General features: G+C 39.7%; 1 protein-coding gene across 10 annotated transcripts; it reads left to right on the top strand.

Annotated features, from left to right (window-relative positions):
* The first annotated feature begins 57691 nt into the window (after positions 1–57691).
* LOC149162751 (protein BREAST CANCER SUSCEPTIBILITY 2 homolog B-like) lies at positions 57692–222337 on the top strand. 10 transcript variants are annotated; one of them, XM_089437375.1, is made up of 24 exons: positions 57692–58070; positions 58751–60853; positions 82261–82473; positions 82575–83232; positions 83338–83396; positions 83527–83645; positions 83761–83921; positions 110188–110310; positions 110407–110655; positions 110769–110850; positions 110975–111025; positions 111143–111218; positions 111347–111458; positions 111586–111657; positions 131468–131660; positions 131845–132051; positions 132133–132290; positions 132469–132531; positions 132656–132857; positions 133038–133205; positions 133326–133497; positions 133612–133707; positions 133846–133876; positions 222050–222337. In XM_089437375.1, the coding sequence occupies exons 1-21, from the start codon at positions 57725–57727 to the stop codon at positions 133377–133379; spliced, it is 5469 nt and encodes a 1822-aa protein (XP_089293501.1). In that variant the 5' UTR covers positions 57692–57724; the 3' UTR covers positions 133380–133497; positions 133612–133707; positions 133846–133876; positions 222050–222337. The 10 variants fall into 10 exon arrangements, with proteins under 10 accessions (XP_089293501.1, XP_089293497.1, XP_089293499.1 ...); XM_089437371.1 differs by lacking the exon at positions 133846–133876; XM_089437373.1 differs by lacking the exon at positions 133846–133876 and having other exon boundaries at positions 133612–133725.
* The last annotated feature ends 66021 nt before the right edge of the window (positions 222338–288358 follow it).

Below are 288358 nucleotides of genomic sequence, written 5' to 3'. Positions count from 1 at the left end.
TTGCGTTCCCATGAGATTCTCTCGACCGCTATTGGATTCACCTGGTCCTGGTCTTGCGCTGTTATCTGGTAGATGCAGTCCAGTTCATCATCGTTGTCCTCCTCGCGCACAGGTTTAGTGTAGCATGCACCTTTGGCGGGGTCCAACGAAACTACTACACGTAGAGATTGTTTCTCGAATGTCATCTTTCGTCTCTTTAAGTTAATGACCCCATTCATGTCCGTGGCCCAATCTATCCCTAGAAACGCAGGGTAGGGATTGTTTTCATCAACAATTTCTATCACCTCAAAGTTTGTTTGTGTACTAATGCCTTCGATGTCCACTGTCACCCCTTGCAATCTTCCCATCGGTAAGATATTTTGCTGGTTGGCCATCCGTAGTTGAATCGGAGACCACTGTAGTGTAGGCCTACCCATGTGTTCCCACATTTGCTTAGGCAACATGTTCGCATCCAACCCTAAATCCAGAATGACCTGATCCATCTTGTACTCGCCGATTTGCGCCATCATTCGCATCTCCCGTCCAGTGCGTAGAGCGTGTTTTCTCAGTTTCCAGACTACGCGCGGCTCCCCTGATCCCACGCACCTAGTGATCAGCACTTGCAGTCCTTTAACTGCTCTATTGTCGCGTAGCAACTTCATACATGTCTCTAGAAAGGTGGTAAGCATAGAGGGATACATTCCCGGCTCAATTGGATCCCTAATACCTGGAGTAGAGACTTCTGTGAAGCTCTTCTGAGCTTCTTTAGACATCCCTTCCACTTGTTCTATCTCCAAGTCAGGTTTCCTTATAGGATCATAGCGACCCTTCTCATCGTCTCTAGGTTGTTTCCTCGCATCTCCTCCTATGGTTGCGTCACTCCTTAGTACCATGTTTATGCTGGGGTCCTCTTTGCGCGGTTCCAACTTCATCATCTGGACATTTTGAGTTGGAGTGGTTTGTAATACCCCCTTTTCACGCATCTAGGCAATTAGCATTGGGCAGTCTACCATTTCATGGTCAAACTGCTCATAGTACGGACATGAGATTCTCGTAGGGTTCGTACAATCGCGAGTGTAATGTCCCAGCCTGCCACAATTATAACAGATCAGCTATATGTGGCCCCATCACGGTCCCATTCCTCTTCCTCGTCCACGTCCTTGGAATCCCCTGCGGGGCCCCGTGGCTGGGTCGAAACCCCACGCCTCAGTTTGCATTCGATAAGCTAGGGTCCTCTCCATCATTAGCTTGTAGCTTCGACAACTTAGCTCGTCGTGACTTACTGACCTACATAAGTTGTAATACAGCTGTTGCGGAGTCTGGGTATACTTCTCCAACAAGTGGTAGTTGTCTGTTGCGTGATTTCCTCCTACTTAGAAAATTGTGCACCATAGGGCAAGCGCCGCACTTGGTCCTGCTTGTACCTCCAGTGTTAATGGCATCGGCCCCCCACCTGCCAAGTAATTCGCGAATACGGGACAATGGTCTTTCTCGTGACCTTGACCTTTGCATTTGATGCATCATATTGTACGCGCCTGCAGTCGAGGCGCCCTTTCTTGTTTCAATCTTTACATTTCTAAGTATAGGTTTTGTAGTTGCACGTGGGTTTGCTGAATTCCCAACCCCGGATCCTGTATTGGAGTCTCATGCAATCTCATCACTATCTCCAATGCTTCAATTTGGGTTGAGATATTTTGATGTGATAGTGTCGTCCTAAGATGTGGTGTCAATGACGCCACGAACCACGCGTAGTGTTGCGCATCCGACAATGTCATGTTCATTTCGCGGATTGTAATTTTCAATATCTAGTCCATATCCCACGGGGTTTCACCAGGCATCATCGCGATCTATTTGAACCCGATGATCAACTGCGTTTCTGATTTTGGTCTGCTAAATTCTTTATTCAGTGTATCCTAAATCGCCGCTATTCCCGCATTTGGGTGATCGCTAGAGTATTTTATATACCACGTCAGTGCACGATCTTGCAACGCGCTCACCAAAGTGGCCCTTTTAAGGTTATCATCTGTAATTCCTTGGGCTTCCCATACTGCCTTTGCCACAAACCAAAACTGATCTAGCACCTCGTTTCCTACGCCCTTAAATACAGGAAACTTGATCGCATTCGCCATTCCAACCCTTGGAGGTGGTGGGGGTGGTGTAGGTAGGGATGTGGCTAATGAAAGCAGGGTTGATGTAGGTAAAGCGGGCGATGGTATGGGTGGATGTGGTAAAAGTGGGATGTGCTGGTTTATCAACCAAACCGTGCTTCTTAGAGAGAACCCAACGAGCTCTTTTTTGCTTTCTCACGATCATGAATTTAGGGGATTGTTTTCTAATCCTTCGATCCCTCGGTAGCCTCCTCTATTCCGCGTTACCCGAGACATCAATGGATTCGCATAACCTGTTTCTCACATAACAACATTTTAATCCAAGTATTCAATGATTTGATGTACTTACCCCGCGATCCTTGGAGAAAATGCCTTTCCACTTCACTGTAACTTACAGTGGTGTCTATCGCGAACTCAGTGATGAACCCCCCTGTTACCCAATCAAGCCAATGATCTACCACCCTCACGATCTTATCTTCAAATGCCTCTAGCCTGCGCACCAGCTCTGGAGAACACATTATTGGTTTATCAAGTCTACACCTTCCCGCACTATCATCTAGCCTCACGATCCACTCATACAACTCTATCAAGAAGGATGCAAAAAAGATCTCGTGGATTTCCGTGTATAGGTAGTGATCCAACCACCTTTCCTCAGATATCCATGGATTTCTGTTTTCTTGCACCACGAACTCGTGAAGCTTCTTATCCAACCAATCTTCAAGCTCTTTCTTTGTAGGGTTCCAGTGTTCCGACATCAGACACCCCTTAGGCAGATCCCGGTCCCAGCAACGGAACCATTTATTGGATTATTGGGACCTGACCCAGGGTTGGAAGAGTTATTAGCCAAACAAATCCCACAGCTACTGGCCCTTTCGGCAATAGTCCGCGGAGCGCAGACTAAGGTCTCACACAAGGTAGTAGGGGAGGGTGGTGGAACCAGGTTTTCGCAACCTTGGGATATCTTGATGTGGTCTGGAGGAGTTGCGCACTGTTTTGTGGCCTCGCGCCACTCTGCTTATGCATAGATTCGGAAAAAGGCAATTCCTTAATACTTATTATTAATGAGTTTGTTACAGATCATATCTACTTCTTACAGTCTTAAGCAAACATTTAATAGAGATAACTAGTGCGCACACCCAAAAATGTTATAGATTCACATAAACTCAGAACATAAGCATAAGCGCACAGATCAAATAGATATATAAACTAGAAATTAACCAGATCCACAATATTTCATAATCAACACAGCATTTTAGAACCAACTTATTTTTATTCAACTCTTTAACCAATACAACGAGATGGTCCATGCACACAGCTGCAGACTCTACCAGACCTCTGTGCACACAGCTGCAGAGCCTCTGTCTATCTACCAACACCCTTGACTCGGACTTACAGGCGCAGAAAATATTGTCTTCACACAACCATAACACCAAGATCCGAGACAAAGACTTCTCCAAAAAAATTGACTTCTATCCATAGAGCCTTGCTATATTTATACATTCCCATGGTCGAGGACCATGGGCAAGCTGACTCACTTCTTATTATTTTACATTATTTTTGGGCGGACAACCCTTTGACTTGACTCATTACAATTTGCACTTCGCGGAGTCTTTACCATACTTTTCCGAAAATTATGGACTTTGGGTCCCAGAACCATTACGCGGGGCCTTCGTTACCCAACAAACCCTATGAATCAACCTATACTTCGCGCTCCGCGCCCGCAATTCGCGGAGTCTTACAATACATTTGACAAAAACTTGGTCTTTGGGCCCCAAAACATGTTGTGGGGAGATCTGATGCCCAACAAGCCCCTAACACAAACATCGTGACTCGCCCTCGAGTCACTTTGTCGGCGCGATGATCTTAGCGCGGAGTCCTTCCAACTGGTCCCGAACTGCTCGGAGGTCCACAACGCACTGCTCTACTGTTTGCTGGACCTGCTACCCGTGCTCTTCCGATGCTTCTTGATGAGGATCAAATCCCTGCCTTAGCGTGTAGATCCCTTGCATTTGTGCGAGCTTGCCCTCGATATCTACCGTAATGGTGAAGGCCTCATCTATCCATGGCTGGACATGTGCTTTGAGAAGCGCCTCTTTGTCTTGCGGCATCCACCTGCTCTTTCAGTGCCCTTTCTTGTTGCATCTTTGTGAGCCGTTGAGTGAGGACGACTGTCTGTGTAGTTCCTCGGACACTATCGTATTGCTCCTAAAGTTCGCGCACCTCTATTTCCAGGTGTTGTATGTTGGGGTCCTCCTGCAAGGATGTGAGGATGCCAAAGGCTTGGTCCAACATACCGGTACAGTCTTGGTCCAACATACCGGTACAGTCCTACACTGCCCGTCCAATTTCTTCCAACCCTTTTTGGATAGCACTAACGCTCTGCTCTTTAACTTCGGGGGGAGTGGAAGGTTGTGCCTTCAGCCGCAGCTAAGCAATCTAGAGATTCAGCTCCAGCTGTACTTGCGTTGTTTCCTTGCGCCCGTTTTGGACTCCACTTGCCAAATAGTGGATCTGCACTTCTATTGGTAGGTCCACGACGATGGACAACTATGGGACAAACCGGCGCACTTCATCCACTGTCTATTCTAACTACTGGTTTTGTGACACCAGCTCGTCACGCTAAAGGCTGAGTTGTTCGATGTTGATCTTTTACTCACTCATCACTTGAATCGCGCGCCCCTCCCTGGCGCGGAGCTCTACTGTTATTCCATCCTGCAGTTGGTACAGTGTGTCTCGTGGAAGGGCAACCAAATTAAGGCCAAGTCCCTTGATCCTACCAACCGCGGCTCTGTCAATCTCATTCTTTGCTGCTAGCGCCCCTTCCGGTAGCACTATGGTATTGGCCATCCTTGCACGTAGCATCTGCTCTACTGCTGATGTGCTTGTTGTGACGTAGGTGGCTGCGGTTCCTTCTTGTGGGGGTCGCACCTATAGTTCCTGCAACTGCGCCATTAGGGCCCCCAACAAAGTCTACTGCTTCGACATGACTTCTTGGAACGCTTCCTTGGTTACATTGAGAACCGTCTCACCGATGTCGTAGGGATCACCTTTTGTTAACGTGATCGGGTCAATGGCTAATTTGGAGGCCTTGACCTTTTTCCGTGGACCCAATCTCTCTGTGACGCGTGACCTTTTGAGTTGGGTGGAAGTTGTGCCCGGGTCTGCACCCTCTTCTGCAAGGTCTGTGTCCTCTGCCTCCTGTCCTGTAGACAATTCCTAGCCCTCCTCTGCCTGCGTTGTTGTGGCCCCTGTTATCTACGCTGTTGCTGCTGCTTCGGTAGCCTTTACCTGCTCCGTGGCTGCCTGTGCTGCCTCACGGACTGCCCTTACCTCTGCTACCACTTTTTCATTGCACCTCTTCTCGGCCAGCTGCGTGACGCACAGCTTGGCCTCATCCTTTCTTTTCTGTGCTACTGTCCTATCCAACTCCGCCAAATCCGGGGCGCGCCACTTGGGAGGCCATGATTCTAACACTGTAAAAATTGCATCATCAGTGGCGATGAAGGGGAGCTTGGTCCACTGCTACACCGGATCCTTTCGCGCCTTGATGTAAATATTGTGCATGTCCACCTTGAAGTCTGCAAAGCTCCGTAGACTGTTGTGCATTGTGGGGGACAGGCGCAGCCTCCTATTAATCCACATCCAGATGCTCGCCTCCATGAGCACCCAAAAGATCTTTGTATCGTGAATCCGCTTCGCGTCCTTAGTAGCCCAGAGCGATGCGTACTTTGCGGCCTCTGGTACGTCACTCTCAATGCTCGGGAACTAACTATCCTCTGGCAGTTCTCCCGCTACCATCAAAATGGATAGGAGCAAACACGCGTAGTGGAAAGTCTTACCCTACTCCTAGGCTTTCTTGCAGTTGATCAAGAATTCCTCGTAGAGGAACTCGGCCCAGTTGAGTTGGACCCCCTCTGAGCATTGTTCGGCCAACGCAACTACTGACACTAGTACTTCATCGTCGCGGCATTTTCTCATTACCTTCCCGGCCAGGAGTTGGGTGGTTACGCGCACCCCTTTATACTTGATATTGCTGATGGCGTAACCCCTCTTTTTCTTCTTGAGATTATATTTTTTTTCATGGCTTCCGCGAGAGCCAAATTGCTGCTTTTTCTTGCTATCGTCATGGGGTCCTTTCCCTTACATGGAAGCCGAGAAATTCTGTGGATGAGATCCGCCGTGATGGGAATAGGCTCCTCCAACCATAAGTACCCATCATGCACCAGGGAAAGCAACTGCCTGATGACGAAAATAGTGATGTACATGCGGTGAAAGTGTGGTATCCACAGCAAATGAATCAATCTGGCCTTCTTCACACCGCGCAGCCATTTTCGCGGCTCTAATGTTATGACTGGACTCTCCGTGCTCTACTTCATTAGGCTCTTTGTCTCTAAGTGTGGGAACTTCTCGCTATCCGCGAGGTCCCAATCTTTGAATTTTAGGGTAGGTACACGTCCTAGGAGCGAACCTTCAAAGATAATTCCATCGGGGAGGAGTGGGGTTTGGATTGCACTCTTCGTTGCATCCAGATCCTTTAGTACCTTAGCTTTCCCCTTTCACGGAGGGACATACTCGGGCAATTTTGCTGCAGAGCGCATTGGTTGGATGTCCGCCTCCACTTCTTCTTCCTCTTTAACCTCAGCAATCATAGCCTGTAAGTCCTCCTCCTCATCATCTGACTCAATGGTGACAACCTTGCCCTTTTCTTCCATTGAGAGCTTACCGAACCATGGATTCCTCGGGGACATGCGGACTGGTCCCACTACCTGCTTATCTTTTTTGGGTCTCAATGTCTGAGGTGATTTCAGGATTTCCAGCACAACCTCAATACCTTTGGGAACATCGTGTACAGTGCGGTTCTACGTGGCCTCACTTGCGGTTCCTTCTGCAAAGACCAAACCTCTCCTGGTAGCCGCCATCTTGTTTTAACTGTATGTGGTTGTTCACGAACTTAGGGGCTCAAATATCGCTCGACGCTCAACACTGTGTGCTCTAATCAACTGCTCAAATCTCAAGTTAACAAGTGTTGTCTTGTGGCTAGCCCCTGGAGTTTTATAGCGCCTTTCGAATTCAAATTCGATTGTTTCCCCCAATTCTGAGCCATCAATGCTTTCTTGGTGGCAGATTTTCCACAATCTTGCCCATAAGCCCGCTCCATTTGGCCTCAAATTGGACATCTCGTCATGAACAGTGACACCAACGTCACTTCCCAGCCTACCCGCGTGGCAGCGCAGCCCCCCTTGCGTGGGCGCGAACCTTGTGATACGTTGATTCTGCGCGCACCTCCCTTATCGTGCACCTCCCAAACAGACTCTTTTATAGTCCCGCCCTCTCTTTCAACTGCCTGGAGCATTGAGACTGTGCTTCCTACAGCTAGTCAGGTGGACGCACCACCTGTGCGAGGCTTCAGCTCGCCTTCCAATATAGCCCGTGGAAAATCCTCAATTGCCCTTGCGACAGCTAGCACCATGCGTTCTGTTATATGTAGTGCACTCCCCTGGTTACTGTGTTTGGTGAGATGCAGTCGTAGCCACGGCAGCAGAGTCATAAATTCTCGGCTATATTCTTCTAATTCAGAGGTATGATCATTCGCACCTTACCTTTTCATCTTTGGTTCATCGACGAGACATGCTTACTTGATCTCGTTTTCCAGCCTCTTGACCTCTGCGTCCATCAAAATGCTTTTCTTCCTCAGTCATTCCCAGTGTTTTTTGAGTTCGTGAAGTCTAAGGTTCCCGCACTGAATGGCTTCTTGAAGCCTTATGTGTTCAACCTCGCGTGGCTGTGTGATTTCTTCGTCTTGGGCTTCGCACACTGTCACATCTGCGGGCGCTACTACGTGTGGATTCCTCTTTGCATTCTCTTCAGAAATTACGATCCCTATTTTGTTCTACACCCTTAGAATCGTTTTCGGGATCAGGGTTTTGCACATGGTCCTATAGGGCCATCGAACCGCTGGTACGCGCAAGTCCCAATCAGTGTGTCTCGCCTGGTGAACCCTATTCAGTACTTCATACACCCTATCGAATGCTTCTTCGTCGATAATTGGTAGTGCGTGTCGCCTTTCCTGCTGCTGCGTTAAGAGTGGTGTGTCCTTGTGCGGGTTGTACAACATATCTCTATAGCCATTGGGAAAGGTGGGCGCGCAAGTTGTTCCACCCCTGGTGACTGGCTCTCGTTCTGAGCTGGGGTTTTCCAAAGCGTAGGTGCATCATCCTTCTGCATCTGTGCTAGTCCTCAAAACTTCCTTGATGTGTACCCCGCCATCATGCGGGCGTTGCGCGCAATGCCCACTTCGAAGCATCAAACCGTTGTTGTTCTGGTACTATGCTCTCAAATTTGTTCAAGAATTCATCCACCGCTGTCAACCCATCATATGTAGGCAGATCCCTTAACTCCGTTTTCACGCACCGTAGTGATCTAACCATCATGTTGCAATCAAGTGTTGGTACTTCGTGCAGCCGATTTTTCCATCGCTCTATCTCTTTGTCTGAATCCGAAGTGCAGGAGATTTCGCTCTCCCACGAAATCCTTCCATCTACAGTCGGAGTCACCTTTTCCTCTTCTCGCGCGAATATCTTGTAAATACAAACTAGATCGTCATCACTATCGTCGTCGCGCATTGGTTCCATGTATCGCGCTCCTTCGACTAGATCTAGCGGTACTACTACGCGTAGTGATTTTTTTCAAAGATCATTTTGCGCATCTTAAAATTTATGACTCCGTTCATATCGGTGGCCCAATCTATTCCTAGTAGTGCAGGATAAGGATTACTATCATCGACAATCTCTATCACTTCAAAATTCGCCTACACGCTCGCACCTTCAATGTCTATTGTTACCCCTTGAAATCTTCCCATGGGAAAGATCTTCTGTTGGTTCACCATTCATAACTAAATAGGAAACCACTGTAGCGCGGGCCTGCCCATGCGCTCCCATGTTTGTTTTGGAAGTACATTCACGTCCGATCTGAGATCTAGGATTACCTAATCCATTTCATACTCGTTGATTTGTGCAGTCAACCTCATTTCCCTTCCTGTGCGCAATGCATGCTTTCCAAGTTTCCGGACCACGTGCGGTTCTCCTGACCCCGCGCACCTAGTGATAAGTTCCTGTAGTCCTTTTACTGCCTTGCTGTCGCATAGCAGTTTCATGCATGTCTCCAGAAAGGTAGTGAGCATTGAATGATCCATCCCTGGTTCTAGTTGATCCTTACTACCTGAAGTGGAGGCCTCCGTGAAGCTCTTCTTAGCTTCCATGAATGTCTCCTTTGCACGTTCTAAATCAAATTCGGGTTCCTTTGTAGGAGCCTTGCGAACCCACGCACTTTCTTTTGACTACTTACCTTTATCATCGCCAGTGGTCATACCGCTCCTGAGCATCATGTTTACATTCGGGTCTTCTTCGCGTGGCTCAGACCTCATCATCTGCAAATTTTGAGTCAAAGGGGGCTGAAGTACCCCTTTTTCGCGTAGTCTCGCTATCAATGTAGGGCAGTCTTCTGCCTCATGATCAAACTGAGTATAGTACAAACATGATGTCCTTATCGGGTTTGTACAATTGCGGGCATAGTGTCCTGGCCCTCCGCAATTGTAACAAATTAGTTGTCTGCGACCCCTTCCTAGTCCCATTTCACCTTGACCTCGACCATGCCCCTGAAATCCAGTGCGCGCCATTCTTGCATTTGGGTTGAGGGCTCGCGTTTTCGTCTGCACCCTGTAGGCAAGAGTATGATCCATCATTAGTTCGTAGCTTCTGCAGGTGCATTCATCATGGCCTACCGACTTGCAAAAATTACAAAACAATTGTTGGGTCGTCTGCGTATACTTCTGCAATAGATGAAAATTATCCGTAGTGTGTTTTCCTCCTATCTGACAGATCGCGCACGACAATGCAGACACCACTCTTGGTCCTACCTATGCCTCAGGTCTTAACAACATCGAACCTCCTCTTGCCAAGTAATTCACGAACACTAGACAATGATCCTTGTCATTCCCTTGGCCTTTGCATTTTCTGCACCATACCTCCTCGCGTGCCTCTGGCCAAGGTGTCCTGTCATGTTTCAAGATTTGCATCTCCAGATACAGATTTTGCAGTTGTGTGTGGATTTATTGGGCTCCCAGACCAGGGTCTTGTATAGGGGTCTCGTGCAATCTCATCGCCATTTCCAAAGCTTTGGCTTGGGTGGAAAGTTTTTGCTGTGATAACGCCATCCTTAAGTGTGGAGTTAGTGACGCTACAAACCATGCACGATGTTGTCCATCCGTCAACGTCATGTTGGCTTTGTGAATCATGCCCTTCAGTGTTTGGTCCAGATCCGAGGGGCTTTCGCCTAGGAGCATCGCGATCTCCTTAAACCCAATGATTAATTGTGTTTCTGACTTTAGCCTGCTAATTCCCTATTCAGTGCAGTCTGGATTTCTACAATTCCTGCATTCGGATGGTCATTAGAATGCTTGATGTACCATGTTAATGCGCGATCCTACAACGCGCTCACCAGCATATCCTTCTTGATATTGTCATCCATGACACCTTGTGCTTCCCATATCGCCTTTACCACGAACTAGAATTGGTCCGAATCTTCATTCCCTACTCCTCTGAATACCGGTAGTTTGATCGCACTCACCATACTGAACTGTGGTGGTGGCGGAGGTGAGGTGGGTGGAGATGAAGGTGAGGAAGGTGAGACGGGTGGCGGTGTAGGTGGACGTGGTAAGTGCAGAATTCGCTGCCTTATCAGACTGTGTTGGGTCCCTATAATACTAGTGATTACCCCATTACTATTATAGTTATACCCCTTATTTATATTGTTGTGCCCCTATTACCCCCATATTGTTATTTCTGTGCCCCATCGAATCCCTCTATTGTTATTTTTGTGGCTTTATATTATTATTGTTAGGTCAGCTGGATTATATTGTGACTCCTTAGACTCCTATATATAGAAAGGAGGTTTTGTCATTTGAATCATCAAAGAATTGTTCATTTATGTAATGTAAAGGAGGTTGCCCCCTCGAAGAGGCTGAATTATAAGGTGTTGATCTATCTTTTCTATCTTTTCTTGAGTTGGTTCCATAACAGACTGACTGCGCTTCTCGGAGAACCTTTCATGAGCTCCTCCTCGCTTTCCCGTGAGGGGAAAATTGAGGGACTAGTTTCCAATTCTTCACTACTTCTGCTTCTGTAGATATTTCCACTTCGCATAGTCCCAAACATTAATTTATTCGCATAGCCCGCTTTTCACACAATAGCATATTAATCCAATTGTTCAAAGATTTGATATACTTACCTCGCGGTCCCTTGAGGAAACATTGCTCCGCCTCATTGTAGCTGACGGTCGTATCTACCGCGAACTCAGTGATAAATCCTCCTATAATTCAGTGGAGCCAATGGTCCACAGCTCGTGCAATCTTATCTTCTGATGCTTCTAGTCTATGCATTAATTTAGGAGTCCACATGATTGGTTTGTCGAGCCTACACCTTCCCTGATTGTCTGTTAGCTTCGCGATCCACTCATACAGCTTAGAAGGAAAGGATGCAAAGAGAATTTCGTGAATTTCCGTATACAAGTAGCACTCCAACCACTGTTCCTTCGATGTTAATGGATTTTTGTTTTCCTGCGCCGCGAACTTGTGAATCTTCCTGTCCAACCACCCTTCAATTCTTTCTTTGTTGGATTCTAGTGGCACGACATCAGACATCCCTTATGCAAATCCCGATCCCGACAACGGAACCATTTGTTGGCTTGCAGGGGCCCGACCCAGGTTCAGAGGTGATTTAGCCAAACAAATGCCGGTACTACTGGCCATTTTGACAACAATCCACTGAGCGCAGGCTGAGGTCTCACCAGAAGTAGTATGGGAGGGTGCTAGAACCAGGTTTCCGCATCCTGGGGATGTCTGATGAGCTCTGGCGATCTGCGGTTTGACCCTATGTCATGTGTAAAAGTCGTTAGTGCGGACACAACCGACCTCCCTAGAAGCAAAAGCTTTCTAGTGACAAACAAAACAAATAAATCCTACCCATCTCTAAACATGCATTGCAAATACAAGTAATCAGGGGATCTTTAACATACCTTTAGTCCAATGCTTTGTAGTAGTCCAGCCTCGCCGATCCGGATGAGCTCCTCCTTCTCTTCGAAACCTGCATTTTCTAACAAGCCAAAAGATTAAATAGCACCTGATAAACTCATAAAACAATACATATCTATCATATAGACCAAGGAGTTTATGAAACAAACCATGAATAACAATCTGTTGAGAAAAATAAGTTCATTTGTATTAAAAGGTAATAAAAGGAACCATTACAACCTGAGCCTTGGTGTTGTGCAAGTCCCTCCTAGGGTCCAGCAAGAGTTTTCCTTTACTTTGATCAGCTCACCCACTCTCAAATAAGGCTAGGAAAGGATGGGAATCTCTCCTCTCAAGCTTTACAAGGGAGTCCTAATTCCAACAGCATCTACCCTTAGGAATGTTCAGCTTTCAACCTCCCCTCCCTCTGGCCTAATGCCTGTATTTAAGTGCTCTAGAGGAAGTTATTTAGGTCCACCATCAATGGGATAAACCCCTCTTTGGATGGGATAGCTCCCCTCTTGATGGGATAAGTTCCTCTTTGGTAGGGATACATGAACCATCTGGAGGCGCTTCATACACGTCAAACAAGCTTCTAGAATGCTCTAGAAATGACCACAAGTAACTTTTTGGGAGTGAAACTTGCGCCCTTTGACCTTTATAGGAGTATGCACCCATTGCTTTATAGACAGAGCATACAAGTACGCAGGTATTGTGAACTTGGGGTGCGTACACGCAGGTAAGGCTAAGAGAAACTGCGTACCCAGAGATATATAGATTTTTAATGACTTTCTCTCTTTCTTGGAGTTTGACATGGAGAGCAGAGGTATGAGGCTTGCCAAGGAGGATAGTATGACAGTTGATGGAGCCATACTAACTGCAAATAGTCATGGTGACAAATTTTAGTGTAACAGATTGCCCCCTAAAGTGTGAAGCCTGTAGTAGATTAGGGTTTCATATCATCTAGGAAGGGTGAAGTACTTTATCATTTCAAGGATTATCTTGTGGAGAGCCCAGTCGGAACCTGCAAGTATTCAACACAAAATACATATATATGATCATATCATCGCTGAGGTAGGCATTCCCATACTCAGATTGAAAACTTTAACTAATTGGCTATCTACTGCTCTGATACAGGAATGATTTTGCAGTACATCATAATCATAGACTTTTTGTAGACACAGTATGGACGCAGCCATCTGTTTATAATTGGTCTACTATATAATGAATACAAAACTCCTCGCAGCCTGGATGGTGGAAACTAGATCTAGGGTCTTCATTTCTACTTCCCGAACATGTACGATTCTATCCATGCGAATAAATGAGTTGATGTCGAACATGGTAGAAACCACTTGATTACCAGTCAATGATGTAAACTGTTAACAAGCGTGAGAGATACCACCAGTGATGTCAATGGTTCTCAAAGTACCCAGTACAATCCATGAGATGTGAATGAATGAGTTGATGTCGAACATTTCACGGAATCCTTCGATCGAAAGTCAATGATGTAAACCGTCGTCAAAGGCGAGAAACCTGCCATTGATGCATGCAGATTTCAACGTACAGACGATTCCTAGGTCATCTTTCTAGATAATGTGCTGATGTCGATAGAAAGCGACCCGTTGCAGGCAAGCCCACAACACGAAATCATAGATCAAGTTGAAGAAATGTAGCTGTAAGGATTGACTCAGGGATGGTCAAAATGGATGACGAGTATTTTGCAGATGAATGGTTATTGCAAAGACCTCTTGAACACATAACGACACGACAGATGGCTTAGTGACAATTGACCCAAAGTTAATACCCGGCTGAAAACTTTCAATGTGGTTTGATCAACTGTGAGGCAAAGGATTTCCCAACCCAGGTGAATGCAAAGTGTCGTGTTCAAGAGTGGTAATAAGGCTTCTTCTGAGACAAAGGATAACAAATGGGCTCATTTTTCTCTCTTTTCCCCCACCATTTTTGGCAAGTACCTCTTTATTTTTTACAAGCTTGAGGAGGATAACATATGCTTGATTATAAGCTCATCCTTCGGATGAGTCCAACTTAGTTTTGATTCGAACCCTAAGAAGGAGTGGTCCGTTCCTGTTTGTAATCGAACAGGTCCTTTACTGTGAAATTTTAACGAGTCCAGTATAGGAGAAACTCGGCGTTTTTCATTTTTAGAGAGTCTGAAAAAACTTAAGAAGACTCCAGGTTGAACTTTTTCGTAAAGTTGTGTCTCCCAAGCCCGAAAAAGTATAAAATAATACCTGAGAGAACCGCTTAGTCTTGCGACCAAGGAGTAATTTCATGATTAGTGCCTTTGACCTGAAAAGTAAAAAGCGATCAAGGCACGTCGTTTTATTTCCAGTATCGAGTTTGAAACGACAAAAACCCGGCAATATTTTCCTGTTTTTACGGTCAGAAAAGAGCTATAAGGGGACCGTCTTTTAATTCCGTTTTAACGAGTGTAAAAGAGACGCTCGGTAATATTTTCATGTTTTAGGAGTCAGAAAAGGGCTTAAAAGATGACTCTGATGTTTTGGTTCGTGAAAAATGATAATTTTCCCCTGAAAGTCTTTTTGTCCTGCACAAAAACGACACATTACTCATACCTGTTTAAGATAAGCAAAAATGCATTGAGAAATATCCTTCCATGGTGAAAAATAAACAAACTTAGCATTCATTTATCCAAAAAACCTATAACAAGACCTTTTACCATGTCATTTTTACCATTTTACTGTTGAGGGAGAGAAAAGGGCTTTTGGCAAGAAACTTCCCGTGGACTTTGCGGAGAATTCGACCGTCGAAATCGAGTGTCGTCTCTTTCAGGTATTTCACAACATCCTCCTCTTTGTTTTCATCCGTTTAGAATTTCATTTTAAGCCCTAGTTTGATTTTTTGAGGGCTTTGGGGTTTTAGGATCCGCCTTTCGGGGTACGCAGGTGCCCCATGGGTGACCTGCGTACCCCGACATTTTCGTTAATGGGAAAATGGCGGGAGTACGCAGCCTACCTTCAGAACAACTGCGTACCCACGCTCTGTTTTCTGAACGCGGGGTGCGTACTCCGCGCAAAGTGAATTTAAAACCCTAAAACTCAAAACTAAACCATCAATTTTTGATTTAATGAATTCTAATGAATGTTTTCTGGTGTGTAGATTGCCCACCATGCTTGATTGGCGCGAAAGAGAACACGAAGATGTCGATTTGGCCACAATAGATCATCAACCCTCCATTGATGCTTTGAAGGCATACGGTCTCTACAAATACTGGGCCATACCTGGCATGAGGGCCCAGGTGCGATTCTTAGAATGGCTGGTTGAAAGGTGGAACGTCCAGGATCAATGCTTCTACATCGGAGGGCACCAGCTCGAGATAGAGCCCTCAGACATATATTTTCTCACTGGTTTGCCTAATAGGGGCGAGCAACTGACTCTGTCCGGGACTAGGCCGGGTGGCCAATCCCTTGCTAGCCTCCGGCTAGAGTGGTGCAACAATCAGAACCAGGAGAAAGGGATAGAAATCAAATACATATCCCTGCCTGAACTTATGGTAATTGCCTTTACAGTTACCAGACTCTGCGGCGCAGCCGCTTTGCATATTGCCACCGGGTCCCAAATGCGAATGGTGATAGATTGCTACCGAGGCACCATTTTCAATTGGTGTGACGCTGTGTTGGCCAATATGAAGGGCCAACTGACTAGGGCAAAGAACGGGAAATTAAAGACCTTTGGGTATGGGCCTCTAGTTGTGAGCTTTGCCCTAGAGAGGGTTCCGATGCTGATCCCACAGCATCTCACTGTTGCAGTTGGGCCTCCTCGGGAGCCAAAGTTGATGCGATGGGTTGCGGTGATGGCCCGGCATCCTGATGAGGGAGCGGGAGTTGTTCGATTTCCTGCGGGTTACTTTCACTGGTTGGAGGACCGGGTCTTTGCGATCCAGAATTTTCCTTATGTCGGAGTAGATTTTCGCGGTTATCCAGACATGGTTCTTCCACAGGGAGAACAATGGGACGACAGAGGTACTTCATTTTTCACAAGTTTTTAAATTATTTACTTTTTTGTTTGTTTTTATATCGTCTCAAAACTGACAGTGACAATTTCCAAAATGCAGATGTAGGTCCACAGCGTCCGGCCAATCTCCGCCCATTCGAGAGAATAGTACCAGTTGCACCAGCACCGCCCCCACAGGATGCGGCCGCAGAGACCTTAGCCGAGCTGGAACAGGACCTAGAGCGTCTCACGGCGGACATACCAAAGACGACTATAAACGATATTCCTATCCGACTTCAGCGCTATGTGGTCGCAGTCCCAGGACCTTTCAGAAGGTTCCTGTGTAGGGTAGCGCGGGCAGTGGTCTCGTATAGAGAGCACCACCAGTGATTGGCTAGTCACTTTTTGTAGACACATGTGACATTTTTGGTTTTTGTACTTATCATTTTTGCTGATCATAAGGTGTTTTTCAACCTATGATCGAAGACGATGTATATTTTTGACACACTCCTATCTATATATATATCATTATTACCGGCTTATCTTGTTAAACATGTATGATGAAATGTTTTTAAATTTACATTTATGATTATCGCAAATGTCTGTCTAACATTCGAGAAGCAATTGCATCTGCTAATGTATTTAATGACCTTGGAATATGTTGATATTCAATGTAATCAAATTCACGTTCCAAGAGGCGCACTCTCAAAAATAACCTTAATAACACTGGATTTCTAATGGCATATACTCTATTAAGTTGTAATACAACGAGTTCAGAATCTAACCTCACTATCAAACTCCGAATCCCAAATGAAATAGATTCAGATAATAACTCAATCACTGCACTGTATTCTGCAATGTTGTTTGTTGTTTGACCGAGGATCACCCCATGCATAGAAACTAACTCGTCAGAGGGCGAATAGATAACCCAAGCTGCGGAAGAGATATTCCGTGTACTACGACAAGCACCATCAGCAAATCCAATGTACGTTTGGAGAGGCGTCGACATCTGCAATATCAAGAGTAAAACCAAGATAAGCCAGAATAACGACGAAAAACACACTCTCTAAGCTAAGCACACTATCTATACTAACAAACACACCAGCTAGAAAGAAAAACTAACCTAACTAAATCTCCATACCCATCATTTAAGCATAATACCTCTTTAGGTAAAGTCCATTTCTGGGCTTACCCAAAGAGTCCCCATCAAAATCTACCAGCTCATAGGCCCCTTTTGCTAGCTTTCGCTTGACAATGTAGGGCCCATGCCACATAGGAACGAATTTTCCAACACCTAATTTATCGTTAGCTTGATCATATAATAACACTAGATCTCCTTCCGAAAAATTACGAGGGGTCACGTTGCGATCATACTGAGCTTTCATCCTTTTTGCGTGAGTCTCGATTGCCAATGCAGCGTCACGTCGAGTCTCATCTAATTTAGCTAAGTATAATAGACGCTTCTCCTCTTCGGAAGTTGCTGGAAGAAATTCAACAACCATTTGAAGTGATGGGATTTCGCATTCAATGGGCAACACTGCTTCCAAACCATAAACTAGTTGGAAAGGAGTGAACCCTGTTGATGTTTTCACTGAGGTTCGGTACGCCCAAAGCGCTGAAAATAACATGTGCCAATTTGACCAATGAATACCAATGATTCGTCGGATCATGATAACTAGAACTTTGTTGATGGACTCAACCAAACCGTTTGCTTGGGGATAATAAGGAGTAGAACTATCATGACGTAAACCAAGCTGGCTTGTAAGTTCTGTCATCATAATGTTTCGAAAATGGCGCCCATGGTCAGTGATTATCGCTTGTGGGACACCAAACCTAGCAATAATATGATTGAATACGAAAATCGCAGTTGTCTTACCATCTGCCTCGAATGTAGGCATTGCCTCGGCCCACTTAGTAAAATAATCAACCGCAAGGATGATATACGCATGCCCCCCGGCCGAGTGAGGGTTACATGTAATAAAATCGATACCCCATTTAGCAAAAGGACCAACGACAATTATAGGGTGGAGAGGAGCAGGTGGTGCGCGCATCTTGCGATCAAACACTTGACAGTTGTGGCATTTTCGGACCGCAATGATACAATCTTTAAACATGGACGGCCAGAAGTAGCCAGCACGCAACACCTTCTGAGTTGTGGCATACCCAGACATATGACCGCCACACGCTCCAGAATGACAGTCATTCATAACCCTTTCTGCCTCTTCATGAGTTAAGCAACGACGAAAAACCAAATCTGCCCCACGACGATAAAGAGTATCTCCAATAATTTTGTACTGTTGGGACTGGAATCGAATTTTTCGGCGTTCCGACTTTGAGGCTTCGGGCCGAAAGGATTGGGTTTGGAGATAGACAATTATATCCCCATACCACGGATCTAAAGTGCTGATGAGAAACAGAGATTCGTCCGCAATGGGTTCCTCTGCCACAGTTTCCATGTCAGCACGCGGGAAGTCACACATCAATTCCGCAAAAACCAAAGATTTCTTAGACTTAGACTTTTCAAACTCTAAGTCGAACTCTTGCAAGATAACAATCCATTTAGAGTACTTGCCCCCTAGCAATTGTTTAGTCAAAATGTAAATCATAGGGTTGCAATCCGAAATGACTGTAGTTTTACGGAGAAGAATGTAATGACGAAAACGTTGGACAGCCTGAACAGCTGCCAGGGCCAATTTCTCCACATGCGAATATTTTAGCTCAATGGGATTTAAAGTCCTACTAAGATAATATATCACATGTTCCGTTTCGAATTCATCTTCCTGTACTAAGACCATTCCAATGGTGGAATGAGCGGCGGCGAGGTACAAAAAGTAATCCTGGTTGTAGTTGGGAGGATGCAGCAACAGTGCATGGGTCAACGCGTGCTTTAGCGCATCAAAAGATTTCTGAGCTATCTCATCCCAAGAGAAGTGAGCAGTTTGTTTCAACAACCGGGTAAAACCCTTGGTAATCTCGGCGTAGTTAGGAATGAATCGGCGTAAAAAGTTTGCTTTCCCTTGCAAACTTTGGAGTTGGCGCAGACTCGAAGGAGGAGGCAATTTGATGATAGCTTCGACCTTCGAGGGATCAACGCGAATGCCGGCTTTTGAAACTACAAATCCCAGAAATCGTCCCACTTCGATGCAGAAGACACATTTGTGTGGGTTCAACCGTATACGATAATGCCTACACCTCATAAAAATTGCTCGTAAATGGACAAGGTGATCGGCTCGACGTAAGGAGTGAGCGGGCAAATCATCGAGATACGGTTGCACAATGTGTTTGATGTCATGAAATGCATAAGACATTGCCCTTTGGAAAGTGGCTCTGGCATTCTTAAGCCCAAAAGGTAATTTGCAATAAGCAAATGTCCCCCATGGACAAATGAAAGCCGTTTTTGGTTGATCGGCAGGTAGAATATTGATTTGGTTGTAACCGGAAAAACCGTCCATAAAGGAAAATATTTCACTGCCGGCACAATCATCAATTATTTGATCGATATAAGGCATTGTATAGTTTTCCTTGGGACAAGCACGATTGATATCCCTATAGTCGATACATATTCTTATTGTTCCCTGCTTTTTGTTAACCGGAACAATATTCGATACCCAATCCGTTAACGGGATCGGATAAATGAAACCTGCTTTCAACAGCTTCTCAACTTCTGCTTTGATTGCAGCCGCTTTCCGAGGGTGTATCTGACGCAGACGTTGCCGAACGGGTTTAGTGTCCGGGTAAGTCTTGATCTCATGAACAACAATGGAGGGATCAATTCCTGGCATTTCCTCATAGGACCAGGCAAACACGTCGCGGAATTCTTGAAATAGGGCCTTGTATATTTGAATTTCATCATCTGAACACGAGGCCCCTATATGAATGTGTTCAACAATTCCAGGCTTCACTGAAATGTCAATGGGAATAGTGCGAGAAACGTTTCCCAAATTCAGCTCTGAATCAGGATGTTTCATTGGACTCTGAGCGTCTTTGACATATTCAGCTGTAAAGATTGATGAGAAATCGTTTTCAAAACGATCATCCTCAGGTAAAAACGAAGATCTATGATGGAGATCTTCCCATGGTAAATCATCTACGCATAGGATTTCACAAAGTTGTTCGTCAGATGACACAACTTCGAGAAACGTTATTAACTCCGAGGTTGACGCGAAAAGGGATTCCTCACGGACCACATTCATTTGGTCAATTTGGGTTGAACTTGGGTCGGGAAAAGACTGCACGGCTTCATAAGAAATTTCATATGGACTCAAAGGCATTGCATCACCGAATGAGTCTATCTCAGATTCAGATGGGACAATCCAAGGATCATCATAAATAATAGTGTCTGAAGTAATCATAAGAATGAATGCGAATGAAGGGTCTGCGTTGATTGGAGGAAAAGGAAAAGTTCCGAGTAAACCAGAATCTTTAACTAATCCTACGCCAACATCCTTATAAGGGATAGTCGTTTTACCGACATGCTGGATACTTTCTGAAGAGGCTGGGTCGGATGAAAAATAAGCCAGCTGGTCTATTTTCACGATCTTGCCATTATGTGGAAACTTTATGACTCTGAAGACCGACGAAACGACCGCTGTCATAGCGTAAGACCAACTTCGACCCAAGAGAAGGTTGTAGTCTAGAGGGGCATCAACCACCTCCACATCCAGACTAACGGTTTTTCCTTCAACCCCTATAGGCAAATCCTATAAAATGCCAAACGGATGGAACCCACGGCCATCAAAGGCCTTAAGAATTGTCGGGGATTGGTTCAGCGAAGGAGAACCAAGCGATCTCCAACACTGAATCGACATAATACACGTGGAAGCTCCCTCATCAATTACAGTCCGATGAATAGGCCTGTTTTTTACTATCACTGGAATCTGGAAAGCCATTTGATGAGGCAAACGCAGTGTACTATTTTCTAGATCAAAGATTATCAGGTTCGGGACCTGAACATCAACAGCTCCTATAGCCGACAAAAGTAATTTTCGCTGTGCTGGGTATGATTGCAGCACCTCTAAAGCCGACATTGTTGAGGGTGAAACAGCTAAATCCTCAACAATGTTGTAATTCTGAGCCGCTCTCGCATGTGGATTGAAAGCAGACCTTCGAAGTACACCCTTGGTGGGCGGTTTTATTACTAAGTCAGGGTTAGGTTTCTCGATCTGTAGTGGATCGGAACCGGGAGCTGAAGTTGATGGATTTGAATGAGAAGATTCTGCTTCTTTCGATCCATCAACAGGACTTTTACTACCATAATCGTGAGATCGAGTCGCAATCCGTACATGAGACATCATCAATATGGGTTCTTCAGTGGCACTCGAGGAAGAACCTATCATCTTACTCTCCTGCTTTGGAAATGGATCTTTCAAAACAGCAGGAGTTGAGGAACCTTTGACAATTTTCACAACCTCGGCCCGATGGGGGCAATCTCTTATAAAATGATCCTCTTCACAAATTAGACAAGGATATCGAGGTTTGCGCTTTTCGTCATTGGTTTCCGACTTTTCTGTTTTCTCCTTTGGAGTCTTGTCTGCTTTACCCTTCTTCTTACCCTTCTTCTTCCCACCGTTTTTTGATTTAGCCGTAGATGACTCTACAGCGTGAATATCGGCGGAAATTTCAGGAGAAGACTCTCCTGTCGGGGAATCTGGTAAGGTTATAATGCGCGAAGAATTCTTTGAAGATTTCTTCTTACTTTTAGTATTTTCCGTACCAATCATGCCATCAGCAGCATGAGATCCCGAAGGAGCAGCAGCGATTTGATTTGACTTTGGAAGATCTAGGATCTTTTCATGTAACGTACCTGACTAAGTGTAAACTAAGTCAAGGTACTGCGCTTGAGCAATTACTTGCTCTTCAGTAACTACTCCGGCCTTAGCTACGTCTTCAGTAATCTTCGGTAATAATGATTTAACAAACCATTCAGCTAAGATTTGGTCCGGGATAAAAACTTTCACTAATCGCCGTCGACGTCTCCATTCATGGATATGATCGGAAATATAAGTGGACGTCGACTGTTTTAGTGAAGTTAGTAGCTCCGTGCCATTATCGTATCTGACCGGCAACTGAAAATGAGTTAGGAACGAGGTGGCTAACTTATTAAAATTGTAAAAAGAGGTCCGTGGTAACTCATTATACCACTTGGCCGCGAGACCAATGAGCGTACGCCGAAAAAGACGTAAGTGGATCGAATCATCCGAGATGGAATTTGAAGCACACCAGAGGTGGTAAGTCATCACATGATTGGATGGATCCTCTCCAGACTTACCTTCGAACTTGGGTATATCACTGGGCAACTTATTTGGCATTGGCGGCCAGAACGGAAGATATTGTATTGGATCGTTCGTTAGGCGCGACAAGTCTGGTAAATCCAAAGTTGCGATAAATGGTAACTGCCGATTAGGATCCCTAAAACTCTGGGTTACAAGACCAGTCCCAGGAGGAGGATATCCAGGATAACTTGGAATAGGAATCGCATTCGGGATATTGTATCCTCCTGGAAAACCAGGATTAACCGGACCGTACTGGGGTTGTTGAGATTGTTGATAAGTGTACCCAGGATACGGTTGATACTGGTAAACCGGCTGTTGGACAGCAGGCCCGTATTGGTACTGTCCCTGGTATGGTTGATAAGCGAATTGCGGTTGACTAGTGACAACCGTACTTAAACCAGGTTGTCCTACAGGCATTTGAACCGTAGTTTGAATCGTAGATCCAGACAATGGTAAAGTTGTCTGAGGAGTAGTTGCAGAGACAGTAGAAACCGGAGCTGTCGATTCTCCAGAAGCAAGTGTGGTGGAAGGAGCAGATGTTGCAGTAGTTGCAGCAGCCGTTGTTTGAGATGGAGTACTAGGTGCAATTGGCGGCTGAGTAACTACCGAAGGTACAGAAGTTTGGACATTAGACTGGACCGGTTGCTGGGATGGACCAGCAACTAAGGGTTGTCCAGCTTGAGATGACAACTGTACACTTGTCTGCAATACCTGTTGGACTTGCGATGGATCCCACACTATGTTCATTCCAGGGTATTGACCCATGACAGGTTGAGGATATTGAGATCCATAACCGGATTGAGGATAGGATTGATAACTGAAAGGCATAGTTCCCGTACCTTGAACATATGATTGACCTTGAGGTGGTTGATAACCTTGACTCAAGTATTGACCTTGAGGTAAATACTGATACTGGGGTTGACCTTGACCTTGAGGTTGATACCCTTGGGGTAAATACTGATACTGAGGTTGACCCTGGGGTACATATTGAGGCTGGGGTTGACCTTGAGGAATGTATTGTACTATGGGTACATACTGTCCTTGAGGTTGCCCCCCAGACGCAATTTGTGTACCTTGAGGTTGCCCCCCAGGCGTTAATTGAGGCTGCCCCCCAGGCGGTAATTGGCCACCTTGAGGTTGAGAACCGGGAACTGAACCTGACATCATGTAAATGTCTCCTACACCCAATGGTTTATTACCATTGTTTCCAGCTAATAACCCATGTTCAATGGGTTGAGGAGATGCTCCCACAAAAGTACCACAAAGTGACTGATACCCGGAGGGAACAGAAGGACCGCCGTACAAGAAAGATTCAAGAGATTGAGTGAACACGGATGACTGACCAGACATATTTACAGGAGTATAAATACCTCCAGGTGGAAAAGGAGTACGAGGTGGAGAAAAACTTATCCCTGAGTTGTCTAAATAATTGGTTAACGAAAGGTACCAAGTAGTACTTCTAGGAGGACTGTAAAATATAGATTCACGCTCCCTTACATCAATAGTAGGTTGATCTTCAAGGGTAGATACGCCAAATTCTTCCTCTGGAGCAAGTTCTTCAATAGCTATCAAACCAGCAGGAAGATTTTCGGTGATGACTCTTTCTACCCTAGGTGAATCAGGTGCACTAGAAGTTGGAGTAACAGGTTCAGATATTTCAGGTTCTTCGCCTATATCACTAGTAGATGAAAAACTACCAGCAAGCTCGGAAACTGCAACAGCTTCAGGATTATAACCTGTTTCTAGACCTTGGTAATCTGGATGGACTACCAATGACGATTCTCCTTCTTCAGGTGAACCTACTTTACTGCCACTAGGAGTTACAAGGACCTTCAAACCTTCGTAATGACTCGGGACCTCTTCAGGAGGTTCGCCCCGCAATCTACGGGACTTCCTCAACAAATCGGCCACGGTAACAATCTCAGGAGACTTGCCCCGAAGTCTACGGGACTGTCTCGGTAATTCAGCCACAGCTAAAAACTTTTAACTACTGCACACGCAAACAAAGTAAAATCTCAAATCAAACCACCTAAAGTCTCTAAAGAACCAAACAAATTTGAATCACACGCCTAAAGAATCTAGGGCGTCAAACCATGCACAAACAGTAGCCTTCCGGACCGAAAACACTAGTTGGCAATGAAACCCAACATCACCGAATTCAGTACAGAAGTGGTGGGTGGAACAGTTACCCCGGCAACCTGCTTAATGAATAGACCGGCACAAGTTCCTCCACTTTAACCGTCTCGAGTGAAGTGAACCCCCCGAAAAATCCAAGTGAGTCTAGCCTACGTCTGCTCCAGGTACAGTGGGATCTTCCCTCCACCGTCACCTCGGTAGAATCCTAAGGATAATGGTCACTAAGGTTACCAACAACAACAAATGCACCTAGGGGAACAGTCTACACTCCGACAGCGCGCAAGGGCAGAGTATCAAGCTCAATCCCCTTGCTGGCTCCTTGACAATAATCCAAGGTTTACCGACAAGTGACCCCTGGCTCCTCGACAATGGTTAATCCGAGGTTTACCGTTTGTAATACGTGCGTGTCTGGCGTCATTCCCAACGAGGGAGCATTGATCCCCTCACTGGTTCGGACACGAGCTCGTGCTTCTCCTTTAAGAGGAGCTTTCCCTGAGTACAAATGAAACAGTTGGATTTATCCTACCACAAGATGAGCTACTTGTTTGGTTTTGCTGTCTTGGAGAGTTAATTACTCTCCTACTCCAAGACACTAGCCTGATCTATATTGGTGTTTCAGAGCCCTAGTAAATAAAAGTTACTAAGTTGATTTTACTTTAAGCGTTAATTTTATGGCTTTCTTTAAGACAAAAGGTAGTGGAGATGAAACTGATGGTGTGTAGACTCGACCGAAATCCACTAAAAAGATGCACTTAGGATGATTTATACTAATTTTTTCTTTTTCAATGAATTTCCTAGCTAAGAGAGTTGGAGAATGCAAACTTGATATCAAGACAACTTTCTTGGCAATGAAAAACAAAGAAACAAACTCTTTATCTTTTCAAAACATACGACACATGACCACTAATCACTCCACGAAAATTCCTTTTTCTTTCAAAGACACAAATGCTACCAAAGCAAACTTTCCTTCAAAAGATATTTTTGTATTTTTCCTAATTAATAAAGCATGTAAAACTTACTTTAACAAAAATCAAAGTTAAAAAAGCTATGGCAATCAAATCAACTCAATTTCACTCAAAATCAAATCTAAGAGAAAAGCACCTAAAAGTAAATCTAACGAGTCAAAAGCTTACTAAAGATGATTCCTGGATGTTTTACTCAGTCAAAATGTAACTAAGGACTAGTTAATGCAGAACCAAAAACCAGTCAAAACAAAAATCAAATCTTTTGTTCTTTTCTCAAGAATAAAATTCAAAGTTCAAACAACAAACTTTTTCGAGATTTGCAAAGAGAAGACGCAAAGGTAGGTCTCTCACAAGGGAGAAATCTATAACAGGCCCGACTCCTAAGAGGACTGAACAAAACCAAGGAGATCCAAAGTTTGACAACCTCTAACGCCAAAGTCACTACAGGACCAGTTAAAAATCAAACCCTAAGGCAAAAACCCTATGAATTTCACTAAAACCCTCGACACTGACGAAACAAGCTTAGGTGAAGATTTATGGCAGAAAACCAGTGGATCTGGGCAGAAAAAACAAATTAAAAACTAAAACTAAAAGGCAAAAAGGAGAAAATTGAAATTTTCTTAATTTTGACAGGGGTACGCAGGCGACCTGTTTGCACAGGTGCGGGTACGCTCTGTGCACAAAGCGACAGTGCGTACAGGTACGCACTGTGCTCAACTGAGAGGCTGTGTACTTCTAGCAAAATAAAGAAAAACTAAAATCTAATTTTACCCTAAGCTAACCCACCCAAACACACAGTCAGACAGCCAAAAACCAGAAAAGAAATGACTTTTCTCAGATCAAAAGTTGATACAAAGGAAAAAACATTCACATCAATGGATTCCCCAGCGGAGTCGCCATTTTGTCATGCGGAAAGAGTCGTTAGTGCGAACACAACCGACCTCCCTAGAAGCAAAAGCTTTCTAGTGACAAACAAAACAAATAAATCCTACCCTTCTCTAAACATGCATTGCAAATACAAGTAATCAGGGGATCTTTAACATACCTTTAGTCCAACGCTTTGTAGTAGTCCAGCCTCGCCGATCCAGATGAGCTCCTCCTTCTCTTCGAAACTTGCATTCGCTAACAAGCCAAAAGATTAAATAGCACCTGATAAACTCATAAAACAATACATATCTATCATATAGACCAAGGAGTATATGAAACAAACCATGAATAACAATATGTTGAGAAAAATAAGTTCATTTGTATTAAAAGGTAACAAAAGGAACCATTACAACCTGAGCCTTGGTGTTGTGCAAGTCCCTCCTAGGGTCCAGCAAGAGTTTTCCTTTACTTTGATCAGCTCACCCACTCTCAAATAAGGCTAGGAAAGGATGGGAATCTCTCCTCTCAAGCTTTACAAGGGAGTCCTAATTCCAGCAGCATCTACCCTTAGGAATGTTCAGCTTTCAACCTCCCCTCCCTCTGGCCCAATGCCTGTATTTATAGTGCTCTAGAGGAAGTTATTCAGGTCCACCATCAATGGGATAAGCCCCTCTTTGGATGGGATAGCTCCCCTCTTGATGGGATAAGTTCCTCTTTGGTAGGGATACATGAACCATCTGGAGGCGCTTCATACACGTCAAACAAGCTTCTAGAATGCTCTAGAAATGACCACAAGTAACTTTTTGGGAGTGAAACTTGTGCCTTTTGACCTTTACAGGAGTACGCACCCATTGCTTTATAGACAAAGCGTACAAGTACGCAGGTATTGTGAACTTGGGGTGCGTACACGCAGGTAAGGCTAAGAGAAACTGCGTACCCAGAGATATATAGATTTTTAATGACTTTCTCTCTTTCTTGGAGTTTGACATGGAGAGCAGAGGTATGAGGCTTGCCAAGGAGGATAGTATGACAGTTGATGGAGCCATACTAACTGCAAATAGTCATGGTGACAAATTGTAGTGTAACACCCTACACACACGTCACTACGTGCATCTATTAGTCTCTCGCAACCTGTGATGCTGCCTTCGCGCAGCCCTACTCGGGGCGCAACCAATATTATTACCCAAGTTCCTTACTATTAACTTGTTATTATCCAAATACTTAACTTATTTGTGTATGTCTAGAGATAATTAACAGTATATCCAACATTCATATAAGTGTGTGCAATAAACAAAATAATATAAATGTATAGAATGCAATATACAAGCATATGCATAAAGATTGGAATCAACTTCTCTTTATTATTATTTGTTCAAGGTTACAGACTCGACACCACTTTGCGCACTCAGCTGCAAAGCCTCTTCCTACTACTATGACCCAATACACTTAGACTCTTACTCTATGCCCGAACCATTCATATTCATCTCTTGTCTCTTCTTAGCTATCTTTACAACTTAGAGCCTTGCTCTATTTATACAATCCCATGGTCTGTGGACCATGGGTAGGCCAACATGACATTACATTACATTACAACACTTAGGGAGGACAACCTTATGACTCAACCTATACTTTGTGCTCCGCGCCCGCAATTCCCGGAGTCTTACAATACATTTGATGAAAACTTGGGCTTTGGGCCCCAAAACATGCTATGGGGGGATCTGATGCCCAACACTATGACTGTTACATTCAACTATCGACACTTGAACTTCCACTTGGCAAGACGTTACATATAATTTGCACATGTATCCACGTGAGACAAAATGGCTTGAGCAAGCCATGAAAGACATCACTGACCCTTGGACTGTTGTGGTGAGACCAACTCTTTGACATCCTTGTGATGGTCGATGGTGGTGCACTGATGCCAATCTTGTTCTTCCATGATGGTGTCCATGCGCTCAATGGTGACTTCCCATTGAAAGCAAACTCTTGCCTACGTTGCATCCGAGTACATTGATATGGCCCCTTTGTCCAACTCATTTGATAGCATGCACATCATCGTCTTGAATGTGGCTAAACCAACAACATACTGATGCATAGTGTCTGTGTTGATCTCCAAGTGTGTGTTGGTGACCATGCACATCAACTTGTCGAAGTACATGTTCAGCTCTAGTCGGACTTGCTTCTTGTCTTCGCCTCGGTGAGTGTGCCAAATGGGTGGGATCGCATGCATGCGCACAATGACATGCACGTTGTTGAATTCCCTTACATGCGATCAATAACACTGCTCACCTTTTCTGCTCTGTGCCAGCTGCTGGGATGGATCTATAACTTGTACGGGTGTAGTTTCATCCATTTGTGCATGTTGCGCCCCTTATTGTACATGTTCCTATTGCAACTCACTCTCTCGTCTCTGCAACTCTTGTTCTTCCTTGAGTTGTCGCTTCAACACATGCAACTCCTTCTTTGTTTCTCTCTTTGCCTTCGTGCAATCTTCGCGTCACACTGTCACCTCATAGCCTCAACCTCCAAAGTTTTTTTCATTACAAGTGAATCTGCTTGAGCTTGCAACTTTGTTCCGCCTCTATGTTGTCAACAACCTTTCTCTTACATTCGTTGCATGCAGATGTGTTGATGGTGCTGCTCGCTGTGACACTATTACCATTTCATCTCGATATCCTTGCCCATGAACAACTTGATGTCTTCATAGATAGGCAAGTCCATAAAGACTTGATCAACTACATCCCCAAGTGTGCTCTGAACGGTGTCTTCGACTCTACTCTCCTAAAAGCCATTATACCTGTGTTGTTGAGAGGCAGAGGAACACCTGTAATACCCGGAGACATAGCAACACTCATGACAAGAAATCTATCAATTGAAAACCAAAACAAACTAGAGGACTAACATGCAACATACCTATGTGACTGCCTGTGAAGATTGCGCAATTTTCACCGGGAGGCTGGGAGACTAACTACCAAAACTGTGAAAGGCACAATCTGGGTTGTGGGGAGGTTGACTGACTGCTGGAACTGTGCAATGAACAGTCCAACCTGGCCTACTGAGGACTGAAATTGCGCAATGCACAATTTCAGTCAGCAATGAAATGTAACCAGCAAACTACATTCCGCAGTTTTTGGGGCCAGCAGGACACTGTCTCCAAGAATTTTGCAGTGCAATCTTGGAGGTCAGTTCTGGGCTAGACTTCCGCAATTTCTAGAGGGAAGATAAAGCCTTCACTTCCATAAATGCGTAGTGTTAGCCGGGTAAGGCACGGTCCGGGCCAAGGTGACCCAGACCAACCGACAGGTGACTGAAAACATGAGAATTCTGAATGCATGATGAGAGTACAAATAAGAGTGAATGATTATGCATGCAAACAGTAAGTGCAGGATTCAGAAAATGGGACAACATGCATGCGAGTGAAGCGGGTCACCACGATGGCAACCATCGTGCAAAAACAGTGGTATCCATGCGATAGCAATGAAATGCAAACGAAAACTAAAACAATGCTTGTACAAACTAACATGCATGCAAATGACATCAAGCACTCACATAAACCAAGCAGACAACACTCACATGAAGCATAACACAAAAAGCGACGAAAATGCAATGCGAGACATGAAAAGCAGGCTTACCCCGAAACAACTGAGTTGAATGTGTTGACGACTCCTAGATGCAATGTGGGATGTCAGAGTTGTAAGGTCGATGTGAGGAATGAGCTCTGCAGTGTCTGGTTGATGAGTTTTGATAAAATCGAGGTTGTGACGCGCATGCCACAAATCTAGGAAAAGTGACACTTTGCGAGAGGTTTCTAAAATGATCCTTGCATGTAACCTTCATCTACTAAAAATAGATCCCTAAATCAATGGATGCCTTTACATGTTGCCTTGGGAGAAGAAATCCATGCATGCAAATCAATTTTCTCAGTCCTGGAGGGAACTGGTCAACCTGAAGGTACATGCATCTGTCTACAAGCCTGGGATGAAAATCTGCGCAGTTTTTGGGCTGAGCAGAGATGGTTGTCCCAGAGGGATGCACAATTTATGAGAGGAACAGGTGACTATCTCCCAAGATTGCACAACTTTTGGGTTGAGCAGCTATCCTGGGTTAGGCCTCGCAATTTTCTCAAGGAAGCCTCTCGGACTGTATCTCATAATTTATGAGCTGAGCAACTATCCTGGGTCAGACCTCGCAATTTTCTCAAGGAATCTCATTTGGTTGTATCTCACAATTTCTGAGCTGAGCAGCTGTCCTGGGTCAAACCTCGCAATTTTCTCAAGGAAGCTTGTCTGATTGTATTGCGCAATTTTTTGAGCCCAGCAGGTTGTCTGGATGGATTTGCACAATTTCCACTAGCTACTGGGCTGGTTGTCCTAGAGGTTTTGCGCAATTTCTGGGAGCAGTAGGTGATTTCTGCCCAGAATTGTGCAATTACTAGGTTGAGCATCTGCCTTGGGATGAATTGCACATTTTTTTAGGGGAAGACTGTTAGGAAGAATTATGCAATTCTGGAGCCCAACTGGGTTTGCGCAATTTCTGGAGGGAAGGTTGGTTCCCCTCCAGAATTGCGCAATTCCCAAAGAGAGTTGCTCAACCAACAATTGACATTAAGTCTGGAAAGCAGCCTGTGAAACTTGCATGCACAGGATGACAAGACTTTATGAAACAACTGAAGCTGACGTACTTGATAGTGCAAGACCTGTTGCTGAGGATGGTCAATAGGGAGGCTCCAAAATGAAGCTAAGGCAAAATTTTGGAGGGTGCTTGTAGCCTCTACAACACCCTCAAAGAGGATAATTTTTAAGTCGTTGATCTATCTATTTGTAAGTTGGTTGCATAACAACTGTGTACATATATTGGTTGTAACATCCTCGATTTTGGTTCATATGTAGTACCCAATCAAGAACCTTAACTAACACCTTAATGCCAATTAGACAATGTATTTCCTTTGCAATATCTCTTTCCACATGCTCGACTTCCTCTTGAATCGACCAAGGAGTATGCTCTCTATATATATGAGCAGAGATCTTAACCTTTTTGTTGGGAATGAGAGCCTCCTTGCTTTCTGTAATATGCCACACCACGTTTATTGTGAACTCTTTGTTGAGGAATAGTGGATGTGAACAAATAGATTAACAACAAATTGTAACTAAGGTGGAGTTCACCCTAGATAATAGCAAAGGGATACATGTAAAATCTTGGTGTACTAGTTGGAGGAGAGGGGTCATGATCCTAACTTGAAATAGTTTGGGAAGGAGCAAGAAATGTGACAATAGACATGGAGGAAGATCCAAGCAATAAGGTGGGCAAGGCGAGAATTAAAGAGTGCAACGCATAAGCAAAGCCCAACATACAAAGTTGGCCAAATAGAGGCCAAATAAAGTTAAGATGTACCAATGGACACATCAAGGAGCTAGGAGAGTTGCAAATAAAAAATCCAAAAACATAGAGATATAAATAGAAGGCCCAACAAGTTACCCAAATTAGAGCCATTTGAGTTGATTTGAATGGAACCATCATGCCTTCAAATCACACTTATGCATCTCGAGAAGCCATCCCTCATGCTAAGTGTTGGCACCTTGCACCATGAACATTTGCCTTGGGATGGAATGATGGTAAACCATGGGAAGGTTGGAAACGGATGGGTTGATCAGCAACGTAGGACAAACCAACATTGATGACAGAGATATGAATAATCGACACTTAGTTGACTTATTAAGACTGTACTAGAGCTCATAACACCCACAATCAAAGAACTATTAAGAGCCATATAACATCATGCAAAGGAGTGCATACAACTTGATTATCAATTTGGGGATGCATTGCCACATATTTGCCCTCAAGTACTTGATGGGAGGGAGGCAATGCGACCGCACACCTCTCGTGTATTAGACACCCCATCCTAGAAACTGTAATTAAAAGTTATTGATAACAATAATATGAAACACAACATCGATCATTTATATTTATATTTTAATAAAATTAAAATATATAAAATTCATCAAATATATTGGCATAACATAACTTTAAAGACCAACATTAGAAATCTCATGTATGTAAACATCGTGACATATACTATATTGTGAAAATGCAAAATCGTTATGTAAGACATGAGACTTCTCATAATGAAGATACATCATTCTTTCAGTAATTCCCCTAACAAAGCAATAGAATACTTTTGATTTTGGATTATGTTTGTTGATGAAGCTTGTTAGTGTTAGATTATGGAAATGTATATGTTCTTATATGGAAACAAAATGCACATTCGTAGCATTTAAATTTGTTGTTTTCAAGTGTTAAATGCAATGTTGATAATAGATAGATTATTATTGCATTAATGTATAAAATCATCAATAAGATGTATAATATTTATGGTGGACAGATTATTATTTCATGACACATAGAATAATCACACATACAAGTATACCATTATCCAGTATGTTCGAACTATGCAAGAGGTGGATAATTTTCATCCAATCATTTATCTTGTTGCAATGTGTCTCAATACCCTCATGTGTGCATTGTAAGAACAACAATATGAAGTGTTTCTAATCATTCTATTTAGGAGATATTTGCGTGTAATAATGAACAATTTAATATTTGATTGTTAATAATGTTGAAATGTAATGATGATATGATGGGTTTTGCAGAGTTTGATAATACTCCATTAGAGTTACACATAAGGACTGACATTAGTGGTGAGTGTGGTGTAGGAAGTGATAAAGGATCCCAAACAATCAAGCTTGAAAAAATGTTTTAAAAATTTGTAGATAGCCAATTAGGTGTTTCAACAATAAAGAGTGTAAGATGTTAGGTGATCCACCAAGGCTTATTTCTTCTAATGTTACAAATTATCACTCGGGGTAAAGTGCAAGTTCTACTTAATCTTAATGGAAGAGTATCATCTTATCACTACAACAAAGTGAAAGAAAATTGTTTTATGATTAGTAATTCGCCTTTTGAAGGCTATATTTTCCTTGAAAATGGTCAAAAGTAATGTTTCTAGAGTTTGAAAATAAATGTTATCCAAACAATAAATTGAAGACAAAAAGTAAGTTTGAATTCAAATATATATATATATATATATATATATATATTCTAAAATCACACCTATCTAGACACAAAATTTTGTGGTACGAGAGATCACATTTGTGCAATGATTTGACTTCTTAGTTTACAAAGGTATACATCCCCTATTCCCCTATAGATTCGAACATGTGACCTGTTAAAGATCAATTACATGTTCTAAATTACCACATCCAACAAAGTTGTATAACAACAATATTATATGTGTGACAATGTATGTTGCACTTGTCCTACATTGTGATCTAATGAGGATATACTTATATACACATTGAGTGAGTGCATTCATATACATTCAACTGTAATAAATCTACCCTAGAGAAAATAAATTGCACAAAGTGCTAACTAAATGGGCTTGCACATGCTTTGAGGGGATAAATACAAATCAATCTAATTTAGAATATAACATTATGAAACTTACTACACCCACGAATATGGAAATCTCATAAACCTTGCATATGAAAAACAAAACAAAAAATTGTTATATAAGGGAATTGAGAATAAAATAAAAACATTTATAAGTAATTTTATCAAAGATAAATAAAAAAACATTAATGAAATGAAATGATATTTTAAGGTCCATAAGACTAAAAATAGTCAATGAGACCATTAGTTCCCTGATTTTCGCTTTTTGCAATTCAATCCTTTTCCAATTCAAATTGATGATGAGCTGACCCAACCTTCCAACAATCCCCTCACTAAAAAGACAATGCCAATAAACTGATGCTAACATATTCTCATAACTTTCTCTGATGTCTTTGAATGCATCACATTCCAAAATGAAATGTTTTTCAGATTCCATAGCCCTAGACATGCAAAATGTACACACCCGTTCTTCCCAAGCTTCTTTAGGCCTTTTCCATCGTCCTGTTTCACACCGAAGTTGATGTGAGTTGGTCCTTAATTGAGCAATAAGAACCTTTGCCATCCACAAAATGCTAGCTCTAATGAACTCTTTTTGTTGTAGATAACACGTAGGGTTGAATTCCTCAATGTAGTATTTCTTCTTTCTACCCAACTCTTTTCCCCATACCTTTTTACGAAGCTTCTCCATAACAAAATCCTTTAGCTCCTTGCTATTTTTGGGACAAACATTGAGGTAGATATTCCATTTTTGCATCCATGTGTAGTTTTGTTTCATGATTGTTTTCTTTCTTTCACTCATGCCTTCATTGAAGATAACATTGGGCCATCCACCTACCCTCATTTGCTCAATTCTTTTTAGATATCTTATGAGCCGCACCATAGCAATTGCTTCAATGGGAGTTGCTCCTATTTCACTCAACATTATCTCATAAGGTACTAAACTTTTTATTTTGAACTTGCTCATGATCAAGCGTTTTTGGATTTTCTCAATTTGTTTCCATTTTGAGATGGGAGTGTTGCTAGCCCACAATTCACACCCATATAGCATCACTAGACAAACTAGGAGTCCAAAAAGCACTTTAATCGTTTTCCAATCCCATAACTCTGCCTCTCTACATCTGTTTTGAAAAGCATATAATGCTTTCCACCCTCCTAAAATTCTCTTCTTTCTACAGTCCTCCTAATTGAGTTTCTTGTTGAAATCAATCCCAAGGTCCTTGTACTCATTTACTTCTTCAAAAATGTTGTCTTCAAAGAAGAAAGTATGCTAGCTCTGCTTCACTTTATTAGAGAAAATCATTATTTTGGTCTTGCTAGTATTGACTTGCATCCCCACTGCTCTACAAAAATGCTCAAGTGCATATAAGTGCATTTGCAATCCACGGGCCAATTTTGAAATCAATACAATATCATCATCATATAAAATAAGCTTTATCACAAACTCCCCCAACCGAACACCATCTCCACCTTGCAGATTTAGCCACCCTTCCAAATTATCAATATATAGACCAAAAAGAGTAGGGGATAGAGGGAAACCTTGCTTGAACCCAATGTCACTTCTAAAGCTTTCTGAAATATTTGTTGTGTTGGGTTGTGTTATATTCTTTCCACGACTAGCCCACGTAGTTAACCGGGGGGTTAGAAGGGGGGAAGAGCCCCCCCTTCGTTGCGCCGATTGCGTAGCAGGGAGAGTCATAGGGGGTTTGAGGGGTGTAGGTAACCCCACTCTATGGGGTCTGGGGCAACACCCTGGAAAAATTTGTTTTTGGACCCTTTATTGGGTTAGGCGGACCTACATATGGTTTTGTGCATGATTTTTCGCACATGATTTTGGATGCGATGGTTTTCAGTCCATGGTATTGGATGCTTCAGCATGTATAAATATGTATTGTAACATTGAAAGGAATATAATGAAAAATCAAGCTCGTAGTCCCAGTTTTGGGATCCAAGGGGAAATCTCCGTGTATATGTGTTTTATGTGTTATGCTCTTGCATTGTTTATTTTCTATGTTTTAGAATTTGTATGCAGGTAATTTCTGTAAGGGGTTGAACCTACATTTGGTGTCAGAGTTGTTTTGACTTCAAGGGGACGCCTTTTGGTGCTGAGGGGTTTCGCTCGGGCCTGTGGTAGACATTGTTCAGTGGGAGATCCGTGGGATCGATTCTGGTAGTGAAAGAAGATGGTGAGTAGTGGAAAGATAGAGATCGAGAAATTTAATGGTTAGAGTTTTGAGTTGTGGAAACTCGAGATGGAGAATCTGTTGGTGGATAAAGATCAGTGGATTGCGGTAGATCCAGGTACTAAACCAACGGGAGTGTCTGATGAAGAATGGAAGAAGTTGGATCGGAAGGCAAAGAGCACAATACGATTTTGTGTCTCAGATTCAATATTGTTGAATGTATCAGGGGAAGCTATGGCGCAGGCTTTATGGGACAAGTTAGGTAATTTGTACCAATCTAAGTCTCTGGTGAATAAACTGTTCCTACGGAAAAAGCTATATAACCCGAGGATGAAAGATGGAGACTCCGTGACAGAGCATCTGAATGCGTTTAATAATGTGGTAAGTCAGTTATCGTCTGTTGATATCAAAATTTCAAATGAAGATAAGTGCATTAGTTTGTTGTGTTCTCTACCAAATTCGTGGGATAGTCTGGTTATTGCAATAGGTAGCAATGCTACTGCCTTACAGTTTGATGAAATAGTCTCATCCTTGCTGACGGAGGAGATGAGACTTAAAAATATGGAGAGCCAAAATGTGATGCCTTGTTTGTATGAGGACGGTCCCAGAACAGAAACAAAAACAAGTCATCGAGTGGGAGATCTAAATCTCTAGGAAAACCTGTAAAGGTGGTGTGCTGGAAATGCGGAAAGGAAGGGCACTAAAAAAGGGACTGTAAATCTAAAGCTCCTGAAAAAGGAAAGGGATCTGATGATGCTCCTTCTACAGAGGCGAAAACCACCTCAGATGAAGGTGGGGATGTGTACTTGGCTTCTTCAAGTACACATGTACATCATGAGGCATGGTTGATTGACTCAGGTGCATCCTTTCACTTCACTCCCCATAGAGAGTGGTTCTGCGAGTATGAGAAATACGATGGTGGTGATGTCTTCTTAGGGGATGATACGAAGGCTAGAATCATTGGTCACAGAAAAGTAAAGTTAAAGTTTCAAGGTGGAAGGGTTATAACACTTCCAGGTGTTCTACATATTCCTGCATTGGCCAGAAATGTGATTTCTGTAAGCAAGCTAGATGATGCAGGTGTAAAAATAGTGTTCGAGAAGGATACCTGCAAGATGGTTCGGGGAGCATTGGTATTGATGTAGGGAGTTCGGATTGGAACTCTGTACAAGCTGCAAGGTAGCACTATTGTTGATGGGTGCAATAGTTTTGTGGTTCCTGAAAGTGGAGCAGAAAATCTAGTGGTCTCTGGAGAAAATACCATGCTGTGGCATTAAAGGCTTGGACATATTGGAGAGAAGGGCCTTCGAATACTTCATGGTAAAGGTATAGTAGAAGGTATGAGTAATAGCTCTCTAGATTTTGATTTCTGTGAAAATTGTGTATATGGGAAGCAGAATCGGGTGAGTTTCCCCTCTGGTGGTAAGAGGGTGAAACAAGTATTAGAGCTTGTACACAATGATGTGTTTGGACCTGTGAACGTTCCATCACTAGGTAAGTATGTGTGCTATGTATCATTTATAGATGACTTCTCAATGAATACATGGATATATTTCCTTAAGAAGAAATACGAAGTCTTTGACAGGTTTAAAGAATTTAAGGCTCTGGTGGAAAACCAAACAGAGAAGAAGATGAAGGTGCTGAGGAAAGATAACAGTGGAGAGTTTTGCAGTAAGGAATTTGAAGAATTTTGTAAGAAGTGTGGTATAGCACAGCGGAAGACTACTCCATATACACCTCAACAAAATGGAGTTGGAGAAAGAATGAACAAGACGTTGATGGAAAGGGCAAGAAGCATGCTCAGTGGTGCCAGGTTAGGACAGGAATTCTGGGCAGAGGCGGTGGAGACAGCATGTTACCTGGTCAACAAATCACCTTCATCGGTGTTGGAGGATAAGACTCCACAAGAGGTATGGACTGGTAAGAAACCCTCTCTTTCACATCTGAGGGTATTTGGATGTGAAGCATATGTACATGTTCCAAAGGAGAAACGAACCAAGTTGGATAGTAACTCTGAAAAGTGCATCTTTATTGGGTATAAATATGCTTTAAAGGGTTATAAGCTTTGGAACCCAGTAAAAAGGACAGTTGTGTACAAGTGAGATGTGGTGTTTAGAGAGGTGAAAGATGTTCTTAAACATGAAGTCCAACCAAAGGAACCTGAGAAGATAGAGTTTGAGTTAAAGGAGGAAGAATCTGACTGTATAGCAGAGGAGGAATCAGAAGATGAAGAGCCACAAACTCTGGGTGTGAGAAGATCAGTTCGAGAAAGAAGGCAGCCAGAAAGGTATAGTCCATCTACTTTCTATTCAAATTTTGCTTTATCTATTATTGATGATGATACCAGAACTGTGAAGGAAGCAGTAGATTCAGAGGATGGAAAACTCTAGAAAGAGGCCATGGTTGATGAAATGGCATCTTTGCGCAAAAATGAGGTTTGGGATCTAGTGGAGTTGCCGGCTAGAAGGAAACCCATTGGCAGCAAATGGGTGTTCAAGAAGAAGACAAATGCAGAAGGAAAGGTGGAGAAATACAAAGCTTGGTTGGTAGCAAAAGGTTATTCTCAGGTGTCGGGAATTGATTTTGGTGATAATTTTTCTCTTGTTGCCAAGGTAACTTCTATTAGATTACTTTTATCTGTTGTTGTTGCTTTTGATTTTGAGGTAGAACAGATGGATGTGAAGACAACATTTCTTCACAGGGATCTGGAAGAGGAGATCTACATGACGCAACCTGAAGGCTTTGCGGTGAAGGGTAAGAAAGAACCGTTATGCAAGTTAAAGAAGTCTCTGTATGGGTTAAAACAGTCACCAAGGATGTGGTATCGGAAATTTGATACATTTATACAGGGACTTGGCTTCACCAGAAGCAAAGCAGATCACTGTGTGTATTTTAAATTAATTGGTGATTGTGTTATTTATATGGTCTTGTATGTGGATGATATGTTGCTTGTTGGAAATGACAAATAAATTATCCAAGATTTGAAGACCCATTTGTTTTCCAAATTTGACATGAAAGATCTTGGTGCTGCAAACTATATTTTGAGCATGGAAATTAAAATAGATCGGACAAAGAGGAAGCTCTCGTTAAACCAGAGGAAGTATGTGGAGACAATATTGCAGAGGTTTAATATGCAGGATAGTAAACCGGTGAAGGTTCCTATTCCTGTAGGTGTAAAGTTATCTACTGAACAGTGTCCCAAGACACAAGAAGAGGAAGAGGACATGTCCCGTGTTCCATATGCAAGTGCAGTCAGTAGCCTGATGTATGCGATGGTCTGTAAGAGACCAAACATTGCACATGCAATGGAAGTATAGAGCAGGTTTATGTCAAAACTAGGGAAGGACACTAGACAGCAGTGAAGCGGGTTTTCAGGTATATTCGTGGCACTTGTGATTATGGTTTGTGCTACCAAGGAAGACCAGGATTGGACAGAGTGTTGGATATTCGTGGCTTTGTTGATGCAGATTGGGTTGGAGATCTGGATCAGAGAGGATCTACAAGTGGGTATGTGTTTAACCTATTTGGAGGCGCAGTCAGTTGGATGAGTAAGAACAATTTGTAGTGGCACTATCAACTACAGAGGCATAATACATTGCAGCCACCCATGCAAGCAAGGAAGCCGTTTGGTTGTAGAGATTGTGTTCAAGTACGGGGTTAGTACAGGGAGTTATAAGGATAGACTGTGACAACCAAAGTGCAATTTTCTTGGCAACGAACCCTTCATATCATTCAAAGACAAAGCACATTGATGTTCAGTATCACTTTGTGAGGGATATGATAGAAGACAAAAAGGTGTTGCTAGTAAAGGTGGACACTTTGAAGAATACTATAGATGCATTGACAAAATTTGTGAGCTTTGAGAAGTTCTCTTGGTGAAGAGAAACAATGGGCATTGCAGGGCTAGATAAATGACTAAGCTCTCTTGTGGCCCCCTATGGAAAGAAAACAACAAGTGGGAGAATGTTGGGTTGTGTTATATTATTTCCACAACTAGCCCACGTAGTTAACGGGGGTTTAGAAGGGGGTCGGAGCCCCCCCTTTGTTGCGCCGATTGCATAGCAGGGGGAGTCACAGGGGGTTTGAGGGGTGTAGGTAACCCCACAATTTTTGGACCCTATATTAGGTTAGGCAGACCTACCTACGGTTTTGTGCATGATTTTTCGCACATGATTTTGGGCGCAATGGTTTTTAGTCCATGGTATTGGATGCTTCAACATGTATAAATATGTATTGTAACATTGAAAGGAATATAATGAAAAATCAAACTGGTAGTCCTGGTTTTGGGATCTAGGGGAAATCTCTGTGTATATGTGTTTTATGTGTTATGCTCTCGCATTGTTTATTTTCTGTGTTTTAGAATTCGTATGCAAGTAATTTCTGTACGGGGTTAAAACCTACATGCTGAGGTTCTAATTTTGACTTTCACTTCTTCATAAAGCCTATGGACAACGACTCTATAATGCATAGGAATTTCAAGTTCTTCCATTCTACGCCACAACTTATCCCTAGGGACTGTGTCAAATGCTTTTTTGAAGTCAACAAAGCACCAAAATACTTCTTTGTCCTCCCAAACCTTTTCAACAATGTGTCTCAACGTGATACCATGATCCACTATAGGATGTTTCGGCCTAAAACCCGCTTGTCCTCTTGCCCTCTTTTGTTTTACTTCTGCCCACTTACTAAACATGTCTTCTACCATGCTGCCGAAAAGCTTTGCAAACAAAGGATTGATCATAATTATTCTATAGTTGGATGGATTATTAATGTCTTTGCTTTTAAAAAGGGATATTGCTAGGCTAGTTGTCCAGTCTCTTGGGAACCCTTGCTGAATGATGTTGTTGAATATTTCCATGATGTGCGGTGCAAGAGCGTTCATTCCCCATTTTAGATACTCTGCTTGAAGTTCAACCAAGTCCTTTGCCTTTCCTGTTTTCAGCTTCTTAATTCCATTATCCACCTCCTATAATGTGAAGAGCTTTGAATTTGTGTTGATCCTAGGGGGGCTCCACCTCTGATTCTTTCTCATAGAGTTGCCTTGCATATTCAAGCCATTGATTGGCTGTAACATTATTTTCAATTTGCTTCTTCCTTGGTTGCAGTTCTTGCCAGAAAAGCTTTGGATTATTCTTGCTTAAATATATTAACTCTTCTCTCCTTATTTGCATGAACTCATCTTTTTTCCTTTTTAGTATCTGCTTATATAACTTTACATTCATCTTCTCCTTTCCTGCCTTTTTCAAGGTTCTCCTTGCCATTTTGCATTCCTCATCAAACCAAGCTTTTACAAGAAATCAATTTGATTCTAATTTCCTATTTTTTGCTCTTTTACACTGCTCAAGTGCACTTTGAATTATATTTGTTAACTCATGACCATTTAAGCTTTTGAAACCAGTTTTCTCCTTCTGAATTAATCTCTCTAACATCGTCTTGAAGATAGTACAATTTTCTTGTGTTAGAAGAATTTTGCCTCTTGATAGTGATTGTCAAGAGCATTGGCTTTTCCTCCTATGCTGCCTTTCTTATAGCCACGATAACCTTATATAAATTGGGTTATCGTCTTATTTTAAGTCCCAAATATGCTCTCCAATATTAACTTCGTCTATCTTTTCTATCAAGCTCTGTGAACACACCACATAGTCAATGACACTTGCCCCATTGTATGTGTTGCAAGTGAAGTTCCCAAACCTTTTCCATCTATCTAGACCATTGCAAATAATTAAGTTGAAAAGCCCACACAGTGTAAGCAACTCCTCTCCAAAATGATTGCTAACTTTGTCATCTTTTGAACACCTCATCCATTGGGAATTCTCCTCTTCAATGAGCCAAATAGGATTGTTATCCTCTTTGAAACAAAGAATGCTAGCTTGATTTTTTGTTGTTCTAACATTGAAATCTCCCACTAAAATAACTTCTCCCTGCTGAGAGTACACGACAATATCTTATTTTAAAGCTGCATATGGATCCTTGTTGTCAAGCCCCTTATTTTTGTAAGTTTTTGAGACTTGAGGGGCAAAATAGCATGTTGTAATTCTTATGTGATTCTCATTCTCTGATATTTTCAACCATAAATATTGTTTATTTGCATATTCTTTAATTAACTGACTATGACGACCTTCTTTTTCTTTCACTAAAACTAGTATTCCCCCGTACCCTTTACCATTTTTTGCTACCTTGTTCCAAACTGCCAACTTCAAATAACCATCAAACACAGGGGTTTTGCAACCATCATGCTCATGAGTTTCCGTGAGACAAATTATGTCTCTACCTTCTACAATATGCCCTAACCCAGGTCCCCTCCTCTAAGGGTAACCTCTACGATTCCAACAAACCAAACTTAGGTAGACCTGGGTAGGATTTGATTGCTACGAAGTTTGGTACATAAGACTCAAATTTGGGTCTTCACCCTTTTTTTTCCATGCTGCTCTTGTTGTTTTCATCCCTACTATTGAATTCTCTGTTTTGTCTTTACTGCCAGTGTGCTGCCTTGTTTTGCTCGAAGGCCCAAATACTGCAATAACGACTTTACCATTGTACAACCATGCCCTTTTGAATTCATTTCTTGTTGTTCTAATTTTCTCCACTTCATCCTTTCTCTCCTCTTGTTGTTTTTTGGTTAAATCTTAATTGAGGAAGAAGTGTGAGCCTTTCAAGAGTTTCTTTTAGCCCAAAAGCTGGTGTTTGTCTTGTATGCTTGACATGATGACTTTTATGGGTCAAGGCCTCTCTTCACATATCCTCCCAACGCTCCTTGCTTGGAAAACTTTCCCTTTCCAATGTAGTTTCTCTTTCAGAAATTCTCTTGTCAAATTGGGAGTACTTTCATTCTTCCCATAATCTCTTATTCCTATAATAATAAAGTTTGTTTTCCTGTCCTGTCTTTCTTTGTGTTCTAGTTCCTGTGCTCTACTAGCACTTGCATCTTCATCTTCCTCTGTCATTATGTAACCATTAACATCTTTAGCTCTAGCTTTGATTTCTTTTGGACTATCTTTCCCAATGTTCCTTTTTGCCTTCTCTTTGGAAATGTCTGTTTGCTGAGATACTTGTGTATCTACCTGAGTTTGTTTAGAAATTATCACATCCCTGTTTGTTGTTATTAATTCTTTCATGCTTTGCCATTTTTGTTTTCCTATCTCTAGAGCCTCTTGTAACATTGTTACCTGTTCTTTTAAAATTCTATTACCTTCCATTAGACATCGGTTTGCAACTGTGATCTCTGAAATTTTGCAGTCCCTTTCCTGTTCTTTGGCTTCCAAAATCTCTAGCCTTGTCCTGGCCTTCATCAGTTCTTGGACATATAGATCTGATGACCAAGTAAGAGGTGTAGATGTGGGACTGTAAATGATTGATTCTTCTTTATTTTTGTTTCTCTTATTTATTTTCTTTCTCTAGATCGATTTTCTTGTCATTTGTTTCCATTTAAGGCGAGCAAACCTATGCCTTAAAATTCCCTCATATTGCTTTGCATTTACCCAAATCCACTTTCTTGTTTTGTCTGTTGAAGCAATTTTGACTTGAATCAAATGATTTGTTTCCATAAAATTTGAGATTTCCTTGTCATTTTTAACATTTTTACCATTTTTAGTATTGGCAACAACTTCTTTCCCTTTCCCTTGCTACATTTTTTTTTGCAGCGACATCATAGGCATCCCTTCTCTTTACGCCTTGGCTCTTCTGAGCATTTTCCATGTTCTCGGCAGACACCGCTTCTCGACAACTCTTGGTTACTTAAAAGGGACTCAGAGATGCCTTTAAGAGATAGCAATTTCGTCTGTCAATTTTGCCTTTCTTCAGTTTAGTACCTTAATTCCACCTGTTGTTTAGACCTGACCTTCAATGGGATCTAGATTCCCTTGAACTAAGCCTCAAAATCTCCAGTTCCACAATGGTTCTACATGTTGTTGGCGTGTTCTGGTTCGATTCAACTGTTTTATTGGTGAAAACTGCTAAAGACAGCTGTTTCACTGCAAATTTGTACATTCAGAAGGAAATTTGGTGCAAATATATTATGGGATATGCTTCTCGTTTTCAGAGACTTACCGAGTCCCAACTCCACGGGGATCGATCCCGCGATGTCAAGTTCAATGATCCTGGAGATACCGTTTGCGGGTAGATAATTTTTGTCAAACCAGGAGGTAACTCCTCAAATTAGAAATCTATATTATTCATTCAGGTTGTTCATTATTATATACAAGAGGGTGACTATTCGGTTGATCTCCTGATGACTCTCTACCTTCTCTATTATTTATTTACATTAATTACAGTTGTTCACCCAATCCCTATGATTAGGTGTCAACATTCCCCCCCTTAATTTGAAGGGATGTTGGTGAGTCCAAGCATCGTTCTGAATCTTTCAAGATTTTCTCTTCCAAGTGCTTTGGTGAAGATGTCTGCAATTTGCTCATTAGTGGAACAATGGCGGAGATGGATTGTTTTGGCCTTCAGGATGTCAAATCAGATGATATTTAGTATTGATGTTATTTGTTCGATCATGGAACTTTGGGTTCTTGGCCAACTTTATTGCAGAGGTATTATCAATCATGAGTGGAGTCGATTGCATTTGTTTTACTTGCAAATCTTCAAGAATTTTCCTGAGCCACACAATTTCTTTTGTTGCCTCAGCTGCTGCCACATATTCTGCCTCTGTTGTGGAATCTGCTGGAATTGATTGTTTGCGTGATCTCCAGGAGATAGCTTCTGATCCAAGACTCATAGCATAACCTGAAGTAGATACCCCAGTTTCTTTGTCTCCATCGAAGTCTGAATTAGAGTATCCAATCAAGCTAAAGTCGCCCACCTGTGTATACTTGATTCCAAAGTCTTGAGTTCCCTTCAAGTACTTTAGAACTCTTTTTGCAGTAGACCAATGTCCCTCACAAGGCTTTTGCATAAACCTGGAGAGGATTCCAACAATAAACGAAATGTCTAGTCTGGTAGTAGTTAGGTAGTTGAGACTTCTTACAAGCTGTCTATACTTTGTTACATCCGCAAATTCTTTTCCTTCAATGGATGTGAGCATTAAGTTTTGTTCCATTGTAGTAGTCAGGGGATTGCATTCAGTCATGCCAAACCTGTTTAACAGATCTCCAATGTACTTCTTTTGAGAAAGGAATATGGACTTCAGATGTTGAGTTACTTCAATACCAAGATAGTAATGAACATAGCCCAAATCAGTCATTTCAAAACCTTTCCTCAATTCCTTCTTTATGGATGCAATGTAGCTTTCATTGTTCCCTGTCATCAAAAGATCATCTACATATACAACAAGATATACAACTGTTTTTCCAACCTTCTTGACAAACAAAGTTGCATCATCGAGATCATAATGTTTGAAATTGAGTTCCAGAAGATGCTCAGTTAGTTTTTCATACCAGGCTTGCAATGCTTGTTTGAAGCCATAAAAGGATTTCACAAGTTTGCATACTTTATGTTCATGTCCTTTCACAGCAAATCCTTTAGGATGGGACATAAAAACATTCTCTTTTAGATCTCCATTCAAGAAAGCAGTTTTTACATCCATATGATGGACTTTCCAACTGTTCTGAGCTGCTAGGGCAAAGAGTGTCTGGATGGTAGCCCATTTTGCTGTGGGGGCAAAAGTCTCCTAATAATTGACTCCTTCCTTCTGTGCAAAACCTTTTGCCACAAGCCTGACTTTGTGCTTGTCAAGTGAGCCATCAACTTTATACTTGTTCTTGTAGACCCACTTGCAGCCAATTGATTTGGTTTCCAATGGGGGATCAACAAGCTTCCAAGTGCCATTCTTTATCAGTGCATCACACTCCTTTTGCATCGCTTCTTTCCATTCATCATGAGAAGCAGCTTCTTTGAAGGAAGTTGGTTCAAAATCTGTAGACAAATTCAATTCACAATCATAAGAAACATCCATATTAACAGGTGAATCAGAGTCATCTACATCACCTCCATTTTGCTGGTTTGAATTTTTAGTTCCTATCTTTCCAACCTCATCAGGATGAACACTTTCAAGTGTCCTTGTCAGCCACTTTGGGGGACCTTTCTCAGATGGTCCAGGTTGCTCCGTTGATTGAGTTGGGACTGAATCAAGATTGAGTCTCCCAATTATATCAATCACATCACTTAAAGTATCATCCATTGTTGGAGTTTCATGCGGGGGAGAGAGTGCTTCAGAAGAAGATTCCACAGGTTGATCTAGTATAGGAATCCCCCTTCAAGATGTGGAATCTGATTATTAAATTCTTGAAATGATTTTGCATTTGCAAATCTATCCAAGCGATCAAGTTGCCGCTCAACAACATTGTCAGTTTTGGATGATTCAAGAAAGATTACATCTCTAGATACAACAAACTTTTTATTGACTTCATAGAGACGTTATGCTTTGGAGGTGTTTGAATACCCCAGGAAGATACACTTATGACTTCTTGCACCAAGTTTGTTTCTATGTACCTTTGGTATCAAGGCATAACATGTGGAACCAAAGACCCTGAGATGCTTTACCGAAGGAATGTGCCCATACCACATTTCATAAGGAGTCTTGTTTCTAATAGCATTAGATGGACATCTATTCTTTACATATGCAGCACATAGAACTGCATCAGCCCAAAACATCAATTTTACATTTTTGAAATACATCATGGAGCGTACCATATTTAAGATTGTCCTATTCATTCTTTTAGCTACTTCATTCTGTTGGGGATTATAAGGCACAATTGTTTGATGTTTGATCCCATGTTGGCGAAGATAGTATTCAAATTCATTTGAAGTGTATTCTTTTCCATTATCAGTGCGAATAGAGCCAATATGAGATTGTGTATCATTTTCAATCCATGTATGAAAGTTCTTGAATGTTTGAAAAGCACCAGATTTGTTCTTCAATAAATGAACCCAACACATTCTGGTGTAGTCATCAATAAATGTCATCATATATTTATTTCCATTTGCAGAAGGAACAGTCATTGGACCACATAAATCTAAATGAATGAGTTCAAGTTTTCTATGTGCTCTTGAATGTGAATCGTGAAAATACTGTTTGGTATGCTTTCCTAGAATGCAAGCATCACATTGCTTAAGTTTCCTAGGAATTGTAGGCAAACTAGTAACACCATTTTTCTTCAACAGGCGGAGGCTGTCATAGTTCAAGTGTCCAAATCTAGCATGCCATAATAAACTTGATGGAAATGTACCTTCTTCATAATGAGAATTGTATGAGAAATTTTGTGCATGAGCAGAGGTACCCTGCAGCATGAGAAGCCTTTCTTCTTCTATCCCTGTAATGACAAATGAGTGGTTTGAAGCTTTTCTCACCTCAAGCTTACCATCAAACATATGAATGGAGTGTCCTTGCTGGCGGATGTGGACCAAGGACAACAAGTTTCTCCTTAGCTGTGGGAGATATAGAACATGATGCAGAAGAAAGTTTGGAAGACCAGGCAATTTAAGCTTGATTGTGCCAAGCCCTGATGGCTTGAGTTTTGATTTGTTTGCAAAGTATACTGCTCCATCAACATTGTCAGTAAATTCTTCAAAAAAATATTTTCTAAAAGTCATGTGGCAAGTTGCTCCTGAATCAAGCAACCAATCATTTTTCCAAGAAGCAAGTGAAGCATTAAATAAGTCTTCATTTACTCCAATATTATAGTGTGCCACAACATAGTGAACGGATTCAGGTGCTTTACCTTTCTCTTTGTCATTAGTTTTACCTTTGGGTTGGTTTCTTTCTTGCTCAATTCTATCCCAAGGCAGCTTGCATGTGGATGCATCATGTGATCCATCTCTTTTGCAGCGTATGCAGTGCAAATCTGACTTTTCTCCTTGAGAGTGTCTGCCCCCCCCCCCCTCGCCTCTGAAATTTCTTCCTTTTCCTCTTCGACTACCTCTTCCTCTGGAAGAATCTTGAGCAATATTCTTTTCTCTTTGAGCAAGACACACAACCTCTTCAAAAGATTCAGGAGCTGTCTTCTTCCCAAAAGCTTTCTCTCTTTCAACAAATTTTTTCACAAGGGAGTCAAAGGTAATATCTTTGAGGTTTCCATTTGCTTGCAATGACTCAAGATAATTTGAGTAAGTGGGATAAAGTGCCTTGAGAAAAGCTATCAGAGGAATATCCAGTTCAACATTAGTGACTTTGATATCATGCATTTACTTCTGATGCAAGAGCAAGAGGATCATTATTTTGTAATTCAAGAGTGAAGAGTTTAATCATGAGTTGAACAACTTCAAGTGTAGAGTGTGAGTCATAGAGTTCCTTCAATTTTTGTAAGGCTTCGAAAGCATTTGAAAATGGCAAAATATGGCAACTCACCTCTTCACTTACTGATGTTGCAATCAATGCATAGGCCTTGTTGTTCTTATTTTCCCAAATGGCGAACTCCTTGTTTGAGGTAGGTTGTTTTGGCTCTTTGTCTCCGTCTCTAACACACACTCCTTTCCACAACTCATTGAAAATGAGGGTGTGTTTTATCTTCCGGGACCACTTAGGATAGTTCTCCTTGCCAGTGAGAACTACTCCCACAATAGATATGATTGAATGCATTGTAAAATCTGTGTATTGTGGAAAAAAAATACTTTTGCCGCAAAATTTTACTCCTAAAAAAATTTGATTATGATATATGGAGACAGAGGTATTATGTGGGGAAGGTGTTATACATATCACTGTACAAAATGTAATACACAATGCACTAGCTCACAGTCACTAAAAATAATCATACCATTCGCACAGGAGAGGAGGCTCTCACGCATAGGCCACTAGCATATCTATTGGAGCAGCGATATATCCCATGATACCACGATCCCACGCAACGTTATATCCCACGATATCGTCCAAGCCCAAGCTATGGGAGGAGCAGTCATAGTCCTGTCCCAAAGAGCTACTCACCACGGTGTTACCATTCACCTTACTGAGGCCGTTCTCCTCATCGTGATTATGTTGGACCTCGAGTTGCAAATGGGAGCCCACATTACAGAGATCGTCTAAGGCATTATGGACGCAACCATAGTGTGGGAGAAGCAGCGCAGCATGGAAGGATTTTAATGTAGCGAATGGAGTGAGCGTGGTAGGATTTTAATGCAGCGAATGAAACCATTTCAAAGTCCTCAGACCAGAGAGGAGGTGCCATATATATCCGGCAATGGCGCCAATGGGTGCTGTGGATGGGGGCTATACAAGCCGACGTTAAAGCACAGAGGATGATAACTCTGCAGTGGTATACATATGGAGGGATACCAACAACGTATCAACCAATTAACTGCAGTGATCAACCATCAAAGGTATGGGAGTCGACTGTGTATGAGGAGCGCCAAGTGAGGAGTCGACTATTGCAGTGATAAGGAGTATAATGAAGCTGCGGGGTATGGTGCTTTTAGGAGCGGCATTCAATGAGTAGAGCGATATACCACAACGGTGTTCACCACAGGGGCGTTCACCACAGTGGCGTTAACCATTACCCAAAACTGTTGATGCGGGAGCATGTGACTCAGAGCAGAAAAATCTTCCAACTTATTCCAAAAATCCAAAAAAATCTATAGGCAAGGGAGTGGGGTCCTTTAGCCTGCAATTTGCATGTTTTTTTAGTTAAATATAGAATAAATTCTAGAAATAAAACATGGTAATATTATTTCAGATGGATAAGCCGTAGTAAAGCTTTTACGCTTTAAATCATTCATGTAAAGCATGCTTTTGTAACGGATAAGGACCGAGAGGGCCTATCCTTTAATTATAAATAAAGAGGCAGCGATACTCTCAGCAGAGAAGAGAGGAGCGAGTGCTAGAGCATTATTATACTTAAACTTTTCTCTCGGCTGTCTAATTTAATAAGCCTTCTGTTAATTGAACTGTGTGTGCGTTTATGTGTTTATTTACTATGTGTCGAAGGTGGAAGGACCGCCTTATAAATGCTGCATGATGTTTGATTAAGCCTTATGGAAATTTCCCCTTTCAGTTATGCTTCTACAGGATTTTAACTTCATTTTATAAATTCCCGTGTGTAATCCTGTTTACATTGAGGACTCATGGAATTTCCCTTAGGCGGGATACTGTAGCGGACATGAAATATTATTGGTTCTAACCCTTATCGGGTCCGAACCCAATATCGCGTCGGAAGGGAGAGTGGGCTTTAACATTGCGAAAGCTTCGAAATCCCGGAGCCGAAGTGACATATAAAGTGCAGCTCATAAGAATTTCAGGTCTGAAAGGAGCAGTAGTACGATAGAGTTGGAGAGCTCCGATACCCGGAGTCGAATTGTTATGTATTGTAACCTAAACGGCATCGGGTCCGCAAAGTCTTCGTATTGTACGCTTGACTAAACGAACCCGAAATATTATAGTGTGGAGTAAAAAAGGGTCGTCGGGTCCGCAGACCCATTGTGTTATAACCCCGCCGATAACAATTACCGATATATATCGGACCCGAAGTCTATATAAAAGGCAGCATAAGGTGTGTCGGGTCCGCGGCATATCAGAGGTCTTGCACCATAGAACTCCGCCGATAGCGATCGCCGATGCGATATCGCATCGGGCAAAAGGAAGGGAACAATATAAGGTCGCGACAGTATTATAAAGTAATTCTTTTAAGAATTACTGCGTGGATAGTATAAAGCCACCGATAGAGGGGTTGGGTGTATAATCCCTCCTTAAAGCCTCCGATTGTGTTTTAAAGTAATTCTTTAGAATTACTGCTCCGATGGGAGTAAAGCCACTGTTTTGCCAAATTGCAAGGTTTAAGGGATTCAGAGGGATAATGAAGCTATCAGTTTAATGACTCATACACCTCAAGGAGCTGAAAAGGAAGTTGAAGCCGATATAGAAGAACTTGTTCCCAGATTGGAAAGATTGTCCCTAATGCCTGCACCCTCGCCATCATTAGTGGTATCAGAGCCAACAACTGACATTGAATTGAATCTCAGGAGCGGGAGAAGGATGGCTTTTAGAGTTGGAAGAGGACGAGGACATGGTGGAAGAGGACGACCTGTTACAAATGCTAAATTAATGGAAACAATAGAAGAGCTGCGAATTAGATTGGATGCGTTAGCTTCAGATAGAAATATAGATGATGGAGATGCCAGTGAACCCGAGGATGAAGCTACAAAGGAGGAAGTTATACAGGTTACTCCTGAGATGAGGTTCTTTTAGTCAGTATTGAAATCCACAGCCAGGCCAAAGACCGAGGTACCAGTATACCAAGGAGGACTGAATCCATAAGAATTGATAGACTGGATCAATTGCATGGAGAAATTCTTCGATTATGAAGAAACAGAAGATGAGAAGAAGGTGAAGTTTGCTATCACCAAGTTAAAGGGCCATGCAGCGCTCTGGTGGGATGGTGTGCAGGCGGAAAGGAATAGACTTGGTAAGTAGCCAATCAAGAGTTGGAGCAGAATGGTAACAAAGTTAAGAGGTAAGTTTTTGCCAAGTAATTACCATCAAACATTGTTTAGACAAATGCAAAATCTTAGACAGAGAGCTTTAACAGTAAAAAGAATATACAGAAGAGTTCTATAAAGTGAGCATAAGAGTTGGAGAAGCCCAAGATACAGATGAGAAGGTGGCCAGATATATGAATGGAAGCAGTCTGCCAGAGGGAGAGGGACTTTCAGAGGAAAAGGAAGTCAAGGTGGTAGAGGAAGGTCTACAACACCTAAAGATGGAGCTAGCAGTAGCTCAACCCAGCATGCACCCACAGGAGGTGATGCAAGAGGCAGAGGGAGTTTTTCTAGAGGAAGAGGAGGCAGAGGAAGAGGCAGAGAAATAAGATGTTACAGATGTAACAAGCTGGGACATAGATCTTATGAGTGCCCAGAGAATGCAGAAACAAAGCAGAGGAATGCAATTGTTGCTCCAGCTGAGGGAGAAGTACCAGTGGCAGCAGTAGCAGAAGAAGAAAATACACCAGAAAGAGGAGAATCTCTGGTGGTTAACAAAGTTCTACTTAAGCCAGCAAAGGAGGTGGCTGAACCGCCACAAAGGAAGACTTTATTCAGGACAGTGTGTAAAGTCCAAGGGAAATGTTGCCAGATGATCATTGATAGTGGCAACACTGATAATTTGGTCTCTACAGAAGTAGTGGAGAAATTGAAGCTGAAGATAATGAAGCATCCAACACCTTATAAAATGTCATGGTTGCAAAAGGGACATCAACTGTTAGTAAGTGAACAATGTGAAGTGGAATTTCAAGTGGGCAAGTACAAAGATAAAATTGTTTGTGATGTGATGCCAATGGACGTGTGTCACATATTGCTTGGAAGACCTTGGCAATATGACAGAGGAGCCATACATGATGGGAAAAGAAACACCTACAAGTTTGGAAAAGATGGTGTCAATCATACGTTGTTGCCTCTGCAAGAAGAAGATGTACCGGGACAGAAGACTGATCCAAAAACTCTGTTGCTCGGAGGAAAGGAATACTTTAAGCAGATTGAAGAAAACGAGGTAAATTTTGTTGTAATTTGCAAGCCCAAGGTAATAATGACTTCTACTAAAATTTCTGATTTACCCATTGAAATTCAAGAAATGTTGGAGAATTATTGTGATATTATTGTTGATGATTTGCCTAATGAATTACTGCCACTTCAAAGAATCAGTCATCATATAGATTTAATTCCTGGAGCAAGCCTACCTAACAAAGCAGCATATAGAATGACTCCTGCAAAAAATGAAGAAGTTAAGAAACAGGTGCAAGAATTGCTTGACAAGGGGTTGATCAGAGAAAGCCTGAGTCCTTGCGCAGTGCCAACAGTGCTGAGCCCAAAGAAAGATGGAGGCTGGAGAATGTGTACAGATTCGAGAGCCATCAATAAAATTACAATCAGGTACAGATTTCCATTACCCAGAATTGAAGATTTAATGGATTGCTTGTCTGGAGCAAAATATTTTTCAAAACTAGATCTTAAAAGTGGGTATCATCAGATAAGGATAAGAGAAGGGGATGAGTGGAAAACCGCTTTTAAGACCAATGAAGGACTATATGAATGGAGAGTGATGCCTTTTGGGCTGTCAAATGCACCAAGTACATTCATGAGGCTTATGAATGAAGTTCTTAAAGAATTCATTGGTAAATTTGTAATAGTATATCTAGACGATATATTAGTCTATAGTAGGTCCAAGGAGGAGCACTTGAGGCATTTACATTATGTCTTACAGAAGCTACAACAAGAAAAACTATTGCTAAATCTGAAGAAATGTTCATTCATGAAAGAGGAGCTGGTGTACTTGGGATTTGTTATTTCAGCTGAAGGGTTGAAGATGGATCCAGAGAAGATCAAAGCAATTATGGAGTGGCCTTCACCCAAGAGTGTTTTTGAGGTAAGGAGTTTTCATGGTCTTGCTAGTTTTTATAGAAAATTCATTAAGAATTTTAGTAAGATTAATGCACCTATTATTGAGACCATAAAGAAGGATAAACAACCATTTAAATGGACTGCTAAAGCAGAGAGAAATTTTCAGCTGTTAAAGAAGAAAATAACTGAAAAGCCTGTTTTGGTTCTTCCTGATTTTAACAAAACTTTTCAAGTTAAGTGTGATGCCAACGCAGAAGCAATTGGAGGAGTTTTAAGCCAAGAAGATAGACCGATAAATTATTTCAGTGAAAAGCTAAATGATGCCAAAAGGAAGTATTCTTCTTATAATAAGGAGTTTTATGCAGTTGTGTAGGCATTAAAGAAATGGAGGCATTATTTAATGTCAAAAGAATTTATTCTTTATACAGATAACCAAGCATTGCAGTTTATAATGCAGTAGCCAAAGCTCAGTCAGAGACATGGTAAATGGGTAGAATATCTTCAAGGCTTTCATTTTGTGTTGAAACATATAACTGGGCAGTCCAACAAAGTTGCAGATGCCTTAAGTAGAAGAAATGTATTGCTGCAAGAAAGTCAAATCCAAGTGTTGGGTTTTGATTTTCTTAAGGAATTATATGAGGCCGATTCAGATTTTAAGGAGGCATTTGAGGCTTGTAAAAATCCTGTTTTGGCGGATAGAAGCAAGTGGTTGGAGTATTTCCTACAAGATAGACTGTTATTTAAGAAAAATCAGCTGTGCATACCCAACTGTTCAATGAGAGAAAATTTAATCAAAGAGAAACAAAGTGGAGGACTTACAGGACATTTTGGTGCAGAGAAGACCTTTGAGCAACTCAGCAGATTTTATTTCTGGCCGAAAATGAAATCTGAAGTAGAGAAGTACGTAAGAAATTGTAAAGTTTGCCAATATGCAAAAGGAAGGAGCCAAAACACAGGGTTGTATATTCCATTGCCAATTCCAGATAGGCCTTGGGATATGGTAAGTATGGATTTTGTGTTGGGATTAACAAAGACTCAAAGAGGTTATGATTCAATCTTTGTTTTAGTGGATAATTTTTAAAAAATGGCACACTTTATTCCATGTTATAAAACTAGTGATGCTTCTCACATTGCTAACTTGTTTTTTAAATAAATTGTAAGATTGCATGGATTGCCCAAAAGCATTGTTTCAGACAGGGATTCAAAGTTCGTTGGACATTTCTAGAGAACACTATGGAAGAAGGTGGGAACTAAATTAAATTTCAGTTCTGCCTATCATCCACAAACTGATGGACAGACTGAAGTTGTGAACATAAGTTTAGGCAATCTTCTGAGGAGCCTTACTGCAGAACATCCAAAGCAATGGGATCAAGTGTTACCACAAGTTGAGTATGTATACAATGACTCACCAAACAGGAGCACAGGACAGAGCCCATTCCATATTGTTTATGGAATGCACCCAAGGGGAATATCTGAATTAAGGAATTTGGGAAAAGAAGAAATGAGAAGTGCAGAGGGTGAAGACTTTGCTTCAAGAATGCAGGCGATACATGAACAGGTGAAACAACAACTACAGGATAGCAACATCAAGTATAAAACCAGAGCAGACATGAGGAGAAGAGAAGTAAACTTTGAAGTTGGGGATCTGGTTTTAGCACATCTCAGAAAAGAGAGATTTCCAAAGGGAAAGTATAATAAGTTAAAATCCAAGAAAATTGGACCGTGCAGAATACTGAGGAAATTCTCTGCAAATGCTTATGAGATTGAATTACCACCTGATGTGGGAATATCACCAATTTTTAATGTTGCAGACTTGTACAAGTATGAAAATGAAGCTGCAGATGATACAACACAGGATCAAGAGACTCCAAAGATTGACTGGGTAAAACAGTTACCCACAGTAAAGAATTTACAGCCAGAGAGAATTCTGGACAAGAAAGTGCATAAGAAGACAAGGGGACGAGAGTACTTCCAGTATCTGGTAAAATGGAAAGGACAGCCAATCGCTGAAGCTACTTGGGTTACAGAAGACGTTCTACAGAAACTGGGCAAATCTGTAGACGAGCTCATGGACAGGAGCCCATGAAGAATTTTGTCCTCAGGAGTCTGATGCGGGAGCATGTGACTCAGAGGGGAAAAATCTTCCAACTTATTCCAAAAATCCAAAAAAATCTACAGGCAAGGGAGTGGGGTCCTTTAGCCTGCAATTTCCATGTTTTTTTTAGTTAAAGATAGAATAAATTCTAGAAATAAAACATGCTAATATTATTTCAGATGGATAAGCTGTAGTAAAGCTTTTACGCTTTAAATCATTCATGTAAAGCATGCTTTTGTAACGGATAAGGACCGAGAGGGCCTATCCTTTAATTATAAATAAAGAGGCAGCGATACTCTCAGCAGAGAAGAGAGGAGCGAGTGCCAGAGCATTATTATACTTAAACTTTTCTCTCGGCTGTCTAATTTAATAAGCCTTCTGTTAATTGAACTGTGTGTGCGTTTATGTGTTTATTTACTATGTGTCGAAGGTGGAAGGACCACCTTATAAATGCTGCATGATGTTTGATTAAGCCTTATGGACATTTCCCCTTTCAGTTATGCTTCTATAGGCTTTTAACTTCATTTTATAAATTCTTGTGTGTAATCCTGTTTACATTGAGGACTCATGGAATTTCCCTTAGGCGGGATACTGTAGCGGACGTGAAATATTATTGGTTCTAACCCTTATCGGGTCCGAACCCAATATCGCGTCGGAAGGGAGAGTGGGCTTTAACATTGCGAAAGCTCCGAAATCCCGGAGCCGAAGTGACATATAAAGTGCAGCTCATAAGAATTTCGGGTCCGAAAGGAGCCGTAGTACGATAGAGTTGGAGAGCTCCGATACCCGGAGTCGAATTGTTATGTATTGTAACCTAAACGGCGCCGGGTCCGCAAAGTCTTCGTATTGTACGCTTGACTAAACGAACCCGAAATATTATAGTGTGGAGTAAAAAGGGGTCGTCGGGTCCGCAGACATATCGTGTTATAACCCCGCCGATAACAATTACCGATATATATCGGACCCGAAGTCTATATAAAAGGCAGCATAAGGTGTGTCGGGTCCGCGGCATATCGGAGGTCTTGCACCATAGAACTCCGCTGATAGCGATCGCCGATGCGATATCGCGTCGGGCAAAAGGAAGGGAACAATATAAGGCCGCGACAGTATTATAAAGTAATTCTTTTAAGAATTACTGCGTGGATAGTATAAAGCCGCTGATAGAGGGGTTGGGTGTATAATCCCTCCTTAAAGCCTCCGATTGTGTTTTAAAGTAATTCTTTAGAATTACTGCTCCGATAGGAGTAAAGCCACTGTTTTGCCAAATTGCAAGGTTTAAGGGATTCGGAGGGATAATGAAGCTATCAGTTTAATGACTGATACACCTCAAGGAGCTGAAAAGGAAGATGAAGCCGATATAGAAGAACTTGTTGCCAGATTGGGAAGATTGTCCCTAACGCCTGCACCCTCACCATCAACTGCCAGCTTGATTTTGAAGCATTATACCACTACTGTACCACGACTGTATTCTTGGATGGGAGGTAGCGTTAGAGCTGCTAGGCTAGCCAGAATCAGTAGAATAATAGTGAGAGAGATGTCAGTCTGCATAGGATTCAAAACATAGGCAGAATAGGGAGTTACAAAGCAAAGGGAAGCCAAAAATGGCACTGGCTCTGATACCATGTGAGACCAGGAGGTAACTCCTCAAATCAGAACCCTATATTATTCATTTAGGTTGTTCATTATTATATACAAGAGGCAGTGACTGTTTGGTTCATCTCCCGATGACTCTCTATCTTCTCTATTATTTATTTACATTAATTACAGCTGTTCACCCAATCCCTATGATTAGGTGTCAACAATTTTTAACATAAAACATCAACTATGATTATGGAATTTAATCTTTAAAAAATATAGACCATACAACTCATTTAACTCATAAACACTCAAACTAACCCTTAAAACTATAGATAATACTTACATATATAATATAATTTATAGAATGACACTTCAACAATTTAGAAAAATATATACTTCTACAAATAAACACTCTATTGTCATAGATTTGGTTCTTCAATTGGCATAGTGTATCTCTTTTAAATATTTGTTAAACATATTTGACAAGGATTTGTTGGAATTACAAGTTTGAGTTATGAACTATTATAATCTAAATGCTGGATAATTTTTGCGGAACAAAAATATTTCCCCACATACCAAAATTCCAACTTTTGTTTTTGTTTTTTATTTTTATTTTTATGATAATTAGATAGTGCTTTCCAATTGGAAAACACACTCGACAAATAAAATGATAACATACTGTAATAATTTTAAATTTAATTTAATACTTAAATTTAACAACATAATGTAATTTTAAATTTAATTCGGTGATGCTTACATATTTCATCGGTTCACTCTGCTGTTACAGCGGGTAACTGCTATTAAATGATTTTTTCATGTTCAAAATCTCCCGCCATAAGCTTTTCCAGTGACACCTTTTCTTCGGCAACAGGGTCCACAAATATCATTTGCAAATTCAACCAAATTTGGAGGACTCCGAGTGATGAGATTAATCTCCACTGTCAGTCACCCGGTCGGATTACACAGCGAATGAATGGGATGGGAGCGAGGAAGGAGGTGCCAACGTGGCGTGTGGTCCCTGCTGAAGGTGACCCTGGAAAATGGACACTCCTCAGAACTCAAAACTTTGTCCCTGCAAATGGCGGTCACATTACAGACGATGATGAGCATTTTCGACCCCTGCCCTCCATGGCCGAATTCATGTCTAAAGGTACTTTAATTTTGTTTCAAACAAAAAAATTTAAAATCTTTTCTACAAATCTGTATTTTGCAGCTTTAATTTTTTTAATTTTAGTCGCTAAATTGATGTTGATTTTGTAGTTGGCTTAGGGTTTGGTAGCTTGTGTAATAAGAGGAATGGAAATAAAGATCCTGTATTGAACCGAGGCTTACAATTTGAGGTCCTACCATGCAGTTCACGGAAATTATCATTTGAATCCTAAAAAATTCACGATGCACTTCCTGCCTCACTTTATAGGCTTTCAATACATCATTTTTTATACATGTACATAATCTTTATGTATTTTCACTTCAAACGTATATCTTTAAGACTGCCAAATTGTTAAACTGCACGTTGGTGAACGTCTTAAAAAATTTTCACCTGTTTTTTGACGACAAAAATTGCAAGGAGCATGCACTTGGTTGTCATTTTTCAACTATGGTTGGACTTGATCAGGCAGTAATGGCTGTTTTTTGACCAGTCATTAAATTTCTAAAGGAGTGTTTTGAAGTACTATCGTAATATTTGCAGAATAGATTTATGATTTCACTGCTTTTGTCAAGTTCACATAGATTAATGGGTGTTCTTGGACATTATCTAATGAATGTAATTAGCTCTGAATTTTTAGGTCAAATTATTAATTACTTATTTCCCCTGCTCATCATGCACAGGGTTTCAATCATCTTTGGAAAAAGCTGGGGATAATGTCTCTTCACATAGAGTAATGGCAGTTCCCCAGATGACATCACATCCAATTGATATGCATAATTGCAAGCCCCATTCTTCAGAGTTCCCCAATAATGAACAAAGTAGTAAGCCAAATGAGCAATTCTGCAATGAAAAAAGTGTCGAGTATGATTCTAGCTTGATACAGAACAACGCGGCTGCTCCACAGATTCCTCCTCAAATGCCAAACAAGGACACTGAAAGTGTAAACACTCTCCAAAAACCTAGCAGAAAACGGGCACCATTCAGATCATCTTTCAGGGGAGGAATAGTGAATTATAAGCATTGCACAAAGAGTGATGCTCTGCCGAATTCGTCACCTTCTGGAAGTTCTAGTCATGAGAGGTTGAGATGTAAAGGAGAAGTTGGAGAACCGGCAGTCATGTTCCAGACAGCCGGAGGAAAGTCTGTAGGCATATCATCTGAATCTTTAAAAAAAGCAAGGGCTATTCTCAGTGAAGATCTTTGTTCAGAATCACCCAACAATGCCTCGGTTGGGTCCCTACAAATTAGTAAATCTGCAGGAATGTTCCAAGGTGCCTTGGGAAATTCTGTGGCTGTATCATCCTCCTTCAAGAGAGCAGAGGTTATTTTTCATGAAGATCCTATGCCGGTACTGGAACCACATGGTATGTCACTGCCTCATATGACGAATGAGACAACAACAATTATTGCAGGAAATCCCGTGACTGTTTCAACTTCATCTTCCATCAAGAGAGCACAGTCTATTGTTTGCAAAGATACTCAATCAGGAGCACAGGAATCACATGGCAAGCATGAACCCCAAGCAATGGGTAAAGCCATCAAAGTGTGTGATGATGCTGCAGAAAATGACCTGGCAGTATCATCCTCGTCTATAGTTCCTCCTTTAGATGCAATAGAATCACATGGTAGGTCCAGGCCTCAAACAATTGATAATACCATATCTGTGCTTAATGCTGCTACAGGAAATCTTGTAAAGTTGGCAACCTCCTCTACACAGAAAGTGAAGTCCAGTTCCAGTGAAGATTGCACTTTAGAGGTACTGGAACCACATAGTGGATATGTACCTCAAAACATTAGTAAGACAGCATCAATATTTCAAACTGCTGCAGGGAACCCTGTATCATTGTCATCTCTCTCGATCAAGAGAGCACAGGCTATTTTGGAAGAAGATTTTTATTCAGAAGACTTGGAATTGAATGGAGGGCCTAAGTCTCAAATTGTCAGTAAGGCTACTGCAGAACTTCAAACTGATGCTGGAAATCCTCTGACAAAGCTGTCTTCATCCATTAAGAAAGGTCCAGCTCTGCTTGGCAAGGATTACACACCAGAGGTACTTCAAAAACATGATAAGCTTAAGTCACAAATAGCAATCAAGACTGTACTACCCTTTGAATCTGCTCCAAGCAATCCCATGTCAGTGTCAGCCCTCTCTCCCAAGAAAGCAGGAACTCCATTGTGTGAATATCCTTCAGAAATAATAGGTAATTGCAAACCCGAGATTCAAGTCGATAATATCACTTCAACAATGCCACAAACTGCTCCAGGTAATTGCTTGATAGCATCTTCTATTTCTAGTACTACCAGTAAAGCGAAGGCTTTTCCTGAGGAAGATCCAGAGAAAGTGTACAATTCTAGCTCTCTTCATGAATTGCCTACCAACAAGAAGAATTTCAGATCTATTAAGGAGAACACTCAAACTGCTCCTATGTTTCAGACAGCAACTGGAAAACCTGTGGCAGTGTCGGAGTCTTCATTGAAAAGAGCCCGGTCTATTCTCAGTGAAGACAACACTCATGGTGTCAATGAAGACAACCACACTGTTGGCATGTTTCAGTTAGCTCCTCAAAATCTCCCAGAATCATCACCGCCCGCTACCAGAAAAGTAGAGTCTGTTCTTGGCACAACCAGCATGGGAAAAGGTGATCTTATTATCAGTAATGCAGGGGATGGCAAAGAAAAACAGAAAAACTATGTAGGATATGCTGGTCAATACCAGTTTCAAGAGTGCATTGGATCTGCTTCCATGTATATGGACAACCCTATTTTCTCTTTTGATGTGCCAGGTATGAAGATTTTTGAGAGGAAAATTGCTATAAATAATAACTAAAAACATTCGTTGGAGCTCTACAATTTGATTAGTACATAGGTTGCGTGCATGTGATTCAGAAATGGCAGCTAGAACTAAATGTGATTATTTCTGACGTTATGGTTTCCTTCGTGTCTCTTCACTATATTCTAAATAGTTTCTGAAGTTATGTTTTCCCAAAATAGATAAAATGCAAACAAAGATGCTGATGGGAATTTTCTGCCTTAGGTATCATTGAGACACATTTCTTATTGTTTGTAGTCTGTTGAGATTTTGTTGCAATAAAGCCCTATTATTTACATCAAAGAGTTGCTGTTGGCAACCACAAAGAAATAGGCACGTTGATGATTACTGATGCAGTGTTTTTTTTTGAAAATTCTTCTTAATTATCTCAAAGAACAAATAAGCCCTACAGAATTGAAGGTAGTCACATCATGCAGAGAACAGGGGAACTAGGAAAGTCCTGGTCCATGAAAGCCAAAAAGGCCACCATATGAGCCCAGGCCCCCATGGGGATGGACTCAACATCCCGGCAGAAAGCATGTTGGTGTAATTGCAGGAGTAGAGCTAACTCTTGCTTAATACTCTGGAAATCCCCAAGAGAAAGGGACGAGGAACCTGATCAAAAGTAACTTTACACTGTACAGTGATGTTTCTGCAAAACAAATTGCAACCCAATGAACTGAAAACTAAAGTAATTTGCAGCTATTCATGAGCTCCAAGGGTCCCTCAGGGGGCCCTCCCCTTCTAGGAGAGTGGAACAAGTAGAGACTGAAATTCAGTCTAAAACTGTGACCAAAAAACTCTGGTGTATTGACATTTCCAAAAAATTGCACTGTCTTCTCTTTACCACACATCACACAAGCTGAACTAGTAATTCCAACTTTGTGCAACCTACTCTTGGAAGCTATTCCATAGTGAAGCAATAACCAACCCCAAATTTTATGTTTAAAAGGGACATGACCCTTTCAAATGGACTGACAGCACTGCGACTGTCTCTCCACTGGATCTCCAAGACCCTACCATTTTATTAAAGTGGAGCCTGATGTTAGAGGAGTGCTGCACCAACTCATACATGCCCTTCATCTCATAGAAATAAATAGGCTTCCACCTTGCCATCTCCATTTTCTCTATATAGGACCTTGGCCCTGCATCTGCATTTTATATAAATAATGCTTTGGAATCATACAACAAAAACTTATCAGAACAACATTGTAAACAATAGAAAGCTTAGATTTTACATGTGCCACTGTTGAATGTTTTGTGAGATTGTACATGTTGCTCAGTCATTCTTCTCTGTACACTTGTTTTCATTTGGAATGGTGGTGCACTAGAGAATCCGCTGGGAAGGCATAACAATTAAGTAGGCAATCAGTGTGTGAGGCACATGCATGTGCTATCTTTAGATGAGTAGGGCGCTGTTGTAAGTTTAGAGTCTTAGACAGAGTGCATGCTTTAGGTGACCTTCAAGATTTAGACTCGGCAATGTTTCCAAGGTTAGAAGGTGCATGCATATTTACACTTTATCCTCTAGGTAGTGTATTTTATGAATGAGGGTACTCTCTCCTAGGCACAGTAGGGTCAGGGCGCTTTCCTTAAGATAGGTGGTTTGTTGGTTTTGTCCACATTCATTGTAACCCTAGCCCTCTTGTTCTATAAAGGGAGATAGGGTGCTTCATTACGGACATGTTTTAGTAGGAGTGAAAAAGTTTGTTGTGGAAGCCTTTTCCAGTTAAGATATATGTGACTGTGTGCTGCAAATTCCTCTCACTGTCCTAGTTTCCAGAACTCTGTTTTATGCAGAATCAGAATTTACGTCTGCTGTTTCAAATTTCTATAGCCTGATGTTCTGATTTTCAGAGTTATGTGTTAGTAGAGCTGGTGCTCAGAATTCCCCTATTTAGATAGTATTCTAAGCAGTCTCAGTTACTTGCTTTAGGGTTTTAAGTGCAGATCTGCCCACCATGCTCTGAAAATTTAACATTGTATTAAACTTGTACATCTGAAATACATGTATGGAGAAGGTTGTGGCATGTGATATGGAGCTGTTGGAGGATTTCATTGGGTGTGATGCCCAGAATACTTGAGAGATTGAAGTGATCTGTGCCTAAGATGGGTACATGGACTTGTGAGGGGTCGTGGGTGAGATGCTTGTGAAGCTCTAGTGTTTGGTGTTGTTTATATTATATGCCTATGATAGATGATCTGCACATGCAATAGGTTGTTGATTTGATTTTTTTGTTTGTCGATGTATTTGTTTGTGGTGTTGTCATCAAGGAGATTGCAAGGATTGCAAATGTACTTGGTCTCAAAGGATGTGATTGGCTAGAGGGAGACTCTAGGCAACTGTGAGATAGGTTGGATAACAACTTTTCAAAGAAGGAACTTTTTACAACTCTTAGCTCTATGTATAATGGAATGTCCCTGGGTTTGAATGGGTTGTCTTGTGAGTTTCACAAGGTCATGTGGACATGGTAGTGGATGATTTTGGTTGTTTGGTTGTGGAAGCCTTTTCCCATGGGGCTTTGATCAAATTTTTTAGCTAGGGTTTTGTTAAGCTCATTCCAAAGAATGTGGCTAAGGATTTGATTGGGGGTTGGAGGCTTATTATTTTGCTCAATGTTGCTTAAAATCTTGGCTAGAGTAGTGGCTCTCCATATTTGCACTATAGCTAGGAACATTGTATGATAGGAGTAGATAAGATTTGTGTAGGGTCCTTTTATTTTGGATGTTCTGATTTCGGATTTGGCAAGCCATGCATTGGGCCCAGTAGTTTGGTCTATAAGCTCTTTTTCTATACATAGACTTTGATAAGGCCTATGATCAAATTGATTGGTCTTTTATAGAGATGCTGACTTGTTTGGGGTTTGGATCATGGTGTGTATGTTATATATTGTAATGTTTATTTAATCCAAGAAATAATAAATGTTATATTGTTATGTCATAAAGTGAGAAATATGTCATATGTAACAATGACATTGAAGTTACTGCATTTATGAAATTAGGTGAGTGGTTCCTAATGGGAACAATGGGACTTGGAGATATATATTATTTTGCAAAGAAAAAAATCTTTATATTCATGAGTTATGAACATACATGTTGCTGTCTTGTTATCCACCGCATTTTTCTTTTGATGTTTTGGCTTGCAAGTCAACAACCCTATCATGATCCACAAATAGCTAGACTTAGATGCCTCTCATCCATTCGCCGATTAGTGCTTTCTTCATCTAGCTTGTTCATTTGATGAAGATGGGTCATCAAATGTGAGGTCAACCATTTTTGTATTCAAGTGCTTTCATTTAATGTTTAAGGGCATTCTAGTATGAATCATAGGTTGAATTAGATGATAGAACACTTTTGATTGTACTCTTGTTCCCTTGCTTCACCTTGGTGGTTATCACATGCCCCTAGTCCAATTTGACCTTGCTTGAGACCTTTCTTTTGCTATTAAGGAGGGTCACAAATAGGAGGTCCTTATTGATGTTGGTTGTCCAAGGTAATCCTTATTTAACACCTTCCATCTTCTCCATGTATTCACATCGCCTCTTTGGGTTGATTAATATATGACATTGATATTGTTCCTTGTTTTCCTCTTCTTTGAGTTGGGGCCTGTAAACTTTGCCCTAAGAGGATGATGTAGTAGAAAGAAAGGAAAAAAACACGAGCCATTTGTTAAAATGCAAAAGATTGGCAAGCGTAAATGAAAGTGTGCGGACAAAAGCTTGGCTTGAATGCTATCCCCCTCATTAGTCTTCACCCTGTTCCTCGCGAATGCATGATCTATCTAAATGAAAGGAACTTTGAATATCCCAACCACAATGAGCAAGGAAATGCCTCATATTTAAGGGGTTAAAGATGAATCGATGAAAGCTTGCAACCCAAGTTATGTATATGTAAAAGAAGAAAATTAGTGATGAAAAAGGCACACAAGAGGGGTGTTAAAAATTGATCGAGAAGAGAAGTCGTAGGTCCCACGATTGCTCAAGGATGTTGGAATTTCTTAGCTGGTATAAGACAATTACATCCTCCATGAAGTAAACCCCATGTCATGTCATTGATCATTTGCACTTGTTGATTGATGGGTCGACCTAGGAATAGTTCCTCACCTTAAGGTGGGAAGCACCTAATAGGGCCTTGCGATGGTCCTTGTATACCTAAGAAATGTAACTTGTTTACAAGTCATAAGCTAGAAATACATTTGATGATGATGCTTCTGTAAAGTACTTTGATGCCTTTAACTTGTGTAATGTACTTTGATGCAAGATATATTTTGTGTTCTATGTGTGATTGTGTTTCTATTCAATGTTTTCTTTCTGCAAAACACTGGTAAAGAAATCTTATGTCTTTTGGGATCAATTTGCTCTCATTAGCAGTTGTAAGGTTTCAAGGATTTTCTACATGGTATCAGAGTGAGGTTACAAAGAACCAAGGGAGAGTGGATTAACAATAGTTCGTGAGAGAGAAATAATTCCTTTTTTCCTCTTGGTTAAAGCTATGACGCACCCTGCAAAAGATAGTCAAAGCGTTATAACACAGGAGAGCTCAGTGTTGAGTTGTGTTACATGGACCTAACTTGTTTACTGTGCATACACGCTGGTTGACTATGTCTCGGGCGCGTTAGAGCACTAACTTGACCCTAGCTTGTCTAGAGAGCGTTAGCATGCGGCCACAATACCCTTCATGGCACGTTAGCAAAGTCAAAATTCTATTTCTCTTATGAATAGGCCGCAAATTTTTGTGCAGTTTGAGGAGGGAATGCTCTTGTAACCTAGATTGGGAGGGCCATATGGCCTACAAGTGGTTGGTATTGAGGGCCAAGTAGTAGTCTCAAAAGTACAACCCAAGAGTGGTCTTGCGAGAAGATGAAGGAGCGAAGTGTTAGCAGTAGTTTGAGGCCAAGTAGGAGGGCTGTAGCAGCTACTACAAGCAGCCCTAACCAGGGGTAGAAAGTTGCAGTCTTGAGTGCATGCACAGGACCAGAGATTTGGGATAGAAGTTAACGTCTCAGGTATGGTAAATTTCCTTCTAAGTTGGTGTTGTTGCTAGATTGATTGTCCATGTTTGGGATAGTTTTGGTGGACATCTTATGTACTGTTTGGAGGGCAGTTAGAAGGTGTCTTTGATGCCCTAAGTCTATCATTTGAGAAGGACATCAAATTTGGTTGGAGTGGTAGAATTGTTGAAGCTTAGGGTTGATCCTTGAAGGGATAAAGGAAGCAAGTAAGAGGGCTTAGTTTTAGCCCTAGTCTACTGTTGAAGAAAAACATTCTACATTGAAAGTGGGCAGCCTCCATGCTCTTGACTTGTCTTCATCATAGCAGTAAAGGAAGGTAGAAGTGGGCAACGAAAGAGTTTTTCACAAACAAAGTTGTGAACAACTAAAGGAAGTCTCTGTGTGTTGCATCCTCGATGGACAAAGGAGCAACTAGAGGGTAGACTGTTTAGTGACACAAAAGGAATTGTGATCATTGGTGGTGGCAGATTATAGACTCACAAAACATGGTGGGAAAGAACAGGTCTTCAAATCAGGTTTTGTAGAGGAAAGCAGGGAAGTCTTCTAGTTTAGAGGGAGTAATTGTAGCAGAGAACTTGGTAGAGATGAAGACAGATCCAAGTGGATAGGGTTCTTCCAAGAAGCCCTTCCTCGCTAAGAGGGTGTTGAAAATGTAGCAAGGAATGACTTCTTTGACTTGTGCCTTAGTCAAAGATGCTAATTCGAATTCAATCTCATAGATACTTGAGTTAGTTGTTAGTTAACATGTGTGATGTGGCCTATCACTAGTTTATTGTCAGTTAATTTGAGTTAGATGGATTTCAGTGAGTTGTGTACTAGTTGATAGCTAAAATTTAGCTATCTAGTGGAGTTAAACTCTAGTGTATATCAGTTAACTGATCTCTAGTTCTAGAATAGAGATAGACTTGAGTTTAGTTGAGTAGTTTGACTTTTGTTAACTCAACTAACTCTTAGTTAACTAGTTGCAACTACTAAATTTAGCCCTAGTAGGTCATGCAATTCAAATTGCCTATTGAGATTGAATGAAGGCACAAATCTATTTATTCATTGTACATAGGTTTTTGTGTAGAGGCTTAAGAAGCAACAAAGAAATTCCTCTTGGGAATTGTGCAAGGAATAGGAGAAATTCCTATTTTTTAGGGGCAAATTTGTGCTAGGAAATAGGAGCTCCTAGTAGGCCTTGTTTGCCTAAGTGTTGGGCAAGCCTGGAGAGAGAGTTGATCAGTATTGCAGCAGAGGTTCATGCATGGAGTAGTTTCTATGTAATAGATCATATTGCTTAGTTGATTAATACAAGCAAGAAGGGTTTTTCCTAGTTGGGTTCCCCAAATATTTTTTGTGTTCTATGTGTGATTGTGTTCCTATTCATTGTTTTCTTTCTGCGGAATTTTGGTAGAGAAATCTTGTGTTGTTTGAGATTAGTTTGCTCTCATTAGTAGTTACAAGGTTTCAAGGATTTTTTACATCTAAAATATGTTGAGTCCCTATAATACTAGTGTAGCCCCATTATTGTTATTGTTAATGTAGCCCCCATATTGTTATCGTTGTGCCCCATAGAAGCCCACTATTGTTATTATTGTGCCCTTACGTTATTATTGTTATGTAGGCTTTGATTATATTGTGACCCCTTAGACTCCTCTATATACCAAGGAGGTCTTATCATTTGTATCATCCAAGAATAATTCATTTATGTGATGTAAAGGAGATTGCCCCCTCGAATAGGCTGATTCTCAAGTCGTTGATCTATCTTTTCTTCTATTTTATGATTTGGTTGCATAACAAAATATGCCCAAAAAGCTCGGCTTGCCCAGAAACACACGTGCAAGCTTGAAGAGAGAGAAATCGAGACGCGCGAGTTAAGGAGATGATCTTTGTCCTTCTTTTTGTCCTTCTTGTCTTTCGCTTGGATGCCCATAAGATGTCTTCTTATATATGGTTGAATGGTGCCTTTATAAAGGAGGTTGAATGCCTTTATATAGTGTTCTGTCTTTACAAATGGGTGTGTCTCTTCACTGGAGCCGACTTGACTTGAGGGAGGGCCAACTAGACTAGTTTGGTGCCAAAAATTCAAATTTAAATTTCAAAATTTTCTCTTTTCAATCCGACATGAAGAACATGTATTACAATAAATTTTTCAAGGATTAAACAATGAAAATGACATGAAGAACATGTCTTACATTTACATTATACATTACAAGGGCTAAAATATAAATTATGAAAACCGACCATAGCTACAAAATTCAACAAATTTTGAAGTGCCTATCATGGAGTAGGCACTTGCATGTGTTGAATTTCCACGACCTTGGGTCTAGGTTAGAGTCTTAAAATCACTGACGCTACCAAACCAAGAATCTCAACCATAAACTACTTTGCATAGTGAAATAAAATAGCAGTAAATCACACATGCACATAATATAGACAACTTTTTTAATTTTTCAACCCAACTTTGTTATATTAATCCAACTGATATAATACAACAGTCTAGGGTTACAAGATACAATGCCAAACTTGGTTGCGTCACTTCTATGTCGTATCTTGTCTTGCCGGTCCGTCGCACCCGTACTGCTCATTAGTAGTGCCTTAGTCCATCAAGGCATCTACACATCGAGACTCCAAGAGGGCTGCCTCCTATCACTGCTGCAAGTCACGTCTGCTATAATGAACATGGGCTCATCAACTGCTCTCTGGGTAGGCCTAATTCCCGAGCTCCAATCTACCAGGCTAGCAACAACTTTCGTCCATCAAAGTGTTGCACTTCGGCACCAAAACTTCACCCAATCTCGCACCAACAAAGTCCTTCTTGTCTACTGCTCTAGGGCTACTTTGGGTAGCCAACTCGCTGCCCTCCAACCAGCTCTATGACACCCAACCTCGTCACTACCGGATCTGCACCTAGGAAGATATTACACCACCTCAGAATGTCCTCCAATTGGCTCCAACAGGTTGCACTATTATCTGATCCAAACTGGTCACATACGTTGACCCAACACACATCAATTTCTGCTCCAAGTCTGCTATCCTTTTGATGCCGTTGACTATCACTGGTTAGGGCATATTTTATAGGCTACAACAACCACTAACCAACCCCAAAACAACTCTCAAAACCCTCATTAAATGCTACCTAGCCTTGGGATAACCCTCCTCTACCTCGTTGCTGTTGTAGGCTTGAACCAGCCCACTGAAACCTCCCTTCACACACCTAGCTGTGGTGCTATGGCTTGCGGCCTAGCACACAACAATCATGTAGCAAACAGCCAACAAAATGATAGATATTTGTCCCAAAACGTTGCCCAACAGACTTGTCTTTTCCCTTACTTAACTCGGCCTCCCTGCAAGATAAAATAGAACCTAAAACAATTGGAAGAAAGGGCGTGAGACTATTGTTTTGTGATTTTGATGTTTGAAGAAGTTTGGAAAGGGCCAATTTCCTCATCAACTACAACATCTTTAGTGAAGCTCAACAAATTGGTGTCAATATCAACCAATTAGTAGGATTTATTGTTGATTTGGGGTAGCATCTTAGAGAGGCTAAAGCACATGAGATCTCCAAGACCTAGAAATGGTTTGGGCAAATTCTACCAGGTTTAGGATATATTAAAATAATTAATATTTTTAATGGAGTTCCTAAGTATAAACTTAGGAAAAATAAAATATTAATGGGTATCAATATAAAACTGGGTTAGAAGGTTCTAAAGGACATGGATCAAGCCATTTCTAATCTTAGCCTTTGATTAGAGATGTAATCTCAGTCGTTGAAGGACCTACAGGAAAAGTATAAGAGGAGGCTTGAGGGTCAGTTGGAATATGCACCAGAGTGATCAATCATTCGATTTTCTAGAGCGGGGTTTGCTAAGAGAAATCGAATCAGTGATTAGTTGCAGCGAGGGGCAGTGAGTATGAGGCAGAGAGGCAGAGATAGTGTCGAGAGACCAGCGCAGAAGCAGAGAGAGGCAGACGCTGAGCCAGAGGGAGCCATGCAGAGGTAGAAGGGATTGCACAAAGGCCAAAAGGGCTCGTGTCATCCATGCAGAGGTTGCAAGAGTGATGCAAAGGGCCGTAGAGGCTGCGCAGGGCCTCAGAGGGTTGACATAGTGAGTTTCGGGCTGATGCAGAGGCCAGGAGGGTTGACGCTGAGCTTCAGATTGTGCTGGAGAGGGTTTCGTGGCGCAGACTTTTCGAATTTCTGCTTCCCATTAGAGAGGTATTATTGCCGGATTATTTTCTTTGTCGGGTGAGCCAGTTTGGCACCTAGTTGTACTCAGAAAGTCTGCATAACAAAATAACCCTCAAAATTGCTGCCCGATTTTCCCAAGTTGGGTTTTTCCGGGGACAAGTTGTCCAAAAATAATGGTGTCACTTGTGTGTTTGCTATTTCTTTAAGCTTTTGATTTGTAGATGGTTGAGACTGTATTGTGTTTATTTTAGTATTTATATGGTTAAATAACTTGTTCGTAAGTAACAAGTAGGCGAAATAAACCAGAGAATACAGATAAAATTTGTAACGGGTAATACTTAGAAATTTCAATATTTATTACTGTCACTATACCTTGTGATTATTAGATTCTTGCTCTTGGGGTCTATCTTGGTTCTCTTTTCCTTTGGAATCAAGGCATAAATAATAGAACCAATGAATGGAGATGATTAATTTTAGGCCACCTCCTAGAACATGCTTCCTATGGTGTCTTTTGCTTTATAGCCACCATCGAAGATCTATTCAGCTGGTATGCTGTTGTGAATACTACTTTGACATGAAACTTGATGGGAACACACTTATTCTCCATCATACATTAGGCCATCTTTGTGATAGTACTTTTTGTCAATCAAACACCCCATTCTACTATGGACTGTAGGGTGTAGTATATTATATTTTGATCCCATGTTTAATACAAAAGTCATTGGATTCTTTAGAACATAACTCCTCATCATTGTTAGACCTAAGAGTGGTATTGTGACCACCCAACTCTTTTTCTATGTGTGCTTTAAACCTTTGGAATTCTTTAAACACTTTAGATTTCAATTTTAGAAAGTACAACCACATTTTCCTACTATAGTCATCAACAAATAGAAGGAAATACTTGGCACTAGTGGGTGATGTTGTGTTCACTGGTTCACGAATGTTTTCATGAACTAGTTGAACTTTGCAGGACTCTGTGTGCTCTCTAAGCTCGTCCTTTTTCAAATGGCGGTTGGCTATTGCGCTACTTGGCTAGCCCTAAATACACCTTCAATTTGTTGTTGGATGTCATGAAGCCCATTTACAAAATTTTCTTGAGATAATTGAGAGAGTTAGATCAAGTTAAGATGTCCGCGCCATTGATGCCAAGGTTTATTGATGTCTAATGTAGTTTTGGTTTCTAATGCATGCTCCCTAACCTGTCAAGTATCAACCATTTGAAAAATCCATGATCTCCTACAACAAGGAAATTATTCGTCTTGGTCTCCTTGTCAATTATGTAGCAATTATGATTGCCAAAGTTGATATCTAGCTGAGAGCAATGTCTCATAATTTGACTAATCAATAGTAGATTGAATTCCATGCTTTTCACATAGTACACATAATGGAAATTCAACAATTTTCCTCTAAAGGAAATCTGCACATTCTCGTTGCCAACTATTGTGTACTCTTTGTCACGAAAGATCATTGAATCCTTGGAGGAACAAGTTGTATACATTGTGAACCAATTCTGCCTGTTGGTTATGTGTTGTAATGCACCTAAATCAATGTACCAAGTAGATGATAGGAGCTGATTTGTTGGCTTCTTGGCCATAAAGGCATAGATGGTTGATTCCTCTTCCTGCATATGATCTACAACATAGGCATATGGGTAGTTGGCATAGGCCCCTAGGAATACTCATCAGAAAGTATAAACACATGAGTATCATTGTATTGAGATATATTGGAGGTTGATTCTTGTAGTGAGCATGGTTTATTGAGTGATTTGTTCCATAAGGAGTATTTGATGGTGTTAACTTAGCGTAATGGCTCTTTTTCTTTCTTGTGTGGTTGTATTTTAGAATTTTTGAAGTTAAGGGCTTTCTTCTCTCGTATATCTATCAAGGTTTACTACAAGCAGTATCCAAGTTATTTCTTGGGCAAAACAATGGAAGCTTTATTTTATTTTTTTATCTTTTTATTTTTTGCAGTTTTTTCAAGGGAAAAATAGGACCACAACATTCATTGGTTTTTGATGGTTTTGGTGCAAAATCAAAAGAAATTAGTTGTAGATTTGAGTTTTTCTTAAAAAAACACTTGCTTTCAATATTATAAAAAGATCCAAGTTGGAGTTTGAGAATTGGAATTATCACTGATTTAAAATCAATGGCTTTAGGGTTTTTTTGGTACAGTAGTGTGGTTTGCAAATCAAATATCTTTTGATTGAGTGCTTGGATTTCAACCAAGCCATTGCTAATAAATGCAAATTGGCTGTTGTATTTCATATATGTGGTCATAATAGCCAATAGGGGAAGTATCATAGAAGTTATGATCATTTTACATTAATTTCCTCAAACTTAAGTACATAATGGGGCTCCATTGAATAGTAAGTGATTTTCTTCAAAACCCTAGTTCCGTTTTTGGGTTATAACAATCATGATGTATGTTATAGAAAAGGATGATGCTCCTAGTATTTAGGAATATATAAAATGGATAAAGTCAAAATATCCAAGTTATTGGAAGGTCAATGTGTGCAGTCATCTAAGGGATGAAGCAACTATATGGTTTAGGTCAATTACTCGACTAACAATATTTGTTTTTAAATGAAATTTATGAAAGAATATATATAGCCTCATGGCACTAAGAATGATACAAAGAGCATTGAAGGTTTATTTTTGGGAGAGCACTTATATTATAGGTTTTATGTATCCAATAAGAGGAGGTTATTGTTTTTATTAACACTAAGTTGCAAGCATAATTTCATGAATGTTAACTTGGCTAAAAGATTGCAAATACCCACAAAAATATTCAAAGCACATGGGTTGAGTGTGAGAATGTTCAAATTTTTAAAAATTTGAAGATTACCATGGATAAATGTTTTGCATCAATATTTTCATGCTATAGATATGGATGATGTGCATATTGTTTTGGGATATCCTTGGATGGATTTAGTTGGCAAAGTTATTATTAATGTGAAAAAGAAGTCTTTGAACCTTTGGTACAAGAAAATAAATTACATTGTAGGATATTTCTGTTACTAAACAAGAAGGGCCCAAGGGGGCACTTGAAGAAGTCCTTTTATGACAACTAATTGTAGTGCTTAATGACACATCAGATGAAGAGCTCTTGAATTAGAAAAAATGTCTACATAAACACTTGGAGAAAAGCCCTAGGAAGGGCATGAAAAGGACAGATAACCTAGGCGCTAAATTGCTCAAAGGAATCACATGTTTATGAATCAAGGAAAGAAGAATTGATAGCTATGGTTTTTGTATATCACCACTCACACCACTAGGAGAAACAATAGTCATCAAGGCAAGGATGTGATTATCAATGAACTTACTATGGATCAACATGGAACTAGGAAGGCAACTAGTATGGAGGCACATCGAGTACTAAAAGCAGTGCATGGAGATATTAGAGTAGCACGATGACAACATGGAACCCAAGCAACAATCGAAATCAAGATTGAGGAGGAAAGGTCATAGTTGGATCCCATGTCCACGTTCCACTTGGATGCATGGATGCTTGTGCATGTTGCTAGTTGGCTACATTGCTTAGCAGATCACGTTATATGGCTTTTTCCTATATTTTGGTGATGAAACATACAAACAACGATATAATGTAATGTACTTATGGAGGATAATCATGGTTATTTGGGGAGGTATCCAAAGGGATGCTGAATGTAATGTGGATATAAACATGGAATAGACCCACTTGGTAGTTAAGAGGAAATAATATAGTAATAAGGGGCGCTTATCATAGACCCCTAGGAACTTTTACGAGAAAGTATAAATATGCCTGAGTATCATTGTATTGAGATATATTGGATGTTGATTTTTGTATCAAGCATTGTTTGTGGAGTGTTTCCTTCCATAAGGAGTATTTGACAGTGTTACCCTACCTTAAGTGTTACTTTCTTTAATCTCGTGTGGATGCATTTTGACATTCTCAAAGTTAAGGGCTATCTTCTCTTATATCTATGAAGGTTTACTCAATTTGTCACGAACAAACTTAAGCAACATTATTGCTTCTTTGTCATGCTAATCAAACTTATCTTGGTCTCTACTTGTAACTGGTGTTTGGGTATCATTTCCTAGACTGATAGCAGCCAAGCAGACTTGAATATGGCCAGTATATGTTGCTTCCACATAGTGTGGTTCTTGCTAGAGAACCTTAGACTGCTTTTTAACATGATGTTGTGTAAGTAGACCATGGACACGAGTGAAAAACACACAAATCTGCTAAAAAAACACCCCAAAAAGCACACTAATTTTGTCAAATCTGCTAAAAAAGGCTAAATCAGCCCAATAAACCATAGGTTTACTCTCAAACAGTTGAAAATATAGATCTTGATAGATGCTTTCTTGAACAACTTTAAAACAATCGAATATGCTAACAACTTGCACCAAAATAATCAATATCTACTTGGCTATGCTTGAAAACAATAAATCAACAAGCAATTCTTCTAGATCTGAAATCATTAGAGAAATTTTGAGGTCTAAAATGGGCCTTAAAACAAAAATGTACAACCAAAATCAATTGTATAAGAACCAATAGGATTCAAGATGATGATGTCAACCATGGGGGATGATTCACCATTTTTAGAGTAAAAAAATAAAATGATTAAAAAATAAAAAAAATAAAAAAGCTATTTTTTCAACTTGTATTTTCAACTTATCTCCCTAAGGTTTTACTCAAGTTTCGAGTGGGAGCACTCGTTGGATGTGGAATTTAATTCCTCGTCCAAGGAGTGCCCATGTTGTATACTTTCGATGGACTCTGCTACACGAAAAATGAGAAATACATGAAAAATTTGGGGAGGTCGCGTTTCGTATCGCTTCCCGTTTCGGAAACTCGTACCCGTTTCGTGCAACCTTGTCTAATATTCCTTAGGAAGCCCATTTTAGACCTAAAAAATTCTCTAATGTTGAGCGGTGGTATAGATAAGAACAAAGTCAATCTGCTCCAAGATCCTTGGTTTTTAATGTGCTGAAACCCTTTTGGCTCTTCGTGTGTCATGTTGGTAGTCCCTTGATCTGTCTATGTCGCTAGTAGTCCCTAGGTCTTCATGCTCACACAAACTTCATGGCACTATGGGTGTTAAGTTACGAGAGTGGAACCCTTTCTTTCAAAGGCCTGAGACTATTAATATGATTTCGAGAATGTTGAGTTTTGATAACATATAACGATAATGCAGACACATAAAAGAAATGAAGATTGCATATCAAATGAGAAAGTGAAAGCTTTCTTATAAAGCGTTACAAGCTATTCGAATCATTCCACTTTATGAATGTGGAATACTCGAAAAACATACTAAATAAAGCATAAAAGCACAAAGTAACCTAAAATAGAAGTGATTTTTATTAAAACCTACGTCTGAAATCTAATTGACTACAATAACTTGATATTTTCTTTCACAAAAATAGTCCTTGATATTCGAAGTTGTAATGATGCTCAACCAACCCCATAGAGGTATACCCTAGCAAAGTGTGCTAACCTCCCAAAAATTATAAAATAGTGCAATACCATGGGTTGGAAACTAAACTCAAGGTTAAAAACCATCCTTATTTCCAAACTATCTCCAAATAGCCTCATTCAAGTGTGAAAATAGGCAAATGAAGCAAAGCGCTCAAGAACAAGCTTTCATCAACTCAATCATAGGGTCAAAATGCCAAGCTCTCTCCAAGGAGGGTAATATTGACCATGTCAAGGTGTAATATGCAAATAAAGTAAAGTCCAAAGTGCTAGAGTGCTTTGCCTAAGCTTCATGTACTACCACAATCATGTCCCACCACTTAGTCTAGCATAACATAAGAAAAAGGGAACATGTGGAATACTCCCATGTAGTGACAAACCAATAATATAACACCTGCAAAATCACTATGATGCTCAATATAATGCCATGTCACTACCTCACATCACCACCATACAACCAGGGGGCCAGATCCATTATACATGAACAAAGATGTAGCACTCTCTAGATGAATAAGTATACCAAGACAACACCATGATGAGTTAGCGTGCTCCATAACCATCAAATATATACCAAGAGGGTGATCCATCATTCATAAGGCATGCAACATGAAGAAAACTAGTAGATGAGCCATGACCATGACAACCAACTAAGGAGAAAAGTGAGTCTTCTCCATCGATACATTAACTCATTCAAATGGAAGCAACATCTCTAAGTATATGGGTGTAAGCCAAAATTGTTGTGAATGGAAGAAATTCCATGAAGGTGTGCACCCCAAGTCCATCCAAAATCATTGATGGCATCCTGAAATTCCTGTCATGTGATAAAAATTGCATGTTTACACTCCAAGAATATGAGGGGTAACGCTTAGCACATAGTTGCAAGCTTAACACAAATTATAATCTCAATGTAGGAATATGGTATAATCACTTTATCATCTCATTTACTTGTAGTGGTCAGTGAAGTTACATTTTTGATTGTCAACAATTGAAACACTTAAAACTTGATGTAAAACTTTTATTTATTGCCAACACCAGGGTTTTCTTTTATAGCTTTATGAAAGAGTTGGTGATAAGTGAAGCTTTACTACTTTTTTCTTTTCGATGAAACAAAGCACCCCACCCTCCAACCCATAGGGAAGGTTAAGATATTCCTCAGAGGCTGTACAAAAAGAAGGCTCAAAGCCATTTCAATAGTGTACTCAATGTGAACTCAACATGTCACTTGTTGGAATTGAACCTAGGTGGGGAGTATAACACTCGTTCTTCTCAACCACCTAAGATAAATACAATTGACTAAGCTTTACTATTGCTAATTATGAAGGATGTTAAATTTGTGCTAGGTCATTTTGGAGTCGACATTTTCCTTATGCCTGATGCCTTTTATTTTGACATATCTCAATCTAGATCTGCTTTTATAATTTTTATATTTTAAAATGGAAAATCCAAAGTCATGAGTGTTGATTTTTCAAGTGCAACATATACAAGCACAAATTTCTGAAATACTGATAATTACTTCTAATAATGTAGATTTTCTTTTAACAATTCTAGTTTATCATTAAGCAATTACACTTCAAACAATCAACCATAAAAGTACAAAGATAGTAGAGATCACAACACATCAAGAGAACACAAGATTTACCTTGGGAAAACCCACTTGGGGGAAAAACCCAACAACCTTTTCCTTCAAGAAATTCTTCAGTTCAACAAGACATACATATAATGCAGCTAGTCAACTATGAGGTCAAACTGACCAACAATGCTATGGTCAGACTTGGTCAAGCAACCCTCTAGTCAAGTCAAACTTTTGCCCTTAAACTTTGGCTTTCTTTGATCTGCCTAGGCCGAATTTTGGCCTACCGGAATATGCCCAAAAACTTGGCCCTGTTGCCCACAACAATTTGCATAGAAATTTGGCTCTACTCCCTAGAAATTTGGCCTGCTGCCCAAAAATTGCCCAAAAGTTCACACGTGCAAAGTCAAGAGAAAGTGAGATAAATGCTAAAGATGAACTCGTCCTTCTTTGCTGAGATGCCTAGAATATTATTTGTCTTGTGTGAGGTCAAATGTGTTAGTTTTTGTAGCACTAGAGGTGTTCTAGTCTCAAAACTTCGTGGAGAGGCTAAAACACAAGAGTTCTCCAAAACCTAGAATCGTTTCTGGAAATTCCACCTAGAAGTGTCTCAATTAGATTATTAGCCTTTTTTTAAATATTTCCTAAGTCTAAACTTAGGAAAAGTGGTTAATTAATCAATATTAATTGAGAAAGGTGTGAATCATCTAGAAACTCACACAGATCGATCCAAAAATGATCTCAACCATCAATTATGTTTTAATCTTGGTCGTTGGAGTCCCAACTGGAGATTATAAGAGCAGGTTGATGGGTAGATGGAGAACAAACACTTGAGATTGATTTCCTTGGGCGGTTCGATTTTGCAGAGAGCATCAACAGTTGCCGGAAAAGTTCGAGCCAAAGAAGGGAAACAAAGACAGAGAGGGGCAGGGACAGTGATTCAGAGGAAGTTTTCCAGATCCGGAGTGGCAACAACAAGTGGAAGAAGTATTCCATGCAGAAACTGCGCAAAAGCTTCAGCAAAGAAGTTTTATTTAGTTAGAGGGGAAGTCGATTCAACTTCTAGAGGCTGGGAAAGTATTCTAGAGGCCCGAAGAGTCACTTCCAATAGTAGAGACAGGCAGGATGACTTGATCAGAGGTTGAACTGAGCCACACGTGCGAGAGGCAGAGCAAGGATTGCGCAGAGGGTTTGGATAGCTAAATTTTCTTGAGGAGCTAGTGCTGGGACTCCTTGTGGAGTGTGAGAGTTTTCTCTCTAATTACTTTTGTCAGATACTTGTTGATTGGACAGCTAGTTGGGGATCCATAGATTGTACTCAGATTATTTCACTGTTGCTTAATAATTAAAAGCCTCAGCTCTTGCACTAGTTTTCCTAAGTTGGGTTTTTCCGAGGACATTTGTCCAAAAATAACTGTGTCAGTGTGCCAGTATTTTCTCAAACTCCATTTTATCTTCCATAATATTTATTTTTTGTGCAAATTGTAGTGTGATTAATTCGTTGTTGCCGTAGCAATAAACTGTTAATTAATTTATAGTTAGAAGAATTAATTCTAGTTGTTGCAATAAAATTTCAGTAGTGAAAGTTTCACATGGTATCAGAGCGATTTTGATTAGACGGAGAAACTCAAAAGCAGAGGAAGAAATTTGTTGTTTAGAGGGAGTAGCAGGACAAATTTTTGGTGGCTGCACATAGCCTAAGCTGGGCAGTGTGAGTTGCTTGAGCAAGTTCGATTTTCAGTGCAAGTTGGCAGAAAAATTCGGCTTAACAGTTCAAGTGATTCCAGCAGGTAGAAGGGCAATTGTAGATCAAATTTTTGCTGAGCATATTCCTTGTTTGGGTGCAGAATGGTTTTGTAGCAACAAAATCAACGCTGGGTGGAAGAGGAAGTGCACACACAAAGAGAATTTCTCTCAGAGGGTTTCTAGTTTAGAAATTTGATTTTTGACTTGCAGTTGGCAGTAGCTGCAAGTAGAGTTTCTCACTCTAGAAGGGAGTGCAAGTAGCCGATTCAACAACCAAGCAAGGGGAAAGAGGGAGATTTTTGTTCAGATTCGAGATGGCCACAACTGAGCTTAGAAATGAGGATTGGTTGGAAGGAGTCTCTAACTTTGTCATTTGGAAGGCTAGGATGTCCTTCCTGTTGGATGAATATGGCCTGAAAGTCTATGTAGATAAGGTGGTGGTAGTATCTCAAGATGCAGATCAGTGGAAGGAATATAGGAGAGAGATGGCAAAGGCGAAGTGGATGATCCTGGATGGATTCCAGGACCATATCGTCTCGCATATATTTGGCAATAACACTGCAAGGAGATGTGAGACGCTCTCGACCAACTATATCAGAATACTTTGGAGTAGCGGAAGATGTTATTGCAAGAGAAGCTGAGAAACATCAAGATGTAGAAGGGTGAAGGCATAGATCCCTTCGTCACTAGGATTCAGGAAGTTCGTGATCAGCTTGCAGCCGTTGGGGTGGTGCCTCAACCAACAAAGCTTGTGCATTTGGCACTGAACAACGTCTTAGATGAGTGGCAAGCCTTTGTCCAAAGTATCTTGTGCCGAGACAACTTGCCTAGATGGGACAAGATGTGGTCATACCTACAACAAGAGGAGTTGAGGTGAGCTCTATTGAAGAGCACCATCAGTGGAAGCAATAACAAGGTCATGAAGGGTGTGAAGGAAGAGGAGAATGTGGCCTTAGCATCAAAAGGTCCTAGTCAGGGACTGGGGGGGAAGAAGAAGAAGGACCTATCTAAGGTCAAGTGCTTCAGGCATGGCTAGTTTGGCCACTACAGTACCCAGTGTCCTCTCAGGAAGAAGGACAAGCAGGACCAGGCAACAACGTTCACAGAGATAGACAAGTTGTCCTCCAGGATGGAGGAAAACTTCGGTATGTTTGCAGCTATACCTCTAGGAATGAGGTGGGGCGATATGGAGTTATAGTCCCAAAGCAGCGTAGAGGTTGGGCAGGGTCAATTGAGGTGTCTTTCTCATGGATCATTACCTTGCTGCAAGGGCCCACAATATTCAGTAGCAGGATGGATCAATGTTAGTGATGCAGTCAAATTCTAGAGTGACAATTGCAGACTAGTTGCAGTCAGGTGCTGAGGAGCGCAGACGCAGTGTTAACAACAGAGTAGGTGGCTCAATGCAGAGTTGGCAGCAATGCAGATTCTTCAGTGGACAATTCAAAAGCTAGTAGTAGTCAAGACTTAAGAGACAAATGCAACAAAGACAAAGTTGATTCAGTATTGAGGATGCTTCTCAGTTGCAGTAGTTGCAGTTGCAGCAACAACATATGAGAGGAATTTCAGTGCAGATGCAGAGTTGGCAGCAGTATAACAGTGTCAGCGACAACATAGATGCAACATCAGAGTTGTGCAGTGGTTGGTGGGTAGTGGCAGGCAGTCACAACGGCCAAACTTCAACAACTTGACAGAGGGTGATACAGAGACATGGTGTTGTAGCAGTAGTGCAGTACTAGAACACGTTCCTCGCTAAAAGGGAGTGTTAGTTTTTGTAGTATTGGAGGTGTTCTAGTCTCGAAACTTTGTGGAGAGGCTAAAACACAAGAGTTCTCCATAACCCAGAAACCGTTTTTGGAAATTCCACCTACAAGTGTTTCAATTAGATTATTAGCATATTTTAAAATATTTTCTAAGTCTAAACTTAAGAAAAGTGGTTAACTAATCAATATTAATTGAGAAAGATGTGAATCATCTAGAAACACACACAGATCAATCTTGAAATGATCTCAAGCATCAATTATGTTTTAATCTTGGTTGTTGGAGTCCCAACTAGAGATTATAAGAGGAGGTCGATGGGTAGATGGAGAACAAACACTTGAGATCAATTTCCTTGGGCAGTTTGATTTTCTAGAGAGCACCAACAGTTGTTGGAAGAGGTCGAGCCAGAGAAGGGAAGTAAAGATAGAGAGTGGTAGGGACAGTGATCCGGAGGAAGTTTTCCAATTTCAGAGAGGCAACAACAAGTGGTAGAACTATTCCACATAGAAGCTGTGCAGAAGCTTCAACAGAGCAGTTCGATTTAGTTGGAGAGGAAGTCGATTCAGCGTCAAGAGGCCAGGAAAGTTTTTTAGAGGCCCGAAGAGTCACTTCCAGCAGCAGAGACGGGCAGGATGGCTTGATCAGAGGCTGAACTGAGCCACACGTGTGAGAGGCAGCCCAAGGACTGTGCAAAGCGCCTGCACAAGGGTTTGGACGCCCAAATTTTCTGGAGGAGCTAGTGTTGGGATTGCTTGTGGAGTGAGAATTTTCTCTCAAATTACTTTTGTCAGATACTTGCTGATTGGATAGCCAGCTGGGCATCCATAGATTGTACTCGAATTATTTCACTACTGCTTAATAATTAAAACCCTCAGATGCTGCACCGATTTTCCCAAGTTGGGTTTTTCCGCGGACATTTGTCCAAAAATAACTGTGTCAAATTTATGTGTGTGTGTGCCAGTGTTTTCTCAAATTCCAGTTTATCTTCTGCAGTATTTATTTTTTGTTGAGATTGCAGTGTGATTAATTCGTTGTTGCTCTAGCAATAAACTGCTAATTAATTTACAGTTAAAAGAATTAATTCCAGTTGCTGCAATAAAATTTCAGTAGTGAAATTTTCACAGAATGATGCCTTGTGGAGGAGGTTGAATGCTCTTTATATAGTGTTCTGTTTGTCCGAATGGGTGCGTCTCTTCACTGGGGCCAACTTGACTTGAGGGAGGGCTGACTTGACAAATTTGGAGCCAAAAATTCAAAATTCAAATTTTGAAATTTCTCTTTTAATATCGACATGAAGAACATGTCTTATAATAATTATTTCAAGGGCTAATCATTGAAAATGACATGAAGAACATGTTTTACAATTACATTATATATTTCAAGTGCTAAAATATAAATTATGAAGAGCAACTGTAGCTACAAAATTCAACAATGAGTCCTTGCAAGATGCCCTCAGTAAATAAATATTGTTCTGTAGAATATGGCTAGAAAACACAAGATAATAGTGAACAAATTGTTGGATAGTACCATGGCTTTTAGAAAAATTGCTTGCTGGATAGCAGTAGCACTACATTTTTTCAAAGTTGAACCTTAGTGTCTTAACATTGTAACCAGAGTCTCAAACATACAATTCTTTTTTTAATTCATTTTCCATATTCTCAGATGAGTTCCAGATGACATCACATTTCGGTGCAGGTCAAATTGTGGACGAGAGCAAGTTCTCCATTCCTGAAACTGTTTCTCATCAATCTCTTTTCCAGACAGGCTCTGGAAAACCTGTAAGTATATCTATTGCGGGTATCTCGAAAGCTAAGGCACTGCTGGAAGTTGAAAATATTCAATCTTCCACAACATCTCTTTCTGAAAATAATACTGGTATGCTTTCTAATTACATATTTGATCAATTGAACTTTTTCCAAATAATATGTTGACAGTCACTCTTAGTCACAATAATATGTGTATTGTTGGTTTGGCAGCTAGTGAATCCAATGGAATGCATCAGTTCAGGTTTCAAACTGCAGCAGGTCGATCTGTGAGTGTATCCACAGAAGCGATGAAAAGGGCCATGAATCTTCTTGGAAACAAAGCAAACAACGCTCAAACAGGGATGAATTCATTAAGTGATGTTAACTTGAACACAATTAGCTCTTCAGAACCACCTACTCTACTGTTCCAAACTGGAGGAGGGAAACCTGTCTGCATTTCAAATGCTGCTATGGAAAGAGCTAGCAAGCTTCTAAGTGATGGGAGGGGTGTATCTAGTGCTATAATGGATTTGCAAAGTTTGAGTGTCTCCTCCACAAGCTGTTTTCCTCCAACTGTAAAAGATTGCAAAGAAATTGCCTCAAACAAAGAAAATATCCCTTACGTTAAACCATCTGAAATGGGAAGTGTAACTCATTTGAAGGACTCATTATTATCTTCAAAGGGCACTGGTACAAGAAAATTGGGCAAACGAAAGGTCTCCATGAGTCCTTTGGCTGAAATTTCAAACACAAGTCGTGCTTTTGATTTTGGTACACATTGTCAGGGGCCTGTCAAAGCATTTCCTGTGCATAAGTCCATATTGGGTAGCAAGAGGGGATCTGGTTTTTCAAGATATGTATCCCCATTCAAACAGCCACGGCGTTCTGAGTATGTTTTTTTCATGTCATTTTTTTGAAACTATTGATGAGTTAGTGCAATCTTTACTTCACATTTTTATTAGATGATAAAGCCTTGGTTTTTAATTAATTTCAGGTTCTCGTCTCCATATGACAAAAATGTTACATGTGCTATTGAGGAACCCAGATTACCTGGTAATTCACATTCTTGACAAGAAAAAAAGTTTACAGGGTACTTTGCAGAGTTCTCAATGCCTAGGCTTTTCATTTCCAGATTTTTCCTAAACAAGACTGATTCACATGAAAATCTTATTTTGATATATAGAGCAATCCTTCCCTCAGGAAGCTCCATGCAAAGTAAAGTTTCATTTTTCCTATCCTTCTCACAAGAAAAGAAAAACACTACAGGAATATTTTGGGGGTCCTCCACATCATCAACAAGCGGTACAAAAAGCAAAAACCTGATTTTTTTGCATCTTTCACATAACATATTCTTTATACTTATTTTTTTGTTTATTGTTTTGAACAAGTGCAATTTGTATTATTTGCATGTGCACAGCTGTGGTATTTGTCCAATGAGATTCAGAACATGACTGCAGATACTGCACAGCGTTACAGGTTCCAAATGAAATCTGGTTCAGGTGATGAGAGTCTTAGCTTCCAGGATTTTTGGAAAATGCTGCTTGAATCTGGGGCTGATCCACAACATGCTACAATTGAGTATGTGATAATATATACTGTCATTAATGTTCAACGGCTATTATGCATCATGCACTTTTTTCCACAGAGACTGGTCTTGATGACAGCTTGAGTTTTTCTTATGTATACATTCAGGAGGATAGGCAAACATTGCATGGTCTAGGACAGGTCTATACTACATGCTATACAACTGCTCTAAATTTCAAATTTAAATTTGGGAGTGTTCTGTATGAGAAAAATAAGCAAATTCATCAGTATATTTGTAAAATTCTGGAGGAAAGAAGTGAATTTGCTGGTCCTGGTTAAAACGAAACTATGTAATGCAAAATATTATATTCCACATGAAAAGTTTGGGAGAAAGGTCATTTTTGTGATGGAATACACATTCTGTGGAAAACCTTGGGCCACTTCCCTTCATTTCGAGGATGGTACCCAGGATAAAGAGGCCTGTTGTAGTTTTGGCAACCTAACCCAGGAGGGACATCAAGTGAGGCCCAATAATATCCACAGAAGCAGCCAGTCCAGGGACTTGACCCTGTGACCTCCTGCTTGTAATTCACAGCATTCAATCACTCGAGCTAACCCACTGGGCCGGGGTAAAATTCTAATGAAGACAGAATTCATTAAAATTGCAGACTTCATTACTTAAATCTAAACAAACTAGTAAGCTGATAACAGAGCAAAGGAAAAGAACCTTGCATGTTGCTTTTTGTAACTTATATTTCTAGTCAATAAAACACGAACTTTGAATTTGACTACAATGTTATTTTCACTGAATTATGAACAGAGGTGAGTTGGTGATAGGTTCTGGACATTTCTGGGAAAAATGTAACAAAAGTTCTTAAGAACAACAAGCTTTGCTCTCTTATTTCAGTTTCCTTTTGTGAATACATTTCCTTAATGAAATACTGTTTGCGACATTTACATAGCTATTTTACAGGAAAAGAGGTGCTAAGGGCATGCCATCGACTATCATATGCCAGTGAACAAAGTTTAGCGTAATATTTCTCTCCCTCCCTCTTTGTCTTGTACATCCTTAAGAAACTTTTAGGTGCTTCCACCCATTCCAGGGATGGTACTCAGTGGAAAGCAGGTGGCATAGATTTAGTTTGCTTGATTATGTGTGAGTTGAATCAGGGACCTGCACAGTGCCCTGGATTACCAGCAACATCCTGGCAATGGTGGCAGCAATGGACCATATATATCCTAATATATACATCAAGGAGAGTCGTTTGAAGGATCATATTATCTTTGTGAATTTGATATATTGTAAAAGGTGGTTGCTCCCCTGTAGTGGCTTCTTCAAATGAGCCATCTTACCATTTCTGCTTTAATTCTTTTTGGGATCATTTTTAGTGTGGAAATTTTAGGGTTCATACCGAAAAAAACGCGTAAAAATTTCAAAATCTGGGTTGCTATTTTTTTTGGAATTATAGGCTGTACAAGTTAGAACTTTTGCTTAGTCCTCAAACTAGTCTTAAGCATGGGGTTTTAGTAAAACAACCATAGCTGAAGGTTGTGAGGTCTATAATATATATTGAGTGTCACTAGTGATATTGGATAGACAAACAAGGGTGTTTTGGATCCAGTTTTTAGACCTGCTAGGGAAATATTGGTTCAGTTGTGCTCCATATAAGTTTGCTCTCCTGGAATGGGGTAAAACCAATAGATTATGGTAATTGCACTATAACTTTTGGAAGGTCCAGTTTGCATGGGATTGGTGGGAGCTTGAAGACGACATACTGGAGTATATTTTGTAAAATTTTCATAAACATAAAATTAAAATTGGTGAAGTTGTAACAGGTTGAAGGTCAATTAGCGTAACATACCCCAAATTAGGGCTTTATAAGGGTTTTGAGGAGACTCAAATTTTCCTTATGTTGCAGCTATTAGTTTTTTTAGGCTAGAGATGTGTATTGACATCTATAAACACAAATATCTGTCATTTAACGAGTGAAACTGAGGTTAGGAAGAATACACAGAGAATATAGGTAGGGTCATCATAAGACACCCTTATATGGCAGAATAGTGTGAGACCCGCAGTTCGGGCTGCGGAACTGTAGACGGAACCGTCACGGTTCCCAAAGGTTTACGAACTATGATTCTCCAAGGGAAGTGTGATTTGGGTGTGCGGTTCTAGCTGCAACACTGTTTCTGATATGAAGGATCTGCATGAAAGTATGATGTGATTGTCCTGAATGCCCTAAGGTAGGGCATGATGTGCATGAATTGAGATATGTGGTTGAAAATCTCCTTGATCAAAAGTGCCAAGCATCGCTAGTCTTGGTACCTAAAGAAGGTAGAGTGGGAGCCTTTTGAATCTTGATATAGGTAATGATATTGTCTTCTGGTCTTGTAGTAAAGGGGGCACCTAAAAATGAGTTTTTTCTCTGTCTCTAGCTCCCATAGGCGACACATTTGGTAGATCCTATCCAATTGTGGTATATGGTTGTGTATCTCTATTCAATGTCTATAAAAACCAACATGGAACTATCCCAATGCAACCCTAAGCGAATGTATCCAATGTCTGCATATGTAAGTGGGGTGGACTATGATGCCTTCTTGCAACTCCAAAAAGTGCTCTAGGTAGCACATCTTCGAGTCCAATTTCACTGGAGGTGAGGTCCAAGTGACCTGAATGTACAATTAGTAGATATCCTCTCCGATGTTCTTATCTTGTATTTGTTGAGTGACATAAGTTGGTTTGACGCATCGAGGGTGAATCTGAATGGGGGAAGGCACTCTAGGGAGATAGTGTCTGGAGAAGTTGAGATGCCTTTGAAAACCAACCTCGAGCATGTCCATGAGAGGGGGGAAGGTTTCGAGGGGAGAGCCTCTTGCGAGCAAAGAGCAAGATAGGGGTACCTCTCTCTCTTAGTGGTGGAGTCTTTGAAAGACCTAACTCTATGAAAGAAAGAGACCAAATGGAAAATGACCTTGAGGCGAGATGGGTGGACACCGAACTTTGCCTGAATAATGGGTTGTGTAATTGTTCGCTATTAATGGATGATGTGTCTGAGTCTTGAGAAGTAGGTTTTAGACTTTCTCCTAACTGGTCCAATCTATTTGCAAGAAACTTGGTCCCCAAACTTTGAAACTTTGAGATGTCTTGAAATTGACTTTGGAAGCATCGTCTTTGAATGAGTGCTAGGGAACCATACTTTTTATTGAGCTGAGGTTGAACGACCTGTCACATACCAAAATGAGGTCCCGCAAATTGTACCTTGAGGTAGGTGGAAGTTGTGGTGATCTCAATCTTGACACCCTAGTAGCAGAATATAAGTCTGTAAGAGATCTCTTCGATGCATGGAAGATCAAAACCTTGGTTTTACCAAGGTTGATCATCAATTGTCGAAGCTCGCATAAGCAGAACAATGTGTTGATTTGTCTCCGCAAGCCCTCAAGGGTAGAAGCCAACAAGGCTAAGTCATCAACAAAAAGGAGGAGCATAATCAATGCCCAGTGTAGAAGACATCCATCCCCCTCATGGATATGCTCATGTAGGAAAGACTCCAACTTATCAATAGAGATTCGAAGAGGGTTGGTGAGAGGGGGCATCCTTGTTTTACCTTTATGGTACTCTAGATGAAATTGGAAAGGTCATTTGCCATCTTGAGCCATCATAGAACTAATTGTACCATCTCATAATAGCGACTATGAGGGTCTTGGATATGCCAACATTGCAAAGCCTTTGCAACAATGCGAATTGTTCAAATGCTTTTCAAAAGTCTACGAAGCAACTGTAAACCTTTGAAGAGGGATGGGGAGACTCCTCAATAATGGCTTAGAGAGTGAAAATGTGATTAATTGTTTGGTAGTTTGGTCATAAGCTTGCTTGTCCTCGAGCCCTATGATGACGACTCTCCAACTCTTCAAAGAGGCACTCGTGTAATATTGTGTCATAAATCTTAGAGAATGTATAACCCACCATGGTAGTTCACTTGTTGTTCGAATCATAACTACTCCTTGACTTGTTGATTGGATGAATAATGTGTCTTGTCTGGGAGGGGGAAAGCCTAAACACACCACATGGTTAAATAAATCTGCAATATAGGACTCAAGAGATTGGATGCCATGTTTAAGGAGTTCAACTTGAAGCCCTTCCTCATTTGCCACTTTATTCATACTTATAGCGGATGGCATGGTGTCTAGGAAAAATAGTACACCAAAATGCTTTCGAAGAGTGGTGAAGGTCCTCACAAAGTTCTTGTCTCCTTCGGGAGAGAATGGTTTGCTTTTTATGGTGAAGGAGTTCATGGTAGGTTTTGTGGAGGCAAGGGGAGGAAGATGGGAAATGCATGAGGATGAGATGAAGCTGTTAGTAAAGGGATTTACCTTCATTATCGAACCAACAGTTCATGGGACATGAGCTAGGTGAGTTTTATGGCCGTGTTGACGAGTAGAGGTGGGGTAGGAATGAAGGGCCACCTCCATTAGGATAGTCAAAAGCATCTCATATTTGGTTGTGGTTGTGCCTAGTGACCTGAAGTGGGAAATGGAGGGTGAAAACTCCTTGGGGCGGGTGGTGCAAAAGTCGGTGTAATCTCTATCAAAAAGGAAAGTAGTACGAGGGGTTGGCGGGCTGGACTGGGGGTGGGGAGAGAGGGAGAAGGTGAGGAGGGAGTCGTTTGCAGGGGGAGATGAGAGACTGAGAAGTGATGGATATGTGGGAGAAGATCTTGGTTAGCTAAAAACATAGTCAAGAATTCACACACACTTGGAGATCAATGTGCACTAGTTAGTCTTTTCTCTCTTGGTTTATATGGAGCACTAGGTGAGTGAAATTGTCTTGGGGAGGATATTTTTATTGGATGGTTCTCTCACTTGGATGATTATTGGTGATCTTTTGATGATTTGTGCTAATTTATTATAAGTATTTTCTTCCATCTTGTACTTGTTGAAGGATTAGGGTTTAATAAAATTTTCACCAAAATGATTTTGGTGTTTTATGGCTCTAACATCTCCTTGAACAAGATTTTCATCAAGTTTCTCTTGAGGAACCTAAGTGTAGCTTCCTTTCAATATCCAAGAAGATAGAAGGATGCTAGGGTTTAAAGTGTTGGAAAACACAAATTTATCTCTCTCCTTGGAATCACTTTCGTTGGTCATCTTCCATATATTTATAGCTCTAGACTCCATTAGCCCTTGATTGAGAAAGGCACTAGTCTTATCTCTTGTGCCAATCCCATAACATAAAAAAAATAAAACCTTATATTTTTCCTTTTTATGTTTTCGAGGGTTAATTGTGGTTACAGCAAAATCTGCATTTTTCAGCATTATTTACCTTGACCATTACTATCCTAGAGTTAAACTTTGCATGCATTCATTTGAAAAAGTAAAAATATAATTTTACATACATTTTTCAGCAATTAATCAAGGCCGACATCTAGGGTTTCTATTGGTGTTATATGTGTTTTCAGCGACTGAAAATTAATGCAATTTCTTCTCTTATCTACTTATTGATCAACCATAATTTTACACTTGTTTATCATAGATTATGAGGCTGTTCTTTTATTGCTGTTATAAAATATTTGCATGTTGTAAATTGTTGATTAAACCCTAGTTTATAACAGAAAAATCTATTTGTTTGATTGCTTGTCTTTGGGTACTTATTTGAGCCTCTTTAGGTCTGGATTAATATGCAATAATAATGTGCATAATGTCATATAGCAGCTCAAGGAGAAGGCCTTCCAATGATAATCAACAAGAAGAACTAAGACCTTCCAATAGACACTAGGATTAGGGCTAGGAAGATGATTTTTATGGCTGAAATGTATGCATAAACAACAAACAAGTGTGACGTCAGCCCTAAATAGGAGGGATTGACTATGCACTATGTTAGATTTTGCCTTTATATATTTTATAGATGCATTTCCTAAATTATGAGCCGCAAACAACCAACACAGATTCACTTTTATGCATAGAATTGCCCTAAAAACTGGCTAACCTTGGATACTAGGAACAAGGGATAGAGGAAGAAATTCAATAAATTTTTTGGGTGATCAACATAGCAAAGATTAGTGCCTTATTATGCAAGGGTTTAATGAGAGTCTTCTAAGGTGTTGTAGCGGCTACAACCACCCTCCAAAATTTTGCCTTGGCTTCATTTTGGAGCCTCCCTACCAACCTTTCACAACAACATGTCTTGTCTTGTCAAGTACACAAGCTTCAGTGATTTTCTAGCAAAATGACAGCCTGTCCATCAAAGCTTGTTGCATCCCCCTCATAGGTTGTTTCACCGGACTTGGTCCAACTGCACGCTAAACAACTCCCTCAAGAAATTGTGCAATTCTGGAGGGCATCCAACCTTCCCTCCAGAAATTGCGCAATTCTTTCTAGCACCTTGTTGGGCTCTAGAATTGTGCAATTCTGCCTGTCATTGTTCACTAAGAAAATTGCGCAATTCCTCCCAGTAGGGCTGCTCAGCCCAGAAATTGCGCAATTCTAGGGAGCAGTCCCCTGCTCTGCCCAGAAATTGCGCAATTGCTTTGGGCAGCTAGCCCAACTCCCTCCCAGAAATGCGCAATTGAGTTGACCGGTTCCTATGGGACCAAGCAAAATTGATTTGCATGCTCCCAAGGTAGCATGCAAAGGCATCTCTTGTTTCAGGGATCTATTTTTAGCAGTTGGAGGTTACATGCATGGATCATTTCAGAAACCTCCCACCAAGTGTCGCTTTCCCTAGATTTGTGGCATGTGTGTCACAACCTCGATTTTATCAAAACTCATTAATAGGATGCTATAGAGCTCATTCCTCACATTGATCTGGCAGCGCTGACATCCCATGTCGCATCTAAGAGTCGTCGGCACATTCAACTCTGCTGTTTTGGGGTAAGCCCGCTTTTCATGTCTTGCGCTACGTTTTTGGCGCTTTCTGTGTTTCGCTTTGTATTAATGTTGTTTGCTTGATTTCAGCGAGTACTTGTTGTTTTGATACATACTAGCTTGTACTAGCACCGTTTCAGTTTTCGTTTACATCTCACTACTGTCGCATGCATGACACTATTTTGCATAAAGGGTCATTGTTGCGGCGACTCGCTGCACACACATGCATACTTTCCCGTTTTTTCAATCCCACACTTGCTGTTTGCATGAATTATCATTCATTCTCGTTTGCACTCATCTCACCATACATTTAGACGTCTCATGTTTTCAGTCGCCCATCGGCCGGACTGGTCTGCCTTGTCCCAAACTATGCCTTCCCGGCTAGCATTGCGCATTTACAGAAGCGCAGGCTCTGCCTTCCCTCCAGAAATTGCGTAAGTCTAGCCAGGCACTGACCTCTAGGCTTGCATTGCGCAATTCTTGGAGGCAGTGTCCTGCTGGCCCTAGAAACTGCGCAATGTAGTTTCCCGGTTGCATGTCACTGCTCACTGAAATTGCGCATTGCATAGTTTTAGTCCTTAATAGGCCGGGCTGGACTGTGCATTGCACAGTTCCAGCAATCAGCCAGCCTCCTGACAGCCCGGACTGTGACTTGCGCAGTTTTGGCAGTCAGTCTCCTGACCTCCCGGTGGAAATTACACAACCTTCATGATCAGTCACACAGGTATGTTGCAAGTCAGTTCTCAAGTTCGTTTTGGTTTTCAACTGACAGATTGCTTGCCATGAGTGTTGCCATGTCTCCAGGTATCGCAGGTGTTCATCTGCCTCTCAGCAGCACAGGTACAATGGTTTCCAGGAGAGCAGAGTCGAAGACACTTTCAAAACCCACTTGGGGATGCAGTCAATCAAGTGTCTATGAACTTGCCTACCCACGAAGACATCAAGTTGTTCATAGACAAGGACATCAAGATATGACGACAACAACATCATAGCAAGCAACACCATGAACAACAGCTGAAGGCAGCACATCGGATGCAACGAACGCAAGAGGAAGGTTGTTGACAACACAGAGGCGGAACAAAGTTGCAAGCTCAAGCAGATCCACTTGTGATAAAAGAAACTTTGGAGACTCAGGCTATGAGGTGACGACGCGACATGAAGATCGCATGAAGACAGAGAACGGAACAGAGAAGGAGTTGCATGTGTTGAAGCAACAACTCAAGGAAGAACATGAGCTGCATAGATGAGAGAATGAGTTGCAGCAGGAATAGGTACAACAACGGGTGCAACATGCACTCACGGATGAAACTGCGCCCATACAAGTTATAGATCCATCCCAGCAGCTGGCACGAAGCAGACATGGTGAGCAGTGTTGTTGATCGCATGCAAGGGAATTCAGCAGCATGCATGTCATTGTGCGCACGCATGCGATCTAACCCATTTGGCACACTCACCGAGGCAAAGAAAAGAAGCAAGTCCGACTGGAGTTGAACATGCAGTTGACAGTTGATGCGCATGACCACCAACACACACTGGAAGATCAACATGGACACTATGCATCAGTGTGTTGCCGGTTCGGCCGCACCCAAGAAGACCATGCGCATGTTAACAGACGAGTTGGATGGAGGAGCCATACCAATGCATCAGGATGCAACAGAGGCAAGAGTTCGCTTCAGCAAGATGTCACCATGGAGTGCATGCACACCATCACGGACAACCAAACTTGGCATCAACTCACCACCTTCACCATCACAAGCATGTCAAAGAGTTGGTCTCATCACAACGGACCAGGTGTCAGTGATGTCTTACATGGCTTGTTCAAGTCATTTTGTCTCACATGGGCACGTGTGCATTGTAATGTAATGTCTTGTCAAGTGGAAGTGCAAGTGTCGATAGTTGGATGTAATAGTCATAGAATAGATGAAGAGTCATGAGGGTAGATGAACTGTCACAAAGGGGAATGTCAAGGGTCACCCCACCCTTTGCTATAAATAGAACCTCATAACTCATTGTAAAGGCTTTTGGTCAGTCAAGCTTCCAATAGGACTATCTTAGAGAAAGCTTGGATAGTATTGTAACGAGCTTTGGCTTCTCTGTTGAAGTTTCTAAGTTTACTTAGTTTAGAAACCCTTCATGCACTTTTTCTGATTTATTCCTACCTACGTGTTATTTTTCTTTAACAAGTTATTTAAATAAACACCAGTGCATGCTCAACATATTACAGATCAACAACTAAAAGAAACAAGAACAAACACACCACATGACACTATTATTTTTTGGACCAATGTCCCTGAAAAAACCCAATGCAGGAAAACATGTGCAACTTATCTAAGGGTTTTCTTATTAAGCAATGTTAGAGTACAATCTGGGTGCCAAAACTGGCCTACCCAACAGAGAATTTCCTTAGCAGTGATACCTCACAATTTGAGAGAAATCTCTTGGCTGAAACCCCGAAAAATCCTTCCGGCGCTCCTCAACACAAAACTGCTCTGCAACCCCAGCGTCTGCCCAATTTGGACTGCGTCAGCCCTTCTCTGCCTCACGTTGGCCCTGCGTCAGCCTTTCTAGGCTTGCGTCAGCCCCAGGAGGCCCTGCATCAGCTCTGGGAGCCTGTGCGTCAGCTGCGCTGGCCCTTTTGGTGCTCTGCGCAACACTTGGCTGCCTCTACGTGGCCTTACGTGAGCCCTTGCTGGCTCTGCGTCACCCTCCTTGGCTGCTGCGCTGTTCTCCCGGCACAATCTCTGCCTTCTCTGTTTCTCTATACTCAATGCCCCTTAGTTGCTCTCCCGATCACTGATTCTATCTCTCTTAGCAAACCCCACTCTAGAGAATAGAATGACTGATCATCTGGTGTGCTCTCCAAGTGACCCCCAAGCCTCCTCTTATACTTTTCTTGTTGACATCTCCGATCGAGATTAAGTCCCTAATCAACGGCTAAGATTCGATCTTGCTTGATCCATGTCTTTTGGACCACTCTAACACAGATTCATATTAATACACATTAATACTAAACTTAGGGACTATATTAAAAATATTAATTATTTTAATATCTCTTGATCTGTTTAGAATCTGCCCAAACCCTTTCTGGGTATTGGAGATCTCATGTGCCCCAACCTCTCCACCAAATTTCGTGGCTATAACACATCCGATGCTACCCCAAATCAACACTCCCTCTTAGTGAGGACTGTGCTCTAGCAATACTCCTCACTGAGTATTACTCTGATCATTTAGCATTGGTACTGTGCTGATGCTAGGCCTTCTTGCCCAACATCCTCTGCACTGCTGCCTCTTGTACTGCTGCCCATGGTTCTGGTACTGCCACTGCTGCATCTGTACGATAGCTCCCTCTGCATCCGTGCTGTTGCTGGTCCTTTCTCCTAGCACTGCATCCGCACTGCACCTTGTCTCATCATGTTGCATTGTGCTGCCCACTACTGCACTGCAACTCAGTTACTGAGAAGTAAGTAACTAATCTCCCAACTGACCTCCCTGTTGGGCTAGAAACACCCTCTGATGCTGAAGCTCCCTCTGCTGCTGACAAGTGCTCCCTCTCTGACCTTTGCGTTGCTGCAACAACTCCCTACATCTCACACCGTTGCACACCTCTCTGTGCCTTCCTGCACTGGTGCAACACTCCTGTGCCTCTCGCACTACTGTAGCCTGCTAGCTCTACACTGTCTCGGGACTCCTGCACTGTAGCTCTCTCTGCCGCTCCATTCACATCCGTCTCTACCCACTCAGCCAGTCTTGCTACTCCTCGTCTCGGCTCCTGTAGCAAGGTCTAATCCAAGAGGCTGGGTACCTCAAGGATCTTGCCCCTTATCGCCTGTAGTTCACCTTACTACAGCTCGATGTCTACCCATTTCCGCTCAAGTGGTGCATGTGCACTCATGGCACAATCATCGTTTGTCAAAACTTCCTTCTTTGCCCGTGCTAGTGCTGCCTTAGTCTCAAAAACCTCTCCCTTACTCTTCTTCCTTGGACATTGGGTCGCATAATGACCCATCTCCCCACAATGGAAGCACTTGATCTTGGAGAGATCTTTCTTCTTCCGCTTCTTGTGCTTTCCCTTAGATGCTAGGGACACATCCACCTCCTCCCGCTTGACCTTGATCCCTTTGCTGCTGCTACCTATCTTCGACTGTTGTCTGATCTCTTCCCGGCGAAGAGCTGCCCACATCTTGTCCCAGGGTAGGAGAGTCCCTTTGCCCAATATTTTCCCAATCTTCTGAGACAACATTCAGGGCTGTCCTCACCATAAGCTCCTGATCCGGTGTCGCTCCTATATCAATCAACTGGTCTCGGATTGCATTCAGTCCTCTGAGGAAGTTGTCAATCGATTGACCCTTTTGCATCTGATACGATCTCATCTGGTTCTCGAGCAACATTCTTCTCTGCACAGAAGTATGCTGGTACAAGTTCTTGAGAGCCTCCCACATCTCAATTGTCGTTTCCTTCTTGGCTATATGTGGTACCACATGATCCTTGACCTTGTTAAGGATAATGCACTTGGCCCTCGCCATCGCCTCTTCGTACTTATCTGTATCATTGGGGTCGACTGGGATAGCTATAACCTTCAAGGCGAAGTTCTTGACATGATTCTTGTCAAGCATTGATAAGATTCTGGCCTTCCAGATTGCGAAGTTCGATGCTCTGTCCAGTCTATCCTGGTCTTTTACCCCGTGTAGTGCCATGATGCTCCTCTACTTCCCTCCTGGAAGTTCTCTATTCGACTCCTCTGAGTCTTTACTTCTTGTCTGGAAGTTCTCTTATGGACTCCCTTTGAGTCCTGATTTCCCTCCTGGAAACCCTTCTGCCGCTTGTCGAGATGCCCCCTACTCTGATCGTCTTGTGCAACTGCACTGCTGATCTAGGTTCCTCGGTTAGAAAACCTTGGCAACAACTCCTCTGGCCTTGCTTTGTCAGGTACTATTTTGACTACAGTACCTCACCAGCTCCACTCTGCAATATTTCTGCAGCCTTCTAGACTCCAGCAACTGCCTCTCTGTGAACTGTGTCAGCCCCTGTCTGCCTCACGCTGGCTCTGCGTCAGCAACGCTGGCCTCTCTGAGGCTCTGCGCAGCTCTCGGCGTCTTTTGCGTGGCTCTCGCTGGCTCTGCGTCACACTTCTTGGCCTCTGCGCTGCTAGAAACAACTTCTGTCACCTCAGGACAACTGTTTTCTGCTGCTATTGCTCTGCTCGGTTGATGTCTTTTAGTCCTCCTGTGATCTGCAATCACGCTCCGATACCATGTTGAAGTTTCTAAGTTTACTTAGTTTAGAAACCCTTAATGCACTTTTTCTGATTTATTCCTACCTACTTGTTATTTTTCTTTAACTAGCTATTTACAAAGTAAATATTGAACATAAACACCAGTGCATGCTCAACATATTACAGATCAACAACTAAAAGAAACAAGAACAAACACACCACATGACACCATTATTTTTGGACCAATGTCCCCGGAAAAACCGAATGCGGGAAAACCAGTGCAGCTTATCTGAGGGTTTTCTTATTAAGCAATATCATAGTACAATTTGGATGCCGAAACTGGCCTACCCAACAGAGAATTTCCTTAGCAGTTATACCTCACAGTTTGAGAGAAATCTCCTGGTTGAAACCCCGAAAAAGCCTTTCGGCAGCTCCTCAGCACAAAACTGCTCTGCAACCCCAGCGTTTGCCCAATCTGGACTGCGTCAGCCCCTCTCTGTCTCAAGCTGGCCTTGCATCAGCCCCAGGAGGCCTTGCGTCAGCTCTGGGAGCCTCTGCGTCAGCTGCGCTGGCCCCTTTGGTGCTTTGCGCAGCACGTGGCTGCCTCTGTGTGGCCCTGCGTGAGCCCTTGCTGGCTCTGCATCACCCTCCTTGGCTGTTGCGTTGTTCTCCAGACACAATCTCTGTCTTCTTTGTTTCTTTGTACTCAATGCCCCTCTGCTGCTCTCCCGATCACTGATTCTATCTCTCTTGGCAAACTCTGCTCTAGAGAATAGAATGACTGATCATTTGGTGTGCTCTCCAAGTGACTCTTAAGCCTCCTCTTATGCTTTTCCTGTTGACATCTCAATGGCCGAGATTAAGTCCCTAATCAACGACTAAGATTAGATCTTGCTTGATCCATGTCTTTTGGACCACTCTAACACCGATTCATATTAATACATATTACACATTAATATTTTGTTTTCCCTAAGTTTAGACTTAGGGACTCCATTAAAAATATTAATTATTTTAATATCTCCTGATCTGTTTAGAATTTGCCCAAACCCTTTGTGGGTATTGGAGATCTCATGTGCCCCAACCTCTCCACCAAATTTCGTGGCTAGAGCACATCCATGATCTGATGCTACCCTAAATCAACATTCTCCACTGCGCAGAGCTAGTACATCTCTTTGGAGGAGCAAGTGGTTGCGGCTGTAACGTTCCGTTGTCGGAACTAGTGGTTGGACATGGATGTATTGTATGACTGGAACTTACACTTCTTAAATTTTTAATATAACAGAGCCAACACGTTTCATGCATATGTTGTATTGTATTTTATGCTATCTAGTTTACTCTAAATGATATATGTATTTGTTTGCTTATGCATGCATGTATGGACTATTCTGTATAAGTATGTATGAATCTTTCTGAAATGTGTTGTTGGTTTAACCATCACTTTGGATTGCTCGCTAACTTGCTTTCCAGCTTGTCATGCATTTTCGCTCGCTTCCAGGCCATGTACTATTACAGGCTTCCAAGGGGCGCACTCACTTCACCCTCAGTGTGTTAGAACCTCTCATGCACATTCCTTGACTTACTGCAGCTGTCACACCCTTGCTACCAACGGGGAGATCTTACTTGCCTCTTATGGGAGGAAGACTGACTACATGACGCGGCGACATTACTTGGTGCATCAACCTGAGAAATAAGGTTCACATATGCATAGTCTAGAATGGTAGACAACAGACTGGTAGATGGAGGATCCACTGATGTTGAGACTTGGGATTCTATTGAAAGAGGTTCGACAGAAGCGCGTGCAGAAACCTCGGAAAGGTTTGCTTGCGAGGAACTCAAGGATGACGACAGGTAAAGGATATGGACTGTAGTGTCCATTATCTTAACATTGCGGGGAGGGATCATGATGGTGGGACCAGAGTCCCCTTGTTTTGGTTTAGTGGTACCAGAATCCATAGGTAGAGGAGTAGATGATCCACTATTAGTGGGCTCATATTCGCGAATCACCCCAAGGCAATCGCGAAATTCATCGAGACGAGGGCAACAATGGGAAGAGTGAACATGATGATCACACAGGGCACAAGGGTGGTTTGTGCGCAACGTTTTGAATTTCTTAGGTGGGTCCGGTAAGTTAACATGGACTTCCGGCATATTTGACTCAGGGAACGCTTCATGAACCAACGGTTGAAGTTGAGGAAGTTTAGGACAATTGTTGGTGGCGTGCCCAACAACTTCACACAAAACGCACAGGGGTGTCGACTTTGGGGCCTTAGGGGCTGGAGGAGGTTGGAGAGCCTTGTCCTTGGGTTCTTTCCTTTTAGCTTTACCCCCCTGGCCAGATGCCTTCGCAACAAGAGTTGGTTCCTATTGAGGTTGTGATGGAATTGAAGCAGCGACAGGGGTCATGGGGACCGGTTAAACTGGGGTCAAAGCATGATATGGTCTTGGCTGACCAGGTAGATTGTTTGCAGGGGGATCGATGTACCATACTGGGATTCCCAGAGTCATGTTAGGAAGGACCAACGAAGCCATGATAGGTACAAAAAAAATTCCTGGAGGGGGGAATAAGAAAGGTATCTGGCCGGTAGGATAATGTCTCGACGGAATAGCTCCTGGATGGTTGAGACCTGGAGGAACAGTTCCTGGTGGGAACATAGGAGAGGCACCCACAAATGGAGGAGGTCCTGGGGGAGTGGTTCTTGAGGTTTAGCTGGAAGAGCAACAACGGGATGTTGAGGAGCTGGCTGTTGATTAGGTGTACCAGATGACCCATTGTTGGGACTCCTACACCAAACGGTCTGAGGTCTAATTGGGACTTCTTACCGGGGAGATCCCCTTACATGTTGGCGGGTCCAACACCATCAACATAAGGCTAAGTTTCATGGAAGAGCTTTTGATGGAGTAAGGGGGGATCACTAGGGCATCCACTTTCAAAACCATAACTATTTTTATTGTGAGGGGATAAATTGAATGTAGGGAATGTACTATTAGAGTTTCCTTGATAGGCTTCCAAGAGAATAATTTTGCATGCAATAATGGAGCAATATTCAAACATAAGTTAAGCATTTAGTCATGGAATAATTAGAAACCCTAATTTATAGATACAATCTGCAAAATATCAAAGATAAAGCATAAACTTACAAAATTCTAAAAAAAATCATTTCTTTCAATTCTAGGAAAACATATCCATGCAAAAGATCATCTCCATAAGAAATGTGCATCATAGAGAATCACATCTTGTCCAATACAGTGAAAAGAAACTAATTCACACTCTTAGAAGAGAAGAGTGAACAATATGTGATGATGAAATGAAATGAGGGGGAAGTCTCTATTTATATGAGACTTTACAAAAATACAATTAAAATCCCTAATTACAAGTTTACTTTGAGTGTTCCACAAGTGTGAGGTTACAAGCTAACCTCATAGCTCAAAAACATAACAAATAACGCCAAAAATGCCAACACGTGTGAGAAAAAATCTTCCTTTACTATGATGTCATCCTTTAAAGGAGCTCAAAATGCCACGTGTCAAGTTGGATAATGAGTGCTCAATGCTCCCAAAGGTAGCTCCAAGTCCATAAGATAAGATAATTTTATTAATATACTTAGGTGATCACAAAAGTAGGTCAGTGGGATTAAAAGATACATTCAGTGAGAATACAAGACATGTGTGTTGAGCTTTGTAGCTTGGAATGTACTTCTAGTCTTGTGTCTTGACTAGAAGGACCTTGATTTGCCTCGTTAGGAGCTTGCATGCGACATGCCAAAAGTGCAAGTGAGTTGCATGCATGTTGATTTTGTTGATAATGTAACTAGTATCGATCTTCTTAATGTAATAACATGTAATTCTTATCATTGACATATTTATTATATTCATTATTATTATTCTCATTTCAATCAAAAGCATGTTCTTCATGCTTACAGAGTTAATTGAGTCAAAGAGTATTTATTATGAGTCAAATAAATGTAGTTGAATCAAGTCCCATTTGGACCTTTTGTGACAAAAGAAAAATGTTTTTTATTTTGAGTCAAATAGTCAACTCAAGACCAAGTCAGCCCTCCTTGGACAAGTCAGCCTGTGTGGCAGCCATTTGACCCCATTGGACAACCATATGTACAAGTCAACTCTTCCACTCGGAAGACCATTTAGTCGTCATCTCATGACATCGGATTTTGTGCCAAGAACAAGAAGAAAGAGAGTTGAAGCGAAGGGAGAAATGAAGACAAGAGAGAGAAAAAGTCAGTTTTTTGCCCTAATTTTGTTGACATGTGCGAAGATTTCTGCAATTTTTTGAGGGTACTACAGGACCAAAATTCAACCTCCACTGTAGATTCGAAATTTCTGTGATTTTGACAATATTTCAATGAATTTGACCAATGTTGACTTTTGCTGACTTTGACTTGTTGGAGGTGACTTGGAGGAGGGCTAACTTGGGTTCTTTGTGACAGTCTTGTTCTTAGTGTTGGGTTGTGGATATCTCATTTTGATTTGATTCTATAAGAGAAGGGCTTTTGGGTTTTCCCCCTTGTGGGGTTTTGCCCTGGCTTGAAGCCTAATTTCTTGTGTTATTCGTCTCTTTGTGAACTTTATGTTTTGGTAATTGCTGGATGAAGAGAACTTAAAATTTAATAAGAAGCCAACAAACATTCACAAGTAATTATCAAGATAGGAGAAATCAAGCATCATCTTCATTACACTTGGTTTCTCAACATGGTTTCAGAGCTAAGGTGAAAGAAAGGCAATTTGAAAGATCACAAATTGTTGGCATACTCGATGACTCTATTACAACAATTATCTCTCCAAGGAAGGCTTGAAGATCTTTTTGTTGAAAACATCCTCATAGCAGCCATCTCTCTCTCAAGGACATTATTGAAGGCTTTTGGAAATATCATCAAAATCTCACTTATTCATCAACACACTTGTCCTCTCATCAACGTTCTTGGACACACTCTTACAACTTCTCCTTCTTTGACAAGTTAGTACTCTACTATACTCCATGTCTAATCTTCCTAGCCAAATGACATCTATTTGTAAGGAAGGTAACAAACTTGATGGAGCCTCTAATTTCAAGGCTTGGAAAAAGAGAATTGATCTACTTCTCAAAGGGAGCCTAGATAGAAGAAATCTCCTTGGTTAAGAGGGAGGGCATACCATTGTCATGATGAAGAAATTGAAGAATGCATTTTGAAGAATATGTTGCTGCATGTGAAGTAGGAAAGGAAAGTTTATGATGAAGAATCTTCTGTCAAAGATTCGGTTGATAGTCCTACTATGAAAAGTTGAGAAGCAACATCTAGTTGTACGAAAGACCTGAAGGTTTGTATTTGATTATGTACATTTGAAAGTGTATTATTGATTGGAGTTGTGTTTGTACAGGTAAATCTCTCGAAGTTTTGATAAGCATGTTTTCCTTGATCTGTTGGATCAAGGAGTGTTGAGGCTTTGTGAGTGAAACATTTCTTGGGAGGACATCTGGCCGACACTTTGTGTTGATGTCTAGGTCCCGAAGTAGGGAGGGTGGTGTTGGTCATAGAGCTCTTACCTCAGATACACACCTAGATCCCTGGGTTGATGGTTAATAAGTAAGCCTGATGGTACCTAGAGAGGCTGAAATCTTGAGTCCATCTTAGTCCCACTCGGATAGATTGCCGTGGTCAGGAATCTAGTTCGTGGCATTGCGGTGCCTAAACTAGTAAGAGACCTTGGATAGATTGACTTGGTTAGGAATCTAGTCCATGGCATTGTGGTGCCTAAACTTCTTCGTAGATTATCTGTTTTGAGATTTTCCATGTACATCTATGGTTATATGTAAATATGAATACCTCCCTAGTTAAGAGGGAGTGTTGAAAAATGTAACTAGGTTTGGTCTTCATAATTGTACTTGAGTCAAAATGTAATATATTTGTCAAAAGAAAGCAAAAATAATTTTATTATTAATTGAATTAACTTGTTAAAGCATGGTTTCATGCTTGGGTCAATTGTCATAAGTCAAGCCTCCATTGTAGGCTTTAGGATTGTTTATTTGAGTCAAAGTCAATTTGTTGTTTGGTCAAAGACTCCTCCATCAAAGTCTCCTTGTTGTCGGCCTCAAATAAATCATCATCAAGTTGGCCTAACCTTGTATGGGGACACAACCGTTCAAGAACTCATGTCGGCCTATTTCACCTGGAAGCAACTATATATACAAGCCTAAGGACTTCACATCAAGAATATGTGAAAATTCTACAACAAGAATCCTACTGCAGCAAACTGATGTTACTTCTCCTACTTGCTAATCCATACAATTTATTTACTGTGTTCTACGGTAAATATCGAAGTAAGTACTATTGCAGCCTTCACTTAATTAAATTATATGCGGAAACAAGATACTGAGCAAGAAAGAAAATACAACACAATGGACAACGTTATTTTTGGACAAATGTCCCCGGAAAAACCCAATGCGGGAAAAGCAGTGCAACAACTCGAGGGGTTTATTATTATTAAGCAATGGTTTTGAATACAATTCTGGATGCCCTTCCGGCAATCTAGTTATAGAGAAAAAGACACTAGCATAAAACTTAGTAGATTACCTCACTTCACTTGGCAAATCTTGGCTGATCCGATAGCTGAACTGACTATCCCTGGCTACAATTGTGTTGCCCCTTCATAGTAATTGCGTGGGCCTGCGTAGAGCTCTCTGAGGCTCTGCGTCAGCTCTGCAATGGGTCTCCTTATCTTCTGGAGTTCTGATGTCAACTCTTCGGGCTAATTCGGCAACTCCTTGACAAGTTTTGGATTTCTATTGGAAGACAACTCTTCCTCTGTGCTGGCCCTTCTGGCTCTGCGTCAAGCACTGTGTGGGCCCTCCTGGCCCAGCGTCAGTTCTTCCTGGGTCTGCGCTGCCTCCACTGGTGTTTCTCTGCCTCTGTGCTGAGTATTTGGGGTTCCAGAGAAGATCCTCCAACCCAACTATCCTTGCCCCTCAACTGCAAGAAATATCCTCAATTAGAATTTTCTCCTGAGAACTTTTCACTTTAGAAATTCGATCTCTTGATCTCTCGCTGTGTTTTCCAAATGACCCTCAAGCCCCTTCTTATATCTTCTTGTTGGACAACCAACGACCTAGATTAAATCATAATCAAAGGCTCACATCGTTTTGGCTTGATCCGTGTCATTTTCTAGAAGTTTAACCCCTTATTAGATTAATACCCATTAATATTTTAATTTTCCTAAGTTTAGACTTAGTAACCCCATTAAAAATATTAATTATTTTAATAAAATCACTTCTAGGTGGAATTTCCCAAAACGCTTTCTAGGTTCTTTGGAATACATGTGCCCAAGCCTCCTTGCAAAATTTGAGGCCTAGAGCACATTCGATACTACCCCGAATCAACACTCCCTCTTAGCGAGGAATGTGCTCTAGCAATACACTCCTATTGCATACTGCTCCGACTCTGAAGCATCGTCCTCTGTGCTGCTCATGTCTGACATCCTGTCCACCAACTACTGCACTGCTGTTGCCATTGTACTGCTGCCTTTGACACTGCTACTACCAATGCTACATCTGTACTACAACTCCCTCTCAAATGCTGCATTTGCTATGCTGCTAACACTACCACTGCTAACATTGCATCCATATTGCAACTCAATTGTTGAGAGAAGCAACTAAAAAACATCCAAAATTACTGAACTAATTGTGTTCAGTATGATACCACGTGAGTGCTGGAGCCTAACTGCTGCTAGTCTCTGCATTGAGCCTTTGAATCTACTGCGCTGCTATTGACCTTTGCTCTGTGCCATCTGCATTGCTATCAACTCTGCTCTGCGTTGCTCAGACTTTGGCGCTCCTAGCCACTGCACTTGTCTCTCTGACACTCCTTGGCACCATCCGACACTAGTCCGTCCTGCTACCACAAAATTGGACTCCCGTAGTAAGGTGTTGATCCAAGAGGTGGACTCCTCAAGGATTCTGCCCATCTATAGCTCTTTCAAACTACAGTTTTAAATCAGCCCACCTTCCTCCTGGGGGTATCTCGGTTGCCATGGTGAACTCCTCCTCTTCGATCTTCGCGGGCGCATCTTTCAGATCATGCTTCTCATCCTTGTCCTTCTTCTTGAGAGGACACTGAGTAGCGTAGTGACCCATCTCACCACACCTGAAACACTTGATCTTCGAGACGTCCTTCTTACGTCTTCGCTGCTCCTGTTGTCCCTTCGATGCAAGGGTTGCATTATCCTCCTCCTCCTTGGGCTTCAACCCACTGCTGCTGCTTTCGTCAAGTTTAACCTTGACTAAGTCTCTCCTTAGCTCCTCTTGTTTTAGAGTTGCCCACATCTCATCCCAATTCGGCAATGCTGCTCTGCCCAGGATACTCTGGACAAAGACTTGCCACTCATCTGAGACAGAATTGAGGGCCAATCTAACCAACTCTGAATCTTGAGGTGTATGCCCCGCAACAAACAATTCATCACGGGTCTCCTTCAGCTTCGTGAGGAATGGATCCACATGCTCTCCCTTCTGCATTTGAGTAGATGTCAGCTTCTGCTCCAAGTACATCTTTTGCTGCTCTAAAGGTCCTTGATATAACGTAGCCAAGGCATCCCACATCTCCCTAGTAGTTCCTCTGCTAGCCATGTGACACACCACATGATCCTGACTCCATCCAGGATCATCCTCTTGGCCTTCGCCATCTCAACTCTGTAGTTCTTCAACGGATTTGGATTTGCTGGTTCAGCCACCATGCTGTCGACGTACATCTTGAGGGCATGCTCATCTAGAAGGAAAGACATTCTAGCCTTCTAGATGACGTAGTTGGAAGCTCTGTCCAATGTGTCTTGATCCCTTAAGCCACTGTTTGCCATATCTGCCAAAAATGTCGAAAGTCCCCTCTCTGCTTCTCACTGCAACTTCTCTGCCAATGAGAAAATGTCGAAAGTTCCCTCAAGGTGCTTCTCTTCTTTCTTCTGACATTTTTCAGCCCAACAATCTGCTTGCTGAAAAATCTGCGTCCCACCAACTCTCTCACGCTGAGGCTACAACTCTGCTCCCTCTGCCCCGACAAAAATTCGAACTGGAAGTACTCTCTGTCGACTCACTCGAAGAGAGATTGCCTCGAAAATCTGCCCTCCCTGCTTGGACTGCGCAAACCCTTTGGGGTTTCAAACCGCTGCCTCCTACATCTTTTTCGAACTCCCTCTTCTGCTCAACGCTGAATCTACCGACTTTGCTCTTCTTGCTTCACCTACAGCTTCAATACCATGTGAAAATTCCACAACAGGATTCCCTACTATAGCAAACTGATGTTACTTCTCCTACTTGTTAATCGGTACAAGTTAATTACTGTGTTCTAAGGTAAATATCGAAGTAAATACTACTACAACCTTCACTTAATTAAACTATAAGCAGAAACAAGATACTGAGCAAGAAAGAAAATACAACACAATGGACACCATTATTTTTGGACAAATGTCCCTGGAAGAATCTAATGCGCGAAAACCGGTGCAACAAATCTGAGGGTTTATTATTATTAAGCAGTAGTTCTGAATACAATTTTGTATGCCCTTCCAACAATCCAGTTACAGATAAAAAGACACTGACGGAAAACTTAGTGACAAATCTTGGCTGATCCGGCAGCTGAATTGACTATCCTTGGCTACAACTGCGTTGCCCCTTCACAGTAACTGCGTGAGCCTGCGTGGGGCTCCTTGAGGCTCTGCGTCAGCTCTGCGCCGTGTCTCCTTGCCTTCTGGAGTTCTAACGTCAACTCTCCCGGCTGATTGGACAACTCCCCAACAAGTTTTGGATTTATGTTGGAAGACAACTCTTCCTCTGGGCTGGCCCTTCTAGCTCTGTGTCAAGCATTGCGTGGGCCTCCTAGCCCAGCATTAGTCCTTCCTAGGCTACGCTGCCTCCAATGGTGTTTCTTTGCCTCTTTGTTGAGTATTCGGGGTTCCGGAGAAGATCCTCCAACCCAAATATCCCTTCCCCTCAACTGCAAGAAATCTCCTCAGTCATAATTTCCTCTGGAGAACTTCTCACTTCAGAAATTCGATCTCTTGATCTCTCGGTGTGTTTTCCAAATGACCCTTAAGCCCCTTCTTATATCTTCTTGTTGGACAACGAACGACCCAAATTAAATCATAATCAAAGGCTCAGATCGTTTTGGCTTGATCTGTGTCTTTTTCTAGAAGTTTCACCCCTGATTAGATTAATACCCATTAATATTTTAATTTTCCTAAGTTTAGACTTAGGAACCCCATTAAAAATATTAATTATTTTAATAAAATCACTTTTGGGTGGAATTTCCCAAAACACTTTTTGGGTTCTTTGAAATACATGTGCCCAAACGTCTTTGCAAAATTTGAGGCCTAGAGCACATTCGGTGCTACCCCAAATCAACAGAATAGTGAAGAAGTTCGGACTAGTTTCAGAATAATGAACTCGTGAGACCTCAGAGATAAGTGCGGATTGCAATTCGGTGCAAACTCTCAGATGGAGACAAGTTTGGATAATTTCAGAGAGAAGTTTTCGGTGCTATTGTAGAGGAGACAGTTCGATAATTTTAGAGAATGGGAATAGTTTCATTGCAAATCATAGTCAGAAAAAATCCGATCAATTCGTGAGATCTCAGTTCGGTGCAATATCTCAGAAAGAAGATCAGTTGTCACAGTGATAGACCTCGGTATACATTAGTGTAGTTCGAATCAATCTCATAGAATAAGTTCAGTGAGATTACAGTATAGTAGAGAGGTAACTTTGCTGTAAAATGCAGAGAAGAGATTGAATTTTCAGTATACCTTTGAAGGAGGAATACAGTTCGATCATAGGCAGTAATAAAGGAGGGCTACGGTTTGTATTGCATCAAGTCTGAACCAATGTATGATAAGAAGGTTGCCTCAGAACTACAAGACCGAAACATAATCTTATTGAAGGACCAAGGCATCTCATTGTTGAAAGGAAGACATTGAGGAATAAGCTACTGCCCAGCTGAAGAAGAAAATGCAAGGTTGACTTGATGGAGGAAGTCCCTAGTATAGATTGTGAAGGCCTTGGTCATCTCATCTTGTTTTGAATCTATTGAAGGAAGAATTTTGACTGGGTTTTCCCCTAGAGTGGGGTTTTGCCTTGGCTGCATGCCTACACCTTGTGTCCTCTTCTTTTGTTGTTTGGCATTAGTCTTGATGATAAGAAAAGATAAATCGAAAGAAAGAATAATAATAACGAAAACATCACAAGATAATGTCATAATAAGAGAAATCAATTAACTTGCCACACTTTGGATTTCTCAACATATGATTGATTTTGCCCCTTTAATTTTTTTTTTCTCTCCAGACGATCACGACCAATCCCGACTTCAGTGATCCTGTACGATCTTGGCACCTTGAGATCGGTTCTCAAAGTTTATCACTTTGATACTATGTTAATTTTCTTGTGAACCTAGCTTTCAACAAACCATTAACTTAGCAGATTACAGACTAGTAAATTTCTCATAAAAAATGACACAACAAATTTTGTCCAGTCAAATCAGTTCATCATTAAATTCTTCAGAACCTACTTGAGCTCTCGTCTTGGGATAATGGCCCAATCGAGGAAATAAATGTACAACATTGGATTTGATCCAGTTAATCAAGTCTTCCTTGGTTGATTTAGATCTCCTTGCTGACCCCTTCGTTGGAATTGACACACTTAGAGTAACACATTCCTCATTCAGAAGCTCTCAATTTTGTGTTGTTGTATGGTGCGTCTTCTCCTTCTCCTTAGCCTTGCTTTGATAACTTTTCGTTGATCTAAATCCCTAACCCTAATCTCCAAAGTGATTGATGACCGAGATTAGATCTCTGTTAAAATTGGCAACTAGGGCCAAATTCCACCTTGGGACAACTCATTTGATGGAGATGATGATTGCATTAAATTCCTCTTTTCAAGAGGACCAAAATTGATATAAAGATCATCCAATTTGGACAAGCGAAAGTGCATTTTTGAATTTATGCCCACACATGTGCAAATTGTTCAGGTTGGCCACATCAACATGTAGGCTCATGAAGCCCAATGGACGTGACTCTTCACCCACAACGAATTGTATAAATACAAGTGACCTCTCACCTCATTTGGCATCTTCATCACTCACACATTCTCCCTCCTCTCATTGGTTCGTACAACATTGGGCATTCTCTCTCTCCCACGTGTGGCACAAGGAGGACGAAATTGCATGACTAAAAATCTCAGAAATTTTTGCAGTTTGACCAGTGTTGACCAGTGTTGACTTTGAATTTCTGGGCATCATTTGACTTCGATTTTATGGGTATATTTTTGTCTAAGCAAGCCACATTCTTGGGCAGAAAAACCGAGGAAAAAGGAGAACTTTGATTGCATTGATCGCAGGGTTGACCGCAGCTTGACCAAGTTTGGCCATAGATTTTGATTGTTTTGGGCTGAATTCGACCATTGTTGGACGCTGAGTTTGACTACCTTTGACCGAGCTTCAAAGAGGAGTTTGATTGCTGCATTGACCATCTGTGATTTATGGTTAGGGTTGAAGTTTGACTGCAGTTGACTCAGATTTTGACAGCGTTGTTTTGACTTGAATTTGACAAGTCAATTTTGACTATTATACTCTCTCTCTTTGCTGAACATTTTGATATAATAATAAGAAGAATTGATCAAAGGGTTTCCCCCACCTTGGGGTTTTTCCCTGGCGTCTTCCAAATTTGGTGTCCTCTTGTCTTTGCTTGTCTTCTGCATTTTGTTTCTTGTTCTATCTACTTTTACTGTCAATGTGATTAATGGTTAATGTGATTGCTACAAGAAATCTAAATTGGAAATTGTCACTGGGTTGCTAAAAGAACATTGAAGTAATTGTGCTAAGCATAGAACATACCATTGTTGACTAAATTAATAGTCTCACCTCACTTGAGTTCAAGTGTTGAGATTAAAACATATTGACTAAAGGAAATGCTTTACTTTTCCAATGTTTGTTTAGCTCAATTAGCCAACATAATAATTATGTACTTTTCCTAAGTTAGACTTAGGCTGAGTTTCAAATGCAACTTGTTGACATTAGAGCAAGTGTCTAAGGAGGTCTAAGAAGGCTTTGGGTGACTTCTACATGCCTAGACACTTAGGCCTGTGCAAATGTAGTTGCTTGAGCTACACACATCATCATCTGTTGATGGATGACCCACCTTCCTCTAAGAAGGAATGCCGAATGGGAGAGAAAAATGTGACCTAAGCAAGAAGTGGAGGATCTTAACATCATGTCATGTGTTGATCATATAGGACTGCTGGCTAGCTGGCTTTCCAAGAAGAAGAATTTTTTGTCTCCTATGGGTAACCCACTTTTTGGTGGGTAACAAGGACCTTTGAACCTGCTCTCTTGAAGGTACACCTTAGAATCACCCAAAACCCTAATTTTGTATAACTTTCCTTAGTTGAATCTTGTAGCAGAACCCTTAGGGAATACTTATCCTAAACCACTTGGGTTACCTAATGCCTAAGATCTACCCGGGTAGCCTCCCCTGTGAGGATTGTATCCAACCATAAAAGGCATGGTAGTAGTTGCTAAGGTGACATTGTGTAACTCTCCCATTGTTGCTCTCAATCTAGATTGCTTAGTGAGGCTTTGCATTAGGGTGCTAGATTTGCAGTAACAACACCTAGTGTAAACCTGTTGGTGCTAATTATGGTGCCTAGCCTGACAAGGAGATCAAGTAAAGCATGCAACAAAGGCAGCGATTATGGGGTTGACTCAGAGACCTGCATGAAGGTCAATGCACTCAACCACTTGATATATCCCACTGGGATACTCATTGACCTACTTTTGTGGTCATTGGTTTGACATTAATAGAATTATCTTGTCCTATCTAGTGTGGAGTTCTTTATCCACTCAGGTCTCCATTCTCCTACCTGAACCTTTGCTTTTCTGGTTGTAAATTATAACAATCATTCAAATTGTGAGCTGATATATTTTTATGTATTTTACAAAATCAAAACAAGCTTGAAGCAAAATACAAGAGCTACTCTCTGCTAGAAACAAGATATTTCAGTACTTATTTGGTGAAAAATTAGGCTCATCGATTTGCAGCAACTAGCTTGAAACTGGAGAAAACAAATATTTTATCTTATGAGGATACTTTTGGAATATTGATGATGGATTTGTTTTGAAAAGATAATTATGAACACTATTTTGGGGATAAAGTTTGCAACATGCATATAAATATCATATGTTGAGTTGCACCTTTTTTTGCTGTTTTCTGATGTTTGAATTTTTTTGATAGTTGGGTGGAAAACCATTACAAATGGATAGTTTGGAAACTGGCTTGCATTGAAAGAAGCTATGCTCGGCAAGCTGGGGGCAAATATTTAACGGTGCAAAATGTCCTTGAGGAATTAAAGTACAGGTAGATTGTTGTTCAATTTGTAACCATGAGTAAATTCTTTCTAACTTATGTTTTATTTCAGTATGCTTGTGACATGTCATAGTTGATGTGCTACAGATATGAACGCGAAGTCAACCTTGGTCATCGTTCTCCTCTTAGGAAAATTCTTGAAGGGGATGCAGCCCCAGTGCATATGATGATTCTGTGTGTTTCAGCCATTCGTGTATGCCCCACTGAGGAATTCAATGATCTCAGTCCATTTAAAGGGCTGAAGGAGAAATCCAAGGAGGCAGAGCATTTGATTTCCAATGACATGCAAAAATCCTCTAGCAGGTGTCCAGTAAAGCTAGAAGTCACAGACGGATGGTAAGTGGTCCCTGCAGATTGCTGTTTTCCTAGTAGGTTGGCAGTGCCAACCTGTATATCAAGACTACTCAAGAACGGCAGAAACACTAAATATTTATTCTCTTCCATGCTAGGTATTGCCTCAATGCCATTTTGGATGAAGCCCTTTCAAAACAACTCCTTGCTGGTAAACTATTTGTTGGGCAGAAACTTAGGGTATATTGCTTCAGCCTTTCAGATTAAGAAGATTGAATATTTCTCTGGTTTTTAACTTGCCTGTATTTCTTTGTTCTCCACATTCATCATAGGTCTTTTCTTATTCATTTTCTCTCTTTTTTAGATTTGTGGTGCAAGCTTGCATGGTTGGGTTGGGCCACTGTCTCCATTTGAGGTAAGAGGCAGCCTTTCTATGTCGAAATCTTTTAGAAGAACAAATTGTAATTCCACCATTAGGAGTGAAAAATAGCTGGCTTATATGATATATCTACTGTTATGTTTTTGATTACAGGCATTTCGAACAGTCTCATTGGTGTTGCACATAAATGGGACATATAGGGCCCACTGGGCAGAGCGCTTGAGCTTTTGTAAGATCATTTCCGAGTTAATCATCTAGATTCTCGATTAAATTCATGCCTTTAATGTTAAATTTTTTTCTACTATTTCTATATGCCTAAGTTATTAGATTTATATTTCTATATGCCCCTCTGTCTAGGTCGAGGACTTCCTATCCCATTGGCTTTTAACTGCATCAAAGAAGGTGGAGGTCCAGTCCCTCGGACATTTGTTGGAGTAACACGCATTTATCCAACTCTTTATATGGAGAGGTCTTGACATATAGTGGTCCAAGGAGCCGTTTGAGGGTGGCTTGATTTTGTGAGATCTTAAGTTGTGCTTTATATTAGATGTTGATTTCAGTAATTTGTATGCTTCTGATATTTCTTTATAATTTAGGCTTGCGAATGGAGGATACACTATAAGGTCTGAACGAGCTGAGGACAAGACATTGCATCTCTACAATCAAAGGTGCCTAATTTCGCTTCCATGTTTGATTTAATATTTCTTTTGTTAAATAAGAAGTTATTTTTAGAATTGCCAAATCACAGTATAGTTTTCTGGATTTTAGTCTCTTTTGTCTTGAAGTTCTTCCTGCAAAATTCCATAGGAGCGTAAGCACCTAAGCTAACCTCCTCAACAAGCCGAAGAAAATGCTTCCCACTCCAACTGTCCTTAAAACTCTGCCACCTTCAAGCATTAAACCTCGCATGCTTGCCGCCACTGCTCCAAGTGTTGGCTACATGCAGAGGGTGGCTGTGATGATCTTTAAGATCCACATTAATCTTTGGGCCCGGACAAGCCCACTAAGGCCGGTTCGCACCCCGATTGGGGAGGCTTAGGATTTAATTTTATTTTTGCCAGAAAAATTAATTAATTGACGCTTGATGGGATTAATTATTTTTCCATCGTCAAATTTTTTAGCCATAATGTCTAAGTATGAGAGACCATGCACCAAATTATTTTTTACATAAGATTTTACGTGATTCAACCCTCAAAGAGAGAATACTTGTTCGTTATAGATCCTCAAATAACTTACCCAATTGTACGACACAATATGATCTAGTAGACCTAGTGATTTGTAATAAAATAATTTAGCCAATTAACTTAAATTATTGTCAAATCAATTTTACAAGACTCGACTAGAACACTAGGACTCACCTAAGATTTTGACGATAAATTCTACCCTAGCTTTGGGGTGGGGCTAGAGGGAAAAACTCTGCCGATCATCTGTGTTTAGAAATACAAATAATTAGTGAGACAAAAAACCTCCTAAGATGAAATTTGTCACCAAAATAATAGGTTTACCTAGGTTGTCACATAAATACACGGTCTTACTAGCATCATATACATTACAAACTTGCAGAATGGGTTTATAATGTCTCAAAAAGCTGTTGGTTGATAATCCTGATATTTGAAAAAAATTGGAACAACTCCTTCCTTGGAACTTTGACAAAATGTGTGCAACAGGTATTAGGAGTCAAAATTATCCTTGATAGCTTCTTTGTTGTAGCATTTTGCCTTCAATTGGGGTTTTACTCAATGTAAGTTTGAAAAATTAAATTTTTAAACTTAGCCTTCATGCATTTTGTGGATGACAAGTTACTTATTTTGTGGGAGACCAAGGAGGAAATTTCGCTTCTCCTCATTGAAAAATCATTGCAAAACTTGTTGAGCTATCTTTTTACAAAGCAAAAGGGAATACATGTGAATTGTCTTCCTTTGTTTGGTTGATCCAATAATTTTCAAAGACAATTTTTGGAGCAACACAAAATTACTAGAAGGCTAAGCTAATTGATCAAAGGAATAATGGAGGAAGAGCTCTAGGGCTCATCTCACATCTTCTCTTAATTAATTCAAGGTAATGCTTTTCTCTCTTGGGACATGATTCAATCTCCCCTTTAGAGATAAATAACCTTATCTCAATAATTGTTGATTGCTAGGTTGGAGGATTCTCTTATTGTGAGGCCCCTCTAGTAGAATTTTGGGTGCATTACTTGTCTTAATTTTTCGTTGACTCTTATGTAAGGAGGATCATATCATTCCTTGTCCTTCTCTTGTGGAAGAAGGATCCCAATCATTCATCTCAACCACCTGAGATAAACCCAATTGATAATATATATATAGCTTCCCTTGTTTCAGAAACTTCTAGATGTTTCATCATTTCATGCAACTTAGCTACTAAGGTGATATTTGGTAGAATGCCTAAGTGGCCCCTAGGGTCTCGTGACTTGTGCTTTGTTAGTTGATGTAGCCTGGACAGGTGTTCTAGCTTGAGGTGGTGGCAGTGAGACTAGGCACACAAGAGAAAAAAATATCTCCAAGCCCAAGTTATTCTTTTGAATGTACATGTCTTAACTAAATTAATTAATCAATTTTAATTATTTTCCTAAGTTTTAACTTAGGGAAATAGATTAATTAATTAGTAATAATTAAGACATGGTCAATTTTCCTTTAGAGAGTTCTAGTAAAGTTTCTAAGTGATCTTTGCCATTGATTAGATCATTTCAGATCTAGATCTTGGTCATTTATTTCTCAACGAGAGATTATAAAGGAGATCGATGGGCAATCTTGGAGATCATTCATTGTAGTGAAGAGGACACAATGATAATGTGATTTGATATCAGTGAGGCTTTCAATAGCAGTTGAAGCGGTAAATATTTCTAGAGTTTTCTTTCATCAATAATCTTCTAGTTTTCGAGATCTGGAGGAGGAATTCACCCAGATTTATTCTGCAAATGGAGAGGTCGAGATTGCCAAGAGAGGTTGTACGAGATTACAATGAGAGGCCATACAAGTTGCTAGTTTAGCAGATTGAGATTTCCAGTTGTAGAGTGAATTGCAGGAAATCTTTGCGATTGCAGAAAAGGTGGATTGCAGGAATTTGTAGTAGTGTTGTAATAGCAGTGCGAATTGTAGGAGACGTCGTGTCAGGTTGCAAAGGGAGGCCGTGAGCCTTCCAATGGTCAAATTGACTTGTGGAGGTGAAGAGATATTTTACCAGAGCTTTGCTGGGACTTGGAAAGCAATATTGTAATATTTATCAATTGCAGAATTTGTTGAAGATTAATAAAACTCTCAGATATGAAGAACTGGTTTTCCATTTGGGGTTTTTGCATGGACGTTTTGTTCAAAAATATTGTGCCCATTAATGTGATTGGTTTTCTATTAGAGTTTTCGAAGTTTATTTTTGTGAATATTGCAATTGTGTTTTTATTCTATATTTGCAGTAAAATAATTTTGCTGACAATTAAATACACTGGATAGTTACTGGCTGATTGCAATAAGTAATATTTATATCAAATTTTCACATTATATCAAAGTAGATCTAAAGCATAGAAGTTTATCGAAGTAGATCAACGTAGGGGTTTGGAATGGAAAGCTAAGGGTTTAATACCCAGATCAATTTTCAGAATTCCTTGGAGGAATTTTTGTTGTGTTATTTTCAACAAAAGGAAGGCCGAATTAACTAGTGTGAATTGCTAGTTTACTAGTACATGTTGCCAAAGACACAATTTCTTTTGTCAATTGCTAGATCGATTTTCTAGAGGCAGTGCGAGTGGGTTTCTCTAGTTGTTAGAGGCAGAGAAATTTGTCAGAGTGATTTCCCGGAGGTAGTGGGAGTTTTTGGGAGGGCTAGTGCGTAGTTAATGTGGGCATGGTGAGTTCACAGAGGAAGTGTGAGTTTCCCAATTGTAGCTAATATTACTTGCAGAGGGAGACTATGAGTTTTCCCAGATACTTTTGTTAGATGGTAGAAGAGATATTTATTTTCTCTCAAGGGCTTCAATAATGGCTTGAGCAGGATTGAGCGATCAAGATAGGTTGGATGGCACATCTACCTTTGGTGTTTGGAGAATTTGGTAACTTCGTATTTTAGAAGAGCATGGGCTGAAGGAGTTTGCTTCAACAGATATTGATGTACATGTTACCACTAAAACTAGCAGGGGGCCTAAAAGGGACTCCTAAAAGGATAACTGCTAGATCAAGGGAAACAATGGAGACTTAGCCCACTATCACCTAAGTTAAGGCTCCCTACTCTTTACGGACTTTCACTGATGGGAGGAGACTCGATATATGGAAAGTCACCTATGAAGGATGAACCAACAAATGGATGCAAAGTGAGGTTAAGAATGGGGCTTGCTCACTCGTCAAGCAAGGTACAAATCTTTCTAGGAGAAGGTGGCAATTTAAGGGCTGGGTTTAAGGAGTGTGTCTTGCAAAGGAGTTTCCCAATCCCTAAAATCCTTATTGAACTTGGTTTCCCAAGTGGTTCTTGATAAATTAACTTTTCAAAGGTATGGGATCACACGGGACCAAGTGGACCTACCCTAGGTTAAGGGGAGGGAGTTTAGCAACTAATGATGATCTTAACCCAGACAAGGAAGGGGAAAGAATCAAAACAAGCGTTTTCACTTAGAGGTGTCAAATTGATCCTATGTGGTACTATCCCAGGGAATACCAAGGCAAAGTTTGATCTCAGAGCTAGGGCTTGGGATATCTCACAATCCCATCGTCAAAATTTTTTCAAGTTTGGAGGAGACCTTGAGGACACACCAACGCAGTAGAGGCCAGGAGATTGAACTTTGTCTATGGCTATTTTGTCGGGAAAGTGATGCCCGAGGTGGCCCAACGCAGATATACCTAGAATGAAGAGGGAATGGTGAAGAAGAATGGTTCTTTGAGTGATCACCTATTGGTAGACTAGTGCCTAATCCGTTGGGGAGAATGGAGTCTAGGAGAATGATGAGAAAGGACTTCGTTTCTCGGTCAAGAAGGCCTCAAGGACTACTTGACTTGGTCTTTAGGGCAAGAAGAAGTGACCTTAAAGCACTATACTTTGCTTTGCAAAAAGATATGGCTTATGAAGATAAATTCAATGGTAGAATTATCCCTAGGAGATTTCATTCAACATACATGGCCCATACATTGAGAGATGCTATATAGAAACAATAATTCCACAATTTCGCAATTATGCAATGCAACAATTAGCCCTAGTATAGCGAAAATCCCATACCAATGCGACAAATTAAAACAAGAATAACATTAAAAATGTGTACTTACATGTAAGAGAACATATCCAACCATCAACCCATTTGCCAATAAAGAAGTTCCAAGATAAGAAAGTCCAATCCAAACATCAAAATTCATCCATGCTCCAATTCATCCTTCAAGAAAGAAATGCAAAATTCTCAAGAGAGAGATTGATCCAATCCAAGTGATCATCCAAAATGAATTCATTTCTGTGCTATTTATACACTCATTAGGAGTTCAAAATACCTAATTTTAGCCTACATTAGCTCATCAACTAAAATAATGTGCAAATAACTATCTTTTGGTTACAAGCCCGCCAAACTAGCTCACAAACAAAATAATAAGCCTCCCAAGAGGTCGAATAATCAATAATGCATGTCGTTGGGATCTTTAAGAGGATTGGTGAAGTCCATAAGTGTCAAAATGATGAATTAGACTTCCAATAGAAATGGACACGGGGTTGGCCCTTTGTTCTCCACATAATAAACCTGTGGTGCTCCCAATGGCTGTGAGGGCACACAAGTGACCTCATGGGTCTCCAAGTGAGTCGAAGATGCCTTTAGTCCATCTGTAAGGGCTCAAATGATGGTGTAAGTGATGTCACATTAGCATAGAAGTCCTGGGTCATCTTCCAAGTGCATGGTACAACTATGGGGCAGGCTAAGCAAAGGTGAACTAGGTACATCTTCCTAATCCAATAGGTGAATCTCGAGAAATCTCTGAACATTTATGGGGATCCATGGAGTGTTTTCTACTACTGTGGAGGCCCATGGCTCTTAATGCACACCCTACATGTGCCAATGTATCCCTTTGGAGGGTTAGGACTCCGTATAGGGAGACCAAACCCAAGATGGAGATCACCTGCAATCCTACATAATATTCGATGCATCCCCTAGCCTTCCAGTACAACAAGTCACTAAGGAAATCGAGTAAAAGAGCTTACAAACCATGGAAAACAAGTGGGGACTTCATAATGGCATGCCCTTCCATAATGGGCTTTGATATGTGCTAATGTCTCCAAGCTCGAAATGGGTTTAACCAAGCATCCTATAAGTGTTTTCTACTTCTAAAGGGGATAATATGTCCAAGGTACATCCCTTAAAGGGTGGTGGCATGTGACAAAGAGATGAACGAAGAAGGGGATGAAAGGAGTAGCCCTGGGTCACATGCTGTGGTACGAGGGTAGCTAATACAAGGGAAGACCACACTTAGGTATATAGTGTATAATAGAGAGCAATTGTGGTACATGAGGTGCCCCGACCTTGATTTTTCCACCCTTCTTTATATGCCTGTTGCCTTTTATGATTTTTCTTTAATTAACTGCTCGGGGTTCAAGCGTTAAGAGCATGATGTGTGAGCTATAGCAGTGGATACCCCTTTTAAGGTAGAGTGGTTAATTACCCAGCAGGATTTGGGACAATCATGGGTTCCTAAATGATAAAGGAGGCTCATCTAGAGCTTGTAAGAACTAGGGTGATGGCCATGATGATGGGGTAGAGCTCATGTATTGGATTTTGTCCACGTGCTAAATGTGTTTGTCCCGACAATATTTTTCATTTTGTGGTACATTTTCCAGTTGAATGTGGCCAATTATGCTTTTGTTTTGTTTTGTTTTTGTTTTTGTTTTTTGTTTTGTTTTGTTTTGTTTTTGTTTTTTGTTTTGTTTTGTTTTTTCAGCTGCATCAACCTCCAGGGCATCATTCCACGCTTGACCCAAGGTGTGGGCAAGGGCAAGGGGAAAGCTAACCCCATGTCGAGCCAATGGAGGAATGTGGACTTAGGTGGGAGAAATGATGAGTGGGGTTATAATGAGAGGAAGGGGAGTGATATATGTGGATGAAGGGAGCGAGACTACGCAACCAAAATTAGGGTTTTCCATGTCGTACCATCCCTAAAGCTCGAAGGTCAATAAAAGAGATCCCATAGGGACTAGGGTTCAAGGTTAACATCCAAAAAGAGGCCTAGGGGACGAGAACACAGACCTAGCCCATTATTTCTGCCGAATTCCCCCATTAATCTATGCCTAGAAGTGTCTATGATAAGAAAATACAATGCTCAATTACCAAATGACAAGGCATACCTTTAGATTCGGGAGGCCCACCTTTAAACATCTGATCATGGCAGATGGGTGAAGGACCACATCGCTAGCTTAGGTGGCGGAGAAATGGCACAACGAGCTAGTTGGTGGCTGCTGGCTGAGGGCCATCTTGGAGAATTTTTTTCTCCTAAGGATATCACCTGCAAAATGGTAGGTAAGAGTACGAACATATTCGATCATGTTGCATGAGTACTAGAAAGATGATGCCAAGGCTAGGCATATTATTCTAGATGGGGTCAAGGACCACATAGTTCCACATTTAGCAGAAGAAGATACAACCAAGAAGATGTGGGATGCCATCAACAAACTTTTCCAGGATAAAAATATGAATCAGAAAATGATCCTAAGAGAGAAGCTTAGAAGCACCAGACAAAATAAGGGAGAAAACATTGTTAGTTATCTCACTTGCATCAGGACAATCAGAGATGAGCTAGCAACCATTGGAGAGAAGGTCAATGATGAAGAGCTTGTGAGAACAACCTTGAATGGGTTTCAGAAGTAGTGGGATGTTTTCGTGCAAGTGGTTAGTGGAAGATCTGATTTTCCTAGTTGGGAATGCTTGTGGAATGACTTCACATAGGAGCTTCGACTAAGCCTTGTGAAAGGCAATAATGGTACTAGCAGTAGTTCTGAGCAGAAGGGAGATGACAACGAGAATGTTGCTCTTGTGAGCAAGGGAAAAGCGAAGAAGGGATCTAGTAAAGGGTCCAACTCCAAGGAGGAAAAGAAGAAGGACATGTCAAAGATCAAGTGCTATGGTTGTCACGAGTTTGGCCATTACTGTAGCAATTGCCGTGCAAGAAGAAAGGTGACAAGAAGGGCGAGAAGAGACAACAACCATCACAGATGAGATTTCTAGTCAATTGGAGGATGAGTTTGCACTCATAGCTTGCAGTAGCAGTCTAGGAGAGTTGTGGCATAGTGAAATGGGCCATGGGGTACTCAAGGTGATAGGTGTTCCATATGCAAGCATGAAGCATGATGGTTTCGAATGTAGAACACCTTCCTCGCTAAGAGGGAGTGTTGGTTGATGCAGCTCGAACATGTGTTTTAGCCTTAGGTGGTGTCAGTGAGGGTAGGAACACAAGAGCAAAAAATATCTCCAAGCCTAAGTTATTATTTTGAATCTAAATGTCTTAATTAAATTCATTAAGACATAGATTAATTAATTAGTAATAATTGAGACATGGTAGAATTTCCTCTAAAGACTTCTAGTAAAGTTTCTAAATGAACTTAGCCATTGATTAGATCATTTCAGATCTAGATCTTGGCCGTTGATTTCTCCTCAAGAGATTATAAAGGAGATTGATGGGTAGTCTTGGAGATCATTCATTGCAGTGAAGAGGGTGTAGTGATAGCATGATTTGCGACCGGTAAGGGTTCCAGTAACAGTTGAAGCAGTAAATATTTCCGGAGTTTTCTTTCATCAGTATTCTTCTAGTGTTCGAGATCTGAAGGAGGAATTCTCCTAGATTTATTGTGCAAATAGTGAGGCCAAGATTTCCAGGAGATGTCGTATGAGATTGCTAGCCAAGATTTCCAAGAGATGTTGTATGAGATTGCCAGCCAAGATTTCCAGGAGATGCCGTACGAGATTGCCAGGAGAGGCCATACAAGTTGACAATTTAACATATCGAGATTTCTTGTTGTAGAGAAAATTGTAGGAAATCAGTGCGATTGCAGAAAAGGCGCATTGTAGGAATTTGTAGCAGCTGTTGGAATAGTAGTGTGAATTGCAGGAGAGGCAATGTCAGGTTGCAGAGGGAGGCTGTGAGCCTTCCAATGGTCAAATCAATTTGTGTAGGTGAAGAGATTTTGTACCAAAGCTTTGCTGGGGTTTGGCAAACAATATTGTAATATTTATCAATTGCAAAATTTGTTGAAGATTAATAAAACTCTTAGATTTGTAGAATTGGTTTTCCCTTTGGGGTTTTTCCATGGGCATTTTTTCCAAAAATTTGTGTCCATATTGTGATTAGTTTTCTATTAGAGTTTCCACAATTTATTTTTGTGAATATTGCAATCAACTTTTTATTCAGTATTTGCAGTAAAATAGTTTTGCTCACAATCAAATACATTGGATAATTATCGGTTGATTGCAATAAGTGATATTTTTATCGATTTTTCACATGCATAGGGACTTTTGCACCTAGTGGGTACCTAGGAAGTAATATGAATCACTAAGATGATTCCAATTTTTTCAATCCCGTTGACCACAGTCCAAGAAGCAGAGTACAAAGTAGTAGACACTTTTTCAAGGATCATTCTCATCATTCAACTTCCAGTTTTATCATTGTAAACCCAATTTCTGCAAAATTATTGTAAATGATTCTAGTATGACTATGAAGAGATGTAATAACATTTAGGTAAGCCTCTGATCTTCTCAAAGGGTTTCATCCGAAGGAGTTTTTTAACCTCCATGAATTATGTGTGTTTCTAAACATGGATAATCGACAATGTTTTTGTCCCAGCTACAATCCCAAAGCTAGGGTGGAATTCTTTGACAAGGTCTTAGGTGAGTCCTAGTGTTTATCAAGTCTATGTATTTTTTCATACTAGATCATATTGTGTCACGGAATTGGGTAGTGCTTTGAGGGTCTATGTCTAAATGTGTATTTCCCCTTTTAAGAGTTGAATTAAATTGTAATATCTTGTAAAAATATTTTAGTGCATGGTTAACATAGTTAGACGCCATGGTTGAAATATTTGAGGATGGAAAAAATAATTAATCCCCTCTTGAGTCTTCTAATTAATTTTTATGGCAAAAAATGAAGATAAATAATTAGCCAAAAAATTAATTATGCATGGGTCAAAAAATAATTAATTTTGGGAGGTTCTCCACCAAGGGGAAATTGGACTTTTTAAGAAAATTTGATCCTTTGGACCTTGATGGTTAAGTCAAAGTGATTTTTTTGAGGATATTAGTCCAAAATATTATTTTTTGGATTAATAAAAAAGGGTTATAAAAGAAATTCGATTTTTTCCTCAAAAAATTAAAAAACAACGACGGAGATCAAGTTATTTTCAAAGGAAAATCAACAAATGAGAATATTTTGATGAGGATCAAGCCAACTAGCCCTTTATTTCCAATTGGAGGGGTTTTCTTCTCTCATTTTCTATATATCAAAGCTATCGAACTCATTCCATCTTTGGATGATGTAATCTGTAATGCATGTACTGAGCCTTGCTTTGTTGGAATCGTATTTCTCATAATAGAAAGACTTTGGGGTTTCAATTCATAGTGTTCTTTTATCTGTTGATCTGTGGTATGTGCTAGTAATTTTTCATGCTCTATATTATATGCGCTTTATAAATTATTATTTCATTTGCTGCAAGACGAAACATCTATTGGTACATGTATCTTGCCTTAGGTGTTGGGTTTAGATCTATAACCACAGATATAGATTCCACATGATGTAACAATTCATCTTTTAAGTTTGAATAGAAATCTATAGGTATGCTAGCCCTTGGTCTCCAAGTTCATAGATTGTGGAGAAGAATTGATTGTGTTTGGATTTTGAGCTTTCATTTTGTAGGGTACTTTGCAGAAGGGTTTGGGCCAGTGATCCATTTACATACATCATTTATTTTAAAGTCTCTCAAAATTTTTTAATCTCTCTCTTGTGCTATAACAAAATTTACATGCTATTAAGAGCTAATTTATTTTGTAAATATTGTAGATAATTGTAAATTGTTTTTCACTAACCCTTGTTTATATTTGAAGTTTTGTAAATAATTATTGTGTTTTGGGGTTTATTTTATTTTTTTGTATATATTGGGTTCTTGGGTCTTCTCCATTTAATTTTGCAAGTGAGGAATCAAGCTCTTGAAGAGAGGAAGGCTGATCGAGGCCCTTGAGGTTAAGATCTAGCCCTTCCGGGTCACTCTTGCTCAACTTCCAAGCTAGAAGAGGACGCTGCATGCATTTTGTGGCATTTGCAGGGAAATTTTTGCTTTGCAGGGGTGCCGCAGGCCTTAGAGGCCTTTTAGGGGTAGTTGTAGCCCTTTGTGGGCATTGTAACCCAAGTGACAACCCTTTGGGCTTCGCCGCAAGCCTTAGGGCCTTTTCCCATCAAGCTGTAGCCTTAATTGGGCTTGCGGTAGGCTTTAGATGTAGTGTTGCAGGAAACGTCCCCCCGCCCCCCGGATCAAAACCTTGATCTGCGATCCGTATGGATGCGTGGGGGATGCATCGTTTGAAACGCGTTTCGGGCTGATAAACATGCTTCCTGGAAATTTCAGGAAGAGTGTGCCCGAAACGCGTTTCGGTTTTTCCGAACCACATTTTGGTTTTTTCAAACTGTGTTTTGGTTTTTCCGAAATGCGTTTTGGACGGTGCTTCAGCTGTACGAAGTGTTAGGCTTCCGAATATATATATATATAGCAGAAGCAAGTTTTGAATATAAATGCAAAAAAGTAAAAAAAATATATATATATAGCAGACGCTTTCGCGTCCCTGCTTCCAAAAAACGTCCCCGTTTCGTCCCTGCTTCGTGCAACATTGCTTAGAGGCCTCTTCCGTCCTTGCCGCAGGCCTAGAAGGGCCTGTAGCCCTAGGCTGAGCCCTTTTAGGGCTTGGTCTCCCCAACCACAGGCCTATTTGTCCTTTTTTTCCCTAGTTGCAGTCATTTTTTGGCATATTTGTGGGGCTTTGGCATTTAATTTGACTAGGTTTGCAGTGGAGCCCCCCCTCCCTCCACGAACCCGCTCCCAATTTGCGCTCCCACTAAAAAAAATGCTCCCTGGTTTTGAGGGAGCGATTAGGGGAGCTCACTAGTCTTTTTTGTAGTAACATTCCAAATGCAATTTTTTTCAAAGAAACAAATAATTTTTCATTAGGGTAGCCTAATGATCAAGCCTATTGCCCTAGTATTGATATGTGATTCATGGTAATGTTAAATTCTTAAAGTAAAAGTGACATTCTCCTTAATCTTCATTTTCATCTTGACATTCTCCATTCTCCTTAATCTTCATTTTCATCTTTTTACTTAAATTTTTAACATTACCATGAAATGACTCAGTATGTTTGAGAGTGGTTCCGACTTTATTGGATTTCATATGGAGAAAGTAGAATTTTAGATCTCAGTGAAAATCCAACAGACTTTTCAGTTTTTCAGGATTTCAGGATTGGGGGGATTACAATGTTTCCTTTGGATTTTGTCATATATTAGGCTATGGAACTCGTATTTAATCAAGAGCACCAATCCCTCTATGTACCTTTATGTTAGTGACATTGGTTGTCGAACTCCTCTATCATGACCCTACTAAAAATGTACCCATCACTCAAACAAAATCTTGACTTGACATGCCATGTTTTTTCTATCTTATGTTAATGCTTAGAGGGTGATATTAATGACAGAGATCCCTATATAGATCCAAAGGTAATGATAGAGATACCTCTGGATATTAATGCTTAGAGGGTGATATTAATGGCAAAGATCCCTATTTTCCAACAAGACTAAAAAATTAGACATTTCTCGTGGCGGCAAGAGGCCCAAGCATTAGCAATAGATAATAAATTTACTTGTCTTTTCTCGTTTGTAGTAGTTTTTATAACTGTTGACTCTTTCATATATATTATGATATTTTTTGTAAACAATATATGACAATTTAAGTTTGAAGTTTGAAGTTGGCAATTATAACTCATTGGTAATGAATTATGAATATGATGCTTCCTGAAAGTTGAAAGTTGTTTAATTTCATTTCATTTTATAACATTTCATTTCATGTTAGATATTATTTGTTGTAATGGTTACAGTTAGCTTACAAGTACAACTTTGGTGATCAATGATGATAAATGTTATATATTGAATTCTGAAAGCTTGAAACTTTAAGATTGATGAATCATGACACTCAATATGTTGTATGTTACTATGTTACTAACTTGTGGACGTTGTTGATGAAGATTATAACTTCTAGATGATTGTTGTTATATGGTTCAATCTATGTTTTTATGTTTTTTATATCTAATTCGTCATTTTACATGCTTTTGTTGACATATGTGCATCAAAATATAAAGAATATAAAAGAATATATATTATATAAAAAATCGCTTCCAAACCGTGAGCTTATGAAAATGTCGCCCCTGCTCTCGCTCCCCGTTTTCGCTCCCGCTCCTAAGTAACCTTGAATTTGACACCAATCTTTGTGGTTGCAGGGTTGGGGTAAGTTTGGCAATTGTTTGTAATTGATTTCTATCATTTTGAGCCATAAATCTTGGGTTTTCCTTGCTAACTAATTTTTTTGCATACTTGCTAAGCTCTTTGACAAGGGTTTCAAGGCCTAAAATAGCTCAACAATCCATCAACCAGCCCTAGAAGCGCTAACCATCACTGGAAGAGGGCTGATCTATCCTATTTTAGGCTAACAAATTGTGTTGCAAGTGTTTGAATAAGTTCTAGTCCATTGAAAGGTCAACTAGTTATCAAACTAGACCTCTAGGCTCAAGGGTTTGCCTCTTCCACCCTGTTGTTGCATAAAGTGTCTAGGCACTGCGACAATGCTTAGAGTAAGGGTTGTCACTCTAATCCTTACTCACTCTGTTTAGATTCTCTCCTAGACAAGTCAAGGGGGGTAGTCCCTAAGGTGAATGAATGAGAATAGCCTGTGAAACACAGGCTCTAGGAGACTTGAAGATGGACAACCTGATGAATTTAGAACAAATCTTGGTCAACTGAGATGAATAGATTAAACACAAGACACAACCACATGATAGAAATGATTATAGACCAGTGCCTTAGTATTCGATTAACCATAGACTGAACAGAAACAAGATATCCCAAGTAATTTATATATGTGGCAAAGCGACGATCATGAACAATTAAGTGTGAATGCTCAAAACTGCAATATATCTAGCAATTAAATTCCATGAAGACTTATGAAAATTAAATGCTAAACAATGATTCTAGATTAAAAATGATTTTCTTCAATAACCCAGATCTAGAATTAATTATCTTTCTCCTATCGCCAATATAATTTTTAAAACATTAATCACACTTGACAATAGAGAAATACAAAAATTGCATTTAATCACCAAAAACACCAAGGAATTTTAAATTAGAATTTTAATTATTCCTTAGGCAATAATTTTAATGTGGTAAATGAAGAAATCAAACTAAATCAAAGGGTTAATAAATTAAAATTTTAATGGGCGATAGGCCACATTAAAAATATTTAATGTGAAAGCGCAAACCCACCTTTAATTTATTTCATTCTCAATTTTATAGTGACTTAATTTTTTTTTGATAGATTTTATAGATTTTTAAATTTTAGAAATTTTTATGTTTTTCAAAGGAAAATAAATAAAATCAAAATCATAAAAAAATGATAAAATGTAAAACAAAAATGAAATCAAAAATAAAAAAGAAAAGGGTAATCAAAAAATCAAAATCAAAGAATCATAAGTAAAAACAAAATAATTAAAATCAAAAACAAAAAAATATAAAAATCAGAAATCAACAAACAAATCAAAATCAATACAAAATTGAATCTCAAATGAAAACGGAAATACACTAACCCTAACCCCTAACGTATATACAAATAAAAAATAAAAGTAAAAAAAAGAAGGAGAAAGTTGAATGAGAGTTTATGTTTACCTATAGGTCAGCGGATGAAGAGAAAACAATGACGGCGACAAGGATGGAAGAAGACTGCGTGGGAGAACAAGGGTGAGGAGAAAGGAATACGCAACAACGAGGGATCACGTTTGAGCAAGGAGGAAATGCGGGCTTGTAGGACGACGACAACACGCAGATGAGACAGCGGAAGGGATGGGGAGTTGCGCGAAGAGAAGGCCGTGATGGAGAGGGCCACATGAAGGAAGGGAGCTGCAGATTGATGCAGAGAGAAAGGTGGGGCTGCGAGAACGATAAGGCAACAAAGGCAAAATAACGTGCAGGGATAAGAAGGAAAGGGATGCCGTGGAGAGGAGGGCAACAAGAGGAGGACGCAGCAGATGGAAAAGACGAGGACATGCAGCGAAAATCTCGAAGAGACGAAGGACGACTAGGGTTTTGAAAGGAGCTCGAGTAGCAGGGGAAGGCAAAACGCATGAATGGAGGAGCGATGCCAATAGCAAGGGAGAATAAAAGGGTTTCTCTAAAAACAATTTGAAATTTTGCAGCGAAACGAAAACCCAGCCAGTAGATCTAAAAACTCAGAAATGGTAGCTAAAAAATCCTTTGAAATATTTCCAGAAATTTTGATTAAAATGTTAAATCCTTTTGCTTTAGATTTATTCCCGAAACCCTCATGAAAGTTTCCAGATCTAAAATATTCCACAACCCTTGGATTGCAAAAATTTAAATAATATCTTTGTAAAATTATGTAAATAAACCCTAGAGATCCAAATCTTACCCTCTAGGGCCTAGATCTGGACTCCACACAAATTTCCATCTTAGATCTATAGTTGCACGACAACAAGAAAACACCCAAACGATATGTATAATGATAAAAAAACTAAAACCCAGAAAAACCCAAGTCAAAAAACCAAAAATAATTTACAGATCTATGCACAAGAATGGTAGATCTATCAAATCTGAGGAGTATGAGTTCAAATCCGTTCCCAAATCTGGTAATCTAAGGCTCTCAACAGCCAAATCTATCAATTTCCCACATATTTTTTTTTAAATTTTAAGGAGGTGCTAGCTCGAAACCCTTCGTGCATCACCAACAAAAAATCTTATGATAAGCTTGGGATTAATTTTACTGGGCTTCTCAGAAAACACTGATCGGGAGTTGGCTGGTCCAACTGAAAACTTCCCCTAACGCCCGAGGATCTAAAATCAAGATTTTCCTGCAAAACTCAATCCAACCATTAAAAATAGAGCGAGAAAATAATAATAAAACTCAGACAAATAGAGATACCTGCTATTATGTTCAAAATTTAGATTATTATTCAAACCCCAACAATTGAGCAAGATATCTGTACTCAAATCACTCTTTAGAAACTATCATCAATGGCTTTAGAAAAAATTATGCATGAAAACAACACATCTTATAGTATTCCCATGAAGAGTAACACCAGCAAAACTTAACCCCAAAGTCTTTCTTTATTATCCAGAAAAAGATTACACAAGAGCTTCTTGCTAAGCACACGACTCAAAGGTCGGATAGATCGACTGACAAATGACTTCCTATTTAAAGATAAATCCTCCAACAGCTAGTTCGAGTGATCATCGTCAAAGCAATTTCGACCGTTGAGGAAGATTAAAATTCATTTTAATCTCATTCATCGAAATATTTAAATATTTGGAAATTTGATTTTTTCATTTAAATGCATTTTAATTAACTCAAAATTTAAATTTTTGAGTTAATTTCCCCAAAATTTTGACTTTGACTTAACCCCAGGGATCAAAGGCTAAAAATTTACAAAATAATTAATTTACCTTAGTCATTGGGCCTCTTAAAATTTAATTTTTAAGGACTGACAAATTTTGCCTTTGGAGAATTTAAATTTACTTAAGACCTAGAATTAATTAAATTTTTGGCTTACGATTTTAATTAATTTTTGGCTTGAACATTTAATTTATCAACCTATGAGGGGATAAATTATTTTTCCAACCCTCAAGACACTTTACATCATGGTTTTCATTTTTTTTTTATATCACAAGGGGGAAAATCCATTATTAATATATCCTCTCAGACTACCCATTTTTGCGACACAAATATAATCCAGCAGAGCAAACAATTTGTAATAAAATAACCTAATCAAATAATTAGGATTATTCCAAAATCACTTTTACATAGACTCGATCTAGAATACTAGGACTCGCCTAAGATCCAATGTTGCACTAATCGTTATTGGGATCAAATTGGCGCGAGGAAAAAGTCGGAAAAAATTGTAAAAATCAGGAAAAAATCGGAAAAAAATCATAACATACAAAAAATATTCATTTTTTTTTTCAATTTTTTTAATATCTAAAGCATCTACAACATAAAATAAATACATTGACACATAAATATGATAAAAGAACTAATATATAAGATGTTTAATATCATTTCTAGTGCCACATCACACATAACAGTGAATCATGTCCTGAATAGTAAGTCCTGACTCATGACTCCCAACTCAGCCTCAAAATATAAACAAAAAGTATAATAATGTATCTCATATCATGAGTCATAATGTCATATACAATGAAATGAACCAAATAACTAAAGTCTAATACTACTGATTTCCTTTGCCCCTCTAGATGTAGATGTCGGTGGAGTTGGCAGTAGACTCTGCTGTGCTCTAGAAGCTGAAGAACTAGGAGCTACAGGAGGTAGACCACGTCCTCTACTGGTGACAGGGGTAGCTTGGGTCACCTCCTCCTCCTCATAAATAAATAAATAAATAAATATATATATATATATATATTTTTTTTTTTTCATAAAAATCGGGCAAAAAAAATAATTTTGTTTTTATCGGCCGATTATATCGCGAAATTTAAAAAATCGCGATTTTACGATTTTATCGCGATAAAATCGCGATTCGTGCAACACTGCTAAGATCCCAGTGACAAAATCCAATCCGGCTCTGGGGTAAGACTGAAGGAAAACTCTGCCGACCATCCGAGAATGGATCGTGAGACAAAAAACCTCCCAGAATGTAGATCGTCACTAGAAAAGTAGGTTTACCTAGGCAATTACATACATGATGCAGATCTACTGAGATTATTTACATCATATATATGCAGAGGAGGTTTACATTATAACATGATGGTTAGGTTGATGATGATAATTGAACGACACGGACACATTGATCAGACGCTATCCCTTTAGCGAAAAAAGGGGGTGTACTGCTATGGGTCATTGACACGTAGTGGTCAACACACCCTCTTCCTCATTGTTTCATGAATTAGATCAGAAGTATGTTGTTGACAACGGTATAATCTCTGAATACACATCTTAAATAAGCTCTAAAACACTTTGGCATAAGCCTCTAACCATCTCACATTAAATTTCAAGTGTTAAGAAAGAGTTGTGGCATTGCATTCACAATTTTCTACGTGATTTTGGGGGACGATCATGTGATTTCTAATATTTGATATAAACATATTAAAGTCTGATATACAAAGTTGCAGCAATAAGAAATCATTTTGCTTAACACTAATATGATCTTATAACTAGGTTCTCCTAAGCTAATAGTAGAGTGTTTGCTTGTATATAAGTGTTTTATTCTCAAGGTAGTAAATTTCATCATAACAATCTCTGTTATCAATCTCTAAAGAACTTATCTCTGCATTGATTTCTGATTTCGTAGCGCTTAAATGATATATCTGACATTGGTATTAATTGGCTAAACATTGGAAATCTAATCTTGGATAATCATTGTGGTGGATGTCATTGAGCTCATAGCATATCTTGTCATTTACTAAATCATTGAATATCATTGATGAGCATTTGATTATTGGAGTAATTCAAAGTTTGTTCCTTTGGAAGATCTTTTCACTTTATTTCGAATTGGGCTTCATTTGTTGAATCATTGTTTATTGCAAATCTTGTTGTATATCTTGATTGCCTAATATTGCTAATCACTTGGAATTATTAGCTAATCTTGTTTTTTAAGTGATTCTGTGATCATAAGTGATAGTAAGACCAATCCAGCTTTGGCTAATTGTAATATCTTTTCCCCATCTTGCTTCATTTGAGACAGTTCAGTTGTTAAGTGCTTCATTTAAATTGCTCTTCTATTGAATATCTAAGATAACTTGTCTTGTTGGAGTACTTAATCTAATTAATTAATCTCATTGAAGCATTCACTCATATCTTGCATATCATTCTAGGATTAGATGTGCATTAATAAATTTACCTCCAAGCATAAGCTTGGTTGATAGAAAGATAGGACAACCCCTCTTTCTTGGCTTGCGACACTTGACCCTTGCACTAAGGTTAAAACAAGTGACCTTGTAGTTCTCTTGTGGATATCCCTTGTAGGAACAGAGGTGCCTGGGTTTTTATAACCTCATAGGAGATATCGTTAATGAGGCCATAGCCTCTTTCTTGTGGGTTTCTTTCTACAACCTTCTTGCGAGACATGCTTCAAGATGTCTAAATTGAGGGTTTTCACCTAGAATAGGCATCCTAACTAAAATCAACCAAGAGCCTGCATCTAACTTAGTTTTAGGTGTTGCATCTCATATAGGATAGTTTCTCATCCTAACAGCGATTGTTCATCCGGTAACTTGGATTTTAATTCATATTGCACAAGTAATTTGACTCTTAAGGCATTAGTCTTTAATTAATAAATTCCATAAATTTAATCAATTGGTGCTTAAATAATTAAACTTGCCAATCATCCTTAACCAAGTTGGTAGGCCATTTAGTTGTGTCTCTTGATCTTATCATATCATCTATAGGGATTACCCCTTGTAGCCTGCTATAGGGAGACAAGTTAAACAGAGAGGGCCGGGATTAGAGTGACAGCCCCTGCCCCGAGTGTTGTTGCATTCACGTGTACAATTTGAGTGACAACGAGTCCTATGATGTCATGGCCAAGGCTTTGGCTTTAAGCCTAACACACGCACACATAGAAGAATCGCTAAGATGCTTTTAATTTTTTAATCAACTAACATCAACCACCTATCAAGAGGTGGGATTCCATATATGTTGTGCAAATATACCACCTAGCTCAAATTAATGGCCTTGGTAATCTCTGAAACAAACAGCACCCCTCTTAGAGGGGTTTGCTGGCCCTTCTATGCAAATGACCACATGATGTAGAAGGAAACGAACCATGGTGGGACAGGTACTGTAATAACATTTTGCTTTTATCAAGGTGAATTTATTTTTGTATATATATGTGTGTATGTATGTATGTATCGCACACACTCACACCTTGATAAACTTCAATTTTACAAATGACAACCACATATCAGCATTTGAACCTGTGAACCTTGACAACCTAGTTTATAACCGAAAGTTTTTTGCTTGTTCTTACATAATTTTTAAAGTATTCTAGTTTTGGGTTCACACCTGCCTTCCTTGATGAGCACCTTCAAGCTCTTTCTTTTCTCTTCACCTGGAGCAGTTTAGATTACATTAAAGCATAATATAAAGGCCACTTGCTATCACCTTCCATAGATTCATCTGGTATGTTGTGGTTCATAATGGAATTCATGATCTTCTCTTGCTACTCTGATTTACAGTTAATTTTTGTTACTTCAGGCGCACACATATTGTGGAGGATATCGTTTTGAAAGCAGAAAATGAAAACTTACCACTGGATTCGATCAAGGATAAGGATGAAGGAGAAAAACTTTATAGTGTTCTTGAAAATGCTGCTGAGCCTGAATTAATAATGGCAGATATGACTTCCACACAACTTACTGCTTTTGCAACTTATCAATCTAAACGAGAGGTTAACTTTGGAAATTTCAACTTTTCTGTCTCCACTTTTCAAGCTCTGCTGAACTTGAGACTATACTCTATTTTAGAAGTGAAAATTGATTCTCTGTAGATACATACGTGTTGCTTAATATATCTTTAAATTTATAGATTGCATTAGCACTCATACAAAACTATAAAACATTTTAATCTTTCAGGCAGCTAAGCAGGCATCCCTAGAGAAACATATTCAAAAGGCTTTGGCAGATGCTGATTTGGACTCAAGGAAAGTAACTCCATTAATGAGATTAAGGATAACTGGCTTGACCCGTAAGGGCATGAATAAAATCAATTGTAAAGGGGGTAATAGAGGTATATTAAAGCGTGAAGGTTTGGTTACAATTTGGCAACCAACAGAAAAGCAGGTAACATATGGAATCAGTGATTTTTTGTCAAATATTTTACACCCTAGGTTTTTGATTAACCTTATGTCTTGCTTTTTGAAGGCTACTGAACTTAAAGAAGGGGCTGTCTATTGTGCATATGGCCTTGTTCCACTGGTTGGAAAATCAGGCGATAATTACAGTCATGATTTAATTCAATTTCAAGCAAACAAGTCCACATTATGGTGTCGTATTCCACAGTCAATTTGCAAAAACTTCGAGTAGGTGCCATTCCCCATTTCTGTGTTGCACTTACATGATTCATCTCTTCTTTGACGCTTCTTATAATAGGACTGAAACTCTTGACAACATTGGTAAATCACCAAATTCTTTACATTTCACAATAAACAACTCTAGTGATTTTAAGGTTGAGATTTTATATTTTTTCTTTTCTTGAAGATTCTTGTACGCTCCGAGGAGTGCATTGCTACTGTCAGATTTGGGCAAAGTTCCACTGTACAGGTACATCAACTCTATCTGAGTTACAAATATGTATAGTTCTGGTGTATTTTCATATTCAATAATTTATTTCATTACTTGCCAGACAACTTAGTGCACTGATAATTTTATTGTTCATACTGCGCAGTGAGTTTGATACTGCTGTTCTTGTTCTGCACGTTGGAGAACCTTATTCATATGGCAAACGAAAGAGACAGTGGTTGTTTGTTTCTGATAGTTCTGTAGACTTTGACAGTTCATGTGAACCATCCGAGTCCATCCTTGCTATTGACTTTTCCTTACCATGTGATTCATTTATTCCTGTTGATCACTCTCTTGCAGGCTTCACAGTAAGGATTGCTGAGCTGAAATTGTTGTATAACAGTCATCAGATTTTAGTCTGTATTCTTTTCTTTTCTAGATTGTGCAAGATGACTGTTTATGATTTAAACTTCTATTCTGTAGCCTTGGAAGATTTCTGTTCTTTTGTTTGTTTCATTGAGCCCATTTTGTTTTGCTTGTTCTGCAAGGTGGGATTTTGTAATTTGTTGAAGCAAAAACGAGATCAAAATAACTCTCTTTGGGTCGCAGAAATGACAGAAAATTCCCTACATTCAGTAAACTTTAATGTTGCCAATTTTTTTCACCTTAAAGCAGCAGCGGAGTCTGTTGATAAGTGGGCAAAAGTCTCATTTCATGTAAGCATTAATTTTCATATTTTTTTGATGATATTGCTTTGGACCAGCAGCATTGAATAGTAGTTAGAATCTAGATTGCCATGGGCTAACTGGATTGCATGATTGTTAATGAGCTTGCAGATGGTGGAAAATCTCTCTCGAAGAGTGTCTGGCATTGTTAGAAATACTATCTGACTGAATTGATTTGGAATGGGCATTTAACTGTCAGTAGAGCATTTATAAGAACTGGAACTAAGTTTTCCTTTATGGATTTGTTCATCGTCCGGTCTTTCGCTCGTACAGATGAGGAATGGTATCAAGTGAATGTCCTCAAATGGCACTAAAATGTTATCTGCATATCGTTCTGATGGATTCAGCCCTTAATGGATGCTGTTATCTGAATGTTAAATTGGTTGGATGATTGCAGTTCTCCATGATCAACATAGCCTAATGTGCTCTACAGCAACAAGGTTGTTTCTATCTCATCAGATGGATCATCACTTCAATTTTGGAGGAGTTATTGGTAATACATGAAATGTCTGTGAGTAGATTGTTATTTGAACATAATCTTGTTTGTAATGTTCTCCCTTTTTTACTATAAATTTTGATATGTCTGTATTATATTTTATTTCTGATGGGTCCTTGTATGGTCATTTCACAGTTACATATTGAGCTTTTGTGTGAGAGACATTGTAAGGCTCTAACACACTTTTTCAATCCTTTAGTTTTCACATGTAATCTCATATCAAGTCAAGATATGTAGGATGTAATTCACGTTGTGCATAAAAGCATTGCGATCAACCTATGAATTTCCCTCTATGGTTGGAATTCCACCTAATTCTATTCAACATTATAAGCAGTATTGTGATTTCAAAGCTTTTTGATCCGTATAAACTAGTTAATTTCCAGAGTATAGAAAATTATGTGTATCATCATGAGTAGAAGGCTCAGTATTGTTCGAATCTTACATGTGAATTGCCAATCACTATGTGGAAATGCGGTATCTGGAAAATATGTCTTATATTTATTCGTATCTGATAAAGAAGGAATTGTTGGTCTTCTTGGGATCTCCCTTCGTTAAAATGTGTGCATTCTCTCTGCTGAAACTGGAGTATTGACCGTCCCCAAGGGGTGGCTCAATTGGTGATCACCGTGATAATGAAGTATTATGTAGCATGAGTTTCCATGTTCAAATCCCCTCAATTTACCCGTGGCTGCGTGCTGGGGGCAGTGTGGTTGGCCTAGGGGTTATAGTGGTAGCAGTCAGAATTTACCCTGTGTCACCTGAGTATGAGACCGACCTAGTTGCCAATTGGAGTATTAACACTCCAATAATGTAGTTGAATATAAGGAAGTCATATATTGGTAAAGTCAATAAATGGTGATAAGTTGTAGTTAGTTAAGGAGTTTAGGGATTAAGTAGCAGGAAACTACCTTCTCAACGAAATAAAATAGCGTCCCCTTCAACTACCTTCATAGCATCGAATAGGCTCTTTTGAACAATAGTTGATATATTTAACATTTCCCTTATATTGTGTATTCATTTTGTCATGGCATGAGAATGCCACATATGATTCTAGAAGACAGTTTATCACACGAGTTATGAGGTTTGAATCAAAAGAGGAGTTCAAAATTGAAAAGTGCATCAAATGTTGTACACAAGGTATATTTTGGTCAGTAGAAAGAAAAAAGAGATGATAGAACTGAAAAAGGCACATTAAATTTTCTCAAGTGAGAAACTTTAGATTTTTGTTAATGCTTTGAAAAATAATGCATTTTGTGTTTTTCCTTAGTGCCTGCCTAGGAATCCCTGTAGTGACATGTCCCAGGGGTGATGATTTTGTTAACTCTGGCCTGATCTTGGTAGATAAGTAGATATCGATAGTGGAGTCCGTTATCCACAATTTTGTCAACAATCCAAGGAAGCAGTGCACAATTTTTTTTGAAGATCAAAGTCATCTGCCAACATGAATATATCATTGTAAACCCAATTTATGCAAGTTTTATTGTAAATGATGCTAGTATGACCATTTAAAATTCGTAACAACACCTAGGTAAGCCTTGGATTTTGGCAAAGAATTTCCTCCTAGGAAGTTTTTTAACCTCACCGTATTTTGTGTGTTTCTAAACACGGATTATAGATATAGTTTTTCTTCTAGCTTATACCCCAAAGCTAGGGTGGAATTCATTGACAAGGCCTTAGGCGGGTCTTAGTGTTATATCGAGTCTATTGTAAAAGTGTGTTTGGGAATAATTTTAGCACATTGGCCAAATTATTTTATTACAAGCGCACTTTTGTTCATACTAGATCATATTGTATCACAGAATTGGGTAATGTCTTGAGGGTCTAGTGTTACTTGGGAGCGGGAACGAAAGCGGGGAGCGGGAGTGACATTTTTAGAAGCTCCCGGTTTGGGGGCGAATCCCAGAGCGTTTATATATATATATATATATTTTATATTTTGGTACATATATGTCAACAAAAACATGTAGAATAATGAATTAGATATAGAAAACATAAAAAAACATAGATTGAACCATATAACAACAATCATCTAGAAGTTATAATCTTCATCAACCATGTTCACAAGTTAGTAACATAGTAACATACAACATATTGAGTCTTATGATTCATCAATCTTAAAGTTTCAAGCTTTCAAACTTCAATATATAACATTTAATCATTGATCACCAAAGTTGTACTTGTAAGCTAAGTGTAACCATTACAACAAATAATATCTAACATGAAATGAAATGTTATAAAATGGAATGAAATGAAACAACTTTCAACTTTCATGAAGCATCATATTCATAATTCATTACTAATGAGTTATAATTGCCAACTTCAAACTTAAATTGTCATATATTGTTTAAAAAAATATCATAATAAATATGAAAGAGTCAATAGTTATAAAAACTACTAGAAACTAGAAAAGAGAAGTAAATCTATTATCTATTTCTTATGCTTGGGCCTCTTGCCACCACGAGAAATGTCTAATTTTTTAGTCTTGTTGGAAAATCAGGATCTTTGTCATTAATATCATCCTCTAAGCATTAATATCCAGAGGTATCTTTGTCATTACCTTTGTATTTGTATAGGGATCTTTGTCATTAATATCACCCTCTAAGCATTAACATAAGATAGAAAAAGCATAGCATGTCAAATCAAGATTTTGTTTGAGTGATGCGTACATTTTTAGGAGGGTCATGATAGAGGAGTTCGACAACCAATGTCACTAACATGAAGGTACATAGAGGGATTGGTGCTCTTGATTAAATGCGAGTTCCATACCCTAATACATGACAAAATTCAATGGAAACATTGCAAGACCCCAATCCTGAAATCCTGAAAAATTGATAAGTCTGTTGGATTTTGAATGAAATCTAAAATTCTACTTTCTCCATATGAAATCCAATGAGGCCGGAACCACTCTCAAACATCCTGAGTCATTTCATGGTAATGTTAAAAACTTAAGTAAAAGGATGAAAATTAAGATTAAGGAGAATGTCACTTTTACTTTAAGAATTTAACATTACCATGAATAGCATATCAATACTAGGGCCATAGACTTGATCATTAAGCTACTCCACTCAAAAATTATTTGTTTCTTAAAAAATTGCATTTCGAACATTACTACAAAAAAAAATATTGCAAAAAAAGCAAAACACTCTTGAAAAGGCAGGGAGCGAAAATTTTCTTAGGGAGCGCGCTCCCGACCCGCTCCCGAGTTGCTCCCGCCCAGAGTGCGGATTGGCACGGGATCGAGGGTAGAGGGGGTGCTCCCCCACGACACTGTGAGGGTCTAAGCCTGAATGTGTATTTCCCCTTCTAAGGGTTGAATGTAATTATCTGATGTAAAAAATATTTTAGTGAATAGTCCTTCACAATTAGAAACCATGGCTAAAAATATTTGAGGGTTGGAAAATTATTAAATCCCCTTTAGAGTCAATCAATTAATTTTTTCTAGCTAAAATAAATTAAAATTCTAAGTCATAAAATTAATTAACTTGGAGTCAAAAATAATTATAGAGAAATTAATTTCTCTCTAAGTGGAAAATAATAAAAAATTCGTGGGTCAAAGAAAAGTCAATTTTTGGAGATCCCCACCAAGGGAAAAATGGATATTTTAAGAAAATTTGAGCCCTTGGACCTTGGTGGTTAAGTCAAAGTCACATTTTTGAGGAAATTAATCCAAAATATTAATTTTTGGATTAATTAAAAATGAGTTTTAAGAGAAATCCGAATTTTTCCTAAAGGGGGTGGCAATGTTATGAATAAAATATTCATAAATAAACATTAATTAAATAATAATATTAAACTAATCATATAAATAATAATTGAATACTTTAATTAATTAATGACCCACTAATTATGAAAGGGCCAAAGGTCAAAAGGTGTGACCACTCACCTTCGTGCCCAGTCAATGCCTATATAGGCACACCACCACGAATCAAAACCTGCAGGTGTTAGTCAATGATCGTGTCACCAGAGATAAGGATCCACGAGAGGCAGTTAGTCCATGTCACGAAACACACAAGGAGTGTTGGTTTATCCAATGTCCAACAATCTCCCCCCCAACGCGAGCCGAGTGTGTATCGAACTTGTGACCTACGCTTTGATACCACTTGTTGGGAATCATGATTGTTGTTAGACCAAAACCCGCAGGTGTTAGTCAACGATTGCATCGCCAGAGATAAGGATCCATGAGAGGCAGTTAGTCCATGTCACGAAACACACAGGGAGTGTTGGTTTATCCAATGTCCAACAATAAGATATTGTTAGTCATTAATTGTCATTGATGAAATATAACCACGCTTGATGGATGCTGCACTATTGGAGGACTATAATTGATAACACACCTGATGACATATATCATATTAAACCAAAGTTAAATCGGATAAATATCATATCAACGTTATATCATATCGACGATTTTATTGTTTGTCACCACTCAAAACCTCCGATCTCCGATATCTGATATGGACCTCCAATCTCCAATATGCGATAATCTCTGATTTGCTCCGACTTCCGATATGTGGACCTGACTTGATTTAATAACGATTTAATTATCAAATCGCATCTGCCACTTTATCAGAACTTTTGAAATGGCACCTCCGATAAGACCTAATCTCCGATTGTCAATATGGTTGCGGACCCGATTGACTTTATCATAACGTTTTAATATAATATCACATCTGCTGTGTCGGTACTTTCCTATATCGCAAGTTTTGCACGCTGTGTCATGTTAAAGCTCCCAATACCCAAACCTTCGATACCCATCCACGTCACGGTAGCCTCCCTCCAAGGGTCACATCCCTTCGTTTTCATAACATAATGTATATAAATAAAACCGCAGAACTTCATTTCTATCATCTAACTCGATCATCCATCATAGAGAGTAAGATATAGTTCACAACCTGTGAACTTGAAAGAACAAAGGAAAGGAGACTTAGAGGCTGAGAAGGATCACTAGATATCTGAAGTAGATAAGGTTGTAAGAGCTTGGATAGGCAGCCACACTTACTCGGACTTGGTGCATCTATTCAGAAGCTCGGACTAAGCCACCTTCTATACCCTCAGTCCTGTACATACATTCTGTAGCTACTCTCGGACTTGTGCATAATTCTGTGGCTCGGATCTGGGAACATTTAAGTTTCGGTGGAGCCCAGATCTGTGGGACATTTCAGTTTCGATGGAGCCCAGATCTGTGGGACATTTCAGTTTCGGTGGAGCGCGGATTCGTGGGTAGTGCAGTCTTGGTGGAGCCCAGATCTTAATATAAAAGTGTGAAGGACTGTGATCTCTTAAGACTACTGGAGGAGGCTTAGTGATAAAAAGGGTGAAGAAATATTCAGACTATCTGTGGAGGGGAAATACCTACAACACCAGGAGACAGATCTGGCCACAAGGCATCTCAGATACAGTTCAGTTCTGTGATACAATAATGGAATGACTTTGGTGGCATCATTCATCATGATCATCTAGTGAAGGACATAAAGGATTGAGAACCTTGGACATTGAAGCACTAGCTGTTTAGGAGCAAATGGACATGTGAAGTGCAGAACAAGATTTGTGACTTATCAATCTTTATTAAGAAGATTGAAGGGTTGATGTCATAGGGGTTGCAACCTCTAAAAATCTGGTTGGAGCCTTGAAAAGGATAGGGTTGGAGCCCTAGAGGTTGAAGCCTCACAAAGGTCCAAGTTGGTGGTTGGCAACAGGTTGGAGCCTAGAAGATTGAAGGGTTGGTGCCGTCAAACATCATTGTACTCAAATTTTTGTAAAAGAGGATTGGTGTCGTCACTTGTTTATAATAAAATCCTTATTATTTATTTTTCTGATTATAATTGTGAAGAATCTTAATTGGTAAACATAACAATTGAAAAGAAATACCGATTCACCCCCCTCTCGGTATTTCCAACAGGATTGTAATCACCATTCAAATTCTATTCAATAATACAATTACTACTACACTTACAAAATTTGCACACAACTACTTTGCGTTCTCGCGCTCTTTCTCTAACACTCTCTTAGGGTCAATCTTGATCCCATCCTTGGAAATGGTGTGACCAAGAAACTTCCCTTCCGTCACTCCAAAACAGACTTTATAGGATTCAAGGATATTCCATTCTCTACACCTATCAAAAATTTGCTTTAGATGACCCACGTAAGAAACTCCATCTTTAAATTTTTTTTTTAGGGGACGACAGGTTGGGGTCGGTGTGTGTATATATATATATCGTTTGTAGTTGTTTCAAGCTTATAAGCATAACAAGATTATGCACAACGCTTACCCTTGCTAATTAAAATCTCAAACAATTAAAAAAAGGGTTGAATGACATTCCATTATTGGCCACTAGACATGAGATTTAGCTTTAAGAAACTTAAGTGTAACTACTTTAAATTTGTAATAAGGTCCATGAACAATCTATCACATAGAATTGTCTTTATAGCAGTTTTTTTCCTCATATTTCTTGTTAATGATGACTATGTTAAACATAAAAGGCATTCCCTTTTCAATAGGTTTTGCAAACTTTTACAACTGTGTTGAAAACCACTATAAAATACTTTGGTTTTCTAAAGATATTAAATTCATATTTCAGATTAAGGGATTGAATAGGAATTTATTTAAACATTTAGTATCCAATCCAATTCACTATTATCTGATTGTTTTCACAATGCTTGGGGTTGGGATGATGGAAGCACTAAACTTGAATGAGTCCTCAAAACCCACATAAAATATATAAAAGTTGAGATGATCCAAAAAGTGAAAAAACAAGAAAAATAACCACAAGGATCAGCCTTTTAAAACATTGTATTTTCCGCTTTCTTGACATGGAGGCTGCTTTTTGTAATTTTACCATTGAAAATACAATATCCAAATCACTAGAAATCCAAAATAAAACCCATCATACAAAACTCATGTTTTGAGTTGCAATTTGTACGAAATATTTAGATTCAATGCATTCCAAAAACAATGAATGGGAAAAATGATCATATTCTTCAATCATCAATGCCCATGATTGTCAAAACTAAAGCTATGTTCTTGGATTATCCCTAAAACCTTCCGAAAAAATCTCTGAAATCTTCTCAAAAAACCCTTGAAATTTGCTGAAGACATCCTTGAAATATGTCCAGAACATTCCTGAAATTCGTTTAGAATGTCTTGGGGATGGCCAGTAAGTCCCCAAGTCCCCGATGGAGTCCCCAATAGTGTGGGGACGTTTCCTAAGGGTCGAAAAGTCACTGGAGCGTGGGGACGCAAGGTACATGAATATTTTTTGGGGGGGGGGGGGCAGGTCTCTGTGCAACATAGGTATTTACATAATATCATGTGCATGTTAGAATAGGATGCATTGCATATTGATTTTTGCATAAGCATTTAATGTCATATCTTGTTCTCATGCTAGATTAGATGCATTTAGATTAAACATGCATTTTAGAATAGATTTTTTTTCCTGTTTGGTATTATTATTTTATGAAAGCATGGGTGATCAAAGTACGCGTAGGGCACATGCTTCTCTTGTTTGCTTGTCTGTTATGTGCAAGTAACAGGTCTTCGGTCCCAGAGTATTGCTGATGTTCTCATGACATCGTTCGAGTACATGGTTCGTGCACTCTTCTGAGCATTCATGTCCTTGTTGGAGCCAAAATTTACCCACCACCAGTGGGTGACCCTTATAGGAAAAATTTTCTCCTAGATTTGTTTTCAACCGACAACCAACAACCCCTCACTAGCCACCTGATAGCTTTGATGTGCTACCTTCTCCGCCAACTGAGCCAACCATTGTGTACCCTCGCTCATCTGTCACGACCGTATGTTTGAAGGTGGGCCATCCAATCCCAAACATATGATTTTTCATTATGTAATTGGGTGTTTGTGCTTGTTTTTGTTGGGCACACTTGGGCATGGATTACTAGGTGACTTGGAAGAAGGAAGGCTTTGATTATACACTTGTTCCCTTACCTTAACTAGGGGGGTTAATCGTGAATGCTAGTCCCGTGGGATCTCCTTTATTGGCTAGTAGATTTAGGAGTGGCAGTACATGGGAAACCTTGATTGTGGTTGCATGGTCTTGCTTCCCAATACCATATATCTCACTCCCCTTTGTTCATTACAAGCACTTTTTACATTTTCCCTATCTGGGTCCACATTTGTCCATTGGGTCCACGAGGCGTTAACATCCCCTTCCTCTTGTCCACACATTGGGTTGGGCCTAGAACAATGCCCCAGAGGTTGATGCAGCTAAAAAGAAAGATGAAAGCATAATATGGTGACGTATAACAAGAAATGTATCACAAAATGCAAAAGATGGATGACACATTAAAATTTAGCACATACGCAAAAGCCAAACACGAGCTCTAACCCCTATCATTATGGCCATCACCTTGGTTCCTAGGGTCCCTATGAGTGCCCCTTTCATCATTAAGGAACCCGTGAATGTCCAACCCTTAGTGGGTGATGAAATTGCCCGCTTTAAGGGGGTTATCACTGCTATATCTTACACATTATGCTCTAATCCCCTTGAGCTCCGAGTAGTTAAACGAAGGAAAATCAATAAAAGGAAAAAGGAAAATGAAAAAGGGTGGAAAAATAAAGGTCGGGGTAACTCATGTACCACAATTTCTGCTTCCTACATTCATATACCCAAGGTGTAGGTTTCCCTCATCATGGCTACCCTTGTACGATGGGATGCGGCTTGGAGCCTTTCCTTTGTCCCCACTCTGTTCCATCATTATTTCACATGATACCTGCCACTTGAAGGGCGTACCCTTGACCTATCATTCCCTTAGAGGTTGAAACCACCTAATAGGGTCCTTCCTTACTCTCTCATACCCAGGTAGGCAACACCAGTACATGTTCAAAGCCCCAAATTTGGAAGGGAAACTCACTATGAAGTGTCCACTTTTGCCCTTGATTTACAAGCTTATTTACTCAATTGCACTAATGAATCTTTGTATTGGAAGGTGAGGAGATGCATTGGATTTTATACAGGATTGCGGGTGGGTTTTCATCTTGGACTTGGCCTCTCTATACGGGATCCAAGCCCTCCAGAGGATTACAATGGCATTTGTAGAGTTAGTGTTGGGAATCATGGGCTTCCATCCATGTAGAACATTGATGCCACAACATGGGCTTCTTCAGCACCACCATTTGCTTGTTCATACCCCAACTATTTAGAGATGGTGATGCACTTGGACCATGTTGCCCCAACCAGCTACACACTGAACTCGTTACTTGGCATACAATCCAAGGTCTAGAGGAGGTTATGTCCTTCCTAGGGAAACATGGGAGGGCATATGTCATCTTCTAGCACTCATTGATGGAGCAGTGACTTGATCTTCAACCACTTGGAGACCCATGAGACCCATTTGGAGCCCATAAAGCCCAAATAGGGGTATGGAGATGTTTTGCAGCATGTTGAGGGTATGCCTCTCTTCATCATCATTTTTGAGGCTACTTCTCTCATTCTTAGCACATGAGGCCTCAACGCTGCCCCTATCGGCCTCGACGCATACGTGGCATGGGCTTTGTTACCGCTCAAACTAGCAGAGGACCTAAGGGGGATCCTTAAAGGGAAATTGCTAGGCCAAAGGCAACAAATGGAGGTTAAGCCCATTGTCACCTCAGCTAAGGATCCCTTCTATTTACGGACTTTCGCCGATGGGAGGAGACTTGGTATGTGTGGACTCTGGAGTCAGTAATGAAGGATAAGTCAATGGATATGAGTGACCCAAATAAACCCTTTGCCAAAAGAGTTTGAAGGATGGAGCTTGCTTGCTTTTCAAGCAAGGTACTATGTATTCTAGGGAAAAGAAGTGAGGATTTGAGGGTTAGGTTTATGGGATAAGACTTGTGAAGGAGTTCCCCAATCTCTAAAATCCTTGTTAGAATTGGTATCCCGGATGGTTCTTGATGAATGGTCTTTTAAAGGAGCGGAACCACACGAGGCTAAGTGGACAGAGTCTAGGGTACGAGGAAAGTATGTAGCAACCAATGATATTATTACCCTAGACAAGGTGGGGGAAAGGATGAAAGAAAGAATTTCACTTGAAGATGTTTTGACCCTATGAGGTACTAGCCTTGGGGATAGTAGGGCAAGATTTGATCCCGGAGCTAAGGCTTGGCTTTTCTCCCAACTCCACAGTTGAAATGGCTTCAAAATTGGAGGAGAGCTTGAGGGGAGGTTAGCGCCGGAGACCCTAGGAGATCGAACTGTTTGGAGGGCTAACTTGTCAGGAAATTGATGCCCTAGGTACCCAAACTTGGCTAGACCTTGGAGGAGATGAAAGAATATGAGTTTTAGTGACCACCCTTGGTAGATCAGTGCCTTAATCTTTGGGAGAATGGATTCTATGATGAATATGAGTAGGATTTCTTAGTTCCCAGTCATGGAGGCCTCAAGATCACTCACTAGCCTACTAGGTCAAGAAGAAGAAACCTTGTAGCATTTATACTTCGATGTGAAAAGGGAATAGCTTATCAAGGTCAAATTCTTTGATAGAATTACCCCTAGGATATTTCACTCATTGTTGGGCCTCAAATATGCCCATTTTTTCGACCGTACAATTCCACTTTTCATAACCTAAATTCCTATATTTTTAACTCATTTCATACCATAATTCGACAACTTGCCGCCAATTCATATCTTACACTTTGTGGTTGATTATCATTAGTTTTCTTAACTTTTAAATGATTAGAGATGACTTTGCTATGATTTGCTAATGATGGTTTTGCCAAGTTTATTTACTGCAGGGATTCATTGCCGAAATTCTTCATAAGTCAATTAAACTAGTTGCTACAGGTTAAGTACAGAATGGTTGTAGATTAAAATCTCAATTTGTGATCAAATGAAGAAGAATCTTGTGATTCTGAGACATGGAGCTTGTTCAAAGTACCCTCATTTAGGTAACCCATAAATCATTTGTCAAAATTCGTCATCATGAAGAAGTTATGGTTAGCACAATTTTTAAGTATAGAATCAGTGCTGGAATTTTGAGTTAAATACAAAATCATTGTCGAATTCTGCGTTAAGTACAAAATCGTTGGGTTTGACGGTTTCGGGTCTGCCATAGTTTCGAGTCAGCCACGGTTCCATATATTTCGGGTTGAAGATTTATTTTGTTTCTTTTTCAAGCTATATGGAGTTGCAATCAAATATTCTATATCTCAATCATGCTATGCATGGATCATGAGATTTCCCAAGACAAATTTGCCATAACCAATTCCAAAAACATCATTTGAAATGTATTTTTGTAATTTTGTTGGCATTTGGCTAAGATCAGATCCTTGAGTTTTGGATCTCAAATTGTGAAAGCATAGTATATAGAGGGAGAGTTACATAGAGGAGAGTTACACACAAGAGTTGCAGGTTACACATAAAGGAGCTACGTAGGAGAGGAAGCACAACTACAAGGTTGTTGTATATTAAACTTTTGTTTTTGGATGAATAAAGGATGATGAAGTTGTTGTAGCTTTGGTGTCCATTTTGTGAATTGAGCTTTTACCTACAACACATGGACAAGAAGGGCCGCCTAAACCCATTGTGTTTGCAGGGTTAATTTAGATTATGTAAGTGTGAATTTTAGTATTTATTTCATTTTTCCTTTTATATTTTTATTCCTTGCAAATGGTTTGAATTAGATTTAATTGTTTTGTCAATTTATTTCTGCATTTTAGATTATGTAATTGCTTCCTGATTTATGGTGTGATCGCAAGAATAGTTTTAGGAAGTGTGTTTTGTTTTTTTTCCCATAGGAAAATCTCGGCAAATCAACTCCGAAGGGAATCTTTTAAAACCTGTTGGCTAGACTAGCAGGGCCTAACCCCAAGGGTGTTAAGGAGAATTGACCCTGTGACCTCCTGATCGGCGAGGTACTTAACAATGGGGACTCGACTAGTTGAGCTAACCCTTGGGGCTAGGAAGTGTGTTTTGTTTCAGTCAATAGATTTATATTTCATTTCCAAGTTGTTTGCTAAATAGTTTTTAGAATTCCAACACTTCAATTCGTATTCTAGATTCATTTCTGTTTTGTAGATTTGAGTAGAGGGCAGTGAATGCATTGCTGTTGGTTTCACTTTGCAGGTTGTGGAGTAAGCACTGGGGCGCATTTTGTACTCGACCGCATTCTGTAGTCGGCCGCATTCCACACTTGGCTGCATTCTGCACTCCGCCGCATTTTGCACTCGGCCGCATTCTGTACTCAACCGCATTCTGTACTTGGGCCGCATTCTGTACTCAGGCCGCGTTTCTGTACTTAGTTGCGTTTTGTACTCAGAATTGCTCTAATTTAGTTAATTAACAAAATCTAGTTTGGAAGCGTGAGTTGTGTGATTTCAATAGAGTAATTATTGTTTTGAATCAAGTAGCACTCATTTGAATAGACCTAAGTAACCGGATTCGTCTAAACCCCTTTGCGAATTCGAATCATGCGAATCGGATACGATTCGCTAGGAATTCGAATCCTAGAACAGGATTCGACGTGTCCGTACGGGATTCGTACGAATCCCGTACGGACACATCGAATCCCGATTCTGGGATTCGAATCCCCTAAATATGCCTTTTGCGGACTTAAAAACGCGTTGTTCTTTTTTGTTTTCACCTTATTTCTCATTCACTTTTGCATAGTTTGAGCTGTGGGCAAGGAGCTAAGGGTTTGGAGCAAGGAGCTAAGGGAGTAGAGCGTTCGGCAAGGAGATTCAAGCACCAGGTAATTGCATTTCAGCTCCATTTTTTGCATTTCTTATTCTATTACGACAGTTTGTATATGATTTTTTTTTTTACAAATTTGTGCATGTTTTGTTCATTTTTTTACAGTATTCATAGCTCAATCAAAGGCAACAGTTAGGGGGCAAAGGAAGGGGAAGAATGTCTCCATTGGAGATGCCCCTCCTCCCCCAATATCATCAGAGTCTGCTGCAAGTAATGTTGAGGGAAGAGGAGGACCTAAAGACAACATTGAGAAATATCCCTTGTGGAAATATGTCACAAGAGAGGATGGGACAAGCACCGAGGGGAATGGAGGAGGCAATGTGCAATGGAGATGCAACTTTTGTCACATTGCTTTCAAAATCACATATTTCCGTGTGAAAGGCCATTTGTTGGCTTTACCGGGTTGTGGAATTGGAGCTTGTAAAGCTGTTCATTTACAAAAGAGGAAAGAAATGGAAAAGGAGTCCACTGTTGGTATGGAAAATGTAGCTGCAAAATCAAGAAAAACCAAGAATGAAGACCCCCTTCCATTTTTGAGGAAAGGCACCACCAAATTTCCATTTGAGAGTTCTATTGGGGGACAAGTAGCAAAAAGAAGAGCAACTACACTGGTCCAATGGACAAGATTTTTCAAAAAGAGAAACATGAAGAGCTTGATCTCACCATTGCCTTCTTTTTCTATCAAAACTTCATATCATTTAATGTCACACAGTCACCTTTATTTATTGAGATGTGTTGAGCTCTAACTCACGGGTCTCCATCATGGTATGTGCCTCCTGGTTCAAAGAAGCTTAAAACCACATTGTTGACGAAGGCAAAAAAGAGGTGCAAAAAATGCTTGAGCCTATTGTAGCATCATGGCCAACATCTGGGGTTAGCATTGTTTCTGATGGATGGACAAATCCAACACGACACCCAATCATCAACTTCATGGTGTCTTCCTTGAATGGTCCAGTTTTATTGAAAGCAGTGGATACACTTGGAGAATACAAGGATGCACAATTTATTGGTGAGTTATTTATTAAAGTTATTGAAGATATAGGTGTTGATTCTTGTGTGCAAATCTTTACAGATAATGCACCTGTTTGGAAGGCTGTTGGCATGATTGTGGAAGCTAAATATCCACAAGTGTTTTGGACACCTTGCATTGTCCATTCATTGAACGTAGCACTGAAATCCATTGCTTCTGATGTGCTTTGGATTGGTAACATTATTGAGGATGCACGACATATCCGTAACTTTGTGCAAAATCATACAAATGCCCTCACTATCTACAAGGAGTACACCAATCTATCATTGTTGAAGATTGCTGATATACGGTTTGCCTCTTCATTCATGATGTTGAAGAGGTTGAGGGAGGTCAAGACCGCTCTTGGGTCCATGGTTATTTCTGAGTTTTGGTCCTTTCGGAGAAAGACAGATCAGGTAGCCTCTAAAAGAGTGAAGGACACAGTGCTAGATGATGCTTGGTGGGAGAGGGTAGATCTAATTATTCAGATCATGGACCCTATCATTTCTTTGCTTCGATTTGCAGATACATACAAACCCATCCTAGGAGAGGTTTATGAGGGATGGGATTCCATGATTGAGTCTGTGAGGAGCATTATTCTACAGAGTGAGTGCCTCGAGTATGAGACATCACCAGAGGCCTTCTGTGATACTATACAAGATATTCTTGTCAGCAGATGGCACAAGAATTATACACCTGTACATTGTTTGGCTCACTCATTGAACCCAAAATACTACAACCATGAGTGGCTGAATGGTGGACCTTCCTGCTGATTCCCTCCTCACATGGATGGTGAAATCTCACAGGGGAGGAAAGAGGCATTCAGGCAGGTTTTTCAGGGTAGTGCATTGCTTGATGCGGTGGAGGATGCCTTTGCAGAGTTTTCCATTGGCACTGGTCGATTTGCAGGATATGATGTGATTAGAGACAGGGGGCCTAAAAAGCCCTATTCTTGGTGGGCAAATCATGGGGCAACAAGCCCTCCTCTTCAGCAGTTAGCCATGAGGCTCCTCTTTCAGGTGACTTCATCCTCTTGTTGCGAGAGGAATTGGAGCACAAATGGGAATTTGTATAGTGTGAAGAAGAGCAGGCTTGAGCAGTCCAGGGCAAAGACAATGGTGTATGTGCACACCAACCTTTGTCTTATTTACAGGTAGAGGGAAGAGTGGTTGAGGGGAAAGACAAAGATGTGGGATATCTTTTCTGATGATATGGGTCTGGACAACAATGTTGAGTTGGCATTGGCCAACATGGATCTCAATGATCCAGTGCTAGAGCCTATTAGATTTGATGACGGTGATATTTTAGGGGGTCATCCTCCACACTAGCAGATGCAAAGGCGAATATGGATATAGGGGAGGAGGAGGATGCAAAGGAGAGCAGTGGTGACCATGATGATGAGGACATTGATGCTGATTCTGATGATGAATCTAAGGATTGATGACTACCTATTGCCTTGAGGCTTGTATACCTGTAGTTGTTTTATATTTTCTATTTCTATTTGCCATTGACATTGCACCAGCACTACCTATGTAACACATTTTGATTTGATGACTTAATGAGAAAACTACAGTTGTCAGTGTCTTTATCTTACTATCTTGTAGTTGTAAGTTGTCTTTCATTTATGAATTATGAATCATGATTTATGTGACCATTGACATGTATTTGAATTTTGTATGTACTATGCATGCTATAGATGAAGATCTATGTTTGAAATCAATGAATTTGTATCATTAATTAGAATTTGTGTAAGAAATATCTAATTTTTAATATATATATATATATATATATATATATATTTTTTTTTTTTTAATAAAATAATATATAACGAATCCTACGTGTCCTGTTCTGGGGGGTCAACGTGTCTGAATCTAACACTTGAATCTCCGAATCCTACGAATCCCGAACCCCGTGTCAGTTGACTTAGGAATAGACCGTTCATTATTTTCGCTGATTTCTCAGTAAGTTTCAATTAATTAATTATTTGGTTAGAGTTATTCCTTTGCTTATCAATAGATTAGTTTCAAACTAGGAATAGAAATTCTGTACTTAATTTAGGAACAAATTTCAGAATTCTTAGGTGTTAGTTTAGATTAGACGATCTGATCCTGTGTTACCTGCTCTTTTGCCTCTAAGTCTTACGACCCCAGATTGATCATTTAGTGTTGGAATTATAACACATAAATTCCCAAACACTCATATTACATGGCCCATACATTGAGAGGTGCTATCAGTGTGGAAAAAGTCCCGAAAAAATCGGGATTTATTCCTAAAATCACGATTTTTTGGGCTAAACAATTATATCGGCCGATTTTTCAGCGATTTTTTCATAAACGAAAAAATCGCGATATTATCGAATCAATCCCAATTTAATCGGGAATCGATTGAAAAAATCGGCTTGCATTATGACCGCGTGGATAAAATGCCGGAAATCATTCATTTCGGTTCATTTTAATTTTTCACTGTTTGTTTTGGCTTGTTCTGCACTGTGGAGAATCGAGGGTTTCAAGTTTTCAGTTTGCATTTGCAACGTTGCCATTGCGTTAAGACTCAAGAGGAGCCCGCAAGCCTCAAGGTATGCTCAGACTTCAGTCTTTAGATTTCTACCCGTTACCTGTACTTAAAAACTTAAATGTTTCTTAACAGTTAAATGAAAATCATTCAGGTTTCAGCTGATTGTTTGTAATAAATTTGTAATATCATTATTCAATATTCATATATGTAATATGTATCAATGTGGAAAAAGTCGAAGTCGGTATTAGTTCGGCAAGGGTCCAAAAGTTGAAAAACTCGTTAATCGGGAGTTTTTTGAAAAAGTCGGCAAAAAGTCAGCAAAATTAGAAAAACACAAAATTATTCATTTTTATTTTATTTTTTATTTTTTAACATCTAGATTTGAAGTCATAGTTTAGAGGTGTTTTCAGTGTTTTACTACAATGTCATTCTTTACATGTGAATTCGATCACTAAAAGCATGTTACACTCTTGCAGTATGCATTCTAAGTGCATTTTATCACCAATGTTTTTCAACATTATCCACAAAAAATATGATCATAACAATGTTGATTCTTGGGAATGTTCTTCAGCTATCTACACTTTCTTGCTTGCTAGTCTGGATACTCCTTGTCCTCTTGCTCTTATGTCTCACAATCATGCTCGTCGAGGTAGTTATGCACTTCTTTTTCATAGTCTTCTCAGTTTCTTATAGCAGTCTTCTGACAGCTTCGCCTCCGGCTAATGTCTCTTCTCTGTATTTTTTTGCACATCTCATATAGATCCCTATTGTTTTGTATACATAACATCCAGCAAGAGCAAACCAATAATAGCCATATATGTTTCAACATTCAACAGAACATAGCAACTAAGCAATTAATTTTCTCAGTAACACCAACCAACTATAATGCTCGAAATTAAGATTCAACAACAAAACAAACTGCACAACACAACATTATCATCAAATTTCTAGGGCTATGTTTGAAAGATTCCGCTCTCTTCCTTAAGATTAAATAGCAGAAAATTATACCATTTTTTCCTTTGTGGCCTCTTTATCTTCGGTCTGGGAGGGAGGCCGACTTGTTGGGTCAACTCTCGATTAAATCAAGAGTATAAGGATTAAATCGCGATTTTTTCCTTTCTGCAAAAGTCGCCAAAAGGTCGGGGGATTAAATTGTTTAGTTTAAAAAATCGCATTTTTAGGATTAAATCGGGACTTTTTGCAGACTTTTTCCACACTGATATGTATTATGTAATATCATAATGATTAATATATAATATATATTTAATATTACATATGGCTATGCGCATTGCAGGCAGCGGAAAGCCATTATCCAAATTCCAAATTTGTTATATGTATTGTGTATAACTGTTAAAAATGATACCAAATTCATTATAAAGTTGTAAACTTATATGTATAATTTAAACACATCATTCTATTATGCTCACAACAGATTGTAACTTGTAAAGTTGTAAGTCCCTTAACACACTGTCCAAACAGAAACTGTTGGGTTTTTTAATAAGCCAACTGCCAAACATTTACATGGTCTACGTCCAGAAACTGCCTAGAATATGCAGGCCCCCTTCTATTTTGTGTTTTTGCTCTTTTATAGAACTTTTCTCAGTTCTGGGACTAGATCAAATATGATCAAAGATATCAACCTTGACAAAATCAACCCATTGAGGGCCTTGTTTAATAAATCTATTATAGAGATATCACTATCCTTTTGAGTTTTGACTTTAAATGTCCCTAATCAACTCTCCACTGCATAAGTAATTTGTCTCTTTCAAAGCACAGTCAACGTTGTCACTCAAGACATATCAGTGAACAGTGAACACTGCATAAATTGACTACGTCAACAATGGACAATCAGTGGAAGGCCCAAAACAGTATAGCTGTTAACATATAATAATAAATATATATGGCTTAAGTGTTCACTGTTCGGTGGGTCTAAAAATTTAAAAAATAAAAAATTAAAATTACTGTAAATTTGTAATTTAAATTTTAAATTTACTAATTTGTTTCTAAATTCTGAGTGCAATACAAATTAATAATTATATTTTGCTGATTTGAAGGCTGAAGCAATTTAATTTGTTTCAATTTTTTTTGTGCCCAGGTTTAAACTTTAAATTCAAGCTCAAAGTTTAAAAAAAAATGCCAATGATTTTGGATGTTATGTGGGAGTTTGGTGAGCCTGATATTACACTCGAAACTAGGGGGGTCAATAGAATGTATTTGACTTGCAAGTTGTGTGGCAAGCATATGTTAGGAGGCATCAACAGATTAAAATTCCATTTGGGGCAAATTCTAGGGCAAAATATTGAACTTTGCTCAAAAACAACTCCAGAAATCATCCAACGGGCCATTCAATCATTGATGGATAAAGAGGACGGAAATGACACCAGGGCAGCACTAAGAAACCAACTTGTAGGGGGCTCAAGAGTGGGGGGAATTGAGAGTGGCAGTGCTTCTACAGCAACATCACCTTCCTCACCCATGGGTACTCATCCTTCTATCTCATCTTTTTTTGTTCCTAGAACAACAACTGGTTCACAACCTGGGATCAAATCATCACTGAAAAAAGGAAAAGGCAGAAGCTGACAGGTTGGTTAGTAGGTGTCTTCTATGGAGTGATGTTCCTTTCAACATTGCCAAGACAAACCCATTCTACCAGCCTATGTTTGATGCTGTTGCTGTCGTTGGCCCGGGGTACAAAGGCCCCACCTTTGCAAAGTTGAGAGGGCCTCTTCTTCAAGATGAAAAAACTGATTGCACTGCTAGATTGGCAGAGTTTAAGGCATCATGGGAGCACATTGGATGCATAGTCATGTCAGATGGTTGGACTGACTAGAAGGGTAGGACCCTTCTTAACTTCTTGGTTAGTTGTCCCAAGGGGACAATGTTTATGAAATTTGTTGATGCATCTGCACACATTAAAGATGCACGTACATTATGTGAGTTGTTGGACCTCTTCATTCAGGAAGTAGGCCCACGCAATGTTGTCCAAGTCATAACAGACAACGCTGCAAAAAATGTTGCAGCTGGCAAGATGCTTATGGAGAGGTATCCTAACTTGTTTTGGACACCTTGTGCTGCTCATTGCATTGACTTGATGTTGGAGGATATAAGTAAGATTCCTACTATGAGGGATATTGTTGAATCATCCAAGAGCATAACAAAATTTATATATAATCATTCATCTGTGCTTAGCTTGATGAGAAGATTCACCAACAACAAAGAGTTGGTGCGGCCTGCCATTACACGATTTGCCACTACTTTCATATCTCTTTAGTCTCTGTTGAATTCTATGTGGGAGGTGAAGAACATGTTTCTATCAGCGGATTGACATTCTTTAGTTATTAGCCGCAAATTGGAGGGAGAGGGCATATGCAGACTAGTTTCATATGATCAGAGCTTTTGGGCAGGAGTAGAGGAGGTGTGTGCCATTTCAGAACCTTTGGTAAAGGTTCTTCGGTTGGTTGATGGAGACAAGCCCGCAATGGGCTACTTGTATGAGGCCATGGATAGGGCCAAAGAAGCCATTCGTGCTTATTATGCAGATAAGGGAGACGAGGGGTTAGAGAAACAACAGGTCATATGGAGAGTGATTGATCAGTGATGGAACAATACCCTCCATCGCCCCATTCATGCTGCAGGTGTCTACCTCAACCCTGCATTTTCTTACGCTTGTGGTTTCAGATTTGATGCCGAGGTGATGGAAGGATTCTTCACTTGTGTCGAGAGGATGGTGTCATCTGACCAAGAACGTGAGGAGATTTCTAAAGAAATGGAGGTCTGTAGGATGGGAGGTGGCACATTTGGTTTTAACATGGCTATTAAGAATAGGACGACCAAAATGCCAGGTAAGCTTCAGTTTTTTTCAAACTTTCAAGTTTAGAATTTCAATTATTTTTTTATGTTTCTTATTTTTCTTTTAACTTTAGATGCTTCGTGGACAAGCTATGGTGCCAGAGTACCCCATCTCCAAAAGCTTGCCATTCGAGTGCTCAGCCAAACATGCAGTTCCTCTGGTTGTGAGCGCAACTGGAGTGTATTTGACAAAATACACTCCAAAAAGCGCAACAGGTAAAAACTAAACAGATTTCAAATTAAATTTTTTGAATTCATTTGATTAATTTTAATATTTAAATTTTCGAAGTACTAATTTACAATCTATGACCCTAATACAGATTGGAGTCCCAACGCCTCAATGACATGGTCTACGTCTACTACAATCTTCGATTGTGGGTGAGACAGCTTCAGAAACCTACTGATGTGGAAGCCATCTCATTGGACAATATTGATACCACCTCTTCATGGAGAGTCGAGACTGAGAGGCCGATCTTGGACTCGATCTCGGATTGGTTAGGTGTGGATCTAGAGGATGTAGCAGTTGCAGAGGAGGGAGAGCCAGAGATAGAGGAGGAGGAGGCGGAGCAACATCAGGGTCAGGAGGCAGTAGCAGAGCTGGATGAGGATGCTGAGGAGGAGGTGACACCATCTAGGATGGGCAACAACAACAACATAGCACAGAGGCCACCTCTTCCATCGGCTTCTAGAGGACGATTGAGTCCATTTGATTTTGTATCCCCAGGGACAGGGTCTTCTTCCTTTAGAGGAAAAGGCAAAGCCATTCCCTATTCCTGTAAAAGGGGAAGAGGATCTCAATGACTGATTACTTGATGACTTTTAGATGACTCATGATGTACATTTATTATATTTTTTGTTGATATTTTGACTCTTGAGAGTTGAGACTCAGACAGGACTCAAAATTCAGGAGTTGATTCACTATTTTGATATGTGATGTAGCACTAGACTTCATATACATATTATATATAGATTTCTTTACATGTTTATGTGGAAATGCATTTATTTGATGTTGTGGATACTCTAGATGTTAATTTTTTTTTTTTAAAATGAATAATTTTGTGTTTTTTTTTTTAATTTTGCCGACTTTTTCAAAAAACTCCCGACTTTGCCGAGTTTTTCAACTTTTGGACCCTTGCTGAATTAATCCCGACTTCGACTTTTTCCACATTGGGTGCTATAATAGAGACAAATTCCACAATTTTAAGTAGTAAATGCATGCAACAATTAGCCCTAGAACAACAGAAATCCTAGTCCAACGTATATGACAAAAGTAAGCAAGAATACCATTAAAAAGCATGTACTTACATGTAACAGAGTATATCCAACTATTCACAATTGACAAGAGAGAAGCTCCAAGAGAAGATAAACCAATATCCATACATCAAAACTTATCCATAAACCTCCAATTAATCCTCTAGAAAAAGTGTGAAAATCTCAAGAGAGATAAGAGATCCAAACCAAAATTATGATGAGTAAATGAGCTCATCTCACTTGTATTTATGCACAACTTAGGAGTTCGAATCAACCTCCTTAGCCTACATAAGCTCCAAAAATAAAATAATGTTCTAATAATTCAACTTTTGGTGACAAACCCACCAAACTAGCTCATAAATGAAAAAGTAAGCCTCTTAAGAGGCTAGATAATAATCTATGCATGTCGTAGGGCCCTCTAAGAGGCCTAATGAGGTCCATGGGTGCCACAATGAAGAATAGGACCCTCAAAAGACATTGGCCACTTGTAATAACCTGTGGTGCTCCAAATGACATGTGGGGGCACACAAGTGTCCTCTTGTGTCTCAAAAAAAATCGAAGATGCTTGTAGGTCGCCTACAAGGGCTAGGATGATGGTGTAGGTGATGCCACATCATCGTGCAAGTCCCGGATCAACTGCCAAGTGAATGGTGTATGTCTGGGCCAGCTGGGCATGATGGATCAAGTGCATCCTTCTCATCTAATAAGTGAGCCATGAGGAATCTCTGAATGGTTGTGGGGATCCATGGAGTGCAATGCTGCTGTGGAGGCCCATGGCTCTCAATGCTCACGCTACATGTGCTAATGTAGCCCTCTAGAGGATTAGGACCTTGCATAGAGAGACCAAATGCAAGATGGAAACCATATGCAATCCTGCATAAGATCCAATGCGTCCCCTAGCCTTCCAGTACAACAAGTCATTAGAGAAATCGAGTAGACGAGCTTACCTAATCATGGACCACAGGTGAGCACTTCATAATGGATTGCCTTTCCATAATGGGCTTCAAGTGTGCTAGTGTCCCCTAAACTTCAAATGGGGTTAGCCAATAATCCTGTTAAGTAGTTTCTACTTCTAAAGGGGGTAATATATGTTGATTGGGGGTAATTAAATTAACCATTTTTTAATTATAAACTATATAATTATATAATTTATTAAATATATATGATTTAACTATGGTTTTAGTTGCAAGTTATATCGGTATAGGTGTCTGAGCGTTACAACGTATCAACTTTGATCGTTGATGGGAAGTCACGCTCTTTCACTGCAGTCACATTGTTCCACATTCTATCTATGTTTTCACAGGGTTCGCCTATTTTCTTTAATGGAAAGCAGGGTGCGGTGCAAACCAGGGCAATGTCGACGGCATCATATGACTGGCATAGTCATGGAACATTGAATGGAGATGGACGGATGAGATGGGTCGGAGTTCGCGAATCGAGGGCCCAAAATGCCCACACGTTTCTCCAAGTATTTAATGTGGATTCAGTGTGACCTATCTATCTGCTCCCTGTTCGTTGTCATTGGGGCTTGCAATTTGTTTGTTGTCGCTGGGGCTTGCAATTTGTAAGTTGGAAGAAGGAAGACGTCTTGAGTTGTTTACCTATTGTGGATAAGGTCCATTTGGATCATTCATGTAGTGTTGAAAATATACTTCTTCACTTGCATGTTCTCTCACATTTGTGGATATTTCGGAGTGCCTTTCCATCAAGTGTTTATGTAAAAATTTACATTCCTTGAAAGCCTTTTTATAGTCTGGGGCTTTGCATTGATATATCCATTCATGTTTCTCAGAGGAATGCTTTTCAACAAAATAGTGATCGAACATTTTATTTATTGCACTCTCCAACATGTCCTTTCAAAGTTGCTTGCAAGTTTCTCGTAGAGGGTGGTAAAAATCTCTCAACCATTCCTCGGATTTGTGAGCGTTAAAAAACTGAGGCTTCTTCCTCGTTATATCATTTCTGCTATCATCTCCATTTGTTGGTGGCGACTGATGATTAATCAGGCTAGCATCAAGAGATGCAGGATAATTGTGATGATTGTATGATGATATAGGACTATTAAGTGATCTGTTCTGGCTGTAACGCAATCAGTCACGTGAGGAGCTAGGGCTCTGTCGATGTCGGTGTCTATCCTCCCTTTCAATTTGGCTTGGACGCCGAGTAGACTGAGAGCCGGAGATGTGTATTTTGTCCACCATTTTCTCTTCTGAATTCTCTTACAACAATCACTTCCCTCAACTCCGTTAATAAACTCTTTTATGTTTCCCTCCGATCCAATGTCAAATTAACCAGGTGATTACGAATTATTTCCCAAAGCTGGCGGAAATCTATTGTCTGCTTATATTGAAAACAAAAGCGGAAGGTTCGTTGTGCAATCATCGCGTATAATGCTTCAGTGGTCTCTATCTGATTCACATGCAATTGTCTCTGTCTTTCTTCATGTACTTAGTCAAATTAACCAAGTGATTACGAATTATTTCCCAAAGCCGGCGGAACTCTGTTGTCCGCTTATATTGCAAACAGAAACGGAAGGCTTGTTGTGCAGTCATCGCGTATAATGCTTCATTGGTCTCTATCTGATTCACACGCAGTTGTCTCTGTCGTTCTTCCAATTGTTGCTCCTGAATGTTCGCAACAATGCTAGCATGCTGTTTTGCCTGCTCATCAAATCTATTTGGATTTGCACCACCTCAGCCCTAGCAATAGACTGTGTTCTAAGATCTATTTCTAGTTGTTGTAGCTGCTCCCTTTTCCTTGCAATATCATGCAGGCGTTGTTGTATCGACTCAGAATTGTTCATCTCAGAATCAATGGATAAAGAAGCTAAATCAGTCCCTTGCTGTCTATTAGACTGCTACACATGCTTTATCTCATAAATTGTGGCGTCATCAGGCTGGCTCATATTCTGTCGCGGAGAAGCGAGCCCACCGACCCCGCTAATCAAATTGGTTGGCCCGGATTCAACAATCAGATGATCGGAATCACTCGAATGCTCGCTTCCTCTGCCGGAATGAAGTATCCTGTGGCTGCTGCTATTGTTAATATTTTTGCCGTTGTTGATGTCTGACAAATAACCATGCAACAAATCCCTACTTTGAAGCTGGATTAAGAGAACCTGGTCCTGATCAAAGCTTAACAAGGAATCTAGCACATAAAATGCCATTGCTTTCCCTACCTCGCTTCCTTGGGTTGCATCCTTTGTGATCACTTCAAAAAGGATTGTGGCTTCTTGCTTCAATTTTGAGAAATTCATTTGGGCCAGTTTTGCATGGTCTTTGTCTATCTTCTGAAGTTCTACATCATCTTCTCCATCCTGTCCTTCAAGCAATAAATTTCTCTTTATAGCCAACGCTACATCTGAATCATCATTCTCATCCACATCAAGATCAACTTCATCTTCAACATTATAATCATCTATTGCTTCATCAAATATATCATCATCTATTACATCTTCATTTTCATTATTTTGATCAAAATATTCTCCATTACTATCAATTTCCTTTATACCTGCTTTAATTTCAGGATATGATTTTTCTAGATGCTGAAATACTTCTTGAATTTCATTAAACTGCTCAATGTAATCAAGATGTGAATGTAATGGCACATTGTGCGGCGAACTACGTTCAAAGGCCCGCATGATTATATCGTGTGCCATGGCTCTGATACCACTGAAGCATAAAAACTATGCTGAAACATAGAAAACTGATAGCTTGTAGAGCTAAAACATGAACACTAGTAGCTTGAAGGCTTTAATATAAAAATACACAGAGGTATTTAATACAATAATTTATTAATATATATAAAATGTATAAGATGATATATGATTACAATGAGGACCCTGCTTTTATACCTCAGCAGGTGACCTTTTGTGAATGGGCATGTCTTTTAAATATGCGTTTTCACTTAATTTAATGAGTATTTAATCTAAATAATATTTAATTATTTAATATTAATATTTATTTTATTTATCTAATTGTTATGAATTATAACACATAATTTCCCAAACACTCATATTACATGGCCCATACATTGAGAGGTGCTATAATAGAGACAAATTCTACAATTTTAAGCAGTAAATGCATGCAACAATTAGCCCTAGAACAACGAAAATCCTAGTCCAATGTATATGACAAAAGTAAGCAAGAATACCATTAAAAAACATGTACTTACATGTAATAGAGTATATCCAACCATTCACAATTGACAAGAGAGAAGCTCCAAGAGAAGATAAACCAATATCCATACATCAAAACTTATCCATAAAGCTCCAATTCATCCTCTAGAAAAAGTGTGAAAATCTCAAGAGAGATAAGAGATCCAAACCAAAGTTATGATGAGTAAATGAGCTCATTTCACTTGTATTTATGCACAACTTAAGAGTTCGAATCAACCTCCTTAGCCTACATAAGCCCCAAAAATAAAATAATGTTCTAATAATTCAACTTTTGGTGACAAACCCACCAAACTAGCTCATAAATGAAAAAGTAAGCCTCTTAAGAGGTTAGATAATAATCTATGCATGTCGTAGGGCCCTCTAAGAGGCCTAATGAGGTCCATGGGTGCCACAATGAAGAATATGACCCTCAAAAGCCGTTGGCCGCTTGTAATAACCTGTGGTGCTCCAAATGACATGTGGGGGCACACAAGTGTCCTCTTGGGTCTCAAAACAAATCAAAGATGATTGTAGGTTGCCTACAATGGCTAGGATGATGGTGTAGGTGATGCCACATCATCGTGCAAGTCCTGGATCAATTGCCAAGTGAATGGTGTAGGTCTGGGCCAGCTGGGCATGATGGATCAAGTGCATCCTCCTCATCTAATAAGTGAGCCATGAGGAATCTCTGAATGGTTGTGGGGATCCATGGAGTGCAATGCTGCGTGGAGGCCCATGGCTCTTAATGCTCACGCTACATGTGCTAATGTAGCCCTCTGGAGGATTAGGACCTTGTATAGGGAGACCAAACGCAAGATGGAAATCATATGCAATCTTGCATAAGATCCAATGCGTCCCATAGCCTTCCAGTACAACAAGTCATTAGAGAAATCGAGTAGATGAGCTTACCTAATCATGGACCACAGGTGAGGACTTCATAATGGACTACCCTTCCATAATGGGATTCAAGTGTGCTAGTGTCCCCTAAACTTCAAATGGGGTTAGCCAATAATCCTGTTAAGTAGTTTCTACTTCTAAAGGGGGTAATATATGTTGATTTGGGGTAGCATTGAATGTGCTCTAGCCACGAAATTTGGTGGAAAGGTTAGGGCACATGAGATCTCCAATACCCAGAAAGGGTTTGGGCAGATTCTAAACAGTTAGGGAGATATTAAATTAATTAATATTTTTAATGGAGTTACTAAGTCTAAACTTAGGGAAATTAAAATATTAATGTGAATTAATATAAAACTGTGTTAGAATGGTCCAAAAGACATGGATCAAGTTAGATCTAATCTTAGTCATTGATGAGGGACTTAATCTCGGCTGGTGATATGTCAACGAGAAAAGTATAAGAGGAGGCTTGAGGGTCACTTGGAGAGAACACCAGATGAACAGTCATTCTATTCTCTAGAGTAGGGTTTGCTAAGAGAGATAGAATTAGTGATCGGAGTTGCAGCTTTGGGGCAGTGAGTATAAGGAGACAGAGAGGCAGAGATAGTGCCGGGAGATCAGCGCAAGAGCCAGAGAGTCTGACGCAGTAGTAGCCAGGAGCTACACAGTGCTTCAGAGAGGCCAGCGTTGCTGACGTAGAGGGCCAGAACACTGACGCAGGGCCTCCTGAGGCTGACACAGACCCATTCAGGGTGACACAGGGCCAGCGCTGGGCAGAGAGTCGCTGATGCAGTCCAGAAAGGCAGATGCTGGGGTTTCTGGGGCAGATTGGAGCTGAGGAGCTTCCAGGGGGTTTATCTGGGGTTTCAGAGGTGACATTTGTCATAGACTGAGAGGTACTACTGCCAAGGGCATTCTCTGTTGGGTAAGCCAGATTTGGCACTCAGATTGTACTTTGAAATTGCTTAATAAGAAAACCCTCAGATAACTGCACTGATTTTCTCGAATTGGGTTTTTCCAGGGACATTGGTTAAAAAATAAAGGTGTCATTTTGTGTGCTTGTTTCTGTTTCCTTCAGTTGATAATCTGTAATATGTTGAGCATGCACTAGTGTTTATTTTTAGTATTTACAGTGTAAATAACTTGTTAAGTAACAAAACAAGTAGGTAGGAATAAATCAGTAAACTGCATGGAGGGTTTCTAACTGGTAGACTTAGAAACTTCAACAATATAGTGAAGGTACATCCTTCAAAAGGTGGTGGCATGTGATAGATAGGTGAGTGAAGTAGGGGATGAGAACCCCTGGGCCACATGTTGGGGCACAAGGGTAGCTAATAAGAGGGAAGCCCACACTTGGGTTTATAATGTGTAGGAGGGAGCAATTGTGGTACATGAGGTGCCCCGACCTTGATTTTTTCCAGCCTTCTTTATATGCCTTTTTATGATGTTCTTTGATTAACTGCGCGGGGCTCAAGGGGTTAGAGCATGATATATAATATATAGCAATGAATTCCCCCTTTTAAGGTGGGGCAGTTCATCGTCCACCAGGGGTTGGGATAGTCATGGTTTCCTGTATGATGAAGAAGGCTCATAACACCTGTAGTAAACAGGGTGATGGCCATGATGATGGGGTAGAGCTCATGTATTGGCTTTTGCCCCCGTGCTAAATGCATTTGTCTCGACCATCTTTTGCATTTTGTGGTGCCTTTCTTGTTGAATGTGTCCATATATGCTTTTATCTTTCTTTTTAGCTACATCAACCTTCGGGCTTCATTCCAGGCCATGACCCAGGTGTGGGCAAGGGGAAGGGGCAAGCTAACCCTATGTGGAACCAATGGAGGAATGTAGACCCAGGGGGGAGATGATGAATGGGGTGATAATGAATGAAAAGGGGGTAATATAAGCAGACAAGGGAGCGTGACAATGCAACCAAAATCAAGGTTTCCCATGAAATACCATCCCTGGAACCAAATGGCCAATAAAAGAGATCCCATGAGACAAGAATCCAAGGTTAATTCCAAAAAGGGGTCTAGGGGACAAAAGCACAAACCTAGTCCATTCTTTCCGCTGAATCCCCCGATTAATCCATGCCCAGAAGTGTCTATGATAAGCAAACTACAATACTCAATTTTTAAATGACAAGGCATACCTTTAGATTCGGGAGGCCCACCTTCAAACATACGATCATGGCAGATGGGCGAGGGACCACATCGTTGGCTCAAGTGGCTGAGAAATGGCACAGTGAGCTAGCTTGTTGCTGTAAAGGGCTGCTGGCTGCCAGCTGAGGACCATCTTGGAGAATAATTTTCTCCTGGGATATTACCCACAAAATGGTGGGTAACAGGCTTAAGAGGGAAATTCAATTTAATTTTTGAGCTATCATGTTTGGTTTATAACTATGGGTGGGTTACTTAGCATCTTAGGCATGTAAAGGGGCTTCATCTCTCATAATTTGAACTCTTAACATTTGTATAAATAGGAGAGACCTTGTCTCATCCTATCATCATCACTTGGATTTTTGATATCTCTCATGAGATATTCAGACTTGCAATTTGAGGTTGAATTTGGATGATTTGGATGAATTTTGATGTTCGGATAATTTTGCTATCTCTCTCGGAGCTTCTTTTTGGCATTGTGATGGATGAATATGTTCTTCATTATCTTTTAGGTGCTATTTAATGCTATATTTCTGATTTTAATTAATGATTAATGCATGGAATATTGTCTCATGGTTATTAATGTGCCCTAATTGATGAAATATTGCCTAAACATTGAAACTATTGGGAAATTTTGCATGTGTTACTCATAGATAATGAATTAATGAATGTTCCTAAGAGATTTGTTGCATATGTATCCTTGAAACTCCATTAGCAATTGTCATCATAGTATATACTCTAAATATCTAGAAGTGTTGTGTAGCTACTTCATTACGGGTAGCAAAGCTACTTCTAGTTCTCCTTGAAGAACAAGTTGCCATATCAAGATTATTTTTGACTCCAATTCTCCATATTGCTAGGCATTGGTCTTAAATCCTTGATGATCACCATAAACTTGAAAATTTCTCTCCATCTTCTTTTCCTTATCCCTTTAAGGATAAGGAGGCCTCTCTAGGGCTTGGTGCGAAATCCATTAGAGGACGATGTTTTGAATTTCATCTGGATAGAACTCTTCCTTAGTGTCTCCTCTAGTGATCCTCAAGTTTTGGTGGATTTCCCACAGTGGAATCTCCGGAAATTTGATGCCCTAGCCATCACACCAAGAGGGAACCCTAGAAGCTAATCCTTCAACTTGGGGATTTCATTGAAGGCATTTTATTTGGTACTCATTGGAGAAGATATTAATTGCCTTTCTCTTGTCTACCTTGATCTTGGATGAAGTCATATTTTGCTAAATATCTCAACACTAGGTCTCATGTAGCCTTCTTTTCAAGGGGTTTTTTGTGGAAAGTCTTACTAGCTTCTCCCAAAGTTCACACATTTATTGAAACTTTCCATTGAATGAGCCACCTTCCCTCACTTCAAACATACCATAGATACATATCTATCACAAGTGAGTCATAGTGGGACCTTCTGTTGGTGAAAATCCGAGAAGAGTAGGGGACTTAAGTTGTGGTGACAGTGGGCCTCTCTCCCAAGATTTGTTGTGCCCTTTGGCTCTTGTCTCTTTACAAGGCTTGCTAGTTTGTGCAACAACAAAAACTTCATATCAAATTCAGAAGCTAGTTCCCTCTTACACCCAATAATGAGATGCTCCACACCTATTAGAAATAGGTGTTCAACATACAACAATAGGATCACCTAAGTCACCTGACACGGGGATTCGAGATTCGATGGATACGGGATTCAAGTGTCGGATACAGACACGTTGACCCCCGGAATAGGACATGTTCGGATACGTTATATATTATTTTATATATATATATATATATACTAAAAATTAGATATTTCTTACAAAAAGTCTCATTCATTATACAAATTCATTGATTTCAAACATAGATCTTCATCTAGATGTAAGATTTACAAATTAACATTATGCATACAAATACAATTGTGACATAAATGATAAATCATAATACATATTCAATTCATCAATGATCCAATAGGAGAAAGACAAGATAGTAAGATAAAGATACTGTAGTTTTCTCATTAAGTCATCAAAATCAAAATGTGTAACATAGGTAGTGCAATGCCAATGGAAAATAGAAATATAAAATACAAAAAAACTAAAGTATACAAGCCTCAAGGCAGTAGGTGGCTCATGATTCACGAGTCATCAATCCTCATAGTCATCATCAAAATCAGTTTCACTGTCTGGATCATCATGGTACCACTTACCTGTTGCTTGAATCTCCTTGAAAATGCTCCCACACCCTTTGCTCCTTGCTCCCAAACACCACAACAAACCCACAACAAAGTAAACAAGTGAATGTGAAAATATAAGGGAGAAAAGTCGCTTTTTAACGCCGCATGGGTCATTGTTTTTCAGATTCGTGTACGAAAATCGGGACACGATCCAGATTCGATAGTGCCTTGATTGGACACAACATGTCTCGATTTTTGAACACAAATTGGCACGAATCGTGTTCGATTCGGCAGATTCGCGACACGTCGGCCCTGGGGGACGAATTTGGTTTCTTAGAGGATGACATGTTCATCCTCTTCAACCCTGAAGTACAACTTTGGATCAACATCGCTTTTGGAGAAGCCAATTCTTGTCAGATAATTGTTAATTCGTGTATACTAGGCTTTCAATGCTTGCTTAAGTCCATACGGGGCTTTCTTCAACTTTCATATGTGAGTCTCTCTACCATGGACCTCAAAACCTTGAGGTTGCTCTAAGTATACTTATTCTTCAATTATGCCATTGAGAAAAGTAGTTTTCACGTCCATTTGATGTGAGTTCTAGTCCATGGAAGAAGCAATAGAAATAATGGATCTAATAGTAGTGTACCTAGTGATCAAAGCAAAAGTCTCATCATAGTCTTCTCCCTCTTTTTGGGAGAAACCTCTAGTGGCAAATCTTGCCTTGTATCTGTTAACTCTGCCATCCACTCTATGCTTGATCTTGTATACCCGTTTGGAAGACACTACTGATTTTCCTTAAGGTCTAGGCACAATTTCCCATACATCATTCTTCATAATTGATTGGTATTCTTCCAACATCACATCCTTCCAAACTTGTTGTTTAGCGACTTCTTCATAGGTGGAAGGTTCAACATCAATAAGATTAGTCATCAATGTTGCATAACCATAATACCTCTTTGGCCTCTTGCTTTCCCTAAAGGTGTCACGTGGTGCTACATGCCCTTTGGCTTCTTCCAAAGTGGATCTCAAACAACTGGCTTTTTCTTGATTTCAGGAACAATTGTGTCCGCTTGTTCGCTTGGCCCTTTTGGCTCTTCTTGATGATCAATGGGATGTTCAAAAGGACTTGATGGACCAGATCCTTCTTTCTTAGGAGCTTCATGTTCCTTGTCTTCATCAATGTCCACTTCTTTAGACTTCCAATAAGCCACATTCTCATCAAAAGTCACATCCCTAGTAACTTAAAGTTTTTTTTGTACTGGAATATATATTCTATATGCCTTTGATGATTCACTATAACCAATGACTACTCCTTTCTTTCCTGTAGGTTTTGGCTTCTCTTATCTTTAGGAACATGAAGGTAAGTAGGACAACCAAAATTTCTTAAATGACCAACTTGGGGTTTTTGTCTAATGCACACTTCTTTAGGAGTCTTGTCTTCCAAGATTTGATGAGGACTTCTATTTTGAATGTAGACAGTGGTCATTGATGCTTCACTCCATAGAAACATAGGCATATCTTGGTCATGCATGTATGCCTTGACGGATTATTCAATGGATCTATTCTTTCTTTCAACAACTCCATTTTGTTGCGGATTATAAGGGACTATTGACTCCCTCTTAATCCCAAATTCTTTGAAAAAGGAAACAAGCTCCTTGAAGGTATATTCTCCTCCATTATCAAATCTCAAAATTTTGATCTTTTTTCTCTTCAAATTTTCGACTTCAACTTTGAATTCCTGGAACTTGTCAAAGATTTCATCTTTCGTTTTCGTGAAGTAGATCCATGTCTTGCGGGAGAAATCATCAATGAATGTTACATAATACAAAGAGCCTCCAAGGAACTTCACTAGCATGGTACCACATACATCAGAATGGATTAAGTTGAAAATTTCCTATGATCTACTAACACTGCTTGGAAAGGGTTTCTTAACATTCTTTCCATGCGCACATCCTTTACATACTCTATGATCTTCTTGTAAATCTGAAACACCTATAACGATTTGCTTCAAGGCCGGCAACGCTTTATAGTGAAGTTGAGCATATCTTCTATGCCAAAGTTCACATGGATTAATATCATTATGTACAAGTGCTTGAGTAGGTTGTTTAAAAATTCTATACAACCTTCCTTCTTGAACTCCAATTACTCTTGCAAAATCAATCCTAGAGTCTTTGGAGTAAACGAGAACCTTGCCATCAACAAAGGCTACTCTATCTCCTTTATCTGCCTAGCATGAAATAGAAACCAAATTCTTGACGGATGGTGGATGGGGAAGAATTGGCCATGGGCTAAATTTATGAGGCTATGGATCATGCAAATGAGCAGATACGGGCAACCTACAAGGATAAAGTGGATAAATATGGGCCTATTTGGGAGATCATTGATAATAGATGGAATAATCAACTCCATCATCCTATACATGCAGTCGGGTATTTCCTGAACCCAAAGTATCATTATAAAGCTCAGCTAGGAGATGTGCACACTAGAGAGGTCAGAGATGGGTTGTACGTATACTTGGAGCGCATGGCCCGTAACCATTCCAAGCAGTTGGAAATACATAAAAAGCTTACTCTTTTTAGTATGGCAACAGGTACCTTTGACAAAAACTTGGCAAAGATGGCGAGAAATGTGGATCAACCAAGTAAGCAATTCCAATTTGTTTTTCTTTTGAAGTCCAATTGTCTACAATTCAAACTACAAATACTAGTAAATAAGTAATGAATAGAACTAACTAATTTCTTTTCTTTGCAGTACATTTGTGGGAGTCATTTGATGGCCAATGGCCTCAATTGCAAAACTTTGTAGTTAGAGTCGTCGACCAAACTTGCAGTGCTTCTAGTTGTGAGCGCAATTGGTTTTTTTTTTTTGAGCGCATACACACGAAAAAGATAAATTGTTTGGAACAAAAACAGTTAAATGATCTTGTCTTTGTGCAATACAACCTTCAACTAAGGCACAACCAATTGATGAACAAAAGACCTAATCTAGATCCCATTGTGTTGGACGATATTGATCCAACATCAGAATGGGTGGAGGAGACTCAAGCAACTGAGTTTGATGCTGATTTTGATATTGACATGGAGTTAGGGGGGTTGATCCCAATGCAGATTTGGTAGCGCCATTGGAACCAAAACCAATAGTCGAATCAAGCAAAGGCAAACAACCAATGGAAGGCACTAGTCGTGCAACTCGACCAACTTGTGCTTCCATTAGGTCTAGTTTTATTGCTACTAGTGTTGTTGCTGAGGTTGCAAATAAGGTTGAGTCGTCCTCAAAATCTTAGCTAGATGATGTTTATGTAGCTCTTGTTGATGATCCCATGTCTAGTAGTGGTGATGAGTTTGATCACGATGATGAGTGATCATGTTGATCACAAATATGTAGACTTGTAGTAGGCTAATGGCCCTATTGATTGCTAGATTCCACTTAGCAATATTGGTGAAGACTCCATAGCCTATGACAAAGATTGCACATCAAATTTTTTCAGAGTTCAAAGTTCAGAGTTGTGTCTAAGTGTCAGTTTTAATTATTGAAAATTTCCCCCAGCTGGTCGTGCTTTTTAATAATTATTTGATGTAAAAAGTAATAAGTGTTGTTTGTAGAAGTTGTAGGGGGTATGAGTAGTCAAAACTAGACCTCTACACCTCAAGTTTATATTTAGACACACTTTGAGGGTAAAAAACAATGCCTTTATCTGTCAAAAACCCATTTTTCTAATTTTTGGCAAAAGATGACAAATAATTAGCCAGAAAATAAAATGAAAGAAAAATAAAAATTTCTCTCCAAGTGAAAATATTAAAAAATGAGATGGAAATTCCCAAATATTAAAGTCAAGTCAAAAAATTGATGGGAATTCCATTTACCAAGAATAAATGGCCCAAGGAAAAATTCGATAGTCCAGAAAAGAAACCAATGACCCAACAAATCGAATTTTTAAAGAAGATGGTTCAAGATGGTTATTTTGAATGAGAGATTTTTGAGAAAAAAGGATGTGAAATATTTTTAATGGTCCAGACTCCAAACCACTCCAGGAGCAAAATTTTTCTCTACCAAGCTTTTCCTTCAAGACAAACAAATTTCCTCCTAGAGATTTGCACAGATGGCATCAAGGGTCGCGAGAATGTTGGTTTGGATCTAGCTATTAGCCCCTGCGATCTAGATGTTTCACTTGGAGAGGGGGTGTCCTCTCATGCTTTTCTATAAATTGAGCTCTATGCTCCTCATTGTATCATGGAAAAATTTGTAAATCAAGCTCTTGGCTTTGGAAGCTCTACTGGAAATTTTGTACTAGATTTTTTCTAAATAATAAAGAAAGACTTTGGGGGAAAATCTTTGTGGTGTTATTCTTCTAAATCTAATAATTTTCTGATTTCTTGTTCTTATTGCTCTACTGGTGCTAACCAAAATTTTGTTAGTTCACTTGCCAATTTGTGGACTTATTATTTGTAAGGTATCTTGCAATTATATTTGGGTTTGGAGAAACACTCTAGATTTAGAAGCGCTAGAGGGTTTTTGGTTGAACCCCTAGTCTTCTTTTTCTTTGCATTATCTATCCCCTTGTGGATCTAACAAAATTTATTTCAGGTGTGTAGAGATCTATACTTGTTTCTCGAGGGTTTGGGGAAGTTTTTAGTTGAACCAACCAACTCTCAAGGCATAGAAGTGGAAGAACCCACATTAATCTCTCTCAAAGGCTTATCATAAGATATATTTTAAAAGTGAGTTTCCTTACCACAACTTGTAAATTTTATCGCTAATTCTTTAGTTCTATTTATTTATGCACTTTGTCAGATCCAACTATTGTAGAGCTTGTATTTTTGCTACCCAAGAGCAGAGTTGTCCTCACATTCTTTGGGCCAATAGATTTGTCAATTTTGTATATTTTTCTAACCCATTTTGTACATATATTTCCCTTGTATATAGATCTTGTATATATCTTGTTTTCCTTCTATTTTCTCGCAGATGTGAAGAAAGGAGTAAGGGTTTGGCTTGGAGAATTTTCTTAAATTTTTTTCTTGCAGGTTGAAGCCTAAGGATCAAGAGATAAATTAATTTTTTGAAGCTAAACACTTGCTCATTGATCAAACCCTCTCCTCTCTCCTGTGCAAATCCTAGATGACTAGGGTTTAAAGGGTTTCAAATTCGATTTTTGAAGAGATTTGTCAATTGAGCCCTGGGAAAATTCAAGATCGATTTTTTTTGGAGGTCGTCTTCATTTTGAAGCAAGATCAATTTTTTTTGGAAGTCGTTTTCACTTTAAGGCCTATTTCTCTAAGCCGCAAGTAAAGGAGAGTCTTCTCCTTGCTTCTTGTGCAAAATTCATCCTTCTAGGACGTCTTGCATTTCAAGTGAAATTTTTGGAAGAGAACGCAATTTTTTGGAGGAATTGTGAAATTTTCTTGGAGGAACCTCCATGTAATTTCATTAAAATTTTGTAAATAATTTTCATAAATTTTTAGCTCTTGAGGAAGGGGTATTAGCTCATTGAAGAGTCATTCTTGTAAACCCTCCTCTAAGATCTAGCCCTCTCTCTTCTCTCTAAGAGGGTTTTCAAATTTGTGATATAATAAAGGAAATTTTTCTCAAGGGAGCTTGGGGTTGCTTCCCTTTGGTATCCCTATCTCCTCATTTGGTAGGAGAGCCTCTTGGATAGCAAGTCATTAACTTATTTCTTTTCTTTGCTAGTATAATCTTTAGATCTAGTCACTAACTTGTTCATTTTGCATTGGTTAGATTAGTTTCATGCTTATTTTATTATCATAGTTGCAATAACATTAATAGATCTAAAGTAATTTCAATCACTTGTCATCTTTTGATCTAACTTGCTCTTATTTTCATTTAGTAATTTTCACTTGGCTATTAGATCTAATTGGAATTTCTATCGAAGTTTCTCTCATTTGTAATTGATATAAATCACGTTGTCTCATTGGGAGATTTTTCACTTACTTTATTGGTCATTGGAATAAGCTAATCTCATTATAATATCATAATTGGTGTTCAAAGAGCTAATTGCTAATTTGATTATATAAGCAGAATGATATTTTCTCTTGATAAGTTATAAGATCTTTCACTTTTGAAGCATTTCCCTCTAATTGTATCTCATTTAAAGTAATTGCATTAACTTCACGTCTAATTTGCATTTTAGATCTAGTTTTGCATTTTCATTAATCTTATTAGTATTTACATGCTCATTAATATTTATACTTGCTAATTAATCTCTATATTCAAGTTATATTTAATGGTGATTGTCTTACCTATAATATCCTATACCTTGTTATCCTTAACAAATTTTCCTTTAGTGTTATCTTTAGAGAACACCCCCTTGACTTAGATAGGATAGGGTTTAAACGGAGAGAGTTGGGAATAGGTGACAACCCCTTCTCTGAGCGTTTTGCCTTTAAGGGCATACCTAGTGGGATTAAGGAATTTTCCCACATTAATCTAGGTGTGCATCCTAGGCAACAACATTTTTGGCACCGTTGTTAGCGATAAGTCTTCTTTGACTCGGGTTTACAACTAACTTTCGGTTTTGTATTTTGGATTTTTAGAGTTAGATTCTTGTTCAAGTGGCGACTCCACTTGGTTCATTTTCTAGCAAGAGTTTCTACTAGAAGGAATCCAAGTGGCTTGGTTAACCCCACTGTTGATCCTAGAAAGGTCTTTAGAGTGCAATTAAACAAGCTCTCTTCTCGTAGACTTCTTGCTAATCTTGGTTAGCAAGTTATTTTTGATATCCATTTAATTTTTCAGGGTCAATCTTGACAAGACATCATGGATGACTTGTTTGCTCCTTGTAATTTTGTTAACTTTTAGGTTGTCCGAAAGGCCGATGAAAAGTTGCCTTCTTTCTAGGACAATAATGCGATTACTGCCAAAATTGACCTTAGAAATTACAACCTTTGTGTGAGTAAGTGGTGTAACAATGCTAACCATAACCATGAGGATGTGAAGATGAGGCTCTTCATCCTCTCTCTTGATGAGGATGCTTTGGATTGATTCACAGAGTTTCCTACTAACCTGTTTGATTCACTGAGATCTATCATTAGTGCCTTTAATGATAAATATGGAGATAAAAGAGAAGAAAGGCACTTGCTTAACACTATTAGCCATATGAAGAAGAATGAGAATGAGATTGTGGAGGAGTTTAATAAGAAGTTTAATGATATTGTTAAAAGTTTACCTCAAGATTTCAAGCCTCTCGAAAAGTCTCTTTTGGTATATTATATTGATGCATTTGCAACTGACACTTCTTATGAGCTAAGATACACTAAGCCTAATGATGTAAAGGCTGCTCAGACTTTCACTGAGGAATTGGAGAAATGTAGAAAAGCATCTAGGAAGTCAAGGATTCCAGGATTTACTAAAGGTCATGATATGCATGAGTCAAAAGGATAAGAAGTTAAAAAACTGAAAGTGAGCCTATTAAAGAATTAACTCAACTCATTAATGCCATGGAAGTTAATCATTCAAATCAAGTGAATGCTCTTCAGAATCATTTGGTTGCCATGGAGAGGTTTCAGGGAAATACGTTTCAAAATAATAGAAGTAATGAGAAATGGCAGAAGAGAACTCCAAACAGTGGAATGGCAAGGACAAGTGATTAGATTAATGTTGTTGGTAAGGAACATCACTTGTCTATGGAGGATTGGATGGAGGTTGTGGAGAAAAGTCATAATGTGAAAATGCTCCAATCTTCTTATAGTGTTAATAATTTTAATGATGAAAGGGACATGGTCACTAAGTTGTATGGTGAAAAGCCTTCTCCAGAACAAGTCTTGGAGATTGCAAAGGATAAGGGATTGACTTATCAACAAAAGATTAAAGAGAAAAGTGAGACTCAAATTGCCCCTAGGATTTCTAATCTTGGTCTTAATATTGACTTGGGAGGTTGGATTAATAATGCAAAGATATTGGTTCCTGTGACAGAGATTTTAAAGATCCCCTCTCAAAAGTCTAAGTTATTGAAGGCCATTGATGCCCCTTGTGGAAATAATCTTGAAGCTGGTTATTAGGATGCTTCGGTTATTCTTCAAAATATGGATAGAGGTAAAGGAAATAAAAATTGTCCAATTTTCATTACCTTGCTTGTCAATGGTTTTCGATTATATAATTTCATGTTGGATTTAGGTGCATCAACTAGTGTCATGACCAAGAGGGTCATGGAACAACTTAACTTAAGAATATCTAGGCCATATCACAACATTTGTGCCATGGATTCTAAGAGAATTGAAGTTCATGGTTTAATTAAGGACTTACAAGTTCATTTATCTGCTTACCCAAATATAATGATTGTCATGGACATTGTTGTGATTGATGTACCTGATGCTTGGGGAATGTTGCTATCAAGGAAGTGGGCTACTGACCTAGGAGGGAGTATTCAGATGGATCTGTCTTATGCTACTATTCCCTCACCTAGAGGAGGTGGTTTTGTTAGACTTGATAGGGAGCTTGAGAGGGGATTTCATGTGGAGGACCCCAAGATGCCCAATAATGAAATTATATATGAAAATATTGGGAATTATTCTATCTTGTCTAATTCTGTAGTTCTTGTGGATGAAAAGGTTGATGGTTTGAAGAATAGAATTTGGCATATGTATTTTGATGGTGCATCGTCCAGACATGGTACGGGTGCTGGAGTTGTGCTCAAGTCTCCCCTTGGTCATATTTTTAGATTTGCTTATAGATTGGAATTTGAAGCAACCAACAATGTGGCAAAGTATGAAGCCCTTTTGATGGGTCTTGAGTTGTCAAAGGATTTAAAGGTTAAATTGCTTAACATCAAGGGAGACTCTGATCTTGTCATCATGCAAGTCAATAATAAGTTTGCTTGTAAGAATGATATGCTTAGGAAATATCGAAATGCAGTTTGGGACACTATGGAACATCTCATTCTCTTAATATCAAGATAGTCCCTAGAGAAATGATCCAAAAATGGATCCTGAATAAACCTCTAAGTCTAAAAGACTTCATATAAGAGGTAAAAGGTGCCAAATGGCACAAATCCTTTGTAAATTAGAGGAAAATGAAAGTCGCAGGCTGCTCTTGGAAATAGCCGGCTAAAATGGACTTAGGATGTAGAAGATGCCCAATTTCTTTGGAAAAAGAGGCAAAATCCATTAAAAATGGCCTAAAAGGCTATTTGAGGAAATCACATCGCATAAGGCAAAGAGGAGGACTTAAGGTTGGGCGGAAGGCACCCTTGATCAGCGACCTCCGATGATCGGATCAGCGAGTCGGATCAGAGGCAGGCGGTGTATACCCAAGGCAAAGGCCCCGGGCCGATGCGATGGTGTGATCGCCGAAATCGGCGGATCACAATTGGCGATACCACGAGGCAAAGGCGGGACCTCGGGCCGATGTGATATTGCGATTGCCGATATCGGTAGATCACAATCGAAGCTACACAGAAGAGCGGGGCTATATACATATATATATGCGCAATGCGATAGCCGGACTCGATAGAGCTATAAAGCGATATTCCATAAGAATTGAGATTCGTCAAATGACAGATTTCTATGTATTTTGCATATTTCGTTTATTAAACGAAATACGAAGGGAAGCACTGATGCGATGAAAAACGGACCCGTAAGGGTTTATTAATGTTGCTGAATAATATTTCGACTCTGTCTAAAGCCATTTTTTCAGGTTTTTTAGTGTTTAATGCATTTCTTTATACAAAGGAAACCAGCGAGATTTTGGGAGGACCAAAGGCGGTAGATGGTTTGGGTTGGGCTCTGCCCGATCCCATACAATGGCTGCCATGTGTCCAGGCTAAGGAGAGAGAAAACTACACTTATCGGGCGGTTAACCCCTGTACGAAAGGGCTTCTTGAAATGAACCACCACCATCGGATCTAGATCTCCTAGATCAACAGTGGGGATGTGGTAAGCGATTTAAAAGGCGGATCCGAAGGGAATATAGGGCGGAAGTAATGATTTTTGAAGTCCGATAGACCGCGTTTGGGCAGATTTTCCTGGGTATTTGTGTATTTCTCTGTGTACACAGAGAACGACCATTTGTGGGTTTTTGCCTATGAAACGACCCCGATTCCTTCTGTAACGCCCCTAATCATCATTCCAAGCTACAAGCAGGCGTTTTGGCAGACGATGAGGTGTTTGAAAGCCACAGAGCTGCAGAGCCAGATGGCTAGTCGAACAGACAACGCAGAGAAGCCACAGAGCCGCAGGGGAATGCTTGAACACAGGGAAACGACTGGGGAAGCTGAAAAGCTGAGAGCTATGCCTCAAAGGAGCCCAAAGAGCTCAATTGAGAAAAAAGCTGAATGCTGAAAGCAGTTGCAGAGCTGAGAGAGCAGAGAGAGCTGAAGAGCTACTGCGCAGAGTAGCTGAGGGAGCCTTTGGGGTCACTTGAAGGTCAAGTGAAAAGCTAGAGGGTTGAAGGTTGCAGAAAGCCAGAGCCAGAGCCAAGAGCCAGAGCCACAAGCTAGAGCTAAGAGCCAGAACCAGAGTCAGAGCCAGACCCAGAGCCGAGAGTTAGAGCCAGAGCTAGAGCCAGAAAGTCGAGAGCTTCAGAGCCAGGGATAAAATGGTGTCTAAACCCATTGTTTCTGTGTAAAACAATGGAGTTGAGCCAAGAGCTTGTAAAAAGAACTTAGACCATAATCCCAGAGAGCCTAGATGAGGTTACTAGAGCTCACGGAGACGTAGCCCAAGAGTTTTGGGTGAGCTCCTAATTAAATCGCTGTTCTGTGTGTTTTGTTTTATTGCTGCATTGTTTACTGTTATACATATGTTGTATCAACATAACAACAGAATATTAAAAGCACATAAACAGTTCTAAAATAGACATCAGCATACACCTTTATTTCAAGCATATCATCAATTTCGCATTGGGTAATCATAAGGACTTCGGAATAATTTAAGCTTTGGGAGTGGGAGAGGTTCTTGTAAGTTAGACAAGTATCCTAAGAGCCCCATTTTCAGATCAAGAAAAGAATAGCCATGTTGGTGAGCCTGCAATAGCAAGATCCACTTTACAATTTTCTGATGGATTGGTGGGTGGTAAAGTTATGATGGAAGTAATCTTTAGGCCTTTAGTTCGTGATAATGTTGAGCATGGCAGGTTTTTGATGATGAAAGTCATGTGATTTTCTTTCTAAATAATATGGAGGAATTCAAAAATTTAGAATTGGTTACAAGGAAGAAGGATGTAAATATACAAAGGGTGAAGATGTGACAAATCCTACTCATAGGAATATTGTAGCTTTGGAGTGACTCTTTGATCGGCATGATGCCACAAAGAGGAAAGTATAAAAATGATCCAGGGGAATTCCTTGAAGTAAATATTGGTGCCTCCGATGATCTGAAGATTATTAAAATTGGTAAAGGTACTAGTGAGGAAGAAAGAAAGAGATTAGTGGATTTACTTTGTGAATATAGAGATGTTGTAGCATTTTCTTATGATGAGTTAAAAGGTTATAGGGGAGATGTTTTGGAACACACTATTCCTTTGAAGGATGAAAACGCTAAGCCTTTTCATCAGAAACTTAAGAAAACTAATCCTAAGTTGGCCCCCATAGTTCATAAAGAGCTTCAAAAGATGCTCATGGCTGGAATTATTGCACATACTCGTCACTCAACATGGTGTTCGAATTTGGTGATTGTTAGGAAGAAAAATGGATCAATAAGAATTTTTGTTGACTTTAGAAACCTTAACTTATCTTGTAAGAAAGATAATTATCCCTTGCCAAATATGGAAACTTTGTTGCAAAGGGTAACTGGATCAAACATGATGTCACTGTTAGATGGTTTCTCATGTTACAACCAAGTTTGGGTGAAGAAAGAGGATAGACATACGATGACTTTCACCACACCATGGGGAACTTTTGAGTATATTAAGATACCTTTTGGGTTGACCAATGCTAGAGCAACTTTTCAAAGGGCTATGGATTATGCCTTTAAGGGCCTAATTGGAAAAATTATCAAGATATATCAGGATGATATTATGGTATTTTCTAAGGATGAAACTAGTCACATTGATCACCTAAGGAAAACATTCAATAGGTGTGGAGAATTTGGAATCTCCTTAAATCCTACTAAGTTTGTGTTTGGAGTAACTGAGGGAAAGTTACTTGGTCTCATCATTTCGAAGGATGACATCAAGATTGATCTTGAGAGAGTTGAGGCAATTGAGAAGATTCCCTTGCCTCATAATGTTAAATCCCTTCATTCCTTCCTAGTAAAGATTAACTTTCTTAAGAGGTTTATTCTAAATTATGTGGAAAATGTTAAGCCTATCCAAAGTTTTGTTAAGAAGGACGCAAAATTTGTATGGGGAGATGCGGGTAGGAAGGATTTTTAGGGAATTAAGGGTTCCATTGCGAAGGCTCCTTTTCTAGTTAGTGTTGACACCTAATCGTCAGGGTTGGGTGAATATAATGTAAATAAATAATAAGTAATATGAACAGTCATCGGGAGATGAAGTGAATAGTCTCTCCCTCTTGTATATAATAAAGACCAACCTGAAGGAATATGATATACGAATCAATTTTGCTTTGAGGAGTTACTACCTGGCCTGACATGGTATCAGAGCTAGCTCCCAAAAACAGGTATAACTCCCTTCTGCCTACTGCGCTCTTTGTCCACTGCCCTTGTGCACTCTGTCTGCCATAAGTGATTCTGACCCATTCTGTGCCCATTGCATAATTATATTGCTGCATAATTGTTCTGTGCCCAGTGCATAATTGTATTCTAAGCGGACTGAAGGCCATCTCTGCTGTGTGAGAATGGAGTGCTGAACCATTGCTCATTCCACGCTGCTGGAGATATGCTCATTCCACATTACTGCGTTGAGAGCATTACTGCTACTGCGTTGAGAGCATTACTGTTGCTGCGTTGAGAGCATCATTGCGTTGAGTGCATGAATCGTCTCCATAACTAAGTTTACTACGTGAAACGCTGCTGCTGCGTGAATCAAAGCCTTTGAAGATCGATCTGCAAGAAAGATTGTTGATGTGGAAGCACTGGTATATACATTGAAGTTTTTTTGGCTATACGTTGAAGTTTTTTTGGCTACATGTTGAAGTTTTTTGGCCATACGTTGGTATACAAGCGTGGTATACAAGAGACTGTTCACTGGTTTATGAAGTGCAAGCGTTGAAGTTAAATGCCATGCGTTGCCTATACATGGTATCTTGAACTGTTTTGGTACGCTGCCTATACATGGTATCTTGAACTGTTTTGGTACGCTGCTTATACATGGTATCTTGAACTGTTTTGGTACGCTGTCCTATGATGTATATGTGAGTTGAGCCCTGATTTTGTGCATGTTTTAAAATCGCCGTTGTGTGTTAAAATTTTTGAAGGGCTGCATTGGGTGATCAATGTAAAAAGAAACCGATATATATTTTGAATAGTGCGTATTACCAAAAAAGGCCGATATATATGTCTTGGGTATTGACATTTGATGTCAAGTTGAGTTTGTTGTCTAGTGATATCAGAACTATATTTTTTTCCCATTAAAAGTAAAAGTTTTGCAGCAGAAGTTTTTTTTGTTACAGCATGGATTCAATCATATCCATCGTGGGAATAGTTCTCACTGGCAAAGAAAACTATCTTGAGTGGTCTCGGATGATAAAACACGCTCATTTTCAATGAGTTGTGGAAATGAGTGTGTGTTGGAGATGGAGACAGAGCCAAAACAACCTACCTTAGACAAAGAGCTCGTCATTTGGGAAAACAAGAACAACAAAGCTTATGCATTAATTGCAGCATCTGTAAATGAAGAGGTGAGTCGCCATATTTCACCATTTTCAACTGCTTTTGAAGCCTTACAAAAGCTGAAAGAACTCTATGACTCACATTCTGCACTTGAAGTTGTTCAACTCATGATTAAACTCTTCACTCTTGAACTGCAAAATAATGATCCTCTTGCTCTTGCATCTGAAGTAAAGTCTATAATGCATGATATCAAATCCACTAAGGTTGAATTGGATATTCCTCTTATCGCTTTTCTCAAGGCACTTTATCCTACTTACTCCAATTATCTTGAGTCATTGCAAGCAAATGGAAACCTCAAAAATATCACCTTTGACTCTCTTGTCAAAAATTTTGTGGAAAGACAGAAAGCTTTTGGAAAGAAGACAGCCCCTGAATCTTCTAAAGAGGCTGTGTGCCTTGCTCATAAAGAAAAGAATCCTGCTCAAGATTCTTCCAGAGGAAGAGGTGGTCGAAGAGGAAGAGGAAGATATTTCAGAGGCAGGGGGGGCAGACACTCTCAAGGAGAAAAGGCAGATTTTCACTGCATACGCTGCAAAAGAAATGGATCACATGATGCCTCTACATGCAAGTTACCATGGGACAAAATTGAGCAGTAAAGAAACCAACAGAAAGGTAAAACTAATGATACAGACAAAGGTAAAGCACCTGAATCCGGTCACTATGTTGTGGCACAATGAAATATTGGCATAAATGAAGATTTATTTAATGCTTCACTTGCTTCTTGGAAAAATGATTGGTTGCTTGATTCAGGAGCAACCTGCCACATTACTCATAAAAAAGATTTTTTTTGAAGAATTTACTGCATAGTTGCGGGGGAGCGCCCCCCCCCCTCGCACCCGCTCCCAATCCGCGCTCCGGGCGGGAGCGGGTCGGGAGCACGCTCCCTAAATTTTTTTTCGCTCCCTACCTTTTCGGGAGCGTTTTGCCTTTTTTGCATTTTTATTTTTGTAGTAATGTTCGAAATGCAATTTTTTTTGAAAGAAACAAATAGGTTTTGAGTGCGGCAGCTTAATGATCAAGTCTAGGCCCTAGTATTGATATGCTATTCATGGTAATGTTAAATTCTTAAAGTAAAAGTGACATTTTCTTTAATTTTCATTTTCATCATTTTACTTAAATTTTTAACATTACCATGAAATGACTCAGGATGTTTGAGAGTGGTTTCGTCCTCATTGGAATTCATATGGAGAAAGTAGAATTTTAGATTTCATTCAAAATCCAACAGACTTATCAGTTTTTCAGGATTTCAGGATTGGGGGATTGCAATGTTTCCATTGAATTTTGTCATGTATTAGGGTATGGAACTCGTATTTAATCAAGAGTACCAATCCCTCTATGTACTTTGATGTTAGTGACATTGGTTGTCGAACTCCTCTATCATTACCCTTCTAAAAATGTACGCATCACTCAAACAAAATCTTGACTTGACATGCTATGCTTTTTCTATCTTATGTTAATGCTTAGAGGGTGATATTAATGACAAAGATCCTGATTTTGCAACAAGACTAAAAAATTAGACATTTCTCGTGGTGGCAAGAGGCCCAAGCATAAGAAATAGATAATAGATTTACTTCTCTTTTCTAGTTTCTAGTAGCTTTTATAACTATTGACTCTTTCATATTTATTATGATAGTTTTTAAACAATATATGACAATTTAAGTTTGAAGTTGGCAATTATAACTCATTAGTAATGAATTATGAATATGATGCTTCATGAAAGTTGAAAGTTGTTTCATTTCATTTCATTTTATAACATTTCATTTCATGTTAGATATTATTTGTTGTAATGGTTACACTTAGCTTACAAGTACAACTTTGGTGATCAATGATGATAAATGTTATATATTGAATTTTGAAAGCTTGAAACTTTAAGATTGATGAATCATGAGACTCAATATGTTGTATGTTACTATGTTACTAACTTGCGGACGTGGTTGATGAACATTATAACTTCTAGATGATTGTTGTTATATGGTTCAATCTATGCTTTTTTATGTTTTTTATATCTAATTCATCATTCTACATGTTTTTGTTGACATATATGTATCAAAAATTAAAAAATATAAAAAATATATATATTTTTAAAAAATCGCTCTGGGATTCGCTCCCAAACCGGGAGCTTCTGAAAATGGTCGCTCCCGCTCCCGTTTTCGCTCCCGCTCCCGCTCCCAAGTAACATGGATTTACTGACAATGTTGGTAGAGTAGTATACTTTGTAGACCAATCAAAAATCAAGCCATCAGGGCTTGGCACAATCAAGCTTAAACTACCTGGTCTTCCAGACTTTTTTCTGCATCATGTTCTATATCTCCCACAGCTCAAGAGAAACTTGTTGTCCTTGGTCCACATCTGCTAGCAAGGTCACTCCATTCATATGTTTGATGGCAAGATTGAGGTAAGAAAAGCATCTGACCACTCATTTGTCATGAGGGGAATAGAAGAAGAAAGGCTTCTCAAGCTGCAAGGAACCTCTGCTTGTGCACAACATTTCTCATACAATTCTCATTATGAAGAAGGTACACTTCCATCAAGTTTATTATGGCATGCTAGATTTGAACATTTGAACTATGATAGCCTCCGCTTGTTGAAGAAAAATGGTGTTGCTGGTTTGCCTACAATTCCTAGGAAACTTAAGCAATGTGATGCTTGCATTCTAGGAAAGCATAGCAAACAGTCTTTTCATGATTCACATTCAAGAGCACATAGAAAACTTGAACTCATTCATTCAGATTTAATCATTTATGTGGTCCAATGCCTGTTCCTTCTGCAAATGGAAACAAATATATGATGACATTTATTGATGACTACACCATAATGTGTTGGGTTTATTTATTGAAGAACAAATCTGATGCTTTTCAAACATTCAAGAACTTTCATAAATGGATTGGAAATGATGCACAATCTCATATTGGGTCTATTCGCACTGATAATGGAAAAGAATACACTTCAAATAAATTTGAAAACTATCTTCGCCAACATGGGATGAAACATCAAACAACTGTGCCTTATAATCCCCAACATAATGGTGTAGCTGAAAGAATGAATAGGACGATCTTAAATATGGTAAGATCCATGCTCTTCTTCAAAAATGTAAAAATAATGTTTTGGGCTGATGCTGTTCTATGCGCTGCATATATAAAGAATAGATGTCCATCTAATGCTATTAGAAACAAGACTCCATATGAAATGTGGTATGGACATGTTCCTTCAGTAAAGCATCTCAAGGTCTTTGGTTCCACCTGTTATGCCTTGATACCAAAGGTACATAGAAACAAACTTGGTGCTAGAATTCGTAAATGTATCTTCCTGGGGTATTCAAACACCTCCAAAGCATATCGTCTCTATGATGAAGTAAATAAAAAGTTTGTTGTATGTAGAGATGTAATTTTTCTTCAATCATCCAAAACTGACAATGTTGTTGAGCGACAACTTGATCACTTGGATAGATTCGCAACAACAAAATCATTTCAAAAATTTGATAATCAGATTCCACATCTTGAAGGGGGGGTTCCTATACTAGATCAATATGTGGAATCTTCTTCTGAAGAACACTCTCCCCTGCATGAAACTCCAACAACGAATGATTCTTTAAGTGATGTGATTGACAGAATTGGGAGACTCAACCTTGATTCAGTCCCAACTCAATCAGCGGAGCAGCCTGGACCATCTGAGAAAGGTCCCCCAAAGTGGCTGACAAAGACACTTTCATCCTGATGAGGTTGGAAAGACAGAACTAGAAATTCAAACCGACAAAATGGAGGTGATGTAGATGACTCTAATTCACCTATTGATATGGATGTTTCTTATGATTGTGAATTGAACTTGTCTACAGATTTTGAACCAACTTCCTTCAAAGAAGCTGCTTCTCATGATGAATGGAAAGAAGCGATGCAAAAGGAGTATGATGCCATCATAAAGAATGGCACTTGGAAGCTGGTTGATCCTCCATTAGGAACCAAACCAATTGGCTGCAAGTGGGTCTCCAAGAACAAGTATAAAGCTGATGGTTCACTTGACAAACACAAAGCTAGGCTTGTGGCAAAAGGTTTTGCACAGAAGGAAGGGGTCGATTATGAGGAGACTTTTGCCCCCATAGCAAAATGGGCTACCATCCGGACACTCTTTGCCCTAGCAGCTTAGAACGGTTGGAAAGTCCATCAAATGGATGTAAAAACTGCTTTCTTGAATGGAGATCTAAAAGAAAATGTTTTTATGTCCTAGCCTGAAGGATTTGTTGTGAAAGGACATGAACATAAAGTATGAAAACTTGTGAAGTCCTTGTATGGCCTCAAACAAGCACCTCGAGCTTGGTATGAAAAACTAATTGAGCATCTTCCGAAATTCAAACATTATGATCTTGATGATGCAACTTTATTTGTCAAGAAAGTTGGCAAAACAGTTGTATATCTTGTGGTATTCGTAAATGATCTTTTGATGACAGGGAACAATGAAAGCTACATTGCATCCATAAAGAAGGAATTGGGGAAAAGTTTTGAAATGACTGATTTGGGCTATGTTCATTACTATCTTGGTATTGAAGTAAGCTAACATCCGAAGTCCATATTTCTTTCTCAAAAGAAATACATTGGATATCTGTTGAACAGGTTTGGCATGACAGAATGCAATCCTCTTACTACTCCAATGGAACAAAACTTAAAGCTCACATCTATTGAAGGAAAAGAATTCGATGATGCAACAAAGTATAGACAGCGTGTAGGAAGTCTCAACTACCTAACTACTACCAGACCAGACATTTCGTTTGTTGTTATAATCCTCTCCAGGTTTATGCAAAAGCCTTGTGAGGGACATTGGTTTGCTGCAAAAAAAGTTCTAAGGTACTTGAAGGGAACTCAAGACTTTGGAATCAAGTATACACAAGTGGACGACTTCAGGTTGATTGGATACTCTGATTCAGACTTCGATGGAGACAAAGAAACTGGGGTATCTACTTCAGGGTATGCTATGAGTCTTGGATCAGGAGTTGTCTCCTAAAGATCACGCAAACAATCAGTTCTAGCAGATTCCACAACAGAAGTAGAATACGTGGCAGGAATTGAAGCAACAAAAGAAATTGTGTGGCTCAGGAAAATTCTTGAAGATTTGCAGGTAAAACAAGTACAATCAACTCCACTCATGATTGACAATACCTCTACAATAAAGTTGGCCAAGAACCCAAAGTTCCATGATCGAACGAAGCACATCAATACCAAATATCATCTGATTCGACATCATGTTGAGGCCAAAACAATCCATCTTCGTCATTGTTCCACTAATGAGCAAATTGCCGACATCTTCACCAAAGCACTTGGAAGAGAAAAGCTTGAACGATTCAGAATGATGCTTGGACTCACAAACATCCCTTCATATTAAGGGGGGGGGGGATTTTGACAACTAATCATCAGGATTGGGTGAATATAATGTAAATAAATAATAAGTAATATGAATAGTCATCGGGAGATGAAGTGAACAGTCTCTCCCTCATGTATATAATAAAGACCAACCTGAAGGAATATGATATACAAATCAATTTTGCTTTGAGGAGTTACTGCCTAGCCTGACAGTTAGCCTGGATTATTCAAAAGAGTTAATGAGCTTTTCTTTTATTTCAAAAGATACTATTGCGGGTGTTCTGTTCCAAAAGAATAAGGAAGGATATGAGCAACCAATTGCTTTCATGAGTAGGACACTTCAAGGTTTTGAATTAAACTACAGTACCATGGAGAAGCAAGCCTATGTCTTGGTCAAATCTCTTAAGCATTTCAGGACATATTGTTAATCTAGGTTGTCATTGATGTCAATATGGTATTGACCAGGATGACAAATATTCTTGAGATGCCAAATGATGTCATAACTCTTGAAGATATTAAGACACTAATGAAGTAGTGCCAGTCATATACCTTTGATGATCTTGATGATGAAGCCATAACCTTGGATGTTCTTACCTCAGATGTTGTTGATGATGGAAGACTTTATCATGACATGGAAAAGTCAATGTTGCATATGATTAATGGCATATCACTATCTTGATGACATCATAAGTCTATGATGAAGGGACCTAAGAAGAAGCCAAACCATGAAGAAGCCTAATTGCCCTACCTCAAATTCTGCACTAATAAATGACCAGTCACATTAAAAAATGTTTTTTTCACTACCTTAGAGGCAACATTTCATTATGACACCTACACCATCTTTTAGAGCACATTTTTGCCTTTCCAACGAGCTATTACTTGGCCCGAAACTCCAGGCGGTTTGGGAGAAATGAATTTTTGAAGTTAAGAAATTTATTTATGACAGTAAGCCGACTTGTGCTAGCCTACCCAAGTTGACCTACCTTTAGTGACGTGTCTTTCGCTTTGGCTTGCAAAAACCACTATTTATAAGGTTTCAGAGCTCATTCTTTTGCCATCAATTTCGGTCATCCAAGACAGAATATGAGCCTCAGTTCACAGCTCATGAACAAGGAAGATAAGGCACATAATTGAAGAAAATAAGAAAGGGTTAGGACAACACCTTCAGGACAACGTTAAAATTCTTATGAACTAACTGTGCTCAGACAAAAGTATGCCCTTGCTGTATCTCTTCACCTCAGACTTGTTTGGGTTAAGTTTCAAGATTGCAGCCTCGGACCAAGCTATAAAAATTCGGACCTGCTCTTATTGCAGACTCGGACCAAGCTACTGGACTTTGGACCTGTTCTTAGTGCAGTCTCAGACCATACTACGGGACTTCGGAGTTCAGACTGTCCTTATGATCTGAAAATCAGATTGTCTTGTGGAAGGAGGATAGCAGCACCCTGCAGCAATTCAGACCTTCTGAACTGAGAGCACTGTTATCTCGGACAGTGGCTTGGACTTGTGTTTATACACCTCAGATTTGCATGCTATCTTGCATCTGTGGAGGATACTTGTAGTGCAGTCCTGTGACCTTTTAGTTGGAGCTTGGATAACACTGTGGAGGATTAGAAATATTACTGTGGAAGAATTAAAGAGAAAACCTGTGACCTAATAGATTCGGCCCTCTTGTGGATGTGATAAGGTGCAGACCTTGGCTTCACCTTGGAGCAGTTTTCACCGTATGAAGCAGACCTTGACACTTCTTTGAAGCAGAGTCCGATTCTTATTTGAAGTAGACATTTGAGCTAAAATTTACATCCATAAAGATACTTGAACCCTTTATTGAAGCATATTTGAAATTGACCTTGATGAAGACTTGAAGGAACATTCTTGGAAACAATCTTCTGGGCCAAGCATTGTTGAAGGCCATTTGTTGGATCATTATTGAGGACCTATTGTACAACTGTTGGAGACAATATTGTTGACCTTGAAGGCCTCATGGAATAGTATTTGAAGGAGTTTGAAAAATTATCTTGGAGCTTTGAAGAACTGTTGTGCAGGCCTAAAAGAAACCTTTGAGCATTGTTGAAGACTCCCTTGGAGAGTTCTTGAAGAGGCCTAGAGCAGGTGCAGAACTTGGGCTGCCTATTGAAGACACCTTGAAGGATACTTGAAGATATTTGGAGGACTTATAGAAGCTGATCTTGGAGATACTGTTGGAGACCATGATGCATTGATGGCATCATGAGGTGACCTTGGGGATTTTGTCTAGGTGACATAAAGAGCAGTGGCGATACCTTCTAAAAAGATAAGGTTGTCATTGATGATGTAGCGTGAAGACTATAGTGAAGCTGAAGATTGACAGGGCTTGGTGAAGAAGACCTTGGGAGTCGTGAAGTACAACCAAACTTACCTTGACAAAGTGAAGCTATAGTGTTGGAGCCCTTGGGGTTGGTGCCTCAAAATTGACAAGGTTGGTGCCTCAAAATTGACAAGGTTGGTGCTTTGGAAAGTCCAAGTTGGTGCTTGACAAATATAAGATTGGTGTCCTTGGAGTTGGTGCTCCTAAACTCAAGGTTGGTGCCTTGGATAAGATAGGGTTGGAGCCCTAGAGGATCGGAGTCCTGAAGAAACCAGATCGGAGTCTGTAATAGAGAAGGGTTGGTGCCTTAGGGGTTGGAGCCTCTAAACGCAAGGTCGGTGCCTTGAAAAGATAGGGTCGGTGCCCTAGAAGTCAGAGCCTCACAAAAGTCCAAGTTGGTGCTTGGCAACAGGTTGGAGCCTGGAAGTTTGAAGATCAATGTCTTCATCTAGGGTTGGAGCCCTATATACATTGTACTTGATTTATTGTGAAAAGGAAATTAATAAAAGAATTTATTCTTATTGTTCATCTTGTGTTCTAAATATAAATGATCTAACTGGTAAAAGTAACAATTGAAAAGAAATACTAATTCACCCCCCTCTTAGTATTTCCAACACATATGTGGGATATTCTAAAGTGATTGTTGTCATTCCACCTTCTGTGGTTAAAGATATATTAATTCAAACTGATTATTTAGGTACAAGAGTTAAATGGGTCACGAAGATTCACGAGTATATTTGGAGATCAGATCCGCTAAGCTTGTTGATGGCCAGGGATTGGCTTAGATTTTGACCAAAGGAAATGCGAAGGCTTTAGGTTTAATTTGTCAAAATGATTCATCAAAAGTCTCAACTTCACCTGAGCTTCAAAGATTAGGAGGGCTCAAGTGATATAGTGACATTATTTATTATTTGGAAAATCTTACCTATCCTTGCCACTTAGTTGGTCATAAGAGGAGCTTTGAGGTTGAAAGTAACTAAGTATTGTGTCATGAAAGATGGTCTCGGATGGATGAATCCAGAACGGTTGATACTTAGATGCGTAGGTGAAGTTGAGGCAAAAAATATTATTTTTGAGTTTCATGTGGGATTTTGTGGAGGGCATTACTTCACAAAGACAACTTCCAACAAAATATTGAGAGCTGGTTATTATTGGCCTATGATATTTTTGATGTGAACAAATATGTTAGACATTTCCAAGCATGTCAACTGTTCACGGGGGAGCAAAAGTTAGTTTCTCTGCCCTTACAAGTGGTTAGGCTCTTTTTCAACATTGGGGCCTGGATTTCATAGGAAAATGTAGCGAGAATTCTAGTAATGGCTACTCCTGGATTTTGATTACTACTGATTATTTTACTAAGTGGGTAGAAGCCATTCCCCTGAAGAACACCACTGAAAAGATTGTTATGGATTTTATCAAGGAGAAGATTATTACTCGATTTGGGGTTACAACCAAGATTACCACTGATAATGCCAAGGCTTTTAGCTCTTCACAGTTTTCATCTTTTTTTTTTTTAAGTATGGCATTATTTTGTCCCATTCGTCAAACTACTATTCACAAGGTAATGGTCTTGCCAAGTCTAGTAATAAAAATTTAATAACCATTATCAAAAAGATAGTAGGGGACAATAAGTGGGCTTGGGATAGCAAAATCAAGTATGCGTTGTGGGCAGACAGGATTACAAAGAAGAATTCTATGGGAAAAGGTCCCTTTGAACTTGTGAATGGCTTGGATGCTACTTTACCTATGCACCTTAGGCTTCCAGCTTATTGACTTCTTCAAATTTTCATTTTTGAGAAAGATGTTGTTCAACATAGAATTGATCAGATAGTGGAGTTGGATGAAACTAGGAAAAGATATTTTGAGCATAATCATAAAATTCAAGCTAAAGTTAAGAAGAATTTTGACAAATCCTCTAGAGTTAGGCCTTTTCAATAGGGAGATTTGGTACTTTTGCAGGATGGCAAGAACGAGAAGCTGGGAAATCATGAAAATTTCAACAACATGTCGCTTGGACCTTACATCATCAGAGGGTTCGCTAGACAAAATTCCTTTCATTTGAGCAGGTTAGTTGGAGAGCCACTTGACTTGCCTACAAATGGTCAAATGGTCAAATTGTTCTACAAAGAAGACATCTGATGCCATAGGGCATCCTCTGTATTGTATTTCTAACCCTACTCTCGTAGATTAGATTTCATTTCAACATTTTTATTTCACGCTCTTAGATTAGATTTCTATTCCATGGTATTAGAATAGCTTTTTATTTCAACGTGTTAGAGTAGCATTTCTATTTCAACATTTGATCTTATGATGATTTCTGGATTTATATTTGAATGGATAGTGTTGATGTACTTTGTTGGCCTTGAATGCAGATTTTGGATTCTCACATGCTTTCATGGAAGTACGTGTCCCCACGTGGAGCCAGAGGTTGACCACTCAAATTGCATTTGAAGTTTTGTCAACAATTCCATGATTAGAACACATTTCAGAGCATTCCAACATAATCAAACCATGGAAAAATTCCAGACTTCATCAAGATTTCATCCGCTTTTTCTCTTTAGTCTTGTTAGTTTTTGTAGCATCGGATGGTGTTCTAGTCTCAAACTTTGTGGAGAGGCTAAAACACATGAGTTCTCCAAAACCTAGAAATCGTTTATGGAAATTCCACCTAGAGATAACTTAATTAAATTAATTGACCATCATTTAAATTTTTCCTAAGTCTAACTTAGGAAAACTTGTTAATTAATATTAATTAATTGAGAAAGGTGAGAACGCTGTAGAAATGCACACGAATCGACTTGGAGATGATCTCAACCATCTATTAAGTTTTAATCTTGGTCGTTGAAGACTCAATTGGAGATTATAAGAGGAGGTCGCTGGGTAGATGGAGATATACATAATGGGTGAGCTAGTTTACCTTGGCAGTTTGATTTTTTAGAGATAGGGAGGGGCATATACAGTTTGTTCGAAGGAATTTTTCCGGTTCTGAGGAGGTAGCAGCAAGTGACAAAGGTATTCCACACTGAGGCTGCGTAGGGCCTACATAGAAGCATAAGCAAAGCATTTCGATTTAGTTGGATAGGGAGTCGATTCAACTTCCAATGGCCAGGAAAGTCTTCCATAGGTTCGGAGAGTCACTTCTAGCCGCAGAAATAGGCAAAAAGATTAACTAGAGGCAAAATAGAGCCACATGTGTGAGGGTATGCACAACATTAGCACAAATAGGCATGTGCAGGGGTTGGATGACCAATTTTCTGAAAGGGTCAAGTGTCGGGATTGCAGGTGGAGAGAGAAATTTTCTCACTAAATATTTTTGTCAGATTTTGCTGATTGGATAGCCAGTTGGGCATCCAAACATTGTACTTAGAATTTCTCACTGCTGCATAATAATAAAAAACCCTCAACTGCTGCACCAATTTTACCACATTGGGTTTTTTCGAGGACAATTGTCCAAAAATAATTTTCATTATTATGTGTGTGCTCTATATTTCTTAGTTCTGACATTTTATTTTTTGCAGCGTTTTTATGGTGAAAATACTTTCATTATGCCTTTCATACTGCAACTTTACCATTTGCATTTCTTCATCCCTCAAGAGTATTGTTTCCATACAAGATGGAATATATACACTTGATAATGCTTCTTCCAAGAACCTTCCAAAATGATGGTTCTTGTAGGATGTTGATGATCCCTCTTTGCAAAATGACTACCTCTAACATTAGAAATTGCTTGGATGGACTATAATGTGCAATATGGTCAATCTTGTCATTCTCTTAAGCTAGATGATCTTTTTCAAAGCAACTTGATTATGTAGACTGTAATTCAACTATCATATACTTCTATTTATGATGCCATGCTTTTACAAAAACCAAGATTCTTCTAGAGAATGCAATAATGCATGCTACTCTTCTTTCTACTTACTGAAAGAAAGACAAATTTCATAAAGAACCTGATAGATATGGAGCTTCCTTTAATAGTAAAGATCCTTGGGAGCTTCTCCTTTTGTCATCTTCTCAAGTTCTCCCTTTTCTTCAGCTATGTGAGCTTCACTCTTTCCTTTCTTTTGTTGTTCTTCTTGTTTGGACAATCCCTCTTAAAGTGTCCATACTCATTGCATGCAAAGCATTGAATCTTGGACATGTTTGGCTTTCCTTTGTAATTTCCAAACTTCCCTTTGTGCTTCTTCTTGTATCTTGCAATAAAGGCTTGAGACTTTTCATTTGATTCAGTGTCATCCTTTGCCTTTATCCTAGATTCTTCCAAGATACATTGAGCCAATAACTCATCAAAAGGAGTAGTATCTAGTGGTGAAGGTGCATTCCATTTGTATTGTTTTTATATAAAGATCATATCTAGTAAACCTTATGGAAAGTTGTAGTTTAGAAATTTCCCTTGAAGTCATTTTGGAGTTTGTAAAAGGTAACAGGAGGAACCACTAGGGTTAGCAATGGAAACCCTAATTATCACCCTTAGTTCATTTGTACCTTATCAAGGGAGACCTCTTTAGCCCCATATCCCCGATGAAAATACACTAGCTACCAATCCTCATGTTGAACTTCATATTCTAAAACTCTTTCAAAACCATTTTGCTGGATTTACTCTTCATATCACCTTGGGCTTTGTTACCCAACACTTTATGGATGATATCCCTAGGATAAATGTTTTCTCGAAGATGGTTCTTAGCCAACAACCCCTTACAGCCACCATCTAGCTCATTGTGCCATCTTCCCCACCACCTGAGCCATCCATGTGGTCCCTTGCCCATCTGCCATGATTGTATGTTTGAAGGTGGGCCTCCCGAATCTAAAGGTATGCCTTGTCATTTGGAAATTGAGTGTTGTAGTTTGCTTATCATGGGCACCTCTGGGCATGCATTCATGGGGGGATTCAACAGAAAGAATGGGCTAGGTTTGTGCTTCTGTCCCCTAGACCCCTTATAGGAATTAACCTTGGATTCTAGTCCTGTGGGATCTCTTTTATTGACCATTTGGTTCCAGTAATGGCATTCCACGGGAAACCCTGATTTTAGTTGCGTAATTCGGCTCCCTTATTTGCTTATATTGCCCTCTTTCCATTCATTGTTATCCCATCCATCTTTTTCTTACCTGGGTCCACATTCTTCCATTTGGTCCACATAGGGTTAGCTTGCCACTTCCCCTTGCCCACACCTTGGGTCATGGCCTAGAATGAAGACCGAAGGTTGATGTAACTGAAAAGAAAGTTAAAAGCATATATGGCCACATTCAACAGGAAAAGTACCACAAAATGCAAAAGATGGTCGAGACAAAAACATTTTAGCACGTGGGAAAAAGCCAATACATGAGCTCTACCTCATTATCATGACCATCACTCATGATTTTCCAAACCCCTGGTGGGCGATGAACCGCCCCACCTTAAAAAAAAAGGATTCCACTGCTATATCTTACACATCATGCTCTAACCCCTTGAGCCTCAAGCAGTTAATAAAATAAAATCATAAAAAGGCAAAAGGCATAAAAGAAGGGTAAAAACATCAAGGTCGGGGCACCTCATGTACCACGCTTTCTACCTCCTATACATTATAAACCCAAGTGTGGGCTTCCCTCTTATTAGCTACCCTTGCACCCCGACATGTGCCCCAGGGCTACCCCTTTTCATACCCTACTTCATTCATCATATCTGTCACATGCCACCACCTTTTGAAAGATGTACCATGAATATTGTCCCCTTTAGAAGTAGAAACCACCTAATAAGGTGCTTGGTTAACCCCATTTGGAGTTTAGGAGACATTGGCACATCCCGAAGCCCATTATGGAAGGGCAGGCCATTATGAAGTCCCTACATGTCGTCCATGATTAGGTAAGCTCATTTACTCGATTTCTCTAATGATTTGTTGTACTGGAAGGCTAGGGGATGTATTGGATCTTATGTAGGAGTGCAGGTGGTTTCCATTTGGGGTTTGGTCTCCCTATACGGGGTCCTAATCCTCCAAAGGGCTACATTGGCACATGTAGGGGGAGCATTGAGAGCCATGGGCCTCCACAACAATAGATTTCACTCCATGGGTCCCACAACCATTCAGATATTGTTTGTGGTTCACTTATTGGACGAGGAGGATGCACTTGATCCATCATGCTCAATTGGCCCCAGATCTACACCATACACTTGGTAGATGATCCAGGACTTGCACGATGATGTGGCATCACCTACACCATCATCCTAGCCCTTGTAGATGATTTACAACATCTTCGATTTGTTTGGAGACCAGAGGACACTTGTGTACCCCCACGTGTCATTTGGAGCACGACAAGTTATTAAAAGGGGCCAACCACTTGTCCACTGCTTTTGAGCGTCTTATTCTTCTTTGTGGCACCAATGGACCCCATTAGGCCTTTTAGTGCTTTACGCTATGCATAGATTATTAATTGACCTCTGGAGAGGCTTACTTTTTCATTTATGAGCTAGTTTGGTGGGCTTGTCACCAAAAGTTGTATTATTAACACATTATTTTATTTTGGGGCTTATGTAGGCAGAGGAGGCTAATTCAAACTCCTAAGTTGTGTATAAATAGGAGTGAGATGGGTTTATTTTTCATCATCACTTTGGTTTGGATCTCTTATCTCTCTTGAGATTTTCTCACTTTTTGTAAGGATGAATTGGAGATTTATGGATGACTTTTGATGTATGGATGTTGGTCTATCTTCTCTTGGAGCTTGTATATTGTCAATTGTGAATGGTTGGATATACTCTATTACATGTAAGTGCGTGCTTTTTGTTGAATTTCCACGATCTTGGGTCTAGGTTAGAATTTTAAAATCTCTGACACTACCAAACAAATAATCACAACAAGAACTACTTTATACAATGGAAAATATAAAGCAGTAAATCACATGTACACAAGTATACACAATTTTTAACAAACTTGTACAATCACCAATCTTTGTTATATTAATCCAATCTAAATAATACAACAATCTATGGTATACAAGATACAATGATAAACATGCTGCGCTGACTCTATGTTGTATCTTGTCCTGTCGGTCCTTCGCTCTCGTATTGCTCACTAGCTGCCCCTTAGTCCTTCAAAGGACAACACATCAAGACTCCAGGGGGCTGCCACCTAACACTGCTGCAAGTCACTTCTGTAGCATGTACACGGGCTGATCCAATCTGCTCTCTGGGTAGGCCTAATTCTTGAGCTCCAAATTGCTAGGCTAGCAGTCACCTTTGTCCATCAAGGTGCTGCACTTCGGCACCAAACTTCACCCAACCTTCAGCTCCTCTTCGTCACTTCAAGATAGCTTGTCTAGGGCTACTTTGGGCTATCAACACGTTGCCCTCCACCAGACTAATGATGCCTAATCCTCCACTGTTGAAATTTGGTACCGGAGGACAGGTGGTTCCCTTAGGCTTTGATCTTTGGCCTAGGGAAAAGTGTCCAAAAGAATTTAATTTTTCTCCTAAAGTGACTTTATAATTTTATAAAGTTAAATCTAATTTAAAAGTGACTTTAAGTGATAAAGTTACTAAGTCTAATTTTAAAGTAAATGAAAAATTAGAAAGGAAAAGTGACTTTGGAAATAAATGACTAAGTGGGTCTTTATTAAAGTGGGGTGAATTAAAAAATAGAAAGTGAGATTTAAATGAGCATTTAATCTCAACCATTGATCTAAATCTATTTCAGCCATTGGATTTAGAGATCACCCAAAAGTCACTTGGATCACCCAAAAGTCACTTGGAGTTATATTAAAGGAGGAAAAGGAGGAAAAGGTCATTCATTCTTTCATGAGCAGATTGGGAGAAGGAGAGCAAGAGAGATTTCTGAGCAGGGAGGAGAAGGAGATAGCAGCTTGGCACACATTCCAAGGCAGCAGTTGAGCAGATTTGTACAGCGGATTCAGCACATAGTGAAAGGCAGATTTTTGCACAAAAATCGAGGAGCAGTTTGCTGATTTTTCTGCACACAAAACGGAGGCCGTACAACATTTATTGCTGTCCTGTTTGCTGTAATTTCCAGATTGCTGTGAGGCACGGGAAAGGAGATAAGTTGTAAATTTGCTTGCTGATTTTTCGCTGAATAATTCTCACTGTAAAAAGGAAATTTTCAGAAATAAAGAAGAGCTCTCAAACTGGTTTTCCCCAAGAGTTGTAGGGGGTTTTTCCAGGGTCAAGTTGACCAAAAATATCAGTGTTTTAATGTGTTTTAATGGCTGTTTTTGATTGCTGATTTTTAATTCTGCAATTTCCAGCATTCTGAAAAATTTCCAGAATTTGTGTTTTCAACAATATTTATTTTTTTCAGTCTGTTAAATGTATGGTTATGGGAATGGGCATTTAACTACATGGGAGAAATAAGGAGAAACTTAAAACCGGGGTGGGAAAACAGAAATTTCTACATGGTATCAGAGCTTGAGTGCTGAAAGGCAGTTTGGGACAGCAAAAGGAAAAATTACAATTGCTGAATTTTCACTCAGAAAATTCCAGCAAGCTGATTTTTTCATAAACAGCAGTTTTATCTTTACTACAGCAGTGCTATTTTTCAGTTTTAGGACAGCAGGATGTCATTGGGATTGAGGGTGGAGGATAGGTTGGATGGGCATATAAATTACAGCGTTTGGAAGGAGAGAATGCAGAGTATCTTTGAGGAGGCAGAAGTCTGGGATATCATGGTGCATACCGCACAGAACCCTGTTGTTGTGCCCACTGATGTTACTCAGTTGGCTGAGTATAAAAAGAAGAACAATAAGGGTAAGAGGCTGATTCTAGACGGAATCAAAGACCATTGCATTCCTCATGTGAGAGGAAAGAGCAATGCCCATGAGATGTGGACAACATTGTCCAATCTCTACCAGAGTACCAATGAGAATCGAAAGATGGTCCTGAAGGAGAAGCTGAAGAACATTAAGATGGGTAATGATAGTGCAGCTGGATATCTCACAAAGATTACTAATGTGAGAGATGAGTTGGCAGCGATTGGAGAGGCCATTCCATCCACTAAGTTGGTGCGTATTGCAGTGAATGGCCTCCCTCGTTCATGGTTGAACTTTGCTGATGGGGTTTGTGCACGTGAGACCCTTCCCACATGGGAGAGGTTTTGGGATGATTGCATTCAGACAGAGATCAGGAAAGGACAGCTTGGGGCAGCCAAGCCAGTTGAGCAGGATGAGGACGTAGCACTGGTGGCAGGAGGCAAGAAAGGCAAAGGGAAGAAGCAGGCTTCCACAAGCGGTGGTGGGGGCAAAGGCAAAGGTAAAGGTAAACAGGGGAACACACAGAAGGACTATTCCAAGGTGAAGTGTTGGAATTGTCAAAAGATGGGACACTATGCAGTTGTGTGTCCGGAGAAGAAGAAGAAGAAGGGGAAGAACCAGGACGTGGCAGCTTCAACAGAGATTGAGGACTTTGCTGGTCGTTTTGACCGAGAGTTTGCGTTCACTACGTGTGAGTCCTCTAGTGCAGGATCACCTGCCACACAGGTTCAGAGGGAGCATGCTTTTCCCTCGATTAGCGGAGCATCTACAGGTATCTGGTATGTGGACAGTGGGGCTTCACGTCACATGACAGGAGTCCGTGAGTACTTCTCAGAGTTTTCAGAGAGTGGCACTGATATTGAGGTAGTACTCGGTGATGACAGAGTTGTTAGAGCAGTCGGGGTGGGGACAGTGACATTTCAGAGGGAGTCCAAACCTCCCTTGAAGGTGTCAGAGGTTCTTTATGTGCCAGGGATGAGGAAGAACCTCATATCCGTCTCAGCTTTGGAGGACAGAGGATATGAAGTACTGTTCAGTGGAGGACAGGTGTTGATGTATCCCAGGGGCACTCCAGCTAATTCAGCTAGAGTGATAGGTGTACGCCATGCAAAGGTGTACAAGTTTGCATTTCAGCCCCTTTTGGCATTGAGCAGTAGTACCGACAACAGAGCTAGCAGTTCTGAGCTATGTGAGATTTGGCACCGCAGGATGGGACATATGTATCATGGAGCCTTGAGGACATTGCGGGAGATCACTACAGGTGTGCCAGATTTCAGTACTGATCACTTTGATACTTGCCGAGGTTGTGCGATAGGCAAGTTTGCCAAATCCCCTTTTCCCAGCAGTGACAGCAGAGCGACAGGGATACTTGATTTGATTCATTCCGATGTGAGCGGTCGGATGTCTCATGTTTCCTTGAGTGGATATGAGTACTATGTTTTATTCATTGATGATCACTCCAGGAGGACCTGGATTTATTTTTTGAAGACCAAGAGTGAGGTCTTCAAGCGGTTTCGGGAGTTCAGAGCTCTTGTGGAGACTCAGACAGGTCGAAAGATCAAGTCCTTGAGGTCGGACAATGGAGGAGAGTACACCCTTGGAGAGTTTGTTGACTATTGTGCGGAGGCAGGCATTAGGAGGGAGTTCACTGTTCCTTACAACCCCCAGCAGAACGGGGTTGCAGAGAGGAAGAACAGATCCATCATAGGGGCTGCCAAAGCCATGTTACATGATCAGGGGTTGCCATTGTTCTTGTGGGCAGAGGCCTGCAACACAGCTGTTTACTTGCAGAACAGGAGTCCACATCGTGCCTTGGGGCACATGACTCCGGAGGAGGCTTTCTCTGGGAAGAAGCCTGATATTGGTCATCTTCATATCTTTGGATGCATAACATACTCCTATATACCCAAGGAGAAGAGGACCAAACTAGAGCCCACCGCAGAGAAGGGTATCTTTGTGGGCTACAGTGAGACCTCAAAGGCCTTTCGGATTTACATTCCTGCACAGAGGAGAGTTGTTGTCAGACGGGATGTGAAGTTCGAGGAGGACAGGGCCTTTAGGAGGTCACGGGAGTTAGAGTATCTGGATCAGCCAGACCCTCAGCAGCAGTTGAGTCAGTCACAGGGATCCAGTGGGCCGGGATCAGAAGGATCAGGAGGTACATCTATGAGGATGTCAGGTCCGTCAGTGAGCAGTGGCTCATCGAGCCAGAGGGGTGGTGCTCCGGGCAGCATGCAGAGCAGTTCACAGAGCAGTTCACTAGGGAGTCCACTTATGGACAGTTCACACGGTACCTCAGCTTCTACAGGTTCAGGTGCAGGCAGGAGGACAACAGACAGACAGTCAGGAGTTCAGGCTACTGATTGTGATGAGGAGGAGGAGTTTCATTCTCCTATGGGAGAAGCATGCTCAGGGAAGAGGAAGCCCAAGTGGCTTCAGGACACCTTGAGAGATGCCACATCTGTTGCTGAGTCGAAGAGGCCGGTTAGAGAGAGTAGACCACCTGAGAAGTTTTGTAGTTATATGGCGATGGTTACCAGCATCCTTGACTCTGAGCCTTCTAGCTATGAGGAGGCAGCTAGCCAGCAGGTCTGGAGAGAGGCCATGCAGGAGGAGTATTCTTCTATCATGAAGAATGATGTTTGGGAGGTGGTGCCGAGGCCTGAGGGCAAATCCGTGGTTACTTCTAGATGGCTTTTCAAGGTAAAGCATGCTGCAGATGGCAGCATTGAGAAATTCAAAGCGAGGTTTGTGGCTAGAGGGTTCTCCCAGGTAGAGGGAGTTGATTATGAGGAGACCTTCGCTCCCGTGGCTCGATATACTTCGATCCGCTCCATTATATCGATAGCAGCAGAGATGGGTTGGAAGATCCACCAGATGGATGTGAAGACCGCATTTCTCAATGGCTTCATACAGGAGGAGGTGTACATTGAGCAGCCACAGGGCTTTGAGGTGCATGGGAAGGAGTCCCATGTGTGCAGATTGAAGAAGGCCCTTTATGGCCTGAAGCAAGCTCCCAGTGCTTGGTACTCCAGGATAGATGCATACTTGCAGGGGATGGGTTTCACAAAGAGTGAGGCAGATCCGAACCTTTACTTTATTGTGATTGGTGAGGAGCCTCTCATTCTGGTGCTGTATGTGGATGACTTGATCATTACAGGTGCAGAGAGACTCATAGAGCACTGCAAGAGAGATCTTGCGGCGGAGTTTGAGATGAAGGACATCGGCTTGATGCATTACTTTTTGGGTTTGGAGGTGTGGCAGGAGGAGGGGCATTTCTTCCTGGGGCAGGGGAAGTATATTGTGGACATCCTTAGCAGATTCCACATGGAGGATTGTAGACTCATGTCGATACCGATGATCACCAACTGGAAGAAGCTTCATGCTTCGGATTCCGAGTTGGTGGATCCCACATTGTACAGGCAGCTGATTGGTTCCTTGATGTATTTGGTCAACACTAGACCAGATATCTGTTTTGCAGTCAACACGATGAGTCAGTTTATGTGTGAGCCTAGGAAGGTTCACTGGGTGGCTGCAAAACACATTTTGCGGTACTTGCAGGAGACAATGGATTATGGTTGGACTACAGGCAGGGAGATGGAGTGAGATTGGCAGGGTACACTGATTCTGATTGGGCAGGTTGTGCTTCTGATAGGAAGAGCACTTCAGGGTGTTGTTTTGGGTTGGGTTCAGCAGTAGTGTCATGGTTCAGTCGGAAGCAGCAGTCAGTAGCACTGAGTTCAGCGGAAGCAGAGTATATGGCAGCCAGTCTAGCTAGTTGTGAGGCTATCTGGCTTCACAAGATGTTGTTTGGCTTATTTGGTCAGCCGTTGAGACCTTCAGTGATTTACTGTGATAATCAGAGTTGCATTAAACTCACGGAGAATCCAGTATTTCATGACAAGTCAAAGCATATCGGGATCAGATATCATTTCATCAGAGACTATGTTCAGAAGGGAGCTGTGAAGCTTGAGTATATTTCCACTGATGAGCAGGTTGCAGATATCCTTACCAAAGCCTTACCACGGGGCAAGCATGTCTACTTCAGAGACAAGATGGGTGTGGTGAGGAACACCTTCCTCGGTAAGAGGGAGTGTTGAAATTTGGTACCGGAGGACAGGTGGTTCCCTTAGGCTTTGATCTTTGGCCTAGGGAAAAGTGTCTAAAAGAATTTAATTTTTCTCCTAAAGTGACTTTATAATTTTATAAAGTTAAATCTAATTTAAAAGTGACTTTAAGTGATAAAGTTACTAAGTCTAATTTTAAAGTAAATGAAAAATTAGAAAGGAAAAGTGACTTTGGAAATAAATGACTAAGTGGGTCTTTATTAAAGTGGGGTGAATTAAAAAATAGAAAGTGAGATTTAAATGAGCATTTAATCTCAGCCATTGATCTAAATCTATTTCAGCCATTGGATTTAGAGATCACCCAAAAGTCACTTGGATCACCCAAAAGTCACTTGGAGTTATATTAAAGGAGGAAAAGGAGGAAAAGGTCATTCATTCTTTCATGAGCAGATTGGGAGAAGGAGAGCAAGAGAGATTTCTGAGCAGGGAGGAGAAGGAGACAGCAGCTTGGCACACATTCCAAGGCAGCAGTTGAGCAGATTTGTACAGCTGATTCAGTACATAGTGAAAGGCAGATTTTTGCACAAAAATCGAGGAGCAGTTTACTGATTTTTCTGCACACAAAACGGAGGCCGTACAACATTTATTGCTGTCCTGTTTGCTGTAATTTCCAGATTGCTGTGAGGCACGGGAAATGAGATAAGTTGTAAATTTGCTTGCTGATTTTTCGCTGAATAATTCTCACTGTAAAAAGGCAATTTTCAGAAATAAAGAAGAGCTCTCAAATTGGTTTTCCCCAAGAGTTGTAGGGGGTTTTTCCAGGGTCAAGTTGACCAAAAATATCAGTGTTTTAATGTGTTTTAATGGCTGTTTTTGATTGCTGATTTTTAATTCTGCAATTTCCAGCATTCTGAAAAATTTCCAGAATTTGTGTTTTCAGCAATATTTATTTTTTTCAGTCTGTTAAATGTATGGTTATGGGAATGGACATTTAACTACATGGGAGAAATAAGGAGAAACTGAAAATTGGGGTGGGAAAACAGAAATTTCTACATCCACTGCGGAATTTGCTCCTAATTAGGGTCTTCTCGCCACCCAAGTCAACTCCAACACATGGCTTCCACAGACTACAATACTTTGATCAAAACCGGTCAACAAACTGTGGTCTAACACACACCAACACTGCTGCTCCAAGTTTGCTTGTTGTTGTTCCTAATTGTGACTGGTTAGGGCTTGTTCACGCGGCAACAACCCTTCAAATACCCACACAAACAACCTTGAATTTTCTGTGGCCTAGGCAAGGAGAGATTCCCTTTTCGTGGGCTGCTGTTCTGGGTAGGTAACAACCCTTAACAACCCAACACAGGCCTGTTCTGGAGAGGCTAGGCCTGCAGCCTACCTCAGGTAGCTGCGGCTCTCCAACAAGCCTCCAAAACAACCACCTTATAGCCTTGTTTGACCCTCAAACAAGCCCGCATTCATCCATAACAGTCTCGGCCTTACAACAGACCCTTAAACATATCTCCCTGCACTCAACCTTCAAGAACAGGGCTACGACCCTCAAGGCTGCACCTCAGCCTCCTCAACGATGCCCAAAACAGAGTTCCAACCCTCATTGTCCCGTCCCATTAGTTGTTGCTGCTCCACAAAGATATCCAAGTTCTTCCCTAAGGTATTTGTTGGACAAATGGATGCAAAAATGCCTCTTCTCCAGTTTCTATTTATACACTAAATGAAGGCCTCCACGAATTGATGAAGAGACATGTCTATTGGACGAATTCCTTAAGCCTACATGGCTTTAACAACCCATAATTAATTGTCAACTTCAAAAATTCATAACTTCATTTCTACAACTTCGATTTGAGTGATCTTTGGAGCGTTGGAATTGGCACGCCAAGCTCTACCACCTCAAATTTTCTCATGCTCAAATTCTTCATGGTTTTGACCCAAATCTTAATGGGTGCAAAACCCCAACCTTGGGTTCCAAGCCCACAAGTGACCCTTGTGGTGCTTTGCCCTCCAAACCTCGAACCCTAGGGCTTGGAGTACCTCCCAAGCTACACAAATCAACAGTCTCTCTTAGCGAGGGAGGTACCTCCAAGACTAGGAAGTAATTCAACATCATCATCACTGTTCACAACACTTGCCCAACTCCTGGGGCTGACAATCACAACAATCCCTGTTCTGTGAACTACGCCTTTTTCGGAAGTGTCGTTGTCATTAGAAGCATCGTGCTTCTTCTTCTTCTCCTGTATCACTTTCCAATCTCTCCATGATTCCTTCTTAGCAGTTGTAGGAGCACCCTTGCTCCTTGTTGACCACTCCATGTCAACGACCCCATAGTAGTACACCCCCTTTTTCGCAAAAGGGATAATGCCTGATCAATGTGTCCATGTTGTCCAACTATCATCATCAGCCTAGTTACCATGATATAATGTAAACACATTTTGCATGTATATTGTGTAAATAATCTCCTCAGAACCGTGTTGTGTATGTAACAACCTAGGTAAACCTACCTTTCTAGTGACAATCTCCATTTTGGGAGGTTTTTTATCTCACTGATCCATTTTCGGATGGTCAGCAACGTTTTTCCCTCTAGACTTACCCCAAAGCTGGAATGGATTTTGTCGCTAAGATCTTAGGCGAGTCCTAGTGTTCTAGATCGAGTCTATGTAAAAGTAATTTGGGAATAATCCCAATTGTTTGGTTAGATTATTTTATTACAAATTGCTTGCTCTGTTGGATTATACTTGTGTCGCAAAAATGAATAGTTTGTGAAGGTCTGTAACAAATGGGTTTTTCCCCTTTATGATGTAAAAGTATGTAAATCTTGATGTAAAATGTTTAGTGCATGGTCCTTCATAATTAGAAAACCATGGCTAAACATTTGAGGGTTGAATTTTTTTTTTTTATCCCCTCATAGGTTAATTAATTAATTTTTTTGGCCCAAAAGTAATTAAAATTTTAAGCCAAAAATTTAATTAATTCTAAGTCATAGGTAAATTTAAATTCTCCAAAGTCAAAATTCATCGGTCCTAAAAAAATTAAATTTTAAGAGGCCCCGGGACTAAGGCAAATTAATTATTTTGATAAATTTTAAACTTTTGATCCTTGGGGGTTGAGTCAAAGTCAATTTTTTGGTGAAATTAACTCAAAAATTCTATTTTTGAGTTAATTGAAGTGCATTTAAATGAAAATTCTAATTTCCTCAAAAATAAAATAATTTTGACGGATAAGATTAAAAGATATTTTAATTTTCATCAACGACCGAGATTACTTTGACGAGGATCACTCAAACTAGCCGTTGGAGGATTTATCTTTAAATATGAGGTCATTTGTTAGACGATCTATCCAATATCTAAGTCGTGTGCTAAGCAAGAAGCTCTTGTGTAATCTTTTTTGGGATAATAAAGAAAGACTTTGGGGTTAAGATCCAAACTAGCCGTTGGAGGATTTATCTTTAAATAGGAGGTCATTTGTCAGACGATCTATCCAATCTCTAAGTCGTGTGCTAAGCAAGAAGCTCTTGTGTAATCTTTTTTTGGATAATAAAGAAAGAATTTGGGGTTAAGATCCAGTGGTGTTACTCTTCATGGGCATGTTGTAAGATGTTTTTTTATTCCATGCTTAAATTTTTCTGAAGCCATTGATGATAGATTTTTTTAAGAGTGATCTGAGCACAGGGATCTTGTTTGGTTTGCTGGATTTTAAATTTAAATTTTAATTTCGAACATAATAACATGTATCACTATTCTGTCTTAATTTAATTATTGTTTCTTTTCTCTATTTTTAATGGTTGGATCAAGTTTTGCATGGAAATCTTGAGAAAATATCGAGCATTAGGGGATAGTCTTCAGTTGGACCAGCCAACTCTTGATTTGCATTTTCTGAAGAGCCCAACTGTCTAATCCCAGGGCTTATCATAAGATTGTTGTTTTGTGGATCCATGGGGGTTTTAACCTAGCACCTCCATTTAAAAGTAAAAATTTTCAATTTCTTTGCAACATAGTGATAGATCTGGTTACTTAGAGCATTCAGTTTGTAAATATTGTAATTATCTAGCGAGGGCTTTTTGGGGTTTTCAAATTTATCATTGTATATATCCTCTGGGTGTTTTATTTTCATTATTGCAGGTGCAAATCTGAAGGAGAATTTTTTATTTGAAGCCAGATCTAAGCCTTGGAGGGTAAGATCTAGCCTCAATTATTTTGTAGGGGCATTATTCCAAATTTTTCTAGTTTGAGTGTTTCAAATTTCCTGAGGATTTTATGATTCGAATCAAAAAAATATATCACTTTAATCAAATATTTTCTAGGAAAATTTTAAGGGTTTTTTGGGCTACCATTCATAGTTAGGCCCTCTGCTTTTCTCCTCTCTTTTTTCTACATTTTGGGTTTTCGTTCCTTTTCTCCTGATCGTATTACCAGCTTGCAACTCCCTTTCTTCTCGAAATACGAGCTCTTGTTTGCTGCGTTTTTCCATTTGTTGCTCGGACTTGCAGACATTCTCCCTACTCTCCTTCTCGTAGTCTCCCATACCCTTCGGCTACCATTTCTTTCCACGTCCTTTCATCCCTTTTTTCCTTACTGCTCGACCTGCAAAATCGCTGCCAAGCTCTCCTTTCTCCCACAATTCATTCCCCTTTGCCCTTAAGCTCCCCCGCTCCCTGTCCGCGGGCTGCTTTCTTGCTCGAATCCTTTGCTTGCAACCTGCGTCCAAGCTTGAGCTTCATTCCATTCTGCGCTGCCATCACTGCCTGCATTCCCTTCACTGTCGCTGCTTACCCTCCCTCGACCTGCTTGTAGCTCCTTTGTCGAGCTCCTCTCCTCTTTCGTTGTTGAAACCTGCAATCCCTCGCTGTCTCCTCTCCCTCGATTCTTCTCCTTCCTCGCTGCCACCATCCATCAACCTGCAAGCAAATTCAAGCAATCAAATTCCCTTTTTTTATTATTTGTTTTGTCTTTTGTTTCATTAGGATTAGTTCCTTTTTTCATTAATTCGATTTTTCTTTTAGAGTTTGCTTTTCACGTTTTTTTATTTTTTGTTTTAATTTTCTTTTGCGACTTTGATTTTTTTTTTTAAGTTGAATTTCATTTTTATTTTTCTTTGTGTTTTGATTTCTTTATGACTTTTTTGATCTTGCTTGAGATAAAAACAAAAAATTTAAAAAATTCTTCATTTGATTTTGATATTTCTCAAGTATTCAAATCAAAAGAGGACTTTGCGCTTTCACATATTTTTTTTTTTGTTATGTGGCCTTTGGCTCATTAATTTTTTTTTTAGTTATTAAACCCTTTTGAATTTTTTTACTTTTGTCACATTAAGAAACTTGATTAATTATTTGCCACATTAAATTTGCTTCATAAATCTTGGCACATTAAAAATTTGCCTAAGGAATAATTAAATTTTAATCTAAAGTTCCTTCTTGGTCTCTTTTTGTGTTAGGGATAAAATTTAAAGGGAAAATTTTGTGGTATTGACATTTTTATTTCTCTATAGTCAAACACGCTGAGATAAAAAAAAATTAATCGTCTCTAAGATTGAATATAGAACGACAATTTTTTTCTAGATTTGGGTCACTAAAGAAAAATCATTTTTATTCTGGATTGTGAATTGCTTAGCATTTAAATTTCATAGGTCTTCATGGTATTTAATTTTTTCGAAATTTAATTGCTAGAATATTTTGCATGCTAAGGTTTTGAGCATCTAATTGTTCATGATTGTCGTTTCTATTACATCTCTAATTTTCTTCTAAATAACTTGATTTTGTTTCTTCAAGTAGGTTCATGGTTAATTGAGCATCTAAGGCACTGGTCTAAAATTCATTTCTATCTTGTGGTTATGTCTTATTCATCTTAGTTGATATATATAAATAACTTAGTTAATCAGAACTTGTCTCATTTTCATTAAGTTATTCAACCTTAAGTCTCCTAGAGCCTATGTTCCATAGTTTTCCTCATTCATTTACCCCTAGGCACTACCCCCCTTGACTTGTGTAGGAGAAAGTATAAACAAAGTGAGTAGGATTAGAGTGACAACCCTTACTCTAAGCGTTGTCGTAGTGCCTAGACACTTTGTATGACAACACTCCCCACTGACCACACACTCTTCTTGGGCAGCAAAGTCTCCCTTTGAACCTGCAAGCTCCCTCTAGAACTCGACTCCCTCTGAGTCTTTGGAATCTGGACTTTCTTCTTTGGAAAGTGTACCTTCTTCTTGGGAACCTGTACTTGCTCCTCTGAAGCCTGCACCTGCACCTGCTCTTTCTTCTCTAAAACCTGCATCTGCTCCACCTTCTTCTCATGATCCATAAGCTTGCTCGTCAACCTATATGGACCATGCTCTCTAACTCCAAGTATGATACCAACGGAGCTAGAGCCTCTAGGCCTGAGTCTTGCCTTCCCATCATGGAACAAGACCTCAAACCCCTTCCTCTCGATCATCGAGACGGAAACCACACTATATTCGAGTCCAGGTACAAACAGTACATGCTGGACTTGCATCACACGTCCTGTCGCCTTACTTAATGGCACAACATCTGGTCCTCGGATCTCTAACTGACTCTTGTCACTCAACACCATGCACAACTTTGAGTCCCATTCAGTTAGAGTCTCAAAAACCTCTTGTGACCTTGTCATATGTTTCATCGCACCACTGTCCACGTACCATCTATCCTCATTGATAGTACCCTGCAAGAAATGAGAGATCATAGCAAAATCCTCCTCCAGTCTTTGAGTGAGATCATCTGTTTCAGCTGAAGTGGCAACACCGACGACTTGCTTTCCTTTCCTCTTCTCGTCATCTCCCTTCTTCTTCATCGGACATCTCGGCGAATAATGACCCATCTCGCCACAGTTGAAACACTTGACCTTACTCAATTCCTTCTGCTTACCCTTCATTCGCACTGCAAGTGCCACGTCATCATCGAAAGTCTTCTTCTTTGGATGAAGATCCTCGTCTCGCAACTCTTCTTGAATGAACTCGTCCCACAACCTATTCCAGTCTGACAACTTCTCTCTGGAAACAATCCCTTTGATGAAGGGCTTCCATTCCTCGGTGAACCCTTTCAAAGAAATCTTTACCATATCTCCATCTGAAATAGTCACACCGATGGTAGCAAGCTCATCTTTGACCCGAGACTATCTCGTCAGATACGAAGTCATGCCTTCACCCTTTATACTCTTGGTGGACTTCAACATATCCTCCAATACCAAAATTCGGTTCTCGTACTTATTTTGGAACAAATTTTGAAGAGCCATCCACATCTCATGTGCGGTGTTTTTCACGGAAAATGAGGTAGTAGGGCATCCTTCATACCATCTAGGATGATCAATCTCGCCCTCGTATCCAAATCCTTGTACACTTCCAGCTCCTTTGGGTTAGTTGGCTTCTTGATGGCTTTCTCGGTGAACTCCAAGATCTTTTTGACCTACAAGACCAATGTGATCCTTTCCTTCCATGGACTATAGTTGGACAACCCCTCTAGCCTGTCCTCATACTGGATACTAGCCCGCAACTTTGACGTTGTCACCTACAATGTGACCAAATCTCTCTTAAGCTGTACTTCGTTGTGCACAACTTTGATTCACTGACTTCCAAAGTAGTTCAGACACGCTTTGATTCCATGTTGAATTTCCACGATCTTGGGCCTAGGTTAGAATCTTAAAATCTCTGTCTCTACCAAGCCAAGAATCTCAACAAGAACTACTTTGCACAGCAGAAAATATAAAACAGTAAATCACATGTACTCAAGTATACACAATTTTTAACAAAATTGTACAATCACCAATCTTCGTTATATTAAACCAATCTGAATAATACAACAGTGTAAGGTATACAAGATACAATGACAAACATGTTGTGCAGACTCTATATCATATCTTGTCCTGCCGGTCCTTCGCTCCCGTACTGCTCACTAGCTGCCCCTTAGTCCTTCAAAGGACACCACATCAAGACTCCAGGAGGGCTGCCAACTAACACTGCTGAAAGTCACTTCTGTAGCATGTACACGGGCTAACCCAATCTGCTCTCTACGTAGGCCTAATTCCTGAGCTCCAAACTGCCAGACTAGCAGTCACCTTTGTCCATCAAGGTGTTGCACTTTGGCACCAAACTTCACCCAACCTTTAGCTCCTTTTGTCACTTCAAGTTAGCTTGTCTAGAGCTACTTTGGGCTATCAACATGTTGTCCTCCACCAGACCAATGATGCCCAATCCTCCACTACAGAATTTGCTCCTAATTGAGGTCTTCTCGCCACCCAAGTCAACTCCAATACATGGCTTCCATAGGTTGTGATACTCCGATCCAAACTGGTCAACAAACTGTGATCCAACACACACCAACACCATTGCTCCAAGTTTGCTTGTTGTTGTTCCTAACTGTGACTGGTTAGGGCTTGTTCACGCTGCAACAACCCTTCAAATACCCACACAAACAACCTTGAATTTGCTACGGCCTAGGCAAGGAGAGATTCCCTTTTTGTGGGTTGTTGTTCTGGGCAAGTAGCAACTCTTAACTACCCAACGTAGGCCCATTTTGGAGAGGCTCGACCTGCGACCTACTTTAGCTATCTCTGGCCCTCCAACAACCCTCCAAAACAACTTCCTTATAGCCCTGTTTGTAGGAATTTACAGGGTAAGTTCCTCAGAAAGAATACCAAAAGGACACCGCTCACAACCAGATCTCAAATCAATACACCAGTATTTTTGACGTGGTTAAAACCCTCAGAGTGCAAGGAGGGAAACAGTCCACGGCCTGTCCCAACGTGGGTACAGACAATTTATTAATCAAAGAATGAAAATTTACATAAGCTTCTCTCATGCACGGATTACCCGAACAATGACCCTCCATGCGCTTTAAATAGAACTCATGGACCAATCGGGTGTCAAGCCACGGATCAAGTGTCGGTAATACCGAGGTGAGAGTGAACCGTCGGATCACTACATATCGTGACCGTCGGATTGTAAGTTACAAAATGTACAACGGTAAAGAAACACACTTTACCTAACTCTAACCTAACTCTATGCTAGACCAAGTTGAACTTAACTATATCCTATGTGTCGGAATATCCTAACATCCCCCCTTAAGAACAACTTGGGATAGGATTGAAGGATTTACAAATATGACACAATAGGAGAAGGAAGGAGGCACTAGAGCCTATCCCCCCTTAGTGACAACTTCCTGAACTCCAAGCATATATCGAAGTTTAGTGAACTTCGCCTCTGTGAGAGCCTTTGTGAAGATGTCTGCAACCTGATCATCCGTTGGACAATATTGCACTTCAAGAACATGGTCATGAATGAGCTTTCTGATGAAGTGCATGTGTAGTTCAATGTGTTTGCTGCGCTGATGCTGGACTGGATCTTTGCATAGCTGAATGGCACTTTGATTATCACACCAAAGTGTGGTTGGATGCTGCTGCTCAAAGCCAAACTCTGATAGGATCTGACGAAGCCACAAGGCTTCCTTACTAGCTTCCACGGCACCACGATACTCTGCTTCTGCTGACGAAAGAGAAATGGCAGCCTGTTTCTTACAAGCCCATGTAATAGGTCCTGAACCAAGAGTGAAGACATAACCGGCAGTAGACTTCCGATCATCAAGGTCACCAGCCCAATCAGAATCAGTGAAACCAACTAACAGAGGAGCTGCTTTGGCACTGTAATGAATCCCAAACTGTACTGTACCTCGAACATAACGAAGTATTCTTTTAGCTGCTTTCCAATGACTTTCACGGGGGTTTTGCATAAAACGAGCAACAAGGCCAACAGCAAAGGAAAGATCAGGACGAGTATGGGTTAAATACAAGAGTTTTCCGACAAGTTGACGGTATAAGGTAGCATCAACTTCAGGAGAAGTACAAGAGACTGAAAGTTTGACTCCAGACTGAAAGGGAGAAGGGGCTGGCTTACAGTCTTCCATGTGAAAATGACGAAGAATATCACAAGCATACTTGGACTGGGAAAGGAAAATACCTTCTTGGGATTGCAAGACTTGAAGACCGAGAAAATAGTGTAAGTGTCCTAAGTCTGTCATTTCAAATTTCTTTTTAAGGCTGGACTTCACATGGTTTATAAGGTTGGGATCACTACCAGTAAGAATAAGATCATCAACATAAAGAACAAGGATGATAAGAGAGTTGCCCACTTTCTTGGTGTAGACAGTATTGTCAGAATGACACCTAGAAAAGCCAGATTCTAAAAGAAAGCTATCCATTTTGGCATACCAAGCCCGAGGAGCTTGCTTGAGGCCATAAAGGGATTTCTTAAGTCGACAAACGAGGCTGGAGTCTGTTTGTATGAAGCCAATGGGTTGTTCCATATAGATTTCTTCCTGCAAGTCCCCATGCAAGAAGGCAGATTTAACATCCATTTGATGGACTTCCCATTTTAAAGAGGCAGCAAGGGAAAGAACAAGGCGGATAGAGTTCATTTTGGCAACTGGAGAGAAGGTTTCAGTGTAGTCAATGCCTTCAACCTGTGAAAAGCCCTTAGCAACTAGACGAGCTTTATGTTTATCAACTTTCCCATCTGGTCCATACTTGGTTCTGTAAACCCATTTGCATCTAACAAGTTTGCGTCCCTTTGGTAGAGGAACAAGATCCCATGTATCATTTGTCATCAATGAATGATATTCTTCATTCATAGCTGCTTCCCAATGTGGATGGCCTGAAGCTTCTGCAAAAGTGTCAGGATCATGATTTACTGGAGCTTGAGCCAGTAAAGAAGAGGCTCTTTCAAACTGAGAACGTGTACGTCGCTGATCTGTAGGATCACCGGCAAGATCACCTGCTGCATCCCGAGTAGCACGGACCCATCTTGGAAGTTGAGGATCCTGAGAAGGTGGGGGAGGATTATCATCCTCGCTTTCATCATCAGAAGAAGAAATGTTTTCAAAGATAGAAGAGATAGGAAGAGGTGGCACATCCGCCGGACTAGGCTCGCAGGCCGATTTATTTTCATCAAATTTTACATCTCTTCTAATGATAACATTTTTGGACTTAAATGGAATAAGTCTATAACCTTTTACATCTTCAGAATATCCAACAAAAGTACATTTCTCACTCTTAGGTTCTAAAGCTTTATGCTTTTCATCTGGAATATGGGCCCATGCTTCACTTCCAAACACACGAAAGTGACTTACATCTGGTTTAATGGAACTCCAAGCTTCTTCTGGAGTGATATTCTCTAGAACCTTAGTAGGAGTGCGATTGATTATATAATTTGCACAATTAATTGCTTCGGCCCAAAAACTAAGACTGAGTCCTTTAGATTGCAGCATACAATTAGCCATTTCCTTTAAGGTGCGATTTTTCCTTTCAGCTACACCATTTTGTTGTGGAGTGTATGGAACAGTATGTTGCATTTGAATTCCATTTTCGGTGCAAAAGTTGATGAATGCGTTTTTAACATATTCTCCACCATTATCAGTTCTTAGCTTAAGAATTTGATGTCCAGATTGTTTTTCAACAAATGCTTTGAAGGCCAAAAAAGTGCTAAATACTTCGCTCTTGAGTTTTAAGAAGTATACCCAAGTGCGTCTAGAGAAATCATCAATGAAAGTTAAGAAGTACTTGCAGCCAGAGAATGAAGCAACAGGAAGAGGACCACATAAATCACTGTGCACAAGCTGTAAAGGGGCTGAGGCGTGCCAAGAGGCACGTTTGTCAAAACTGTCCCGATGATGTTTTCCGAGTACACATCCGGAACAAACACCATCTTTGCAAGATACCATAGGAAGACCTGTCACCATATTTTCTTTACATAGATGCTGAAGGGAGCGATAGTTTAAGTGACCAAACCGCTCATGCCAAAGTTTGCTCACTTCATCATTATGAGCAACAAATACTGAGGGAAGATGGGATGACCCAAAGTTGTGAAACTTATACAACCTTTTGGAATCATCAGCAAGACCAGTAGCTAGAATCTGTTTAGGATCTTTTAGATCCTTGATTACAACATCATGAGGTGAAAATTCAACAATTTTACCTTCACCTGAATGAGTTATCTGATAGACAGATAGAAGGTTGCAGGATAAGTTTGGAACACATAATACATCATTGAACTGACCATTGTCTAGATGAACAGTTCCAGTCCCTACAACATTAAGAGATCTATCATCACCAACATATATATTTTTGGTGTTACAATCATTTAAAGAAGAAAACATGGCTTGGTTTTTGGCCATGTGACAAGAGGCTCCAGAATCAATGAGCCACTCATGAGAATGAGAAGAAGAAGAAGATACATTTAATGCATAACCAGACTGAGATGATTGACGATGACATGCAGAAAGTGCCGTTCCGGAAGTTGAAGTTGAAGTAGGCTCCAGATGGATGTTATGTTTCTTCATTGCGGCTTCCAAGGCTTCCATCTTCTTAAAGCATTTAGATTCTAAGTGGCCATCTCGATTACAAAAGTTACAATGTCTGTCAGTCCTCTTCCATTTGTTTTTATTGGTCTTGTCATTTTGCTGAAATGATCTTTCATCTTGAGGCTGAGTTGGTTTAGGACCATTCCTTTGAGGATAAGACTTCTTAGGATTCTTTGAATTTGGTTGCTGCTGGGCGGCTAACGCTTTCGAGGAAGAGTTTCCAAGATTAAGAAGACCAAGGTGTAAGAGTTTTTCTTGTTCTCTTATTAAGGAATCACAAAAGGAGTCAAAGGAAGGGGGTTTGTAGTCTTTGCCTTGACAAATGAAAGCTTCCCTTGTAGAATGGAAAGTGGAAACAAATACAGAGTAGGCTGGTCCCAACTTAGTAAGGATGGAATAAATAAGGTTACCATCTTCTTTCTTAACTTTAACACCTTCCAAGAGATATCTAAGGGTCTTGAATTTGGACAAGAAATCTTCAATGCAAGAAAAATTATTAGGATCCAAAGTAAGCAACTCATTCTCAAGTTGATGGGCTCTAATTTCATTTTTAATCCCAAAAACTTTAGCAAGTTTTTCTAATGCTTCATGAGGAGTTTCAATTTCTGCAATGTGGAATCTAAGATCAGGAGAAACAGACATTCCTATCAAACCACGTGCTTGATCTTGTCTATTTTCCCATTTTTCGGCCTTGTCTTCATCTTTGGGTTTCTTCTCTTGGTCTGTGGCTATTCTGAAGAGACCTTTACTTCTAAGTAAATCTCCCATGTAGGCTACCCATTGGAAGTAGTTAGTGCTGTCAAGAATGACTTGGCATGGACTTTCCATTTTTTGAAAAAAAACTGAAGCTGAAGATGCTGAAAGTAAGTGGTCCAATGGATAGATCTCGAAAAAATAGGCGGTTTTAAAAAAAACGGCTCTGAAAAAGGCTTCCGGATGAAGAAGTTATGGCTTTTTGAAAAAAAAAATTGTTGACGTTGCCGGCAAAGTGCGCGAATGTGCGGGAATGAAAAAAATCCGCCCCCACAAAATGGAGACTTGAACCCAAGACCTCTACTCTCTTAAAAAGTCTTTGAACCAATTGATCTATACAAAATATTTGAGAGAGAGAGAGAGAGAGAGAGAGAGAGAGAGAGAGGGGGGGGGGGCCTCGATTTGCGTGCTTGCCTTGGGAAGGCTCTTTTCCCCTACAAAACACAAAACACAAAACCCAACACGAATATGCAAAGAAAAACGAACCTTACGGCTCAAAGTTAGCTTTAGCCAAAAAACTAGAATTTTAAAAAAAAATCTCAAAGTTAGCTTTTAACCGAAAAACTAAATATTTTTCTCAATGTTTCTGATTTTCCAAGATCACACTAAGGTGCAGGGAAAAGAGCATACGCATGAGAAAAATCCTTTCTTTCTGTTTCTGATTTGCCCAGATCGCACAGAGTCGCAGGGCAAAGAGCATACGCAGAAATGAAAGGTATAGATCCGGGAAAAAAAAAGGCTAAATAAACCGAAACCGAAATAAGCAGAGAGAAAATGACAGTAAACTGCAAAAAAAACACTGTATACCTCCCGATCTGAAAAATGACGCAGCTAGGGCTACCGGAAACCTTTTCGCGTGAAACGAAAGGGGTTCCTCACTGAAACAGATGCTCCGAACGCAACAGAGCAGTCCTCTCGGCCCGAAAGCAGTCAGAAACAGCAGATCTAGGAAACGACAGCGGCATGCAGTTCTACCGGCTTCAGATTTGGATCACCAACGGACGCGGCCCTCAAATAGCTCTGATACCATGTAGGAATTTACAGGGTAAGTTCCTCAGAAAGAATACCAAAAGGACACCGCTCACAACCAGATCTCAAATCAATACACCAGTATTTTTGACGTGGTTAAAACCCTCAGAGTGCAAGGAGGGAAACAGTCCACGGCCTGTCCCAACGTGGGTACAGACAATTTATTAATCAAAGAATGAAAATTTACATAAGCTTCTCTCATGCACGGATTACCCGAACAATGACCCTCCATGCGCTTTAAATAGAACTCATGGACCAATCGGGTGTCAAGCCACGGATCAAGTGTCGGTAATACCGAGGTGAGAGTGAACCGTCGGATCACTACATATCGTGACCGTCGGATTGTAAGTTACAAAATGTACAACGGTAAAGAAACACACTTTACCTAACTCTAACCTAACTCTATGCTAGACCAAGTTGAACTTAACTATATCCTATGTGTCGGAATATCCTAACACTGTTTGACCCTAAAACAAGCCCGCATTCATCCATAGCAGTCTCGGCCTTCCAACAGACCCTTAAACATACTTCCCTGTACTCAACCTTCAAGAACAGGGCTACGACGCTCAAGACTGCAGCTCAGCCTACTCAACGATGCCCAAAACAGAGTTCCAACCCTCGCATGTCCAGTCCCTTTAGTTTCTGTAGCTCCACAAAGATATCCGAGTTCTTCTCTAAGGTATGTGTTGCACAAATGGATGCACAAATGCCTCCTCTCCACTTTCTGTTTATACACTAAATGAAGGGCTCCACGAATTGATGAAGAGACATGTATATTGGACGAATGCCTCAAGCCTACTTGACTTTGACTGTCCATAATTAATTAGCGACTTCAAAAATTCATAACTTCGTTTCTAGAGCTTCGATTTGAGTGATCTTTGGAGTGTTGGAATTGGCACACCAAGCTCTATCACCTCAAATTTTCTCATGCTCAAATTCTTCATGGTTTTGACCCAAATCCCGATCGGTGCAAAACCCCTACCTTGGGTTCCAAACCCACAAGTGACCCTTGTGGTGCTTTGCCCTGCAAACCTCAAACCTTAGGGCTTGGAGTACCTCCCAAGCTACACAAATCAACACTTTTGATGTTATTCTTGTTTACTTTTCTCATATATGTTGGACTAGGATTTTCGCTGTTTTAGGGCATAATTGGTGTATGCATTTACTGCTTAATATTGTAGAATTTGTCTCTATTATACTATTTCCTTCAATGTATGGGCCATGTAATAGGAGCAGAATCTCCTAGGGTCAAATTTGACCTTGACAAGCAATTTCTCTTGCACATCGAAGTATAAAAGTTGCAGGGTTGCTTCTTCTTGACCTAGAAGGCAAACAAAGTGATCTTGAGGCCTCGTTGACTGGGAACCAAGAAATCCTACTCTTACTCAACAAAAGCTCCATTCTCCCAAAGATTAAGGCACTGATCTACCTTGGGTGGTCACTAAAATCCACATTTTCCCATGTTCTTCCAAGACTAGCCACATTGGGGTGACTAGGGCATCAATTTCCCGACAAGCTAGCCATAAAAAAATTTCAATCTCTTAGGGTCTCCTGCGCTAGCCTTTCCTCTTGCCCTCCAATTTTGAAGCCATTCCAAGGTGGAGTTGGAAAAAAAGTCAAGCCCTAGCTTCAAGATCAAAACTTGCCCTACCGTCCCCAAGGTTAGTGCCTCATAGGGTCAAGACAACATCTTCAAGTGAAATTCTTTTCTTGATCTTTCCCTTTGCCTTGTCTAGGAGAAGAATATCATTGGTTTCTTCATACCTCCCTCATATCCTAAACCGGGTCCACTTGGCCCCATGTGGTCCCACTTCTTCAAAGGACCACTCTTGAAGGACCATCTGGGATACCAATTCTAACAAGGATTTTAGGTATTAAGGAACTTCTTTACAGGGCAATTCACATAAACCCAACCCCCAAAATCATCTTCCTTTCCATAGAAAGCAAGCAAGCTCCATCCTTCAAACTTTTCCGGGAAAGGGTTTGGGCCACTCATATCCATTGAATTATCACTCATTAGTGACTCCACACATATTGGGTCTCCTCCCATCGGTGAAAGTCTGTGAATAGAAGGAAGCCTTAGTTGAGGTGGCAGTAGGCTAAGTCTCCATTTATTGCCCTTGGCCTAGCACTTGCCCTTTAGGGATCCCCCTTAGGTCCCCTGCTAGTTTGAGCGGTAACATTTTGGCTCTGTTGCTGGGGACACGAGACGCTGTGTTGTTCCTCATACGACATATTGACATATCATTATTGGCGACTCCACTAGAAGAACGAAGCCCTAATTTGTCATTGAACTTTAAAGTTAATGCTTGTAGGGTGAAGCAAACATCTGCCAAGGCACTTTAATTCACTTTGGCGACTCCATTATAATCTTAACATGAAAAATCATAGAAAATGGAGATTTCTCTTGGTCCTATATTTGAAAAACTCAATAACCAAGAGATTCAACAGCTACAAAAGAAAGCGGTGGAATATGTAGAATCTTTTCAAAATATGTTGGAGAGCATGGATATGGAATTCATGCTCAAGTTTTATAGGTTGCAAGAAGTACAACTCGACATAGTAAGGTGTGCTTATGAAGAGGATCCTAGTCGTCTCCTTGACCTTGCTCACATAACTTGTGCTATGAATATTCTGGATAACCTCATCAATAACAATGTGAAAGGGAATACCTCCTCTGAGGATGACGAAGAATTGGATCCCACGAGCCTCCAAGTCATGCAAGAAAGAATGGATGAATATAGTAGGTCATGCAGGGAGGTAGTAAGGGAATATAATTCTAATGAAGTTTTCTCTTGCTTATATGATGAAGAAGTGAAGCTTCATAAGATGAAATGTGAATATAAAGAGAACCCTACTAATGCTCTCCTCCTAGAAGCATACTACCAGAATCATGTAACAAATACCTTAGCCATTGTTCCTCAAGAGAAGAAAGGAGAAGAGAGGTCCCGCTTGTCAACCAACGAAGATGAAGATGACCTTGAGGACCTTAGTGATGAACAAGAAGATGAGTCCTTGTTGGGGCTACAGGACGAGCAAGATGATTTTGAGAGTACATGTGTTGAGAACAATGAAGTTATGGAAAGCAAGGTTGAGACTGACCTTACCTTTCTCAAGGATATCACTCCTGATGACTCTCCTTGTGAAAACCTTGAGGAAGGTGATCTCGTGAGCTCCTTGGAGAATGACATCAGAAATTATTTCCGCATTGAAAAGGAGAAATGGAAGATTGTTGGGCCCCAATTTGATTGTGCTCCCATTTATGATACTGACAAGGAAGATGAGATTGAGATTGGTTTTTCCTTTATCCCGGACATTACTTATGATGACATATCCATTGATGCCTTTGAGAAGGAGAATTATTATTTTCCCTTGCATGAAGAAGGACAATTGGAGGTAATTGATTCTCATTTTAACGAAAGCCCAATCTCTGATGCTTATAATGAGGAAAGTAATGAGGCTCCCACCTACCCACCTTATGACTATGCATTCAAATCACTTGAGCCTTTAGATTGTGGGGAAGGAAATTCATTGAACATGATACTTCGCCCTCCCCTTTCCCTTTCCCTCTTGTTCACCACCTTGAGTCTTCCTCAAGTAATTCCCTCATCTCTTTTGATATGACCTCAAGTGACCATGCCTCTTTTCCCCTTTCTAAATATGGTATCAAGGAAGAACCCTTCATTGAGTATACTTTATCCCCTCCTTAGGATTATGATCACTCTGTGACCTCCCCTCTCCGATGTGACCATCACATTGAGCGACCTATTTGTTGCAATCCTTCTTTCTTTCACTCTTCGTTCCCCTCTCATCACAACTGTGTGACATCCTCGAAGCATGATATTACAAACAATGATTGTGATGGCGAGTTCTTGAGAATGATCATTCATTCCACCATTGTGTACCTAGGAGGAAAGCCCGATACCTCTAGAATGACTAGTTTTCCTTCTCCTAGGACTTCCCTTTACCTTGGATGGAGATCATATTTTCCCGCCTCCTGCCTGCTTCATCCACCATGTGACTATGTCAACATTCAATATGGGGGTTGATTCATGAGTAATCATACTGGCATGCATATGTATATTGATGTGATGATATGTTGGTTGCACTGGGTTTATGATTACACTTAGTATTAGCCTTACTATATGCATGTTAGGCTAGGATGCATTTCATGTTGATTTTCACATTAGAGCTAATGGCATATGATATTTCTCATGGTAGATTAGTTGCGTTTAGATTAAATTTGCACATTTTTATCTTTTTGTTGATTTTATGGCCTAACATATTAGCATGTGCGATCATGAGACGCCACGAAAGCATGCTGCCCCATGTTTCTTTCCATTTATTATATGTGCAAGTGACATGTCTACGGCAACCAAGAGATTGTTGGAGTTCTCGTGACCTCTTGTTCGAGTAGCTTTTCCTGCTTGTTCGAGAGATCACATCCTAGTTGGAGCCAAATGTTACCCACCACTTTGTGGGTGATATCCCTAGGAGAAATTATTTCTCCAAGATGGTCCTCAGCCGACAACTAGCAGCCCCTTGCAGCCACTAGTTAGCTCATTGTGCCATCTTCTCTGCCACTTGAGCCAATCATGTGGTCCCTCACCCATCTGCCATGATCGTATGTTTTAAGGTGGGCCTTTCAAATCTAAAGGTATGCCTTGTCATTTGGAAATTGAGTATTGTAGTTTGCTTATCAAGGGCACTTCTGGGCATGGATTAATTGGGGGATTCGACGGAAAGAATGGACTAGGTTTGTGCTTCTATCCCTAGACCCTTTTTAGGAATTAACCTTGGATTCTAGTCCCATGGGATCTCTTTTATTGGCCATTTGGTTCTAGGGATGGTATTTCAGGGGAAACCCTGATTTTGGTTGCGTATTCCGACTCCCTTATCCGCTTATATTACCCTCTTTCCATTCATTATTATCCCATCCATCATTTTTCCTGCTTGGGCCCACATTCTTCTATTGGGTCCACATAGGGTTAACCTGCCCCTTCCCCTTGTCCACACCTTGGGTCATGGCCTAGAATGAAGCTCAGAGGTTGATGTAGTTGAAAAGAAAATTAAAGGCATATATGGCCACATTCAACAGGAAAAGTACCACAAAATGCAAAAGATGGTCGGGACAAAAACATTTTAGCACGTGGGCAAAAGCCAATACATTTCTCTACCCCATTATCATGGCCATCACCCTCGTTCCTACAGGTTCTATGAGCCTTCTACATCATATACGAACCCATGATTGTCCCAACCCCTGGTGGGCGATGAATCGCCCCACCTTAAAGGAAAGGGGATTCCATTGCTATATCTTACACATCATGCTCTAACCCCTTGAGCCCCAAGCAGTTAATCAATGAAAATCATAAAAAGGAAAAAGGCATAAAAGAAGAGTAAAAACATCAAGGTCAGGGCACCTCATGTATCACAATTGCTCCCTCCTATACATTATAAACCCAAGTGTGGGCTTCTCTCTTATTAGTTATCCTTGCACCCCGACATGTGACCCAAGGCTACCCCTTTTCATCCCCTACTTTATTCACCATATTTGTCACATGCCTTCACCTTTTGAAGGATGTATCTTGAATATTGTGCCCTTTAAAAGTAGAAACCACTTAATAGGGTGTATGGTTAACCCCATTTGGAGCTTAGGAGACATTGGCACATCCTGAAGCCCATTATGGAACGACAGGGCATTATGAAGTCCCCACCTGTGGTCCATGATTAGGTAAGCTCATTTACTCGATTTCTCTAATGACTTGTTGTACTAGAAGGCTAGGGGATGCATTGGATGTTATGGAGGAGTGTAGGTGGTTTCCATTTGGGGTTTGGTCTCCCTATACGGGGTCCTAATCCTCCAAAGGGCTACATTGACACATGTCAGGTGAGCGTTGAGAGCCATGGGCCTCCACAACAACATATTGCATTCCATGGAACCCACAACCATTCAAAGATTTTTTTTGGTTCACTTATTGGATGAGGTGGATGCACCTGATCCATCATGCCCAACTGGCCCCAGATCTACACCATACACTTGGCAGATGATCCAGGACTTGCACGATGATGTGGCATCACCTACACCATCATCCTAGCCCTTGCAGACAATCTACAACATCTTTGATTTGTTTGGAGACCCATGAGGACACTTGTGTGTTCCCACATGTCATTTAGAGCACCATAGGTTATTACAAGGGTCCAAGCCCTTGTTCACTGATTTTGAAGGTTCGGTTCTTCATTGTGGCATTGATGGACCCCATTAGGCCTCTTAGAGGGCCATACGACATGCTTTGATTATTACTTGACCTCTTGAGAGGCTTACTTTTTCATTTATGAGCTAGTTTGGTGGTCTTGTCACCAAAAGTATTATTAGCACATTATTTTATTTTTGGGGCTTATGTAGGCCAAGGAGGCTAATTCGAACTCTTAAGTTATGTATAAATAGGAGTGAGATGAGTTCATTTCACATCATCACTTTGGTTTGGATCTCTTATCTCTCTTGATATTTTCGCACTTTTTCTAAGGATGAATTGGAGATTTATAGATGAGTTTTGATGTATGGATATTGGTCTATCTTCTCTTGGAGCTTCTTTATTGTCAATTGTGAATGGTTGGATATACTCTATTACATGTAAGTATGTGCTTTTGATGTTATTCTTGTTTACTTTTGTCATATATGTTGGATTGGGATTTTAAAATTTCATTGTTCTAGGGCATGATTGTTGCATGTATTCACTGCTTAATATTGTAGAATTTGTCTCTATTGTAGCATTTCCTTCAATGTATGGGCCATGTAATAGGAGTGAAATCTCCTAGGGGTAAAATTTGACCTTGACAAGCCATTTCTCTTGCACATCGAAGTATAAAAGTTGTAGGGTTGCTTCTTCTTGACCTAGAAAGCAAACAAAGTGATCTTGAGGCCTCGTTGACTAGGAACCAAGAAATCCTACTCTTACTCAACATAGACTCAATTCCCCCAAAGATTAAGGCACTGATCTACCAAGGGTGGTCAATAAAATCCACGTTTTCCCATGTTATTTTGGGACTAGCTAGATTGGGGTGACTAGGACATCAATTTCCCGACAAGCTAGCCATAAAAAAATTGATCTCCTAGGGTCTCCTACGCTGGCCTTTCCTCTTGCCCTCTAATTTTGAAGCCATTCTGACGGTGGAGTTGGAAGAAAAGTCAAGCCCTAGGTTCAGGATCAAAAGTTGTCATGCCATCCCCAAGGCTAGTGCCTCATAGGGTCAAGACAACATCTTCAAGTGAAATTCTTTTCTTGATCTTTCCCCCCACCTTGTTTAGAAGAAGAATATCATTGGTTGCTTTATACCTCCCTCATATCCTAGACCGGGTCGACTTGGCCCCGTGTGATCCCACTCCTTCAAAGGACCATTCTTGAAGAACCATCCTGGATACCAATTCTAAAAAGGATTTTAGGGATTGGGGAACTCCTTTACAAGCCTATTCCTATAAACCCAACCCCCAAAATCATCTTCCTTTTCCTAGAAATACATAATACCTTGCTTAGAAAGCAAGCAAGCTCCATCCTTCAAACTTTTCTGGGAAAGGGTTTGGGTCACTCATATCCATTGAGGTTTGGGTCACTCATATCCATTGATTTATCACTCATTAGTGACTCCACACATATTGGGTCTCCTCCCATCGTTGAAAGTCCACAAATAGAAAGGAGCCTTTAGCTGAGGTGACAGTGGGCTAAGTCTCCATTTATTGACCTTGACCTAGTACTTGCCCTTTAGGGATCCCCCTTGGCCCCCCTGCTAGTTTGAGTAGTAATAGGCTTCATTGCCTTGAAGCATGGCAATCTTAACCTAGGGAAGCCCCCCTTGACCAAGAGGAGAGTTGGCCTGAAGTGAGAAGAGGATTGTTGAGGTGATAGTGGGCCCCTCTTGAGTTTCACTTGGATCACATTTGAGCTTTCAGACTTTATCTCAAAAAGCGTGTGCTTGTTTGAATATAAGTACTATGGTTGAAAAAATAGAGTACTCCTTGTAGGAATTTACAGGGTAAGTTCCTCAGACAGAACACCAAAGGACACCGCTCACAAACAGATCACAGATCAATACACCAGTATTTTGACGTGGTTAAAACCCTCAAAGAGGGAAACAGTCCACGGCCTGAGCCAATGCAGCCACTTCAGGCAATTTATTAATAAAAGAATGAAAATTTACATATGCTTCTCTCATAGATGGATTACCCTACAAATGACCCTCCATGCTCTTTAAATAGAGATCATGGACCAATCGGGTGTTAAGCCATGGATCAAGTGTCGGTAATACCGAGGAGAGAATGAACCGTCGGATCACTACATATCGTGACCGTCGGATTGTAAGTTACAAAATGTACATAGTAAAGAAACACACTTTACCTAACTCTATACCTAACTCTATACTAGACCAAGTTGTACTTAACTATTTCCTATGTGTCGGAATATCCTAACACTCCTGAGGCAATTTTTCCTTGGTTATGTTGATAAAGATGAGTTGTCCCTGATCTCCCTTTTGGTGAGTCAAACTCACCAGAAGCAAGTCAGACAGTGACTTGTGGTTTTTGGCTACCCAGTGAATCAAATTCATGTGTTTGTAAAACCTCATCACCATAATTTATAAATGCCAAAAAGGAAAATTAAAACCTAATTTTGAACAATGTCTCACCAAGCTTTTGGTGAGTCGAGTCAAGCTCTTATAATTACATCCTTGTTGAGTCATTCACTCAACCTTTTTTTTGTGGGCACATCTTTGTTTAAATGAAAGCTGTTTCTTGATGTCAGATGTGATAGTTTTTGGCATTGTTTTGAGCACTGAGATCATTCTCTAAGGAAACAAACCTTGAGTAAATGTTTCGTCTATATATTTGGTGTGCTTCTGTGTTTTTTTTTGGGTAAATGCACCATATATTAATTAATGGAACAAAATTGCAGCATGGAACAATGTGTTAATTCAGTTCTTCCCATAGTATTTTATACTTCCAGAGGTGCACTGCAAGTTTTGTAATGAAAGATCGTGGAAGTAGTCTACAATTGGTCTTGTAATTGCCAGTTCTGGGATATATTTTTGCATAATATTGATCAATATTTCTTTGCAACATAATAGGCTATTTGTTGGTTACCATGGTCTTTTAAATTGTACCATAATCGATTATTTGTCATAAAAAAGGAGTAGTGTTTATTGTGGATATTTTGCATCAGAACTAGTCCCTGCATGCATTCTATTGTAAGATCTTTTTCCATTTGCATTTTTCCTTATTCATTTTGATTTTGTTTGTGTAGGTTGCTCTGGTCTCCCGTAGATATTGTAACTTGGTGTGCCGAAAGTCATTTCCAAATCTACGAATTCTGACAGTTATTTAGAAGTTGGAACTCCATACAACTGCCTTTGTAAAATGCCAATCTCATTTACTTGTAAAGTAGCTTTTAATCAATTAATACAGTGGCTTGTAATCTGTTTCTTTAAGATGAGGAAATCTGGATTGTAAATGGCACCAATTCCTCAAATCTATGGGTGAGCTTAAAGCAGTTCTGTGAGAATGTATTCAGCTAAGAAGTCTGTATAGTTTACTCTATGCTAATATTTGAAAATGGGAAGAGTGGGGAAACGAGTGTATTACTTTTCAGCACATTTATAACATGGAGCTTCATAATTATATTTTGGGAAAATAAACAAGTTCAACAAAATCATTGAAATCCAAGCAAATGATTCTGATACATTTTAAAGTTCAATTCAATGGCATTACTGTAAAAAATGGGTATGTTAGAGTGAGAATATACGATTTATCATTTGATAGAAACGGTCAATCAAAGGGATTTGAATTGCTATTCCTCTTCCTTAAACTCCATTCCAAGTTAGTAAAAGAGATGCATATTTCCAGCTCTCTCTATATATTTAGTAATGAGTTATAGGAATCTGAACCTCACCAGGTAAAATTAGAATCATTCAGGTAGGTAGTCATTTTCAACAGTTGAATTGAAGAGCATCAGGACTAATTTGAGATTTAAATGTATAGCTAATGCATCGCTGCTGAAAGGTGCTCTTACCACCCATTTACAAAGGCAAGCCCTTAGATTATGGTATTATTCATGATTAGGTTTACAGCCAACCTTCTGCTAGATATGGTCTTAAGACATGGTGGAACATATATTTGTATTGTCTTTGAGAGCTGTGTTGAAAACTCAGCTGCTCCATTAGTGGGCAGCTACATGGAAAATTGAGCAGTCGACATCTATTGCTGCCGACAATCTTTGTACAGCAACAGACCTAACAACCTTTTTATTCTATTGAGGTTAATTTTAAAAGTGGGCGATTGGAAGAAGACATTCCCAAAGGACAAACACTTAACAGAAGGGGTGTTCAAGAGCCTGCAATTTGACTACCTTGTAGAATTTACTGATAAAAAACAAATGGAGCATCCAAAACCCAAGATATATATATATACACACACAGCACAACACTTTACAAACGAAATTTTCAAGTTCGTTGCCATTCAATTTGAATTCTTTGAAACTTGAAACACATTTTTCAAGTTCGTTGCCATTCAATTTGAATTCTTTGAAACTTGAAACAAAAATTTGTTTATTCAAACGTTACTTTTATTAGTTTGTTGGAAGGTTATTTCCTTTGGGATTATATTGTTTTTGCATGCATGCATGAAGCTTGTCTTTTTTAGTATTTTGAAATCGATGACTGTACGAAGTGTTCATATTGAAAGAAGATTTTACATGTGCAATAAAAAGTATGAAACTTTAAGGTGACATTTTACATGTGGTCAATGTCAGTTGGAGATGGGAGTATAGCTGCAACTATGTTGCGTTACTTTGGTTTCTTATATCTACAACATTGGTGTCATAAGAAATGATTATATTCAAACATTTCTGAAACATGAATGAAATAAATTGTTTATCACAAGTCTTTTCTCGCTGTTGGGATCCAGTGAGAGAGGATTGAATGGAACCAACCAACAAAACCTAAATAGAACTCCAAATTTGTGCAAAGATGAGATGAACTAATAATAAAGAAAAATATAGACATGCACAGTGTGCAGTAGAGGAAACCAACAAGGGCGCCTTTAGATAGAAATCACCATAGAACATTAGAGGGCAACGCTTGGTTAATGAAGAGGCATGTTTAAGGGGACATGACCATTCATGAAAGGGCACTTGCCTAGGTATATAAGCAGACCCTCATTTATAATCATCATATCTCATTTTAATTCTTTATATGCTATTCAATATATATGTTTTTTTTTTAATATATATCTTCAATTGAAGTTTTCATGTTCCAAGTGTTATGAAGATTATTTCTAAGTACAAAAAGTGTTTGCTACATTGGTATCAGAACTGTTTGACCCTTTGGCTGCTCAACTACTACATAGAGTTAGTCTAATATCGCCTTTAGCCATCAACTCTGTCAACTTTGTTGCCGTTGATATTGAAGCATTTTGCTACAAAAGAAGGGAAGAACAAAAATAACAAATGACGTAGCTGCAGTCATTGTCCTTTGTCACAGTCGTCGACCGTCGCTGCCCCTCGTAATAGTCCAGACCATTGCTTCCCATAGCAACAACCACTGCCAATAGCCATCACGGTGCCTCCAACCACAACCACCCTTAAATAGGCACTACTCCTATTGCAGTGTCATCTGAAGGATTTAGCAACCACAACTATTGTTAAGGATTTGTTCGCTGCCTATATGAATCCTTAATATATAGGCTTCCAATGAAGTAGCCCTTGTCAACTTACTAATACTATAGACATAATGTTGAAAATAATCTGACTTATCTAAAATGTGCCATGAGAAAATGATAATCTCATTTCCAAACTTGCTTGTCCAATAAGCATGGGAATTATGTCTCAACGCCTATCAATTTCATGAAACAACAACCTACTGAGACCCAAAATGGCTTGTAAGTATTTGCATGGGGCTATGATAGATGCCTCCACTAGAAGTAGGATGATGGGAGATAAATCCTAAGAAAATCAATTTACTTGAAGTGATAAGAATAGAAACATGTAGGCTCTTACTAGACACTTTGATGTGATGGAGTTTTGTAGCTTTGGTCAGTGTTCATAATATCACCAGCATTTCAATTTGTCTCATGAACTGAGCTTAAATTCGCAAGGGATCTAAGTGAATTGATGCCTTGGAGGGTGTTGCTGAAATCTCAAGCATCACACCCTTCTATTGATCAAATTAATCATTGTTGTGTGGAATTAGCTGCCATGATAAGAAATCAATGGGGATATAAAAATAGTGTGTAAGTGCTACTTACTTTGAAATCTATATATATATATATATATATAAAGGGAACCTATAACAAATGATACACAAAACTATTATCGGGAAAACAATATAGTTAGAAGGAATTTTATAAATTTAAAAGGGAAAAAATAGAAGTAAATTAAAAAAATAAATTATAATTACAGGATTGGAGTATTATTAAGGAGATTATTTAAAAAGTTAATATATATTAAATTTTAAAATTTATAAGGGTTAAATTTAGAGTTATAAGGAGATTTATAAAGGGACTTATTATATTTTGAAGAACTGAGTTGTTGGAAATACTGAGGGGGTGATTTGGTATTTCTTTTGCAATTGTTAATTTTACCAGTTTTAGATCACTTATAAATAGAATACAAAATGAAAAACATAGAATAATTAATTTTATTAATTAGAAATAACGAGGACTCCAATCCTCTTCTTTACAATAAATCAAGTATAATAATTTTTAGGGTTCCAACCCTAGATGAAGACACCAATCTTCAACTGACCATGCTATGACTTGTATGGTGCCAAACTCCAACTTGGTCTTTATGAGACTCAGAATTCTAGGGCTCCAACCTTATCTTCCACAAGTCTCCAACCTTTAGGGCTCCAACCCTCTCCACTGGCATAGGCTCCAACTTGATCTTCTCTAGGGCACCAACCTTGTCAATCTGCTTAAGCTCTTCAATGTAGGTTGAACAATTTTTCGAGGCCTCCCAACAACTTCTACAACAAACTTTGACATTATCTTTAAATGCCCTTGCTTAGCTCATCAATTACAACTTTATGATTCTCAGAAGGTGTTTCCACAACTCTTCATGTCACCCAAACAATTTCCTTCAAGGTTATTCCATGAGTAATGCATCACTATGTTAATGACTCCAAGATTTGCTTCTACACGTGACTTCAACAGTTTTTTGGTAATGCTTCTCTTGAAAATGTACCAAGCATAGCCCAAATTGTCCTCAAAATTTCTTCATAAGATGCCTTCAGAACACCACTGTAAGATGTCTTTGAGAAATGCTTCTAGGTTGTTCAAAAGATGCTTTTTGATTTGCTCCAAAAATGTTTCCAAATATTTCTTCAGAGTCAAGTTCTAGTCTTCACTGTCAGGCCAGGGTAACTCCAGCAATTTATGAGAGCAATACAGAACTTATTATTTCACATTAGATAACTATTATTTATATACACAAGAAACGGATCAGTTCATCTTCTAGATGACTGTCCGGCTTCACCTCATCCGTTTCGGATTAGGTGTCAACATTCCCCCCCTTAATCTGAAGGGATGTTGGTGAGTCCAAGCATCGTTCTGAATCTTTCAAGCTTTTCTCTTCCAAGCGCTTTGGTGAAGATGTCTGCAATTTGTTCGTTTGTGGAACAATGACGGAGATGGATTGTTTTGGCCTCAACATGATGTCGGATCAGATGATATTTAGTATTGATGTGCTTAGTACGATCATGGAACTTTGGATTCTTGGCCAACTTTATTGCAGATGTGTTATCAATCATGAGTGGAGTAGATTGTATTTGTTTTACTTGCAAATCTTCAAGAATTTTCCTGAGCCACACAATTTCTTTCGTTGCTTCAGCAGCTGCCACGTATTCTGCTTCTGTTGTGGAATCTGCTGGTACTGATTGTTTGCGTGATCTCCAGGAGACAGCTCCTGATCCAAGACTCATAGCATATCCTGAAGTAGATACCCCAGTTTCTTTGTCTCCATCGAAGTCTGAATCAGAGTATCCAATCAAGTTGAAGTCGTCCACCTGTGTATACTTGATTCCAAGGTCTTGAGTTCCCTTCAAGTACCTTAGAACTCTTTTTGCAGCAGACCAATGTCCCTCACAAGGCTTTTGCATAAACCTGGAGAGGATTCCAACAGCAAATGAAATGTCTGGTCTGGTAGTAGTGAGGTAGATGAGACTTCCTACAAGCTGTCTATACCTTGTTGCATCTTCAAATTCCTTTCCTTCAGTAGATGTGAGCTTCAAGTTTTGTTCCATTGGAGTAGAAAGGGGATTGCACTCTGTCATGCCAAATCTGTATAACAAATCTCCAATGTATTTCTTTTGAGAAAGAAATATGGACTTTGGATGTTGGGTTACTTCAATGCCAAGATAGTAATGAACATAGCCCAAATCAGTCATTTCAAAATTTTTTCCTAATTCTTTCTTTATGGATGCAATATAGCTTTCATTGTTCCCTGTCATTAAAAGATCATCTACATATACCACAAGATATACAACTGTTTTGCCAACTTTCTTGACAAATAAAGTTGCATCATCAAGATCAAAATGTTTGAAGTTGAGTGTCAGAAGATGCTCAGTTAGTTTTTCATACCAGGCTCGTGGTGCTTGTTTGAGGCCATACAAGGACTTCACAAGTTTGCATACTTTGTGTTCATGTCCTTTCACAGCAAATCCTTCAGGCTGGGACATAAAAACATTCTCTTTTAGATCTCCATTCAAGAATGCAGTTTTTACATCCATTTGATGGACTTTCCAACCGTTCTGAGCAGCTAGTGCAAAGAGTGTCCGGATGGTGGCCCATTTTGCTGTGGGAGCAAAAGTTTCCTCGTAATCGACCCCTTCCTTCTGTGCAAAACCTTTTGCCACAAGCCTAGCTTTGTGCTTGTCAAGTGAGCCATCAGCTTTGTACTTGTTCTTGTAGACCCACTTGCAGCCAATTGGTTTGGTTCCAAATGGAGGATCAACCAGCTTCCAAGTGCCATTCTTTATGAGGGCATCATACTCCTTCTGCATCGCTTCTTTCCATTCATCATGAGAAGCAGCTTCTTTGAAGGAAGTTGGTTCAAAATCTGTAGACAAGTTCAATTCACAATCATAAGTAACATCCATATCAACAGGTGAATTAGAGTTATCTACATCACCTCCATCTTGTCGGTTTGAATTTCGGGTTCCTGTTTTTCCAATTTCATCAGGATGAACACTTTCAAGTGTCTTTGTCAGCCACTTTGGGGGACCTTTCTGAGGTGGTCCAGGCTGTTCTGTTGATTGAGTTGGGTCTGAATCAAGATTGAGTCTCCCAATTCTATCAATTACATCACTTAAAGCATCATCCGTTGTTGGAGTGTCATGCAGGGGAGATTGTTCTTCAGAAGAAGATTCCACATGTTGATCTAGTATAGGAATCCCCCCTTCAAGATGTGGAATCTGATTATCAAACTCTTGAAATGATTTTGGTTTTGTGAATCTATCCAAGCGATCAAGTTGCCGCTCAACAACACTGTCAGATTTGGATGATTCAAGAAAAATGACATCTCTAGATAAAACAAACTTTTTATTTACTTCATCATAAAGGCGGTATGCTTTAGATGTGTTTGAATACCCCAGGAAGATACACTTACGACTTCTAGCACCAAGTTTGTTTCTATGTACCTTTGGTATTAAAGCATAACAGGTGGAACCAAATATCCTGAGATGTTTTACCGAAGGAACATGTCCATACCACAATTCATAAGGAGTCTTGTTTCTTATAGCACTAGATGGACATCTATTCTTTATATATGTAGCACATAGAACAGCATCAGCCCAAAACATTGTCTTTACATTTTTGAAGAAAAGCATGGATCGTACCATATTCAAAATTGTTCTGTTCATTCTTTCAGCTACACCATTCTGTTGAGGATTATAAGGCACAGTTGTTTGATGTTTAATCCCATGTTGGCGAAGATAGTGTTCAAATTCATTTGATGTATATTCTTTTCCATTATCAGTGCGAATAGACCTAATATGAGATTGTGCATCATTTTCAATCCACTTATGAAAATTCTTGAATGTTTGAAAAGCATCAGATTTGTTCTTCAATAAGTAAACCCAACACATTCTGGTGTAATCATCAATAAATGTCATGATATATTTATTTCCATTTGCAGAAGGAACAGGCATTGGACCACATAAATCTGAATGAATAAGTTCAAGCTTCCTATGTGCTCTTGAATGTGAATCATGAAAAGACTGTTTGCTGTGCTTTCCTAGAATGCAAGCATCACATTGTTTATGTTTTCTAGGAATTGTAGGCAAACTAGCAACACCATTTTTCTTCAACAAGCGGAGACTATCATAGTTTAAATGTCCAAATCTAGCATGCCATAATAAACTTGATGGAAGTGTACCTTCATCATGATGAGAAATATATGAAAAATGCTGTGCATGAGCAGAAGTTCCTTGCAGTTTAAGGAGTCTTTCTTCTTCTATACCCCTCATGACAAGTGAGTGGTCAGTTGCCTTTCTTACCTCTAGCTTGCCATCAAACATGTGAATGGAATGACCTTGCTGGCGGATGTGGACCAGGGACAGCAAGTTTCTCTTCAGCTGTGGGAGATATAGAACATGATCCAGAAGAAAGTCTGGAAGACCAGGCAGTTTAAGCCTGACTGTGCCAAGCCCTGATGGCTTGATTTTTGACTGATCTGCAAAGTATACTGCTCCATCAACATTATAAGTGAAATCTTCAAAAAAATCTTTCCTATGAGTCATATGACAGGTTGCTCCTGAATCAAGCAACCAGTCATTTTTCGACGAAGTAAGTGAAGCATTAAACAGATCTTCATTTACTCCAATGTTACATTGTGCCTCAATATAGTGAGCGGATTCAGGTGCTTTACCTTTGTCTGAGTCATCAGTTTTACCTTTCTGCTGATTTCTTCTCTGCTCAATCTTTTCCCATGGTAGCTTGCATGTAGAAGCATCATGAGATCCTTTTTGTTTGTAGCGAATGCAATGTAAGTCTGCCTTTTCTTCTTGAGGGTGTCTGCCCCCCCTGCCTCTGAAGTATCTTCTTCTTTCTCTTGAATGCATACTGTAACAAAATATCTCTGCCAAAAAACTTCTGTAAACAAAATCCTTCTGAAAAAATATCTCTGCCAAAAACTTCTGTAAAAATATCCTTATATCATAGCCTTATGCATTTTATTTTTCTTCCTATGTTTGCAATATTACTATGTTTGAATGCATTCACTTTAAAACACATAAAGGATATATTACTTCAATATATATTACTTCAATATATATTAAGCAATACTAAAGCATTCTGGAAACATAAAAGCAATGCTCTTCTGTTGATTGATATAAACATAACAGCGATGCTCTCATATAAACTGCTCTCATAAAACACATTCCCATTATAAAAAACGCATCTCCATATAAACTGCTCATATAAAAATCTGTTTTAAAAACTCGGGAAAGCTGATATGGAAGACCAATACCACTGTTTTGAAAAGGAGGGCGCTCAGCATATCACATGAAAACGCTGCCTTACGATTTACGCTGACTTTGTGGAGCACCGGCCTTAAGATCCTTGACCCACTGAATGTTAAATCCCTTACGCAGTCTCCAGCTTAACTAGAATGATCTCGTGTCTCTTCATAAGACGGCAGCCACTAATATATATTGAGTAAAAAAAAACACAGCCGCATTTACCATTATAGAAAACGCAGTTACAGAAAACGTGCCACCATTAATAATGTATATTCAGTAAAAATTGAACGCAGCCACTATTATATGAGACGCAGTCTTCATACCATAATGTAATCAGTCTTCTTCAAGAAAAAAAACGCAGTTACCATTACTTGCAGTAAGTATGGGCCGAGGGTGGACTGATACAGGCAGCGGAGCACCTAATCTCAGAAATTCGTATGGAGCTCTATGTCACACAGACTTAGTCGACCTCCGCACAAACAGAATCTCGCTCAACGCAAATTCTCCAACGTCAATACAGAGTCCTCATGCAAGGAAACTGAAGCTCAGAGTGCTCAGGACAGAGGCAGCAGAGCCTGACATACAACAACGCATTCCAGGGGCGCTCATGACAAAGGGCGCAGTTATGGACAGAGGCGCAGAGACAGGTATGTCAGAGGCAGCGCAGAGAGCAGATGTGGCCAGCAGGAGTTACAGCTAATTTGGGGACTGGGACCTGTGCTCTGATACCATGTCAGGCCAGGGTAACTCCAGCAATTTATGAGAGCAATACAGAACTTATTATTTCACATTAGATAACTATTATTTATATACACAAGAAACGGATCAGTTCATCTTCTAGATGATTGTCCGGCTTCACCTCATCCGTTTCGGATTAGGTGTCAACATTCACAAAGTCTTGCACAAGTAACAGCTTCTAAATATCCCACTCAAGTTTGCTTCTAGTCTGCAGTACCTTACTGCAAAGAATGTCTACACCAGTTGCTTTAAAAGTAGACAAAAATGTCTCTCAATTATGCTTTATAAACTGCTCCAAAAGGGGATTTCCACAGACTGCCCAAACTACTTCAATTTTGTTTCAAATATTCCTTTAAATACAACTTCAGATACTTCCAAAATCACCCTCTAGAACTGTCTTCAAAAAACACTTAACAATTGCTCCATGTCTGCTCTAAACAGTGCCCAATAAGCTACTCCCAAAGATCTCAAGAACAATGCTCAAAGGCTTCTTCTCAAATGATGCCAAGACTCCAAACTAAGTATCACATGTTTGTAATGTTTATGCATTGATCCGAGCTATAGATATATGCTACAGAACTGGGTAGTTATCACAGGTCTAGAAATAGTTACCACAGGTTCAAGATGAAGTTCCTTTTTCAAAGACTACATCAATATAGGTGACAAAAAAACTTGCATTAACAACAAATGTATTCCTTTTGCAAATTCGTGGTCTACAACAAGTGTAAGGGCAAGGTTTGTGGATTTTAATTAGGTCGAAATCTGTAGCAACAAAGAACAACTCTGCAATTTTTGTTGTCTGGGATTTGCAATAAGTATAGTGTGCTGAATCTCAGAGTTTGTTAGGCCGAAATTGTAGGCCTATTAGAGCTGAATTTACAGGATTGAACAAAGATATAATCCAAGCTTTTTATGCAAAAAATTATTCCAGCACAACCACAAGAGATTCACAAAAATTCCAAACAAAAAGTCTATTGAAATAACCTAGATTTTGTCACAAAATTAGCCCAAAATCAACTTGAATTTTTTCCCAGAAATTGCTTAACAATTCTCACTGAGACGACTTGAATTTTTCTCCACATAAGTATTTGGTCTGAAATTTTCTCTGCAAAAGTATTCTGGTCCGAAATCTCCTTTTGTTCTCACCAAAGATCCAAACTGTTTCTCATTGTACTTGAGCGAAAATCTTGTCAAAACAGAGGAGATGGGGTTTGTATATATACTTGTTTATATCTTTGAAGAGATGTGATTGTTGGGAGGTGGAGCCTACATTTGGGCCAACTTGTGTGGGCTTGCTATTGGGTGATTTAATTGCAAGTTAAATCTTTGTCATTAATTGTCAATCCAGGGTTTCGTAAACTGACGAGGTATACTTGTATTATATGTACTAGGTGGTTATTTTTCAAATTATATTAATCTAATGCTCTTGAAACTAACTACAAAGTTAATTATATCAACCTAATCCAAACGAAACGAAACGAAACCAAACATAAAGAAATTGAAATCACACTTGCATAAAGGAAATCACACTTTCTTGAAATTGAAATCACACTTGCAGAATTGAAATCACACCACACTTGTATAAATGAAATCACACCACACCTGCATAATTGAAATTCACACCACACTTGCATAAATGAAATCACTCTCGTTGAATTGAAAAACACACTTGCATAAAATGAAAACACACTCATTGAAAAGAAATGAAATAAAATAACTACCTTATGTTACCAATATGTACAAAGGTGTGCAAACTGCGGTTGTTGGGGGCCCTCCATTCCTTGGCAAGCACACTGAACAACTATCACATCTTGAAAATCAAAGTGGTAGTGTAATGAAGTTACAAGATATTACAAGAATTCCCTCTCCACTTTACAAATCACATCTTGGATGGAACTTGAAGCCTCCAACTAGCAACTAACAACTAGCTACCTCTAACCACTAGCTACAACTTACAATTAACAACCCTTTGTATGAAGGGTGCACTTCTATTTATACAAAAATCGATGATAACTATACAATAAATATAGATCTTTAGATCTCTCCTAAATCTACATTTATCTCTTTGTGGTTACGTCCAATTACCTAAAAATGTGAGATACAAATCTTCTTATCGATGATTCTTCTCCTTTGAATGTGCATAGTTAATGATCCACATCTTCATAATTATTTCACAAATATTCATGAGTTGGAATTTGAAATTCGAATTTGTGCTTGGGTGGCCAAATAGGACCCTTCTAGAATCTCCAAATAGGCCTACAATATCACAAAACTCAACACTTTTAGATATATATGAAAACATGTTAATTTTCTAATATTTAATCACAAATTCACTTAAAATACTTAAAATCAATGACTTGGAAAATAATAATAATAATAAACCCATATGATTATGAAAATGGTTACTAAATTTAGGGTTATGGAATTATAGAGTTACAAAATGAGAGTAAAATGATGGAAATGAAGGTGAAAGTGGATGACATTTTGGAGACCCAACACTTGTCAACTTTAGCATCTGTAGATTAAAAAAATTAATATCTCCATAACCATACATAATTAGAGAGAAAGTTTATAATAGTTGGAAAGAAAGTAATATCCTCTACAAGCTGATATAAAAATCATTTCAAAATATTGACTTTAATGTCAAAATAGTTTTTTTTTTGTTATAACAATCCCTAGCATTTATGGATAGTCCTCAGGATTTGATAGCCAGGTATTTTAAATAGCACCTTCTTAAGATTAGGGCATCATCGTTTATGGACATAGTGTTTGCATAGATGGTTAGGGCATCATCTAGAGCTATGGTTGGTTGTGCATCTAGGGTTTGCACTCAACTTGTTAGGGTTTTCTCTTTTAATATAAGGGGCTTCAACAATGTACCAAAGTTGCCATCTTATTGACATCTATGCCAACTTTATCCAGCATGAGTTTTATACGAAAAATATAAAATCCTTAGTCAAAGTGTACGAAATTATTCAGAAATACAAACTGGAGTTAATCACTGAAGACAAAAAATCATATTATAATTCGAAAAAACAGAAGAGAAAGGAAAATTTCCAGAAACTTCATATAACTATGCTTCAATGCTATTTAAAATTAAAAGGACTCTTATAGGGAAAGATGTTATTATTTCTATCTCGCCCGCCAAAGATATATATATATATATATATATATATATATATATATATTATTTCTATCTCGCCCGCCAAAGATATATATATATATATATATATATATATATATAAACCCTGAACTCACGAATGAATTGGTGATTATTGAGTCAAATATAACAAAAAACTTAGAACTCTAGAACATAAAACAATATGACATCATTGATATACAACTAAACATTGGGGATTATACATTTATATCACAATTTTCTTTCCAATCCCTATGTAGTGATCGAGCTGGCATCATTTTGGGTTCACCCTGGATGGAAACACTAGGGTCTTTCATCCTAAATACACAAAATAAGTTTTTGACATTTTCCTACAAAAATAAAAAGAAATAATGCTACAATATGTTACATTGAATCAAGATTCAGTAACACTAGAAGACGTAAAAGATATTTGAAAAGTAATTCTTCAGGAAACCAAAAAGGTAATGCAAAATTTGCATAAGGAAGTTGAAAATATTATCACGGACAAAAACAAAGAAGTTACTCCCCTCAAGGACCATAACAAGAAATTACTGACGCAAATTAAGAATCTTAAGAAAGACAAGAAGTCGTTGGAAATCAAAGTACAACAACTTATTGAGAAGGAAGCAATCAAAATCTTCAAATGTAGGAATTCAAATTGAAGAAAAAGGAACGAATACTGATCTAGGACATATCACAACTCAAGAAGATGACAAGCCAATTGAACTAAACATGTTTCAATGTTGCAGTTCAAATGATGAAAAATCCAATGAAGATTTTGTAACCAAATCAACAACAACAGTACCTGAAGTAAACCAAGGAGTGGTCACACACATGATAAGAGAAAATCAAACCACAAGAACTCATCGACATCCAAATCAGAAAAGAAGAGAACTGGAAAGTTCGCATATCTGTATCACTCGGAACTGAAACAACAAACTTAGATTCCAAAGACTATTAATGTCAATGCAATTCAGTCTTGTGATAAAAATTCACATCAAGTATCTAGTAACCACAAGATTCTACAAAAGATTGATTTAAGATGGTCAGATTCCTTCTAAGTTTGACAATTTTATTTATCAATAAGAGGATCTTATCATCTTATATCATTGAATGTGACAACTCAAAGAAATCTGAAGATTGTGAATAGATTGCAAGACAAAGAAACAAATGACATGTTTTATTTTGAAGAGGAAAGTAATGTTATGAATATAATTTATATAAAAATAATGTAAATATAAATAAATAAATAAATAAATAATCATAATAATAGTTAATTAAATAATAATTAGTTAATGAAGAGGCATGTCTAAGTGAACATGACCATTCATGAAGGGGCACCTGCCTAGGTATATAAGTGGGCCCTCATTTGTAATCATCATATGTCATATCAGTTCTTTATACACTATTCAATATATATGTTTCTTATCCTCAATTGATGTCTTCGTGTTCCATGTGTTTTGAAGATTATTGCAAAGTACAAACCATGTTCGTTACATTATCTCTAAAATTGTTGTTGAAAATAATATGTACAAACAAGACCAATATCATAATGTCAAAATAAGGAGATCCATTGAAATATGTTAAGACTTTTTTATGAAAAAAATAAGATGGATCTTGTGGACTAATGACTAAAAATACATCGAAGAAGATGAGAAAGTACTTAGATTTCCCTTGAAAATAAGTGGTCACATGCATGTAAATGTGAATATGAACCAACTCCAATTGTTAAGAAGTATGTCTTGTTTTACAATAAATGAAAGTGTCCACTCTCAAACCACCGACCCTTGGAACATAAAGAAAATCTCCAAAGGTGTCGTGGTCAAATATATCATCACATCCTAAAAGTGGTAGGGTCCAAAAACTTGCATCATTAGATGTTGTAGAAATTTTGTGAATACAAAAATTAAGAAATTTTACCTTTTAATTAAAGGTTTTCCAAAACTAGTTTGTGAATTTTAATTGCTGGAGCTATTGTGTAATATGATTAAAAGAGTCACAATAATTGACTATTTAATATCTTAAGAATCTCAATACACTATGCAATTCAAGAGAAAATACCAGAAGTGTGGTAATACGTTTCATCCCTTTAGGGCAATTTTATTTTCATGAGGCTCATTTTACATCTCGAAAACTATTTTTTTAAAGATCTAAGAAACTATTTATCCTTAAGATTGACATTATCATCTTGAATCCTATTGGTTCTTCTAAATTTGATGTTGATAGCAGGTTTTTGTTTTGAGGCCCATTTGACCTCAAAATTTTGCCAATGCATCATCTCTAATGACAAGAGAAACTAGGGTGGCAAATCATCAGAACGTCTCACAAATGCAAGTGTTCATCTCAAGCACACTAAAGTGTCACACTTGACAACCTCTGAGCTCAAGCATTTCTTATAGGTACACCACAACTAAAATACCAATTCACTTTTATAGCTAGAGTGATTTCAACCACAAAAACACTAATACCATGTGGAAAATTTCCAAATTAGACATTTTAGAAATTTCACCTCTTAACAATAGGTCTCCCGGATTTTACCCTTGTTAATTTCCAGTCTTAGGGATATTAAAAGATATAAAAAGACAACAACAATGAACAATATTTCACCTTTTAACATCCCCAGTCTACTAGGTAATTCAAGGAAACATATACCAAAGTGTGCCAATAAGTTTTAGCTCTCAAGGGAAATTTTATCATGCATAAAATAGATTTGAAAATCACTTATGATACTTGTAAATGTAGCAACAAATCCAACCTTTCATCTTTAATATACATGTTAAATCACTTAATAATTGTAACCTTAACTTATGTCCAATCAACAAGACATATAATGTTGGAAATTACAAATCCATAAGGAAATGATGGCTAAAATCGAATATGCATTTACACAAATATTGAATAACTGAAAGGTTTATATATATATGCTTAAAGATGAGTTGAGGAGGAGAAAACAAGAAGAGAAGAAGAAACAAGAAGATGAAGAAAGGAAAGGCGCAGTGACAAAGGAAACAACGTCAATATAGGTTGGAAAGTAGGAACATGACCAACCAACAATTGAGGAGGAATGTGAACAAATGTAGGATTGGGAGCTTGCGTTGTTGGGTATGTTTTATATTCTTTTCATGACTAGCCCCACGTGCTGGGTGGTGACATGGTTTTTGCACATGGTTTTGGGCATGATGGTTTTCTGCCCATGGTATTTTGTAGATCCGATCAAGGGAACTACAATTATGTTCTACTCCAGGTTTAATGGATTAGGGTTTATGGATGCTTTGCATGTATATATATGTATTGTAACATTGAAAGGAATATAATGAATAATCAATCTAGTAGTCTCGGTTTTGGGATCCAGGGGAAAATATCTGTGTATATTTGTTTTATGTTTTATTCTCTCACCATTGTTTATTTTCTGTTTTTAGAATTCGTATGCAGATAATTTCTGTACGGCGTTAAAACCTACATTTGGTATTAGAGTTGTTTTGGCTTCAAGGGGATGCTTTTGTTGCTGAAGGGTTTTTCTCGGGCCTGTGGTGGACCCTGTTTCGTGGGAGATCTACGGGATTGATTCTTGTGGTGAAAGAAGATGGCGAACAATGGAAAGATAGAGATCGAGAAATTTAATGGTCGGAGTTTTGAGTTGTGGAAACTCAATATGGAGGATCTGCTAGTGGATAAAGACCAGTGGATCACGGTAGATCTGGGTACTAAACCAATGGAAATGCCAGCTGAACACTGGGTGAAGTTGGATCGGAAGGCAAAGATCACAATACGGTTGTGTATCTCAGATTCAGTATTGTTGAATATATCAGGGGAAGCTTCAGTGAAGGATTTGTGGGAGAAGTTAGGGACTTTGTACCAATCTAAGTCTCTGGTGATTAAACTATTCCTATAGAAAAAGTTGTATAACCTGAGGATGAAGGATGGAGACTCAGTTACAAAGCATTTGAATGCCTTTAATGCTATGGTAATCCAATTGTTATATGTTGATATAAAAATTTCAGATGAAGATAAGTGAATCAGTTTGTTGTGTTCTCTACAAGATTCGTGGGATAGTCTGCTTGTTGCAATAAGTAGCAATGGGACTACCTTGCAATTTGATGAAATAGTTTCATCCTTGCTATCAGAGGGGATGAGACAGAAAAATATGGAGGTCCAGAATGGTGGTGCCTTGTCTGTACGAGGATGGTCCTCGAACAAAAACAAAAATAAATCCTCGAGTGGGAGATCTAAATCTCTAGGAAAACCTATAAAGGTGTGTTGGAAATGCGGAAAGGAAGGGCACTTCAAAAAGGACTGTAGATCTAAAGCTCCTGAGAAAGGAAAGGGATCTGATGATGCTCCTTTTGCAGAGGCGAAAACCACCTCAGATGAAGGTGGGGATGTATACCTGGCTTCTTCTTCAAGTACACATGTAGATCATGAGGCATGGTTGATTGACTCAAGTGCATCCTTTCACTTCACTCCCCATAGGGAGTCGTTCTGCGAGTATGACAAATATGATGGTGGTGATGTCTTCTTAGGGGATGACAGGAAAAATAGAATCTTTGGTCGCAAAAAAGTCAAGTTGAAGTTGCAAGGTGGAAGGATTAGAACACTTCCAAGCGTTCTGCATATTCCTACATTGGTTAGAAATCTGATTTCTATAAGAAAGCTAGATGATGTAGGTGTAAAAATAGTGTTCGAGAAAGATACCTGCAAGATGGTTCGGGGAGCACTGGTATTGATGCAGGGAGTTCTAAATGGAACTCTGTACAAGCTTGATGGTAGCACTGTTATTGATGGGTGCAACAGTTCTATGGTTCATGAAAGTGGAACATAAAATCTAGTGGTCTCTGGAGAAAAGACCACGTTGTGGCATCAAAGGCTTGCACATATTGGAGAGAAGGGCCTTCAAATACTTCATGGTAATGGTATGATAGAAAGTATGTCTAATTTCTCTCTGGATTTTAATTTCTGTGAAAATTGTGTATATGGGAAGCAAAATCGGGTGAGTTTCCCCTGTGGTGCTAAGAGGGCGAAACATATATTAGAGCTTGTGCACAATGATGTGTTTGGACCTATGTCGGTTCCATCATTGGGTAATTCTGTGTACTATGTATCATTTATAGATTATTTCTCAAGGAATACATGGATATATATCCTTGGGAAGAAATATGAAGTCTTTGACAGGTTTAAAGAATTTAAGGCTCTGGTGGAAAACCAGTCAGAGAAGAAGATAAAGGCACTGAGGACAGATAACGGTGGATAGTTTTAGAAGAAGGAATTTGAAGAGTTCTGAAAGAAGTGTGGTATAGCACGAAAAAGGCAAGAAGCATGCTTAATGGTGTCAGGTTAGGACAAGAATTCTGGGCAGAGGCGGTGGAGACTACATGTTACTTGGTCAACATATCACCTTCATCATCGTTGGAAGATAAGACTCCACAAGAGGTATGGACTGGTAAGAAACCTTCCCTTTAACATCTGAGGGTATTTGGATGTGATGCATATGTACATGTTCCAAAGGAGAAAAGAACCAAATTGGAGAGTAAATATGAAAGGTGCATATTTATTGGGTATAAGGATGGTTTAAAAGGTTATAAGCTTTGGAACCCAGAAACAAGGAAGATTGTGTACAACCGCGATGTGGTGTTTAGAGGGGTGAAAGATGTTATTAAACATGAAGTCCTACCAAAGGAACCTGAGAAGATAAAGTTTGAGCTAAAGGAGGAAGAATATGAATCTACAACAGAAGAGGAATAAGATGAAGAGCCACAAACTCCAATTGTGAGAAGATCAGTTCGAGAAAGAAGGCAGCCAGAAAGGTATAGTCCAACTGATTTTTGTTCAAATTTTTCTTTATCTATTACTGATGATGATCCTAGAACTGTGAGGGAAGTAATAGATTAAGAGGATGGAAAACTATGGAAAGAGGCCATGGTTGATGAAATGACATCTTTGCACAAAAATGAGGCTTGGGATTTGGTGGAGTTGTCGGGTGGAAGGAAACCCATTGGCAACAAATGGGTGTTTAAGAAGAATATGAATGCAGAAAGAAAGGTTGAGAAATATAAAGCTCGATTGGTAGCAAAAGGTTATTCCTAGGTGCCAAGAATTGATTTCAGTGATATTTTATCTCCTGTTGCAAAGGTAGATTCTATTAGATTACTTTTATATGTTGTTGCTACTTTTGATTTTGAGGTCAAACAGATGGATGTGAAGACAACATTCCTTCACGGGGACATGGAAAAAGAGATCTACATGGAGTAGCCTGAAGGCTTTGTGGTGAAGGGTAAAAAAGAACTCGTATGTAGGTTAAAACAGTCTTTGTATGGGTTAAAATAGTCACCAGGGATGTGGTACTAGAAATTTGATACATATATATGGGGACTTGGCTTCACCAGAAGAAAAGTATATCATTGTGTGTATTTTAAATTAATTGGTGACCCTGTTATTTATTTGGTCTTGTATGTGGATGATATGTTGGTGATTGGAAATAACAAAGAAATTATCCAGGAATTGAAGACCCAATTGTCCTCCAAATTCGACATGAAAGATCTTAGTGCTGCAAACTATATTTTGGGCATGGAAATTAAACAAGATCAGGCAAAGCGTAAGCTCTGGTTAAACAAGAGGAATTATGTAGAGACAATATTGCAGAGGTTTAATATGTAGGATAGTAAACCAATGAAATTTCATATTCCTGTTGGTGTAAAGTTATTTGTTGAACAACATCCCAAGACACAAGAAGAGGAAGAGGACATGTCCCGTGTTCCATACACAAGTGAAGCCAGTAGCGCGATGTATGCAATGGTCTATATTAGACCAAACATTGAACATGCAGTGGGAGTATTGAGCAGGTTTATGTCAAAACCAGGGAAGGAGCATTGGACATCAGTGAAGCCGGTTTTCAGGTATTTGTGTGGCACTAGTGATTATGGTCTGTGCTACCAAGAAAGACCGGGATTGGATAGAGCTTTGGACATCTGTGGATTTGTTGATGCAGACTGGGTTAGAGATCTGGACCAGAGAATATATACAAGTGGGTATGTATTTAACCTGTTTGGAGGTGCAGTCAGTTGGATGAGCAAGAGACAGTCTGTAGTGGAACTTTCAACTACAGAGGCAGAATACATGGCATCCACTCATGCAAGCAAGGAATTCGTTTGGTTGCAGAGATTGTGTTCAAGTATTGGGTTGGTACAACAAGCTATAAGGATAGAATGTGACAACCAAAGTGAAATTTTCTTGGCAAAGAACCCTGCTTATCATTCAAAGACAAAGCACAATGATGTTCAATATCAGTTTGTGAGGGATATGGTTGAGGACAAAAAGGTGTTGCTGGTAAAGATTAACACTTTGAAGAATACTGCAAATGCATTGACAAAGTCTGTGAGCATTGAGAAGTTCTCTCGGTGTAGAGAAACAATGGGCATTGCAGGGCTGGACCAATGACTAAGCTCTCCTATGGCTCCCAGTGGAAAGAAAACAACAAGTGGGAGAATGTTGGGTATGTGTTATATTCTTTCCACGACTATGTTGGGTATGTGTTATATTTTTTTGGACCCTATATTAGGTGGGCGGACCTACCTATGGTTTTTTGCGTGGTTTTCACACATGGTTTTGGGCATGATGGTTTTTTTCTCATGGTATTTTGTAGATCCGGTCAAGGGAACTACAACTATGTTCTAATCCAGGGTTAATGGCTTGGGGTTTATGGATGTTTCGGCATGTATCTATATGTATTGTAACATTGAAAGAAATATAATGAAAAATCAATCTGGTAGTCCCGGTTTTTGGATCTAGGGGAAAATCTCTGTGTATATATATTTTATGTTTTATGCTCTCACCATTTTTTATTCTATTTTTAGAATTAGTATGTAGGTAATTTTTGTACGGGGTTAAAACCTACATGCTCAACAAATTGAGCAATTGATTGAAGTGACAAACATGGAGATGGAATAGGGGCCACAGAGTGGAGATGTTGATCTAATGCCAAGTGCACCACAGGTCATCCCTCAGTCTCCACCACCTACAACAGCAGATCCAATCCCGAGCTAGGAAGGGGGTGTTGTTCCCCTTAATGATGATCCAGTAATGGATGTGCACAATCTGTCATTTGATGAGTTCCAAAGGAGGATTGTACAAGCACAGAGAAAGAACTTCTGTATGATCATGCATCACTTGCATTCATTAGAGAAAGAGTGATAGTTTTGGACACCAAGAAGCATCAAATTCCATTGTTGAAGCCAACTTGGCCTATGCAGGAGCAACAAGATCAAACATTCAGTATTTGACTGCCGAGAATGAGCAATTTTCATAGAACTTGCACGCTGCTAGGAAAGAGGCAGAACAACTCTGCGCAGTGGCATAGAATGCAGTTTCTGCATAGTTTTACGTAGAGGCGATGATAACAATGATACTTTCTGAAGTATCAACACTCCGAGAAACCATGCTATGAGGGGTTTTTCATCATACATAAAGCGGTTGTCCATTTTCATGGCTTATAGTAGCAGAGAAAATATTTTTTTTTTTTAATTCTAAAGAACATACAAGATGCCATTGCCTATGTGCAAGAGTGGATAATGAGATACAAAGGGGAACCACTTGACTTAGTGAAGAAAATGAAGCCATAGGTAGAGCTAGAGAAAGTGAAAGTTTGAATGTTGATTCAGAACAATAGGCAACTCGCCTAATTCATTGGCAACATTCAGGCCCCATATGTACGATTGTTCAGTAGTTTGGATGTCCTAGTGAGAACACCCTAGATCCCATCCGTCGATTCACTCACCAAAGCCAAACCTAGGAACCAAGTCCAGTAGGAGATCAAAGAGTACTTGGAGTAGCTGAGACAAATTGCCACGAAGGAGGATTTAGAGTTGAACAAACAGAACATGCAAAAGTACATCAATGGTCCTGTCCAAGTCAGAACGATGTTGCTCATGCTTCGGAACTAACTTGAAATTGGTTCCAAGACATTGTACTTGAATGCCATGGAGACCAGAGTCTGCTTCTAGTCAGACACCGTCACGTAGTTTGGGGACATCATCACACAGTATCAAGCTTGGCACCAATATGTGACCAAGAAGCAACAAGTGGAGGTTGCTGAGCTATATTTTTCCCAAACTCAAGCATCATAATGTTGTGTCTTGTTAGGCTGTCAAGTTGTCTCTACCCTATTTTACTTACATGTGTACACATATAAAATGTAATATTATTTGTAATTATGTTATAAGTGAAATTCCAAGTCTCAATATGGGAATATGAAGAGTCATCATGTAGTGTATTGAGTCATTCTTGTAAAGAATTTGAAGAGTCATGAAGGTAGTCCAAAGGTCACAAAGGGGAGTTGAAGATTCACCACCTCTTGTTATAAATAGAACCTCATAACTCATGTAAAGGGCTTTTGGGAGCCTAGCTTTTGGCTAGGCTTAGGCTTACAAAGAGCTTGAGAGTACTGTGAAGAGCCTTGGCTTCTCCATAGCGTAGAGTGAGTATAATTCTTTGGAGGAGAAGGTGTTCTTGACTTTAATGCTCCAGTATTGGGGCTAGTGGTCGTCAGTGGTGTATGTATGAATGAAAATTTCAGTTATAATAATAAAACGAGAGCCAACACGCTTTCATGCACATGTTTTGAATGTAGTAGGACTATTCTTGTTGTATTTTCAATGTATGTTATTTAACCTACGCTCATGCTTATGAACTATTTCGTTTGCATTTGTATGAATCTTGTTGAATGTGTGTTGTTGTATTAATTAATCACTTTAACTTGTGGACTATTTCGCATCTTAGCTTGTGATGTCATTATGCTCGTGTGTTCCTTTTTAGTTGCGTACTATTACATACTTCTAAGGGACACACTTCCTTTTCCCTTCGTGTGTTGGAACCTTCATGCATCGCACTTGGCCTTCTGCAGGAGTCACACACTTGCTCTCACCCAAAGTTATCATACTTCACTCTGCGTGTTTTCGCAGTCAAGTCATAACATTACCACCCACTGCTGGGAATCCTACTCCAAACGGTGTGATGTGTAGTTGGGACTTCATATCGGGGAGATCCCCTGGATGTTGGCGGGTCCAACACCATCAACATTTTTGGCACTAGAAGGAAGGCCAAGTGACAAGCTGAGCCCTTGAAGTCTGTTTTGAATTTATGCACTCATATAATGAATTCTTCCACAATCATAACCCTGACATGTTTTTCCATAAACGTAATTCTGCAAGTGGTGATGAGTATTGTAGATGACTTTTCAACTCTCGAGTTCGATGGTGAGGGTGAAACAACCCTAGTTGAGCATACTACTCATTTTCTTGATTACTACACAGAACACAACATCCATTGTGAGGATGTTGTTTGTAGGTTGTTCATCCTCACGTTAGAAGGGCGTGCAAGGAAATGGTGTCACACATTAACCGATGCCTCCATACACTCTTTTGAGCATCTTATCATAGAACTGTTTCACGCTTTTGAAATTTATGATCGTAAACATCTGTGAAAGGAAAAATTGGAATGGCGAAAATCACTTGATGAATCACTGCATCATTTTCACAATCGTTTCATGCATTTTTTTTTGAATTTATGAAAGATGAAGTTGATTGCCACTTCTTGACAGGAAGAATTCAATATCTTGTTCACATTTCAGAAAATCTGCACGAGCTAGAATATTTTGAACCTCTCCCAACATACCTTGGTGTTAGAGCCTTTAAATCTGTGACGATTGAGGTTGTTGTTCCAAATGACCCTCCATCCCCTTCTCATCAAACAACTATAGTTCCACAGGTTGAGGTGGGAGAAGTTTAAAATTTATTTGTTGATCTACCACCATCTTCTCCCACCCCACTTACTCAAAATTTCAGCGCAAGTTTGGACTATCAATTTGATGGTTGTGATGAAGTGTTATTTCCTCGTCCTCCATCCTTTGTTCCTTCTGATTCTTCTGATTGTGATATGTTGTGTTCACCTATTTCGAATCCCTCTTTTGATGTTCATGAGGATCAAGTTATGGATGGAGTTCGTGTTGAACAACTAACCTGTGGTATCTTTTTCGATGAGTATGTGTGGGAGTCTAAACAAGAATATGCGGTGGAGGATGACCTCCTTCTGTCTACACCTCTTCTACATTATCCTGACATTTTCCATGATTCTTTCATTCCTGTTGAATCTTATGAAAGTTTAGCTTCTGTTGATGTTACTGCTTTCCATCATTCGCAAAACTCGTGGAATGCCAGTTTTCCATTTGAGTGTGGAGAGGACACATATTTTCTGCTTGATCCTCCCAATATCACATCTTATCTTTCTAGAGATATAAAGGGTGAAATTTCTCATTTTTTATCATCCACTCTTTACGATTCATCAGATCATGAGGATGCATCTATTTGTAAATTTGAACTTTTGATTGTGGTTGTCGTGATCTTTTCATTGATTCATTTGATCACGATTCTAATTTTTCCACTGTTGATCTTTCTAAGCCATCGATCTTTGATGATCCATCTTCTGATGAATTGGAACCTCCCCAAGATGTTGAGGCACTTTAGCCCAAGCTAATGGTTATGTTATGTTCTCATAGTCTTGAGGTCAGCTCCACTTCTGATCAAAAATGTGTTGAATTTTTCCAGGCTCCTCATCACTCTCTCGTACACATTGAAAATCAATGTATTTTACAGTTTTCACATCCTCCATCTGTATCACACGATCCCATCGCTTAGTCATTGGAGGAGTCGTACGTGGTGAGCATGGTTGCAAAGAAAAAAAATTCTTTTATTTTCATGGTCGCTCATCTTTCAAGTTCGAAAGTTTGTGCCTTCATGTCTTTGACTCACAATGTGTTTAAATACCATGGTACATCCACAAATTGTCTTTCATGCACTTTTCGTTTTTACTTTCTACATGTTCATCCAAACTTTGAATGTTTTGGTTTGTATTGTCTTATCTTTCTTGTTTGTTGCTATTCTTGTATATCTTTCTTGACATGCATTCCCTCGCTTACATAGGCTAGCCAATACGTCAATGGCCACATTGAAAGTATCACTTTACGTAAGTTTGGCCTATGTTCTATTTAGGTTAGGAGTAGGAGTAGTTTTTATTTTCTTTGTTGTTTCCTTGATTTGATTTATTTTATCTCGCTCTGCTTCTTTCCATCTGTTTTTTTCCTTTCAGTTATAGGTTAGCTTCCGCATGAGACCGTGTTTGGCTTCTCAGAAAATCTTGGGGAAATCAAAGAGGAAGTTGTACTACTATCAATGCTTGGTTATCTGTCTATTCCCTCCCTTTATGTGAATCTTTCATTTCTTTTAGTCGATGATACTCTGATGGAAAATGCATTTCCTTCAGAGAGAGTCATGGTGAAATCACGATGCTTTCACTTTTAGCTAGTACCGCCTAGTCTAATTGGTCTTCTATTTTTGGTTAATCCTTGTCAACTAATTCAAGCAGAATAAGGAGGGGAGGAAAAGCTTAACAAGTATGTCCTACATAAATATATTTCTCTGAAGAGAAAACCTCTTCTGCTCTCAATAAGTTGGGATCCCTCTTCCCCCCCATGAAATAAATAAGTGCCTATGCATAGTTCTTTGAAAAAATAAAAAATGAAAAAAACATGAAAAATGAAATGAAGGGTAAAAGAAGAGAAAGGATTCCAATGTAGAGAGGTGAAGCAAGAAACTCCTCCAAGGTACTGTCCAGGCTTGCTAGAAGCGGAGCAATGCTTTTGTTCCTGAAGTGAGTCCGCCAAGGTACTGTCCAGGCCTGCTAATAGCAGAGAAACACCAGAGATGAAAAGTAAGTCTCTGACAATCTCTTTTACTTGTGAGTTTATATACTCCTCATCCCCAATCAAAACAACTCAGTTTGACTTGGCTTGGTATGTGTGATGCTGATGAAGAGAATGGTAGGGACTAAATCTTTAACCTAAGCTACGTTAGGGGAATTTTGAGGTCTAAAATGGGCCTCCTAAGGAAATTATAAAATAATAGTGGAAATAAAAATAAAATTTAGAGGAAAAAAATAAAAATAAAAATAAAAAATAAAAAATAAAAAATTTCGACTTATCTCCCTATGGTTTTACTCAAATTTCAAGAGGAAACACTTGTTGGATGCAAAATTTGATTCCTCATCCAATTTACATACTTTCAATGGATCCTACTGCACAAAAAATTAGAAATACATGAAAAACGTCATTACAATCATGTTCTTTCATGTATTTCTTATTTTTCGTGTAGCAGGGTCCATAAAAATTATGCAACATGGGTACTCCTTGGATGAGGAATTAAATTTTGCATCCAACCTATGCTCCCACTTAAAATTTGAGTAAAACCTTAGGGAGATAACTTGAAAATACGAGTTGAAAAAATAGTTTTATTATTTTATTATTTTTTAATCTTTTTACTTTTTTAGGCCAAAAATGGTGAATCATCCCCCATGGTTGACATCATCATATTGAATCCTACTAGTTATTATAAACTTTATTTTTGTTGTACATTTTTCTTAGGAGGCCCATTTTAGACCTTAAAATTCCCCTAATGAGTAAATAAGTCGTGATAATCAATGAACTAAACAATACCTATATAGGGTTAGACATGTTTTGCATGAGACAAGATCCATATAGAGAGTTGGAGTTCTACCAGTGTATCACCAGTGTTGTAGCAGCTATAACCGAACTCCGAAATTTTGTCAATGCTTTGATTTTGGAGCCTCCCTTCTTATCCACAGGAGCTCATCTTGCATTGATCTAGGTATTCATGCTTCGATTGAGACTTATCTTTTCATTTTTCTTGTGTTTGCACACTTAGGTGATATTTCTAACTCACAAGTTGATCTCCCAACTTGGTCTTACAACAGTCTTGGGCTTGCCTTCAGAAACTGCACAATCCTTGAAGACAAACAACCTTGAAGATGGGAATTGCGCAGTCTTGACTGGAATTAAGCCTTGAGGTATGAAACTGTGTAGTGATGGAAGACAACCCAACATTGAGCCCAGAAACTGCGCAATCCCTCACTAAGCTTAGAAACTATGTAGTGTATTTAGTCGAAAAGATGCCCATCTTTTCGGAACTGCGTAGTCTTTTCTGGCAGTTTCCATGGAAAATTTCCCCTAGAAAAAGAAAATAAATCTAAAAAAGAAAAAAACATCCCTAAAAAATAGGGATCTATTTTTAGTATCCTGAAGGAGGCACTTTTTCTATTTTTAGAAACTTCCGCCAAGTGTCACTTTTTCCTTGATTTTAGGCATGCACGTCATAAACCCTAATTCACTCAAATCTATTTAATCAACACTTTTAGAGATGATTTTCACATTCGATCTTGGAGCTCTAACATTCTCGAGGAGATCAAGGAACCTTCAATGCGATCATCGTCACTTTTCCAAGTGACTTTCGCTTTTGTCATCTTTTGCCACTTTTTCTGTCATTTTACTTGTGTGAGTGTTGTTTCACTTATTTATCTTCATGGTTGTTGTCAGTTTAACATGTTTTAACTTGTAGAAGTGTTTTTTTAAGTTTTAGATTTCCTTTCCCAAGTGTCGCATTATTTTTTATGTTTTTCACACCAATGATCATCGTGGCGACGAATCCCCTCACATACTTGATTTTCCTTTTGTTTGATTAATTAATGCACTTGATTTAAATGGTTTTACTCATACTTACTTAGATCTTCACTCAATCTCACACTATCTCTTAAATCTTCTCGTTTTCCACACTTCCCTTGGGAAGATCTGCACTTTCCTTGGCCGGTTTTCACTTTGCCCAACTAGGCACTGCGCAATCCTAAGGTTCAAGCCAAAAGCTTGGCCCCTGGAATTTCCTAATGTGTAGTACAAGTTGGATCCAACTATGCACTGTGCAGTTCTAGGAGCCAGCCTGTTATCTTGGCCACGACTGTGAAATGCGCAGTCTATCCCAGACCTCTGCCCAAGATGAACTATGCATTGCGCAATTTCAAGCCACAAGCTTCAACCTTGGCTGTTGGGACTATGGAGTGTGTATTTCCCACAAACATCCAATCCCTCTTGTCAATGAGAATTATGCAATCATCCCCATAAGATGCTCGGTTTGCTACTTGATCATGCCTTGTAAGTAGATTTTCTTAAGGTTGATACTTGGTTGCCATGAGTGCCTTTTCGCTCCCACATGTACAACTGTTGTTGGGAACCTCTCTAGAAGTCATCGTTACCATGGCACCTAAGAGAGATCCTTCAAAAGAAACCACTGAAAGGTGTACTGGAGAAGCAGTTGCATCAATAGATTTTCCAGTGTATGCAGATACTTAGTTGTTTATAGAAAAGGGATCATCACTGACATGGCAGCAAGTTAAAGATGATTTTGCAAAGGACTTTGAGGTAGACTTAAAGGACCGACATGTGTATCTCAGTATCAGAGAATCATGACTATACAAGGATGCATGCAGGTATCCAGCCTTCCCATGTGCAAATGTCATGAGTGGGACTGTCTCACACATTGATGAGAGGATGATGACATTGAGCAGTGATAGCGAACAAAAGCTTGCCACCTTCTAGACAGAAGACTATAAGCTCATGTATCACTTTCCCAAGCCAATGGAGTGCATGGAATCACTTTTTTATGCCACCTATAGCTGTGTGAACATGAGATACACTGTCAAAGACTGGGTGAGAGAGCCATCGAAGTTTTGACAGAAACCCACCCATCTGTACAAGACAAAGTCCCTCAAGAAGGCCTATCGGCTCTTGGTTATCTTCGCTTGTAGGATCCGTGGTCAGGAGAGCACATAAACCTTTCTTGAAGGGTGGGTGGTCTTATTGGACTAGGTGGTGAATGAGGGGAATCCGTTTAACTAGTCAGATCTGTTGGCTCGACAGTTGAAGGCCCATGTAGTACAAGCTCGAAATCCTCTCGAGGGTGAGCGATAAAAGTTCTATATGTATGCATAATTATTGGATGCAATATATGCATAACAACATTTCCCTAGCTTGAAATGGATATGGACACCACGAGAGCCTATTGTACAAATCTATTACAAGTTGCTTTCGAATTGTCGTTATCGAGGAGTAATGGCACAACTAACTAACCACTTCATCATCCCACTACACAAGCTCATCTTTGAATAATATCCACCTTGCATGTCATGAGAAGCAATGGGGGCGATAGAAGACATCATAGAATGGTATGCATCACTATGTGGCACCTTCATTAGAGTGTTTACCAAGGTACGCCATCGACAAGCTTGTCATGCAAGAAGTATCGTATCATCTCGTCATAGGGTTATCAACAATTTTGCATAGGAATAAGAAAGCACCATGGACCACTCTTCCTTCGCAAATTGTATTATATGAGATAAAGAACTTGAAAGTCATGGATGTCGAGGGAAAGGAGATAGTGAGGTTTGAATTCGACACTTGGGACTTTAATCCATCTGATTCCTGTGATATTTGTAAAGACCACTGTGTGATAGTTTACTTTACGTGGATCAACATGGAATTCCATTGGTCGGACGAGGATCCATGGAGGTATTGCTACAATGCCTCCAAAATCTGTGAACCGGTCATTTTAGCAGGGACTTCATAGGCTGCTCCATAGACGAAAGCAACTCCAGAAGGCAACAATCCCGTGCATGACAAGGGAAAGAGGAAGATTGCTGATAGTCCAGAGGGTGAAAAAAGTTGCAAGATGAAAGAACATCCTATTATCATGAAAGCAACTTTGGCAGCAAAAGCAAAGGGGAATCATATGATACAAAGAGTAGATCGGACGAAGAGAAAGAAGAGGTTGCAGGAAGCATAACTGAAGCTGCTGGAGACAGAGAAAAAGATGGAGGAATAAAAGGAGTTGAGGAGGAGAGAACAAGAATATAAGAGAAAGCAGGAAGAAGAAGGAATGCAAGGTGAAACGACAAAGGAAACAACATCGATACATGTTGAAGAGTAGGAACAAGACCAAGCAAAAACTGAGGAGGAAGGTGAATAGATTGAGGATTGAGAGCTTGCTTAGAAGATTAAGCAATTGATTGAAGTGACATACATGAAGATGGAATAGGAGCCATAGAATGAAGATGTTGATCTGATGCCAAGTGCACCAAAGGTCATCCCTTCGTCTCCACTAGCTCTAGCAGCAAAGCCAACCCCGAGTGAGGAAGTGGGTGTTGTTCCCCTTGATGATGATTCGGTAATCTTTCATTTGATGAGTTCGAAACAAGGATTGTACAAGCACAAAGAAATCAGTTTCTGGATGATCACTCATCACCTGCATTCGTTAGAGAAAGGGTGATAGTGTTAGACACTAGGAAGCATTCACATTCCATTGCTGAAGCCAAATTGGCCTATGTAGGAGAAAAAAAATCAAACCTTCAGTATTTGATGACCGAGAATGAGAAATTGGCACAAAACTTGTAGGCTTCTAGGAAAGGAGCAGAACAAATCCGTGCAATGGCACAAAATGCAATTTTTACACAGGTTTACATAGAGGAGATGAGAGCAATGATACTTTGTGAAGTATCAAGACTCGAAGAAACCATGCAAAAGCTCTATGAGGGGATTGTCATTGTACATAAATAAGTTGTTTGTTTGCATGGCTTACAACAGCAGAGAAAATAGTTTATTAAAATTATCAAGAACATACAAGTTGTTATTACCTATGTGCAAGAGTGGAAAATGAGATACAAAGGGGCACTGCTTGACTTAGTGAAGAAAATGAAGCCATAGGCAGAGCTTGAGAAAGTGAAAGTTCTGATGTTGATTCATAACAACAAGAAACTCGCCTCATTCATTGGTAGAATTCAGGCCTCAGATGTATAGTTTTTTAGTAGTTTAGATGTCGTGGTGAGAACAGACCAGATCCCATCAGTTGGTTCACTCACCAAAGCCAAATCTAAGAACCAAGTCTGATAGGAGATCAAAGAGTACTTGGAGCAGCTGAGACAAATTGCCACCTAGGAGGATTTAGAGTTGAACAAACAGAACATGCAGAAGTACATCGGTGGTCATATCCAAGTCAGAACGATGTTTCTCATGCTTTAGAATGAACTTGAAACTGGTTCCAAGACATTGTACCTGAGTGCCATGGAGGCCAGAGTTTGCTTCTAGCCAGACACCATCACGCAGTTTGGGGACATCATCACATAGTATCAAGCTTGGCACTAATATGTGACCGAGAAGAAACAACTGGAGGTTGTTGAGCTAGATTTCTCCCAAACTCAAGCATCATAATGTTGTCTTGTTAGGTTTTCAAGTTGTCTCTACCATCTTTTGTCTTATATGGGTGTTGAGTCTCAAAATTATCATCCATATTTCCATCACTTCATAACTATTTAGCCCTCATTTCATAACTGTATGGTCTAAAACCCTACATCAAGTGACCATATTCATGATTATATGGGTTAGGATCCTTGTTTTCCAAAGTTATTTATTTTATGTATTTAAAGTGAATTTATGATTAAAAACTAGGAAATTAACATGGTTTCAAATATCAATATATGTGTTATGGGTTTTGTGACATGTGTAGGTTTATTTGGAGGTTCTAGAAGGGTCTTACTTTTCCTCCCAAGATCAAATTCGAATTTCAACTCAAGAGGTGGACCATATTCCAAGGAGAAGGATCTTGAACATATTGATGTGTCATAGGATTTGTATTTAGAATTTAGGGATAAGTTGAGAGAAGTATGGATCTAGTAGATATTTAAGAGATCTACATTTATTGAGTAGATATCCCTAATTCATGTATAAATAGGAGAAGCATCCTTCAAAGGAAGCTAACAATTGTCAGATAATCATTAGCATTAGATTTATGATTGTCCATTCAGCATGAATAATATCATTTTCTCCAAATCATGAGTTATCAATGTTGTTTGATTCTTAAGATGTGATAGTTGTTTAGGTGTGCTCATTGTGGAATGGAGGGCCCCCATACCAAGCCAAGTACACTTTGTTGTATAATGTTTATATTTGTGCATATGCTAGTTTAGTTCTTCATGTTTATTATATTCATTTGTTGTAAATATCTTTAATGTGAATTCATTTTATGGCCATGTGTTAAGTTAGATGTGTAAAGATTTCTTGTGTTGCTGGATGATTCTTGGTTTAATTCTAATATTCATATGAAGGGACAAACAAGGGCTTAAGTTAAATTCTCTTTCTATCTAATCATGAACAATAACTGAAATGCATCCTCTTTTCCTTGTTTTAGTTATTTTTGAATCTCTAGTTTTAATGCGATGGTAACAATGATGGAATAGAATTGTAAGGAAGGACAACCTGGATCTCCTAGGATATGAGCCTCTTCTCTTGCTATCTACACATCATCAACCATTGCACTTTAGTTTTTTTTCTTGGGGATAGTACTGTGAGGAAGGACAACCAAGACCTCCTAAGTTAGGAGCCTCTTCTCTCGCTTGCTGCATCTTGAACTAGAAACTTTTTAATTTTAGAAGTTATTTGTAATATGCATTTCCTTTCTTTCTTTCCATCTGAAACAAACCTTCTACAATAGTTGCATTTGAGGTCCCATATATTTTGGTTTGCTTCTAAGTTTACGAAACCCTCAGGTTGACATATTAAAATAACAAGGGATTTAACATACCATTATATCTCCCAACATTTTTGGCGCCATTGTCGGGGAAGCAAACTTAGATATAACTAAGTTAGGAGGATTGTTTAGGAATCATTTCCATATTAAGGATAACGAAATTTAGGCATTAGGAATTTACTTTAGTACAAATATTTTTCTTTGGCTTGATTCATAGAAAACTAACTCATGTTGAAGGATAACTTGGTGACAGCAAGATCTTAGTAACATGGGGAAGTGTATATAGGAGTTAGCTTTAAATCCCATCTTTAGCTGCATATGTAAAGCATGATAAATAAGGTGCATAAATTTCAATCAATATTTCCACTATAAGAGTTTCAAACTAATCCATTTATGGACATAAGATCTAGAATGATGTTCAAGCATTTGGAGGAGAGCCAAGATAATGAGGACTACATTGAAGATTGGTTTCAAAAGGTGAAGAAGCCACAACATTATTCTATTCTTCAACAAATCCTTGCATTTAATCCAAATGTGTAATTGATCTCTCATATCCTTGCAAACATTCAGATATATTTTTCAAATTTGGATGCGAGCATACTAGAGATTTTGATCTGTAAATGGCTTCATTGGAAATATTCCTTCACTTGAAAAAAATAAGAATCTCTTTCTCAAAATAGAGTAGGATAGAATAGGAAAATAAACCAAGCTTGAAGAGTTTTTGATTTTTAAGTTTGATTTCATTCATTTTCTTGGAAATTTTGTGGTGTAGTAAGAACCACCCATTTACTAACCCTTGGCAAGAAAAAATTGCAATAAAACAAATGATTGCAAACGAGCGAAGGTGGACGAATGATAGTTTCAGGTAAGAGATCGATTCTTTTCATTTTATGTTTTGCATCCAAATTTTTAAAAGAGAGGAATCAACTAATAAAAACTTGAGTATGCTCTCCTCCTGTGCTTTGTGTGACCTGGAGGATCAGAAAAAGAATTTTCATGTTAGTATATCTTTTGTTAAAAAAAATTGATTCTTCTCTTTCATTATTTTTTTTACAGAAATAGATAGTGGATATATTAGATGCTTGGCCTTAATGCCAAAAAGTAGATTACAAAAGGTGAGTCTAATTCCACAAGTCCCGCACAACCATGCAAGGCCATGGCGTTTATGCTTAGCTCACATCTCTTTTTGACTGCTACTATGTAGTCTATTTCAGAGATTTTCCCAACTTTAGGGATACATACAAACTGATTTAACAAAAGGCAGTAAAACATGACAACTATCTAAATTAAGGAATTGGTTCCCATGATTCCTATCCTCCTCTGAGTAAGGCTCTAGCTGTAAGGAGGGCTACTTTGTTGGCTTCGATGTCCGCCTCCTTATTATTAGCTCTCAACACATGATAGAAATTCAACTTCTGGAAAGAGTCTCTAAGATTTGTTACTTTGAATATCAGCCTTGCAAGCCTTAGATTCGTTGGCTTAGAATGTGTCACCATAATGTTAATGATAACCTGAGAGTCCCCAATTACATTTGCCTCCCTGATGTTCAACATTTTCAAAATCTTGAGACCTAGGAAAAGAGCCAAAGCCTCAGCTTGAATGCTAGAAGCTATGCCCAAGCACCAGGCGAAACTGTGTATCCTTATGCCATCAGGATTCAAGATGACGCCTCCAGTGCCAGCTCTTCCAGGATTGGCCTTTGCAGCCCCATCAAAAAATAGGGAGTATCTCTGCTATTTTGTGGCCCAATCCTTGAAATCATTTGTTGAAAGTCTTATTTGCCAATCTTTGGGGAGGGAGATACTATTTGCACTATTTTGGAACTGAAGTTCGAGAGAGGAGCCCCAATTTATATCTTGCTAGCTGAGATTTAAATCATTTTTAATTTCTCTCAGACTCTCTTTAAGCTGGCTTTTAATCTTACCTACGACAAACTTGGCCTCCTGTTCGTAGCTTCTAAAGATCCTTTTATTTCTCTCAAGCCAAACCTGCCAACAGATTATTTTAGGGAGAGCAATCCAAGCAACTCTGATAATTTTGTTTTTTGGGGGAGGCCTAAGATACCTTTGTAGCCATTTAGCAAAAATATCAGGGATGGAGGAAGGAAACACGATGCTGGAACTCAGAGTTCCCAACAATTCTATCCAAATCTGCAGAGTAAAGGTGCATTCAAGCATCAGAAATTATGCTTTCCTGGTCTACCTTACAAAGGCTGCACCTTGAAGGACTGTAGAAACCACGTTTCTGGAGATTATCATCTGTCAAGATTTTGGAGTGACATAGCAGCCAGTTGAAGAAGTCAATTTTAGGCAAGGTGGGATAATGCCATATCCCTTTCCAAGGCTCAGGATTTGTGGCCACATGGGGGCGCTCACACAACTTGGCGTAACCTTGAGCAACAATGTATCCACCAATTTGCGTACCCCATCCTCTTGTATCCCTTTTTTGAGCCAGCGATGGAGACAAGTCGTGGAGCTTGGAAATCAGAATCTCGCACTCCATAGATAATTCTGGGGGTGTTTGAAGATTCCAGCCAGCCCAGCGTGAGTTCTGCCAAGCTGAAATGTCCCACAGAGTTCGCATTCCAGCCTCATTCATCCATCTGCGTAGCGTTTAGAGTGAACGACAGTCTCCCAACGGCTTGTTATTCAAAATTTTATCAGTCCAGAGGTTGATCCTTTTTCCATTACCGGGAACCCAGAAGGCATGATCGTTGATGAGAGAGCAGGCTTTGCTACAAAGCTTCAGAAAGGGCGTATTTGGATGCATCTTAGGGTGATCTAGGCAGCGAGAACGCTGGCCTTTGAAGTATTTTTTCCAAAGAGCTAATTGCACCCATCCAGGTTTAGGGGCAATAATTCTCCAAATTAATTTAGCTCCCATTGCTACATTATGTCAGTCAAGATTCTTGAAATTCAAGCCTCCTTCCAATAGCGATTTGGAGATACATTCCTAGATGACCAGCAGAATCTTTTTCTCATTCTGCTTGCCCCCCTTCCAAAAGAATTTTCGAATGGTCTCCTCCATTTTTCTGAGAATACCAGTGGGAGCGAGAAGGACAGAAAACTGAAACAAGGGAAGACTAGAAAGAACAAATTTAATGAGGACAGACTTACCAGCAATGTTAAGCCAGGAATAACCCCAGACAAGCAACTTATTCTTGAATTTCTCCAATTGGGGGAGCCAATCTCTATTGTAAGCATTTTTGAGAAAAACCAGGAGGCCCAAATACTTGAAGGAAGTCCAATTTGAGGATGTTGCAAAACCAAAGGTTCTAGAAATGGAGTTGAGCAAGCTGGAAGTGGTGTTCCGGCAATAGATATGGAATTTGCCTTTGTTTAGACTGCTTCCCGATACCAAACAAAACTCATCCAAAGCTCTTTTAAATCTAGAGGCAATAAGCCCATAAGCTACTCCCAATAACTGTAAGTCATCCGCGAAGAGGGGATGATTAATGGTTTTCACACCTCTTGCAATACAGAGCCCAACAATATCCTGATCTACCCCTTTTTTTTCGCGGTAAAAACTGAGGACAGAGGCTTGAAGAACAAATAGAAGAGGTGAGAGAGGGCACCCCTACCTGAGCCCTCTCGTGGATTTGAAAAAATCGGCAGCTTTGCCATTTATTAATGGGGCAATCGAAGGCTCTGAGATGCAAGCTCGAATCCAATTTATAAATTTCTCACCAAATCCAAGCTTATGTAAGAATTTCAGTAGAAAAATATGCCTAACTCTATCAAAAGCATTTGCTAAATCAAGTTTGACAACCATACCTTTTTCATTGCGACTCAGGCTTGAATGGATTGCCTCCTGGACCAGAATGAAGTTGTCCACAATATGTCTACCTTGAATGAAACCTCCTTGGCTTTCCGGAATGATTTTGGGGAGGATGGGCTTCAGTCTATTAGCGATGACTTTGGTGATCAATTTGTAACCTATATTACAAAGCGAAATCGAACGAAACCTGTTAAAGGAGTTGGCTCCCTTCTCTTTGGGGATGAGAGCAAGAAAAGCAGAGTTCGTGCTACCTCTGATTTTCTGGCAAACTTGGGATTTTAGAACCATTTTGTAAAGATCCTTTTCCACAATGGACCAGCAAATTTGGAGGAATCTGGTTAAGAATCCATCCGGCCCAGGGGCTTTGTCTAGGTCCATGGAAAATAAGGCAACCTTAACTTCATTCTTAGTGAATTTAGCTTCAAGGAGGTGATTCATTTTAGCATAAATCAGGGAGGGGATCCCATCCATCATATCTGAATTTTGATCCAGATTTATATCTTCACTATATAGGCTTTTAAAATGAAGAGAAGCTGCTTTTTTGATGTTTTCATTATCCTTGTGAATGATGGTACCATCTTTGATTTCAGAAATGGAATTGGTACATTTCCTTGCTTGAGCTTGTTTGTCAAAGAAGGAAGAGTTCCTGTCCCCTGCTTTAAGCCAAAGACTGCGAGACTTAAGTCTCCAGTTTTCTTCCTCAGCTAGACATGCCTTGTGATAGTTTTGCTTAAACAGGGCTTCTTTATCTAGAATCTCTTTTGTTATGTCAGCTGTTTCGGCTTGGAGCTGATGGACTTCCAGCATGTGTTGGCTTTTTTTCCTTTCATTGGTTGGATTGGGCAGAGATTTGGCCCAGCTTTTCAAAGCCCTTTTCACTCTTCTGAGCTTTTCTTCCCAAACGAAAAAGGGGGAGCATTTGACCGGCTACAACCAAACGTCCTTAACTAATTGCATGAAGTCCGATTCCTTAGCCCAGAGCGGGCTAAATCTGAAAGGTATAGGTCCAAGGTCAAGCTGAAACACGAGTTCTAGCTTGATGGGTTTATGATCAAAAGTGCTGCAAGGGAGAGTATGAACTCTAGCCTCTATACCAAGTAGAAGAAAAGAACTTTGAAGAAAGAATTTGTCCAACCTGGCAGCTATATGAACAGGACCAATTCTTTTGTTAGTCCAAGTGTACTTGCCAGAGATTGGCTTGATGTCCTGCAGGTCCCAGTCCTGCATAAGGTCCTCTGCCCATTCCCTAGCCAAATCACAGACAATGTTGCCACCTCTCTTGTCTGCTGATAGGAGTGTGAGGTTCAAATCTCTAGCAATGATGATATTCTCGAGATTAACTAGGTTTGCAAGGTTTCTTAAGGAGTACCAGCAGGCCTTTTTTCCCCCGGCGTTCACAGGAACATACACGTTGAAGAGACTAAAAATCTGATTTGTATCTACATGCTGCAATTTTAAGAACAACCAGTGAAGGTTGAGGGTCTCATAAATGACTGAGAATTTGTTAGCGTTCCAGAGGGTGCCCACCCCACCGGAAGCCCCTCGGGTTGAGATTGCTTTTGCCTCACATTTATTCCAGAGTTTCTTACTTACCTGAAGGAAGGCAGAGTCCTCCAGTTTGGTCTCCTGGATAAGAAGTATGTCTGGAGCTTCTGTCCTGATTAAACTTCTGATGGCTTCTTCTTTGGTTCTGCTTCCCATACCTCTACAATTCCAGGAGACAATCTTCATCATTTGTATTTCTGGTTGGCTCCCTTGGAGCCTTGGGGCTGATTTCTCTCCATCTTTGGTTTTGTCGCTAGTAGCTTCTCAAGAGTTGGCTGGCTGCCTTGGAGCTTGTCTTTGAAGGTTTCCAGCTCTCTCTTTTCCCGATCTGTTTTGTGGCCCCTTGTGGATCTGCTTATCGAGGCTCGAGATTCTCCTATTTCCCCTCCTTCCTCCGAGCCTTTAGATTCTTGCTCAACTTCCTCGACTTCTGCAGTATTTCCTTTGGAGCTCTTAGCGAGGCTTGCCCCTTGGGAGAAGAGGGGGTACCTTTTGTGTTGGGGGTTGATTTTTGGATGTCTGCTTCCTGTGTTTCCTCTATTTACGAGCTAAGAGGTGCGAATTTATTTTATTGCTCCATTCTGGGAGGGGGTTGCTGAGAAGGGGCCTACTGAAGGCCTCTTCCAGTTGGACCAACATGCTTTTGGGTTTTCTTGGCTCACTTCACCTGATTCTAGCCTTCTTCTTTACCCTTATCTATTTTTTTGGGAATCCTCTGGCGAAGTGGCCGTAGACATGGCATTTTCGGCACTTGAAGGGCACCTACTTATAGTCAAGCTTCTGCAAATAAGTCCAGCTTCCTACTTTGATTTTGATGGATTCCGAAAGTCCCACCTCTAGATCTACTTCTACGCAGATTTGGGCACAGTAATATTGATCTTTGTTGTTTGCCCCGTCTATGAATTTCCCAAGGGTGTTGCCGATGTGCTGCAATGAGTCCCAGTTCCAACAGTGCACTAGGAGTTTTGGAAGCCTGACCCACACTGGAACAACTGTAGGAACGTCGACTGCAGGGTCAAAATTCGACATCCATTTGTTGAGATAGAGACCCTGGGAACCCATGAAATAGGGGTCATTTTGGAAAATCAAGTCTTGGTCTTCCTTAGAGGTGAATTCGAAGAGAAAAAACCCTCGACTTAAGAAATAAGAAGTGAGGTTGTTCTTGATCAAAGGAGCCCAGTTCTTGTTGACCCAGTTCTCAGTGGACTTAGGAGAAGGGCATAGTCCAGTGAACTGGCTGACGAGAGCCCGCTCAGCCAAGGAAAGGGTGACTTGAATTGGAGTCTCAAGCAACAAGGAGATTTCAGGAATATCCTCTAGCCTCTAGACGAATTTCGCAGCTTCACTCTTTTTCTTTTGCGGAAAGTCGGCCAAGAGCCGAGAGAAGGCTTCGGCAGAAGCATGTGGAGTGGGGGCGAGAGGGCTTGCCTGGGGTGAGCCCGGGACCTCCATGAGGGCGAGCCCGGCTTACTAGTCCCTCCCAGTAGCAGGCGAGCGCTCTGAACTGAAGGAACTCAAAAAAGAATGAAGAAACGGTGCAGGAGGGTAGAGGGCCCAAAGCCACGGGCCGCAAAGCAGCAAAGGCGCAGAAGCGCGGGCTAGGGTTTCAGGCAACGCTCTAGAGCTCAGCCTTAAAAAATAAATAAATAAATTCTTCTATATCTTCTCTTTCATTATTTGCTTCTTTAAAATATATATATATATATATATATATATATATATATATATATATATAATTAATTAAAAAAATTATTATTAAAAAAATAAAATTATTAAAAAACAATAATAATTTTTTTATATATAAAACAAAACAACAAAAAAATTTAATGGCCCATGGCCTGCCCACGCATACAACCAAAGGCCATAAAAACCAAACGAAGTCCACGCATATGTGTGAGGTGAGCCTTTGGCTTGGCCTTGCGCATATGCACAGTCCTCTAAACGGCCCAACCAAACTTCAAAAAGGGCGCAACCCTCCAAATAGTCCAGGGACAGCAGCCAAGGCTGTTATAGACATTTTTGTGCCTTACAACATTGAGCATGAAATGTCCATAATCTAAGGGATCCAAAGTCCCTAAACATGTTGTTCCTACCCCTAGAGGAACAAGGCTAACAAACCACAGCAATTCACAGAAGTTCTCCACCAGAAACTGCTAAAAAAAAAGTCAATTCAGGATCAATTCAGAGGCTCCACTAGCTGTCTGCGCTGAAATGCAGAGATTACACTGGCTAGGTGCACTGCAACGCAGGTAGAAGCACTACCAGGGTGCGCTGAGCGGGAAGTGACAAATGGCAAGTTCATTCAACGAGGTGGAAAGACCCTGGAAGCTTCCAGAATCTTCTCCAATGACACTTGCCTCAAGGAATTCGACTAGTGATGAGTAAGAGGCTCTTAGTCTCCAAGTGGAAGCAAGAACTGACAGAGGGAGAGGACACTAGTCAGATATCAAGCTGACTCATCCTCTCTCCAAACATCTATATATGGATCTCTCCTCCATGAGATCTAGGGGCTGGAATTTTGTTATTGCAAAGAATTGCTGTTGGTTTGAGACTGGAATCATTGGGTGCTTAATGCTTTGAAGGAAGGTGAAGATAGGAATTTCATTTGCTGGGAAGGAGATGCTGGATTGGAGCCCTTTGGGTTGTATCTCTTCCTGAACCTTGTTATTCATCAATAAAGCTATCTTGGTTTCTCCTATATGTTGATGTGTCTTTGATGTATGATTGCATTAGTGTATTTAGTTTATTTCTAATCCTGAACTAGTTATGAATATGAATCTATGTCTTTGTGTAGTGTTCTCTTCTTGTGATCTTGCAGGAACCTGTTGAAGCTGGACGAGCGAGAAGGCAAGTAGCTGGGAACTCTCAAAGAGAAGAGAAACCGGATCGAGGGACAAACGGAAGACACTGGTTAGTCCATCCATCTCTCTTCATTCTTAATTCATAAAGGAGGAATACTAGAATAGCTGTTTCTGTTTGTTGCTAAGGCACTGTCACACCTTAGGTGGATAGGATCGTCCTGCATAGGCATTTTTCCCCACAACAAATTGGCGACTCCGCTGGGGAGATCTGTTTAGTCATTTTATTTGTGTCTCTATCATTGTTTGTTTCATAGACTCAACATCAACAATCGAACTGCATCTGCTATTCTCAGATGCAAAGTAGACAACTGCTGCTTTGATCCAATCACTGGATTTGTCTATGATCTGAACAATGGACTCACAAATGATTTGATGATCCTTTGTGATAGATCTTAGTCCTCCCTCAAAGCATCCATTTGATTGTACCTTGCTTTTTGCTTTGATTTGGCCTGAAACTGTAGATTAAATAGCAAACTGTAACCCAGAACCCAGTGAGGAACTCTCGTTTCTCCTTCAGCGCAGACTCTATGAAGAGGTTCTGCATTTCAACGCAGGTCCCGTGAAGGCTACTTGCGCTGAATGTCAAAACCTCTGTGTTGAGGGTGCGTTGATCCAGTTAGGCCTTGTGCAGCTGGGGTTCTCTGCTCTGTTTTGCCTTGTTTTGATCTCTGATTTTTGCAGCTTGCAACCAGCATAGGTACCTGTCTGATAACTCCTTTTCTCTGCTTAAATTCCGCCTCCTTTTGTACAAAAAGACTGTGAGTGTTTTTATGTGTTTGTGGCGTCATTTACAGTTTTCCTTTGCAAGAGTGAAATAGTCATCATGTAGCCTTTTGATTCAGATCTGTTGACTGTGATCTTAGGAGAGAGTTCATTGGCTGTTGACAGATTGATTATACGTTTACTTTTGCTTTTGGTTTGAGTTTGTCTCTTTTAAGTGTCGAAACAAGTGTTCATTTCGAAAGTCGTAAAGTGTTGTATTCTCTTCTACCTTTTCTGATTTCGAAAAAGTAAACTTGTTTGTATTTGTCATTTAAAAGCAAATTCAAAGTTGTACAAAAAGCTTTCTTTTTAGGCATCAATATTAAGAGAGCAGAAAACAAACACCTGCATTGTGCATTTGCATCTTGATAGTTTGCATGCTTGATTTAGGAAAAGTGCATTAGAGTGTGCTGATTGCTCTTTGAGAAAAGATGGTGTCTTTCTTTTCCCTTTGTAGCTAGGATTTTCATTGTTGAAAAGATATAAAAGCTTGCTTATCATCTTTAGACTGCATTTAGGAATTGTATCATACATCTCGTGGTGATCCAAAAAGGCAAACTTCTAAGAAAGATCAACCTAAAATAAATTGAATGAACTTAACAACGCTTTGTAACTTAACGCACAACATAGAGGTCTAGGCTAGAGACGTGTTCCGGCGTCGTAAAGCCTGGTGACTGTCGATCTCGCTGATGGTGGGTGATTCCTCCTGAGGGATGATAACGCCCGTATGGATTGTGCTCCCACCTACCGTCGAGTATATATTGGGAGACCCCTATAGGCATAAAAACTTTATCCTTAGGAAGCCGTGTCGGCCGCCCTACTGATCGCAATGCACTGAACACATCATTCAGGAAGATTGACCGCCCGTACCTTAAAAAGTATTCTGCGGTTTTGCGAAAAGTTTGGCACACCCTCTACCTAGAACTCTAGAGCAGTTCCTTTTGGCCTTTTTCAGACTCTATAACGGAAAAAGTCCATCCGAGCATTTGTCACTTCGGGCTCGTTAAAACATCGAAGGAGACTAGAGTCATCTTTAGCTTTTTCTCGACTCTTTAAAATTGAAAAAGCAAGTTGTGTCTAAAGCGTCGTTAACATTTATTTTAAACGGAACAATCACCCCTTCTTCCTGCGTTGATCTTTAGGTTGAGAAAATGGAGCATACCAACCAAGGAATTCCCCTTGGTGGAAATCCTAGTCCCTTCTCCTCTTGGGGAGATGTTGGTGCGCCCCATAGGGCCACATTGTCGCTTCCAGGACTGACAATTGGCTTGCCGGTCTGGCTCTTCTCAACCAATGTCGTTCAGAACACCACTATTCCTGAACAGTCGAATCAACAGTTAGACCAGACCAGAGTTACCCACCAGCCTTCTACTTCATCTAATTCTTCCTCTCCTCCTTCCTCTTCGCTTGACGGAACTGGTAAAACAAAAAACCAAGTTCCTAAGGAGAGGAAGGAAAAGAAGAAGAAAGAAAAGAAGAAGAAGGAGCCAAAAGCGACTGGGGGCAAACAAGTGTCGTCTGACAAAAATCCACACACAGCACTGACTAGGCCTAAATCGCCATGTGTGATATGCAAGGGAGACCACTTCCACAGAGATTTTCCCTGCATCCCTCGGATACTAAGGGACTGGTCTCCCCGTTTGCACAATTCGGTGGCGTCAACCTCTGATAGCCATGTTGACAGCACACCGTCAACTAGTGAAAGTGAAGCCACAAGACAGAGAGGGAAAGCTAGATTTCCCTGCAAACTGTGTGAAGGTGACCATGCCATCGACCGTTGTCCCTTCTTAGACGAGGCTAAAAGAGTTTTGGAAGATCGCTCAATTTTACAAGCGCAACTTCCTCCTGGATATCAAAAACTCCTGCCAAGTCCTTCACCAGTTGAGAACCCGACTGGCCCGTTCAGGTGGTCAGTCGAAGCACCTATCATTGAGGATGAACCGTCTGAATCCATACCTGACGAAAGTCAAAAGGTTGAGGCGGAAGTTGACCCGGTTTTGCCTTCAGAGGCTCTATCTTCGAATGATACCATCACAGAGGAGAATAAAGACGACACCGTCCAAATTCTCTTCATTAACACAGACTCCGACGAACAAGGGGGCAATTTGCCCATTCCTTTATCGCAGGAAGGAACTTCGTCAGAGTCATACCCGGCCGTATATTCGGTCCCACCACCAAGCAACCTAGTTGTCTCATTCGACTGGAACCAACTAGGCAGACCCCGTTTGCCAGCAAGCATACCATTCAGAATTATCGTTCAAATATACATAATGGTAATGGCTGGCACCATCATTGATGAAGGGGCATCTGTGAGTATCCTTTCCTCTATTGCTTGGAAAGCGCTTGGTTCGCCAGCGCTTTTGCCTAAAATGAGAAATCTGACAGGCTTTGATAAAGGAACCAGTCGACCTTTAGGGATCCTCCCCAAAGTGCCTACTACATTGAAAGGGAAGACCGTTCAAATGAACGTGATGGTCGTTCAAGGACCCTTGGATTATAACCTACTCCTTGGACGAGACTATATATATTGCATGGGAGCCATCGTCTCCTCACTCTTTAGAGTAATGTGTTTTCCGCACGAAGGAAGAGTGGTCAAGCTCGTGGACCAGCTTTCATTTCCCGGATCACGCATCGCAAATAGTCATATACCTTCCCTAAATGGTCTCTTCACACAAGAAATGTCTCAACCCACGGTCCGTCCTCCCGATGAGCGCGAGTAATTCGGAAGGATATGACTGGAGCCCAGGGGGCATGCGTCTTGGTCTGCTTCGGCAGGAAAACTTTGGGTATAGGGTAGGTTTCCGCGGGAGAATATGACTAGTCTGTACCCCGTCCGTCTTGGAAGAGGGGTTATTCTAGAATAAGATTCTTTTGTTAAAGTTATGTGTTTGGCACTCGTTGTCACTCACCTTTGTCTACCTCGGTAGACACCGCCGAAGAAGTGTTTTGTTCGCTGCATTGATGAAACAATCTTTGGATAACCTGAAAGAGGTAGGCCTCTCCCGGTAAAACGAATGTTTTATTGGACTAAGAAGGGGTAACCTTGAAATCGTACTTTATGCCTGGGGGCATGCAAACCTTTTGGAATGCAAGCAAGGGGCGACTATTTATTTTTTAAATTTTTAGGTCCTCCCTTTAAACCTGTAGGTCTAACCCTTTAAACTCGTAGGATTAGTCGTTTCCGAACTTGCATAACGAAAGGATGCGGGGCATAACTTTGGTAAGGCGCAAGCTCCATAAAAAATGGCATCTTACATGAGACATTCTTATCATATGACTGGATTATCGAGCAGTTTTAGCACACAGTTCATGCTCGTTAAAAAATAAACGCAAGATCTGAGCAGTTTTAGCACATAGTTCATGCTCGTTAAAAAATAAACATAAGACTGAGCAGTGTTTTTCCGCGTTTAAGCTCGTTAAAAAATGAACTATCTTCTGGTAAATAACCACCGTGAATGTAACATTATCAGCCATTAAAGCCTTGGTCGTGTTTGCACCGTCACCTCCACTTTTCCATTGGCCGATCGTTCACCTCCATATGATTGTTTACCCATTTTGAGGAACAGCTGCGAAGAGTGATTTTACTAGCCATCCTTGTGACACTGCCGTGATTGGAAAATTCCAACCCGTACCTGGAATCAGCTGCTAACCCGTTTTATCACTCGTTCCTCAAAAGACGAGTCTTCTTTAAGCTCTTTTCATCTGACTCGTAAAATATGAAAAGATTGCCGAGTTTTGGCCTTCCAGCTCGTTAAAGCGACCGGAAGTGCTATCCCTCCTCTAGATTTTAATCTTTTTGGACCTGAGGGATTATTGCACAAAAAGATCGAGCGCTTGTTTTGTTCGGCTCGTTAAAACTATCGAAAACTCATCACCTCTGTATTGTTTTATACTTTTTCGGATTTAAGGGATTAGATGACGAAAAAGGACTTTCGGAGTTGACTTTACGTACCTTTTCAGACTCCCTAAAAATGAAAAGGACCGAGTTATCTTTGTCGTTAGACTCGTTAAAAACATTAAATAGCGACAAACTTGTCTTTAGATGAGAACGAGTTTCACTATCGCTAGGCTCGTTAAAACATAGCGATGGGCTTGCCCGAAGGGAAAGTTATAGAACAAGCATATGTTATCCTCCTCAAGCTTGACAAAAATAAAGAGGTACTGGTCAGCAATGACTAGGGAAAAATTGGGAGAAACTCAAGAAAACTTTGATGGTAGCAAGTTGCTCTTGAACATGACACTTTTCCTCCGTACCACAGTCGGGTTGGGTTGATTCATTCACCGGTCACATCACCATGGTCTCGCCATACCATCCATATTTGGGGTAATGCTACCGATCCATCGCATAAGTGTCGCCATATGTTCAAGAGAAGTCGTTCAGAGAAGTCAACCGTGTCCCATCCACTGCCATACATTATCCTTCATCCTTTCATGACCGCCACCCTGAATCATATGTCATCAGATCGTTTTCACCTCCATTAAAATCATTTGCTCCGTTCCGTGTCACTGATGTGGGATACATTAAGGCCCTCCTTTAACGGATCACTTCTTGTCGACATCAGCTCATTATCCAAGAAGTTGATCTAGGAACAACCCCTTCAGTACTTTGAAGCTTGCATGCCTCAATGGCAAGTTTCTCACTTCCGGCGACAGGTATACATCAATGACCTTCCACCGAAAGATTTTGCGTGGTGTTCGACGCCAAGTCCTTTATTCACACCACGTGAATTGTACTGAAGTACCTTGAGGGTCATTATCATTATCGGTGATTCCTCTCGCGCTTGTTAACGGTTTACCTCATTGACCGGTAATCAAGCGATGTCTTTCCATGTTCGACTTCAGAACAATTCTCACATGGATCGACTTGTACTTAGAGTGAAGATCGAACGAGTTTGAAGACCCCGGATCTAGTTTCATCCATCCGGGCTGCGATATATATTCAGGAAAGATAAAGACATTGACATGTACATCATTGCAGCAGATAATCATCCTACCCAAAGGATGATAATTTCATCAAAATTATCAGTCTACCATCAGACGATTGTCTGTTCTGTGTACAGAAAAATGAATTTATAAAGCTGACCATGGGAATGCCCGCCTTAGCTAGATCATGAAAGCAGTATGAAAAATAATGTATTGTATTGTATCTTATTATAGGTCTCCTCCCAGCATTGAATGAACTTCGGATCCTCCTAATAAAGCATTTCACCCGATAAACGACCTCATACTTTAGGGGGCAACTGTTATAGACATTTTTGTGCCTTACAACATTAAGCATGAAATGTCCATAATCTAAGGGATCCAAAGTCCCTAAACATGTTAGAGGAACAAGGCTAACAAACCACAGCAATTCACAGAAGTTCTCCACCAGAAACTGCTCAAAAACAAGTCAATTCAGGATCAATTTAGAGGCTCCACTAGCTGTCTGCGTTGAAATGCAGAGATTACACTGGCTAGGTGCACTGCAACGCAGGTAGAAGCACTACCAGGGTGTGCTGAGCGGGAAGTGACAAATGGCAAGTTCATTCAACGAGGTGGAAAGACCTTGGAAGCTTCCAGAATCTTCTCCAATGACACTTGCCTCAAGGAATTCGACTAGTGATGAGTAAGAGGCTCTTAGTCTCCAAGTGGAAGCAAGAACTGACAGAGGGAGAGGACACTAGTAAGATCTCAAGTTGACTCATCCTCTCTCCAAACATCTATATATGGATCTCTCCTCCATGAGATCTAGGGGCTGGAATTTTGTTATTGCAAAGAATTGCTGTTGGTTTGAGACTGGAATCATTGGGTGCTTAATGCTTTGAAGGAAGGTGAAGATAGGAATTTCATTTGCTGGGAAGGAGATGCTGGATTGGAGCCCTCTGGGTTGTATCTCTTTCTGAACCTTGTTATTCATCAATAAAGCTATCTTGGTTCTCCTATATGTTGATGTGTCTTTGATGTATGATTGCATTAGTGTATTTAGTTTATTTCTAATCCTGAACTAGTTATGAATATGAATCTATGTCTTTGTGTAGTGTTCTCTTCTTGTGATCTTGCAGGAACCTGTTGAAGCTGGGCGAGCGAGAAGGCAAGTAGCTGGGAACTCTCAAAGAGAAGAGAAACCGGATCAAGGGACAAACGGAAGACACCGGTTAGTCCATCCATCTCTCTTCATTCTTAATTCATAAAGGAAGAATACTAGAATAGCTATTTCTGTTTGTTGCTAAGGCACTGCCACACCTTAGGTGGATAGGATCGTCCTGCATAGGCATTTTTCCCCACAACAAAGGCCACGACCAATCAATCCACGACCAGCCAACCAACCATAGAGCCATGGCCGGCCACTCAGCAGCGTTGTCGACCCAGCCAACTAGCCATAGAGCTATGGCCAGCCACTCAGCAGCGTTGCCAAGCTGCAGAGAAAAAAAAACAATCAATAGATTAAAAAATAGAATAATAAAAATAATTTTTTTAATAATTAAAGAAATAAAAAAATTATAAAAAAGAATTCTTACTTCAGAAATGATACTTTATCCATGTTTACAACCTGCAAAAAAAAAATATAAAAAAATCATAAACATTTCATAAGCTTTTATAGAATAAAAATTGGTTAAAAAATACACTTTCTTGGCAAAAAAGATGAGTTCAAAAGATATGAAAAATGATTTGGCAAATATTTTGGTATCCCATTTTTCCTAAAAATATTGAAAATGATAAATTCAAAAGATATGAAAAATGATGTGGAAAATATTTTAGAATCATGTTTTCCTAAAAATCTTGGATTTAGATTGACCACTTGTTAAGTTGTTGTTTCAATTTTCATTTTTTAGAATAATTAAAATTTCCAAAATTCCATTAAGTTTGACTTGTGATCTACGGGTAAGTCATTCAAATTGCATTATGGAGGTCATGAGATCAAATCTTGTGGGGATTGGAATTTGTTAATAATTCTACAATTTTGGCACAACATTAATTAAACAACAATTTTGCCACCACATGGCAACACAACACTGGCCAATATTGCACATTCATTGCCACATCATCAGTCAAACAGTTAACATGTCACATCATCCATTTGTCATGTCACTCACTGCCACATCACTATTACACAGTCACCCTCCATCTTCCAGCTCATTTTTCAACACTGAAAATGGATCAAGAAAAAGAACGATAAAGGTGCTTCATTTAAAAGATTATTGTTTTGCAAAATGCCTTGAAGAGAATCTTGTAGATGGAAGATTGAACCCTGTAGACATGCGTTTTTATTTCATAAAGTGTTTTTATATGATCATGTTTCTTTGAGTCTTACAGGTACAGAAGCCAACGACATCACAAACTGGAAAATTTTATGTCATGACTCAGCGGAAGAAGATTGACAGGATTTTTAGATGCAAGAAAAGCGCAATCCTACAGTTGAAAGACCTCATGACAACCTTCACTGTTTCACCCAAATTTCAAATCAGCCTAACTTTCTCATACGACATCGGATTTCGACAATTCAAGCATCGTTGGAAAGATCCTGAAGAGATTGACATAATGAGAAAGGTATCATTAGAATTTCAAATAGAAAAAAAATGAATAAATTGTTGACAAGACACAACATGTAACTGGAGGCACTAATTTCGATACAGGTAAAAGTTCATTTGGTTTTCTTTCGTGAATTTATTTTATTAGTACCGATTCTCAATTTTTTGTGTAAATGTCATTAATAGAGAAATTGATCACCTCTCCCTTTTGATAATCTTACATTCCCTTGCAGAAGAAGTACTAATATTTTTTGCAGATTCCACGAGGAAGAATAGATTACCATAACCAAACAATTTCTCTCCCAAAGACCACATTTATTTCACAAGAACATGATCAAATCAACATCAAAGATGAAACATCAAAGCATGAGCATATGATGTCAAATCAGATCCAACACTTGAGAGCTTTCAGATGCCAGTCTCACCATTGCATTCCTCCTTCTTTAGTCAATAAAACCTTTATCTCATTTTCCTTCACATTTCTACTTAGTCAGTCAATAAAATCCCCATCTCATTTTCCTTCACTACTCATTTTCTTTCATAGTGATTTTCCTGCCTTGCTTTCACTAACCTGTAACCCACCAATAAAAACATTCAGCTCCTCTACAAAGTTGATTCATTCCATTTCCTTTTCATTTTTCCAAATAAACCTTGATCCACTACAAAATTTCTCATCCATAATCCTTCAAAATTATTGTTTCATGCTCGAGTTAGATGATGGAGGATTCCTTAAGGCCTCCCTTCTAACAATTCTTGGCCTATCGACATCAGCACATTATCTAGGTTCAAGGCTAGAGTCCTTATTAGTACCTTCAGGCTTGTATGCATTAATGACAAGTTCTCTCGCTAACAATCATGGGAATACACCAATGTCCCTTAATCGTTAGATCTTGCAAGTGGCTCGACATCAGCTCATATATTCACACTTTGCAAGATGTACTTAGGTACCTTAGCACTCATTGACATTAATGGTGAGTTTGCCTCGCACTGATTAACGACATTCATCAATGGTCGGTAATCCAATGACTTCTCTTCATGCTTGTCATCGACACATTTACTCTCATGACTAGAATTGTACCACCGGGTTTTGTAAAGATTGAAGACTACATCATTTCAGCAGGAACCAATTTGTAGCAGCAACAATAAGGATCCCAATCTTGTCATCAACAGAAAGAAAACAAAGAACCAGATCAAATTCCTTTGTTTACATACTCCATGATCCAACACCATCAACAACGACACTCTTCAGTTTTCACAACTCATCCACATTTAAGGTAAATGAAGGTATGTGGTTTTCTAATTTTTAGTCATACAATTCCTTAGAATGCTAAAATTGTAACTTTGGAAAATTCCTCACTCTCTTTTTCACATTGCCATATCTTTAGTTGGGGGGAAGGGACATCATTTCATATTCACATGTCATACAATATCACACATTTTCATTTCATTCCAACTCGCATATACTTCCCAACTGACTATTCTTGCAGTATGATTCCAAAAGATTATATGCTTTACAAATTATCAATTCATTGATAAGATATTATAGGACTTGAAAACAAATTATAAATGTTTTCATAAAATTTGATGCAACAAAGAAAATAAAGCGTTGTTACACAAGAACCATTGCTCAAAAAAATTTCAATTGTCACACAAGATCCAACCATCAAAAATATATGTTGCAATCAAATATATTACACTTTGCAAAAATAAAAAAATATACTCAAGCAAAGTTTGGAAAGAATCTGTACAACTCAAAGCTCATAAAGAAGCAAAGCAGTTCAAAAAAAATATCAACTCATGGACAAGTGAATCAATGCAATAGTTGCATGAGGACATGCAACAACTTCAGTTGGGGGGTATGTTGAGTCTCAAAATTATCATCCATATTTCCATTATTTCATAACTATTTAGCCCTCATTTCATAATTATCTAGCCTAAAACCCTACATCAAGTGACCATCTTCATGATTATATGGGATAGGATTCTTGTTTTCCAAAGTTATTTATTTTATGTATTTAAAGTGAATTTATGATTAAAAACTAGGAAATTAACATGGTTTCATATATTTATATATGTGTTATGAGTTTTGTGACATGTGTAGGTTTATTTGGAGGTTCTAGAAGGGTATTACTTGGCCTCCCAAGATCAAATTCGTATTTCAACTCAAGAGGTAGACCATATTCCAAGGAAAAGGATCTGGAAGATATTGATGTGTCAGAGGATTTGTATCTAGCATTTAGGGATATTTAAGACAAGTATGGATCTAGTAGATATTTAAGTGATCTACATTTATTGAGTAGATATCCCTAATTCATGTATAAATAGGAGAAGCATCTTTCAAAGGAAGCTAATAGTTGTCACATAATCATTAGAATCAGATTTATGATTGTCCAACATGAATAATATCATTTTCTCCAAATCATGAGTTATGAGTGTTGTTTGATTCTTAAGATGTGATAGTTGTTTAAGTGTGCTCGTTGAGGAATGGAGGACCCCCATACCAAGCCAAGTACACTTTGTTGTATGATGTTTATATTTGTGCATATTCTAGTTTAGTTCTTCATGTTTATTATATTCATTTTTTGTAAATATCTTTAATGTGAATTCATTTTATGGCCATGTGTTAAGTTAGATGTGTGAAGATTTCTTATGCTTTTTGGATGATTCTTGGTTTAATTCTAATCTGCATATGAAAGGACAAACAAGGGTTTAAGTTAAATTCTCCTTCTATCTGATCGCGAACAATAACTAAAATTCATCATCTTTTCCTTATTTTAGTTATTTTTGAATCTCTAGTTTTAATGCAATGGTAACAACGATAGAATATAATTGTAAGGAAGGACAACTTGGATCTCCTAAGATAGGAGCCTCTTCTCTTGCTATCTACACATCATCAATCATTGCACTTTAGTTTATTTTCTTGGGGACAGTATTGTGAGGAAGGACAACCAAGACCTCCTAAGTTAGGAGCCTCTTCTCTTGCTTGATGCATCTTGAACTAGAAACTTTTTAGTTTTAGAAGTTATTTGTAATATGCATTTCCTTTCTTTCTTTCCATCCTAAACAAACCTTATACAACAGTTGCATATAAGGTCCCATATATTTTGGTTTGCTTCTAAGTTTACGAAACCCCCGAGTTGACATATTAAAATAACAAGGGATTTAACATACCATTAAATCTTCCAACAATGGGTACAAGTGTAAAATGTAATATTATTTGTAATTATGATGTAATTTAAATTCCAATTCTCAATATGGAAATATGAAGAGTCATCATATACTATAATGAGTCATTATTGTAAAGAAGTTGAAGAATCATGAGGGTAGTCCAAAGGTCACAAAGCGGAGTTGAAGAGTCACCCCCTCTTGTTATAAATAGGACCTCATAACTCATGTAAAGGGCTTTTGGGAGCCAACCTTTTTGCTAGGCTTAGGCTTAGAAAGAGGTTGGGAGTATTGTAAAGAGACTTGGATTCTCCATAGCGTAGAGTGAGTATAATTTTTTGGGGGAGCAGGTGTTATTGACTTTAATTTTCCAATATTGAGCCTAGTGGTCATCAATGATGTATGTATGAATGGAACCTTCACTTATAATAATAAAATCAGAGCCAACATGTTTTCATGCATATGTTGTGAATATAGTAGGACTATTCTTGTTGTATTTGCAATGTATGTTATTTAACTTACGCTTATGCTTATGAACTATTTTGTTTCATTTGTATGAATCTTGTTGAATGCATGTTGTTGTAATAATTCATCACTTTAACTTGTGGACTATTCTGCATCTTAGCTTGTGATGTCATTATGCTTGTGTGTTCCTTTCTAGTTGCATATTATTACAAGCTTCTAAGGGGCGCACTTCATTTTCCCTTCATGTTTTGGAACCTTCATGCATCGGGCTTGGCCTTCCGCAGGGTCACACACTTGCTCTCACCCGAAGTTTTAATACTTCCCTCTCCGCATTTTTGTAGTCAAGGCATAATATTACCACCCATTGTTGGGACTCCTACTCCAAACGGTGTGAGGTCTAGTTGGGTCTTCATATCAGGGATATCCCCTAAATTTTGGTGGGTCCAACACCATCAACAACATCATTTCTTCTTGTGGATCCTTTCTATTCATTTTGATTACTTACACTCTAGTCTTTTCTGGATTTGCTTTGAGAGTCATTGAAGTGAACAAGCTTGGCCTAGCGTTCTTCTTAATTTGGATTTCTCCTTGATGCTATAAAAGTTTGATCAAACTTCTTGGGGTTCTTTTCATTTAATGAGCATAGGGGATCATTGCTTTTGAATGCCTCACATTCTTGATAGCCAATGTTGAGAAATTAATGCATGTATTTATTAGGGTTTCGATTCCTCTTTTCTTGATAATTACTTGTGATATGTGTTGTCTTATTTATTTATTTAATATGTTATCTTTAATCAAGAAATTACTAAATCAAAAATATGAAGATCACAAGAACAAGAGATACAAGATGTAGGCACTCAACCAAGGAGAAACCCTCTTAAGGGAAAACCCTATCAAACTCTTCTTCTCTAATACAACCATTTTCAAAGTGATACAATCCAAGACCTTATGACCAAGATAAAGACCTTATCCAATCACCGAGGCAACCCTCCTTCCAAGTAGACAAACTCTTCCAAAGTCAACACGGGTCAAACTCTTCATATCTGCTCCAACTAGAATTTTCGCCTCCCGCAACTTAGAATTTTGGACTTGCAGTAACTACAAAAATTTTGGCCCCTGCAACTTGCCCAGAAACCATAATAAACTCGCACATGCGAGAGAGAGATGCCCAAAACTTGTCCTTTTTACTTTTCCTTGATTTTGTCTTCCTCTAGTCTTTTCTCTTCTTTTTGTCTTTTTTTTTTCACTACAGATCGAACTTTTTGTGATTGATGCCAATGTAGAATTTCCTTGTAGATTAAAACTGCTAATTGTAATTTACTAAAACAATAGACTTGAATCTACTCTACCAACTTCGGAAACAATTAACGATCGAAAAATCATGAAGCATACAAGAGAAATAATTCAATCAACACATTACACAACGATTTCCTGGTGAAAGCCAGAACTAAAAACCCCTGCTATCTATATATTGCATTAGTCAGAAAAATATGAGAAGATTACAATTCTTTGCTCAAGCCTGAGCAACCTCTGCACTATCTCTATCTATCTCGGTGCTTCCTAGACAAGCCTTGGAAAATACTTAACCAATTTTCTTCTTGCCCAAGTCCCTATTTCCTTGTGTTGTTTCCTTGGGAATTAGCCCTTATTAATTAGGGAAATTCCTCATCCACAAATACACAATACATCATAGGCCTTCCTCTAACTTCATGCACCACCTGTACAATTTGGACGAATACACAATTGATAGTACACTATCCTTGAACTCCCATCTCAACTAGGTAACTCGTAGATAACACATGCAGGAGTTATTTATGGCCAAATTAATAGTTAATTGTTTGAACACTAAAGCTGCACCCCACTATTAGACCTATTAGTTCCTCCAACAGTTGGAACTATTTTAATTGATTTTAACTCAGTTAAATTGAATTAATTAATTACAACTCAAAATAAACTCAACTAGGGCTCCTAAAAAGTAGGAGACACTCTACATGATTCAAGTTAGACCCTCAACTTGAATTAACTGAGTCAACTAAGTGAAACTAACTTAGTTGACTCTTACAAGTTTTCTCGTGATGTGGAATTACAATTTTTCTCCTAATTTAATTTAAGGGAAAATTAAATCAGGATTTTCTTGTTGCATTTTCAACACTCCCTCTCAACAAGAAAGGAATTATAATATACCCCAATCATGCCTTTATGGAACTTGAATTTTCCTCTTGACAATGCCTTAGTCAATACATCTACATATTGTTCCTTTGTAGGAATGTAATCTAGCAACATGATCCGCCTCTACACATAGTCTCTGAGAGGTGATATCGGATTTCGATATGCTTGGATCGGTCATGAAAAAATGGATTCTTAGAGAGTTTGATACAACTCAGATTGTCACAATAAATCACTGTAGGATCCATCTGCTGACCAAATAACCCAACAAGGACCTTCCTCGTCCACATAGCCTCATAAGATGCTTGACTAGAAGCCATGTACTTTGCTTCTTCTGAACTGAGTGCAACTGATCTTTGCTTCCTGTTGTACCAAGAAATCGTTATTGACCCAATACTGAAGATTCCCCATGATGTGCTCTTCCTGTCTAATGGACTCCCTACCCATTTTGCATCTGTGAAGCCTTGCAACTTCACTCCCTTTGTCTGTCTATACAAAAGACCAAACTGAGTGGTGCCTCTGAGGTATCTCAACACGTGTTTAGTTCCATTCCAATAGAGTTTGGTTGGCTTAACCTTTCTTGACTAAGTTGGTTAACTGAAAAACACGTCTGGTCTTGTTTTCACCAAGTACATAAGTGAAACCACAAGATGCCTGTAAATGGTAACCTCTACTACTTTGCCTAAAGTAGCATCTTCCTTCCTCCAATTCCCTACTAGAGGAGTCTCCATGGGTTTGTTGCTCTCCATGTGGAACTTCTTTAGTATCTCGTTGGCATACTTTCCCTGAGAGGAAAATAATTCCTCATCTCCTTGCCATACTTTCATACCAAGGAAATAATGCATGAGCCCGAGGTCCTTCATCTTGAATTCTCTTGCAAGATCCTCTTTGCAATATTTGACCAACTTCTCATCACCTGTTAGAATTAAATCATAGAAATATAACACTATAATCAATAATTTACCTTCAACCACAATATGGTAAAGGTTTGCTTCTGCTTAACTTTTGGTGAAGCCTAACCTGGTGAAATAGTTTTCGAACCTGGTGTACCAAGCATAGGGTGCTTGTTTCAATCCATACAAATCTTGTTTGAGTCTACACATACGAGACTCTATGTTGAAGGTATCAAATCCTTTAGGTTGCTCTATATATACTTCTTCTTCAATCACTCCGTTGAGGAAGGTTGTCTTCACACCTGTTTGATGTATCTTCCATCCCATCTGTGCTCAAAGTGCTAGAATAGATCTAATTGAATATTACCTTGCTACTGGAGCAAAGGTCTCCTTGTAGTCAATTCCCTCCACTTGGGAGAACCCCTTGGCCATAAATATGGCCTTGTGTTTCTCGACACTCCCATATGCTGCTTGCTTCACTTTGTAAATCCACCTGGAACCTACCACTAACTTGTACTCTGGCCTTGGGACAACTTCCCAATCATTGTTCCTAATATTGGAATCATATTCCTCTACCATGGTGTCAACCCATACTAGTTGCTACACTGCTTCCTCGAATGAGGATGGCTCAGTCTCTACACTCTCGCTCATCAAAGCCATGTAGCCATTGTATTGATCTGGTGACCTCCTCTACCTGCATTGTGATGTGGGTGCTCCCACATTCTCTCTAGGATAATGAATCAATCTTTCAAGTTCTCTAGTGTGCTTCCTCCCATCTCTAGATGTCTCTGCATGAGGGGGTGCTTCCACTCTCTGCTCCTATGCTTGTGGTGGTTGCTCCACAACATCCTGAGGTTATTCCTTTGAAGATAAAAGCTCCTCAACTGAAACTCCCTGTCAAGGGAACATATCATGAGCTTCTCTTAATAATTCACGTCTCTATGAACCATTATCATCCTATGATATGGAAGGTACACATGATAGTTGTGAGGTGTGTCAGTGTATCCCACAAATATGCCCAACTCTACTATTGGTTATAGCTTTTTCCTTGCATCCTTGGAAACATGACAATAAACTGATGAAACAAAGATCCTGAAGTGTGCCACACCAGGTTTCTTACTTGAAAAATATTCTTCTGGTGTACTCATCTGAAGAATCTGATGAGGACTATTGTTCTACACATACACCATTATGTTTCATGCTTTATCCCAAAATTTCAACAGTAGAACCTAATGATGAAACATCGCTCATGCAACTCCCACAATATTTATGTTCTTCCTTTCATTAACCCCATTATGTTGTGGGTTATGGGGTACTATTAACTCCCATTGAATTCCTTCTGATGCACAATATTCATTGAACTCATTCGACTCATATTCTCGACCGTTATCACTCTTGAGAGCCTTCACTTTCCCACGTGTGTCTTTCTCAACAAGTTCTTTAAATTCACAAAATTTTGAGAATGTCTGGTCTTTCTTCTGCATGAATAATATCCAACACTTACGTGAGAAATCATCTATAAATATCACATAATACATGTGCTTGGCCGTGGAGGCTGTCAAGAATAGTCCACACACATATGCATGAACTCTTTCAAGGATTCCTTGCACTCAACTGTCCTTATCATGAAAGGTGGCTTTTGTGTACATCCCCAATGTACACCCTTAGCATGTATCTCGCTTCTCTAATGCACCCTTAGCAATTCATGTAGAAATTTGTTGCATGATATTCAAATCTCCATGGTGCAAATGGACCAATCTTCTATGCCATAATTCACTGATGTCTCGACTCTGCACCTTCTTTGCTTTTGTGTTTAATTTTGCACAATCTTGTACATCTAATTTGTATAGGTTCTTCACCCGAACCCTGATAAGCTTCACTTGTCCCGTAGTTTTGTGAAGAAGGAAATCCTTTCCTTTGCTAAATATTAGATCACAACCACGGTCTTCTAACATAGCAACTGAAACTAAATTCTTCTTCAAGCTCGAAACATACATGACATCTTTTAATGTGAGAGGATAACTAGACTCCCTATGAAAGGTAACAATACTGATACCGGTTGCGCTATACCTTCAATCATCTTCCATTTCGATGTGCATCTAGAGGTCCTTCTACTCCAAGTCACTGAAAAATTCCTTTTTTCCCATCATATGGAATGAGGATCCACTATCCAAATACCACACACTACCCATCACCTTTTTCACCATGCATGCAATGAGGCTCCACTATCTAAATACCACACACTACCCATCACTAATGTCACCATGCATGCAATGAGGGTGAAATATAACTCGATTATGAAGCTAGAGCTTCACCTACAGCTCCTCATGAGGGATTCTTGTCAGCCTTCTTGTGAAGACACTTCGTGTCATAGTGTCCCAACTCATGACAGTGAAAACATTTAATCTTCGACAAGTCCTTCTTCTTGCCTGCTTGACCAGAATGTCCTTTGGATTGGGATTTATTCCCTATCCCTTTCTTTTCCTTTCCATCTAAGGCATTTTTCTCCTCATCATCATGCTTGGATGAGGTTCCATCTCTAGTTTTCTACCTTATCTCTACTTGCACCAAGTCGCACCACAAACGATCCCACTCTAGTAGCTTCTCCTTCCCATTTGCAGAATCCTGGTAGATATGCTAGCTCCTAGGAAGGCCTATAAGTGCTAGGCTGAACAGATCACCTTTAGCAACTATAACACCAACACTCCCACACTCATCCCGACATTGGGTGAACTTGCTCAAGTATTGTGGTATTGTGTCGCCCTTCTCCATCTTGATTTTCTGAAGCTTTGCCTTCAGTGCCAGCTTCCTGTTGTCACTACTATTCTGAAACAAGTCTATCAAGGCCTTCCACATTTCATATGGAGTCTCCTTCCCATGGAGTTTCTAAACAATATGATCTCGAACTCCTTCTAGTAAGATCCTTCTTGCCTTGGCCACATTCTTCTTCCACTCTGCCATATTTTGTGCATCTACAATTGCTAGTTTCGGAACATTGCTATCAATGTATTCCTTCAATCCGTTATCTTCCATGATTGTTTCCATTTGTTCCTTCCGAGCAATGTAATTCGAGCTTCCCTCAAGGGCATACTCGAGCCTCATACCATAGACCACCATTATGATCCTACTGCTAGCTCTAGAGAATAGGTCTGCAAAACACGTTCCTTCTACAAAGAGAAACTTGTATTCTTATGTTCTAGTGTGATTTCACCTTTGATACCATGTAAAAATTCCTTGTAGATTCAAACTGCTAATTGTAATTTACTAAAACAATAGACTTGAATCTACTATACCAATAGAGGAAACAATTAACAATCACGAAATCACAAAGCACACATGAGAAATAATTTAATCAACACATTACACAATGATTTACCGGGGAAATCCACAACTAAAAACCCCTGCTATATGTATATTGCATTAGTCATAAAAATATGAGAATATTACAATGCTTTGCCACTCTCTCTATCTATATCACTAATTCCTACACAAACCTTGGCCAATACTTGACCAATTTTCTGCTTGCCCAAGTCCCTATTTCCTTGCGTTGTTCCTTGGGAATTAACCCCTATTAATTAGGGAAATTCCTCATCCACAAATATGCAATACATCATAGGCCTTCCTTTGACTACATGCACCACTTGTACAATTTGGATGATTGTACAATTGATAGTACACTACCCTTGAACTCCAATCTCAACTAGGTAACTTGTAGATCACACATGCATGTTTATCGTTATATCAATTAACTGGTTGAACACTGAAGTTGCACCCCACTGCTTGACCTCCTACTAGTTCCTCCAACAGTTGGAACTAGTTTAACTAACTTTAACTCATTTAAACTAAATTAATTAATTATAAGTCAAAATAAACTCAACCTAGGCTCCTAAAAAGTAGGAGCCACTCTACATGAATCAAGTTAAACCCTCTACTCGAATTGACTGAGTCAACTTAGTGAAATTAACTTAGTTAACTCTTACAAGTTGTCTTGTGATGTGGAATGACAATTTTTCTCCTAATTTAATTAAAGGGAAAATTAAATCAGGATTTTCTTGTTGCATTTTCAATAGCCAAGGAGGTTGAATTCTCCTTCTATATATAGTTCTTCCACAGGGTTGAATAGACCCAAACATGGCCAACTTGGTGAGGAGATGAAAAAAGATTATTTTGAAACAAAATAATTTTTCTTTACATGATACAAAAGCCCAAGAAGGGTCAAATACATATGACAATTACTTATGACTCAAGAAACCCTAGAAGCTTTCAATGGAGGCTTTGACCTAATGAACAAATGAAAAGAGCATGAAACCCATGCTTAAAAATAATTCTCTTTTTCTTCTTTTTCAATTTTACAATAAATACATAATGATGGAATACAATAGCAATTATGAATATCGAACATAGTTACATTTTCAACAACCAATACCTATCTTGATAAGAGAATACCTTTGCATGTTGAGTATATGATCTATGGACTCAATCCCTTTGTTGAAATTTGATTTAAGTCTCGAATTCTTCTCTTTAGAGGACAACTTCCTCTTCCAATCTTTCATATATTTGTTCCTTTCTAGTTAGTTGTTCTAACATGAATTCCTTTACCCTTTTTTCTTCTTCTAGTTCAACTTTGAGAGCGAGAATAATGTCTTCATTTGAATTCTTGTCTTAAAGTTGTTGCATCAATTGAATTTCTCTTTTCCTGAGAATTTTGATTTCCTTCAATTCACTTCTAAGTTCCCCTTCAAGATCCACTTCTACTTCGGGTTATTCAACCTCAGATATGAATATTATTACATTATTTTCTTCATCGATTTTTCTTGCATTATTGTCACTTTCATTTTGTTCCTTTGAGTAAAAGTTCATTTTCTTTCTCGTTTTCTTCTTCTTTTGATACTTAGGTTTGAATCTTGATTTATCATCATTTTCATTCATCTTAGTATAAGGACATTTAGATGCATAATGACCAATTATTCCACATTAAAAACATTTGAAATGAAGCTTACCTTTGAACTTGTTGGTTCCTTTCTTGAGTTTTCAAACAACCTTGGCTTCTTCGTCATTGGAATTAATCTGAAGACAATGAGATATAATGTTATCTTATTTATCACAATTTCTCTTGGTACTTGATCCATCTAATATATATATATATTATTAGTTATAATGGATTTGGCTACCACTTTACTTGTGCTTAGATTTCGAATTTTACATTGCTTGGAACTTGTTGTAGCGGCTACAACCACACTCCAAAATTTTTCCTTAGCTTCATTTTGGAGCCTCCCTAAAAACCTTTCACAGTAGCATATCTTCTCTTGTCAAGTACACAAGCTTCAGTGATTTTCTTGCAGAATGATAGCCTATCCATTAAATCTTGTTGCATCCCCCTCACAGCTTGTTTCATCGAATTTGGTCCAGCTGCAGGCTGAGTAGCTCACTCAAGAAATTGTGTAATTCTGGAGGGAAACCAGGCTTCCCTTCAGAAATTGCACAATTTTGTCTGGCAACATGCTGGGCTCTAGAATTGCGCAAATCTGCCTGTCGATGTTCACTGATAAAATTGTGCAATTCCTCCTAGCAACGTTGCTCAACCCATAAAATGCGCAATTCTGGGCAGTAGTCAGCTGCTCTGCCCAGAAATTGTGCAATCCCTCTCGGCAGCCAGCCCAGCTCCCTCCTAGAAATGCACATTTTTTCCTCTAGGCTAAACAGACTGTTGCATGTGCAGTTGAGTTGATTGGTTCCCTCCGGGACCAAGCAAAATTGATTTTCATGCATGGGTTGCTCCTCCCAAGGCATGCAAAGGCATCCTTTGATTCAAGGATCTATTTTTAGCAGCTGGAGGTTACATGCAAGGCTCATCTCAGAAACCTCCCGCCAAGTGTCGCTTTTCCTAGATTTGTGGCCTGCACGTCACAACCTCGATATTATCAAAACTCATCAACTGGATGCTACAAAGCTCATTCCTCACATCGACCTTGCAGCTCTACCATCCCACATTTCATCTAGGATTCGTTGGTACATTCAGCTCAGCTATCTTGGGGTAAGCCCGCTGCTCATGACTTGCGTTGTGTTTCTGTCGCTTTTTGTGTTTTGCTTTGTGTGAGTGTTGTCTGCTTGATTTTAGTGAGCACTTGTTGTTGTTTGCATGCATACTAGCTTGTACTAGCACCATTTCAGTTTTCGTTTGCATCTCACTGCTATCACATGCATGAAACTGTTTTGCACAGACGGTCGATGTTGCGGCGACACACTTCACACACATGGATGCTTTCATGTTTTCCGAATCCTGCACTTGTTGTTTGCATGAATGATCATTCACTCTTGTTTGCACTCATCTCACCATGCATTTTTACTTCTCATATTTTCAGTCGCTCATTGGCTGGACTGGTCTGTCTTGGCCTGGACTGTGCCTTGCCCGACTAGCACTACACATTTCCAGAAGCGAAGGCTCTGCCTGCCCTCCAAAAATTGTGCAAGCCTAGCCAGGCATTGACCTCCAGGCTTGCAGTGTGCAATTCTTGGATATAATGTCCCGTTCGCCTAGAAACTGCACAATGCAGTTTGTTGGTTGCATGTCACTTCTCACTGAAATTGCGCATTGCGTAGTTTCAGTCCTTAGCAGGGCAAGCTAGACTGTGCATTGCACAGTTCCAGCAATCAGTCAACCTCCTGAAAGCCCAAACTGTGCCTTGCGTAGTTTTGGCAGTCAGTCTCCCGACTTCCCGACGGAAATTGCGCGACCTTCATGATCAGTCACACAAGTATGTTGCAAGTCAGTTCTCAAGTTCATTTTGGTTTTCGACTGACATATTTCTTGCCATGAGTGTTACCATGTCTCCAGGTATTGCAGGTGTTCATCTACCTCTCAGCAGCACAGGTATAAAGGTTTCCAGGAGAGTAGAGTCGAAGACACCATTCAGAGCACACTTGGGGATGCAGTTGATCAAGTGGCTATGAACTTGCCTACCCACGAAGACATCAATTTGTTCGTAGACAAGGACATCAAGATATGATAGAAGCATCACAGCAAGCAACACATTGAATAGTAGCTGAAGGCAGCATACGAGATGCAACAAATGCAAGAGGAATGTTTTTGACAACACAAAGGTGGAACAAAGTTGCAAGCTCAAGTAGATCCACTTGTGATGAAGGAAACTTCAGAGACTTAGGCTATGAGGTGACAACACAACATGGAGATCGCGCGAAGGCGGAGAAGGGAACAGAGAAGGAGTTGCATGTGTTGAAGAAAATACTCAAGGAAGAATAGGAGTTGCATAGATGAGAGAATGAGTTGCAGCAAGAACAGGTACAGCAGGGAGCGCAACATGCACTCGTAGATGAAACCATTCTCGTACAAGTTATAGATCCATCCTAGGAGCTGGCACGAAGTAGACAAGGTGAGCAGTGTTGTTGATTGCATGCGAGGGAATGCAACATCATGCATTCCATTGTGTGCACGCATGTGATCCCACCCAGTTAGCATACTCACCGAGGCAAAGACAAGAAGCAAGTCTGACTGGAGCTGAACATGCAGTTGATGGTTGATGCACATGACCACTGGCACACATTGGAAGATTAGCATGGACACTATGCATCAATGTGTTGCCGATTCGGCCGCACCCAAGAAGACCATGCACATGTTAGTAGACAAGTTGGATGAAGGAGTCACACTAATGCACTGGGATGCACCAAAGGCAAGAGTTCGCTTCAACAAGATGTCACCATGGAGCGCATGCACACCATCATGGACGACCAAGCTTGGAATCAGCTCACCACCTTCACCATCACAAGCATGTAAAAGAGTTGGTCTCATCACAACAGACCGAGTGTCAGTGATGTCTTGCATGGCTTTCTCAAGCCATTTTGTCTCACATGGGCACATGTACATTGTAATGCAATGTCTTGTCAAATGGAAGTTCAAGTGTCGATAGTTGGATGTAACAGTCATAGAGTAGATGAAGAGTCATGAGGGTAGATGAATTGTCACAAAGGGGAATGTCAAGGGTCACCCCACCCTTTGCTATAAATAGAACCTCATAACTCATTGTAAAGGCTTTTGATCAGCCAAGCTTCCGATAGAACTATCTTAGAGAGAGCTTGTATAGTATTGTAACGAGCCTTGGCTTCTCCACTACGCAGAGCTAGTACATCTCTTTGGAGGAGCAGGCGGTTGTGGTTGTAACATTTTGCTGTCGGAACTAGTGGTTGGACATGGATGTATTGTATGACTGGAACTTACACTTCTTAATATAATAAGAGCCAACGCGTTTTATGCATATGTTGTATTGTATTTCAGTGATCTGTTTACTCTAAATGATATATGTATTTGTTTGCTTACACATGCATGTATAGATATTTCTGTGTATGTATGTATGAATCTTTCTAAAATGTGTTGTTGGTTTAACCATCACTTTGGATTGCTAGCTAACTTGTCTTCCATGTTGTGATGCATCCTTGCTCGTGTGTTCCCTTCTTAACTCCGTGCTATCACAGGTTTCCAAGGGGCACACTCATCTCAACCCCCGTATGTTAGAACCTCTCATGCACCTTCCTTGATTTACTGCAGTTGTCACACCCTTGCTACCAACAAGGACATCTTACTTGCCTTTGTGCGAAATCGCGGTCAAGGCAATACCGTTCGACCCACTACTGGTACTCCTACACCAAATGGTTTGAGGTCTAATTGGGGCTTCTTACCGGGGAGATCCCCTTACATGTTGGCAGGTCCAGCATTGTCAACAGAACTGAATGACATCAAAACCTTGATCACAAATTTGATTGACACTCAAGAGATTGTGCTTCAACCCTTCAATGCACAAGACATCTTGTGCTTTAGTTCTTCCTTCATTAATGGCAATTGTGTATATTTCAATGATTTTGGAAGATGTTTTGTTTCCAAAACTTACTTTACCTTCATTTATTTCTTTAATGTTGATAAATTTACTTTGATCACCTATCATGTGCCTTGAGCAACCATTATCAACATACCACCCATTCATTTTCCTCTGAGTATATAGTATAAGACCACAACTTTCTTCCTTTTCCATCTCTTCTTTGTAATGATGATATGGAAGATGATTGCAAGTAATTTCCTTATGACCAAATGAATGACATAGGAAACAATTACCATAAAAGAATTTATGGTACCTAGATGTTTGCCTCTTGTTGCTTGATTTGGGTTGATCTTCTTCCTGACTTTCCTTGGCTAGATGCTTTTCCATATTTTCCTATTTCTTGAGATGGTCAATTATGTCATTTTTCTCTTCCAATTACCTTTGTATTTCTCCCAGTTTTTTCTTGACTTCATCAAGTTGCTTTATTAGAACATCATTCTTTCTATTGACCTCTTTCAACTCAAATTCCAAGAGCATAATTGATGATGCATCTAAGTCCATAATGCTTTTATCCATCTTCTAGTGATTAGTTTTTTCTGAGGACGTTCTACTCTAATACCACTTGTTAGCCCACATGTCACACTGAGAAAAGGGGGGTTCAGGGGGGTTAGGAAGGAAGTAGGTAAATTAATGTGAGGCCAATTTCAAAATTTAAAATATCTCCATATATCCATATAGAAATGAACCATTATGTTACCAGTTTTGTCAATGCATCATCATATTAAAAAAAAAAAAAATCAACACAAGAATGCATGCCCATATTCCTCAGCCTTCAAATTTTCCTACTTCTTTTTCCAAGTTCTTGATTGTTCCCTCATATGATGGACATGAACCTACCTTGTTGCCCTTGAAGGAACTATCAAATTGTTTCCAAATGTTTTGGCTATGTGTCCAAAATTCTTACATTTATAACATTCAATTTCATAACTAATAACACCAAAACTGTTATATTTTTTGTTGAAAACCTCACTTTTTTTTTTCAATAATTGCCTTTATAGTAGTTCTTGGGGTTTTCCTAGCTATTTCTTGTACTTCTACACCTTCAATTATTGCCTTTATAGTAGTTCTTGGGGTTTTCCTAGCTATTTCTTGTACTTCTACGCCTTCCATAGGCTCCACAGTTTATAGCCTTATGCCCAAAATTATTAAAAGAATAACACATTCCTGGAAAAATATTCTAGTATATGAGTGTAGTTGGTCATCTTGATGGTGTTGTCCTTTTGAAGCCATGATTTTCTTCTTGAATCTTCTTCATTGTTGGTTGTTGTAAATTCTCCTTTAGTGAATTTAATTCTTCCTTCTTGATAGGAAGTTTAAGCACATCAACATAGCTTCCTTGCTTTGCTTCATTCATGTCATTATAGAGCTTGAACTTTAACTAGTATTATTTTATTTATATCCTAGTCTAGGCCTGTCATTTAATAGTGTTGACACCTAATATTTGTGATTGGGTGAATTTATGTAAATAGATAAATAGGAAATATGAACAGTCATCGGGAGACGAACTGAACAATCTCTCCCTCATGTATATAATGAAGACCTACCTTATGAAATAGAACAGTCGAGTCATTTTTGCCTTATGGAGTTACTGCCTGGCTTGACATGGTATCAGAGCCAACTCCTTTTTAGCTTTTATGTCCCTTGTAACTCCCAGTCTGCTCTCCATATAACTGAGCTGCTCCTCCATATAATTAGTTGCTCCTGACATGGTAGCTGCCCCACTGTCCAGCGCTGTCCATACTGCCCCACTATCCAGCGTTGTCCATGCTGTCCTGACTGTCCATAAACGTTTCACAAAAAAAGCGTTGTCCTGACATAAAAGAAGCGCTGTCCTGTGCGTTAAATTTTTTGAAACGACTTATTTCTCCTTGGCAGAAACCCTTGCGTCCTACTATTGATGACATCGATGCACCACTTCTTTGCGTTTCTGTAGCTTTCCATATCCATTTGGAATCTGATTGCAGGTGCCGCCTCCATCGCATGAATTGCGTCTTCTGGTGGAGATGCGTCATTGGCGTTCGATGGCGAAGCGGTGTCGGGGCCTTGAGGCGAAGGGCTAGATGCTAGAGTTTGAGAAGTGGGAGAGGAGGCTGAGCTTGGCGGGGTGGCCGCTTTAGAAGGAGCAGAGGCGGGAGAAGAAACAGTTGGGAAAGTCACCGGAGCAGCCGAAGTCGATGATGGTGCTGTCTGTGGGAAGCGAACCCATGACCACTAGCACCATGGCACTGCTGCAATGGGGGACGGAGCTGGTGCCCGTGCGGGAGAGGCTGAGCTTATCAATCCCAGCACCAAAAGAAAGCAGAGAAGCGTATTGAATCCACCCATATTTTCAAAAGTAGCTGTTCTCAAAAGATACTAGTGCAAATTTGTGTCACAGAAAGTGTATGGAGCCGATCTTTTCCCTTCCTCAGAAATGAAGTGAAGAGGTTTGTCGAAGAAGATAATTGAGAGAGAGTTGTTGTCGAATTTGACTTTATTTTCGTGGACAAAGTTCAACCGTTCCGTCGTCCATGTGTAAGATATTCCGATCTCTAAGTTACTCACCGAGTGGATTTGTTTTGTCCATCCGACCATGTTCAGCTTGTGGCTGTGGCTAAACGTATCCTACAGTTTAATCTCTCATTCATTTAACATGCGCTATTTGATTGGTTGGTACGTGATGTGTTTTGCATAAGATTAATTTATTTGTGGTTTTGGGTTGGTTTTGGGATTCGACCATTATTTTTTCGTGCG

Source organism: Pinus tabuliformis, chromosome 5_2, assembly GCF_031772625.1.
Source record: "Pinus tabuliformis cultivar Carrire ecotype Pingquan chromosome 5_2, CPIR1, whole genome shotgun sequence".
Classification (NCBI taxonomy): domain Eukaryota; kingdom Viridiplantae; phylum Streptophyta; class Pinopsida; order Pinales; family Pinaceae; genus Pinus; species Pinus tabuliformis.
The sequence above is the reverse complement of the archived record's forward strand: the minus strand, read 5'-3'. Positions and strand labels throughout refer to the sequence as shown.

Bases quoted from the DNA above. Each gene is read 5' to 3' on its own strand.
- LOC149162751 (XM_089437371.1), top strand. From the start codon at position 57,725: ATGATTTTTTCATGTTCAAAATCTCCCGCCATAAGCTTTTCCAGTGAC. The intron at 83,233-83,337 runs GTATGTTTTTTT...AATTAATTTCAG, and splicing joins AAACAGCCACGGCGTTCTGA to GTTCTCGTCTCCATATGACA. The intron at 111,219-111,346 runs GTAAGATCATTT...CCCTCTGTCTAG, and splicing joins GGCAGAGCGCTTGAGCTTTT to GTCGAGGACTTCCTATCCCA.